Consider the following 288358-nt stretch of genomic DNA (forward strand, 5'->3'; position numbering starts at 1 on the left):
CTTTTACATTTTTCATAATGGAAAGAATATTGGACTTAGGGTCGAAAGCCTGAAATCAGACTTCAGCTATACCTTACTAGTTCTTTTATGTCCTGTAGAACTGTGAAGAGATGACACGGCAGTTTTCTGAGAGAAAGGCCTTTGGGAGGTCTGGGGCCCCCCTGTTGACACTTCTCTGGGGTGACTGGACCCTGAGAGACTGACTCTCACAACACAAGGAGTACCTGGCACGTGGCAGACCTGGCACGTCAGTTTATCAAGTTACGCTATGTGGGAAGTCAGGTTCTTATCACAAGGAGGGCTGGGCAGTAGAGCCACAGCTGGGAGCGTGGGCGACTTCAGAGCAAGTCCCTCAGCTGAGACAGCTTGAGGGGCCTCTCCACTGTCCAGGGACCCCATCCTCGGAGTCTGTGCACCACCACACCATCTCCTGTGGATAGCAGAGGATGCTCGTGGCCTCTCCGTGCCTCTTGGCTCCCAATTCCCTGTGCTTCATGGCTGCCCAACTTCCTTTCCAAAGGACACACTCTATTTACAGCTAATTCATTCAAACAGGTTACACTTTGCTGGCCTCCCTCGGGTGGCCTTTTGTACATCTGCGTTGCAATTGTTTACACATTCATCTTAGGATTTCTCTCCCATTAACAGATAATGATAATAATAACCTAGTTATTTTAGTTTTAGTCTCTATCAAAGGCAACTCATATTTCCAACTGATCTATATTGCCTACAAATAATACTAACAGTAGCTAACATTTATGAGTGCCCATCCGTGCTGGGCACTGTGCTGTGCACTTTGTGTAAATGATCTCCCTTAGTCCTCACAACAACCCTGGGTGGGGTTGGGGGGAGCATCTGCTATTCTCACTTTATAGATGAAGAACCTGAGGGTCACATGAGTTGAGAGACAACCTAAGTGATCAAGTTGGAATATGAACTCAGGAGGTTCCATTCCAAGATCCGAACAACTCGACAACTCTTTCTACCATTTAGTGCCTGAGTCCTGAAATCCAGCTTTACAATACCTCTGTGTGCGTGACTTGTGGGTGATCTGGGCATTGCTGACTTCTGAGGGGTTGAGTTTTCATCCTTAGAATGTCAAATGCTAATGGAGTCATAACAGTGCAGATTTCATAACTGCTTTTTCAATGAATTGCTGTTGCTTGGTTTTTATATTTTATATCATACTTAAAAGTTCTCTCTCTCTCTCTCTTTTATGTTATGAGGAAATACCTGAAAACATCCAGGTCAATAGATCCTAGTGATGAAATGCCTCCAAACACAATGGCTCACTCCAAAAAGGGACACACATCCTATACAGTGCTTTCCACAAATCTAACTTGTATGGATGCAGGGAGAACACGTAAGAGGGCCGAGGCAAGAGTTCTGAATCACCATAATAATAGCAGCCTGGGTTTATTGAGCACTTACTTTGTACCATACATTGTCTTCAAGCTCCATATGTGTACTAACTCACATAATCATCAAGAAACCTCTGAGGTTTAGGCATTATTTTCATCTCCATTTTGCAAATGAGAAAGCTGAGGCCCAGGGGGGTGAAGTAACTTGGTCTCATATCTGGTAGGTGGCGGAGCCAGGATGTGAAGCCAGGCAGCCTGACCCTCATTCTTAACCACTGTGCTCTCCTGGGTGATTATTGTGGTTCTTTTATTTGACACTGTCGTCTACACAGAGCCCTTTCTGTTTGTGCGCTTGATTGCTTTGGGGACTTCTTGAAGCCACTCTTCCCTAGAAGACTTGGTGATTTGCCCTGACGCCGAGCACAGACATGGGGAAGCATAGTACCCATGACTTGTGATCTGTATCTCAGATCGAGAGTGTCGTATAGAAGGCTTTGTGCTTGCTGAAACCCTTTGCATCTTTCCATCTCCTGGTTGTCCATAGAGGCATAAAATAAGGTAAGCCAAATGTGTCAAAGAGAATTAAAAGCCTTTAATGTAAATGGAGCCCAAGGGCGACTTCTTCTACATGATAGTAAAGGTGCATATAATGGGTCTTATTTGAAGGTAAGGAGAGAAGGTGGCCTGAAGCTGTTGACGGTGATGACAGCTGACACTTGTCAGCGCTCACTGTGGGCCAGGCAGCATTCTCAGGGGAGCACAGACATTCACTTATTTACAGTGACCTGGAGCTGTCAGCCTAGCATTTAATGTGTCAAAAACGGGACATTTGAACCCTTAAGGAACTTTCAGAAAGTGATAATCAGCACAGGTTCCCAGGAATGGTTGGAGATGGGGGGAGGGGAGGTGAGACGGCCCACGGAGTCTACCCCTTCCTAGCGGTGTGAACTTGGGCAACTTAACTTCTCTCATGCTGCTTCTTCACACTTTTCTGTGTAAACAATTGTTCCTACCACAAAGGGTTGCTGTGAGAATTAAGTGAGATAATACATAAATACAAATGCATGCACCAGTCCATGACACAGCTGGATAAATGTGAGTTGCTGTCGTTGTCAGCACTATGATGGCCATGGCAGCCCCTGATGATTTTTGACCACGGGAGAGCATCGCTTTCTTTCTCCCGGTAACTGCGGTATGCTGAATGCTTCGATTATTCCTGAGGGCAATTCCCGGCTCATCAGTTACAACACTGGGCCGGGGAGGAACACAGTCCCCTCGGAAGCACCAAGCTCTCCGCTTTCAGCTGGAAGAAGGAGCGCCTGGGGAGAAGTTGAGGGTGGGATGGAGCGAAGCGAAGACCAGAGACAGAGATGAGAGAGGCGCAGCAAGGAGAGAGAGAATTCGCAGCCAAACAGACCCGTGCCTGACGCGGGCCCTCTCGTCGCTCTCCATTTCTTGGACTGGACCGAATCATTTCACTTCCAGCACCGGCTGTGCGACGGGGCCGGCCGGCCTCGGGATCGCTCCCCTCCCTAACCCCGGACCCCGCCCTGCGATTGGCCGGCTCGACCCCGGGCCGTCGCCGATTGGCGCTCGCCGGCGGGGGCTACGGGGTTTAAAGCGGGGGGCGGGGGCGCGCTGCCCAGCCGCGCCGCTGTCCCCGCCGTGCGCCCGTCGTGCCGTCGGAGCTGCGCTCGCAGCCTCTAGTGGCCTGTCTCCGCTTCGAGCATCCTGCGTCGGGCTGTCGCCGGCCAGCGGCTCTCGAGCGCGGGAGAGGGAGGACCGGGGCAGGCTCAGTCCAGCCCGGGGCGCGGGCGCAGCCAGTGAGGGGCGAGGCTCAGGGACGCGGCGGTCGCTATGATGGTGGCTACGTGCCTGCAGATAGTGGGCTTCGTCACGAGCTTCGTGGGTTGGATCGGCATCATCGTCACCACGTCCACCAATGACTGGGTGGTGACCTGCGGCTACACCATCCCCACCTGCCGCAAGCTGGACGAACTGGGCTCCAAGGGGCTGTGGGCCGACTGCGTCATGGCCACGGGGCTGTACCACTGCAAGCCCCTGGTGGACATCCTCATCTTGCCGGGTAAGAACCCCCGCCTCGCAAGTGGCTGCTCTTAAACCCTTATCCTCAGGGCAGACTTGGGGGCGGGGGTGGGGGGGGTGGGGGGAGGAAGGATGGGTGGGGGGGGACATTAGACGGCGTCCACAGAAACATTTTGGGGCTTGAAAACCTTTAGGCACATTTTTGACACCTTCAGTCCCACCTAGAGGAATTAGGCAGCCCTCTTTCAGCCTCAGTTTCTTATCTGGAATTTGGGATCACAGTGGCGGCCACTGGCCGAGTCACCCTGAGAAGTTAATGAACCAACTCATAGACATGTAGTTGGAACTCAGACCATGTTAATTACGTCGCCCCACCTGCCCCATGCTCTGGCCATAGGTTGATCAGAAGTACTTCACTCCCCTGGCCCCAGCCTCCCCCCAGCAAAGGCGAGGAGGACAGAGAGAAACGCAAGTGCTCTGAACAGGTGCAGGCTGTGTCCCCGTCCTCCTGGGACGGGAGGCGTCCTGGCCAAGTTAGGGCCATCCGAGCTCCGCCAGGTCGGTTCCCGCAGGTGCCGGGGCCCATCTTATTTCCCCCACCCCTTGTCGCCGCAGTGGGGGCGTCCGTCCGCGGGCCTGCATGACCCCCCTGCCTCCTCCGCACCGCTCGGTGGAATGGGGAAGAGCGGGCGCCCCTCGGAGGGCCGACTCTCCAGCTGGGCCCCGGAGTGGGGAGCGGAGGGAAAAATCGCTTAGCCTCCACCTCCCCCGACGCCAGGCGAGGGCCCCATCTTCGCTTGCTGCCCCGTTGAAAAGTGCTGGAACACAGTTTCGGTTCAGATTTAAACCTTGAGCCAGGTGGGTGATTGGCGAGGTCGTGGGCGCCCCTTCGGGTTTTCTGTTCGGAATCTCCGTCCTGCCGTGAGGGTTTCTCGCATCCCTGGCCTGAACGCGATTGCCGTCTGTCCCGCTAGCCTTTGAGGATGGTGCGCGTTTAAAGGTCTGTCCTGGTTTCCTTAACAAGCGGCCTGACTCTGCTGAGCGCCAGCCTGTGGCTTGGTGCCTAGTCCCGGATGAGCCTTTCGGATGAGCCTTTCGCTTCCCAGAGACTCTGCTCCCGCTTTAAGCCGCCCCCCCGGAGTGCCTCCTATTTCCCAGGCCTTGTAGTGGGAATCAGTCCCCCTTTTCTCCTGGCTCTCCTGCTGTTTGACTCTTATCCCCATCAGGGCACATTTCGATTTTTTGTTCATTGTTTGTGAGTCAGGTTCTCCCAGCACATTTTAAATTCCTTGGAGATGTAGATGGCGTCCTACTCTCTCTGCATCATCGCCTGGACCTGGCGTTGCCACCGGCACACGGCAGGTGCACGCAAGGTGGGCCAGTCCTGCCGTTCACGCTCCTTTTCTCCACTTCGGACTTTCAGAATGACAGAGGGGGGAACCCAGATCTGGACCCACCTGCCGTCAGTGCTGGCGTTGGTAGACCTGGGTCAGACTCGCATCCAGTACTCCCGATCTGGGTCGTTTGGGACAGGTTATGAACCTCAGTGAACCCCAGCTGTCTTCTTTAAAAATGAAAATCAAACCACCTATCTTTCAGAGTTGTTTTGGGGAGTAAATGAGATGAGAGATATAATCCTCCTTTGATGTAGTAGATGTTCCGTAAACGCTAACTGTAATTTTTTATTAAAAGCTGGGCACGGTATTTAGTAGGAATCTTTGAGGGAAGCATAAAATGACTCTCTGCTTCCTTCCCCTGAAAGTAAATTTACTGAGCATTCAGTGCCAAGTGGTTTATTTTCAGAGAACATAGACCATCCCACAGATGGAGTACATTTTAGGGAGGGCCTGCTGCTTCCTGCTGTCCCCCTCCCTCACACTTCGGCTGGAGACAGGGACATTGTTCAGTCTCCATCATTTCATTTTCAGACATGGCCTTGGCACCCAACACGTGGACAGCCTGTGCCATGAATTTCAGCTAGTTGACTGTCTTCTTTGTGTCCGCCCTGGCTCTCCTACAAGCCACAGGGGCATAGGGCTGTGGCGCGCTGTCCTGCCTCAGACGTCCTGTGGCTCCTCTCTGGGGGTCTTCAGGTCAATAGATACCTGACTGATTGATTACCTTTGACTCTGAAGAAGCTGACATGGGCAGTGGTTGGAAGAGTGCCCTTGTGGAGTGTGAATCCTGGCGGAACGTACCTTGCTAAGAGGCAGCGCTGCAGCTGGGTCCTGGTGCACAGGGCGGGCTGGCCAGTTTTGGTAGGAGGGTCCTGGCGTGTGAGGCAGAAGTTGGGGCTCATTTTTGGCTTTGCCATTAACTCTGCCTCCTCCAGGCCACTAGCTCTACTTCCCTCTGAGCAAAAAGGGGAGAGCAATAAATACAACCGCCCGTTTTTTTTTGGAGGAGGGAGAATGTTTTAATGAGAAACAATACGTTTAAGCCTGACATATTCTCCCTGTGTCTTGTCGGATTTGTTTTACATAAATATGGCAAATATTGTGATCCGTTTCTTAGCAAAGTCGTTCCGTCGCATTTTATTTGACAGTATAAAGTTCAGGTAGTTTGCTCCACTCTTATTCTTCAACTTGCTTATTCCTTCATTCATAATCGTTTGTTTACATCATGTGTTGTGGGCACTGTGTTAGCTCCATGAAGACCGAGGCAGGTGTCTGCCCTCCAAGAATCCCTGGGGCTGGAGAGATGCCTTTAACGCAATAATGGACCACTGTGGAAGCGTGCCCAGGGCGCCCTGGGTGAGGCAGGAGACGGAGCCTGACCATCTATGGGGGGCAGGATTCATGAGCACAGCAGCCTTTGGCGAGTTATCAAGAGAAGAAGCCTGAGTCCCAGTTAGGGCCACACACTATTTATACACAATGTGAATGACAAGCACATGGTTAGGGACAAAATTACCAAGTACACCCAGAGATAAAAGTACTGCATACACAGAGTAACACCACCAGGAACAATAGCTGACCTTTTTGGAGTACTTAGCATGTGCTAGGCAGTGTTCTAAGCACTGCGTGAATTAACTGATTTCATCGTCATTGAATTCGATCAGAGAGATGTAGGTACTATTATTATTTTTACTCTATAGATGAGGAAAGTGTCAAGACACAGCAGTTCAGTAACTTGCCCGAGGTCACACAGGTAGAGCGTATCAACAGCAGGCTGGACCCAACGCAGCCCGTCACAGAAGGCTTCTTGGAAGATCTGAGAATCTGGATCGCTCACAAGGTGGTGTAATACTGTAATGGGCTCTTGGCCCTTTCATCCTGGAGGCTTGCCCAGTGGTCTAAACCAGGACTCCCTCATTCAGCCTCTCCAGCCCTCAACCTCTCTCTTTTGCCACTGAGTTGCTTTAAAGGTTGAATGCGTGAAACGATCTTGAACAACATTGAACACACTCTAAGTCCTGGAATGGGGCACGAGGGAGGAAGGTAGATGGTGCTGAATTCCCGTGGGGCGGGGTTCAGGATCCAAGGGGACCATGGCCTAACCCACCCCGTCTGCTCTCTCGTTGCCAGGCTATGTGCAGGCTTGCCGAGCCCTGATGATTGCAGCCTCGGTCCTCGGTCTGCCGGCCATTCTCCTGCTGCTGACAGTTCTCCCCTGCATCCGAATGGGCCACGAGCCTGGTGTGGCCAAGTACCGGCGGGCCCAGCTGGCTGGCGTGATGCTCATTCTGCTGGGTAAGACAGCTTCCCATACAGCGCCCCAACTCGGAGTGAACATGATGAGTCTCAGATCTTGCCACTCCTTCCTCGAGTTCAAGAGGCATGTGACAGGAAGCCGAGTGAATCTGTGGCGGAATAGACCCCCATGTGTATCCCTCATGTTTCATGGGCAGTTTATATAGAGGGATAGGTAATATCTGCAGGGGTCACTGAATATAAAAATAAGTTAAAAAACAAAAAGAAAGAATGGATTTTGAGGACACCTAAGAGAGAAACCAGGACAGAAGAGAGTTACACAGTGGCTCTCCACGCAGGCTTCCCGATGGGATTCGTTCTTGAAAACTCCTGTGCCCGGGTCCCACCGCAGGTCAACTGAGTCAGAATTTCTGGGTATCAGGCTGGGCAAAGATTTTTTTTGAAAGATTCCCAAGTGACTCTTACGTGCAGGCAGGATTGAGAACTTCATTTAATGTATAAATTAAGACTAGAGAAAGAGGAGGGCAAGAGAAAAGTAAGATGTTGAGAGCGCGAGATCACTCAGTGATGACGCAAGCTTTTATTCAGTAAGCATTCACTGAGCACCTGCTGAGTGCCAGGCACTGGGAGGCGTTGGGGATACTGGGGAAGAACAGGTGGCCTCTGCTTTGAGTGTACTGGGACATCTCGATAGAGTGTGCTGTGTGCTCATCCAGAAAAGGTACACGGGCTGTGCGCACACATAGGAAGGCACCTAAGCCAGACTGGAGGAGTTTTCCAGAGCAGAGGACCCCAGCGATGAGTTTTGAGAATCGAAGAGAAGGTGGTCAGGTCATGGATGGGAGAGAGGGACAGTCCAGGCCAAGCAAATGGCATGTGTGCGTTCAGGTTTCCTGATTTCATACACACAGAGGGCCTGACTTAATAACCTAGGGAGGCTCCTTCTAGCTCTGTACTCTTCAGTGACTTCATTTCTTTTTTTTCTTGAATGCTAATTCCGTCAGCACCTTCTAAATTCTAAGAGAAGATGTGAGTTTTGGGAACAGCAGCTCTTGTTGCAAAGTGTACTAATACATTAGTGCGGAGATGGTGGTCTGCATGTGGCTTAGAAAGAAAGTCAAGCTCTCCTGGGCCAAGGAATTCCCATCCCCAGACACGTTTCAGACATGTGCTTAAGGGGTAAGGGTGACAGGTCAGGGTTCTGTCTGGCTCAGGGCCACTGAGTCATGGTCACCCACAATGACACTCGTGAGGTGAGGGGACATGAGAAGTAGGGGCACCATTTCATGAAATTGCAAAGGGTTGGAGGTTTTCAGGGGCTTGCGAAGCCACCCAGAAGTCAGAGGATGGGTTTGTGTGTGTGTGTGTGTGTGTGTGTGTGTGTGAGAGAGTGTGTGTGTGCATCTGTGTGTGTGTGGTAACAGGAGTGAAAAGACCAGAAGACCACTGTAATTTCCAGAAAAGAATCTGGGCGTGACCATTTTGGTTCCAGCCACAAAGAATGTGTGTGGGAGTGCCACATGGAGCACACAGGCGGCATCGTGCCCTGCATCTAATTCACACAGTCCCCTCTGGTGGTGCTTTTTGGCATTCAGATCCCTGTATCTGAATTCTCTTTCCAGCGGGTCACCAAAGCTGCACGAGGAGACTGGTTTGCGGAATCCAGGTGAAACCCTTCCCATCTGAGATATTTGCCCTTGCTTGTTACTGTCCTCACATTCTTACAGAAGCCCTAGAAGGCTCTCTTTGGCTTTGAGGATGCCAAAGCCATAGGATGGGTCTGTTTTAGATCATCATCTTTAGAAATTCTGGCCTTCCGTATGAGAGTCACAGAATATCCACAAGTAAGAGGATACGTTAGAAACAAGCAAAACCAAACCCAAATGCTGTGGAAAATAGATATAAAAGCAACGTACATACAGGCAAATAAGTCTGAAAAAACCTCCTAAAAACAAATAAATCGTTGTTGAATAACAGGGTTATTTAAAAACGTGTCAACCACTTGTTTGAAACTTCCTGGCTGAATTCAATAAAGTTTTTCTTTGTCTCTTTCAAGTGGGCTGGTGGAGGTAGACAGATCAGAGAGGAGAGTGTGTGGTGTGAGTTCCTCAGCCCCTGTCTGCTGCCTGCAGTGAAAGGATGGAGGGGGCATTGAGGACCCCCCAGGAAGGCTGTGCTTTTCTGGCTGCTCAGCCTGGGATGGGACGAGGGCAGTGCTCCTCGACCTCTGGTAGCCGGGCATTTCCAGTGTTACCTGCTCCTCTTTGATTCCTCCTGTCCGGATTGATTTCTCGGTGGGCCACCACTGGCCTTTGGGTTGGATGTTGTTTTGACTGGAACGAGCTGGCTCTGGAAATGTAAAGCTCATTGTCTCAAGTGTGGCACCTGTTGGTCTCCTCTGTCTTCTCCCCACCGAGCCCCTGTGCCTTGTTTCCCCTCTTGGCCGGGGTGGGAGGAGCAAGAGAGAGTGAAGGCTCCCTTTGTGTCCCTCTGGGTTGGCTTCTGTCGCTGTCCTGGGAGAAGCCAGTGCTGGGCTTGTGCTGGGTCCTAGGGGTCACCGATGGTGCTCCAGCTGAGATGTGGTCGCTGACCAAGGGGGACCAGGCCACACTGGGGTCTCGGGGCCTGGGAACTGGAAACACTGTCGAAGCTAATCTTGGTATGGAGACTGTAAGCGCTATTAATTAAAATCAGCTCTTCCTAACCCTGAAAAGCTTTAATTATTTTTCTGAAAGCTTAATAAAATTATGTCTGTTGTACAGCTTTATCTTCTCAGTGGCGTAAGTTTAATGGCGTGAGGATTTGGTTCCTGCTGTGGAGGAAGAAAGGAGAGCCTGATGCTGCTGGCTTCTTAAGCCAGATGAGTAGCTCAAGGAGCAGCAGGCTCCTCAGATCTGGGATGATCTGAAGTGAATCTAATCTGTTTGTGGCTTTTCAAGAGCCCCTGCCAAGGCAGGAGGTGCCTGTGCCCTGAGTTGCTTTATCTTATCATTTGGAGTCAGACCAACTGTACTGAATCTCAGATCTACCACTTTCTACCCATGTGAACTGGGGCAGTTAATGTCTCTGAGCCTTTATGTAAAATGGGGGCAATAATGCCTACTTCCGAAGCTGATAAGAATAGTGAAATGATGTATGCAGGTTATTCAGCGTGATGTCTGGCTCAACAACTAAGTGCTCAATAAATGATTGCTATTATTATTGCTGTTGGTCAGAGGAGCTACGGAGCTAACCCAGAGGGCAGCTCGGCATTCTTCTGATCCTAATTTCTGCAGGGTAGTCTTCACACACACAGCTGGTAAGGAGAGACAATGAGGTGTTCCTGGAAACACTAGGTTGCATCTTGGTATAACAGAAATATTTCTTTTGTTCACTTTGTAGAAACCAGAGTGCAGGAATCAATAGTGGGAGTTTTTTTGCCTATTCCCTTATAAAAAGCCATATTAAACTACCCAACTGAAAATGGTCAAGTTAGTTCTGATTCAGTTTAATTCTCACCTCTCTAGAAGTTAGAAAGTATTTGATTTGGGTGTTTCTTGGGGAGATAGGGTAAGGAATGGAAGGAAAGGAAATGTGTTTTCCTTCCTAAGTGAAATTTTTTCATCTTCTCTCTCTTTCTAAAAATATGGCCCCAGGAATCCTATTTGTATTGGAAAAAAGTTGTTTTAGCTTGGAACTTACAGGTTAATAATGAAATTACAGTAAAATGAAGGATGTGTGCAAATGTGGGACAGATTGAGCTCATCCTGTACACAAAGTCAGGCATCCTATGGGGAGGGGAATCCTTGTGTGTGGAATCAACAGAGATGCCCTTAATCCCGGGGCCTTAAGAGAATAGTTAGAAAAAGTCTTCTTCCAAAGTCATTAGCTTTATACGCACAAGTCCCTAATCTAAATTAAATTTCATATGGGCAGTGGAAAGGCTGTGGCATCTTAGTATTGTTGTGGCTTAAATGACCTTCTCAATAAAACTGGAGGGATTAACTGCTTTATGAAGTCTCTGCTGTCTGTAAATTCTGTGATTTAAAAAAAAAATGAACAAATGGCCATAAGGCTAGCTTTCAAAAAAGGTTATAGGAAAAAAAAAGATAATGATGTGTGGAATAGAAACAAGGGAAAAAATGTTGAAAGCAAGCCAGGAAAATAATACACTCAGATATTCCATTGACTTGATGATTGTTTAAATATTAGATCTTCATAAAAGTCATGGTGTAACAGAAGTATGTCCTTGGCAGCAATGTTTTCTTAAGTGAAAACTTAGAGAATGGCAAATGAAAAAAGAAAAACAAAAATTTTTCTAGTTTTCCATTATAAGGAAACCACAAATAAATATGACTCCACGCAGCTGCCTGTTAGAAATCTCGTTGCTTGTTGCCTTGAGTTAACTGGCTCCTTTGTGAAAAGCTCAAAGTGAATTGCTGATTAGATCATGTGTCATAATAGCATTGATTTCAGAAGACGGTGGTCAGTGCACTGGAAAATGTTAAATGGAGGGGGATTTAAAAAAACTTTTTATTGCGAAAAATTTTAAAAATACGCTAAAGTAGAAAGTATGATGAACCCCCATCAACCCAAGCTCATTGTCAGTAATGACCAACTCATGGCCGATGTGCTTCATCTACACACTTCTCCTTTTCTTCCAGTACCCAGATCTTTTCTGATGCAAATCTTGGTTATTATACCAAGGCAGATTTTTTCCAGTATTACTAATTTACATCGGAGTAATTTAAGTGATTTTAATGAAAATATTTCTGTGTGCTAGAAATGATGCTTTTAGAAGTTCTTTCCATGCTTAGTACTGAAACTGACAAAGCCCGAAAACAGAGGTGTTCATTGGAGGAAGGAAGGACTGTCAGAGTCTGGTACTCTTCTGTCTTTTTGGGCCTCTTTATCTCTCGGTCTGTCTTTCTCTCTATCTCTGAGTTGTTACCTCCACAGGCAAACGCACTTGTACCAATTTTATTGAACTTCGTCACATTTATTTCACTCCATATATTACCATATGTCATCTAATCCCTAAAGAAATTAAAAGCTACACCTACGTCTCATTGCTCTAAAATTGTCTTTCCAAATATTTTCTGTGTTTGGTTACATCAAGATTGTTCTTAACTTTTAAGTAGGGTGCATTCTATCAACTAAACAACACGTCGTATTAGATCATTTGAAAGTTATCAAAAGAGGCAAACAGTTTTATTCTGTGAAGCAAGGAATTCTCTTGTGTGTCTCTTTATGAGCCCAGATGGATCTGTGTCTGCACAGCGAAGCTTTCTTCTCTTCTCTCCTCCTTCTTCTTTTGTTTTCTTCAGCTAAGAATGTCCCCAATTTCCACTTTCTGCTCCCCCCAAATGGCAGATTCCCTTCTCCCTACTATTCATCTTCTGAAGGTGGAAGAGGAGACACAGATTGAAAAATCTGAGCGTTAAAATTCCTGTCTTCTTCTGAGAGCCTTAATTTAAAAATAAATTCTGATGACACAAAAAGAAAAGCAATGAAAATTCCCTTTATTTTTCTTCAATTTTCTTTACCTTACCGGTAACTGTGACTTTCTTCGAAAAGTGTTTTCTATATTTTCCCCAAATAATGGAGAGAACCATTACAAACTCTTTTTTGAATGTGTTTTGTGTGTGTGTAGTGTATCTGCAAATAGAAAAAAATCCAGCAGGCCTTCTGTGTCTTTAAAAAAGCCCCAAATTATTGCCAATTCTATTAATATTTCACATTTTTAAGTTAAATAATGATTTGACTTGCACTTTTACGTTTATTGGTTACAGCATATCCCTTTTTCCCCTCAAACCATTGCTGAAATTGAATAAATTCTCCTTTTTTAGTTTCTAAACATTCTTCTCTGTGGGTTCAATTGACGGTCACTGTTCCCGGTGAAGCCCTCATTTCCTTTCATGTTGTGTGGCGCTCTGTCCGCTTTTGGTAGTTTTGACGTGGTTCGCCTCTGAGAGCCACAGGAATTCCACCCAGAGTTCATTTATCTACTAGGAAGTAAGAGCTTGCTGGTGCTCATTTGCCTTGTTTTGAATGGATTATAAAAACAAGGAAATCTTTAATGAGGTAAATCGTGAGTTTGTAACTTTAAGTGTATCGAACTCACATGAAGGGTTCACGATTTTGGAAGTCAGTTTTGGTGTGTGTGAAGTGGAGAGCAGAATTGAAATGAGACCATCTCTCATCCATTCATCCATCTGTCCATCCGTCCACCCATTCACTTGTCCAGTCCTGTAGGTTCATTATTTCAAGATTTAGACATTTTTCTGATTTTTCTTTTTTCTGGTGAATTATATTGGAATAAAATCTAAGAAAATCTCTAAAACTCTCAAAATCGAGACTGATGGTTACTTTTGGAATATTGAGCCTGATTCTTTCCTTATGTGATGATAACCTCCTTTATTGCTTTGCTTAGGAAGAGGGGAAGAATTAAATGAAATTAGGGGCAATTTCTTATCTTAGTCACTAAAATCTAAACCCGATCTGAAAGTAAAGTTAGGTTTACATGAAATGTGAGGAATGCTTTTGTGTGTGTGCATGTATGTGTTGTCTGTATAAATACAACGTAATTGAAAATATAAAACTTAATTTGAACCATGAGATGTTCTGAGACCGGTTAATTGTTTATAGGAAAGATTGGTTGGATTGAACCAAATCAGTTGTTTGGGGAGCAAATCTTTTTTTTTTTTCCTGAGGAAGATTAACCCTGAGCTAACATTCTGCCACCAATCCTCCTCTTTTTGCTGAGGAGGATTGGCCCATCTTCCTCTTCTTTATATGTGGGATGCCTGCCACAGCACGGCTTGATGACTGGTGTATAGGTCTGAGCCCGGGATCCGAACCGGCAAACCCTGGGCTGCTGAAGTGGAGTGCGTGAACTTAACCACTGTGTCACCAGGCTGGCCCCAAGGGAAGCAAATCCTTTTTTCCTATGGAATTCTCCTTTTCACTCCCACTCTTTTCCTCTAAACAAGCCTGTGTGTTCGGAAGCCCTTGCTGGGTTGCTGTTTTTGCCCATAGCAGAGCAAATGCCCACTTTTGGGGCTAGGGGTGCGTAGCTGGACTGTGTATTGATATGGAAAATTTACAGTAGTTGTCTCTGGCTGAAACACTCTAGAAGAGATTTCTGTCCCTCATCCTGATAAAGAAAAAGTTTTTCTCTGTGCACCGCAGAGAGTATGACTGTGACAATACCCCGTGGTTCTCCGAGAGAGCCTGGTTTGAAATCCGCGGCCAGGGGAAGAGAAAGAAAAAGACTTGTCCCTGCATCTAAGGTTTTCCTGGGCTGGAAAGGGAAGTTCTGGTTAACACTGATCTTCTTGAACATTCTATTCACAGAAGGAAGATATATCTCCTCATCGTATCTCATATAAAAATATTATAGAAGCTGGCATGATTGTGCTGACTCTTTAAGAAAAAGGAAGCCCTTAACATTTGGATTTTAGCTTCTTAGATAATGTATATAAACTCCTTAATTGTGTGACTAGTTCACAATTAATGGGGTGAATTTAGGCTATTAGAAAGCCTATTTGGGCAATTCAGAGCTCCCAAATGCACTTTCTTCCCTCTGACTTCCACTTGGAACCTGTACTTTTTTAGGATAAGAATCATTTCTATTTATGTGTGTTTCTCCCCAGCTTGTGGGGGTGGGCTTAGTCTGTTGTTAACAAAAGCCTGTGTTACAAGTTATGCAAATACAATGAGATCGTTTAAAAGGTCTTTCAAAATGGGTAAGTCTTAAATCTTTTCCTCAGTTTAGAAGTTAGTAAAGAAAACTTATATTTCCTCTCTGTGGGCACAGAGGGAAGTTAGAAAATCATTCAGTATGCGTAGAAATCAGAAAAAGCTTGCTGAGTTGAAAGGGCCAGGGGTACCCCAGGAAACAGACAGCAGACTCCTTGCAATGCCCTGTCTTGAATTTATTGAGGCCGTTATGGCTGATGATTAGAAAACTCATTTTTTTTTTAACGTCTGTCCTCCTTCAAGTGCCATGCCAACTGAAAACTTTAACTAAAATTTCTGTCCCGCTTGCAGCTGTGAGAAATCAGAAGACACCAAAGGAAGATACGGAGTTACTTTGTTTAGAGCAGAGTTGTTCAGTATGGGAGCCGCTAGCCACATGTAGCCATTTCAATTTAAATTAATTAAAATTCAGATTCGGTTTTTCAGTCTCACTAGCCTCGTGAGAAACATTCAATAGTCCGTGTCGCTGTGGCTACCCTATTTCACAGAGCTGGTCTGGAGGTTCCAAAGCCGTTTTAATTCCATGTAGGCTTCTGCCTGCCCTTGCTTTGTTGCTTTGCTTAGGAGGAGGGGAAGAAGTAACTGATGCAGAGGCTGTTTCTTATCTCGTCTTTAAAATCTCAATCAAATCTGAAAGTTAGACTGGTCAGTACCAGACCATAAAGTTCTGCCATTGTGACCCATCACAGCAAATATCATCACTATAAGATCCTTGAGTGTGTAAATTCTTTTACTCCAAGAACTGTTGATTTGTGTGTTGAGATTTTGTGATTGTGAACAGCATAACACAAACTCAAACTCTTAGCTGATGCTCCCCTTATGTCTAGCAATAGTCGCGGCAGCAAGAGAATTTTCATAGCTTCATCAGGTCTTTGTAATGTGAATTGACCAAATTGAAAAAATAGAGAGGAAGATTGAAGTGGGCACCATCTGGCTTCTCATTTCTGAATAGCTCATGTCATTCAGTCATTCAACTACTATACATTGAGCAAATGTCATGTGCTTGGTACCGAGCCAATCACTGACTTTGCAAACATAAGGTAGATGTGGCACTTGTCTTCAAGGAACTCAGAACTTGGGAAACAGGCATAGAAAGAGATCGTTATAATACAAGTAGGTAAGTGTAATAATAGAATTATAACAATAGTATGTAAAGTCAAGATATATAAGTAAATACAAATAAATATTTTTGGACTTAAATTATTTATTTCTAGGTTCTTACATCGGAGTTCTTCTGTCCCTGCCACCTGTCGAAAAAATAAGGACGCAGCAGTTTGACATAAACTTTTGGTCAGCTTATTCTATAGATGCAACCCTTCGGGTTCAGATTGCTGAGGGGGCAGAGCTGTGTGTATCAGAGTTTTTTGGAGTTGGTTGGAAGCCAGAGGTGTGTGTATGTGGAGCGAAGGGGAGCCTGCCTGCTGCACGTGGTGTGTGATGGGTATGCCCACTCACAGCCCTCTCCGTGTCTCCCCAGCTCTCTGCGCCATGGTCGCCACCATCTGGTTCCCTGTGTGTGCCCACCGTGAGACCACCATCGTGAGCTTTGGCTACTCCCTGTACGCGGGCTGGATTGGTTCTGTGCTGTGCCTCGTGGGGGGCTGTGTCATCGTCTGCTGTGCCGGAGATGCTCAGGCGTTTGGTGAAAACCGTTTCTACTACTCTTCGGGCTCCAGCTCCCCGACTCACGCCAAGAGTGCCCATGTATGAGAGAGCTGTCAGCCTGCCCACAGAGGTGCTGTCGATGCTGGGCCCGTGCCCCGAGGTTTGCTCGCCCCAGGGAGGGGGATGTCCACTCCTCTGCCAGGCTCCGAAGCCAAAGGTCTCAAAAAGCATCGGTCTGGCATTTTGTAGTCTTAACACCACCTTTTTTGTTGCCTTAAAAGAAATCTTCCGCTCAGATAATGCCCACACATTTTTCTCATGGTTCTGCCCCGTTACCTCTTTTCTTGGACGTTCTTTTTTTTTCCCCACTAAAGTATATATTATTTGTTTTCTTGTTTTTCTCTCTTTAAATTTTAAATGTCTTGCAAATATTGCTGAGTTAGGTGTGGGGGAGAGAAATAAAAGACACTTTTCAGACTGTTACAGATGACAATGGGAGCCTCATAAAGATGCCTCTCTATTCCCTTCTCTCCTCTTCAGCTCCAAGGTCATTTAGTTATGAGCGATAGAAACAGATAGAACTGGGCACATAGGGTGGGGGAGGGAGGGGAATTGGGGAACTTTGTCTCCATGGGAAAGTTTCCCTTTTGTAGGTTGAGGGCAAAGGGTGGGGATATTTTTTAGTTTCTGATTTTAAATTTATCTGTACATACTTTTTCAAGATTGGTCATTTTTATAACCATGGTTTTCCTGAAATTCTCAATTCATCAGTATGAAGGAAATGAACCAAATAAACTTTAATTATATGGTAAATAACAATATAAGTGAGTATAACTCTGACATTCCACAAAACATTTTTGATTTGCAGGTTTGTGTGATGTAGTTTTTAATCCTACACTTGCATGTGCTTCAACTTAACACATTTTTAAGGCTTTTCCCCCTTTCTCTCTCTTTCCATTCTGTTAGCCATCTTGAAGTGATATTGTTCAACATAAATTGTACTGTTGAATTTGGCTTTACGGGTGTAAACACTGATGGTCTATCAGTATCTGAGACCCCAAACCCTCCAAACATTGATGGTGCCTTTTGTTCTTTAAGTGAAATCTGTGCAATAAAATAACCTGCTGTCTGCAAAACTGGCCTTTCATATTCTGTTGTATCCAGAGGTATTTTCTATTGATTTAAAAAATTTTCATTAATCTCTACTAGTAATTTCTAGGGATCCTGATCAGTGATTCAAGAACAGGTCATTCTGCACTGTGCTGAATAATTAAGAAGTGATATTTTATTCACTACAGAATATCATGATGATAATGTGTAGTCATAAAAGTGTAACCTAGATGCTCTCTAGGTTTCTTCAGCAGAGTAACAGTATGGCATCTTTGAGTCATACATAAATGGGCAGCAATGCTTGACGCTTGGTTTCAGATTGCTGCCCATTTATATATGACCAGATATATAAAAACTCCCTGATCTCCTCTGAACACTCAGTAAAGGAAGTGGCTAGGTATAAAGGGAAGGATAAAACAAACCCGTTGTATTGGATCTTTAGGTCATAATATCTAAATACATTTCTTTCAAACATCTGCATGTAGGTGTTTGAAAATTTTGAACAAGGACAGACACATTGAGTTGATTTTTGTTTGTTTTCTATTCCAGAAACTCTGTCAAGTTATGAACCTACTCTAAAAAAACAGATTACAATCTATTTTGGCAGTATTTTTCCAAAAATACTGATTTTACTAGCTGATAGTATAATCACCGGCAAACATTTCCTCTTTGGAAACATCCATTTGGGCCGGTCGTTTTTGTAGATATTTATGTATGCTAGGAGATTATAACCTGGTGGAAACTATTTCTAAATGACTTAGGCAGAAAGGACAATCTTCACGTTGATCAAAATATTTGCTTAGTTATGATACAGCTGTGTAAGGACACAAGTCATGTGATGATGTTGGAGGACCCTTCCTTCCTCATAAAAACTTGTCACGGCATGACAGGTGTGAACATGAATGGAGCAAAAGGCATTCAGAGGGAGGGTGGACAAGTAAAACTGAGTCCGCATGTCTCCTCTCTTGACAACCGCCAGCTGGAATCAGAAGTGTCAAGTCGTTCTCCTCTCCTCTTGTGTATGTAAGTGCCCGCTCGCCTGCCTCCTTCCCTGAGGCTGCTGCTTGCTTTCTCATGTAAGAGGGTGTACTACTTGATCCCCTCTGTCCCCTGCATCAAGAGAAGAGACACCCCAAGTCTCTCCTAGCTGACTGCTGCCTGCCTAATTGGGGACTTCCATTTTGCTGGTCATAACTTTGGTGTTAGGTTTCTCCGTAGTGTGAGGGAAGGAGGGCGGCGTGGCTGTCCCTCTAGAACAGCTCTGTCCAGTAGAAATACAGTAGGGGCCACGTATGTAATTTAAAACTTTCTAGAAACCACGTTAAGAAAGCTAAAAATAAACAAAATTAATTTTAATATATTCTATTTAATCCAGTACATCCAAAATATTATCATTTCAATATGTAATCAATTATTAATGGGGTATTTTACATCCTTCTTTTTGTATTGAGTCTTTGGATTCCAGTGTGTATTTGACACTTGCAGCACACCTCAGTTCATACTAGCCACACTTTAAGTGCCCGAGGGCAGCATAGGGCTAGTGGCTATTGGATTAGAAAGACAGCTATAGGACAGCAGGTCAGCCTCAGTAACCATTCAGAGGGCTTCCGTCTTGGTTTTCGCTGCTCTCATTAGAGCTCTATTAGAGCCTGGCAGATACAGTGACCATACTTGTCACCCGGAAGACAATGGCAGACCCCAAGAGCTCTACCTGAATAACAGGGAGAAGGGAATTCATGCTCTTGAGATCTGCTTGTGCCAGGAACTTTCATCCTCCTTACAGTCCCTGTCTATAGACGAGGACGACGAGGTGTGGAGAGTTGAGGTTATTTGTTGGCATCAGATAGGTACTATATAGAACTAAAATTGGATTTAAAGCTCTCCAGCTCTGAAGCCCTTGCCCTCTAATTTAAGAATCACTGCTAGGGAGTCATGTAAAGTGCAGATTCTCTCTCTTCACCCGCAGAGACCGGCTCTGGGTTGGTACCCAAGAATCTGCCTTTTTATTGTGCACCCCCCAGTGATTCTGATGAGGTGATCCCCACCTACACTTTGAGAAACAGTGAGAGGAAGGGCCTCTTTCTCACGCCTTTCTGTAGAGCAGCTAATTCCCTCCCTCATCGCTCTTTGACGGTCCTCAGAGATGAGATGACTTTGAGAGGCACCTCTCGCTTCCCCCACTCTTCGGCCTAGTGTGAAGATCCCACATGCAGGGACCTTTGGTTTGAAATGAGCCAGTTCAGCTCATGCTTTCCAAGAATTTGATAGAAACCAAATTACACAAAGAATGTTTCAAGGAAATCTCCAAATCTAAGGATGCTAGTTTTACCGAGAGTAACAAAAAAGAGAAGATTGTGTCCTTAAAGAACACAAGTTACTTATTTGCGCTGCATTGGTGTTTTGGGATAACAATAGAACAAGGTCTGGTTGTATCTTGCCCTGTGTGTGTGTGTTTTTAAAATTTCCAATCCGCGTGTCAGTGTTTTTCTATACAATGTACACAATGTCAACTGCAGCATCTTAAATGTTTGGCAGGACATTCATGCTCATGACATCACATGCCGAGAGGACAGGGAGGCCACTGTAGGGCTGGCCCCAGGGAGAGGCAGCATCAGTGCTGCCATTGAGATGTCCCCACAAAAGACTGTGTGACAGCCAGATGTGCAGCTTAATGGAGACTGAAGCAGAATTGTGGGTGGAGCATTGGCACATGCTGCTTATGGCTTGAATAGCAGCTCTTGAGGAATCTATATTTCTCTACCTCACGCAGAATCTCAGAGCTTGGGCTTTGTGGCCCTGTGGCCGGGGGAGGGAGTGGAGACAGAGGGACTTGTCACTGCTCCGTGCCCCATTGTTGAAATGAAAAACGTGGAAATGTTAAGGCATTTCTAGAGGACTGTGGAAGGTAAGAATTGCTTACACTTTACATCAAAATTACGTTCCAAATAGCAAAGAGCACCCAATTGTCACCGTCTGAGACTGTCTTTATTTCAAATGGTTTTTTTTTTATGTTGAGTTATACACAGCTTGCTTTTCAAACTGTAATGTGTGTTCAGACCACCTGGGGATCTTGTTAAAATGCAGATTCTGAGTCCGCTGGTCTGGGCGGGGCCTGGGATTCCGTGTTTCTAACCAGCCCTCAGGGAATGCTGATGCCGTTGGTCTAGGCTCGCACCTGGAGTAATATATACTCATTAGAGGAAACTTGAACACTGCAGAAAATGCGAATAAGAAAATAAAAAAAAATCCATCATTTCATCATTAGGCTAATTTCTTTTGTATCTATTTTTCATCATTTTATTGTAAAACAAAACCTCTAACATACTTTACATATAGTTTTGTAACCTGCTCTTTAGAAAAGCTTAATATGTAGAGAACATTTTCTTATATCACTAAGTGTTTTTCTATAACAAGATTTTTAATATCTGCAGAATATTCCATCATTTGGAAGTCCCATAATTTATTCAATGAGTTCCCAAGAACATCTTGGCTCCTTTCTAATTTCTTCTAAGTAATTTTACCATGACCATCCTCACAGGAAAATCTTTGCCCATACACATGATGACCGCTTTAGGATAAATTCCTAGAAAGGAATTGCTGGATCACATAGTCCAGAGATGGTTTTAAGAACAGTTTATTTTTTTGGGAGGGGGGTGCCTACCTTCCTCGAGCTTTTGCAATAGAATGCAGTATATCTATTTAATGTGTTATTCTTTGAAGATTATTTGGAATATTTAAAATTTCAGTTATGTTGATATAGAATTATATAAGAAAATACTCGTAATAAACTGTCAATGAAAAAATTCCAAAAGTATTTAGGATAGGAGAAAAGATGTGAGTAGGGGAGGCTGGGGTCTGAAGTTCAGCCTGCCCTACATTGCATTTCTGCTTCAGTTGACCCTGATCCACAGGAAACAGGAGCGTTTCTCTTCAGGAGACCTCGTGCTGGGGGCGCTCTCATTCCAGAGCCCTGGTTAGGAATGGGAAGCTCTGGGGTGTTGTTAGCCACATCATTTTTCTTTATTTTATTTGCTCCCATCATAATCTACTAAGTGTCGTCTATTGAGACAAAAAGAAAGCAGGGTAAAAAAAATCACTTGCCCTTTTGCAAAGCATTCTAGACATTGTTAATCCTATAGTTATGCAAGGAAGGAAATTTGCCTGGGTTCTCTTGCTGCCTGGTCTTGTTTATTTAGATTTCAACAAAGGGTCAGGAAAAATGCGTGTAAAATAGAGCTTCTAGAGGCATGAGAAGGCCCAGGACTGTTGGAGATGAGAGCATTTATACTACAGGGAAGCCAGGGGCCTTCTCTTGGTTATTCTTGGTCTCCATGAACACAGCAGAAACTTCCTAGCATACAATTAGTAGATGTCACTTGTATACTCCAGCCCACAGGCTGACCTGGGGGTGCTGCCCTTCCCTTCAGTTCTGGGTTATGCCAAACCCTTCCTCCCTCTCCTCGGCCTTTCCCAAACCATAGCACGGCTCAGATTTGCCTCAGTCACAAACTGTCTAAGCAAGAATCTCAAGCCATTCCACTCATTACTTCTAAAGTATGCTATGGGGATCACCAGGACAAGACTCATTCAGTGAAATGGAGATTTGTGGGTCCTACCCCAGACCCATGGAGACAGTGTCTGGGGGCAGAGCCTGGGAATCTGCATTTTAAATTGCTCCCCAGGTGATTCTCATGCACGCTAAAGTTTGAGAATCATTGAAAAAAGTTCAATGAATGTGGGTACTGGAAGAGACCATTACAGAAAGATTATCTGATCAGACGCAGAAACTAGCAGCCAGAAAGGTCAGGAGATTTGCCCAAGACCATATTTCTAGAGAGTTATTTCCTATTCCCCAGAACTCTATAAAATGCTGGGGCTGTGGCGGGGGAACTGCTGCTTCTTTGAACTAGCCCTCCAGCGGAAAGAGAGCCTTCCTTGTAGTCCATGACCCGTCCTCCCTGTCTTGGGGTGAGTTCCAACTCGGGCTGGGCCAATCGTGGTAGCTCACTGCCCTGAGAGGACAGGGACTGGCCCAGGTGGCTGGCAGTACATCCAAACTGGACCAGGCAGAGCCCACCCTTTATTGGAGCAGCAAGTCAGAGCACATTCCTCTCTGATAACAAAACTGGGAAGATGTGAGCCTGGAAGCTCTTGGCAGCTGTAGTTCCAGCCTCGTGGAAAAAGTGAGTCTGGGAAAAAGAGGCCAAATGCAGTGGGACGTAGAGACAAAAGAACAGAGAAAGGGCTTTCTGGTATATGGGGGCCTGGTTCCATCGTTTCAGAGGCCAGCTTCACAAATGGTTACACAAACCGATATCCTCACTCACCCCTTTACTTTTCCTTATAGAGTTCTGTCAATTACAGTCAAAAGAATTCTACTAGGAGGAGACTCTAGTTATAGACGTGGCTCCCACAGTGTCCTCATCAGTTTTCTCCTCTTCCTCAGGGGCATCGCACTTTCTCTTTCACTAGCTGCTGGGTCTGAATGGGACCCTGATCCTCTTCTCTTGCCACAATGAAAAGTCCAGAAGATGAATGTATGATCCAAATCAGGCCAATAAAGTTCTCTCCTGGCATTTTCCAAACTGAAACTGAGAGGAGACCTTTCTTCTTCAGTTAGGAGAGCTTCCAGTATCCGTGGTGTCCGTCAACCTTGTGAAGAAGCTTATCTGTAGGAAGGGAAAGGAACAGCAGAAATAAGATACGGAGAGCAAGAAGCCCAACAACATTCAGGTCTCGGGTTCTAGGTGACCTGGGAGCCAGCGCCATTGTTTTTGGTCAAAAGTAGTCTGAGCTGGGCCACTGTCACTTTTAATCAAAAAAGTCCTCTCTAATAGAGGTCCCCTTTGACCATTTGGTTTAGACCTCTAGCCTGAGGCAGTTTCATACTTGGGTTGCTGCTTATGGTAAATTTATGCAGAGCAGAAGGCTGAGGTTTTATCATCCTAACTGAATGTTTATCCTAACTGAAACCCATAGACACGCTCCTCACCTCCACCACTGGTGTCCCCCGACCTCCCACCATATACTAGCTGCTAAGACAGGATTCAGGAAAACTGAAACCACCTTGGGACTGCAAGCAGAGAGAATTTAATACAGGGAATTGATTGCAGTTACTGGAAGAGCTGAAAAGCCAAACAGGATGATGAAGTAACCCAGAGTTTGGCAATAGCAAGAAGCCAATATCAGGCAATAGAGAGGCAATGGAAGAAAGCAATGTGTCTAGAACCCAGAAACTGGGGTAATTTGGTGGGAACTGGGACTATGGTGGGGCTGCCTGGTGAGGGCTGAGACCAAAGAGGGAGGGGCTGTCCTGTGGGATCTGGAATCATGGAGGATACTCAGCCCCTGCTGAGGAAGCCACCCAAAGCAGAGCAAAAGAGGGAGAAATACCCTGGTTTCTCCCCTCCTCCTACCTTCCAGTGTTCTGTCAGTGCCTCGCTTTGGCTGAACTAGCCAGAAGGCAGCCAGAGGTCAAGGGAGCCTGGGAAATGTGGATAGAAGAGTAACAGAAGGGCAGGAAATGATTCTCAGAGCAGTTAAGTCTGAATATGGCAGAGCAGATCCAAATAGGAAGTCTCAAAATCTGGTAGCTGCCCAGGCCTCAAGAAGGAGGGAGGTGGGGCAGAGGATGAGCACTCTCTGACAGCCTGCTGGTGAGTACCTCACAAATAAGTACTTCTGGACTTGTTTAGGACATTGATTCAAAGCTGATTCCCAGTCCAATATGGCGGCACCCATTTCACAGTGGTTGTGAACTGTGAGTTCGCCAAGTTCCAGGAATTACTCAAGGTGATGAGGATGATTGAGGAGAGAATAGTATGCGTATTAAACACTACAGTTCCAACAAATTCACTTGCAGGGAAATTCACGCCAGTGAAACCTGTAAACAACTTTATGAGTCTTTGATGGCAGCTCGTGCAAGTAGGAGTAGAGTCATAAAAAACCATATAGCTCAGACCTCATCAGTAGTAAAAATCCTCCGAGAAAAGAATTTGGACTATTTAACATTATTAAAGCAACTTTGAAAAGAACAGACAAAGTTGGAACTGATGCAGTCAGAACTGAATGTTGAAGAAGTGGTAAATGATAAGAGCTGGAAGGTGTGTAATGAATGCTGCCAAATTCACGTCAAACCTCCAAAGAATTAATAAAGAGATACTTTTGTTTTTTTTTAAAGGACCCGGTCACCTCCTAAGAGCTAAGCATGGCAGACATCAAGGAGGCAGGCATCCTAGGATGGTTTTTGAGCCAACAGTCCAAGACCTTTTGTTGGTTTCAGCCCCACTTAGCCAAGACCCCAAATATGAATAATTCTGATAATTATGGAGAAATCGAGTGCTATTTTATACTGATTCTGTAAAAAAAGTTTTCTAACTATTAAAATAATTTTCTGAAAAGCAGACAAACAAAGCAGAAACCAAAAAAAATCAAAAGTGATCCCCAAATGTACCTTCCTCACTGGCATGGGTTATGCTTTCGGGCGCACTCAGGATGTCTGACGCTTCTACTGCTCGGATTCAGAGATGACCCTGCTTCTCTTCCTGGGCTCCCCACAGCCAAAACCAGAACCTGGGTTCTGGACCACTTCCTTTCCCATTGATGCTACCTTGGCTGTTGCCCCTGGTGCCTTTCTCTTCTCCATTCTCACTGTCTCCTTATTGCCTCAAGACCGCATCATCTCCTTCCTGGATGAATTCTCCTTCTCCTCCTTCCAGTCCACCTTCTGCTTCATCAGTACACAAATCTCAACATGTGTTTCCTTGGCTTGACATCCTTTGATGTGTCCCCTTTGCTCTCAGGATAAAGTGCAAATGACTTAGCTTGGCATGCAAGGCTTGCCATGCCAGCCATGTGTTAGCCACCAGCTATAAAAAGGAAGCACAAAGACAGTCCCAGCTCTCAAATACCTCACAGATAGTGAGGTAGGCAGGCAGTTCACAAATAATGATGCTGTTGGCTTCTTATCATGGCCATCTTTAATCTGCTTTGGAAAGTTACCCGCAACTGAGTGGGGAAAATAAAATACCAGCAGAAGCACATTATCACACAGATTAAAGATAAGAGTTTACAGGGGCCAGCCCAGTGGCCAAGTGGTTAAGTTCATGTGCTCTGCTTGGGCAGCCCAGGGTTTTGCCAGTTTGAATCCTGGGCGCGGACGTGGCACCGCTCGTCAGGCCATGTTGAGGCGGCATCCCACATGTCACAACTAGAAGGACCCACAACTGAAAATACCCAACTATGTATTGGGGGGTTTTTAGAGAAAAAGGAAAAAAAAATCTAAAAAAAAAGGTAAGAGTTTACAGAATACTTGATGTACAAAGGCAGACTGACTAGGTCTTTTCTCAGCTTTGCACCTTTTTTATGGGTATTGAAAGTCAGCCAATCCCTAAACTCCTTGAGGTCTATTGATTTAATTATGAGCAAAACAGGGAGGAATTGGCAGAAAAGTCCCTTCTCCGGGCTTCTGCCGGACATCCTGCTGAGACCTCCCACAGGGGAGCACTGGGTTTCTTCTTAGGGCTGGAATTTAGTTGAAGGTGTACATCTTTTGCTTGTCTGAATGATTCAAAAACTTCCTCCCCAGGTGTCAGAGCTCAACTTTTCCTGTGCTAGTGAAACAAAACAGAACAGAATCAGCTGGCACTCACACAGACATAAAAGGCGTGACGAGGTACAGTTGGCAGAGCGCGGTGGAGACTTAAAGTGGTGGCCCTCACGCTGGGGACTGTAGATGGTCTGAGAGTGCTGAACTGCTCAGAAAAAAACATGAAGAATAATGTTTCTTTTCATAGTTGATTAAAGAACAAACAAACAATAAAAACAAAAATCTAGGCGTTTATCGAGTGGCTAATTTTGGTGACACACCATCACACATTTCATGAAATCTGTTTCTTGAACTGTAAAAGTTTGGCAGACTACAGTCTTGGCCAGTATGGTGGCTCCGCCTCACAAAGCCCTCAGGGACCCCAGCTCCTTCCAACTCGCTGCTTCCCCAGCCCTAGAAGGTGGCTCTTGACCTCATGGTCCAAGATGGCAGCATCTACATTGTAGGTGGAGAAAGGATCAAAGAAAAGGGGCAGAGGCCCACGTCCACCAGGTCCTGGGATAGATCCCGGAAGCTGCCACAGGAATCTGCTTGCAGGAAGTCACACCGCCATTCCTCGCTGCAAGAGAGGCTGGGAAATACAGTCTTTATTAGGGCTGGCCGCATAATTTGTGGTGCCAGTGTAAAACAAAAATGCGGAGCTTTTACAAAAAGCAGGAAAAAGGTGTTATGAAAGATACTAAAACATAAAGCTTTTTCCTTTTTCCATGGTCTCTCTTTTGACTTGTCATAGTGGTGGGTTTTTTTTTTTTTGCTATTAATGTTGTTCTAAGTAAAGACAAAGTTTTAAATTACTGGAGTAAATTTTACCATTCTTCTTTATATTGTGCAATGTCTGTTTTAAATGCAAGTATAAGAGTGTTTCACTTTTTTGCAGAAATACCAAACTTCCACAGTTTGTATTTGGTAGCTCATACAGGTATTAGTATTTAATTCTTATTAGAATAGTGGAAACATTGTGTAAAATTAATTCTTTCTTTTTTTTGGTGAGGAAGATTGGTCCTGAGCTGACATCTGTGCCAGTCTTCCTCCATTTTGTATGTGGAATGCCACCACAGCATGGCTTGATGAACAGTGTGTAGGTCTGCACTGGGGATCTGAACCCGTGAGCCCCAGGCTGCCAAAGTGGAATGTACAAACTTAACCACCATGCCACCAGGCCGGCCCCTAATTCAATTGTTTTTTATTTTATTTCTTGATATGCATTACAATGATGATGTAGAAGGAAAGGGAAAGATAAGATAGTGCTTTTTCATTTCAGACCTTCCTTACTCATCAGTAAGCTAAAGGTAGAGGGTGTTGGGAGATTGAAGCAAGTTGTGGTTTGAATAGTAAATGTGGCCTCTGGGGACTCTCAGTGCACCTGCTTACTTAGTGTCTTAGTCTGTTTGGTCTGTTATGACAAAATAACACAGACTGGGCACCTTATAAACAACAGAAATTTATTTCTTATAGTTATGGATGCTGGAAGTCTAAGATCAAGGTGCAGCGTAGTCGAATTCAGGTGAGGGCCTTCTTCCTGGTTCGTAGCTGGCACGCTCTTGCTGTGTCCTCTCACGGTGGAAGCGCTGAGGGAGCTCTGTGGTCCTCCTTTACAAAAGCATGAATCTCATTCCTGGAGCTCCACCCTCGTGACCTAAGTACCTCCCAAAGGGCCCACCTCCTAATACCATCACTTGTGGGGATTAGGATTTCAACATATGGATTTTGGGGGGATACAAACGTTCAGCCCATGGCACTCAGTCATAGACGTAACCCACACTTACCCTTGGGCTTGCTTTGAATCTTGATGAGCTCCCACATCATGGGTCTACCAGAATTCCGTGCTCATGGGGCATAGTGAACGCTTTACGCAAGTAGGGTGGCAAGAAATGGTGGACATGTTTCTTATTAGAATGGTATTGCATGTATTTTCTCTGTTCACACGTGTGCTCCCTTGTCCCATTAGACTTCCCTTACAAAACACAAGTTCAATGATAAAATTATTAAGAATTTCAAAATGGCAGAGAATTAAACCAAGTTCATGGTCCTTCTGCTGTGGGGGCTGTGAGACTACACAGGTCACATGTCCGTGTTGCCAGCCCTGGGCTTTATTCTAGCTGGCTATGTGCCTGTATGAAAAAGAGAATGAATTTTGAGGGAAACTTGTAGCCTATGTCTTATCTTCTAACAATCCTGTGAGGAGGGTATCTGTCTTAGTCAGTTTGAACTGCTGTAAGTAAATACCCTAGACTGAGTGGCTTAAATAATAACCATTTATTTCTCACAGTTCTGGAGGCTGAGAGGTCTAAGATGAAGGTGCCGGCAGCTCCAGTGTCTGGTGAGAGCTCCCTTCCTGGTTTGCAGATGGTGCCTTCTTGCTTTATCCTCAAATGGTGGAAAGAGAGAGCAAGCGAGAGCTCTAGTCCTTTTTCTTTTTCTTATAAAGACACAAATTCCATCATGGGGGCTCCACCCTCATGAACTCATCTAAACCCAAATACCTCCAAAAACCCTGCCTCCAAATGCTGTCCTGTTGGAGGACTATGGTTTCAGCATATGAATGTTGGGCAGAGAAACATTCAGTCCATTCAGCTATGAGCATCATCCCTTTTTTCCATGTGCAGAACCCAGGGCTCAGAGATATGAAGTCCTGAGGCAAGGCCACAGAATTAGTATCAGTGTCAAGATTTGAGCTCATGTCTTCCAATGCTAAGGCCAGTTCACATCCTGCTGCAGCATACTTGGAGTTTACGAAATCAAACTAAATCAAGTGTAACAAAATATGACAGAATGAAAATGTCAAAAATAAGTATCTTTCTCATAGGCTATTAAAGATAAACATATCTTTTTTTATTTTTTAATAATTTTATTTTATTTAAAATAGTAACATAGAGTGCACCATACACGTATTTGTCCATTTAATTCTTACAACAATTCCATGAGTTAGAGGCTATCATATACCCATTTTACAGATGAGGAGACAGATGCATGGGAGGTTAAGTAAATTGCCTAAGGTTCCACAGCCAAGATTATAACCTTTGCAGGTCTGACTGTAAAGGATTAACCACCCAAAGTATTAACCACCACTCTACCTTCAAGTGGGGTTTATTCCATAAGAAAATGAGATGAGTTACTATGGAAAGCCTTTTAATGAAAGGACAGTTTCAAAATTAGCATAATTCTTTCACATAAATAATCTCCCAATTAAGAATGTTAGTTTAGGACTAGGGTTAAATTCTGGGCCTGTTAGTCTTCAAGACAAATATTCTTAGGAAGGGATCCTTTATCTGTAGTCAGTTGGAAAATAAAGGGAACTCAAGCTTCTCTGTGGTATAAGGGCTATTGAATATTTGTATCTCTGGAAAGAGGAAGGGTAGACTCATATTCTCCACCACTCCACAAATAGATTTTCAGGAAACAAATGGAATTAGCTACTGAAGGCAGTAACCTCTCACGTAGCCTTTGACGTCCAGATGAACGACAGAGATCACAATCTGTATGTAAAAAGTAGTCGTGTGAGAGTGCCTTTCACTGGGTCTACTCCACTGGGGTCCACTTCTTAGCAATTCCCAGTGTTGTTAAGGTGGGGGGATGGACAGTGTTCAGACTGTGGGCTGAGTTTGCAAACAAATGCCAAAAAGAGTGAGCACACTTTGTTTTTAGCAAAGACATCATTGGGTGGGAAAATCTTCAGAGTATCAGTCATTCAATAAAGCCTCCTTAGGAAAACAATGTTGTGATTTTTCAGAGAGCCCTTTTGAAGTTAACCAGTCTGGGCCTAAAGCTGGAAAATAGTAGAAGAGGTACTCTAGGTCTTCCTGGGCTACTTGCAATTTGATTGATTTTGTTAAAAAAATATATTTGGCTTCAGGATGGAAAAGAGGGAGCCAGAGTTCTGATTTCTCAGTCATGTACTTTCCCTCGGGGCCGGAGGAGTGGGGGCAGTGCCAAGACCTAGGGGGGTGTCAAAGACTCTCTCCGTGTATCAGGATTTGGGATTTCCGATGTCATGGTAAGAATAAAGGAACCTTGCTCTGTGTGGGGCTGGGCTAGCGGCAGCGCTTCCTCATGGAGAGGAGTGGGATGGTGTTCTCCTTGTGGTCCAGCTCCAAAGCCTGGAGTCTCCATTTAATAACCCTCTAGAGAGTTGTTCTCCACAAACTCATCTGAACCCTCCTTGAGCCCATTTATGCTTCTGCTAGCACTGTCAGTTGGAGTTAACCAGTTCCATATGTTTACCGCCCATGGTGAAAGTCCTTTTCCCTTTTATCTGTCCTCAGATTGTCTCCTGTGAGCTGGTTGCCCTGTTCCATCAATAATTCATTTCGTTGCCACCACGTTTTCTCACCTCATCTCATAGGTCAATAAACCGATCTCAGCACCTGAGAAGGAGCAGCTTTTGAGATGCAAATTTTGCTGAAGAAGATTGGGGAAATGTTGTGCAGCGACTGAAGATCCAGGTGCAGCAACAGGTGAATTAACTTCAAATGCATCCAGCTTCTAATCCGTTAAATGGAAACAAAAGCTCCGCAGAATTGGTGAGAAGAATACGAAACGTTTCAATCTCATTTTCAAAGCCTACATTGCTATATCGTGATAAGTGATAAAAATGCCTCTGATTTTCCTCTGTTCTTTTCACTGACTGGCTGGGCATTTTCAGGACACATAGTGGAATGTCATCATATTCATGAATTCAAATTAGTGATTTTTAGGAAAGATACTAGAATGTTCCTTTGTTGGGTCAAGTGAATTCATTTTTATTTAATGATTAGATCTTGAGAGTTTGCCAGAAAGTGCCACTAAACTTCAATGTATATTTCTTTTCTAATACATTTTCTTAGCTGGGTATACAATTCCATATTATTATCTTTTACTCAGTGGTCTAGTTTAAATTCTAGGGCACCAAAACTTTTAGAGAGGATTTCTTTCCCTTTGATTAATACAAAATAAACAGACCATGACCTACCTAAGAATTGTTATTTTCCCTTTTTGTGTCTTGCTTCACCTGCTATGCACAGGACTCAGGGGTGCTATTTTTATTTCTGCTATTAAGTCTTATAAGAAGATTTTCATTCTGCAAACTTTTATGAACTATCTCGCCTGTCTCTACATGTACATTTACTTGCTGATCTCTATAGATGAGCAACTCTATTAATGTATATGTGCAGTACAAAATGTATGCAAAAATAATAAAGAATGGGGAAAGTGAAATAATATTTTAATTCCATATTATTTATGAATGATGCAAACTCTTTTTCTTCTTTTTATATTACTAATAATATTTTAATGAAAGCAATGGGTTTGAACCTACTTCCTTATTTGATCCTAAGATACAAACATTCGAAAGTTTGATTCTTAGTTCCCGTCAGTTTTACTACTGGTTTTAACAGCTGTTTGGGCTGAAAAAAGACGCCTCATATGAACACGGAGAACCATGGAGGAGAAGAACATCATTGACTGTCCTCCTCAGTCGTTATACTCTTATTTCAACCTCCACCACCAATTTTGCAAAGATTTGTATTAAATTTGGAGGTTCTTCACCTTCCTTGGTGTCTTTCAGTTGTTTTTTTTTCAAACTAATCAGATAGGTTACATTTTTATATTTCTAAAAAATTGTTTGAAAATCCATAGAAACTTTTCATTTGTAAGATTTCTTAATCAGATTTAAAAATTTTAAATTTTCTATACGTACAGTAAGACCATTTTTATAGTTGATACATATTATTTTCAGTAATAAAATCACATACATGTCCAAGTAGCTCTTTTCAAAATGATCTCTCCATTGTGCTATCTTTCTTTCAAAAGCAATTTCATTTCAATTGCTTTTTCATGAATTGTTACAGATTAACAACGTGTATTTTGTTTTTAAATTCTTGGTAGGTGGCAAACTTTTGTACTTTCGGCTTCACTGTTTTTGCTGCATTGGCTATTTTACAGTTTCTTTGCATAATTTTTTTATTGAAATATAATTGACATACAACATTATATTAGTTTCAGGTGTACAACATAAGGATTTGATGTTTGCATATATTGTGAAATGATCGCCACAATCAGTTTAGTTAACATCCATCACCATAATTACAAAGCTTTTTTTCTGGTGATGAGAGCTTTAAAGATCTACTCTCTTAGTAACTTTCAAATATGCAATACAGTACCATTAGCTGTAGTCACCATGCTGGGCGTTATGTCTCCATGACTTATTTATTTTGTAACTGGAAGGTTGTGCCTTTTGACTCCCTTCACCTGTTTCATCTGCTCCCCAGCCCCTGCTCTGGCAACTCCTGATCTGGCCTCTGTATCTTGCAGGAATCTCTAAAAATGACTCGCTCTTTCTGTGGCATTAGGTTAGTAAAGAAAGATAATGCAATCCATAAATCCACTTAACTGTGAATTTTTAATCTACAAAATATCATAACTTGAATGAAACAGTGAGGGTGGCAAGGGGTTGCTGTCCACCCCTCCTCACAGAAGAGGACCCCTGCCCTCAGGAGCTCTTGAAGCCCCGGATGCCCACCCCTCCCTCAAAGGGAGGGTCTGATGAGTATGTGGCTCAGTATAATCCGTAATAAGCTCCACAATACAACGCAAATCAAATTAAGCCTTACATTCAACATATTGAATACGTTACAATTAATGCATAGAATTAATAATAATATATAATATGATTAAACACATAATATAATGAGTATATTACAATAATATACTAATATTAATTATATTCAATGTATTATATTATATAGTAATATTAGTATACAATATACTGCTAATAATATTAGTATATTGAGTATAAGGCTTAATTTTGTTCTTAATTTTTAGATTAAAATATATTAAAATATTTTACAAAAATAAAAGTTCTAATGTGTTCTGTTTTTTATCTTTTTGGGGAGCTTCTGATCTATAGCAGGAGACAGATATATAAACAAATAACTGTTCACCATGTAAAATGCTATATACATTGAAAAGGAATGCTATGGGAACATATGGTTGGTGGAGGACAGGGTAGGGGGGAGGGTAAATTCCAGAAATTCAGAGAGGAGATACATTTGAGAGGAAATTGGACGAGGGGGAGTTTGCTGAGTGGGCAAGGGGGTGAAGGATATTCAAGAAGACACAAGAGGATAAGAGAGTGAGCCTAGAAACTTTGAAAGCTTTCTGGGGTCAGAACATAGGACACTGGGGGAGGGTTGGACACGAGACTGGAGAGACGGACGGGATGCAGGCTATGAAGGGCTTCGTCCTGTTGGCAGCAGGAACCACTGGAGATTTGAAGCAGAGGAATGACCTTCGTGAAGGATGTATTTCAGTTATAAATCATGAACAATATGTACGTTTTGAAAATCACATTTTTGTCAGGTGTGGATGAAATGCTATACGATCTAATTTAACAGATAATTATTGACCATATTCTGTGTGACAGGCAACATCCCCAAGGCAGCACGAAGGTATTTTGGCGCATATTTTACTTGGTAGAAGGATTAAGCAAAATAATTATGGCTAAATACACAAATATGTGTATTTACCCTTTAAAATAGTGATGTCTTTTCAATATCCTTGACGTCTGGAATGAATTGACACTAGTATTTAATACTTAACAATACGTATGTGAGCCAAGTGTCCAAGCTAATACACTCTACCTGAGAATGGACTCCTTCTGCTGAAGGAGTATAAGGATCCTAAACTTATCTGTGCCCATGTAGAGAGACAAATCTGTCTGTGGTGTGGCTTTGAGAGGAAGCTTCTATTACTTGTGTCGTTACTTGGGGAGAGGTGTCAGGATGCCTTCTCGGTTGGCCATTTAGGCCACAGCAAATATCTGAAAAAGCCCTTATGTCGTAGGAAGTAAAAATTAATTACACTTTAGGTTATAGAAGTAAAATATATTTTGAAGCACATTTGGAAAAAAAAGTATAAAAAAGAAAATACAAAACCACCCCAAATCAGACTTCTCAGAGGCAGCAATGGTTAACACATTATATAATGTCCTTTTAAATCTTTTTCTATACATATATAGAATACATTTATTTTCAAGACTAAAGACATACTATTAATAATCTTTGCATCCTACTTTTAAAATTCAACATAATTAATGAAGATTACCCTGTCAGGAAACATTCTTTGGAAAGATACTTTTCGACGCTGTATCGTTCTGAGTTCCACAGTTACACTATCACGTATGTAAACAAACTCCAGTTTGGGACACTGATTTCAGTTTTTCTGCTATTTTTTTCCTGTAGTTGTAGATATATCCTTTGGCGTAAACCTCTGATCATATCTCTGATTATTTATTTTTCTAGGATCAATTCTAAAAGTGATTCAAGGGATCCGAAATCTGTCAGAGGTGAACTGTCGAATATTTACGTAGAGTGATTGAAATGGTTCTCCACTTTGGCAAAAGCAGGGGGAGGGCCTCTGAATGAAGAGGAGAACTTAACTTCTATTCATTCATTCCTTCAGCAAATATTCATTAAATGCCTCCTGCATCCCGGGCTCTACACTAGGCACTGAGGTGCAGCTGGAAGCAAGAGAGATGTGTTCACCACCCCCACGGCAGTGATCCGGAAAGTTAGGAATCGTGGATCCACTTCTTGTTTGCAAGTGAGGGAACAGGGGAAGAGGCTTGCCTGCATTGACAAACCCAGTTATGGAGAGCCCCAGTGGGAAGATGGGTTTCTCTCTTACGGTTCAAGCCTCTTTGCAGGCCGCCATCCATCTCTCCCCTCAGAGTGGTCCTGGAGGCATCACTTCAGGTCAGGTGTATGGTGTCTTGCGCCCTCTTTGTATTTACCTCCAACTCTGTGTGAGGTTGTAAAGGGAATGGGGCCAAGTGTGTCTTTGTGTCCCTTTCCCCTCCTGGAGTCCCCCAACCCCCTCTCAGGCATCCTGGGACCTCCTAATCCTTTCTTGTGACTTGCAAAAACCTGCTTTCTGAGAAGGAACTGCTATCAGTCGTTCATATCTCCATGTGGATGAGTGAAAACAATGTGTTCCTTCTTCCAGGAGGAGTTAACTGTGAAGGCATTTAAGGATCTCTTTGTTATTGGGAATGGCAGACTTTGTTTCCAGTGGAGGCATTTTGGGCATCAGGGGGCAGATAGGGCAGAGGTGCCCTTCCTCCACTGGTCCTCAAGGCTCACAGCACGTCTTCTCATGCCCGGTTGGCTGTGGTTGGTTTATCCAGTGTCCACTTTCTTGCACAAGATTGGTAAGGCTGGGGAGAAAGTCGAGGACATTGTATCCACACCCTGAACTTGTTGCCAGTACCTTAAAGGGGCTGCTTTGGACAGAGAGCTTCTAAGATCAGGGAAATCCCATTGCTAGGAAACCCCCTTCCCCTCCTCACCTCACTCTGTGAGGAGTGTCTCCACTGGGAAGGAAATTCAATCATAGTCTTCCAGCCACCAGAATTGAATTTGGATGGACTATTTCCTCTTTGGATTCTGTTCCAAATTGTATTCCTGTTGCTGTGTTTGAAGTTAATTAGAGTCACACATCATTTGTATTTCCCTTCCCTGAAGGAAAGTCGGCCACAGTACTTACTCATCCAGTTAATTGACTTATAGCGAGCTCATCCCTTCCTGAAAACACTCTAAAAGGCTCTGATGGGTAAGCATGAGGCTTACACATACATGTAATAAAAGCTTAGAGAATTCAGACTTCTAGGTCATAGAAATGGGGGTGTGTGGTTTTCTCTCTGAGCTCATAGCTTGGAGTTGTTTTGAATTGATTGAGGCCAACGGGAGATCAGAAAGAACCCATCCTCGGGTGGGGGAAGAGACGCATGTGGGCGAAGGAGAGGAAGGGAACGTGACACGGGAAGGACTCTCATTGCCAGTCAAAAAAAAAATGAAGAAGGGCTGTCAATTTAATGTTAGAATATGGGGATCTCTTAAATTTCTAATAGAGTATTTAATTTTTAAAGTGATTTTGAGTTATGACCTAAGGAGAAGATGCTGGTAAAGCAGCTTTGATGCTCTGAATAACTTTAAAACTTTTTTTCAGTTTTTAAAATTGTGGTAAAATATACACAATATAAAATTTGCCATCTCAACTGTTTTTAAGTGTATGGTTCAGTAGCACTAAGCACACTTATATTGTTGTGCAACCATTAGCACCATCCTCTCCTGAACTCTTTCATTTTACAAAACTGAAACTCTACATGTGTGAAACAATAACCCCCATTGTCCCTTTCCCAAGCCTCTGGCAACCACGTTCTTCTTACTATCTCTACGATTTTGGCTACTCTAGGTATCTCATATAAGTGAAGTCATAAAGTATGTGTCTTTTTTGATGGGCTTATTTCACTTAGCGAAATGTCCTAAAAATTCATCCATATTGTAGCATGTATCAGAATTTCCTTCCATTTTTTTTTTAACTGAGGAAGATTAGCCCTGAGCTAACATCCATGCCAATCTTCCTCTACTTTATATGTGAGTTGCTGCCACAGCATGGCTGATGAGTGGCGTAGGTCTGTGTTGGGATCCTAACCCGTGAACCTGGGCTGCTGAAGTAGAGCGCACTGAACTTTAACCACTACGCCATGGGGCGAGCCCCTCCTTCCTTTTTAAGACTGAACAATATTCCATTGTATGTATATACCACATTTTCTTTATGCATTTATCCATTGATGGACACTTGGGTGCTTCCATGTTTTAGCCATTGTGAATAATGCTGCCATGAACAAATATCTTTGAGACCCTCCTTCTAATTCTTTTGGATATGTACCCAGAAATGGAATTGTTGGAGCATATGGTAATTCTATTTTTAAGTTTTTGGGCAGTTGCCATACTGTTTTCCACAGTGGTGGCACCATTTTGCATTACCACTAACAGTGCACAAGTTTTCCAATTTCTCTGTGTCTTTGGCAACACTTGTTATTAAACAACCTCTGAATTTTAAGGTCCATGTAATGAGGTTGTATTTTGGAATATTGACTCAATTATTTTTGGTGCTAGTAATCTCTAGTTCCAAGTAACCCTGTGACTCTTCTATTTGTAAATACGCAAATGGGTAATCCTTCCATCAGTGAGACTGATTTATGAGGCTTATTGTCCCCAGGAAGGCGGCTAACGTGTAGGGGGAATCTCTGTCAGAGTGAATGAAAAGTGGAAAGCCAGCCCCAGCTTGTCCTGCGGCATGGTGGGGAGAGGAAGAGAAACAGAGGTAGGACAGAGAGGGAAAAAATACCTGTCCAGGCTTTTCCCCCTCCAAGGGTGGGGCTGTGGTAGGAGTGAGAAAGCCTGAAGCATTGGATGAGTAGTGGCATACCGAGCTGGAAAGGATATAAGCAGTGGTGTGCTGGTAAATGTTTACTAGACAGCTCTGTGGAAAACACCAACCAACCCTGAGTTTGTAGCATTTGCCAGTTTGCATGGTGTAAATACTCCCACCACGGCTGATTGCAAGCTACCGCTGTGAACCCACTGAGCTTAGAGTTGGGGAGAGACGTGCAGTAGCACATCATCGTATAGTATTTCCCTCACACAGACAGAATAGCTGTAAATAACCGCAAGAGCATACCTAACAGTTAAATATAGTAAAATAGTTTCAAGTACTTATTACCTTTGTTTTCAATATAATTAGTTGTAAGGTTATAGAAGTCAAGTTTTAATAGTGGATGTGTTTAGCAACTGACTCCTAGAACTCATGGAAAGTTAACAATCGTTCTCACGAGCAGGCTGTAGAACGTCACTGACTACGCGCCACAGCAAGCAGAGCCCGGAAATGATAGTGTATCGTTAGTGAAGGAGGTGGATGGATGCTTGAGCCCGGGGTGATGTTCTTGGTTCCCCAGGTCTCGAGGGGCAGGGATGCAGTGGGTTCTAATGTTGAAGTGCTGAAGGCTCAGTGGACCAGCAAAGGCCTGGAGTGCAAACGAAGATGCGTCAACGTGCAGAAACTTCACAACTGGAGTTAAATGCTAGACCTGTGGGTTTTGCAAGTGAATGTGATCATGAAGCCATATGGCTAGACAGGCCAGTCCTTCTTTGTGGTCACTCGTCCGGGGAGCCGTCCAGGGAACCATTCTGCAGCAGCATCCGTTAAGGGTCCAGAGCACTTGGTTCTCACCTGCATCCCAATGTCCCCTCTCCTTATGAGATCATACAGGCTCTGTTACCAGATGCCATTTGGGAGAGAAGCAAGGGAGAGGGGAGGAAGTCCAACAGACTGAGCCTTTATCCCAAGGAGACTCAATCATCTCAAAAGAGACTAAAAGGGAGACAACTGGGATTCCGTAAATTAGTACATTCACAGTTTTTGTTTCTTTCCTGCTACCCAGGCAGGTGGGCCTCTGCCAGGGAGGGCCATGAGTTACAGGAAATAAAGACATGGCGGTTTCTTTGCATCTTGTGTAGTGTGGGAAATATGTGACCCTGCTACACGACTCTACCTTTTCTCCAGGTATCACTTCCTGTACCATTGAAAAGTAAAATAAATTAAACCACCACTAATGCTATTGTAATTGGGTTAGGAACCATAGGCATGTAATGGTCCTCCAGTTTGTCCTTAAAATGAATGGGGGCAGTGAGTCAAATGCTTGGTAGTGCTGAGGTTGGAGCAGGCTGTGGCTGTCACTGAGCACTGGTACTGGGAATGCAGTAGTTAAGGAGGCAGCGTAGTGAGCAGGGGCCCAGATAGAAGAAAATGGCGAGAGGGAGACTGAATCGCTTCACATTCTCCCACGAGTCCACTAAAATGGAACTTTTAGTTCTCCTATTGGAAGTAAAGTGAGTTTTAAAAGGTGGATGGCACTGACTTTCTTCAAATTTAAATTTTAATAGTCGGTTAGCTGCAATTTTTAAAATATTTTTATTCTGAAAACAAATTTTCCACAATAATGCAATTAGTTTCAAAATAACGAGCTCATTTATCTGGCTTTTCTACAAAGGACAATTGAAACATTTAAGGCAAGATTCACTTGTTCCTCTCCATTTTAGAATGGAAAGAAAGTATGAGACTTCAGGTACTGGTTAAGGTTAACAAAATACGGGCAAGCTTCTTTTTCTTTTTTTTTCCTGTGGTAGTCTCCTGTGTAAAAGCTTTCCATTACTATGGATATTTTATTGTAAGACACTTTTGTTTCTGACTTTCTTTATACACCCCATTTTAAATTTAAAGGCACACAATAAAGCTTTATACATTTATTAAAATATACACATTTTGGTAAATTTAGAATTTTCCCTTAGTATCTTGATAAATCAATATATTCTCAACACCACAGTCATTTTAAAATAAAACACACTCCATAACATATCTGCACATTATTTCTTCTTCATAATATACTACAACATCCCATTGTACAGTGCACCAATGGGAATTAAAAACCACAAAACGGACAAACTTCAGCAAATACAGCAATTTCATACCAAAAAAAAAAAAAAAAAAAAAAAGCAGAGAACGACACCAGAAATTACCATCCGCAAAAGCAAGTTGTACTTCTCAAGGACCAAACGAGAACGAAACAAGTTAGTCAAATTTACAAGCCATGGTTATAACTTTGGATAGGAATTAAACAGTAGCGTTTCTTTACCACAGTGAGAAAAGCTAGAATGTGGAGTCCCGTCATTAGATGGTGTAACTACATGGCATGAGGACAATAGCCGCTCTCTTAAAAACCCGCAGCCCCTTCTATCAGCCCAGACAGTTGAGGTATTTATGCGCCATGGTAGCATCAACAGTGTCTTTGCTTTGGAGAGCGAGGGTTTATGATTCCCAGTGTAGAGTCTTGCCTTTGGGAGCATGAGTGAGTGAGACAAGTGTATTGGTAACTGCCAAGAGACGTGTAAGGACCAGTCTCGTCTCCTCATCCCCACATCAGAATGAATGCAATCCTTCAAAGTCTGCGCTTCCTGGGAAATTCACATGACCCACAATCCCCTTTAGCCAGTGTCACCAACGTGAATGTCAAGAAAGTGTACTAGAAAAAAAAAAAGCACAGAGACAAAGCACTAGTGAAAACATCCAGGCTGCTCCTGTTTCCTAGTCTTAATAAAAGCCATTTTCTTTCCTTATTGTGCCCAAATGCACTAAATGTTCTCCCAGAGCAGGAAGTTAGTGCTGCCTGCTTTCAGAAGACGTCAAGCCCGCAGCTGCCCTTGTGATAGTCCTGTATGAATTCTGTAGATCATGCATGTGGAATACTGTTCACTGAGTCTCAACACTCTTTTAGTTGATACTGCAGAATACAGAATATCTGTTCACTTTTGATGGGCTTCGAAACTTCCACCAATCCCTTTTGGGCTTTAAGTACTAAAAAAAGAAAAAAAGGAACATTTTCTTAAAGAAGTAGTTTTGGCAAAAAGCAACTGCTTAGGTATTTCAGAATGAGACGTGTGTTATTCAAGCCGAGCAAGAAGAGAAAGGCATTTTAGAAAGGAAGTTGCTCCTGAGGAGGGGAAAAATTACAACAGCCTGTCCTCTAAAGTCTTAGAGAAAATGAAAGTAGACCCAGGACTAACAATTCTGTACACAAAAGGGACTTTTTGCTGCCCATCACCGTTCCGATTCAGAATTACAATGAGAACTCCTTGGTGAAGCAGTGGCCTGGCTCCCGCTTGTGGTGGAGCTCGGGGTTGGGGATGCTTTTTTCTGCACTTGTGCATTGTTTACCAGTATTGGTTCTTTCACAGCCAGGCCACCACTGGTTACCAGCTAGCGCCTCTCTCTCCTAGGGACTCCAAAGGGGCCCTGTAGACAAATGGCTCCTCAGCCTCAGAGAGGGACATGCACACAGGAGAAACCGAGGCTTTGTGAAAATTTTGGATAGAAACACTCTCCTTCACTAGTCTTGTTCCAAATAGCACGGAAATGGGGGCTTGCCATGCAGCCCTAGAGTGCTAACTGTGGAGTGTGCGTTTCCTTTGCTCCCCACTTCCCCACCAGTGTGACAAATTAAGGCCATCCCTAGACTGCTCACTAGCCCCAAGGCTGAAATCCCAGTGGACTGTTAACGGCCGCCTGGACTCAGTGAGCTGACCTCAATTCTGGCTTCAGACACATTTCCTGATTTCTGACTTCTCCACCCAAAAAGACATTCTAATCTGAGATACTAAATTAGGTAAACCTGTGGCTGACCCTCAGCAGACTTCCACTGACGTCTCAGGTCTCCGGTAAAACCGGTGGGAGAGGGGACAGCAATTTCCTCCAGTCTTTTAGGCTGATTCTCAAACTCCTGTAGCTTCTATTTAGAATGCAGAGAGGAGGCAGCCCCTTGGTAGGTAGACTTCCAACAAATGTAATGTAAAGGAGGTCAAGTTTATCAACCCTTTTCAGGAGAACAGGGGAAAGACATTTCTTTAAAGGAGTTTTTTTTTTTCCCCTCAATAGTTGCTAGATTTATATCCTGATGGACCCATGGGTTCTAGAGAAAAATGGATCATTAAATTCAACATTTTTTCCTGTTTACTTAACCAGGCTCATCATGACCATTCCGTAGACATTTGATTAGCTATTAGTTTGTTACTAAGGAGTAGAAATGGATTCTTAACCTAATTCTGTCATTTAATTCCTTGCACTAGTTCAATGTGTCCTTTAACTCAAGCCGAGTAAAATTTTGAGCTGAGGTTTCCGTGTTTAGATTAGTTAGATATAAAAAGTTGTTAGGTTTGGTTGTTTAAACTCGTTGAAAATTTCAGTGTGGCTGCAAATATCTTTGTTTGTGTTGTCTGTCCGCGTGTTAAATGACTATACTTCCCCTGGGTTAATAATGAAATCAGACATGGGACTCAAAGGCAGAATCATACATTGCATTAAGTAGGGATATTTTTTCCTTTTAATATGTTAAATCAACTTGGAGTGCGTGTGTGACTGGTTAGCTCCTTGTGTAGGCAGATGAAGCCACTGCCCAGCCTCTTGAAGTCCACCCTTTCCTGAATCACACTTTCATCATTTTCCTGTGTCCTCCCCACCCCAGGAGAGCCAGCCGGCTCAGCTCGACATTCAAGCCGATCTCTGAGTGAGCCCTAACCTGCCTTCTCAGCATTCTTTCTCACTTTCTATATATAAATCATAAGCCCCTGTCAAACTAGCTTCTTGCTTTCCCTTAAAGGAGGCACAGTACAAATTATTAGTCAGGAGACAGCGTCAGCCACAGCCTCTACCTTACTCATGCTGATCCTTCACCTGACAAGCCTTTCCCCCATTTCTACCTGGCAGAATTCCATCCTTTCCACAAGCACAAAGGCTCCATTCTCTATCATCTTTCAATGGAAGGAGGCCTTTTCCATATTTGAACCTCTGCCGCATGTAACTCCCTGATCTCACCTGCTACCTTCGCTATTGTTCTTGTTATATATCCTATTTCCCCTATTTCTTATGCCATAGCACACTTTAGACCCTCCACAAAAAATTGTTGAATAAATGATATTTCATTTTCCATTCACTCATTCATCCAATCATCAGATATTTATTGAACATCTACTATATGCCAGGCACTGGTAGTTGGTAAAATCTAGGTCTGAAGCTCATCTGTGGGTTCCAATGATCTATGCTATCACAATTCTCTGCCCTCATGGGGCAAGATATGTTCTTATCATTCAGGAGTACTTCTTCCTGTCACTACCAACAATTCCATTATTTTTCAAGTTGTCCCCTCATTGGCAAATTTAGCAATGCATGTCAAGATTCTGCATTTGAGCACCAGACACACTTTTAGCTTTGTCTTATCCTTTATTTCTATTTGCCCCAAGCTCCTCACTTGATTTTTTCTGGTATTATGTGTATTTTAATAGCCACCTCAAATCTTTTTGAAATGAAGCAGAGTACCAATAAACAGAATGCAATTTTAAAAAATCAAGTAATTGGCTCCAAACCATAAATCCACATGATGAAAGCTCACTGGAAGAGCTCTTGCTCTAGAGAAGAAGTCAACAAAATGTAGCTCTTCCTTGGGTCCTTTCAAGGGGGCTAAACTTCTCCTGTAATTATTTATAAGGTGATCTTACATTAAACATGGTCCCACAAATGTGGCCTTAAGAAAATTTTAGGAAACATTAATATAATCATTCTAGTGACTGATGGTATTTGAAAACTACATTGTGAAATCTATGACTGTTTCACAGAGGCTGGGAATTACGAGGGAAAACATGTCTATTTACCTTAAAAAAACTTTTTCATTATGTTGACTTATTATTTTTTTTAAACCAAGGTTGCTGGGGAAATGACTAACTTTAAAGAAATAAAGAGAGCAAAGCTTAGAAAATATAGAGATATTACTTGGGAGAAATGGCTCCTGCAATGAGTGGTTCATAGGATCTTCATGAAATCAATACCAATGGTCTTTACCAGAGCACGTGTTGCCCCTTCTCAGGCTATAGAAATTGCACATCTCCCGCCAAACCATTGTCAACTTCAGTACCCAAACCTCACTGATAAAAGAAAGCTCTTTGATTCACATTAAGGTTTTGTTATTTTGCATTCATATTTCTCTTTGAACATTTTTAATGAAGGCAGCTCCGCCTCATCTATCTGGATGTATCTCAAGCTTAACAGATTATATCACACTAGGCAGATTTGTTGAGTCGTAAAACCGGTTCAAAACTTTGTGTTCACAAGAGTTACGGGTAATTCGTGTACAATTAATCCCCAAAGATGTATTTCACAGACCAGGCACAGCATCTTTACGGCTAAGTTTAGGGGAGAGAAAGCACACATTGCCAGGCATTATGTTAAAATGACAAAAGGACCTCAGGAAACCAGAGTTCTAAATAATTAATATAGAGGAATGAAAAAGGAGATCTAGAAAATAGTAGTTATTTGAATTTAATGGCATATATTGGCTATAGGTATGAGATGCAACTTATGTGAAAGCTTATTTTTTTTTTTAAAACTAGTTTCGATGGATCTTTCTTTATACTGTGTTACAGCCTGTGCATCAACTGTGAGGACCCGTTGGGGTCGCTTGTTTTACTGACATCTCTCAGGCTGCTCATTCCTGGGACTGTGACTTCCCAAGGGCAGATGTTATACTTCTTTGCATTTCCATCACTTAGCACCTGGTACATTCTCGATCAGCGTTAGTTGAGTGAAAAAAAATGGACTTTTGGCTCCTCTCCAGAATCCTAAAGCATGCCAAGATGGCACAAGCCTCAACCTTTAAGATAGAGTAGACCTAAATGTTAGTCAATATATTCTGGAAAACTTTTGGCATAAAGCTAGATCCAGGAGAGAGAGAGAGCGTGGAATCTGCTATTTTCCCTCCCTTTCAGGAAATTCTCACCAAGATTTTAGCTTGATCCCAATTGTGCCTTCACATACACGCGTACACATCTTAGGGCAGCCATGGGAATCCTGTACCTCAAGAGCAGAATTTAAGGACCATGTGTTTTTCCCTGTTGTAAATTATCTCATTTAGGTTGTTTCTGAGAAAATGCCTTTAAGAGTCCCTCTTAAGGCTCAGCTTCAGAACTTACTCTTCAGATCTTTCTCTGGTCTTCAGAGAAACCGCTTTGGGAAATAACAGGAAAAATACGTGTCTAAAATTGAGCTGCTCCAGAAGAATAAGGTTCAGAAGTGAAACATGATCTCATGGAATGCAATTACCTAGGTCGCTGTGCGTCACCGTTTTTGTCTTCCGAGCAGCACCCACCAATCAGGCGGTTGCGTATCTCAAAAGACTACAGAATTCATAATTTCAGAAATCTGAAATAGAATTTGCAATGTGATCTCAGTGGCTGGGTCACTTCTCCTTATAAAGATTTTTATCTGATTGTAAAACAAACAGCCTGCTTCTTTGAGACATATTAGTGCTGTGAAGTCATGCTCCAGCTTTGCCCTCTTTCATCGTATCAGCAGGAGCTTAGAGTCCGGTATAAGAGAAGCAATGACAGAGAGCTCATTGCTGCCAGTGCCCTCTGGCCTTCACCATATGAGATGGTTATTTATTTTTTTCTAGCCCTTTAAGTAGAGCTTTGATGGTGCTTCTTAACTTATGATTGGATCTGCATGACTGCTTTATGGTGAATCTGAAGCCTTTAGGGAGATGGTCTCACTCAGCGTCCCTGACCTTTGCTGGATCCTAAAGTTATAGTTTGGAGACTCTGAGAACCTTTTTAATAAAAACAAGCATGGACCTTCTCCATGAATTTGTGTTGTGGGATTCAGGACAAGACGTTGCTTGCCAAGGAAATACCAAGGCCCACCTGCCCGCTCCGGGCTCTGGGAGCTGCTCTCAGCCGGGCATGCTGAGAACAGAGCTTGCCCTTGTGGTCTCGGGTGGCTGAAATGCGGGCCTTGTGCCCATGCCCACCTGCAGCCTTGGGGTGGTCCAAAAAGTTTGCTCCTTGCTTCTTGGGTGTGAGTAAGAAGCAAAAAGATTCAATCAGCGAAGCAAAGACCTAGGGAACATTTGCTGCCATCAGCTCTGACGGTTGCACCTAAGATAGAATTTCTTATAGCCTCTTGTTTCTTTTTTTTTTTTTTTTACAAGGGGACCAGTTAGGGGACCCAGGTTAAACCCTTCGACAGAACTATCTCAAGGAGCAAAAGTAGCAAATGACAGGTATGACTGGGGACTGACTTTAGGGGTGGCTGGATTTTTGAAATGAGAGCCAAAAATGTTTTCACCTTCTAGCCCCCAGGTTACTGAAAATAAATCCCCACCATTCCACACATTTCTTGGGTGTTCCCTCCTACTCTGGAGAGTAATCTAACTCATCGTTTGCGATCAGGGCCTCTGAGTTCTGTTTGTGTTTGCTTTTGCTCTTCGCTTTGCTACTTGTCCGGGTGTTCGCCTTCCCATCTGACATCTGTTGGTAATAGAAGCCTTTGTCCTCGGCCGGCCCGCCCCAGTTCTCCTGGCTCTCGCCCTCTGTGGCGTAGGAGAAGCCCTCCTCCACCGAGAAGGGGTCGTCCATGTCGTAGCGCTGGTACGTGCTCTGGTGCAGGGCCTCTTCTCGGGCGCTGATTTCCAGGGTGCTGTTCCAGATGCCGTACCCGAAATAAATGAGCATACCTGCGGGGGGAAAGGCACAGGAGAATAAGCAGTTGCTTTGGGATTCATGGGGCTAGCAGAGAGACCACTCTCAACAATGAAAGCAGAACTGGCCGCGGGTGTGTTTTCTTTGGTCGATTAGATGCCATTTACAAATTAGGAGATCTTGCATTAAGCAACCCATATTTACAGCTCCCCCTAAAAAAGTCAGAAGGGCTGACAACACTGCATCCACATTCCTATATGGTAACTTTTGGCTGGAGGTGAGAACTAGTTGCCTCGGTAGACAGGATTTGGGCTCCTGGGTCACCTCAGTCCCTACCTCGCCTGTTGACAGCCAGCTCACTATCCTTATGTAGGTGCCAGCCAGGAATTTGCATTTTCTACCCTGGGTTAAATATTTGTGATGAGCAACAGTGTATCCCCAACCTTCTCATAACATTTTACTATTTCAGGCCTCCACTTAGAGACTCCATCTTTAATTTTGCCACTTAGCAACATGCACTTATTATCCTATGATTTACCCGGCCAATTTTCACTCACCAAAAGCATAATATGTCACTGCCACTCACAGTTGTCCACTTTCTCCTGTGGGCTCCTAGAGTGTCTAGTATATGTCACTCTTATGGCCCTTGGAACACCTATTGTGTGATTATCTGCACAGGGTGGTTCTGTTTTACACTCTGCAGAAAACTGCCACTTAATGTTGGTTGAACGAATGAATGAGAAGTCCTGATTGAGCATGAAATGCCCAGTGTAACCTCCTTGTTTTGAAGTCATTGCAAGCAAAGGAAAGAAACTTGCTTCCCTAGTCAATATGTAGCATTAATATGGGCTAATGTTGCATTTCTATTAGAATATTTTTGAAATAATACATAAAAATAGTTTGAGTCCGTTTTCTACCTTGAAGAGCCCTTGAAGGCTCAGGGCCTGGAAAGCTGAGAACCATGGTCTTGGGAGGCCATAGGCCATGATGATTAAAGCGTGAGATCTGGGTTCAAATCTGCCTCCATCCCTGTTAGCTGTGTAACCCTGGACCAGGCACTTAGCCTCTTTGTGCCTCAGTTTTCTGTTCTGTAAAATTGTGAAAGTTATTATTATACTTATAAGATGGGGTTGCTGGGAGGATGAAATGAGACGAACAGTGGTTCTCAACCCTGCCTGCACCTGAGGATCACCTGGGGAGTTTTGGAACCATCCCAATACCCAAGCCCCACTCGTGCAGATTCTGATTTAACTGGTCTGCAGTGTGACCTAGGCAACTTCACAGGTGAGTCCAATGGTCAGCCAAGGCTGGGAACCCCTGAGATCAGGAACGTAGAGAGCCTGACACATGTACCCCAGTGCCAACTCCGGCCATGCTAGGGCCTGGCCACTGGGGGCCACTCAGTTATACCACCTCCATCCAGGCCGCTGACACCCTCTTCTGAGGGGCACACTCCCTTTGGCTTCCTGCCAGGTAGGCATCTGCTGGGCTGTTTGTTTAGAACTGCAAGGTCCAGCCTGCGTTCCACTCTGGGGCTTGAGAAATCCTGCTCCCTTTTGAAGTTGAAGTGTGCCTTTTTAAGTTTGGATTTCTCATCCTTGTCTCAAATGACTTTCTCCCTGCCCCCTCCCCCCATCCCCAGTGAAATCAACTTTCCAGGAGCCAAAGTAAGCAGAGATTTATGTCCTAATTGGTAATAAATCCTAGAGTTAATCGTTTGCAGATGTAGCTATTACTTTTCAAATGGCGACTTCATTTTTCTGAGCACGGATCTTTACTCTTTCTTGTCTGGGGGCGGGGGTGGCCGTGGGGGATAGTTGTTATGCTCGTGTGGAACAAGGTATTCAATTAAGGCCACTTCTAAAAGGGCCAGTATGCTGTTTCTTGGAGACCACCTCTGTTTAAAGCATGTTTGAGACCTGAGAATGTTTCAGAAGACCAAGCAGGATCAGCAGGCACAACCTCCTTTTGCCCAATTTTGCTTTTGTGCTGTCTTTTCTCCTAGCCATCCAGGCAGGTGCCAGATCTTGCCGCCTGCTCCTGCTTGGTATCTGTTATATCAGTTCTTTCCTTTCCCCTCCCCTTCTCAGACCCTAGTTATAAGCAAGTTATTTCCCTACTGAACTTAGTACCATGTTTTTCCTTTCCCCTTGCCCGTAACGTCTCTCCTCTGCCGCTACACAGGTTATTGTTCAAGCCCTGGTTTGACATCTATTCTGCCAGAACTCCCCCTGCCCCCACCAGGCATTGGGGTGTGAGGTAGATTGATATTTACGGAAATTCTCCAGGAGTCTTCGTGTGATGGCTCGCAGAATCATAGATATTTAGAGCTGGAAAGAGGTCTTTAGATCATCCATGTATTTGAATACTTTCACTTTACAGAAGAAGAAACAGAGGCTGGAAAAGAGCAAGTCACTTGCCTGGGTCTGAGATGGGCAGAACCAGCATTCCATACAGATCTGGAAAAGGCTGTTGCATATCCAGTCCTTCACATCCCCCCTTCCCCTGCTGCTTTATAGACTGTGCTTATTGCAGTAAACATTCAGTAAGAGGTTAGGTCTACATTTGTTCTTTGGGAGTGGCTGGGCCCAGCAGAAACGTGTGTGTGTGCGCGTGCCAACGTGTCGACTGTGATTACTTTGGGAAAGCAATCCATGGAAATCTGCCACATAAATATTTATGGGTCTTTTAATGTTTGCTCTGAGCCCCCTACAGTTTCAAAGGTGTGTCACTCTGTCTTCAAAAATACATTTCAGATATGAGAGCTGTGAACGAAGAAGCGACTGTGTGCATGCAGCCCGACGGGATAACTAGAATAAACAGTTGGCTTGGGCGAAGGCATTCTTGGCGTCTGTCTGCCTTTATCCTCCTCACTGGCCCTGGAGTCAATTCAGAAAAAGTGGTATGAGGCAGAGAAGGATTGGAGAAAAGGAAAAATGGAGGAGGACAAAGAAACAGAGGGGAACGAGTGAAGTGAGGGAGGGAGGAAGGGAGAGAGAAAGGAGAGAAACATGTACCACCATCTGTCCCACACAAACAAGGGCTTTGTGTCAGAGGAGTAAACAGAGCTGCTAAAAGCCTGCTGTGTCGACGCGGGTGTTTTGTTTCTGCTCCTTTTTCAGTTGGCTTAGAGAACTGAGTATGAGGTAGTTTCTGAAAAATCTGTGGGGATTCTGGGAATCCTGAATCATCTCAACTGAGCTTCACACAACACCTCTGGGTCCTGAGGTCCTATAAAGATGCATCGTTCATGTGGCACATCTCTTCTGAGGAGCTCAAAACGTGATACAAATGTTGTCGGTTTAGGCTCCTCCTAGCCTGTTGGAAATGTGTGTGGAGGTTATGATTTTGTGCGTTTCACAGACAGGAAACTGGGACACAGGACAAAATGAAGGATTGTCCTCAGCAACAAGGTTAGTGGTCGGACTCTGAATCCTCCTGGGTCTCTCCATGTTCTCATCCAGGTTGAGTCCATTTGTTATTTCTCCCATCTACCAGGGATAGTTACAAGTATAGACTGATTGAAAACGATTTTGCCCAACTTTTTATTTTGAAGAATTTCAAACATTCCCCCAAATGGAGAGAATTGTATAAAGAAGCCCATGCACTCATCACCAGCTCCCTCTGACACCTAGCCCCCTGCCCTCTTCTCTGTAGATTATTTTGAAACAAATCCCTTCCATTCCTATGTTTCACCTGTAAGTATTTTAGCATGCATCTCTAAAATAGACTCTTTTAAAAAACGTAGTATCATTATCACATCTAAAAACTCGTAATAATTCCTTAATATCATCTGATATCCAGCAGTATTAAAGTTTTCGTGAATTATGATACATGTGGGGAAAAACTCTTCACCTTATGAGCCAGAAGTCATTTGGAACCGAGCCTCAAGAAAAAGGCGGTTAACTGATAAATAATATTATTTATTCTATTTGGATATTTAGCTCTTCTGTTCCTTACACATCTTATATCTGTAATAAATGAAAGGCAGGTGTGGTGTGAAAAATCAGAAGGGAATCAGATTTGTGCTGCAGCAGGGTCCACACGCACTCCTGCTGGGCTGGAAGTATCTTTTAGCTGATGGATCGTGGCAGGAGGGGGCGCTGAGGGCAGCGACTAGTTAGCAGCAGGCACTAAGTGTTTCAGCATTTTAACAACAGACATGGCTGTGCTGGGGTACAGAGGCTGAATGCCAGCCCTGGTCAAAGGTAATGGCAATGAGTCCTATGAAAGGCTGTTTGCAGCAGAGGGACATATTCAGAGGGGAGCTTTGACTTCTTTTCCAGACAGAAGTTCCCTGGTGGAGAACGTGCCTATGAGAGGTTTGGACAAGACAAGATGACGAATCATGCCGTCAGCAGTTGAATGGGCTTTCTTTATGTAATAGAACGTTTTGTGACCATAAACCCCTTTATAAAAATGCACTTTCTCATCCATCAACCCAGGGAAGTCAAGAACTGTGCAATAATCAGTGACTGAAATGGCACTGGAACTCACATCTGTTGAGTCTAAACCAATGGCTATTCCCATCCCTCCTAGGTCCCCCCAGGTAAGGTTTATGCCAAGCCTGCCTTCAGATGCTGGGGCACCTCAGCACCAGCTGGTGAGACACCTACTCACTCTACTTGTGTTGATCCATCCTGTGCAAATTAAGCAAATGACCTAAACCTACAAATGAAAGGAGTGTGTGTGGGGGCCATCTCTGCATCAAATGGGAGAAAACCTAGAACAAAAACTCAACTCTGAAAAGAGACTGGCTGATGTGTGGGTAGACAATAACAGCAGATTTCTGACCCTGTGGGCACATGCTTGGGCTGAGGAGCAGGCCCCTGGTCTCTAGAGTCCCCAGGAACTTCCTGTCCTCTGCAGGCAGCTCCATGCTCCAGACCAGGGGAGGTGGGCCACCTGACCTGAGGTTGGGTGGAGCTGCCTCTCCCTGGGGCTCACTTTCCAGCAGGAAGCCCTGCCCGGTGCAGATAACTGGGGCACTTTGTTATGCCCAGAGTCTTTTTTATTTTTACTACTCTGGGATCAACTTTCCAAAACAGATGTTTGCCAATGCAGAAACACAGACTGGATGGTAATGAGAAGGTGTGCTCCCACCCACCGCAATCCCTACCAACTCCCACTCTTGCTGATTGTTTTTTAAATACCACCACAAGCCTTGTTGACTGTAATAACAATAAGGTTTGTTTAATACGTGGGGCCGGGAAGAGCAGGTTTAGGATGGAATGGAGGGGGGAGATTCTCTCGCTGGCCCTGCAACTGATCTAACATAAAGTCACATTACTTTATGCCTCAGTTTCCCATCTGCAAAATGGAGCTGGGGACCCTTATTTTATTTGAAGTGTATAATAGCCATGAGACAGAATGCAATCTTGTTAAAGAATCTTAAAAAATCCAGTAATCCAAGCCGGCTACTTCACTTCTAACTCACGAGAAACCCAAGGGAAATGTGTCCATGTGTCCATCACACAAGAATGTCCACCAGGTACAAGAATGTTCACAGCAGGTCTATGCATAACAGCCCCAACCTGGAAACAAGCTAAGTGGCCATGGACACTAGACTGGACAAACACATTGCAGTACCTTACCACAGTGGAAGGCTGGACAGCAGGGAGAGTGAACTTACTAAAACTACAAGCAATGCGTGGATGAATCTCGCAAATGTAATGTTGAGGGAAAGAAGCCCAACGCCCACTCTTATGGCTCTCAGTCTGTCCCAGGTGCCTGCACGCGCCTGCTCCAGGGCCTTCCACCTCTGCCACGGTTCTCTCTCCCTTCAATTCTTTCGTCTCAAAGGACAGCCAACATTTCAGCTGGCACTGGGTGCAGAACCGTGGGATCACCCTGCCCCTTGCTCCCCATGCGTCCCCCTGTCCAGCACAGCACCCCTGCCAGCGGGCAGCCTTGACGCTTGCAGAATTCACCTCCATGCTCCCTCCTCCTTGGAATCGCACTGGCCCTGTTACCATCCTCATCCCGGCCTTTATGATTTTTCTTGCACTTTTGAGCATGATTTTGCTGTTGAAGGTGCCTATTGTTTTCTCCTCTGCCTATAAGGAGAATTTCAAACTTATTTGGCGGACGTGCCACCAGGAATTTGTTTACCTTGGTGCCCTCTCAGGTCCCGATTCATGGCCTCCTTCTTTCCCTCCTCCTCCCTTCAGCACGATGGCTGCTTTGGATCAATTTCCAATAGGATTTCCCGGATGATAGCTCAGGCACAGACGGTAAGGTGTGTCCTCTCTTTGGAATATTTATGTTTACTTAGTACAGGATTTATGAGGTCCATGGCCCAGATCACTGTCTTTTCTCTAAATCTATAGACAAGAATTTGTTTTCTCAGAGGGACTGAAAAAATTCCAAATAAAAACTTGGCAGCCTCCCGGGTGAGGGGGCCCACAGGCTGATCTCCAGATGCTTAACTTATGATAAAGGCCCACAGGGAACAGCAGACCTGAAAGATGCCCTGGAAAATACCATCGGACAGTGTTCTCACTCGTCTCTGCTAACCTCGTATTCTCTGAGACTCAGCCCAGCCCCTTGAGGTGTGCTGTTACAAGACTGCACCAGCTAAGAGAAAAGGAAAATGCAGCCTAATTTGTGCTCATTTTGTTGGGATTATTAAACATTTGCTAATCGTGTTGTTTCTCTTGTCTGATAGAAAAGAAACAAGTTCTGGGCAATCTTGTTGGGACTTGTGCCTCATTTTACTCCAGGAGTCATGTCTTCTGAAGGCCAAAAGCTTAGCAAAACATTGATATAAAAATGCTGTAATTAAGATTCATTTAGGGAAGGATGGATAAAAAAATGTGGTTAAGAAGATTATCAAGTTATGACTCAGCCTAACCGTGTAAATCTTCTTTTTAAAAGAGTAGCTGATGTTTCATAAGAAGATCCATTAAAAAATATAGCAACTCTTCTCCCCAGGAAAATTTACACTATGAATAGAGAGATTAAGAAGGCACATCTGACATGGAAGCTCAGAAGTTTAGAGGTGGAATATTTATCCTATAAGATCATTAGAGATTTTATAAGGCAATTTGGGGTTGTGGGATGGATAAATTTTACATACGCAAAAATTTGTTTTAGAAAAACACCAAGTTATTGTAATTAAGTTATCTGCCCTGCTTGCTAATATCCTCTCATTCTCTCTAGATCAGTAGCTTTCAAATTTGAGCATGCGTCAGAATCACGTGGAAGGATTGTTAAAACCTCAACTGCCCTTGGAGATTCTGATTCAGTAGGTTTGGGTTGAGGTCCCAAATGGCATTTCTAACTAGTTCCCGTATGGTATTGCTGCTGCTGGCCTGGGACAACACTTTGAGAACCACAGTTCCAAATCTTTGTAAACCTGCTGCTCATCAAAATTACCTAGGGGAGCAGAGGATCTGAACAGACATTGTTCCAAAGAAGATACACAGATGGCCAGCAAGCACATGAAAAGATGTCAACATCGCTAATTATTAGGGAAACATAAATCAAAACTACAATGACATATTGCCTTAAGTGCGTCAGAATGGCTATGGTTAAAAAGACAAGAAATAAGTTTTGGAGACGATACGGAGAAAAGGGAACCCTTGTACGCTACTGGTGGGAATGCAAACTGGTGCAGCCACTATGGAAAACAGTATGAAGATTCCTCAAAAACTTAATAATAGAACTACCATATGATCCAGCTATACCATCTCTAGGTATTTACCCAAAGACAATGAAAACACTAATTCAAAAAGATATTTGTGCCCCTATGTTCATTGCAGCATTATTCACAATAGCCAAGACTTGGAAACAACCTCAGGCCCATCAATGGATGAATGGAGGAAGAAGATGTGGTGTATATATGCAATGGAATACTACTCAGCTGTAAAAAAGATGAACTCTTGCCTTTTTAACAACATGGATGGACCTTGAAGGCATTATGCTAAGTGAAATAAGTCAGACAGAGAAAGCCAAATACCATATGATCTCACTTACATGTGGAAGTTAAGACAACAACAACAAACAAACACATAGGCACAGAGAATAGATTGGTGGTTACCAGAGGGGAAGAAGAGAGAGAAGAGAGTGAAAAGGGTAAAGGGACACATGTGTGTGGTGAAGGACGGCAACTAGACTGGGTGGTGAACATGATGTAGTCTTCATAGAATTGAAATAGGAGGATGTACACCTGAAATTTATGTAATGTTATAAACCAATGTTCCCTCAATAAAAAATAAATAAAATTACCTGGGGAAGCTTTGGAAAATGTCCCGTGCTTGACCATACCAGACCAATTGAATCAGAAAATCTCTGCCAGGGGATCCTGGGCATAGAATGTTTCAGAAACAATCAGGTGACTCTGATGTGTAGTCAGCGCTGAGAATTTTTGTTCTAGGTGACCCTTACTCATGTCCCAGCCTTCAAAGATCGTGATAAGAAAACAGTTAGCAGCCAGCCGCTGGGCGCTTGTTGAAGTGCGGGCTCCTGTGCCCTCTGTCTGGCCTGCTGCAGGGTGGCCTCCTCCCATATCCAGGAGGGGCAGTTTCTGGAGGAGTCTGGGCTATCAGCAAGATTACAGAAGCCTCCCTGGGAGTTTTCTTCTGCCTGAGAACTGGGAGGGCAGCCTGAGTCAGAACAGGTTCACATTGTGCTTTGGGCATGTGATAGCTGGTCTGGGGGACAATGAATCATTTTATCTTTTTAACAAAAAGGCAGGAAAGAAACGGTTCTCACTGCTTTCGCCAATATTTTCTTATTTAAGCTCCAAACAGTAACCAGATCAAGGCTGGGAGAATTATCTACATTTTTACAGATGAGTAAACTGAGGCCCAGAGGACTTAAGTGAACTTCCCGCAGTCACAAGACAAGGAGGTGGCAGAGCTGTGATTTGAATCTGGGGCTGTTTGACTCCAAAGGCAAGGCAGCTGCCACCTCACCACTTTTGCAAAATGCCTCTGGTGCTCCAGAAACCATAGATGTTATACAGGACTGGCTGCGTAATGTGTGGGCCCCAGTGCAAAATGAAACGCTGGAGCCTCTTGTTAAAAAATTAAGAATTCAAGAGGCCGGCCCCATGGCCGGCTGGTTAAGTTTGCATGCTCTGCTTCGGCAGCCTGGGTTTCCAAGTTCAGATCCTGGGCGTGGACCTACACCACTCATCAGCCATACTGTGGCAGCATCCCACATACAAAATAGAGGAGGATTGGCACAGATCTTAGCTCAGAGTGAATTTTCCTCAGCAAAGAAAAAAAAAATTAAGAATTTAAGAAGGCAGCATCAGAGCATTAAACCAAGTGCAGAGCCCTGTGTGACCGCACAGGTTGCATGCCCGTGAAGCCAGTCCTGACGTTATGTATTAACAGTGCAAACTACACATGAAACATCTGATCAAATAAGAAGGTGTGCTCAGAGGCACCTTGCTGGGGAGGTAGGAGCCCCAGATCTGAGGATGGAGATACTAGATTGTAGTAACATCTCTGTGGATAATTTCCTATTATTCCTATTGACCTTGAGCATGATATTTAGCCTCTTGGAGGTTCAGTTTATTCATGTGTAAAATTGAGAGAGGGAGAAGTGGAGAGGTGGTGGACCAGCTCAGTGTTTCTCAAACTCTAGTTATTTATATAGCACATTTTCATATAGTGGCTAGGATCATGGACTCTGGACCCATACTACCTGAATTCTAATTTTGGCTCTGCTGTATTCTAGCTATGTGACATCAGTCAAGTGCCTCATCTGTCAAATGGAGACCATTGTGAGGATTAAATAAATCCATGTAAGTAAAGCGCTCAGAACAATGGCTGATAGGTGATAAGTGCTATATGAGTGTTCATTATTACTATGAATCATATGGCACCTGTACTGGTTCTACTGTTTTTTTCTTTGATTTGACTCACTTTTTACATTTAAAAATAGCCGCCAGATTCATGGATGTACATTTTTTCTAGTATATATGAAAATGTATAATAACTATATAATATTTTGAAAAGTTCATTCATAAACTCTCTAAAAATCAGCCCAAATATTACCATCGGCCAGGTCACCACACTATGGGTGACATTGTACTAGATACTGAAGACCCCTTCCAGCTTTAATAGTGTGGGAATGAATGAATACATCCATGTGGCTTTGTGTCAATACCTTCATTCATTTAAAAACACGTGACTGAAATATTTCTACTCCCTTCAGTCATTTTCACCCATAGTAGAATCTTTCCATTGGTTAACTACATATTCCAGTGGAAAAATGTTTAAACAGAGAAGAGAGATTGTGAATAAATCACATAAATGGTTAAAACCTGGATGAGTCAGTGGGGTCCTCTCAAGAAATCCCCCTAAAGTCTAACAAGGGATGAGGCTTCGAGCAGTGGAAAATGGGGACAAATGCTTACGGAAAGGCATAGGATGGCCTTCAGAGGTGAGGAGTCTGCCAGAAGACGTATGCCCTTTCCTTTGAGTACTGTTTTACTCCACTTCCCTCTACGCAAGTCTTATAGGCCCAGTTCAGATTCTACTTCCTCAAAGTCCTTTCTGGCTATTCTGACTGGAAGTTTCTTTTTTCTCGTCTGAAGAGTGATTTATAATCATTGAGAAGTGTTTCTTAAGCATGTGCTGTGTTCTCGGCACAGAGGACACCCTGTTGAACACCCATGTCCTTGACCTCAAGGAGTAGATGGGCTACTGATTGATGAGTCTCTACTGCCATGCCCAGGCTGGTTGTTTCTTGTGTGTTTGTCTTGCCTCTTCTTAAGGCAGGGGTTACTCATTCCATTACTTTTCTACTCCTTAAAGCACCTAAGGATCCTTAGCTCAGTATTTTTAATTAGAGACCCCAGGGTTACCAAGTAGCTTAGGGAACATAAGAATAGTGACTCAGAAACTTTAAAATTAGTCTTCACTTAAACAACCCTCTCAGTTATCACAAGCACCAATCCCCAGCCACCTTGTAAACATCAGTGCTTGTCAGATATGATAAGCATGTAATCTGAATGCAATATAAACTGATCACAAAGTAAGGCTAGAAATCCTAGGAAAGGGACAGAACTTCTTGAAGGCATTAGAGTGAGTTTAGAGACAAACTTTAATTTACACCCAAAGCTGTGGGCAATTGAGGACCTGAGAGAGTCATACCAGTTATTCACAGAAGAAGAGACAATCAACAAGGATGGTGGAGTGATGGGTACTGCCCAGGAGAATGACTGGTATATCAAAGGATGATAAAGAGACCTTGGGAAAAAGTGAAAAACTCTTGAATATTTTACAGAAGTCAATTTAAAGAGAGAGATGTTAAATGGTGCCATGATGCAATTTTGTCAGAAAAATTATGCCAAAAAATCCATACTTAATTCATACTTTGCTAATTTAAAAAATTAGAGCATGATCACTATTTTAATTTAATTTTGTCAAATGTAAGATAAATAACTTTTTCATAATTTTTAGTTTCTCAGAATTTTAATCAACCTTTCCCCCTCTCCCTTTTACTACGCTATTTTTGTCCCTTTTTTATGTGGATTCATTTTAAATGAGCTTTTTTGGTACTAATTATCCATAAGAAAAACTTCCAATCATCATATTCAATGAAGTGATGGATTGATCAGCATCATTTTTCAGAACCAACGACCAAGACCATGACAGGCAGAAAGGAGACAACTTGCTTTATTGACTACTGCAGAAAGCAAGGGTCCATAGAACCAGCCAGATTTTTCTCAGAATGGAGATGCCTGGTCTACCTAGAAGGTAATTTTGGGCTAAGGCTTAAAAGGGAAGTCTCAAGGCTCCAAAGGAAGTTGCTTACCCACAAAGCACCAGACTGCAAACCGGATCCATGTGATGGTAGAGAGCTTTAGCATGAGATAGATGTTCACCAGCATGGCAAAGGCAGGCACAAAGGGGAGGCAGGGGGCCATGTAGGGCAGCTTCTTGGGGTTCTCTGGCTGCTGCAGGATCACAAACACCAGGGCGCTGATCAGTAGCACCATCAGAACGACCAGAAGGATGGCCCACCAGCTCTGTTCTGAGATGTAGTCGGAACCAAAGATGATGAAGGAGCAGAAGATGAACATGAGGATGAAGAGCAGGAGCACACAGATGGTCACCGTGTGCCCTGTGGCTGTTGTGGGCCTGTCCATTTTGCCTGGAAGGCCCAGCCGGATCCTCATGGTATAGTAACGGGGCCCAATCAGCTTCTTCAACTTGATGAGATAAATGTTTTCAGATTCATCGGCTTCTATGCCTGTGGTCATGTCCACAGTGCCATAGTTGGGGTGGTTGACGTTGTAGGTTGACTTGTCGGACTTCCCTATGAGCATCTCATTGTCTCCCAAGGATGGTAAGTTCTTAGCCCCGCATGTGTTGGTGGCTGGGCCTGAAAACTCTTCCCCTTCGCTCACAGGAGAGCAAACTTCCTTCTCACAGTCAGCCAGAATGCCCTCCTTCTTCTTTGTGTGCTCCTCAGACAAGAACTTGACGAAGCCGTCAATGTCACTCTCTGGTTGATAGCGAAGAAGCAAGACGCAGACAGAGACCAAGGTGTAGGCAAGCAGTGTGCCAATGGACATCATCTCTATCAGGTCTCTCAGGCTGACTAACAGAGAGAGGAGAGCCGCCAGGAACCCCGACACGATGCAGGCCACCACTGGCGTCTCTGTGTAGGAGCTCACATGAGCCAGGAACCTGCCGGGAGGGGCAAGAAGAGGGTTAACAGAGGGCTAAGATGGTGACTGACTCTAACATGGCTTAATGCCTCCGGGCCCTGCTCCTCCAATTTACTTCTGGATTCACTGTTTTAAATATACCTGCTATTCCTACCTCAGGATTTGGTTCCTGGAATATAATTTAAAAAGAATTTAATATAATTCCTTGGTTTTGAGGCAAACTTCTTTATTAAAGTTCTTTCTTTGTTATGTGGTATGAAGGGCTGATATAATCTAGGAGGTATGCCAGAGAGCCTAAATTGAAGCACAGGCTTTGCTCTGAAGAAGTGATAGTTGGAGAAGTCATACACCTTCATGGAGGCCCTCTAAACCTCTGCCACCCAAAGTGTGTTCTATGGATCAGCAGCATCAGCATCACCACGGAGCTTGTTAGAAATACACTCTTTCAGGTTTCACCTGAGACCTGCTATATCAGAATCTCTGGGGGTGAGGCCCAGCAAATGATGCTTTAAAAAACCTCCGGCGGATTCTGATTTATGCCAAAGCTTGAGAAGCACTGTGCTACAATAAAAGTACAGGGAGTTAGTTGGCAAACAGCACAATAATTAAGAACACGTGCTCATAGATGCAGGCTAAATCCAGCCAGTTACCAAGTGGAGGACGATTCCTGTTGGCCTCAGGTAGGTGCCTGCTTGCTTCCTCTCTCTCCTCCTGATCCTGTCTCCTCCCTCCTCTTCTATTCCGCCTTGATTTTCATGATTCACACAAGACTATAAACTGCTCTTGGAGCCCCAGCATCTTTCCTGTTAGTTTTCTTTGACAGCAGAAAAACCTTCTGGATGTGTGAAGTTGTCACACCTCCACCATGGTCAGCCTCTTCTTGATCTGTCCAGCTCTCTAGACACAGAAATTCTGACCTGGTGATGACTTCAGGGGGTATACACAGGAAATGGAGCAGAAGGTGACAGCTGATGGCAGAGATTAAGTCCCTGAGCTGGATCCCTCTGCACCTGAGAGCTCATTGGCCTCCATGGTTTACTCTTTGCTTTGCGCCCTTGAAGAGTGCCTTCCCCACAAGTCTCTCACATGGTGGGCACTGGGAACCAAGAGATGGGGCCACATCCCCTTGTACTATGGGCAGATAGGCCACTTTGTGGCCAACGTAGGGGACTGGAACTGCCAATACATTGGTGTGGTTAAGTCTGGTCTTTGGAGCCATTCAGTCATGGGTTCAAATCCTGGCCCCCCCCGTTCAGCACCTGGGGGATTTAGGGCAAGTTTTTTTCACCTCTCTGAGTGTACTCATCTAGCATAGTCATCTGAAACAGAGTTCTTGTGACGACTAAATGGGATACTGTATACAAAGCACCTGGGATGCACAAACGTTCAGTAAACGGTAGCTATTGTTGCTACAATTGTTAGGTTCCATTAGGAGGGTCTTATTCTCTCTTTGATTGTAGCTTTGAACTTTTTCAACTTCAGAGGGGCTGTGGGGAGAGGAGCAGTCCCTAGGTCTCAAAGTGACAGCAGGCCTAAGATGTCCCCGGGATGGGTTCTTCCTTCTGAAGGCCACTCAGTGCAGCAATTTGGCACCCACCATGTTCACAAAGGAACACACAGTGTCAGGCAGGAGGGGAGGGGCCAGTTAGGGCAACATATCAGCTTGCACTGGATTGAGGGACCAGAGTCGAACTGAGGGGCTGCCTTAGGGCCTAAGCTGTTTTCACTGAAGCTCTTTGTCAGCATAAATGAGAAGTGCCACTGACTATGTTAAAGGCACTCACATCAAAATTAGTCAGGCTGAGAGTGGGTGACATTCTCCCTGGACATTCATGGCAGAACAGCACAAGTTCCACAGAGCATAGCACTTACCTGAAAAGGAGCCCATCACCAGCCATGGCATAAATGACCCTAGGCATTGGGAAGAGGGAGCCCAGCAAGCTGACTGTCAGGCCTGCAACAGACCCAATGGCCACGATGAATTTTGCAGCGTAGAACCCATGAGCCACAAACATCTCCATGAGCGGGGATTCCGTGTCAATGGCATAATACGGCACCATCAGAGTTAAGATCATGCTCACCTGTCAAAGCAAGAGAAAACATGGCTGGAGGTAGAGGGGACTGAAACATGGATGGATGTCCCATAGGAGAGGAAAGAAGTCTGCAGTTGGTGGCAGAGGCCTGCATGCAGTTTGGATCTGCCACTTCCCAGCATGTGCCTTCACTTTAGACCAGTCATTTGGCCTCTGGAGCTCTTGGTCTCAGTATTTTCTCTCCACATGAGAATTTAGAGGACTGGACCAGATAACCTCTAGTATCTCTCTATGGCCCTTTCATATTCGAGGAATAAGTTTGCAGGTATTTCAGCCCCATGGAAGCAGAGCCGTGCTGACTGTTCAACGAAGGGCAGATATTACCAGGTGGAAGGAGTTGCAGCCAAAGGTGCTGGAGCCAGGGCCTGGCAGTGACCATGCACACCCTGCCCACATGGACAAGCCCCTCATTTCTTTTATACTTTCAGGGTCCTACAGGGTCTTATCTGTACTGCCTCTCACCCTGAAGACCAGAGATCAAAACTCCAAAGAGACGTGCATAGGAGGTCCACAGCCAACTAACCAATGAGGACTCATATTTCTATTTTCTCTCTGTAGCTCAGTTCCAGGAGCCGAGCAGGCCATCAAACAAATTATGGCATCAAGATGGAATCCAGTGCTACTCTGGAGCTGTAAGGCCACTATGGCTTAACCAGGAATCACTTGGGACTCCCAGGACCTATTTCTCTTCCTATGTCATAGATCTGCCATAGCATCCCTCCCTTCTTATGGCCAGGCTCCCACCCACCCTGGCCTGCGAAAGCTAATCCTGGCATCAAGAAGGGAGTTCAGAGCCTGAAAGGGAGAGGGCAGTGCATTTCTAGACCACTTCTTTGCCTACTCCTCAGGAGCCAAGACCCTCCGGTGAAGTCCTGGGTCACTAGGGAGGACAGCCCAGCAATCTGGCTCTTCTCCTGGTGGTGAAACGGCAGGCTGGTGACCAGCACAAGACCAAACAGCCCCTGAGGGCTGGTTAAGGCCCTTGCATTCTGAAAGGGAATGTTTCTGAGCAACATCGCCACTTGCAACGTCTCCTCTGGGGGTCGGGTGGGATGGGCTAGAGGAGAGGGGATTGATTTTTACAGCAATTTGCGTTGAGTTTCCTGCCCATGTTAGATCAGGATGGGCAAAAAGTTGCTAGATGCACAGAAGTCCTCTGTAGTCTATAACGTGTTATTCTAAGGAAGGAACTGTGATTATTAACTTTACTTTGTGTGCTGCAAGAGTAGACCACTGGAGATGGGGGAGGTGTGAGGGAGGAACAGGAGGGGAAATGCAGAGCAGAGGGTCTCTGCTGCTCCCCCCACACCCATGCTCTGTCTGCTGGGATGATCAGGGCATGGATAAGATGAAGCCACTTGCACGCATGTGCACAGGGGGTGGTGCTAACTGACCTATCTGTAAACCTTTGGGTGGGCAGCTGAATTTCTATAAACTGCATCCAAGGTTGCCCTTGTGTTTTCCTTTGGCTTCCAGGACAATCCTGTTTTGCAGCTTAATGATCCACTGGCCTGGTTTCTTTAGGTAGTTGCTAAAGATGGTTTTTGTTTTTCTTTTTGAGGTGGGGGGTGGAAGGAGGTGCTTTTCACATGCAGTGGCAGCAGGAATGGCAGGGTACACTCCAGATGCTGGTTCTTTCCCAATTTGGTGACTGAAGTGAGTGGGACCCTCAAGGCCTGGGAGCATTTGTGTAACTACAAACCTGTTGGCTTGTCAGCTGGTTCCCTCCACTGCCAGGGGCTGAGGAGGATGTTGGATGTGGCTAAACTGTTTCCGTGATAGAAATGCTGGGATGGGACCCCCCAGCTGAGAGATGACACATCAAAAGTGTGAAATGTATCTCAGGGGTATGATCCTGGGAGACAAGCCTGCAGGCTTCCTTCTGAGGACTCTCCTTGGCAGGGAAACCTGAAGGGGAGAGCTTGAGCTGGTGTAAAAAGAGCGAGCAAGAGCAGACAGAAATTGCATTTCCCCTGGGAGATTTAAGAAGAGCGTCTCTAGAGGATAATGTATTCTCTTTCCCCACTCTGGGGGAGCCTCGCCTCTGCTGCCGGGAAGCTCCCAGAAGACAGAAGAGCATTGAGGAGGGTGCACAGAGGCCACAATGCCTCTGCTCGCACACCCACCCGTTACTGCCAGCCTATGATCTGAGCTCCTTGGATGGCGGCCCACTCCCTGCACGCTATCCCCTGGGTTGCAGTGGACACCCAGGGCCTGTGTGTAGAGTGGGACAGGGATGGAAACTCAGAGGCCATGGCTGAAGTGAGGGCCTGGGGCTTCTCCCATCTCCAGTTTGGAGTGCTGATTTTCTTCTTGTCATTAGTGGATGGGGATCCAGGGGGCATGAGGCATGTGCATAGAAACACTAAAAAGGCACAAGGAAAGGGCTGGTTCCCGACAGCAGGGACCTCTGTCCCAGAGCCACATTTTAAAATCAAATATGAAAAGGCCGTGAGGAGAGTTCCATAAGCATTTGGTACTTACGGATACATATGCTGTCAGGCAGATGACCAGGGACGCAGTGATAGCATAAGGGATGGACGTGTTGGGATTTTTGGCTTCCTCTCCGGTGGTGGCGATGATGTCAAAGCCAATGAAAGCATAGAAACATGTGGCCGCACCTTGCAGCACCTGTATGAATAATGGCATTTGTTAGACTCAGTGAGAGGGCAGCACCAAGGCCTTAGACGTGGTCCCTGCAAGTGCCCAATGCCCGGCAGACATTATTGAGTGCAGAGGGGGTAATATGGTGGAACTTCTGTTAAGCACTCGAATTTTGATCTCCTCCCCTTTCTAGCTGTGTGACCCTGGGCAATTCCCTCATGTCTAAAATGGAGATGAGAAGAATTATGTCCGAATAAAAACTAGGTCATTCAACTCATTCAAATCATTTTTGGCATTATGTGGAATTATAAATAAATCAATAAGCTGGCTAACCCTATGTCTTGGGGGAACTCATTAACCTCTCTGTACTTTGTTTTCATTCAATTGTTCTCAACCACAACCAGAGGTTGTATGACCACCCCTAGAGGACATTTAGAAATGTGAGGAGGTATTGTAACTGTCACAGAGACATGGAGTGGGTGCTTCTGGCATTTAGTGTAGGGGACTCAGATGTTTCTGCACAAAGAGTTGTCCTGCTCAAACTACCATTAGTGCTCTTGATAAATCAGCTGTATGGTAACTTCCAGATGTGAAATGATATTAAGAATTTTCAGATCTTCAGATATTCTATTGTCTGCCATAGGAAGACAGGCAGAGACAGTTTGATTTTTCTGCTCCTTTTGGGGGCTTAAGTGACCTCACTGGGCTATAAGGCAGGAGAAGACACGAGGTGTGAGGCAGGGAAAGCTGGGGAGGTGGTATCCAGTGACATCTGCTGGATGTCTGTCTGACAAGAGCCTATGTGGCTCCCAGGGTGGTTGGGAATTGATAAGTCAAGATGACAGTGAAAATCTTTCCTTGAGGAGTGTGTTACTTTCTTCCAAAGAATCTATTGAAATTTAAATGAAGTTTCCCCACTTTAGAATTCTCATTATCAGCTGAAAGTAAAAAATGTGCCCTCTGAGAACAGGAACAAGACAAGGATGCCCACCATCACCACTCTTATTCAACACAGTACTGGAGGTTTTGGCCAGAGCAATTAGGCAAGAGAAAGGAATAAAAGGAATCCAAATAGGGAGAGAAGAAGTGAAACTCTCACTGTTTGCAGAAGACATGATCTTATATACAGAAAACGCTAAAGAATCCATCAGAAAACTGTTAGAAATAATTGACAACTACAGTAAAGTTGCGGGATACAAAATCAACTTACAAAACTCAGTTGCATTTCTGTACTCTGATAACGAATTTATGGAAAGAAAACTCAAGAATAAATTCCATTTACAATCACAAAAAAAGAATAAAGTACCCAGGAATAAATCTTTTTTTTTTTTTTTTAAGATTTTTTTTATTTTTTCCTTTTTCTCCCCAAAGCCCCCCGGTACATAGTTGTATATTCTTTGTTGTGGGTCCTTCTAGTTGTGGTATGTGGGACGCCGCCTCAGCGTGGTCTGATGAGCAGTGCCATGTCCGCGCCCAGGATTCGAACCAACGAAACACTGGGCCGCCTGCAGCGGAGCACGCGAACTTAACCACTCGGCCACGGGGCCAGCCCCCTACCCAGGAATAAATTTAACTGAGGAGGCGAAGGATTTATACAATGAAAACTATAAGACATTATTGAAAGAAATAGATAATTACATAAAGAGATTCCATGCACATGGACTGGAAGAATAAACATAGTTAAAATGTCCATGCTACCTAAAGCAATCTACAGATTCAATGCAATCCCAATCAGAATCCCAATGACATTCTTCACGGAAATAGAACAAAGAATCCTAAAATTCATATGGGGCAACCAAAGACTCCAAATTGCTAAAGCAATCCTGAGAAAAAAGGACAAAGCTGGAGGCATCACAATCCCTGACTTCAAAATGTACTACAAAGCCATAGTGATCAAAACAGCATGGTACTGGTACAAAAACAGACACACAGATCAATGGAACAGAACTGAAAGCCTAGAAATAAAACTTTACACCTATGGACAGCTAATCTTCGACAAAGGGGCCCAAGAACACACAATGGAGAAAAGACAGTCTCTTCAATAAATGGTGTTGGGAAAAGTGGACAGCCACATGCAAAAGCATGAAAGTAGACCATTATCTCATGCCTTACACAAAAATAAACTCAAAACGGATCAAAGACTTGAAGATAAGTGCTGAAACCATAAAACTCCTGAAAGATAAAGTACACGCTTTGACAATGAACTTAAAAGGATCATTTTGAATACCATGTCTTCTCAGACAAGGGAAACAAAAGGAAAAATAAACAAGTGGGGGGTTCATCAGACTAAAGAGCTTCTGCAAGCCAAAGAAACTAAGATCAAACCCAGAAGGCATCCCACCAATTGGAAGAAAATTTTTGCAAATCGTATATCTGACAAGGGGTTAATCTCCATAACATATAAGGAGCTCACACAACTGAACAACAAAAAAACAAACAGCCTGATCAAAAAATGGCAGAGGAGATGAGCAGACATTTTTCCAAAGAAGACATACAGCTGGCCAATAAACACATGAAAAGATGTTCAACATCACTAATCATCAGGGAAATGCAAATCAAAACTACACTAAGATACTACCTTACGCCTGTTAAAATGGCTATAATCACTAAGACTAAAAATAACAAATGTTGGAGAGGGTGTGGAGAGAAGGGAACCCTCATACACTGCTGGTGGGAATGCAAACTGGTGCAGCCACTATGGAAAACAGTATGGAGATTCCTCAAAAAACTAAAAATAGAACTACCCTATGACCCAGCTATCCCACTACTGGGTGTCTACCCACACAATTTGAAATCAACAATCCAAAGTAACATATGCACCCCTATGTTCATTGCAGCACTATTCACAATAGCCAAGACATGGAAACAATCCAAGTGCTCATCGACTGATGATTGGATAAAGAAGATGTGGTATGTATATGCAATGGAATACTACTCAGCTATAAAAAAGACAAATTCATCCCACTTACAACAACATGGAAAGACCTGGAGGGTATTATGTTAAGCGAAATAAGCTGGACTGAGAAAGAGAAACACCAGGTGATTTCATTCATGTGTGGAATATGCACAAACACACAGACCAAGACACCAGTTCAGTGGCTACCAGGGCAAAGCAGGTGGGGGTGGGAACAAGGTGTGAAGGGGAGCACCCATGTGGTGATAGTCAAGAAATAATGTACAACTGGAATTTTACAATGATGTAAACTATTATGAACTCAAAAAAAAATAAAAAACAATGTGCGTCTTTGAATGCTTGGGGATGTCCTTTAAGGGGAAGATGAGAGAGATTTTTCTGGACTTGTGTGTATGTGGAGGGCCTTGGCAACATGTAAGCTCCAGCCAGGGGTCCAGGAGCGATGCTCATTGTAGACTGGACCCTTTGTTCTTTTTCTCCACATTGGGTTTATAAATGATGACATTCAAAACAAGTGCCAAACAGACACCTGCCCCCAATTTTGACTCTTACCGTTCCCATCAACTTCTCAGTAAGTAAAAGACAAAATACTAAGTACTGGAACCTACAAGGTACCTCACAAAATTGAAGGTCTTCTGAAATCCTCAAAAGCACCTTTGCTCATCTGTAAGATGAGCTGGTCTCCTCTGCAGACTCTCCCGTTAGGATTCTGTTTCAATTCTCTAACTGGGGGCTCTTGTCCCGGGGTCCATGCAATTTAAGGGGTCTCTGAATTTTGCTGATAAAAATTTGAATCTTTATTTTCACTAACCTCAGACTGAATGTTAGCATTTCTTTTAATAATGGATGTAGGTGGCAAGCTAACAGTTCCTGTGACTTTGTCACCAGTAGCAATCAGATATTTTCCTGTCACATCAGACTTGTTGCAGAGATCTTGAAATATTGCTTGTGCTCATTGCTACTTCCAAATTATGATAGTTATTAGACATAGATATTAATATTTAAAGCACTAATAAAGAAGCACATTGTTATTATATTACAATTTAAAAATATTTTTATAACTATATTCAATATAATTTCTTTCTTTTTTTGAGGAAGTTCAGCCTTGAGCTAACCAACATCTGCTGCCAATCCTCCTCTTTTTGCTGAGGAAGACTGGCCCTGAGCTAACATCTGTGCCCATCTTCCTCTACTTTATTTGTGGGACGCCTGCCACAGCATGGTGTGCCAAGCGGTGCTGTGTCTGCAGCCGGGATCGGAACCGGCGAACCCCGGGCTGCCGAAGTGGAACATGCACACTTAACCGCTGCGCCACCGGGCCAGCCCCTAATTGATTTCTTTTGAATTCCTATGTAATTAGGTTATTCATTTATAAACACAACTTTCAGAAAGGGTCCACAGTTTTCACCAGACTGCCAAGGAGTCCATGGCACAAAAAAGAAAATCTAAGAACTCCTGGTCTATTCTAGTAACCCATGTAGAAAGAACTTTTCAAACCAGCAATTGTCACCCGGGGGCTATTTGCTAGGAGAGGAGATAACTCCAATTTCACTCCAGTGAAGTCCTTTGTTTTTCTTGGCCTCCAGGCAAGGAGGGAAAACAGAGCTCACCTCATTGTACATTGTAGAGGTGCACAGGTTTGGAAATGTGCTTGTTTTCATTGATCTAGAAAATGTTTCTGGTCTTCAAGGATAGACGGATACTGGGATTGCAGGTTCGCTAAGCTGCTTCCATCAAGGAAATCCTCACTTTAAGACAGCTTCCAGAAAACAAGTTCTCCCTTCTTCCCTTACACACACAAACACACGCACACACACACACACGCACCCCTCCTGTAGATCATACAGTGACCTGTTACGACAATCAGTCTGATGATGCGTCACTCCCAACTAGGCTGTCCCAGGGGTACAGTGCCATGCCTATTTGGTGTGGTCAGCTCTGGATGGAAAGGTCATAGATACCGGGAGAGCTCACTGCTGAAGAAAGGAGGGTGGGAGGGTCCTAAATAAGAACTCTGGGGGCAAATCTACCCTAGAAAAAAATGAGAGGTCTGTAATCCACGCTATGTGAGGAGTAAGTGGGGACCCAGGGGCATCTCACTTGAAGAAAAGAGGACTCAGTGGAAGACATGGAGGACACCCTCCAAGTCTGAAGGGCAGACCATGCAGTGGTTGGAAGAGAGGTAAGCTGTAGGCTCCAGAGGGAATCCCAGAGCCGCGCATGTGAACGGGGTCAGGTCTGGTCAGGAGTTCAAACTCTAGACCGTCAAACCTCAGCTGGTTCTGCCACATACTAGCTCGGTGACCTAGAACAAACTCCGAACCTCTTGGAGCTTCATTTTCTTTATCACTTAAATGAGATAAAAATAGTATTTAGCTCATAGTGTTGTTACAAGGATTAAGAGAGATAATATAGTAAATCACCATCATATAATACAGTAGGTACTCAATAAATATCAGCTCTTATCAGCAGTGTTTTTATTACTTTTGTAAATTTTTCTAGAAGTAGATGAAACCCAAGGGCACAGACAAATTCCTCCTCTTTGTTCTTCTTTTGGAATGGACACATTTTATTAACCGCTCCCCTGTGCCAGGCACTGTGCTAGCTGATGTGGATCCAGTCATAAGCAAAAAGTACCCTGAGCTTGGCCCCTGGGGCTTGGAGTCGAGAGGATACTGCAAGACCCAAAAGGCAACCTTGACTGTGGTAACAAATTGAACAAAATTAATAAGTACCTATATTATTTGTAAAACATAAATGCTGCTTTTTTCCAGATGAATGAAAGAATGGACGGCAATTACTGATAATGTTTAGATACTAGAAAATTAACTGAGATTCAATTGGGAGGAGAAAGAATAAGTTTGCAAAGAGAAGGTCTGTTAGCCTGAATTTGCATAGGTAGCACTCAAAAGCAATTATGGTTGAAGACTGAACAGATCAGAGGTAGGACGTTTGGAGTTTCTACTACGTCAGGCAGGAAACAGAATTTAACTTGGAGGGTTCAGATGAATGATTTCAGTGAAGGGCTATAGGAGCCAAGGCTGGGAAGGAGTGAGGAAGAAACACCCTCAGCTTCTGATAATATTTCCCATTGGCTAAACCCAACAGGAAGCGGCCAACAAGAGGTGTACTGGAGCATAGAACAGAGCATGTCGGGTGGAGAATGCATCTGCGGAGTGGAGGCAAATGGTGAAAAACCAGCACACCTGCCAAGGTCAAACAGACCCTGCCCTAAAAACATGTAGATTGAATAAACAGATTATTGAAGAGAAGGTAATAAAATTGGCAAATAAGGTCACCTTTTTACTTCACTTAGTTTAGATGAGTTTTTCTTCCTTGCAAGCAAATGATCCCTGATTGGTAAATACAAAAGGGCCGTGAAAAGAAGCTGTGTATGGGTGTGTCTCTACCCAAATAACCACTAAAATTGCTTTCCACTTCACTCTATCCAGATCTCAGATCCGGTCACTCGTATTTAGGACTAGGATACCCTTCCATGCGTGAAAGCATGCGTGTGGTACCTAGGGGTGATCGTCCGTGAATAAAATTGGTGGGTGAAGCGTGTGTGTGTGTGTATGTGTATTTCTGGATTCATTGGTGCCTTATCTTAATTCACCTTTAACGTTTTACGTGAGTGAAAAGTAGTATTGACTTTTTAATTTGATGACATAAGCAGAGATTGTTTCCAAAGTAAACCTGATGTAGCTGCTCAGCCAGGCGATCCAGATAGGTCTGTCCCTCTGTAGAGTTTTGTGGGGAAGCAGCACGTGCTTCAGTTGCTGGAGTGCTGCTGCTTAATGAGTTGTCACAAGCAGTGTCATTAGTGGCCTGCTACTCAGTGTGTGGGGTCCCTAAAAGCTGGCCTCCTGTGCCTTGCTGATATTTGAGAGGCATTGAGATGAGGCAGCTCTCCATATTCTGCCTTGGCCAGTCTGCCAGATGCCTGGGAGATAATTAGACATCTTTATATAATTCACTTCCAAGGTAACAAGACAAAACTCCAACTCTAATAGCATTTTCCATCATCCTCATGCTCCAGATCTATTAGCAGCCTGTCCACAGTGGCAGTGGAATGTACTAATATGTTCCAACAAATGGATTCAAATGTGAAGAACATGAAAAACAACTTTTCCTTTGTTTGGAGGCTATCAGCATTACCCACAAGTACTTGCTATGGATGGTTTTCTTGGGAGCTATTTGTGCTGATAGCATGTCTTTTTTGGCTAAAGAAAAAGCATAAGATAGCATCAAGAACAAATAACATACAGAGAATACATGTCCAACAATGTTCAGGGGCTGAGGAATTGCAGATGGAAGCAGGAGTTCAGCTGAGGGCCAGCAGTTACTTGATACAGGGACAAATGTTTGTTGTTCTTAAGCTCTTCAAGACCAAAGAAGCATTTGACCCAGAACCTGTAAGTGAGTAAACCATTCCTTTAGCTATTTTCTTTGGAAGGAAGTGGTTGCATCAGGGGAAAGAATAGGCTTATGAGGGGTCCATGGCCAGAGGAAAGATTGTTTGTTAACCCTCTCAAAGCACTTGAGAATTGTGTTTCAAGTCATGTAATGGTATTCTTATAAACCGTTCCCTACACAATGGTTTTCTCCATCCCATCCTACCTAAAGTGACTGAAAAATAAAGTGGATTGGAACTCTGAACTAGTCCTCCTGTCAATGGTAGGAGCCAGGTTTTCCATAAAGAGTGAAGAAGTTCATGCAGCTGCTAAGTAGGCAATTTGCTTTTGTTGATGATTGTTAGATAACAGAACAGGGAGGGTATTTATTAACTTGGTGGATGGCATGCTCATGAGAGGCTGTCAGATCTTAAAAAATAGGATCTATATTCAAAACACCCTTGCTGGACTGGAAAAGTGACCCGAAACCAAAATTGAGAAAGAACAAGTCCAGGCCAGTTTGCTGGGGGAGGAAATGTACTCTGCAGAAATCCAAGGCCAGGCAGATAGCAAAGAGGATGAGTCAGCAACATGTTCACACTGGGCTGTCCTTTGTGCTCAGATGATGCTTTCAGTCACAGCCACTAGGGCACTTATTTGAATTTCCTGCAGGGGTATTGGATTTGCAGTGAAAAATCCAAACTCTCAGCCATGCCTTTTTGGTGGCCAGTGACAAGCCTACTCGGTAGTAGGTTTGGGTTGGAGTGAGGTCAGTAAGGCCCAAGGTGCGAAGAAAGACAATTGGTCCCATGTGTCCAAACCGGTGGGATGTGGAGCAAATGTGGGCTTTGGCTCATCTAGAACTGGGATTGAATTTTAACTCTATTACCGTCTAGACTGTGATCTTAACTTTTCCAAACTTAAGTTATTTCGATGTAAAAGTCAAGATTATTGCATTTATTTTATAGGGCTGTTGTGAAGATTAAGTGAAAAGTGTCTATGAAAGAGTGTGTCATAAAGAAAATGTTGTGTTAGAAATAACATCCTCCCTTTCATTTTTTTTTTTTTTTAAAGGCAAGGTGTTTAAAGATTTTATTTTATTTTTTCCTTTTTCTCCCCAAAGCCCCTCGGTACATAGTTGTATATTCTTCGTTGTGGGTCCTTCTAGTTGTGGCATGTGGGACGCTGCCTCAGCGTGGTTTGATGAGCAGTGCCATGTCCGCGCCCAGGATTCGAACCAACGAAACACTGGGCCGCCTGCAGCGGAGCACGCGAACTTAACCATTCGGCCACGGGGCCAGCCCCTCCTCCCTTTCATTTTTATGCATGATTTCTGATGTTCTCTTCTGACTACAAAAGCTAGTGAGAACCTGGAATGCATAAATGGGAGCCCCTAAGGCTGGCTCGATCAGCTCCTTCCATGATGAGGTGGGCTCCTGACTGAGGAAGGATGTGGAGCCCCTGAGAAGGGGAGAGGAGACCCCCAAAGAGAATAAAGACCCCAGAACAAATTACAAGGGGAAGGGCTGAAAGACTCGTTGATCTTCTTCAGCCTGGGCAAAGGGTATCTACACAGAGGACGTTAACTCTTTCCAGGCTTTACAAGGGGCCTAGACCACAGCGTGAGCCACTGAGGTGAGCTATCAGGAGGATTTTGAAAATTAAGCATGAACCAAGTAATTAAGACAAGTCTTCAAATTATTTTGATCTGATATCTTGGTAAACAATGCACATTTGGCCTGGGCTGGTTTAACTGCACTCCCATCTGAAAATAAGGACAGAGACTAGCCCATCTCTTATTGTTCCTCCCAGCTCAAAGGAAATGAAAATGTAACATGTCAGGTTAATTACTTTACTAATTTTTTTTTACAGAAGACTCAGAAGGGAGGGGTCATTGTGCAACAAGGTACTTGACATGGTAGAAAGGGCTTTGGAGTCACACAGACCTGGGTGGGAATTTAATTCCTGGACTGACTAGCTAAGTGACTTCAGGTAAGTTAACTAACCTCTCTGAGCCTTGGATTCTCCATCGTAAGTTGGGGATAGTAGCATCTGTTTTTAAGTTTTGTTATAAGAGTGAGATAATATTCACAGAGCACAAGGACGACACCTAATAGGTAATCAATAAATTCTAGCTCCTTCCTCCTGTAATTATCACTATGGCTAACCACACAACATGCACCTAAAAACATCCAAGATTTAATTCTTCTTTGCAAGCATTTGGTGCAACTACTTTTCCCACTTGATGCATGGGAAAACCTGAAAGCACAGAAGTTAGTCATTGGCCAAAGTCTTACAGTAAGTCAATAACCCAATAATTTCTTATATTGTTAAGAAAATAGTGAGAACATTTTTGTGTGTTATGATGAAAACGCAATTGAGTTTCGGAAAAACATTCTTTCTTTGTCACTCTTATAATTTGTTGTTTCTCTTATTTGATAGGAAAGGAACGATTTGTATTGTAAGAAAATATAGACTTGGGGATCCAGAATGGGGTCAACAGTGTTTCTTTGTCTCTTTTTCTGGTTTTAACCAGTTTCAGGGTTTATTCATTTCAAGGAGGAGGGATGAATTTTGTGGTTCTGTGGAATTCTCACAGATAAGCAGAAGACTAGAAATCTTGGCTTAAATTGCTTCCTTGCTTATTTCTTTGCACTGAACAGCATGCCACGGTTCAGAATAAACAGAAATTATCTTGAGTGTTCTCCAAGAGAGAGTTCTGGTCCCTGGACATCTTGGAAGAAAACCAATCTAAGCAAAAGCTACAAAAGCAAAACCGTGGGATCCTGGACTGGCTCTCTGCCACCAGTCCTGGGCAGGTGTGTCTCTCTTAGTCTCAGTTTCTCCACCTGTTAAATGAGGTGATAGCACCAGGTGACCTCTAAGGTCCTTTCCAGCTCAAAAGTCTCTGGCTTATGTTCTATTATTTTTTTTTTTTAAAGAATCGGCTGGTGAATTTTTACCAATAAATCCATAAGGTAAGCACTTTTAGTCACATTAGAGAAAGAATCCGAGTGCGACTTGGAACTACTTGTTAGGATAAAGAATTTGCTGCTCTGACCCTCTCATTTTTCTTTGGCATAAACCAGACCACCCGATCACAGGGATGAGGTGTGAAAATGTCTTTTAGGTCCTGCCCACTCTCTTGCCAGCCCCCAGACTACATCAGACTTTTCTGCCGTGGGTCCTGACTTTGCCACTTACACAACATGCTTAATAGCAAGTCATTTGACCTCTCTGAGTGTGAGTTTTTTCATCCATAAGACCTGAATGTAAATATCTTCTTTGCAAGGTTATTAGGAAGATTAAAAGAGATATTATATACAAAGCACTTATCATAGCATTAGGCATATTGCAAGTGGCCAAAATATCCAATCTGCTAGTGTTATTTGTATAAACTAAGATCTCAATAAACGTGAAACAAACAAATAAAAAATTATATGAAAACCACTTCTTCAGAACATTCCAATTAAATTCAGATAAAAGGTGATGAAGAGGGAACCGTGAAGACTATAGGACAGAGTAGCATTTTCTTGAAAGTATGTCTCAGGTCGGTCACAGGGTGAGAGGTAGAACGTGCGACAGCTTTCCCAAGCTTTAGGAATGAACTCACCCCTGACCAGCCGTGGGGCAAGAACTGGCCCTCAGCCCAGTATTTCCCATTGATGAAGACGAGGCCTGCAATCATGATGAACACCCACACTGCCAGGTTCAGCACGTTGAGGACGTTGTTGAAGCCCACGGAATTCTTCACCCCCAGTGCGACGATGATGGTGACGATGATGGCAATCACTAGAGCCAGAAGGTCAGGGTATGATTCTTCACCTTTCCCTACAGGGGAAAGACATGAGTTAGTATTGCCCAGAGGGAAAAAAGGGCCATGCGAACTCCCAGCCCCACCCCAGGGCATCTGCACTGAGCTCTGAGAACGCGGTCAGCTTGTCATGGAGGGAGGAGAAGGAACCGTGTGCGTGTGTGTGCATGCACGTGCATGCCTACACTGAGGTCCACATGTGTCATTTGAAAATGAGAAGGTTTTGGTATATAGGTGAAATGACCTGGTATCCTGGACCAAAAATTCGGCTACATGATATGATGATGACAACAGTGCCTCTGGAACCACAGCACAGAACATTTGAAGTCAGGACTCTCCTGGGACACTTGGGATGCATATACGGGTCTAATATTTGAAATTATTTGAAAAATACTTTATCTTCATTGGTATTCACTTTATAATCTATAAGTTTTCTATTTCATTCTAGCAATCTTTTCATTATTAGCAAATTTTAAATATATGTCTTTGAAAACTATTGGAAAAGGGTGTTCTTTCCATTTATGTGTATGTGGTTGCAGAGAAAATGACCAGTGAACATGCCCCGCCTGTTTGGTCTAGTCCGTTGGCCGGTGGACTCCTGCCCTCTACAGAGTGGACAGGGCACTGCCTCAGCAGTCAGGGTCCTGACTTTTGCCCATTACCAGCTTTGTGACCTTGGGCAAGTGCCTCATTCTCTGGACCTCATCTGAAAGTGAAGGGGTCGGACTACCTGATTTTGGAGGGCCCTTTTAGACCTAAAATTCTGTGACATCGGTACACTGAGGAGATGTAGCCTTCCTACCTTTTATCTTCTCACGGTGTCTGGGTCTTTGGCATTTTTGTCAGTTCTTCTGAGATAGGGACACTGAAGTCAAATGACTTGCATGCAGCCACAGAATCAGTCCTTGGACGTTCTGGGGCAAGACCCTAAAGCTTCCTCAACTATTGGTTAGCTTCCCAGGAATGTGAAAGGATAAAGTCAGATATCAGGATGAAAAGTGAGTGGCAAGTGATGGATGGAGCCTAAAGTCTCATGGTATTTGTTATGTGAGCTTCCGATTGGTTAGGATTCAGTCAGTTACATTACCCCTCTTTGACCTCTGATAGATTAGAATCCATTTTGTTCCTTTTAAAAATACATTTTCTTGGGGTCAGCCCCGTGGCATAGTGGTTAAGTTCAGTGCACTCCACTTTGGTGGCCCAGGTTCGTGAGTTTGGATCCTGGGTGTGGACCTACATTACTTGTCAGCCATGCTGTGGCGATCACCCACTTATAAAGTGGAGGAAGAACAGCACAGATGTTAGCTTAGGGCTAATCTTCCTCAGGAAAAAAATATATATAATAAAATAATATAATAATAATTTTATATATATATTCTCAAGCCAGCCCTCACGGCCTAGCAGTTAAAGGTTGGCACACTCTGCTTCAGCGGCCTGGGTTCAGTTCCCAGTGCCAAACCACGCCACTCGCCTGTCAGTAGCCGTGCTGTGGCAGCAGCTCACATAGAAGAACTAGAAGAATTCACAACCATACACAGCTATGTACTAAGGCTTTGGGGGGTGAAAAAGGAAGAAAAGGGAGGAAGATTGGCAATAGACGTTAGCTTAGGGCAAATCTTTCCCTGCAAAAAAAATATATATTTACAGGTATATATATTTTCTTATTTAAAAATTAATACATGTTATTTATGAAAATTTAAAAAATCTGATAAAACCACTGGAGAAGTTCTTTACAGTTCTTTTTCCTGCATTGGTTTTATTTTTATATAGTTATTCACAAGATGCATGTATAATTTGTATCGTTTGTCACACAACATTACATCAAAAAGATATTCCATGTTATTGGAACAGTCTTCCTAATCATCTTTTTAATTGCTAGCTACATAATATGCTTCCACAATTAACGTAATCATTTGCTCCACTGTAGTATATTTGGGCTGTTTCTCACTTTTTGTTATTATAAATAAGGCTATGATGAACATCTTTTCCTATAAAGTTCTTATGGAAATTAGAATGATTTCCTTAGGATAGATTCACAGGGGAAGAATTACTTTACAAAAAAAGTAAAGACATATTTAAGGCTTTTGATATATTTTGCTACATAGCATCCTGAAAGGAATTCATTTATTTGGACCAGTAAGTTTGCACGTTGGGGTGGGAGGATGTGGCAGTCTCACCCAGGCCGTTGAGTGTTCCCACGCTGTCCACCATCCAGCGGCTGATGGTGTGGTTTGCCAGTGAGTCAAACATGCTGCTCAGAGCACTGGCGCCGGCCGCGGTGCCAATCAGGTACTCCAGGATCAGGTTCCAGCCAATGAAAAATGCCACAAATTCGCCGACCGTGACATAGCTGTAGGTGTAGGCTGACCCTGTGGTCTTGGGGACACGGACTCCAAACTCTGCATAGCAGACACCTGCATGGGACAAATACACAGATGGTGGACTTCAAGATATGAGCTGACCTCTTGATGGTTAACCGTCTTGGGTAGAAATATTGGGAATCTTTGAGATCTTAGAACAAATACACAAAGTTTTATGTACGTGAATAACTTTAAAGCCAGTTCTAATGTCATTCAACCTCAGTTCTAGAACTAATTCTAATGAAATATGGGAAACTGATCTTCTTTACTTAGAAAAATTCCCATTTGTTGTATGTGTCTCTGTCGCTGTTCCTTTCCTGTCACATATCCAGGGTGAACGTGAGCCTAATTCATATTCATTACGAGCCCCACACTTGATGGCATCAGGGTTATATTATGCATAACATTCTTCTCCTTCATTTTTACATATTACAGAAGGTGCTCCTCATTTGAGAGCGATCCTTTGAGCAATCTGTGAAAATCTTGTACTATTTCTAGTGGAAGAGTTGATAAAAAATGCAAATATAAATAAATGTCTAGTTATCAACAAGGAAATTTAGCACATGCAAAAGATCACTGAATGAACACTTCTAGAGTGCCTACTAGTGCTTGGCAGGGTGCTAAGTGCTGGGAATTAACAAAAGCAAGTGAGACATGGCCCTGCTCTCAAGGGAAGATATACCAGAAAATCAGTGCCCATCATCGGCTGCGTCAGCTCAATAGTGCAGAGATGAAACGAACAAGGAGAGTGGAGAGGAGACGTGCATCAGCTGGTGTTGAGGTCTATGGAGGAACTAAATGGACAAAGAAGCTGGGACATGAGTCAAAGACAAGGCAGAGAGTGACAGTAGGAAGCATTTGGGTGGAAGGGAGGGTGCATGAGGGGACTGGGAGAAGATGAGGCTGGAGAGGCAGGCATAAGCCATGTGTTTTCCATAAAAGATCCACTTTCACTGGAATCATCTATTGAATCATAATTTTAGGAGATGGGGAACAGAAATCTGTCTTTTAATGTTTCCCACTTATATTTGAAAAATACTGGTATATTGCCTGCTTTGTTTGATAGAATTATAAATCAAGCTAGAAAGAGATGGGAATACACTAAACCTCTGGAAGTTGGGAGGGTTTCCTACATTGTGCTAGGAACTCTGGGTGTGGGGCCAGTGGGTGCTAAGTTGGAGGACAGACATAGGACAGCTAGGAGGAAACACACCAGGAAAGGAGTGTAGGGGGAACTGAAAGTAAACTTTACCTTCAGTCCCAATTTTGGACAGGGCCCACCCTAAGGTTCTCTCATCACAAATCGGGGAACAACAGTTCACTCTTTTGTGACTAAAGAGAGTAAGTTTCTTCTCCTTTAGAAGGAGTGAAATCGATACAATGAAGCAAGAACAGAGATGTCAAAAGCAATGACACAATGAATAATTAAATGTTATGCAAAATCTCTTTTCCTTTCCCTCAGTGGCATCGGCTGTCAGAACATCCATATGGAAGGAACACTGGAGCAGTTGGGCTGTGCTCTTGTCTTCACTCCACAGTGAGCCTGTCCATCTCTATATTCAGTTTACTTCTTTGTAAAGTAAAGGAATTAGATTGGATGCTCTATTAAGGGTCTTCCTACTCTAACACTCTGGGATTCTATCGTTACAGTAGTCTCCTCTTTTCTACATGGGATATGTTCCAAGACCCCCAGAGGATACCTGAAAACATGGGAAGTACTGAACTCTATATTTACTATAGCTTTTCCTAACGGCTTCATGGGCGGATGGTATATACAGCGTGGATACATTGGACAAAGGCATGATTCACATCCCGGGTAGGACGGAGCGGGAGGGTGTGAGATTTCATCAAGCTACTCAGAACAGCACGCAATTTAAAACTTATGAATTGTTTATTTCTGGAATTTTCCATATAACATTTTCAAACCAAGGTTGACCACGGTAGCTGAAATCGTGGAAAGCGAAATCGCAGGTAAGGAGGGACTACTGTATAATGAATTTTGCTGCAAAATATATCGGGCACAATTTACTTTTCTTTTATATCAATTACTGTATTGTTCTCTTTTATAGAGATGCTCTCAGCGCTAGCAAAGCTGTTTGTCCCTACATCTAATGGCCTAGGCTGCCATTTATTTTGAGTTCTATGTCAGCCCCGCTGCCTGCCCTTTGTCAAATACTTTTCCATCTCCTTCCTGGAGATCAGACTGTCTGTTGTTTCTTCTTGTTGCTGTCACAGGGCTTACCCTGAGCAGTCAGGCCACTTCCTTTTCTAAATTGCTGCTTCCAACACCTGATGTTTAAATTGTTAGAGTGAGTCTAAAATTAAGAGGAAGTGGTCTCTGAAGGAAGGCCTGAAGACCTCTTCCGTAGGGAAAGTATAGTGTATAAGCGCTCAGTATGAGGCCCTGATGAGACTTTCTTGGACCTGGAGGACTCTTGTGTTCTCTCCTAGGAAAGCTGAGTTCGCACGTCCAGGGTAGGTTGCTCTTTTAGTGCAATATGAGGAAGGAACCAGGAGCAACTAACTTCTCCTCTTCGGTGTAGGATCCCCAGCTTTATCCAATAATTCTTATATCCTATGAGCTTCTTCTCTCCACCCTCTTTTACCCTCTCATAATATACAAGACTTATACATAGAATTTTTCCAAGCAATGCTTTGAAACAGGCAGCAATTTGCAAATTTAATTTGGAGAGCCAGTGTTGTGGAGTTTGTGCAATCAAGGGTTCTCTCCTTAATATTTGATCTGCCAAATTAAATTTTAAAATGCCCAATTCACCATCATAACCCACTTGCCAAGGGTAATTAGCATATAGCCAAGTCTTCCTCAGGTCCCGGGAAGGGCCCAGCCCCTTGCTGTGCCAAGTCAGAAGAACAGGCCCTGTGCTGTGCATGGTGCAGGAGCACATGGAGTCTTAGTCATTCATTTCCCAGGGTCCCATGTGGATCCTGATGACTGGAGTTTGGGGAGAACAGTGGGAAAATCAATTAGCTACTGACTGTGTAAGGCAATTTTTGCTCCCTCAAATCATTCTTTTAGATACATTCTCATTTTGAACACATTGTAAAGGATTTTATAATATTTTGAATCCTTCCGATTTATTTGCATTCAGGAGTCCAGGCTTTTAGTGGGCTCTAGAGAATATCCAGCCTGGCAGTGAAACTCAGCGGTGAGGAGTGAGTGATTTAGACTCTAGATATCCCGGAAAAACTGGAAAATGTTGTGAATCATTCAACTGTGTTGAAGTATCTGGTGTGTACGAAAGACAAATTCAAGGGTATCTTTCTAATTTCAGCAAGAAATAAAAGCCACGGAAAGGGAAACCTTGGTTTTTATTCCAGATTATGTACTATCTGAGTGCCAAGGACACGTTCCTTACCTCACATGGGTAAAGTGAGGTGACCAACTAGATAAGCTTTAGGATTCCTTTCAGTGCTATCATTCTTTAGTTTCACATCTAGAGTCGACTCTTAATCATCTTTGAGTCAATGGGAGAAGCCCTGTAGAAAATACTGCAAATCAGTGCTTCTCAGCAAAAGCCTTCTGGGGGAATTTTACAAATCTGTGAGTGGGGGTGTCTGTGGTTCTCATGATGATTGTGGGCACTCATGGCATTAAATGGGGAGGAACCTGGGCTGTTAGACATTCTGAAATATGTAGGACCATCCCACAGAATGAGGCATTGTCCTGTGTCTTACATGACTTCTGAAAGTCCCAATGGACATTCGTGTAAGTAAAAACCTGTTTATAATTTCTGAGCCTGGCTCCATCTCCTTTTTACATATTAACACAAAACATTTTTTAATGCGTAGGTTTATATACTTTGAGTTTTCCAGGACTACAACGACTGGATAAATTGACGGACAGTTGTAATTTGTTTTGTTTGGAATTTACCAAGAGTTAGTCATCATTTTGGAAAACCACATCCACAGTAACATCCCTCATGGTTTTTGAGCACCAAAGAGCACACTTATGTGAGTGTGCATTTGCAGCAGTTGTGCTCACAGTGGTTTCACAAATGACAGATAACATCTGACAACTTCATTACGTCTCCTACTGTACTTATGCCCCAGCGTTCACACATTGAAATAAATATTGCTTTTTTTTCTAGAAATTACTTTTCCTTCATTGTTTTCATACTAAGGGAATATTGATTTTTTAAAAAATTCTTTGTGTAGGAAGGTAACGTTATCTCTAGTTTGCATTTCAGAATAGCAAAGGAAGGACTGTGACGTATTTATTACCCACAGTTGATTTGGTGTACTAGTGTGGAGAATCACTATTCTAAATGAGAGAGAAATTTAGTCTTTACTCATTTTAGTAATGCATTAAAAAAAATTCTTGCCCCAGAGTTACCTTCCTAATCATATTTGCCTTATGCTATTATCAAAGTGATTTTGCATTCCTTGGCTCCCCGTCAAGTGATTGCAGAGGAGAGGCATATTGATTCCAAAAGTATAACCATGTAGCTGGAGAAAATCAATATCGAGTACAATGTCGAGGTCCAGATAGCCATCGATGAGTGACTGCGTGCTGCAAACCACAGGATGGAAGTTTTCCTATTAGAATTGCTCAGACACGGCCAGTCTAGGTCCCTGAGAAATACGGAGGAGTCATTTCAGCAGGACGAGAGGGAATAGGAATGATTTCTCACAGTCTGCAACTTTGATATCCTTTTCAATGATCCACCCTTTAAGTCTACTGTAAACATACCCTGTTTTTATTTTGTCATATCCCTAGTGTTTGTTTTATTTCTATAAGCAGAACTATTTTTGGTTAAATTGACAAGCTGCCAGCCTAAAAAGCAGTCAAACTTAGAACTTATGCATTGAAAAGAGTGTTGGGAGAAGATACCAGATTACATATTTGAAATATTCTCTATCAATCCTTGCTTGTCCCCAAACAATGTATGATTTGGGGTTTGGAAAAATTTGGTCCCTTTCAATGTGAATTTCTTTTCAACTCAGAGGGTCTGTGGTTCTATCATATATAGGCATAAGAGGCCAGCAGAGAGCCTGCATACAATGTTGACCTTTCCAAACCGTGCCTAAGAGAGCACTGTCCAATAGTAGAGATACTGACTACGTGTCCCTCCTCCTCCAATTTCATCCATCGCTCACAGCCTGTCCTGGCTCTCTATTACCCTCTCAGAACCAGGAGGCAAACATTCTCCCTCCTAAGAGGGTGTAAAGGAGAAAGACCCAGCTGGGAATAGGGGAAAGGTAGAGAAGGGTTTCTCCACTCAAGTAGTATATTTCCCTCCACATTCCACCAAAGAAAGCCATTAGATAAATAAGTACTTTTTGAAAGTGTACTTTCACCTGGAAGGATTAAATGTAGGGGTTACTTGCACTTGAATGCCAATTGCTCTACTCAGATAAAGAGGAGTTTTCCCATTAACTTATAGTTTAACTTATTGACTAATTCCCTAACCTACTTATCAACTAACTTACCAATTTCCTAAATAACTTCTGACTTCCTAATTTCCTTCCTTTATGTGACACACGTTGTTAAGTGCCTACTAAATCAGGCACTGGAGTAAATACCGGAGACGTAAAGGGTAATAAGGCAGATCTCCTGAGCTTGAAGCAACTATATTCCAATCAGGAAAGAGTTTAATAAACCGACGATGCCACACGGCCAGCATTTAATAAGATAGAGTGTTTATGAGTGCTCTGGGAGCCTGCTGGGATGAGCGTGGTTCTTAAGGAGCATGATTCTTTGGTTGCTGGGTAAGTGGGGATGAACGGGGGAGGCTTTTGAGCTGCATCTTGAAGGGTGAACTGGGCTTTGCCAGGCAGAAAAAAATAGGAAAGGGTGGTCTTAGGTAGATGAAAGGGCAGAGCTGGAACGACACATTGGGGCTACATTGGGGACTGAGGAGGAGGAGTCTGCAGAGGTGAACTGGGCTCAAGTGATTGTGGGAGTGGGAATTTTGTAATAGATTGGGGGATCTAGCTGAAGGGGATTGTACAGTTCACCCACTTCTATGGTTTCAAAACTTTGTCTTGGTTGTAAAAGCTTCTTTGTATGCAAAGTCTTATTTGAGAGCTGAACACATAAATAAGTAAAAGCACAGTGGCTCTGTTTGAGTCAGGGTTGGGCGAGCCGAAGCTGGTCTTCCCAGGATCTCCTCCATCCCACATCTCCCCAAGGCCGCTGACCCTCCTCTGTGGACTCACAGGGCTGTACTGAGATGGTGTGGGATGGGTGTCAACTGCTCATCGGGCTTGTTCTCTTACTTGATAGGTGATGCAACTGAGCCCCAGACCTGATGTTGCATATTCAATTAATGACAGACATCCAGTTCTAGGAGCTTTCTAATTCATTCATTCTTATCTAACACATTTATAAGGTACCATTTCTATGCCTCTATGTTAAATTTTATGGATCTAAAGGTAAATAGAAGAAAACAGTTCCTTTTTTTGTGGGTCTTATTGTCTAGTAGAGAAGATAGATCAGAAAATCAACAATTATAATAAAAGTTAAAATTAGTTGCAGGGGGTGGGGGAAAGTGCATGAACTGCTTTAAAGAACTGCAAAATTGAGATCTGAAGGAAGGAGAAGATAAGAGGAGTGGAGAGAAGTGTCTAAGAAAACAGCTTGCCAACTCTGTAGTTTCATCCAGGCCTCTGGATCAGTAACATCTCGAGTGTTGCTCAGAGGGTCACTCTCAGAGGGTCTTGCTTGGGCGATGGGCCCCAAGTTACAGGCATGAGTCCTGATTAGTTGTTTGGAACATCTTGTCTCTATAACACTTCACAGGGGAGGTAGGAAGGTTGGGGTGGGCTGATCTGGCAAATGGATGAGGTCATCGATTCCTCCTCCATGAAGTCAGTTCCTCCCCAGTGCCAATTATCTGCCATCTCCCAGACGCAGATGAAATCCGTTGGACTACACCAGTGCGGCTCACCACTTAGGCCCAAACATGTCTTTAAGAAAGTCCTCACCAAATATAGCATTTTGCTGAGATGGTTGTTACCCATTTCTTTCTCATTTTCTTAAAACATCTTTGTTCCATTTATAAATTCACAGCAAGGCTAAGACATGTTGTATATATTGCCGTGGTTGCTAGTACTGCTTACATGTAGATTGAGAGTCTGGTATAAAGAGAAATCGCAGGACCTCAGAGAGAAGCAGAGTGTGAACTCTCTCGGAAATGTTTGCTTTCTGTGACAGTGAATTCCAGATAGGGGGTAATGAAGTATTCCCATCACTGCTGTCCCCCTTGTGAAGCAGGTTGCTGGATTCTGAGAAACATCTATTCGGCCCCCTGTTGCATACAGTGGGACCCTGTGATCCTGCACTGATGTCCTCCTCCCAATGCTTTTGATTAGCCAAGAAAATTGTGGGTTCCTTTTTCAGGGAGTAATCCGTCAGGCTCTCTCTCCCTGCCACCTCACTGCTACTGTCTCTTCTACCTGAGCGACCTTGGTCACTCCATCACCCGTCAGTGAAGCCCAGGCAAGTTTTACAAATGCGTCTGGAAGAAAAGCAATTTGTCTGGGAACGCCTATGTTTCTTTGTGTCTAAGAAGACACTTGTAATTTTTCTGTCAAAGCAGGCCCCAGGTGGACAGTAGGAGCTTGTGTTTAGAGGATGGACAGCATCTTCAATCAGGGGGCATGTGACACCATTAGTTACTGAACCTGACATGGCTCCAATTAAAGTTGGGTAGGGAAGAGAGAACTCGAAAGTTCCCCAACTGCAGCACAATATATCAACATGTAAACAGGAAGGAAAGAAGCTGTCTTCGTAGTCAGAGAAGTGACCCCTGAAACAGGTCAAGGAAGTTTAATAATTTGCTGATTAAATGTGACCAGCCTATCTGTTTACTCTCTTCTCTGGTCTCCCTGTATGAAAATATTTTAGAGGTTATTGGAGGCCTGATGTCTCTTTCCATAACACGATCAATTCATGTGTAATATTGTCTGGTCATTCTATTGTTAATTATCATCATTAGTATACATTACTTTACTTTATTGCTTTATCAAATGATGATGACGATGGTAATAATAATAACAGTGCTCATGTAATTGCTTCCAACCAAAGAATCCACAGGGTTAGCTGTGCCCTGAGCCCATCTTCTGGCCCAGATTGGTCCCTCCTCCTTGCTGAGGTAGCAGGTAGTCTGGAACTTTCCTTTTCTCTGCTCATAACATTTTTATGTAGGTGACCTCAGGTTAACATCAAAGGCAGCCTTGGTGGGGGGTGAGGAGACAAAAGGGGAGGCAAAGGCATGTTTTTTTGGCATCTATCTGTGCTAGGCCCGTTGTATACGGTTCCTTGTCTGATGCTCAGGTAGGCTGTGAGGGGATGCTGAGACCTCTGTCAACAGCCCCTCTTTGCTTTAGGAGAGGCAGTGAGGTGTCATAGGAGCCACACAGCCTCTGGAGAGAGACCCAGAGAGTGGTTATGACAACTAAATGAGTTCATGCACACAGATCATGTTGCCCAGTGCCTGGCAGAGAGTAAGTGCTTAATAAATGGAAATAATGGAAATAAATGGAAATGGAAATGGTAAAATTATTACCAACTATGGCTTTGAGCAGGTCATCCAATTCACTGAGGCTCAGTTTCCCCATCTGGAAAAATGGTCATGGTGACACCTGCTGTGCAGGTTGTTATGGGTCTTCAAAGGAATACATGTCCAGTTTCTGGAATATAGTAAGTGCTTCTCCAGTGGGAGCCATGGCTATTATTACAGATGAGGGAAAGAAAGCTCAGAGAACTTTCCTTGGCAGTAGCCTCCAGAGTATTTATACAAGAGCTTTTGCCTTGGAGGTGAGATAAAAGAGGTTGGAAGCTAGTATGGTTTGCTGATGGTTTTAGAGACTCAGCATTGGCAGGGTCATCAGAAATCACCTAGAGCCAGCCCTGATGGCCTAGTGGTTAAAATTCAGTGCTCACCACTTCGGCAGCCCAGGTTCACTTCCGGGTCATGGAACCACACCACCTGTCTGTCAGTTGCCATGCTGTGGTGGTGGCTCACACAGAACTAGAAGGACTTACAATTAGGATATACAATCATGCACTGGGACATTGGGGAGGGAAAATAAAAAGAGAAATCATCTGCAGTCTAAACCAAGCCCTCAATGCACTTCTAAAACAGAAGCTAGAAAAGTTTCTTCCTAGGTTTTTAATCTTTAATCTAGAAACATCTGTTCTATTCTACAAGTTCAGTTAGAAATTGTGAGGTGAAGAGAAATTTCCTGTTTTCTTGCTCAATCTTTCTTTATGAAGCCTACAGCCTCTCGTCCAGATGACTCTGATAACTGGGCTGAAAAGGCTTTGTGCAGAAAGGAAGGGAGAGCAGGCGGTAAAATGACAACCAGGAGTTCCCTCTCACTCTCCAGGAGCTCCTCTCTCCATTGCAGCTCATCACTCTCCAGGAGCAGGCAGTGCCCCCATTTCTAAAGCAGATGAAAGTGGCACCAACAAAGATAACAGACCTGAGAAGCTTCTGTGAGGGGACCAGGGCACCATACTCTTGTCATGAGAATTTAGTGGACAGGGTTAAAGGTCAGTGCTAAGAAAACACACTCAGGCCCTTGCCTGGTCGCCTCAGCCCATGTGATGAGCAGGTGGGACCAGGTTCCACAGGGACGGGCTGCATTCTCAGCAGATGCCCAGGAGGGTGAGACATGGTGAATCTCTCATGGGCCTGGATCAGCTTTCTGAGGAGGACCTTCCCAGAGACATGAGAAACTTCCCATAGAAGGGGTGCCATCTTGACGTTTTTCCAAACTGGGCCAACGTGTAGGGAGGGCAGAGCAGGGCGAGAGTCTTGGCATTTAGGAGACTGTTCAAGGGAATCTTTTGGGCATGGGGATTGGTTACAGTGCCTACTTCTAGTTCTTTGTCCTGTGAGACATATGCCTACCACTTTCACCTCCCGCCTTCTCCTTCCCCCTTTCTACCTCTGGCTCTCAAATTCTAGAATAATTTGGCCTTCTATAGGGCAGAAGTATGAAATTTGCATTTTAAGGAGTGAGTGTTGCCACCTACTTGTCTATGAGGATGGAACAGTGATGTACGCTTGGTAAACAGTACTATGCACAGTACCTTCTGTGCATAGCCGACAAGGATCTGGGGGTTACTATTCTTCCTAAGATTCTCACCTAGATGGTCTTCATGGGTTGTTTCCATCTGGGCAGCCCCTACTGAATGCAATAACAATGGTAAGATTTTAGCCGACTTTTCTACAAGACAACTCCTGCGAATGGAACAGTGAATCCCTTGGATCTGTTGGTGGCTTCTTGAAAGAGGCATTCCCAGCAAGGAAAACATGGAGTGCTCTTGGCTGTAGTATCAAGTGCTCTCATAATTAAAATATTTTAGAAATATTTGCAAAGGAGCAAACATTTGCATTTATGTTTCACATATAGGAGAAATTTGTTACACTGGTTATTTTCTTTAAAAAGTCTAAGAAATTATAAGCTGGAGTATTTATAAATAAAATCTCAAGATAAATAAATATAGCCAAGGGCTATTACTGAATTTATTCCAAAATAGGAAATTCTTGAAGAGTTGATAGGATATAAAAGTATGTTTATTTATGTATATGTATACGTAAATGTATGTATGTTTTCAACTACTTTGCAAGGGACTTTCTGGGGCCAGATTCATGAAAATGGCCAGTGGTGATGTATAGTATGAAATGTTTGTAATGTTTGTTAGCAAATCATTGCTGTGTACACACATACAGCCACCCACGGGCACTCCATAAACAACAGCACAGATTGTGTCCGGGATGAGTGCAATGCACTTCTTAGGTCATTAAATCAAAGATTCATCCTATTGCTTGCTGTCCCTCTTCTCCGTGTCAACTCCACCCTTTGTATTGTGATGTTTGCCTATACCACACCCCAGAAATTGCCATCTCTAGTCCATAGGCTGTCAGCTGTAATGGCCTTTTTTCTCTGCAGCTTGTGGCATCAGTGCTTACACCTTTGTTTCCTTGTGTAAGAGTCTGTATTTCCTTCAGGTTTACTACTCCTCTGCTCATTTTTCTCTTTCTCTGTTGTTGCTTCTTATTTCTCTGTCTCCATCTGTCTGCAGTCATTTAACAAATTTCTGCCCTTAGCTCTTGTCTCTCCTTACACCCTTTGCTTTGGTGATCTCACCCTCTCACCAGGGCCAGTGGAGTTCGCCAGGGGCTCTCTGATTCCCTCAGATGGCCACAGCCCGTTTGCACCAGCCTCTGTGACGTAGCAATGTGAGGAGGGGCACTGAATGTTCAGAGCAGATGGCTGGGCTTGTGCAAAGCTCCTGAGCTGCTGTAGTCAACGAGTTCGACTCTATGCACAAAGTCTGCCTTGTGCCAGGCCTCTGAGGGCGAGGGCTGGTGCTCTTCACGAGTTTCCAACAGCACTCAAGTCTCAGGTAGTTGTCCCATGGCCATCATGCCCAACTCACCTCTAGCACCTACTTCAGTGCACAGAGTTGAGGCTGCTTAACTATCACTTGTTCAGAGAGAGTACTTCGTCAGGTACCCTGTTTAATTTCCTTATAGTGCTTATCACAATTTCTAACTATTATATGTATTGATTTACTTGTTTTCTAGGCACAGCCTATTTGTATATTTTGAAGCACAATGTTTTTGAAGGGGGCTGTCCCGGTGGAGATGAGAATTCCTTCTGGGCGAATACTTTCAGATCCAAAAATATGATCTTTGCACAAGGTTCATCTGGAGGAAAGATGAGTAAAAGAAAGGCCTACTGGGTCTTTTGCTAGGTATGCCCTGAGGGGCTTCAGAATCTGAAACATGGACTGCTTATTTTCATTAAGAACAAAACTTGCCTTGTTAGGTTGGAGACCTAGGGGTGATAATTATAAGAGCAAACCTTACTGAGCGCTTCACATCCACCATCTTAATCTTCACAAGATGGTTATGATGCAACGACTGTTATTATTTCCGTTTATAGATGATGAGTCTAAGATCAAGACAGGTTATCAAGACTTCCCAATCTTTTCCACTTGTAGAACCCACCTGGAAAATGACACTATTGTATGGATATGAGAAGGAGGTCGTCTGTAAAGGGGTGAGGCTGCTCGCAGGTGGAGGTGACTAGTCTGGGGCCTCTGCCACCTCCCCACTGCCCTGAGCATGGAGGGATCGATACCTTGGCACACCTGTAATTTTTGGCAATCTGGTTGGGACGCTCGGGGTTAAGTATCTTTCCCAAGTCACACAAGTAGTAAATGGCAGAACAGGGCTTGGAGTGAGGTAGATAAGTTCCAGGGATTAACTGCATCTGGGCCCAGAGGCTACATGGGGTTGGGATGTGAGTGTGGGGAGTTGAGATATTGGACCTCTCTTTATAAATCTTACCCTGCCTGGGTTCTTTCTTATCCTAACTCATATGGGCAACCTAACCCAAACTCTTCATTTTGCAGAGGAGGAAACTGAGTCGAGATGTGTGAATGACTTGCCTCAGGGTCCTGAGCTGCTGAGGGACAGAGCTGTCACTAGACCTCAAGTGTCCCCACTTCTGACCCAGGCCCTCTTGTCTCCTGCGGGGCTCCCAATCATTTCCCACGGGTCTGTGCTGTTTCTTTGCATTGATGTCAAGCCCTTTGTCTCAGAGTTCTTTCCTATGTTCTGCCGCATCTCTGCCATGCTGAGTCCAGAGCAGGTGGCCAGTCCCTCCCGCAGTCACACTGGCTGCTCTCACTATGCACTGTCCACTCTACCAGGTGCTGTCAAAGGTGTAAAAGAAGTCCAGGTTCCCCTGGGTTCGCTGGAGGAAACTCATTTTCACAATCAGCAATTTGAGGAACTTGCAAATCTCTGTTAAAGTGCGCTCACCTTCTCTGAACTGGTAACTGACATCCTTCCTACAGGGCTGTCAGTCAGCCCTATACAGGAGAGCTCATGCACTTCACAACACCCTTGTCACTGCTGACAGGTGACAGAAAGGCGCTGAGCTTAGAAGTCATTTTCGTGACCTGGGTTACAGAAGTTTTGATCTCGAAAAGTGCTCTCTTAATCAATAGAATAGAGTGAGATACACGCTTTTCTGAAACCCCAATAGGAGTGAGGGTTTCCTTGATTCACTTGATTATTTTTAAAATTTTGAGGGATGTATCTGCATAAAGCAGATTGGGGTAACAGTATCCTAAGCCAGGCAGAATTGAATTTAGACTTGGCCTTTGTCACTGGCCACCTTATGGTCCTGGACAAGTAACCTATTCTCTGAGCCTCAGTGTTGTCATCTGCAAAATGATTATAATAATGGCAATTATTTTGTGGGATTTGTGGAGAAATTTATGTAAATGGTGTTCAGCCAGTGCCAGGCTCATCGTTAAGTCCTCAATAGTTTAACTGTTATGATTAGCCATAAAATGAGAACACTAATACTGCAGAGAGATAGAGAAGATGAAATGGGTTAACGTATGCACAATGCCTGGGGCACAGTATTTGCCTAATAATAATAAAAACAGTAATATAATAATGGCTTACATTTATGGAGTGCTTACTAAGTTGTGTCTTAGAGACTTTACAAACATCAGGAGCAGCTGCTGTCATCGTTAGGATTTTCACATATAGCTGCGCACTTTGACAATATTTTGGAGAGCTGATCTTCCAGAGGCTTGAAGACTGGCCTGCATTTGTCCATCTTTGCATTCCCTCCCTGCCCTCTCACTGTTTCTGCCTCTCCCACCCAAAGCGTGGTGAAAAGCAGTTCTCAGATATGTTTAGGAGGACAGAAGAATGCAAGTTTGTGAAATGAACGAGTGATCCTAGATCACGGAGAACGAACAGTGATGCAAAAGGACCCACCCTCCTGGTGTTCGCCTCTCAAGTCTGGCTTCAATTTGAGGAGAGGAAAATGGTTTGAAAAACAAAACAAGGGAACTCACCAGACTATCTAAATAGACTCTGAATCTTTAGAAATCTTCCTCAGTGTTGAAAATCCAACCCAAGATGAATGCTGGAATGGGGAGACTCTGAGCTTTTTGCAGGTCCTTACAACCAACCAAGGGAGGTGGTTGAGAGCCTTGCCTGTGGGAAAGGAATCTGTGCGACAGAGCTCTGCCCCCTTCACCACCTCCCCAGGCATTCAGTTACCGTGGGCTTACCTGATGATGGATCAGAAGATACTACAGAGCAAATGAGGATGGTAGGACATGTAAATGATGAGCCCTAGTGCTAAACCATAAACTAAGTGCCAAGAAAAGTGCTACTCTGTGTGATATCTCTTTACTGCTTTTTAGACCCTCTCTTCGATCGCAATTTATGGATCCACATCTAATGAGACAGATTGTTTGGCTTCAAAGATCTCAGAGGCAGCTTGCTGAAATGGAAGAGCGTGAGTTTTGGAGTCCTGTAGTCTTAGATTTGAGTCTGGCTCTGCCACTAAATATCTACCTGCCTCTCAGGAAGTTGATTTATGTCTGACCCTCTGGCTCCTCATCTGAGGGCAGAACTAAAGTCATCTCTCCCTCCACTGAGTTGGTGAGGACAGAAAGGAGGGGCTACATGAAACCACCACATGCAGTGTTATGCACACAAAGATTAGATGAATGCCCCTCGTGGTGTTCTGTGGGGGTCCTCTTTACTCGAGTTCCCTGTTTCTACTTTCACTTTCTGTCACCAGAAGTGTGTTGTAAATTCATCATTCTAATGACATTCTTTAGAAAACATATTCATTTATTATGTGAATTTTCTCAGCTAGCAAGAGCATTGATCCTTCTTATCCTCTCTCATCCACCCGTGCCCAAATCCTCTCCATCTTAAGCTTCCTCCCGGCCTCCACTGTCAGAGCCCCGGGCCTCATAGTCTCTTGCCTGTTCCGTACAATATGTGTGCAACCAGTTTCTCCACATCTATTCTCTCCCTACTGTGTTACTAAAATACAAATCTGGTCGTGTTGCTGAACTTCTCAATTCCTACAGAGGGATATCTAACCTTCCTGGCTTGGCCCCCAAACCCCTCCTCCAAGAACCCACTTTGTTTAGTGAATTATCTTGATGGACCTTATTGGTTGGGGGAATGACAGTCTTTGCAGAATGGCCAGGATGAACTTGTAGGGAGATAGAGAGATGAGTAGACTGCTTTGGATAAGATACGGACAAGAGCTTTACAGCTTGGCAGTGAGCAGGCTAGGGAGTAGAAGGTGAGGTGAAGGAGAAAGGCTGCCCATCAATGGGGCTGGAGGCTGGAGCCAAGAGGCAGAGAGGGTTGGTGGACGTTCTCTAAAGGCAGAGAGAACTGGAGTGTCCTCTATTCAATTGCAAGCTTGTTATCTGTTGGGATGGACTGCATTATATGTCCCAACTCTGGCCCAAACTTTCCATAAAGTCCACTAAACATACAACCTTGCCTTGTTGATAATTGGGGGAGAGAGAGATTGGGGTGGCATCTAGTTGGATGCTGTGGTAAAGAAAAGGGGCAACAGGAAGTGAAGTGCAGAGTAGAGATAGAGACTTCATGGAAGCAGAGACTCAGAGTTGTAAGAACTAGGAGAAAAGCAATCACTAGGTTTATTGAGGGGGAAGCTAGATTTTCCAACTGTACGTTACTGAGAATCAGGACCAATTTTACTTAAACATTTCAGAACAACTTGACCTCAGCAAACTGGAGGGCTTAGGGGTTAGGCGTCAATTACAGATGTGTCAGGGACAGCCAGTTTTTCTCTTCTTTCCCATCGACAGAACCTCTGTAATGCTGGGGTTGACAGTATACCCACAGAAGCCTCAGTTGCTGTGGCTAAGTGTCTAGCTTTTAGCCAATGTAAGTGGAAATTATAGGAAGGGCTTATGAGAAAGCTTCTTAAAAAGGGGACAGAAATGTGGGAAATGACCTGCCTCAACCTTTTGTTTTCCCTGCCTGCTGGAACTCAGATGTACTGACTGGAGCTCCAGCAGCCACCCTGGATCTTGAAGTCACCTTGAGGTTGGAAGCCAAGCATCTGGATGGTACAGCAGAAAGATCCAGGGGCCTGTGTCCTCATGACTGTGGAGCCACAATAGCAGCCTCCTTCCAGATTTCTTTTAAACAAGAGAAAAGTGAATTATCGCTCATTTTTAGTTTCATGTTGTACGCAATTGAACCTAATCCTAATCTGCTAGTAGAGTAGCAGAACAGCAAAGTGATTAAGAGGTGGGCTCTGGAGTCAGACTGCTTTCACTCTATTCCTTGCTCTGTCACCTCTTAAGCAGGAGCCTTTAAGCAAGTTACCAAACTTTCTGGAAGCCTCTGTTTTCTCATCTGTAACATGAGGATAATAACACCACTTATAACATAGGGTTGTTGTGGAGATTAAGTAAAACAATGTGCTAAGCACTTAGAACTCTTTTGGTACACAGTAAGTGTTCAATAAACGGCAGCTGCTGCTACTACTATTACTATTGTTACTACTATTATTGTCATAGTTACTTATCAGTTTTGGTGTTCATCTCCATCAATAAGCAATGGGTTCTTTAGGGTAGAGACAATTTCGTATTTGTTTTGGGTGCTGTGCCAGGACTGGTATATGGTAGGTACCCAATACATCTTTACTGAACCATATCTTTTTAGATTTTTGCCAACTATTTCTTATGAGTAGGTGATAAAAATTACTGGTATTGTGCACCAGACAGGGGACCGTGCATGTATGCTGTTTAATCCTTACCAAAACCACTTGAGATATGGGCTTGAAGAGTTATTATAGTTATTCAGACCTATATGCTGTTTGAGGTTCAATTTTCATAATATTAAAAGAGGATTGGAGGGGCCGGATCTGTGGCCGAGTGGTTAAGTTCTCGTGCTCCGCTGCAGCGGCCCAGGGCTCGGATCCTGGGCGCGGACATGGCACTGCTCGTCAGGCCACGTTGAGGGGGCGTCCCACATCCCACAACTAAAAGGACCTGCAACTAAGATATACAACTATGTACCAGGGGGGACTGGGGGAGATAAAGCAGGAAAAAAAAAAAAAGATTGGCAACAGTTGTTAGCCCAGGTGCCAGTCTTTAAATAAAAGAGAATTGGAAATAAACAAGAAAAGAAAGTCAAATCGGCCATCCTTTCCCTACTCAAGTTCATAGGAGTCTCTTGGGGCTTTGAATGACCAGATGTCACTGGCATGGTGGCTTTGATCTGTGTTTCATCCTAGGCCAGCTGAAGTACAGCACTTCTGCACGCCATCCTGCTTCCATCCCTTGGTCTCTTAACACAGCTGTAGGTGGGAACTAGGAAAAAAAATCAATTTCCCCATCTGGTTTATTTAATCTGGCATATACAAAAGAGTTTTTAGGTTTGGCATGGGCTTGGGGTCTGGTTGTGGCCTGCTGAGCTATGAAGAGTAGATGAGACCTTTTGGACAAAAGCTAAAGGTTACACACAAGCTGTTTCCTCTGATAAGTTTCCCTCCACCTGTGATAGCGCTGCAGGCAGCTACGGTGTTGGGGCAGGACTGGTAGGAGGAAGGAGGGAGGGAAGTTGATGTAACTTTGGCTCTTGTCAAATCATGGAGAAAGTAGCGCTCTCTCTGAGTTAGATTTGTCTCCTGTTATAAGCTGGTTTGTGTGGCATGGGGGATGATGCCACAAGGCCAAGAAAATCTCTTAAGAATCTGCTGGACGAAAAATGTCTATTTTAATGAATGTTTCCTCTTCCTGTAAGTTATGGCTGCAGCAAAGGTAGGTTCTGGTCCTATAACAGAGTATTTCTTAACCCTGGCTGCACATTCAAACCCCATGGAGAACTTTAAAAAAACACCAGTTGCTGGGCTCTGCCCCAGTCCAGTTGAATTAGAATGTCTGGGAGTGGAGCCTGGATATCAGTATTTTAAAAAGGAAATAAACAGAAATTAAAAGATGAGCCAAAAACTGGGAGAAAATATTTGCAAAAACACATATCTAATAAAAGACTTGTATCCAGAATACATAAAGAACCCTTAAAAGTTAATAGTAAGAAAAAGAGAAATCCAGTTAATAAGTGGGCAAGACATTTGAACAGACCCTTCACAAAAGAAGATTTAAGGATGGCAAATAAACATAAAAAAAGATGTTCAAGGTATTAGTAATTTGTGAGTTCTAATTAAAATCACATTGAAATATAACTATACACCTTTTAAAATGACAAACAAATAAACAGAACAATCACAACCACAAGAAACAACATCTGACAATTCTGACATCGGCAAGGAACAGAGCAACTGGAACTTTCACGTGTAGCTGGTGAGAATGAAAAATAGTACAGCCACTTTGAAAAACCTGTGGCAGTTTATTATAAAATTAAACATACCTTTACTATACAGACCAGCAATTCCACTCCTAGGTATTTACTCAAGAGAAATAACAACTTGTGAGCACATGAAAACCTATGCACAAATATTTACAATGGCTTTATTCATAATGGTCCCAGACTGGAAACAATTCAATTGTCCTTCAACTAGTAAATGGATAAACACAGTGTGGTATACCCATACAATGGGACACTCCTGAGCTATAAAACCGAACGACCCACTGACACACATGACATGAATGGATCTTAAATGCATCATACTAAGTGAAAGAAACCAAACTCAAAATGTTACTGAGTGATTCTGTTTATATGACATGCTGTAAAAGGCAAAAGCATAGGGATGGAAAAAATAGGTCAGTAGTTGCCAGGGCTTGTGGGTGGCAGGAGAGGAAAGTTACAAAGAGGTAACATGAAGGAATTATAAGGGTCGATGGAACCCTCCTCTATCTTGATTGTGGGGGAGGTCACACAATTGTGTGTGCCAGTCAAAACTCATAGAATCGTATATTTAAAAGAGTAAATTTTACCATATGTAATTATAACTCAATAAAGCTGATCCCCCACAATACATTATTCAGAATAAAAATTTCTTCAAATGATTTAAATTCATAGTCAGGGTTGGAAGATAATTTTGGCATAAGAAATTTGAATCTAGGTTCTGTTATTTAAACTTCAGTTTCCCAATACGTGAAATTGGAGATAATAAAACCTACCTTGAAGAGATACTATGAGTTTTAAATGTGATAATGTGTGGCAAGCACCTAATATAGGATTTGACACAAAATAATAGTAACCACCTATTTAATGCTATGTGCCAGGCATTGTACCAGGCACTTTATAGCCATCTCATTTAGTCTTCACAACTCTATGAAGTAGATATTATTATAACCATTTTCAAAGTGGAGAAACTGAGGCTCAGCGACATTGTGGAATTTGCTTGAGGTCTCACAGCTAGTCAGTGGTTGAGCCAGGTTTCAAGAATAAACTGAACATTACTGATTACTGTACCACTTCTGGAATGTTAGTTTCAAATATCCCACTCTTTGACTTCACTGGTATCCTCCTAGCTCACTTTCTTAATATTTTCGTTTCAATGATTTCCTGAACTCATTGAGATCACCAATCTCCATCTGTCCTGCCACCTCTCATGAAGCATCACTACCTTCATTTCTCACTTCCCTCCTCATCCAACCTAGATTGTGTGGTCCAGCTCTGTTTCCTCTTCCTTGGAAAATACCCCTAACCTCATTGCTTTTTTCTCTCTCTGTTTGGAAAAAGCTAAACCTAGTTCATCCCAAATTTTCCTTTGCTCCACTCTTGCAACCAAGCTGTGATGATTGCTGGAGATTAGTGCAGACTGTGGAGACTGGATTGACCTTCAAATTTATGACTGCAAATCTTAAATAAGCAGTCAATGTTGCCCAGTTTTATATGGCATCTATCAGCAAAGGTGTTAGCTGTGTTTATCCTATTCTAGCAATATAAAGGTGGACACATGACCTAAGAAAAGCCAACCAGAGTCTTTCCATGATATTTGATATGTGAATATCAGGTGAGGGTTTCTTGCTGTAAAGATGAAGAAATAACTTTCCTAAAGAAGAAGCCAATATACGAGGGAAGGAGGACAAAGAGTTGGAGAGAGAAAGTGTGAACAACATCGAGCTCTGGATCCAGCCATTGAGCCAATACATTCCTGATTGGTGGTGTTGGGTTATTGTGGCTTTAAATAGAAAGATTCCTGACTAATAGGGACTTCAGGGCAGGGGGAGTGAAGATAAAGACAGGGGATTGATTTGAGAACTATTTAGGAGGCAAAACTGATAAGACTTGTAATTGAATGTGAGAGGTGAGGCAGAAAAGATAACACTGAGTTTCTGCCTAGAATGGATGAAAGAGAGAGCAAGAATATAGAAAGAGGAACCAGGTTTGGAGGAAGACGATTAATTTGGAGTATGTTGAATTGAGGTATGTCTGGAACAGATGGAGATGTTTGGTAGGCAATGTGAAGCTTGGAGGAGATGTATGTGGCTGAGACATGATTATGGATATTGATATAAGCATAGTGATGTTGATGGCAGTTGAAACCGTGAAAGGATAGAATCAGCTTGGAGAGAGTGTAAAGTGGGAAACACCAACATTTATGGACCAAGTGGAGGAAAGGAAGCCCTGAAGACAGAGAAGCAAGGATCAGAGAGGTATGAAGAGAACAAGGACAATGTTGTCACATAGCAGTCAAGAGAATATAGAATGTCTCAAGAGAGATAGCATGACTTTGTCAAATGCAGCAGAGAGTTCCAGTAAGATAAGTACTGAAAAATATCTATAAGACTTGGCAAAAAGGGTGCCGTTGGTGACCTCATTAAGGTCAGTTTCATCACATAGTGGGGGAGATGCTAGAAAGCAGTGAGTTGAGAAATGACTTGGAGGTTAAGCGCCATCAATGAGCATTCTTGAGGAGTTTGAATAGGAAGAAGAAGAAAGAGATTGGAAGTTGCTAGAAGAGGATGAGGGCCTAGGAAGAATTACATCTTAGGATGGGAGAGACTTGACTAGAGGAAGAAGCTAATTGAGGAGAGGCTGAAGACACAGTTGGAGAGGAGGATTATTGAGAGTGGAAGGGGATAGGGTTAAGGGGTCAAGGGATCCCACTGACTTGAAAGCAAGGACACCTTACTCTCTGAAACTGGAGGAAAGGAAGCAAGTGTGGGTGAGGGTAGAGATACATGTTTGGTGGTAGAATATTTAAAGAGCTTGTGGCAGATATCTTCAAGGAATCAAGGTTCTGCTCTAAGTGGAGAGATGTGCATTGAGTGGGGCTTGAAGAGAGCAGTGAAAGTGTAGAAAAATCATTGAGAAGATTTGACAAAGGGTGAGTGAAAGGCTCGTGGGCCCAGCTGAGGGAGGCTGGAGCCCATAACTCTGTGGTGTGCTCCTCTGTGGGACTGTATGACCTTTCCCAAGAGCTCTTGTTCACTCAGGTGAAGGCTTGGGAAGGAAGAGATTCTGGGATGGATTTTTCTGGGTAGTTTCAGAGCCTGGATGGTGCACAAGGGAGTCAAGAGTGTTGGGGGAATTCTTGATAAGGTTTGGCAGCAAGTATAGTGGGAGTGAGGGAATGAGCCATGGTTCGAATGTAGGGTTTAAGTTTAAGGTTCTTGAGGCAAAGCAGTTCCAGGTAATGACAACACTAGAGTGTGGCCATGAGAATGGTGGCTGTTGTGGCACTGGTGGAGGTGAGGGCCATGGGCATAACAATGTCCAGTCATGGCCGGGCTAGGGTGGAGGATGGTTTTATCCACCTGGATGGGATTATGCCTGGGATGGTGGCAGAAGCTGGGCTGCAGAGGAAGACTGCGAGGGAGTGACTGGGAGACGAGGAGATCGTAGTGGGTAAGCATCGCGGGCTAGGGGGCATGAGCCTCAGGAAGGTGAATTTTAATGGATGCTTGCCACTGACAGGCGCTGTGCCAAGAGTTTGCACTTATTTTCACATTTCTTCTTCTAACAACACCTCAGTTAAGCACCATTATTATCCCCATTTTGCTGATGAGGGAAACAAAACTTTGAGAACTTTGAGAGGCTCAGGGACTTTCTGAAGCTCAGACAGTTGGGTGGAGATGGAGCTTTGACGTGACGGTGGAAGAACAGGAGTCTGAAGGGGCAGTGGGGAGGCCGACTCTCCTGACCTTGTAAGTGGGTGAGGAGTGTAGGGGTGGCAGCCTCCCCATATTGAGTATCAGGGCAATGGTGTCCTCAGTGTTGAGTTAGGTTTTAGTTAAGTCCAGAAGGAGAAAAGGAGCACGTATTTAAAAGTCTGAGGATAGAGGGGAGTTTGATTATTGTGATATGGAGAGGAAATACGGGGATAGTATGGGAGCAGAAAGAAGACAGTGGAGAGAGACTTTCCTTAGTTTGGTGACAAAGGATCACAGAGTGAGAGGCCAGGGTGAAGAAACCTGCTATAAATATCCTAACTTTGGGACAAGTTATTTGGTCCTGGCTCTGGCTAGGAGCTCCGGGAGATTCTGGCTGGCCTCGGTGGGGAGATGAGTCAGTCACAAACTGCAGAGAAGTGTTATGGATGCAGCCATATGGGGATAGTAGGGTCCCTGATTAGGGGAGAGGCAGGGTTGTCTTTTAGTGCCTAGTGCAGTGTGAAGGCACCAGTTACTGGGCAGAACCAGGGCCTTCAGTGGAGCTAAGAACAGACTCTCTGAAAACAAACTCTGGTTTGTAGCATTTGCCAATGTCTGTGGTGCAAATACTCCCACCATAGCCGGTTTCAAGTTTACAGCATGACCTCACTTGAATGCAAAGTTGGCAAGAGGTGTGTAGAATCTGGGCTCTCGGCAGCTGGTGCAGGAGGGCTCCAGCACAATGCTGGCTGGGCCAGTCTTAGGCCCTCCATCTGAGCAGCAGAAAAGTCTAGGTTGTGTAGCACCGAAAACACTGCGGCAGGGGGCAGGCTTTCAGAATGCGGCTGGGCCTTGTTCTGGTTCCTAAATGTAACAAAGCACTGAGAAGGATGAGAAGTGGGTGATCCATTTGGGGGAATCCTCATGGATTGGGGCCCTAGGCTATGATAGGGCGGGATCTAGAGGAGACTGTGCAGTCTGCAGTAACTGGGCAGGACTCTAAGCCCTGCCCTCTGCCCTCTCTGGGACTCCCTGGATGTATGTCTGCCTTTTGTCCCACCATGCTATTCTATTCTATGTAAACACTTTCAGATCTATGCATTTATGGTGAGCAAGAGTCTGGCAGCTTCTCCCAAATAATTTCTTTGCCAAATAAGCTGGGAAATGATTGCAGTCAGGTTAATAAAATTTCAAGCATCCATGGAATTCATCCATGTGAATTATTAGTTTTCATCTATAAGGAAAAAAATCCTCTATTCTGCATGAACCTTAATTATTAGGATATTCATGCATATTAGAGAATGATTTCAGGAAAAGGAGATGGTGAAACTAATAGGGAAGTAAGCCATGACAGGGGATAAATAAAATAAGTCTGAAATATTTTCCTCACCAAATTAAAAAGATGTCAAATATAAGCCAGTGCACTTTCTGGGTGCATGTTCCTAGTCTGTGCATCCTAGCTGGGTGAAGACGACAGTCTGGATGTACGATATTAATGTAGAACTTTTCTCGTGATGGTATGCGTTAGTACACAGAACTCCTGATATATCACAGAGCTCTCGATACGTGAGTGTTCCTACCTCTCCTGACAAATTTGAAGAGACCACAGCATTCACTGCCAGTTCACGAGTTGATCCACATCATGTGCCACCCCCAAACCCAGCAACTCCTCACACTTTTGTAGTATAACCACCAAGAAGCAGGAGGTTTCTTTATCCTTCTTTTTCAAGTTGTCCATTGACCTAGTCCTGGCATTCTGGGAAGATATCATGGATCACGACTCAAGAGAAGAGGGAAGAGGAAAAGGAAATAGGAGAGTGATTTCACAAATTATCAACATGTAATACCTCGTTAAAAAAAAAAACCAAGGAGTTTCATGGTTTCTTTCTCAAAGGGAGAGAAGGGGCGAGTTGAGCTACCTCCGTAGAATACCCGTCTGTCGAAGTGCTTATGGTGATGGTGTTTCGTGATTCTCACAGTGGCTTTATATTTCCTAGCTTGGATTCCCCCTGTTTGGGGGCCACTTTGAGGCTCATCAAATCCCAATCATATCAGATTTAGTAACCTGTCATTTTGCTATTCTGCCAACCTTTATTTATTTATAAATAATATCCTAGTTACATCCACCCTCCCAAAGGGATTGACTTATTGCCAATGAAAGAGGGAGTTATAACAAAAATAGAGCCATTAGGACATGACAGGGAATGAGAAATTGGCAGATGGCTGGGCATCAGAATAATTATTTATGTTGAAAAACCAAAGAAAAGGGAAGCTACCACAATTGAGCCAAAACCTATCCTTGAACTCCCTGGCAGTCAAGACAAAAAAGGAGCATGGTGTCCACCTCTCTACTACACTCACCACTAAAATCTCACCACTAAATACTCTAGCAGAGTAGGGTGAACGGTAGCAGGCTGGCAAACACACTTTCCGTGGGCCTTCCTCTGCACCAAGACACTTACCTGATAATATGGATGCAACGGCTGCAATGATGAAGGACACAATGACGCCAGGTCCTGCCATTTCCTTGGCCACCAGGCCAGAGACCACATACATCCCGGTGCCCACGCAACTGCCAACGCCAAGTGAGATGAGGTCGACGGTGGTGAGCACCTGGGCTAACTTGGTGCCATGTGGTGTGGTGGCCCCAGTTCCCTCCAGCATGGATTCCACTGGTTTGGTACGCAGGATCCTGGAGTGCATGGCGTACCAGGCAGCCCCCCACTGCACCCGCCGGGGGTCCAGGGAGGCGAGGAAGCCACTCATCCTGAGTGATAGGGGTGGTGGTGAAGGTCAACTGATAGAAGACGGCTATGGAAGCCTTAGTGGATGCTTCTGGAACTCATCTGGTGAACAGAGATCTCCCTTTTAGCAAAGGTCCAAAGGGACCCAAAGCAGCCTTCTCCTGGGCATGAACGTCTGTAGGAAAAACACAAGCAAGGAGAAGATGAAACCAAGTGGAAAGCAAACCATCATTTGGAGGCATGGTTGGAGGTCCTTGAACTAGTTTATCCTGTGTACTCATATGGGGGAGAGTTGCATTTCCCCCTTTGTGTCCCCTCTAGTCTTAAATGACAACCTGCAGTTTGCACTATGTTGCATAGTCATTCCGAAGAGGATGGTCTGAGTCAGGGCTCTGCCACACTGCTCTGGGAACTTGAGTAAGTTACCTCACTTCTCTGTGCTTCAGTTTCAACTGTATAACAGGAATAATAAAGCCTCCTGCCTAGTGTTGATGAGAAGATTCAATTAATGTATGTCTAAAAAGAGCTTAAGACAACGTCTGGCACACAGAAAATGCTCATCTGTCCAAACTCTAAGTACTTCTCAGCTGGATCTGCCAAGACTTGGTCTGTGATTCTTGGGCATATTCTTTGGGGACACAGTAACCTCATTTTTTACATAAGGATATAAAATTAGATCTATGACTCTCAAGAGGGACAGTGCCACCCCATGGGGTTCTTTTAGAACTTTGCTCTCAATGAAATGTAAAATGTTTTGAGCATTTTTCGCTCTCCAAGATTGGAGAAGGAAGAGTGCTCCTGGTATTTGGTGGGTGGGCCCCAGAGATGCTAAATCTATGGGATGGTGCCATGCAATTTTCAAATGTCTCATCAGACATTCTTGTAGATGAAAATTCTGGTTATGATGATCTGAACCTAAAACCTAACTCTACTTGACATAAAAACTCATGGGGTATTTTTAGATGGTTTTAATATATGAGTACATTGAATTTTCGAGGAATGCAATTATAGAATAAATTGAAGGGGAAGATTGTAACTTCTTTAGTTTGGAACTTAAGAGGAGTTCTTCACCATTTCAGAAAACCAAGGTCCCCATGGCAATGCCACCCACGGTACTGCATCTCCAACCAGCGCACCTGCAACAGCCTGCCATTTGGAACAGGCCCATTTGCAGTGATTCTGCATATAGCACAAGCATCTGACAACTTCATCTGGACGTGCCTGAATGTTTACATACTGAAATATGTTATATACAGGTAGGTTATCCATGAATTTCGCTTCAGAATATTAAAGGGGGGGGTGTGACAAAACACATTACAAAAAAGAGGTGTTGGATCAGATAGAGTTGAGAACTATTGTATTAGATGATTTCTAAAGTTTTGTTAAGTTAGAAAATGCAAAGATTATATGAAACTGCTTTCTTTGGAAGCCAGAAGCTTTACAAAATTCTATAAAGAATGTTTAAAGTACAGCTGAACATTGATTTCATGTACTGTGCTGATAAGCCTAGGACATTTACATTTATATAAGTACCAGCCTGTGTAATTTACCAGTATTATTAATTAATACAACTTAACACTTAATGTAACATTTGTATGCTTCTAAAGCCTTTGCAAACACTATCTAATTAGAAGAATCAGGTGAAATGTGGCAGTTTGGTTCACAGGGGTTGGTGACAGCCCTACTGGTTTAATTTCCTTCTAGATTTGACAGTGTTTATTCATACTGTGTTTTAATTCTTGACAACACCTTAAATATCACTGCTGTGTACACCAGAATCATTTAAAAGCCTAGACTGTCAGCATTCTTTTTTCTTTAAAGATTTCTAGATTTGTGAGAAAATGCGTCACATGTATACCAGGAAGGCTGTAAGAACATTGCTTTGCTTGAACTTTTGAGCTCTTGTGGGGAAACTGATGTATATCCCTATTTAATTTCAACTCAGTCACCAGGTATTGAGCATCTGTTGTGTGCCAGGCACAGTGTTAGGTCTGGGGGTGCAAAGACGTGGTCCCTGCCCTCATGGAGCTTCCAGTCTAGAATGAGAGATGATGGACACCAACATCACAATGCAAGAGAGAAGGATTTTTTTCTGAAAAGCTTGTCTTTCATTCTTTTTCTTTTTTTTTTTTCCTGCTTTTTTCTTCCCAAATCCCCCCAGTATATAGTTGTATATTTTAGCTGTGGGTCCTTCTAGTTGTGGCATGTGGGATGCCGCCTCACCGTAGTCTGATGAGTGGTGCCATGTCTGTGCCTAGGACCAGAACCTGGTGAAACCCTGGGCTGCCGAAGTGGAGCGTGCAAACTTAACCTCTCGGCCATGGGGCAGACCCCATATTATTTTTCTTATTAAAAAACCATAGCATGTCTATTGCATAAAAATCAGACAATGTAACAATGACACTCAGTGAGAAAAGACAAGACAACACAATACACAGATGGATAAATAAAACTAGCTTGTTCCAGAGAGGTATAAGGGCTGTGTTATGGGTTGAGTCATGTCCCCCCCAAATCTGTATGTTGAAGTCCTAACCCCTAGTACGCCAGAACGTGACCTTACTTGGACACAGAGTCATTACAGACGTGATTAGTTAAGAGGTGGTCATACTGAAGTAGGATGGACACCTAACCCAATATGACTGGTGTCCTTATAGAAAGAGGAAATTTGGACACAGAGCCACACACAGGGAGAATAAAATGTAAAGACGAAGGCAGAGATCAGGTGATGCATCTACAAGCCAAGGAACACCAAGGATTGCCAGCAAACCACCAGAAGCCAAGAGAGAGGCAGGAACAGATCCTCCCTTGCAGCACTCAGAAGGAACCAACCCTGCCAACACCTTGATCTAGGACTTCCAGCCTCCAGAACTGTGAGACAGTCGGTGTCTGCTGTTTCAGCCACTCAGTTTGCCGTGCTCTGTTACAGCAGCTCTAGCAAATGAATACAGGCCATAAAGGAAATCAGACAGAGTGATGAAGGGGCGAGAGGGTCTCCGTGGTCATGGCTTTGGCTCCTGAGGGACAAGAAGGGGTCAGTGAAGAGCATTACTGCAGAGCGGGTCCAGAGGGGAGAAGAGGGGAGGCCTGTTCCGGGAACCGAGTGAGACTGGGACAGAGAGAGGAGGAGTCGTGTTCGAGCTTTCTGCCTATTGACTAATTTAATCCTTGTAACAAATCTACCTTTACAGATGAGGCAGTGGGGGCCAGGAGAAGTCCAGTAACTTCTCCGAAGAGAGGGAGCCCATAGGGGCAGAGCCAGCACTTGGCCCTGGTGTGGCTGTTTGCAGAGCTCATGTCCTTGCTCTCTGCTCTCCTGCCTGAGGTGCCCAGGGTCAGAGTGCTGGGGGTCTTGCAACCCAAGACGAGGGGCTCGAGTTCACTCTGAGTGCAGTGGAAAGTGATTGGGGGGTTTTATTCAGGTGAGTAACATGATATGGTTTTCGTTTTTAGTAGCTCATTGTAGCGTCTGTGTGCTTTACTGAATCATGCCCAATGATAAATTAGTCCCAGGATGGATGTGAAAAGCGAGTGAAGTGTGGACCTGCTGCTGAGGGAGGCAGTGGCTCTCCGTCTTGGCTGCACAGTGGAATCACCCAGGAATCTTTCAGAAACACCGGTGACTAGCCCGCATCTCAGAAATCCCAACTTAATTGGTCTGAGGGGTGGCCTCGATACAGGGATTCTTGAAAGCTCCCCAGGCGATTCCAGCAAGGCAGAGTTGGGGTCTGCTGCTCTTTGCCCCCAGCAATGACTAAGTGCCGGTGTGGAAACATGATATTGCCTGTGATGGTTAATTTTGTGTGTCACTCTGACTGGGCGAAGGGACGCCAGATTGCTGGTAAAATATTATTTCTGGGTGTTTCTGTGAGGGTGTCTCTGAAAGAGATTAGCATTTGAATTGGTAGCTTGAGTAAAGGAGATAGATCTCCTCAGTATGGGTGGGCATCATCTGATCTGTTGGGGGCCTGAATAGAACAGAAAGACAGAGGAAGGGTGAATTCACTCATGCCGCTTGAGCTGAGACATCCATCTTCTCCTGTCCTTGGACAATGGTGTTCCTGGTTCTTGAGCTTTCGAACTTAGACGGGGACTTACACTATCGGCTCCTCAGGATTCTCAGGTCCTCCAACCCAGATGGAATGACACACCAGCTTTCCTTCTCCAGCTTGCAGACAGCTGATTGTGGGACTGCTTGGCCTCCATACCATGGGAGCCAATTCCTGTAATAAATCCCCTTGTCTATATCTGTATACATCCTGTTGGTTCTGTTTCTCTTGAGAACCCTCACTAACACATTGCCACTCTCCACACAGGACCAAGGTCTGACGGATACTTCCTGTTTCTCTCCCAGTCGGGCTTCTCGGCAGCTCTATAGTGCAGGCGGTATTATGGATGCTGTGGTGTCTGGAGCCAGCCTCTGGGATACTCATCCTGATCAGCCTCCATCAGAAACTATCACAAGGACACTGAGAAATTAACCAGGCTGGTTAGGGAGGTGACAGCTTCTACCTGATAGATAATTAGAAACATGGTGAGAACATAGAGAATCAACTAGAAAAAAGGTTGAGGGTGCGAGAGTTCCTTCCTGGCTCTCTTCCCTCCACGTCATTCCTCTGAGTGCTTGCTTTATTGATGCAAACAGGGGCTTGGGGGCCTCTCCTTTCTGGGTTGGAAATTTACTGGAGAGAACAAAATGTACAAAAGAAAACATGCTTCTAGTGACTATTGACAATATCCATATTCATTACCCCAGATTATGTTAATCAAAGATAGTTTTGGAAGCTCATTGCTGTTGTCTTTCCAAGATGAGCAATAAATGTGTGTTGTGCTTTCTTTCTCACTTTAATTCAAGCTTCTCAAAATACTTCACAGCTATAACTAAGGAAGGCTTACCGGCCGCTGAGAGAAGAGAGTCATCATTGCGGTGTTTGCCGGCGTGCCTGAGGGTTCACTGGGCTCCAAGTATAATGACAGTAAAAGCAGGTTTGTGTAAGGATGAAAATAATTATGGCTTAGAAGTTCACTGAATAGGTAGGATTATCGAATTAGGATGGAGTCTACTTTTGGAGGTGAGGAGAGGAAGGAAACGGAGGCTGACAAAACAGCAAACAGCCAAAAACCATTCCTGCCTGATTTTGTAAATATACAAAGGGATTACAAGAATCCCTGCATGACATTCCCCATGAGTCGTTGTCCAGCCTTTGCTGGAACATCTGGTGCAGCAGGGAGCATTGGCTGATAACCAGAAGCAGCCCCTTCCCCTGGTTGGACATTTATGATTGCTATAAAATTCTTCTAATCAGGTTCCCCTGGAAAATGAGGCTACAGTTAGAGTAAAAGGTGCCTGGATTGATGAGCGCCTCCTGGTGGCTGCAGAATCTGAAGGAGCCTTCTGAGGCCCCGCCCCAACTCCTGTATTCTGGGGTCTTACGCTAACTCTCTTCCCCACCAGGCTCGCTGCTTTTCCTCCTCTGAGCTGAGCTCCTGGCTCCTGGTTAAGGACATAACTCAGGAGTCAGGTTCCCTGGGTTCAAATTCTGGCCCTGCCCTTACTGGCTAAGTGACCTTGGGCAAAGCCTCTCTGTGCTTTGGTTTTGCATCTATAAAATGGGATAACAGTGGTACCTAGCTCACAGGGTTGTGATGAGAAGTGAGGAAGTTAATCCGTGTGAAGCTTTGGCACTGTGCCTGGCATAGTGTGAGTGCTGTGGGAGCAACAGGTGGTGTCACCTGCTTGGGCCACTGCCCGGGTCTTTTTGTCCCCTACTGCTGCCACAATTTCCAACCACCTCCGCCTCCCCAGGCAGCTCTCAGAGGGCCCCTGGCCTCTGCCCAGTCCGAATTCAGGGCTCTTCTCTGCTGAAGCTCCACTGGGTTTCTTCCCACTGCAGCGTGTACGCCCTGGTACTTTTACTCAAAGGGGTTCGTGCTGACCTTTCTCATGCTTGTAGAGCATGGCTTTTTCCTCCCATGTTTCGTTGTCTAAAGGGGCTCCTCAGCAGACTTGCTTGGCCCTTTGGGTATTATACTGCCTCTCATTCTCTTACACCCTTGACTTTTCTCCCCAAGATGTACACACACTGTTGGGTGGCTAGGTCACAGTGGGTTCACCTAGAGTCACCACCCTATCCCTTAAAACACGACCCCCTTATGACCTTGTGCCCATGGCTTACTGTGGCTCACTCTGTCAGTCTCCAGTGGTGGATTCTCTGCCAAGCTCCTTGCTTCTCTTGCTCTTCTATTCCTTCCAAGCTTGCCAGATATGGCTATGTGTTTGTATGCCGATCGTGGATGTGGTGCATATCAGTCACTGTGACTTTACACTGGGTGGCCAGACATGGTTCACGTGAGTATGAATCTGAGGGCTGCCCAATCCTCACAGAACACTCTGGTACATTGAATGGAGAGTTGCGTCCTGGTAACTTTCTCCTGCTGTCCCCAGTTTTGCTCTTTAATTTAGGGCTAATCTGTTTACGGGAAAAGGCTTCAAGTTTTTGAAGGCAACTAATATATCTCTTGGAGTCTTATCTTCTCCAGACTAAACATCTTCAGTTTCTTCAGTGATCAGCAGTGTCTCTCATGTTACAGCTTCTAGATCAATCACATTCTGATTTGTACTTCTTGGGCAGGCTGCAGTTTATCATGGTTGACATTTTTGGACCATGACATAGTGGTGAGGGAGATGTTTTTGATCACTGGCCCTGTGTGTGTGTGTGTGTGTGTGTGTGTGTGTCTGTGCCTCCTAAGTCATACAATGCTGGGGCCTGACAAAGTCACTCAGTTGTACAACTGGCTTTACAAACAGGGTTCCTGAGTTTCAGATAACTGATCTTCTATTATGTCTTTGCTAAGTGTTTGATTGATCAAACCCTCTTCAAGTATTTTTCATCACCTACCATATTACTTAACAATGTGCTGGCCCATTTATATTGTATGTGGAATCTCAGACGTGCTGGCTTTGTTTTTCTTGGAATGTCTTCAAAGAGGAATTGGAATCTATGACAACTGAGTAGCTATGCAAAAGAGGTTGTACCAATTCAGCTTCCTTTTCAAAGCTTGCCGTTTCTAAAAAGTTGTTGAGTGCATTAATCAGTGTTTGTTGCAGTAATAGCCAATCCCGAATTTCAATATGTTACGACAATGACATTTATCTCTTGCTGTGACTCTACTCCGGACCGCAGGTTGGCTTCAGGTTTTTTTCCTTTATCTGGACTGTGAGTCTCCACGTGTCTTCTCATTCTGGGATTGAGGCTAAAGGAGCAGTCCTTGCCTGACACATGCTGTTCGCTCGTGGCACAGGCCAGGAACAAGGGACTGGTGGAAACGCGCAATGCCTCTTCTGCTTCTGGTTGGAACTGGCATTCCACGGACTTTCCATTGGCTAAGGTAAGTCGAACGACCAAGCCCAAGGTTAATGGGTGGGGGGGCAGGGCGGCGGTGCCAGGGGGCTGGGGGATGAATACTCCTTCCACAAAAGACAGGTGAGTCACATGCAAAGGGTGAGGTTGTATACTTTGCCTATAAAGGTGGATGGGAATAGTTGTGATGATATTATAACATCTCACTGAATCCCTACTGTGTACTAGGCAAAGCAATTATATTTTTTTTTAGGCTGTTTTTTCTGGAATGGGCAGAAGTCTGCGCATCTGAGGTATAAACTTAATGAGACCCTGTTGTGTTCATTCCTGTACTTCCACAGTTAATTCTGTAAAGGCGTAATTATTGATTCCTTTAATGACCAGTATAAACCCAAAATTCATCTGCTTCCGACACCAAGCAGAACAAAACAATGAGAAGTCATTTTTAACTTTACTTGTTTGAAATAAACAGGAAAGTTTTCTCAAAACCTTGTGAGGATAATTAATCTTTACCTGATCTGGGACAATATTTCTGCTTTAAAAAAAGTTTCCCATTCTGTTCCCCTGTCTGTCAACACTTCAGTGGTTGAGAATATTTTCTGTGTGTGTGTTTGGCTGAAACTGTCGTGAAAACACTCTCAAGAGAGTGTCTGGCATCTACTTAGTGGGAGACACAAGGAGAAGCTTGTTCAAGATCTGGTTATTTAGCGCTGAGGTCCACCTTTCTGCTCCAACACCCCAGGCAGAGAGGATGTAACAGCCTGACGTCACCTTCCCCTCTTCTCTCCTACTGATCCTGGTCCAAGATCTCGGGTGTCTGCCTGGTGTCATGTGTTATTCATTGTACATATAGTAATATCAGCAGAACCAGAGCCCAGGGAAATGAAAAACTCCCTGCTAATCAGATTTCACTGGAAAGCCCTCTTTTAGAAGGGATAATTTACACAGGAAAATCAGTTGATCCTTCCGTGCCACTATACAAGATTTAAGAAATTGTATTAAATTAATCATTGCAAGAAGTATTTAATGAGTTCCTACTATGTGCTTAGCTCAATGGTAGATGTTATGGCCATAAAAGAAATTACTATAGGACACAGAATATCAGGAAGTTAGACACAAGGCATCTTCGGGGGAGCAGGTGGCCTCTGTCCTTCCAGATGCTCTCTCACTCACCTACCAGCTATGTCCTGGGTTGCTGACCCGCATGGAGCACAACAGAGACCCCCTGGTTGGGTGGGTGAACCAGAGGCACCAGCAGGCCATTGGGAAGGTGGAGGAGAGGGATGCTAAGTGTTTATCTCCAGCGACCCCTGCTGGGTTGCTGTCTGTTGGTTGTGTCCGTCCACTAAGGACCATGGCTCCTGCTGGGTGGCCCTCTCCATGGAACCCTTTCATTCTGAGTCCTGATAACTTTTCTCGCCTTTTGTCCTTTCAGGCAGAGGATGGTGCTCCTGGAATTGCACTTTGCCTTATGATTTCTCTACCCACTGCCCACACCTTTGTATATAGTTACTGTCTGTAAACCTTCCCCAAAATATCAGATTTGAGTGTGCCATCTGCTTTCTGCTTGGACCCGACTGATACACGGGGATATCCTGGGGCTGAGAGAGAGTCAGGACAATCCACCACTGCCCATGTCGACAGAGACATTGGGTTTGGAGTCAGAACACTGAAGTCTGGACTCTGACTCTGCTGTGTGACCTTGGGTGAGTCTCAAAATCTCTGAGCTGTGGTTTTCTCATCTGAAAGATGGGAGTAATAATAGTTACCTTGTACAGTTGTTATGAGGGTTTAACAAGATGATGCTTGTGGATGCAATTTGAAAACTACAAAGCAGCCTATCAGTGTAGACATTGAAATGGTGACCAATTCCCCAAATGGTGGCTGAGACTCAGTGACAGACTTAGTAATTAACAAAAGAGGACCAAAACCTGTTTGCTATGCTCCTCCTACCAAGGTAGGATAGTGAACCGTTAAAGTTTGGAAAACCTCTGAATGGGGAGACTGACATAATATTTTTTCTGACTCGCATTTGGCTAGCCAGAAAAGTTAATGAGCTAGAACATATTTCCCAAGCATTCCAACTATTTGGAATTCAACTGCATATAAAAGTTACTGGGCAATGTGGTGAGCCCCGAGGCCATTTCTAAAACACATGCAGACTTTTAAAGTTAACACTGAAAGGTGAGCAAGCACCCTCATACGATGAGCACGCGACTGTGAATCAAGAAGTCTGAGGTCTTGTCCTTAGCCCTGTCCCAAGCTATCGGTGAGAACTTGAGTAAGCCACAGCTCGCTGAGGATTCTATTTTCTCATTTAGAAATAGATAATAATGATCTACTTTTTAATGCAACACTACACATGGCAAAGCGTATTCATAGGTGATGCCCAAGGTGGCCTTTTGCACAAAAATTCTTCTCTCTCTAAACCAAATGGTGATTTGAGAGGCCATTCTGAATAATGAGGTCATGGGATGCTTGTGTCTGAGGTCGTCCAGTGCAGCACCTTCATGCCACGTCTAATTAATCTGCATGTTGCTGAGCCTCCAGAAGCCAATCTGCACCCAATCTGGATGCCCATCTCAGGCATGCCCTCACACCCCAGACAGAAACCCCAGCTGGCCTTCTAAGTTGCTGAAGGGTAAGCAGACTTTCCTGAAGCCTTCCTGACAAAATAGAGACATGATCTCCTGCACCACACAGAAATTCTTCCTCTGTTAGTTCCCTGTGGCTGCTGTAACAAATTACCACAAACCTAGTGGCTTAAGGCAACACAAATTGATGATAATCTTACTATTCTGAGTCTGCAGGGCTGTGTTCCTTCTGGAGGCTCTAACGGACAATCACTTTGCTTGCCTTTTCCAGCTTCTGGAAAGTAAAGGCTGCCTATATTCCTTGGCTTGTGGTTCCTCCATCTGTCTTCAAAGCCAGCAGCTCAGCACCTTCTCTCCTCTCTGACCGCCTGCCTCCCTCTTATACGGATCCCTGTGATTACCTCAGGCCCACTCATTTAATCCAGGATACCCTCCCCATCTCAAGGTCCTTAATTTAATCACCTTTGCAAAATCCTTTTATCATGTAAGGTTCCAGAGATTACGACGTGGACATCTTGGGGGCTCGTGATTCAGCCTACACACCTTCTAAGAACAACTCTTTAGACATCCCTCTTCATATGTCCACACCCTGTGGCAAACAGCCACCTCTCTCTTCTCTTCTCTCTTTCTTTTCCTGAAAAAACTTGGCTCAGCCTTTCTCCATACCCTCTCTCCAAAATTCTGTCCCTAATTAAAACAAAAGTGTAACCAAACTACATCCACTCGTGTTCCTCAGGAATACCCCTGGTAGAGTAATTCACTCAGCTCCTTTCAGATGAGTTGCTCTGGAGCCTGAGCACTCAAGTGACTTCTCCAAGGCCATACACCAGGTAATGGCGGGTCTCCTGCCCTCCATGCCAGTGGTCTCCCTACGGCTCCATGTTTAAGAAGGTAAACGGAGCTGCCTACACTTTCTTTGTATGATATTGCTCTCAAGCCAGGCTTGGGATGATCCCCAAAGGAAAATTAGGTGTTTTCTCAGTTGTCTATGTGGTAATATTCCTTTAAAATATATTTCCCCCCCCGGGAGCAGAGGCAAGCGACAAGGGTGATTTAATGTTCCTCAGAGCTCTCCCTAGTGACTTGGCCTCAATGGGAATTTCCTCATCCTGATTTGGAGAAGCGCAACTCTTGTAGGAGTCTTCTAAATGCTTTTATTCACATAATTAACCAGCTGGCTCCTCAGCGTTGCTCAGGCAAATCTTCAGTAGGTACATCGCTACACGCTAGATAGTCACCCACGTGAGAACTCCCTCACAAGTCAACAACTGCAATTTGGATAACTGACTTCGTGCTTTTGGGTTTGGATGCACATTTGAAAACTTTTGGCTTCTTTACATGCTGTGTCTTAGCCCATGCCCAGGCCTCTTTTGATCTTTGGATTTGGTTATTCTGGAGGCTGGCCACCTGTCTCTTTGAGATTCCTTCCACTATCCCCAAAGGGAATTTCCAGTCTTCCAAAGAGTCTGAATTTTAAGTCAGATAATTTCAAGTAGACCCTTCAAGTTTTGATATGGCTATTTTTATGTGATATAGCAATATCACATATAGATATTGGTTTTATCGATGTAGGCTGTTATACGTGCTCCATGAACTTTCAGTTCTCAAGAAAGCCTGACTCCACATACCCAGCCCCACTCTACTCTGGGTTTGTACCTTTCTCAGAACACACCATCTGCTCTCGTGGGTTCAGAGCACCAAGTAAATGTCTGGTACCACGTGTGCAAGATGCAGAGATAGAAAGAGGAAGAAGATGGCCCCTGCCCTCCAGAAACTCCAGGGCTGGCTGGGAAGACAGGCATAACACTGCAGTGACCACCCAGGGTGACACAGCCGGCCTCCTCCCGACTACAATGATTTTACTTCTTAGCCTTTCTCTTTGCTATTTTTCTCACCTTTTCCCCCGGAAGCCATCAATATTTTCATGTTCTTTTGGGACTCAACTCATATCCCATATGTCATTAAATATGTTTTTAACCACTTGGGCCTCCTCTTCTCTGATTTCCTACGGGACCTCCAACTCAGCACATATGAAATTGCCTTGCACGGATTGTTACACGCTTGAGAGCTGGGATCTTCTTAAAACCCTCCAAATGGTTTTGTATCGCAAAGAGAGTGAAATCTAAATTCCTTGCAATGGCCCCCAGGGCCCTATGCAGTCTGGTGTCTTCTTCAGTTCTGAGTCTATCTCCTGCTACCCTCCCTCTTGGTTCAGCCACACTGACCTCCTCCCTGTTTTTGAAACACATTAAACTCTGTTATTTCAGGGCCTTTGCCCTTGTTGCTCTGGACTTTCTTGCCTCAAGTCTTTGCACAGCTCTCTCCCTCTCATGATTCCGGTCTCAGTGGAAATGTCATCTCTGCAGAGGGAGGGAGGCCCTCCCAGACCAGCTGAGCTAAAAGTAGCCCTTGTCTTTCCTACTCTCTCCCTCATGTTCTCTCTATTATCCATCTATCTATCTATCTATCTATCTATCTATCTATCTATCTATCTATCATCTATCCATCCATCTACCTATTTTTATGTATTATTGAATAATTTATCCTATTTTGTGTCTATCTATGTTTTCATTATCTGCATCCTCCCTCTAGACTGTAAACTCCTTGAAGATAGGGATTTTGTCTGTCTCATTCTTGGCTGAATCCCCAGTGACCACAGCAGGGACTGGCACACAGTAGGTAATCAACAAATATTTGTAGAATGAGTCTTCCACAGTGTTAAACAGAGCATTGGGCATAAAGTATGTCTTTATAAAAGATACCACTTACAATAACAGCTTGTAATAATCCCTGCTATCTTGAGACATCTATTGCAATGTAAGATGACTTTCTTTGTTAATTATTCTTTGTGCATAAAATTACAGAACACAAAACCTTAGAAATCATCTGGTCCAAGTCTCACATGTGACAAATGAGAAAACTCTGTTTTCATTGACTGCCTTCACAAATCCCTTTGGGAAACCAGATTATCTATAAATAAGTCTATTTAATTATAAACAAATTATCGCTATATGTTTTTGATCCTTTGATATTAAGTAAGTCAACGAAAGACTGACTTAAAAATTCACGGTATTATCATATTAAAATCTTTGATATTAAAACGTCAAAATCTAGTTAAGGTTAGAGTTGTACTTTTTGATGTATACGTTCCATGCAGCTCCCTGGAGATCTCAAATAGCCCTTTACCCAATCAGAGCAGTAAAAACCTCCTAAATCATACAGCATACATCACAGAAGAGAAGGTATATTTTTTAGTTTGTTTTATTGCTTTTTTTTTTTTTTTCATCCGGGAGGGAAATAGTGGAGACCTTTGACAGCCTGGTAATTTAACACATTTTTGAAAAATGGAGGTCTGCTGTGCCCTGTGGGGGCACTGTTCATTTCCAGCTTCACATTCTCCTTTGAGGATGGCGCCTATGCAGGGTTTACGAGTCTGCAGGCCCTGGGGATACGCTTTGGATCCACAGCCCAGAGAATTCCTCTCCAGAGGTAAGTTCCTTTCCTAACTATCATCATCTCTTTTCATTAAGAAATCTGACAGCATCCTTCAATGCCAACAGCCCTAACTCACAAAGGAATGCCGGATTTCATTTGGGGACTTTTAAATGAATTTCCAGTCTACAAGCTATTTGACTGAAAAGTGTTTGCTGCCAAAGTGTTGAGATAAAATTTTTCTAGGCTGCAAGTTCTTAGTTCAAATGCATTGCTCGTAGACTACAGTAAGGAGCAAATGTTAATGCAAATATAAATATTCAACAGTGTGGAACGATAGGTCCACTATCACAAGTATTCAAAGAAACGCCAAATAAAAGGCGAATTTTTCACTTATTACCTTTCATGGCAAAGGTTAAAAAAAATAAAAATACTCATTGTTGATAAGGGGTCAAAGAAATGATACTTTCATACCCTGATGGTGGGAATGTAAACTGACATGAATGTTTTTGGAAAGTAAATCTATTGTGTGGAAATAATCAGGTGCAGAAAAAGATTTTTTCAAGGGCATCCATTGCAATATTATTTATAGTGGTAAAAACTGGAGACAACCTAAATGTCCAAAAATAGGCACAGAGTTAAATGAATTATGAGGCCTTCAAAGAATAAAATATTAAGCAGCCGTTAAAATAGTGTTCTAAAATAATATTTACTGACATAAAAATTATTCTAGATGTATTAAATTAAAACAACTGTAACAATAAAGGATCTAGTACGTTGTATAGAGTATGATCCAGTTTTATTCTCTCTTGAAGGCAGTGTGCTGAAATATTAAAAGTAGGGACCTATGGGTGGTTGGATTACAAATCATTTCTATTTTCATCTTTTCTGTGGTCAGCATGTATTCCTTTGAAATCAGAAAAAAATAATTAAAAAACAAAACATAGTAGCAGAATAATGCATATGTTCTTATTCCTGGCCATGAGGAGGTATCTTTGGTTTTCGTAGTTATGCCTCTATGCATCTTCCTTTATGGGAAACTGTTTTAGGATCTGTTCCCCCAACAGCATTAGATTAGCCAACGTTATCATTATCACGCTTTTTATGTTGGGCATAGAATTTTCAGGCCCAGGGAAAGCTCTGACTTGGTTCCAGAATCAGCCTTACACAGTAGATTTGAATCACCAGGAGCCTGGAGGTGAGATTCTCCCAGTCGCTACAGAAAGCTCAGGCCAACATCGCTGCCGAGAAGACAGAATCCGGGCAGAAGCAAACGCCTCAGTCCTACGACACTGGTTTCTCATAGCTTGGCTTTTATCCTTCCATGTTGACCATCCCGCACAGGCAACTAATTCTGATAATTTCAGGAACTGTTCTCAGAATTCTAATAATTCTCACCCAGGTTCATCTTACAAAACAAGTACAAACACTCCCCTACCCAAGACCACGCCCCTCTTTAGGCATTGCCACACTTAGCTATTGTCCTCCAGGCTGTGTCCACTTCAGATACTGGCCCTCTCCGTTTTGCCTTCCACATCTTCCTTGCCACCAAAACTTCTTTTGCCCGGTTCTTCCATGGCTTCCATGTTGCTAAATGCGATGAATGTACTTTAGCCCTCATCTCCTGCACTCGACCTGTCAGAGGCATTCAGCACAGTCGTTCAAGGCCTCCTTCTCAAAGCACTCTCATTTCATCTTACAGCAGTGAGAGCCATGGGATGAGTGTGTGTATGTCACATGCAAACTTGATGGTGCCCTCCTATCATCCTTTTAGGAATAAGCTATTGGGATTTTTTTCTCTTCTTCAGTATAGTGAGCTTTTAATAGGAAGAACACATCCTCCAGAAGATCCTTACTGCTGGTACATTTTTAGTCCTTAATGTGATGTCTACTATTAAATGGAATCACAGAATGAGATACAGATGTGACCATGTATCGATCAGTGTGAGGCAACATCAAGAAACTCTTTTGCCATGATGCCTGGAATGTCTTTGCTGAAAGAGTGGTCTAGAAGGGGGAGAGAGACCATCTAAATGTCCTTTAGTTCAAATGAAAAAGAAATGGGAGAATCTGCTTAGTAAATATAACCAAGAATAAAAATATTCCTTGAGGTAAAAGGTCAGATGGTTTACTAACTTTCAGGTCCATGTGGACTATCTGTCGTCTTTGACCTTGACCTGTGCTTGGAGCTGACCTGTCTGAGACTCTCGCCCTCTCTAGGATCTGAAGCTCAGGTTGAAAGTGTAAAGTCCCTTTGCTAAGCGAGGCTGGTAGACCTGCTGCCCTGGTGCCTTTGACCTCCTCCCTTCCCCGGGAAGACAGCAGCCCAGGTCCGACCTGTTCCTCTACGCCTCCTTCAGAAGAGAAGGCCACGATGCTTAGTGTTTGGAATCAGCCCAAGAAGAGCCCATTTTAGTATGTTCTGTATCAGTGAGACCCATGAGCTCACGGACGTCTATCCATAAGAAGCACAGTCTCTCTGGGGCAAAGGGAAGTGGGAAAGCAGATGGGCCAAATTGCGTTTCATCTTTGACAACTGAAGAGTATCCTAACAAATGAGCCTCTGCAGTCAGAGCCTGGTATGGAGAATGCTTAATTGCTTCCATCTGTCACAGGCAAGCACGGAGAGTGTCAGTCCTTCCTGCCTGTGGTTGGGGTCTGACCGGAACCCCCATTCCGTGCAGTTAGTGAGAATCTCCCAGTAAAAAGGGGCGAACTCCCTTTGGGACACATCACAGGGTTGAAACGGCTTCCTTATTATTTCGTACTGTGGGTCTCATTCTGTTGCAAGTAGATAAAGGGTAAAAATAGACAAAAGAGAGTCTCTTATTGTGAGACTAAAAGCAGAGAGGTTAAATGGTTATATATCTAAAATGCAAATCATAGTGCTTAAAGAAGAGAGTCTCCCCTCTCTGCCCTCTATGTTTGTACACCTGAGGTAGAAATATTTGCCCCGCCCCTCCTATGAGTCAGATGCTGCCCACATCTTATCTTGGATAACGTTTACATAAATAACAGCATCACTCATATGATGCTTACTATGTGCCAGGCATGGCTTTAATTGATTTATATATATTATTCTTACAACAACCCTAGGAGGGAGATATTATTTGTAACCTCCAAATTAAAGAGGAGGAAACCGAGGTAGAGCAGTTAAAGCTGCCATGTTCAAAGTGATGCAGCTACTAAGTGGCAGAGCCAGGATCTGACTCCAGGCCGTGTAGCTCCAGAGTAGTGGGTCATCTGGAGCAGCACTGCCCGGTGGAGCTTCCTGTGATGATGACGTGTCTTTGTTCCACCCAATACGGTAGCCATAACCACATGTGGCTATTGAGAACTTGAAATGTGGCTAGTGCAACTGAAGAACTGAATTTTAAATTTAATTTTAATTAATTTAAATTTGGATAGCCACATGTGGCTAGTGGCTATTATACTGGACAACACAGCTGTAGTGTCTGTGCTTAACTTCATAAATAACATCAGAAAGGTGGTGGTATCCTTTATAGGACAAGGATGCTGCATGTCAGAGAAATTGGGCGATTTATCCAAGGCTCTGAAACTAGAATGTGGAAGAGCCAGGATGCCAGCCACTAAAGCCACGTGCTCTGGTCACCAGAGACGCACCCTCCTTCACCCCCCTACCAATCCACTCTTCCAGCTCTTCATCTCTTTCCAAACAGGATCGGAAAGCATCTCTTTCTTCCTACACCCTTATCAAAGAGTCTCTTTTTCCCTTCCTCTATTATTAACACAGTAACAGGAGAACAGCACTTCGTGACAGAACATCATGCTACATGCGTGGGGGATGTGGCAGGTCCTGTGGGGTTTAATTGGCCCAGGTGGAACTGCTTAACTTGGTAATAAGTGGCGTACTTGTTCTTAACATTCTTAAGGGCTTATCCCAAACTTCTCCTTTGTCTCTTTCTTCTTGGTTATTTTTCGCTCCAACCTACCCCAATTCTTCCATCATTGGTAACAAAATATATGCTGCATAACCAAAACAGCCTTTGGTTAAAAGTACTAAAGTTATATCTACCTCAAGCTTTGCTATTTAACTTGAAATCCCTTCCCCTCACCCCAAAAAACTTCTTTCAGTTAGGTTCACATTAGCTAATATTATTATTAAAGAAAAATATATACAATCATTTATGATTTGGGAGACTGTCACTTTTTCTTAAGCAGGGTTTTGAATAAACCAACCTTGTGTTAATCCGTGAAGAGCCAAGTACAGTGTCTTGTGTCCAGTAACCTCTCAAAAATTATTAACATTTCATTGACTTGCCTTCCTTTAGTGACTTAGGACGTATCCGAATGGGAAACCTCACTTAACCATTGGGCACAACAGAGAAAACAGGACTCTGTTCTACAAAGAAAAACCGAATTCAAACACAGGTGCACCCAGGCTTAAAGCACGCAGGTAATCCTTTTTGACAGTAGAAGAGAAGAAATGCTGTTACTTTGTCAGATAGCAGCCTGCCCATCTGATCACAAAATACAACTGCTGTCTTATCTGGAGACAAAGGCTCACCCAGCTCCCAGACAGAAGAAGGCAGAGGCTAATGTTTCCTGGTGGAGAGGAGCACACCAGTATTTCCAATGACCTGGAAAGTGGGAGTCCGTTGGAAAGAAGCTCGAGAAGAGACAAGAGACGATGTCCTTTAGGACGCTGAGAAAATGGGGAGAAAGGGCTTCTGCATTTGCATCTCCTTGATGTTTTCAGTTCCCCTGTGACACATCCTGGACTTGGTGGTTCTCAAATAATGATGAGCTATGCCAGTACAGCCAACCTAGGGTACTTAAAAATCCAGAACACTGACATAAACTAGTGTTCTCATTTCCACTGGCTCATTTAGAGGGAACAAGTTTACATGGTGGTATGAACAGAGAAGGAGAAAGGGATAAGAAGGCAATTTGTAATTTCTCAAGATATGAAGTCTAGCATTGTACTTTAAACAGGAGCTCTCAATCAGACTGCCAAGCTAACTCCTGGAGCAATCTTGCTGTCAAAACCGTGCCGTTCCCTGTGCATCCACCTATAAAGGAATCAGAGGAGAGGCCCCTCACGCTGATGGACAGCTGGCCCTAGAAGGTGGTTTGGATCAGCCTGTAACACCTCCAGTCATTTTTTGGTCTCTACTGGCTGCGCTTGAACTGGTGTTATCGGTGGAATCTTTAGCACCATGAATAATATCACAGGCTGGTGGACAATGCACAGACCTCCTGGGTCTCTCAAGCTAGACTCCCATGGGTTCCTAGCCCTTGAGAATTATTTAGAACCATTAGAGTCACCTAGGGAGTTTCTAAAATAACAATGTCCAGTCCCACTCCTAAGAGATTTATGTGTTACTGGTCTGAGGGGAGAACCTGGCATCAATGCTGTTGGAAAGCTCGCCGGGTGATTCCCGTGTGCAGCCAGGGCTGAGACCACCTGGCGGGAGCAATGAGCAACCTCAGGTAGTCAGGGCCCTGTCCCCCAGTTCCCCCTGTCCGCCTCCTCCTCACCATCTCCTGCCAGACTCAATGAGCAAAACAGAGTAGGTTTCACTTTCTGAACTAGAGGGTTTTGTTTTCTTTTATGAACACGAAGATATTCTCCATCTGTTATAAACAAGACAATACCTATCTATTGTAAATATGTCTATTTCTTTTTAACCCATTCACACATACATTTTTTGCACAATTGAGACACTATTTTATGGTTTTTCTTTTTTCATTTAATGTATCAGAGATATCATTCCAAGACAGTAAATGTCACTTTAAAGTGACGCTTTAAAAATACATCACTTTAGGGGCCTGCCTGGTGGTGCAGTGGTTAGGTTTGTGCGCTCCCCTTTGGCAGCCTGGGGTCCACCGGTTTGGGTCCCCGGCACAGACCTAGCACCGCTCATCAAGCCATGCTGAGGCAGGTGTCCCACATATAAAGTAGAAGAAGATGGGCACAGATGTTAGCTCAGGGCCAATCCTCCTCAGCAAAAAGAAGAGGATTGGTGGCGGATGTTAATCCAGGGCTAGTCTTCTTTGGGAAAATAAAATACATCACTTTAGGGAGTTGCCGATTTTATGAACATTCAACAACTAGTTTAATCTTTTAATGGAAATTGCAGCTCTTCTCATTATTTTGCTCTTATAAACAGCGCTACAGTGGACATATATTTTACAAACATGTCCATATAATTCCTTAGCCTGTGATCCTAGAAGTGGAGTCACCAAGTGAATCATATGCTTCTTTTATATTCTAGTGCCTTTGCCAGATTCCGTTTCCAAAGATGGCGCCAGTTTACATGCTTCTCAGTATAATATGCCTGTGCCCATTTCCCAAAGTCTGAGCAGTCTCTGAAATTGGCAGTTCCCATAAAATAAAAATTGCATCTGTGTAACTTGATTCAAGCTGCGTTTACAGAGTGCCTAATACATGCTTGGTGTTAAGATTACCAAGCTGCACAAGCCAGAGTTCTTGCCTTCAAGGAGCTTTTAATTCCCTTACCCAGTTCTTCTGGGTACTTTAATGTACATAAATATCACCTGGGCATCTTGTTAAAATGCAGTTTCTGCCTCTGTAGGTCTGTAATGGGTCTGAGATTCTGCACTTCTAAGAAGCTTCCAGAAGAGGCCTGTGCCCGTGCACTTGGTCTGCATCCGGCAACAGGGTCTGTCCCACCTCTGGGTCTTCACAACAGCTGTTCCGTTTGCCTATTTTTCTGCTCCCCCCTCTTTGCCTAGTTCAGTTGTTTCTACACTTGGCTGCATGTGAGAATTACCTGGGAAACTTTAGACAACAGCCACAACAAAAGAATAAACACATCTCTCAGGCTTTTCCATGGAGCTACTGAATCCACATCTGGGAGTGGGGTCCAAGAGTCAGTATTTTAAACAAAATCATAGGCCATACATTTGGAACTGCTGGTTAGGTTGCTCCTACTGACCCTCAGGCCTCACCCTGAGCATCACTTCTGATCTAGGAATGAGTTTGGACCCTGTCCCCCACTGTAAACTTTCATAGCACCCACGCCTCTCCTTTGGAGCACTCCATGTAATAAACAAATTAATTGTGTCCTTACTCATTAGAATTTGTGTCCCTTTAGTGTCTGAGTCCCATGAAGGCAGAGCCATGTCTGTCTTGGGCACTGTAGTGTCCCCAGCACCAAGCCAGGGCCCACTGGAAAGTAGGTGGCATTCAGGACACAGGAATGAATAAACGAGTAGATATACATTATAAAACATGTTGTAAATATTTTAACTTTCAATTGTCATACGTCTGTGAGGTAGGAAGTACAAGCATTAATATCTCCATCTTATAACAAAAAACCAAAGGTTTGGAGAAACAAAGTGATTTGTTAATGATGACACAGCATGAGTCCAGAGTCGGACACTGGTCTTGGGAACCCCAGACCAGTCCCCTCTCTGCCTCTCCAGGCTCTCCTCCACAGATTTTATTCTCAGCCCAAGGTGAGGAAATTTGTTTAATTGTCCCCAGTGTGACACTTATGATTTCAGAAACTAAAAATGCTGACAGTTCTCCCCCCTGCCATCCTAGGAAGAGGACCTTAGCTGGAACAGTGACTTCAAGATTGCATTCTTTGAGAATAAACAATGGTTCCCCTGGTCACTTCCACGTCATACTTTGTGGGGTTTTTTTGGAGCAGGAGATTGGCCCTGAGCTAACATCTGTGCCAATCTTCCTCTATTTTGTATGTGGGATGCCTCCACAGCATGGCTGATGAGTGGAGTAGGGCCGCGCCCAGAATCGGAACCCGCATAGAGGGCCGCCGAAGCAGAGCAGGCAGAACTTAAACCACTCGGCCATGGGCTGGCCGCCCACGTCATACTTTTTAAACATGAGCAGAGGAGAAAACATACATATATCAATCAGCAAAAAATCACCTTCCTCCAAACCCATGAGGTGCGCAGAATCTGAAGGAGAGTCAAGCCAGGAAAGCAATTTAAGCTCTTTCCAGGGAAATCTCGTAATTGCGAGGGCTAAGGCCAGATGGGTGAAGGCCTCAGTCTAGGGAAAAGCCGAAAGCTGGGGTTGCTGTGGTTTTACCTCTCTGTGATTTTATGTGCAGAGGGGAAAAGAGGAAGATGTTGGGCTGTAATTAAATGATGATTGTAACTGGGCGTGTGTGTAATGAGGGGCTGATCTGAAAATAGGTCAGCGGTCTTCAATTCTATTAGCCTCAATGCCATTGTTTTTATAGCACATATTACTGTAAGCATGTGATGAGGCGTTATACCTGCTCCCATCCTGATATAAAATTTATAGATAATGTAATCAACCCAAAACATTGCTTAAGAAAAATCAATATAGTGCACTAGTAATATGAAGAACTAGAAGGCAATTAATTTATAATAAAAAATGCTCTTCAAATTGTAAATGTTCAAGCACAATGTAATGAAGTACTCACACTTATATCTGTGCACAGAATCACTGTGATCTCAACCGCCACAAACGATAAAGCTGTGGGGTGTTGGCAATTCAAATACTACTGATGAGGGCTCGTGGGTGAAGTGATTTTCTGAAAACTTCCAAATTAAACCTAATACCGTCTTTCCTTGATTTGTACGTTAGTCACCTTTCTGAAAAATTCGGCACATATACGTTTTTTAAATCGAGGTGCAATTCACATACTATAAAATTTATCTTTTGAAAGTGTATAATTCAGTGATTTTTAGTATATTCACAGAGAGTTGTACAACCACCACAATTTAATTTCAGAACGTTTTTATCACCCCCAAGAGAAACCTATACCCAGGAACAGCTACTCTCCATTGTCCCTTCCCCCAACTCATGGAAACCACTGATCTGCTCTTTGTCTCCATTGATTTGCCTATTTTAGACATTTCATATAAATGCAATAATAAATTTGTGGCCATTTGTGTCTGGCTTCTTTCATGTATCATAATGTTTGCAAAGTTCATCCATGCTGTGTCATGCATAGGAACTTCATTTCTTTTCATGACTGAATAATATTCCACGGCATGGGTACCCCACATTTTGTTTATCTCTTCATTAGTTGACACCATTTAGGTTGTTTCCACTTTTTGGCTATCATGAATAATGTTGCTACGAACATCTGTGCACAAGTTTTTGTACAGACATGTTTTCAAGTCTGTTGGGTATATGCTAGGAGTGGAATTGCTGGGTCATATGGCAACTCCGTGTTTCACATTTTGACTGTTCAGACTGTTCCAAGGCAGCAACATCATTTTACATTCCCACCAGCAATGTATGAAGGTTCCAATTTCTCCACATCTTCACCAACATTTTTTATTGTCCGTCTTTTTTACTATGACCATCCTAGTGAGTGTGAAGTGGTATTTCATTGTGGTTTCTATTTCTCTAATAACTAATAAGCATCCTTTTGTGTGCTTATTGGCCATTTGTACCATTCCTATACCTCTTTTAGAGAAACATCTATTCACATCCCTTGCCCATTTTTAAATTGGGTTATTTGTCTTTTTATTGTTGAGTCATAAGAGTTCTTTATATATTCTAGATACTAGACCCTTATCAGAAATATGATTTGCAAATATCTTCTCCCATTCTGTGAGCTATCTTTTTAATTTCTTGGTGGTATCATTTGCAATGCAAAAGTTTTTGGTTTTGATTTAGCGTGATTTATCTATTTTTTTCCTTTATTGCTTATGCTTTTGGTGTCATATCTAAGAAACCTTGCCTAGTCCAAAGTCATGAAGATTTATGCTTCTGTTTTCTTCTGGGTGTTTTACTCTTATATTTAGATTTACATTTGATCCATACTGAGTTAATTTTTGTAGATAGTCTGAGATAAAAGTCCAACTTCATTCTTTTGTATGTGGATTCCAGTTGCCCCAGCACCATTTGTTGAAAAGACTATTCTCTCCCCACCGAACTGTCTTGGCACGCTTGTCAAAATCAGTTGCTCATCAATGTAAGGGTTTATTTCTGGGCTCTTGATTCTATTCCATTGATCTATATGTCTATCTTTATAGCATACATAAAATTTATGCACAATATTTACATGTAAAATGGAATTATGTTCTGGGTGCAGACAATTATCAACAGGTTTTTCACCCATATGATTGTCTAGTGGTACATTTGAAAGTCTTGTGGGAGGCAGGGCAATTCTTCCCTGTGTGAGACTATGCTGCCCATTGCAGTACCTCTAGCATTATTAGCCCCTGCCAACTAAATGCCAGTGTGCCCCCCGATCACTTTGGCAATAAATGTCTCATAAGTTTCTAGAACACCCCTCAGGTGTCAATACTCCCGCTGAGAGCTACTCCTCTAAAGTTACCTTCTGCATCCTTCAGCCTATTTCCTTCTCTGCCTTCTCCAGCCCATCACCTACATGGCTCAAATACGAGTCTTTCCCAGTTATTTCTTGCTTAACAGATTCGTATGTCTCCTTATGTCCTGTGAAATGAAGTTCAAATTTTTAAACATGGCCCATCAGCTCAATTCTCTCGAAATCCTCATCCTGCATGCCACCTGACCTATGGAACTGGCCTTGCCACTATGTGCTGCCCCTCCATCAGGCACATGGACAGCTCTTTGGAAATCCCGTTCATCCTTCAGGACCGGCCCCATCAGCACCTCTGGAGGCCTCGTGGGTCCTCTTTCCAGCTGGTGGTGTCCTGCCTTGAGCTCCCGAAATGCCTTTGGAAGACTTCCGTTCTGACGTTTATCATTCTGAAATGCAAGAGCTGAATTCTCTTTCTGCCACTGGCTGTAAGCGCCCTGCCTTGTTCATTTTGGCATCCTTGGCTCTATCTTAGTGCCAAGCACACTGCCTGGCACACTGCTGGGGTCAGTGAATTTTGGTTGAAAGAATGAATCCTCAGTACTTCCATAAGTTCTTACTCCTTGGGAAACTAACTGCTCCGGTTCTCCTGAGACGTTGATTACCTTTGCAGCTCACAAAAATTTATTACCATTTATTTATATTATACACATGCCTTTATTTGAGAAGATAGACAGGGCTCTGTATGCATAATTCCAGGGAGAAAGGGAAGGAAGCTCCCAGTTCAAAACATCAACATCATCATCATCATCACCAACAAAAAAAGCAACACAAAGTCTCCCAAATACTAGAAATTCTCTCACAGGGCAAAGTCTTTTTGTTCCATAAAGAAAGAGGCAGTTTAAAACTCAAATGCCCCACGTGAGAAATTTAAGGACAGTGGAAATGTTTGAGAGAAGAAAAGCAGAGGCTGCGGAGAGATGAGGAAGCCCTGGGAACCCAAAAGGAGCCATAGTACAGGGCCCCTAAGAAGAGAACAAGCAGAAGTTTGTCTGAAGTGGCAGCTGCCGTGTTTAAATGACTTGTTTTCAAACATTGTCACTGGAGTCAACCTTGGACACTAATCCCCCTGCTACAGTTCTGATGCCCAAGCCACTGTTAAAATTGTTTTCTTTTACATGGTTTGACATTTAAAAATTACTCTTTTTTTCTTCCCAAAATTAATGCACATTAATTGGAAAAATCTTAAGAAATATGGCTAAATAAAAACAAGCAACATCCATCACCACGAATTCCACTGCCTATAGATGGCACTGTGAATATTCTGGTGTACGTGCTTCCAGCATCTTTGTTTCTCGCCAGTATTTTTAACCTCTCCTTGGTGTGACTCTGATAGCCAGTTGTTGGGGAAAACTGTAAATTTCAGAGCTAAAAAAGAAGGAAAAAAAAAGGCAAGAGCAAGAAGAGGGTAAACAAGGAACGTTGAGGAGTTTGCCAGCTCTTCTCCTCTGCTGGGGACTGTGCTGGGCATGGCGAGGAGTGATTAGAGCATTGGTGCTGTTACATCGTTCTCTGCACAGCCGTGATGTCGGTAATGCAATTCAGAATGACCGGAACGAAATTAACCGTGAGTCAGAGGGCAGCTCCTGGCTCTTAAAGCTAAGGAAAAATGGATTTTGTGGGGTTTATTAATTCAACATTTTCTCCTCTATGTCTATGTTTCATTTATGCAGTATGAAGTCCAAGAGGCCTTAACTGATGCACCTTAACTGATGCTCCTTAACTGATGCTTAGCATTTCCTTCTCCCAGCTGGGGGGCTTTTCCTTCTGCTCCACACACGGCCAGCACTAAGCCTGTGCCTGTCTCTGGCACGGCTCCTGTCGTTCTTCCCTCACCAACTTCAGCCATCATGAGCCATGGCTGCTCTGACCTCCTCTGACACCCTGATGGGCCTCTGCTTTCAGCTCCTTCCTGCCCATCCTTTGCCCCATGGCAGACACTGCTTCCGAAGCCCAGCCCTGGTTATTACCTCTTTGCTCAAAAACCTTCAACAATTCCCTGATGCAAAAGGAAGTTCATGCTGTTAGCAGGCTATGTGCCTTAGTCTACCTTTCCAGCCTTATATTCTCTTACTCTCAGAAGGCTCCAGTGAAAAGTCATCTCTGAAGAGGCTGCCATGCACTTTGAAAAAAATGTTGTTTGTTTAGCTAATTATGAAAGTTAAATGTGCTCATTGTAGACAATTTGGAAAATATAGGCAGTGTAAAGAAGAAAATGATAATCACCCATATCCCATTGCCTAGAATTAGCCGTTGTTAACACTTCAGTGCAAAATGGTACAAAATTATGCTCAAAGTGTACATACAATATGGTATTTGGCTATTTTCACTTATTATATTATGGACATTTGCTCAGATCATTAAAATATTCTTATAAAATATGATTTGAGTGGTTGTTCAATGTTCCATTGTATAGTTGTGCCATAATTTATGTAATCATCCATCTATTGTTGCTATTGCTCGGCATTCAGGTTTCTATCAAATTTTCAAGAACTATAAATAAGGCTACGATGAACTTGCTTGCATACAAATGTTTGATCACATTTTTCATGTTTACTTAGAAGAGATTCCTAGAAGATGGCACCTTGCAACTCTTTGGCTTATTATTTTAATCATTGGCATGTTTATCTCCCCTACTAAATGTGTGTCTACCCTGTGCAAACCAGCACAGTGTTCTGCCCATAATGGGTGCACTATGAATGTTGGTTGAATTAAAAGGCAGTTCACCTCCTTGGGTCTTTGTCATTTGTAAACAGAAGGTGTTAAATTATATTACCTTTAAACAGTGACATACTATGGTTTTTGTACCTTCAGATTTTTGGTAATAGTACATATCTAAGACATGGTATTCACAAATAGTTGTGATCACAGCCCATTTCTTGTGTGGGTAACTGATTTTCTATAGGGCTCAGGATGGCCTGTAACCTGAATAAGGATGGAGGCTAGCTGTTGGGAGGCCACATGGCCAGTTGGGAAGTTAACCGGGTTTGCATTCCCCCAGCCCTGGCTTCAGTTTCCCCTCTGTGTGACCTTGGGCAAAGTACCTTAGTCTCTCTGGAATTCAATTCTTCTGTAATCACTGTTAATGATGTCTACTTGGCGGGGTTCATGGGAGGACTAAATGGGATAGTGTATGTAGGGCTCCTTGTAATACCGGGTTTTAATTGTCATAGCTATTATTGTAACACACATTTCAACAAATCACTTAGGCACCGTGTGCCCTGGGTGATGACATAAAGTTTGATCCACCAGGGTTTTTCTTTGAGGAAGGCATTAATCCTCTTTTTCATCATGAGCAGAGGGAACGGTGAGTCACCGTATAAGCCTATTTTCTGTGGGTGTATTTTTAATAGCAGAATCTAGACACAGGGCTCAGAAAATCTAGAGGAACTGGGTACTGATTTTGCCCCACCGTAGACAGACATTGGCACACCAAAGGAAACCAAATCATGGCTTTTTCGGGTAAATTATTTCAAGATCTAGATTATCCTCACTGAAATATAGCCTACCAGGCTCTCCCTGACTCCCATCAGAACATTTGTAACAAAATATCAAAACCACTACGGTACTAAGGAGAAAAACAAGAGGAGGACCCTAGAAGAGCCCGGAGGAATAAATGAATATTTGAGACCTTCGTTTAAGAAATCATGTTCATGGGGCCTTTCTGCTCTCAAGGAGTTCCTCTCTTTCACAGTCTCTCAGTCCCAATCAGTCAGAGAACTGGATCAGGCTTCCTGGGGTCCTCACCTCCTGCTCTTTCCAGTGGTTTTCGGGTGGATTACGGAGCATAATTCTCCTATTAAGTGTATTTCTCGGCTAACTCTCTGCCTTTTTTAGATGTATTGCTTGGGGGGCCAGCCCCGTGGCCCAGTGGTTAAGTTTGTGTGCTCTGCTTCTGCAGACTAGGGTTCACTGCTTCACATTGCTCATCAAGCCATGCTGTGGTGGCATCCCACACAGAAGAACTAGAATGACCTGCAACTATGTACTGGGGCTTTGGGGAGAAAAAAAAAAGAGGAAGATTGGCAACAGATGTTTGCTCAGGGCCAATCCTCCTCACCAAAAGAAAGAAAGAAAGAAAGAAAGAAAAAAGCATACTTAGATGGATTGCTTGGTCCCCTTATAGGTGTAGGTTCTCCAGGACTTTGTAATGGATGTGTTATGGGAGCTCCCTGGTAGGCTAATCCTTTGGAATGTGGAACCTACTTTCTCAGAAGCCACGCAATGACAGGGGGTTCCGCTGCCCAGCTGAACCCGAGTCCATGGGGGGCAGGGTGGGGAGATGCAGGCATCCCATCCACAGAGGCAGACAGGCTGAGCTGGGCCACAGGAAGGAGGAAAGTGTGGCTGAAATGTTCTAAGCAAGCTCCATGCAGCCAGGGCATTGCCCAGAGCCTTCCTGTTTGCATCTCGGAGGAGAGGCAGAGCTGTGCTCTCCAGGGGGAACTTGGTCTGGCCTCCCTCCTGAGTTGGCTCTGCCCTTGTGCCTCCTCCTTCCAGCTGCTGGGCCCCAAGGATCATTCTGAGCAGCTGGAGCGAGGGTGGGGGGGTCTTTGACATGAATCTTTACATGAACAAACTGATAAGGAAATTTTTGGAAAAAAGGCAAAATGGCTGGCTTAACACAGATGTTATATTTACAGCAGTAAGGGGCACACTTGGGAAAGAGACAGTCCCGTGTAAAAGCCTGTCTCTCCCACTTCCCAGCTGCGTGGTCTTGGGTGGGTTACTCCAGCTGCTCTAGCTTTAGCTTTCTCGTGTGTAACGTGGTGGTAAAAACAGCACCTATCTTACAGGGTTGTTGTGAGCAATCATATGAAATAACGTGCCTGAATCACCTAGCACAGTCCAGGTGCACTGAAAGCGCTAAAGAAACAAACCCACAAACCAACCTTTTTATTACTTAAAATATCATGGCTTCAGGCTAGGAAGTTTTCAGTTAACCTTCATTGTAAGCATCCCTGAGTTACACAATTCCATATTGATTTTAAGAATAGAGCAAATGGGTCGCCTAATTTTGTTACCTAAAGAAGTTCGATCCCATTTATCAAACAGTTAAGGAGTGCTGATTGCATCAGGTGCTGTGCTGGGTGCTGGGGCAGGAGAGGAAGGGGACCACGTCCCTGTCCTCAGGGTTCTCACAGTCAGGTGCCTGTGTGGTGGAAATGTCATTGCACTGGGAGACACGGGTCCGAGTAAGGTAGCACAGCCTAGTGAATAACAGTGGAGATCTGGCGTCCAACTCTCTCCGTTCAAATTCCAGGTCTCTCACTGGCTAGCTATGTGACCTTGTAACTTGAGCTCTCTACATCTCAAGTTGATTTTTTCCTTCTGTAAAATGGGGGTAATAGTAGCATCCTCCCTAAAAGTATTATTGTAAGGATCAAATGAGATGCTCCATGGAACTTGCTTAGAAGATGCAGGGCTGATAGTAAGCATCAGTAAATGATGTTTATCACGACTGTTGACAGGCCAGAGCCCTGAATTTTAGTCCTCTCTTTCCCACTGAGCAGTTCTGTAGTCTTGGGCAAGGCTCACGCCTCTGAAACAAAAGGGACTGAAGGAGCTGACTATCAAGGGGAAAGGGAGCTGTACTCCACCCTGGGGGCAGGAAGGATGTGTCTAGAACACAGGGGCTCCCCCGGGGCACCTCAGTACTCCCCTGGCCTGTGTTAAAGTCAGTGGGAAACTGTAACAACCCAATTCAGGCAGGTCCGTGTGGAGCCTTGGCATTCTCCATTTAGAAACCAAAACGGCGGGGTGGGATGGATTAACTGCTTAAATTCCCTTTCAGATTTCAGTTGGCAAATTCTAAATTGCCATTCTACTTCTAACTTGCTGTGTTTTGTACACCGAGGTATCTGGGCAAATAGCCAGTTTTATTTTCAGATCACCATGGTAGATGTGAGTAGCTCAGTAATAAGACTGTGTGGCTGAAATTCAAATAGGAAACACACCCACTTCGTATGAAAAATGTCAAATGACAGAGTTAAACATGATGTTTTTCTTACAATGTCATTCTGAATGGAGGAGAATTACAAAGTTGGATTTCAATGACTGGGCTTTTTCTCTGGCTATAAATACACGGTTATAGTATAAGAATGGCTTGTTTAAGCTTCTCCTTGCACCTTAAACAGAAGGGGTGGCAATTCCTTCCTCTGATAATAGTGCTTAGGCCTGGTATGAATTGTGCTGCGTGCGTGTGGCCTGCTCAGCTGAAGGACGCGAGCCCTGGATTTTCATGCTTGTAGCCGCCCAGCGGAGAGACCCTCTTGGGAGGTTATGTAGGAGTCCACCTGCATGAAAGTCAGCTTCACAAAACCTGCAAATGACAGACTGTGCTTTCTAAACTTGTGCCTCACAAAATTACTAATTAATATGTTCTTACCAATTGCTAGCATTAATACAGATCAATGACCTATTTAAACAGTACATTAATTGTTTCAAAGGGTTGTTTCAAATTTTGCATTTGTTCAAGGGGAGAATATAGACTGCAATTCTTTTCTCTTTTGGAGAGGTGGATGGTTATTAAATTAAACCGCTTTCTTAAGGAATTGTAAAGATCGTCTTCTGGGTACCAGAAAAGATATATTTGTCTTAATCAGTAGAGCTAATTGGTTTCAGAAATGCAGTGCTACCCCTTTTCCTTAAAAATTTTGTTACTGTAAAAGTAATAATTAGCTATCATTGTAGAAAATTTGGAAGGTAGGAAAAAGACCTATAGTCTATCACCTTAACATGCCTACTACTGTTACATCAGTTTTTAAGTTATTTTCATGTAAGACAGGTAATATTCACAGAGTAATTTTTTATTCCTTTCTTTCTCTCCAGCAAATCTTTTTTTTTTAATCCATGAACACTCATTAGTTTGCATTATTCAGGAAAGGCATATTGATTAATCCATGCTCTAATTAAATGCCATAGATTTTTAAAAAAATGACTAATTCTAATACCGGGGTTAAAAACCAAGCAGACGGAGTAAACTGACAACGTACAGAGTTTCTCTCTCTCCATTTCCCTCTCTCTCCATCTTTTGCTTTCTCTTTTGAATTTGGGAGGCCACACCGTGGCTGGTTTTATTAAGTGGGACTCCGGTCTCTCACAATGTGTAATTAACAACCAAATCGAATCGAACCCTTTCAGTCCACTGGCGTTTCAGAGGTGAGAAGGACCGGCTCAGTCTTGGCAGCCTCTCAGGCCTGGCTGAGTCATCCTCTGGGATCAGTAGTAAGCTAGAGGAAGAACTTCCTTCCATTAGAGAGCATCTGTGGCTGATGCTGCCGGGATCTCTGAAGAAACAAGCACGAATAGGACTGGGCTGATCAAGGTGTGCATGAGCCCTGCCTGGGGAGCCTGGTGGTATTATTATTCCCCATCTCCCTCCATGGGACTGTGACCTCCAAAACTCCACTTTCTCTCGTGAATTGTTAGGAAGACTTGTCTAATTCCCTCAACCTCACCGAGGCCATCTTGCTGCTCTGATACAGGGCTAGCACAGTGTTTCTTCTTTAAAAATAAAACATTAAAAAATTTAAATTCTGGATTAAAAATAGAAATGCCACATGACTCAGCTATCCCACTACTGGATATCTATCCAAAGAACTTGAAATCAGCAATTCAAAGAGACCCATGCACCCCTATGTTCATTGCAGCATTATTCACAACAGCCGTGGAAGCAACTTAAGTGCCCATCAACTGATGATTGGATGAAGAAGATATGGTATATATACACAATGGAATACTACTCAGCCATAAAAAGGATGAAATTGTCCCATTCACAACAACATGGATGGACTTTGAGGGTATTATGTTAAGTGAAATAAACCAGGTAGAGAAAGACAATCTCTGTATGACTCCACTCATATGTGGAAGATAAACAAACACAAGGACAAAGAGAACAGATTAGTGGTTACCAGGGGAGGGGGGGAGTAGGGGGTGGGCACAAAGGGTGAAGTGGTGCACCTATAATGTGACTTACAAATAATAATATGCAACTGAAATTTCACAAAATTGTAAACTATCATAACCTCAATAAAAAATAAAATAGGAAAAAAATGTAAATTCTGAAATATTTTAGACATAAGCAAAAGTACAGAAAGCAATATCAGCCATACCTATTTAACAGATTTCAACATTTTTGCTTCAGATCTCTCTTTCTGAAAAGAAATACAAGGTACCAGTTAACAGCTACGGCTCCCCTGGGTCTTCTCTTCCTTCCTTATCTCTAGAGGTAACTGATCTCCTGGAGATGGTATGTGTCACGCCCATGGATGTTTTAAACTTTTTTTTCCACCACATAAGTTGTATCCATATAGATTATTGTTTTGTCTGTGTTCAAAATGTTTGAAACTAGTATCAACTAGCTTTTTCACTCAAATTTTTATTTTTGAGATTTGTCTGTCTCTAGGTCTAGATAACCCATTTTAACTCAGGCATAATATCTGACTGTATGAATATACTAATTTATTTACTCATTCTTCTAATGCTGGCAGTTTGGTGGTTTCTCTTTTCACCACAAATACGAACAATGCTGCCGTGAATACCCTGGCAGTGTGTGCCTCCTTTCACACGTGTGGTTGGAGTTGCTGGGGTGTAAGGTGGGGGGATGTTAACTTTACTAGATATTGCCAATTTGTTCTCTAAAGTGGTTGCGGAAGTTTATGCTTCCACCGGCAACGTGTCAGACTTCTTGGTTCTGCACGTCCTCGCCAACACCTAGTGTTAGCAGACTTTAAAATTGTTGCTTGTATGATGGGTTTGAAATAGCTTCAAGAGGTTTAATTGGTATTTCTCTGATTGTCCATTTAGTTAACTAGGTCCTGTCACATGTGTTTTGACCATATGGTTTCCTTTTCTGTGAATTGCTTGTTCCTAATCATTGCCCATTTTCTACTGTGTTTTGTCCTTTTCTTATACATCTGTAGGAATTCGAAAATACATCTGATTGATACTAATCTCTTGTTAGTTATATGCATTGAAGATATCTCTTGGTCTGTGGCTTTTCTTTTTTTTTTTCCTTTTTTTAAAGTTCATTTTCTTATGTGTCAAGGAGACTTGACTATTACACTTACTTTGCCGACAGAATCCTAAAATTAAAAAGGGATTTTTTCTTTCCGATGAAACTTGGTTTTCAGAACCTAAAATGGAAGATGCTACCGTCCCATGGCAAATGCAGACCTCCGGTGCTGTTTCTGGCCCGCTCTGAGAGCTCACGTGACGTTTGCTTCAAGAGGGAATTTAGTTGGGACAAGGCTCTAAGTCATCCATTTCTTATGAAAACGCTGAGGAGAGAAATTTCACCAAAAAAGGGGGAAGTATGGGGATTGGATTTTCTTTATCCAATACAGCCTGGATGCTTCAAAAATTTTTGGTTAAAATAACTCCTATGTCCTAAAACCAAAAGAAATCACCTAACTGGGAGAGGAGCCTCCTCCCCTGGAGACAGAACAAGAGCCTCGAGCCCCTCGCCGTCTGTACGCTGGCGACCAAAGTCTTGGTTCACGGAAAACAATAGCCAGAGCAGGAAGGGGCCCAGCATTTGCAGCTCCTCTCAACAACAGAAGACAATCCTGAGGAGAGCCGGACAGTGTTGTTAATTTCCAATGAACAACTGTATTCAATTAATCTGTTTGACTCACTTCACCTTAGACCATACACTGAAACTGCGTCCGCGACATGTCTAACCACCTTCCCCGTGTCTGTAATAACGCATAGCAGACACACCACACACACACGCTAAACTGTGCTGTGCTGACCTGTGAAAACAGGACCAGCCAGTTCCCTACATTTGTTTTTATTCTTAGGTATGTAAGGAAGAAATGAGCTTTGGGGGCTCGTCTTGTTTCCTATTTTAACATTTACTCCGCATTCTAATATTTTATATGTAGCTCATAATGCAGTGCTATAATGTCTGTGGCTTATCTTTTTTCTTTTTAAAACTGTCTTTTATTGTATGGAAGTCTTTAATTTTAATGTAATCAAATTTGTCAATGTTTTTCCTTATGATTTACTGTTTTTTTTTTTGTGTGTGTGTATGATTTGTTTAAGAAATCCTTCCTTATGCTGATGTCATAAAGATTTTATCTTACATATTTATCTAGAAGTTCTAAAATTTAGCTTTTCACATTTGGGAATTTTATCCATTTGGCAATTTTTGCTTTATATATTTTGAGGCTATGTTGTTAGGCATATACAGGTTCAGAATTAAATATTCCTGGTTTTTCCTTTTATCATTACGTTATTACCATTTTTATTTATAATAATCATGTTTTTATATAAAATTATTTTGTCTGATATTAATGGAGCTATAACAGCCTTTTTTGATTAGTATTTGAAAAATGTTGATTATATTTTTTCTATCCCTTTACATTAAACCTTTCTGTGTCTTTATGTTTTTCAAGTATATCCCTGAAATGAAAATATTAAACATCCACGTTTAGAATCCTAAAATGACTCATTGAATCTGTTTATATTTATTGGATTACTGGAATATTTAGATTATTTCCATTATATTATTCTGTGCTGTGTGGTTACCGTGCCTTTGCTTTGCCTCTCTCACCCCCCACTTCCTTTTAATTTTCTATAGGACAAGTAAGTTTTCTCTTCTCATTTGATTGTTATACAGTCTATTATTTTTGTCAGTTATTCTTTAATTTTCACTTAAAATCTGAAGCTAGTCAATATCATTGCCTGCCTTCTGCATGAAACAAGTGCCTTGGACTCATGTCACTCTTATTAATTTCCCCTGTTCTTCAGTGTCATCGTTCCCTATTATTTCATTCCCGTCTTGTTTTTAAGTCCTCACTGCTTTGGCAGTTATCCTTTATTTTGATTTATTTCTTATTTTTAACAGGTAGATGCTTCTTTAGGTTTACCCACAAGTTTCCCAGTTTCTTTCTTTGCTCATTATTCTCTGGTTTAATCTCCTTCCATAAGAATATTCTTTAGATTTTCTTTTATTAAGGGTCTCCGAGTGATTAACTCTCCTAGTGTTTGTTGGGAAATGTCATTATTTCAGCCTTACTCCTAGTGTGTTTAGAATACTAATTGACAGTTATTTCCCTCCAGCATTTTGAACCTGCTATTCCATTGTCTTCTGGCCTCTGTTGTTGCTCTTGGCAAGTGTGAGTTGCAACGGCCATTCCTTTCTAGGTAATCTTTCTATCCTCACTGCACACATTTAGGATTTTTTTCCTCTAGTCTTTGAGATTCTAAAGTTTGTTGCATATATCTAGGTGTGGATTTATTTTTTTATTTATTTTGCTCAGAGCGAATGGTTGTCTTTACACCTGAGAATTCATATCTCTATGAAATTCTGGAAAATTCTCAGACACTATGTTTTCAAACATTTTGCCTACACATTTTCTCTGATCTCTCTTTCTGAAAGGGATATTTGATAAACACTTGGCCTTCTCGTTTCATTCTTCTTGTCTCTTAATGATGCTTTCATATATTCAGCTCTTTTATCTTTCTCTACTGCATCTTGTGCAATTGCCCTAAGTCTGTCTTTCAGTTCACTGATTCTCTGTCTAGCTATGTGTAATCTGCTGCCTAAGTTTAAATTTCAACAACCATATTTTTATTTCTAAAAATTCAATTGACTATTTTGCAAACTGCTTATTTTTTTCTCATGACATCTTGTGTTTTCTTTGTGGTCCCCTCCCCCCTTTCTTTTAGCTCTTTAATATTTTATGTTCATTTATTTCATACTCTCCTTCAGATTTCCTCTTTTCTCAGGTTCTTGGAATGCCTAACTCCAGTTCATTTTGACTCCTGGGGGAGTATTTCTTCATCTGTTTTATAATTTTTGTCTGTTAGCTAACTTTAATGGAGTTTATTTTCTCTGAAGTGCCCTCTCTAGCCTGGATTGAGAAAAATATCCCTCCAGAGTTGGCTTGCATTTTCCTTCTGCCAGGTACTTCATGGGTATCCATGCCCAATTTTTATGTTAACTTCTCAGCCTTGGGATTCTCACACCACGTGAGTAGTGTGAATCTGGACTCCAAATCCTTGCATGGAAAGGCTTGAGGTTTTGATTTCTCATGCAAAGCTTTTTTTGTCCTCTACTCAGAGCACTGGTCAGGGAAAAGCTTCCTTGATGATCACTGCTGCAGTGGGTGGGATTTCTCTAGTCCCTCCTTTCACCAAGAGTGAGGTGTTTTGAGGGTCCTAGCTCCATGTAGGAGGTTTGGTTCCAACTCTCTTCCTCCAATGGGCCTCCATCCACTGTCTCTTCTGCATGGGCCTTCCAGGCCAAGCCCTTAAGCATTAGTGCCCTTTCCTGGGTCTCAGAGACCTTCTTCCTCTTACCCTCCCCTGCAGGAGCGTGTCCCCATTTCTTTCGTCTGACTCTTTCACCTCGTCATTCTCTGAAACTTAAGTGGAGCTAACTCTGCTTCTGATGATACGTCTTGTGGCCTGAAGTCCCTTTACAGTCTAGGCCCCACAGCTCTCAGCTTGCTGAAGGCACGACCCACGTTTTAGTCTTTTTCAGGGTTAATATGGAACCTAGCAAGCTTCTTGCAACAAATGTTTGCTAATTAATCCACAAGTTCACCAGTCTGGGCAATTGTTGTGTGTGTATCTTCATACAAAATATATAAGTTGTTTTCCAATTAAACTGATATGGTTGGAGATCCCCCAAGCCAGAGATCCTGTTGGGGTGTTACGGAGAGAGTATTGGACTAGGAGTCAGAAGTCCAGGGTTTTATACTAGTCTGTGGTAGAAAAATTGTGTGTCTTTAGACAAATCATTCTACCTTTCTGAACCTGAGTTTCTTTGTCTATGAAATGAGAATGCAATATCTGCTCTGCTCTGCTTACCCCACGGGGCTGTGACAAGGATTAAATGAGAAATGCCATGTGGGAAAGTGTTATAAAGTTTAAAAGGCTACCCATGGTATGTTGTTGATAATGTGCTGTTGTCTGTGGGTCAGGACTTGGCAAACCACAGAGGCAATAACAAGATTTCCTGATTCCTCTTGGGAAATATTGTTTATTCTAGCATTGTCTGGCTGCTGGCCTTGCTACAGAAATACTTTTTCACTTGTCAAACTCCCTTTAATGGTCAATATGTTGACCAAAGGAGCCCCATTGATATTCTGGAAGGCTTAGAGGAAGCTTCATTTTTGGTTGTTTAACTCAAAGAATTGCATCAAATGTCATCCTCTCTTTCAGCAACATCCTTCCAGTTTTTTCCCTTAAGTCAATGCAATATTTACCACCATGGTGCCTTTTGAAGTAGAAATGGGGCTCTCACATCTTGTCTCCACCTCCCTCTCTCCCTCCCTCACCAGTGTGCACCCAGTCCCTCTGTATAGATTTACACCGTTGGGCCTCACGCCACACAGAAGATACATTCCCATCAGTTCAACAAACACTGGTTCCTAAAAGTTGTGTGTAAAGCAGACTTTTGCAAACAGAATATCATATTTTTACATTAAATAACACATGTTCCCCTCTGGTTTTGATCTGCATTTAGTCAACATTGAATTTAGTATCTATCTCTCCATCAAGTTCAGTCTCTGATAGCCTGTAAACACATACTATTTAGGAATCCTGGTGATTCCTTTTATTAAATGAAGAATCCTTGCCGGAAAATAATTCCAGCCCAATCTACCATTAAGGTGTTCTGGTAATGGATTTTCACATAAGAGGTTTGTGTGGGTGTGTAATGTTTATCTTTTCTTCCTGTTTCACTTTTGAGTCACTACTCTTTAAACACATGGATGACAAATATTGAGTGCAGGTCCTCTCTTCAATGTTGTCAGAGAGCGCCATGGAGTGGAGTGCTGTGAAATAAACAGCAGGGAATGTTACCTGAGCCAGCCCTGACCAGTGGGAAATCACAGTCATACAAATTATAGGTTTTCTCTGGAGAACAGAATTATTTTCTGAGTCATTTCCAGAGCCTCTGAAGTGGCACTTCCTGTTGTTAGAGTTCTGTTGTGCTGAGGTGAGATTTTTAGCTACTGACCCCCATGGAGGAGACATGGAGGCATCAGAGAGCGTGCTCCCAGGGCTGGAGCTGGAAGAAGTGATCAGATCTGACCCCAAAAGACGTGCCCAGGGTCACAGTGCTAGTTACAGGCAGTAAGGACTCAGGAGGTCTGTCTCTAGTACAGTGGTTTGGGTTTTCTTTTAAGAAATTTAAGCTTTAGCAGTTTATTCTTTTGCAGAAGTAATAGGCTATATTCTCTGAAGTCAGATAGATCTGCGTTAGAATCCCTGTCCCATCTATTGCAGCTTTAAAGTCTTTTTGAGCCTCAGTTTCCTCATCTGAAAGATGAGGATAATAATGCCTACCTTGTAGGATTATTATCTTAATTCATGTTAATGTATAGGAAGTGCCCGGTACATACTAGACGAAAATACAGACGTTATTATTATTATTCCAAAAGATGGTGGTGGACCAGCTGCGACCTATAATTTTAACAATAACGTGCATTTTCTACAGCACTTCTTTGGCAACTAAGTCTTTCCTCATCTCTCCAGCTTTGGGCTCGATGTAGATTCAGGTTCCACAAAGGCCTTTCTTGGGAATCAAGGGTTTTATTTTTAAAGGATTTCTAGCCACACAAGGTCTGGTTCTCACTGCAGAATCCTGGATTGTTGGGAGGAAATCTGTAGCCCCTCAGGCTCTGAGGACCAGGAGAAATAAATCTGTGTTCTTCACTGAATGTTTCTAGGGCAACTTCCCTTGTCTCAAAAGAAAGAGAGCCAGGCTGGTACGGGAAGTGAGACACCCAAGCAGTGCTTCAGAAGCCTTGGGCTGAGGAGGTGGGTGGCGATGGGGGTAACAAGGTAGGGGAGACCCTACCTGAGCTCAGCTTCAGCTGAGATGAGCGAGGCAATGAGCTGATGGTGCTCCAATGCAATAGTATCTCAAGGGACTAGAAGACGAGTGACTAATTCAGGATCCAGTCTTGTCCTTGGGAGCGAGGCTGGCGTGGCTCTGCTGACCTGCTGGGTTTGAGCTGGCCAAGGTTAAATAGAGGCAATTGCAGTTGGGAGACTGAGGCGGTGTGTGTACACGTGCATGTGTATAGTGGTTATTGTCAAGTGAAACTACAGCAAGACTTGTGCAAATCGCCTCCCTCTTTATTACTTTCCTAGGAAAAGGGAGTGACAACCATCCCCTTGCTTGACCTGCAGGCAGTGAAAGAGAGAGTTCCCTGGAACATCTGGGAGCCTGCAGCTTGGCGGAGAAAACAGTGATAAAAAGGTAAGTCAGAAGGGAGGCTGAGTTCAACTTCCTCTTCTTGCTGGTGCAGGGCTGAGGGTGACCAGCAGAATGGTGTGGAAAATAGCTGGCTGGAGAGGCCCTGGCTCCTCCCTGTCCTGTCGATAAACAGATGACCTCAGCGTCTTGTCCTATGGACACAGCCCCTTCCCTGCTGTCACTAGAGAATGAAGAAAAAAATGGAAGAGAGGAAAAATACTGCATCAGAAAAGGGATGGAAAAAAACCCCCAGGAAATGAAGGGCGGAAGAAGAAATTGAAGAAATCAAGCCCTTAGGAGCTTGAGCATTTTGTACAGTGGTCCACCCTGGAACCGAATGGAATCGAATGTGATCCATGAAATGCATCTTTAAATTAATAATATGCTGCTGATGTTATAAATTTTCAAGCTGGAGAGCACTGTGACAATCATCTGTGCTAGGCTTTCTGTCTTATAGATGAGGCGTCTCAGGCCCCGAAAAGCAAAGGCTCTGGTGTGAGGTGAGGTGCGCACAGCTGGAGAGGCTGTGAAACCACCAGCCCGGTTCCACTTCTCCATGGGGCTTCCTTATCTTTGTTTTGGTTTTAGGCATGCAAAGGTCATCTGGTTTACCCTCTCTCTGCACTTCTGCCCGTCCCCACCAGTCCTTTCACCACAAGTGGAGAGTGGCTCCTGTCAGCTGAGAGAAAGGGGGGCCACTCAAGTCAGGTGTGAAGCCAACAAGGAGAGGGCGCTCTTTCTCCCCAGTCCTCAGAGTTGTGCTGTCTCCAACATGGTTCAAAACCAGGCAAGGAATAGCAACAATGGGCCCTGATTCTACAGCTATGAGATGTTCTTTTTCTCTCACATTTTTCACAGTTTAATCTCCTGAATTACTTTCCTATTCTGTCCTCTCTCCGTGTCTACCTGATCTATCTTACTCACTTACCAGAACCTTCTGTCACTCTTCTGGTCACAATTCCTCTGCACTGAAACCTTTGGCAGCTCCCACTGCTTGTGGCTTGAAGCCTAATCTTCTTAGCTTGGCATTCAAGGTCCGGGAGAGATGCCTTTTACTCATCTTGTTGCCACTGAGCTTGTAATGAAATGCTTCTCTGAAAAATTCCAAGCTGCTGAGCCCCAAACGAGTTTTGGCAAGGATCAACTTGTAGTTTGTCAAAAAAATAAAAAAGCCAACCCCAAGACCTTTGCTTTAGTATTTAAAGCAAAGTTAAAATGGACCACCCTGGGTGCTGCTATGCAGTCATGCCCTGAGTTACACCATAAACATTCCGCTGGACTAGACATTGGCCCTTCGTGGAAGCTGAGCTGTGAGATTAGGCTGGCAAATTTATTTCATTTTCTAATCACAGTGGTTTCTTCTTGATTTTTTTGTCTGTTTGTTTTGGTTTTACGCTAGGAAAGGCTTGATGTCTCTGGTCTTAAGACCTTAAAATCACCTTAAAAGTCCAAATAGTTTCTGATATATAGATTAGGCCTCTAGGCTTGGTGAAGTTGGGATCATTAGTTAATAGCTTCTTAATAATGCTTCTTGAAAGTGACTTTTGAAAATTGGGGAACAATTGAATGATTCAGAACTCAGAAAAGGCCAATTGTTCATTTGTGTGCGAGACATACCTCCTTCTCTCAAGCCTAGGACACTGACAAAGGCTTTGATAAGGGGAAGGAGACGCATCTCACTTCTCAAGGCCCAGCAAAGGCCCTGACACCTCCCACCCCAACTCTCTCTTTTAAGGGAAAGTGCTTTAGAAAGAATATAATTTTTTCCCCTCCTTTTTTTGTTGACTTAATTTTCTTTTTTGCTATCCCATTTGACATTTCTGTAATGTGCTCTGGTCTATCAGCAAGATTAAACTTTAGAATTCTCTTAAACTGAGCAAAATGCCCTTTCAAATTACTTGGCTTCTTTTCAAATGCCCCATTCTGTTTTGCTCAGTAAATATCCCTTCCGCCATTAGTTGTCCCGTTACAGCTCATGAGTCTCCCCGTGCTGTGTTCTTGCTTTGGGGTAATCACCCAATCTCAGCCTTCACTGAAAGAAATGAGTTCCCGTAGGCAAATGAAAATGTACTTTCGAGTTCTAGAATATTAATTTAAGTCTGGAGATGCAGTGTGCATCTCTGAAAGTTTAGGGCAAATTTGTCTTCCAGAAACCATTCGCAGGAAGCTTGAGGAACTAGACCGTTGCCTCTGTAAGTAGTAACTTGCATTATGTTGGTCAATTGGGCCTGTCATTTTGTTTATTTGACAGGTCCCCGGGAAGAATTCATATCACTTCACAGATTAAGAAAACCAAACCAAAACAACCAGTCTTGATGCAATTCTCCACGTATGCTAGGCAATTGGAACTTGGTATTAGACAGTGGTTCTGATTTTTATTAACAGCTCCTAGTCCGTGTTTTTTCCTATTGTAGCTACAGCTTTTAGCACATTTGTTGAATGAATAACTAAATGAATAAACAGCCGCTATTTTTCACTTTCTTAGATGGAGTGACTGAGGTCTGGAGAAGATCTGACTTGCCCGAAGTTCCACACCAAGTCCTTGGATGCCTGGGTCTGATCCTCTGATAAGGCCACAAAGGGAGACTTGCAGAGTCGTTCTTACCCCTGCAGTCATGTAAGATACAAGAGGACTGGTCCATTTCAGAGGGCATTTTCAAACTGTGGATGGGCAGTATGGATGGGGCGGTCAGAATGCACAGCGTTTGAATCTTGACCATAACCCTCTCTGGCTATGAGAGCCTGGGCAAGTCATTTAAATTTGATAATTCTCAGGGGCTGGCCCCGTGGCCGAGTGGTTAAGTTCGCGCGCTCCGCTGCAGGCGGCCCAGTGTTTCGTTGGTTCGAATCCTGGGCACGGACATGGCACTGCTCATCGAACCACGCTGAGGCAGCGTCCCACATGCCACCACTAGAAGGACCCACAATGAAGAATATACAACTATGTACCGGGGGGCTTTGGGGAGAAAAAGGAAAAAATAAAATCTTAAAAAAAAAATTTGATAATTCTCCTATGTAGAATTGGGATAATAATACCTACTTCACAGGACTAAATGAGTAAATGTGAGCTGTTGTTGTAATTATCAGAAGTATTATAACGTAGCTATCTAATTATCCTTGACTTTAAGAACACTCAATAACTTGCCATATTGGAATCACATGTGTAAATAGGTATCATAATGCTCAGTTGACAAGTTCTTGCCAGATTCTCAATGTACTGTGAAGGCACCATAGTATTTGCTTATAACTGTAGTTTGGAATAGACTTGGGGGCAGAAAGGAAGAACACAAGCTAGTCACTAAGATAGTATCGAAACAGAGAAGTCTTGTTTCTATTTTGACAGCTAAGTTCTATAGTGGCATATTTTAGTTGTCTATATTAGGAATTTATTTCTGGTGTGACAGTCTATACTCATTCAGATATTTTCTCCCTCTGTGTTTGGATGCTGGAACAGAAAGTGTGTCAAAAGTCTGTGTAACTAGAAAAGAACTTAAAATGAATCTCAAACAGTCTGTGTAGTTTGTACCTGCTTGGAACCAGGATAACCAGTCAGCCCCAGGGGAGAATAAAAATGATCAAAATGGTTGTTTGGCCTCTTTCAGAGGTAAGCATGTTGTCTGAGTTTTAAAAACCTTTTGAGAGTTGATTCTTTTGGCATTTTGTGGATGAGTCATAGTCACCCCATGAATGTTTTCTGTGTTGAGAGTGACTAACAGATAGAGTTTCAAATGTCAGGATCCACACACGGAGATTACTGACAAGGATAAGCCAGACCTCTGTGCTCTCAGAGTGAGGTCAGATCATGCTCCCCTCTGAAGCAGGATATACAGAATCAGTGCACAGTATGAGAGATTTGCCCCTTACAGAAACAACTCAACCACCAAGGTGGTTTATTCATGACTGTATGTAAACGGGGGCATCTACCCGAGGAGACTAGCATGTAACAATATGAGATAGGCGGTGAGTTACAAAGTTATAACATGTCTGAAAGAATATCTTAACAGAAGACACGGGCTGCACAGAGACTAGACAAAACCTCTATCTTCTACCGAAAGAATTTGCTAAAGTTTCTCTGACTCTATGAAAAGAGGAAACAAGACCCTCTATTTGCAGGGCACAGCTATTCCTGTAACCTGAAAGGTGTTCTTGGGTGGAATTTGGAAGGATTCCCTAGTCTCTGTTGCAGCTGGATGGCGCATTTCATGAGACTGTCTGTCCAATCCATTAACCCTGATGTTGTGCTCACAGGTCATCTTTGACCACTCATTTGCTTTTCTCACTATCCTACTACCAGGAAGGGAATGACCAGGGCAACACTCACAAGCATGTCCCACTGCATGTGACTATATTGGCATCTAGTTAACAAATCAGCCTCTTGGGATCTGGGGAGCATGGCTTGATTCTGCAGAACCAGATGACTTTTGATAGAACTGATAAAATTGAGTTTCTGGACCTAATGAGCCTGGTCAGACTGTGTGACAGTCACGACCCTACGAAGCCCTGCCTGTGAAGCTAGTTCTTGGATTTCTCTCCCCTCTTTCCTGGTTCTCTTTTCAATATAATTTTTACTGAAGTTTTTGTCTTAAATGATTCCTCAGAAGGATTTTACACAGAAAATTTGAGTTCCATTGATTTTCTAAAATGAGCAAAAAAGAAAAAATTCATCATTGTAAACTTTGTGTACGCTAAATTCAATGAAGCTTGCTGATCAATTCAGGCAAAACACCTTGCCCTTGCAGCCGAAATGGTCTGGCAGTGGTCTTTTTTCACTTTCTTGGCTGCTACCAATCTTACTTAAATCCATCTGATTACCCAATTGTCTGTTCTCTGGGATTATGAATCAAATAATCTACCACTTACTGTAAATTTGGGATGAACTCTGCTCCATTATCAAATGATAGGAGCCATGGGCCCTGCCCTCTTTCTTTGTGGGCACCTGTTTTCTGTGGTGATCTCTACCTGAGTGATGGCGTGGATGGTATTTATCGTCTAGACCAGAAAGTGTGTTCAACTCCTTTGTAACCAACTTCTTCACATGATAGGTGGACCAGTACAGCATGGGGGATAGCAAGTTGTGCGTATTCTAAACAAGGTTCTTTAATGAACCTCTGAGCACAGTGCAATCAGTCTTTTCCATCTATCCTTATGAGGTTATGCAGTGAATGGGGGGCAGGGGTGGTGGAGAGTGGGAAAATGTTGTGTTATCTACCCTTGGGAAGCAGCAAATTGATGTGGAGGGCAAAGCATGGGACTGAGTGTCAGAGAATCTTGTCACAGTGCTGCTGTTAGCTGTGCAACCTTGAGCAAGTGGCCTCACCTCTCTGGCTCTCAGGTTCCACTCTTGTAAAATGAGTGGATTAGTTTAGATGATTTTACTGGATGTACATTGTATAAAAAGTAGAGTAAAGGTGACCAGAGGCAGGGAAGTGGGAAATAACCAATCTTAGAACCTACACATGCACAGACTAACCTGAGTAAGACATGAAATTTAAGACCATAAGCTTGGATAAATTACTAGGAATGTGCAGATAGGTGAAAAATTCAACCCTGTTACAAAGAGGTCTGGTGCTCTGGAGTCTGAAATCCTATCTCTGGTGTGCTCTGTGCGCAGGCAACTTTGTCTTTGTGAAGGCTCCCTCATCTAGAAAACAGGGAGGCTGTGATCATTTATACGCAAGCATGAACAACATATTATTTACAGAACCACCAGAGATTATGATGCCTTCTGTTCAGGCTGTGCCTCTATAATCTCTGGCAGTCTGAAACGAAGAGGCAGGGGAGGGTGTGTGAGGCGGGGGAAGAATGTCATGCTCGTGTGCCGGGTATGCTGTGTGCATTTCTGAAGAGAAGGCTCTCATGTAGAAGCAACCCAGGATCTGATCTTTCACCAGATTGTAATGAAGGAACCATATCTTCACAGTGAGCAATGGAAAACTTGGAGCTGCAGAAATACTGAATAATCACATTGTGTGTTACATTAGATTATGCTAAATGAGGAATAAAATGCCTGAAGGCAGCACAAAGCAGGGTAAAACACTATGAACTGAGACTATGGATAGGCTCTAGTCTTTGTTCTGCCACTAATTTGCTGGCTGACCTTGGGCAAGTCACTTAACATCTCTGGGTTTTAATTACTTCAACTGTAAAACAGAGGGAAAGGAGAAGGCTGGGATGATTTCTGAGATGCCTTCTAGCTGTGAGATTAGACTTCATGATTCTGATGTCTGCCATGAACCAGCCTGAATTTAATGATATTCCCAAAGTATTCATAAAAACCCTGTTCAAAGGGTAAACTCAGCTGAATAAATATATCTGCTCAGCTACCTTCAAGTTTCTTTAGAGTCTTTCCAATATGACCTTCCACCATTCCCAGCCAGGTCTTTATCTAACCACATTGGTCTGCACCTACGTCATTTACATTCCCAACTGCAGCATTTGCTGGTGCTGTTCCCATTGCTGCAATGACTTTTCCTTTCATTTATCCACATGAAAAAATATCACATGTCATTCAAAGTACAGTTCAACTGTAATTTTTCTACGGAAGTGAATTGTTCTCTGGTCTCTCCTCAGAGGCTCCCTCATAACAGGTTGCAGCATATGTCATGTTGCACACATAATTAGAGGAGTTTACACCAGTCTGCCTGTCAGATTGTTGATGACTTGAGGGCAAGGATTGTGTTCAGGGCTTAGCTAGACCCATGCTTATCACAAAATAGGGGCATAGCTCAATGTTGCAAAGACGAACTACAAAGATGGTGGTTTTCAGAATCATGATTCACTGGTTTTGGGTCCCCACATGCTAACCTTTATCTGAGCCTTGTGGTATGACCATGTTAACCTACTGTGACTCCTTGCCCCTGCTGAAGTTGGAGAGGGCTTCTTGTAGAAATTTCCAAAGGCCAATTTGAAAACCAATGATCTCTGACCTCATATTTCCTTTCTCAATAAAATTGTTGGAAGCCCAGTAATGCTTCTGAGCTGCTGTAGGCCTCATGTGAGTATGGCTGGGTTTTACCTGGGGGAGGTTACCAAAAGTAAATTCTCTCAGTCGGCATCAACTCTGGAGTTAGGGATCATGAACAGCATATTACTTTGAGCATTATTTCTCAGTGGAGGAGTACTAGTGGCATTTTGGGTGGGATACTTTTTTTGTTGTGCAAGATTGTCCTGCTTAGTGCAGGATACTTAGTATTCCTGATTCCAGTCCACCAAAAGCCAGTAGCAATACCTATCCCCGCAGTGTCTGTGACAATAAAAAATACCCCTTAATGAGATGGCACTGCCCCAGGTTAAGAACCATTGATTTTAGAAGAAACCAGGATGCCTCCCATTTTGTAAATGCCATTTTCTAGACATGCAAGTTTAGATCCAAGGTCTTCCTAACCCTGAAGGCTTTGATTTAGCTGTCAACGCTGGTTCAGGACTGGGTATCAGCAGCTTGAAAGTTACTTTTGACTGAGAAGGACTGAAAGGATGGAAGTCCCATTCCTTTTCTTTTGTACAGACTTTATGATTTACAAGGAGTTTTAACAAATGCTATCTCACTGGCCTCTCTTGTGATATGAGGGGCAGATTCTGTCACCCCTATTTTAAAGGTAATGGAACTGAGTCTTAAAGAAGTTGAATGGTGCTGGCTTAAGTCTCACAGCCGTTTCAAAACTGAGACTGGAAACCAGGTCTCCACTGACTTCTAGGTCATCTCACTCCCCACAAGTCATCTAGAAAATCACAGAGACAGAAGTAGAGTTATGAATTCTATAATCGGCTTTGGTATTGGTGGGTTATGTGGCTGGTTTACCAAGCCAGAAGGTAAAGCTAAAGAATAAAAAGATACATTTATTTGGCTGCTATCAGAGCAGTCTCAGCTTGTTAGATGTGCCATATTAAATGCTATATGCCCATGAGCAGATTTAGCTCACGTTAAAATCCACAGTGAAATAGATGGGCACTGTCGTGTATTGTATTTATGGTTAATTTGATAAGGTAGGTTTTAGGAAAAGAAAATAAATTTCACATTACTATTTTATTACTACTATTTTGAGAGTTTTAGTGTTACTTTTGACCAAAGCCCACACTAGGAAACGACACTCTGGAAGCTCTCTCTCTCTGTCTTAAAATTGTCTAGATTATCACTGTGTGTCTGAAACCTGGAGGCGGAAAGCAGAAAACTCCACTGAACAGTGAAGATGTGGTAGGCTAACTTTTGTAGACTTAGAAGGTGCTGGATCCTGCACGTGTATACATCCACTTCTGGCAATGCAGGCTGTCCACACATTCTGGGAAAAGCAACAGAGGGGTCCTCATTGCATGCAGCAGCCTGCAAAGTACCAACACTCAATACTGAACCATTGAAACAGTTGATCAGTGGCATCAATTGCAAAAAGACAAGAGCCATCTTGCAGAAAGACAATCCAGATCCCTATATAGCTTCATCACAATTGGAGCTTGAAGTCCTATTCACCGTCTTGATTGCTCCTCCAGCCATAAAATGTAGGTAAAATGGAAATTCACCAGAGAAGGGATTTGTGTGTTAAGTGGCCTATAAATGATGCATATCAATTATCTGAGAGACTAGTGGTTATCAAAGAGGCAGTGTAGCACAGTGGTACAAAATTATTAGCTGTATGAATTTGGGCAGATTATTTAACTACTTTGGGATCCAAATTTCTCATCTGGAAAATGGGGATGAAAACATTACCAAGATGATGGGGTCATAGTAAATGTAAGTAAGTATTAGCTATCATCATCATCATCATTATTATTGTTGTTATTATCATTATTGTTACTGGGTGAAGAACTATCATGAGTTGTCAGAGCTTCCAAAAAATAAGGATGTAAAAATAATAATCTTGATTTATTTTTGATTGTTTGGGCTGAATGAGGCAGAGTATGGATTATTCAAGTCCTTGGCCCCATTTCATAGAACCATAGAATGCCATAGTTTGCAGGACCTGAAACATTATTTAATCCAAATTTCTTGTTTTAGAGATGAGGATGATGAAGGTAAGAGGAGTTAAATTCCTGCCCAAATTCTGGCAACAAGGATTCTTGGATTTCTTCTGGCTCATAGTGCCACCCATGACATTTCTCCCTGTTGACTATCCTTGACCAGAAATTCTTTCACCTGGAGGTGCAAAGGGAAATAATATGAAATCCAAATACACCCACTTTCCTACTTCTAGCAGCCCTGGTATTAGTTTGTTGGCTAAACTCGTTAACTAAATAAGTTTTCATGACTAATGACAAGACACATGCTGGGAGCTGGCGCCGCGGCCGAGTAGTTAAGTTCACGCGCTCCGCTGCAGGCAGCCCAGTGGTTCGTTGGTTCGAATCCTGGGCATGGACATGGCACTGCTCATCAAACCAAGCTGAAGCAGTGTCCCACATGCCACAACTAGAAGGACCCACCACGAAGAATATACAACTATGTACTGGGGGGCTTTGGGGAGGAAAAGGAAAAAAATCTTAAAAAAAAAAAAGAAAAGACGCATGCTGTTAAAGGATGAAAAGAAGAGGGGATTCAGAGGAGACTCAAATCTTCTGCCTCTGCAATGAACTTGAGTGGTTGTTCTCAGCCTCAATTTCTGTTTGTAAAATGAGAGAGTTGGGTTATATGATTATTACAAAATATTGTATTAGTTTAAAATATGACTGTATTGCAATAGTATATTGTATAAATTTTACTTATATTATATTATGTATTTTACATATATTATACAATTAATTATGTTGTACAAATATAATCTCTAATGAACAATTAAGTCTTTACAATTATGAAGACGATTTTGTCATCAGAATGTTCAAACACCTGGATACAATTGTTTTTTAATTTGCTAATTATTTAAAAAACAAACAGGGAAAAAAACAATTTAAAAAGTGAACAGGCCATGGAAACCGGCTTGCTTGTTTGTAGGACAGTTTATTGGGTTGGAATATTTTGCCTTTGGCAAATGAGAATCAGTTAATTCCAGGCATTTGCTTATTGACTTGCTAGAATAGAATGATCTATTTTTATTTCATTTTTGTCAGTAATCACCAGTTAAGACTCTTAAAGGGAGGCCCAATTATTCCTGGAAAAGGGTAATATTCTGTGACCTGCCAGACTGTGATGTCACCAGCTCTTCTCTAATTAATGTATGTGCTTTCATTCTAAGCTGAGCTCCTTCTGAGTTTAAGAACAATAGTAATTGCCTGCAACAATCATGAAGGCCAATCAAATACTTTCTCGAAATAACACATATCTCTTTAAGGTAAAAGTGGAAAATAACATATGACTCCATTTAAGCATTGAGTTTATGAATTTGCCTCATCACAGTGACATGCAAGATCCTTGGGCTGCTGTGTTCCTTGTTCCCTGGAGAAGGGCAGGAAGACACAATCCTCAGGAGCAACCTGTCTTGGCCACCACTACCTATGCCCCCAGAGGGGTTAGAAGTGTGGTTGTCAGGGTCAGATTTGATGTTCTGTATTTGTCTCCAGTTTTATTTGCTAAAGGAAAATGCCACAGAGAATACTCATTTCTTGGCTAGATGAGTATATGGCATGAAATGACCTAGAACAATGGCCTGAATTTAACAAATATTTATTGAGCACTCATGTGCCAGGCTATGGGAGTTCCAAACACCTGTAACCACAGCATTTCTGGGACACTATAGGACAATTCTCAATTACTTTATTGATTAAGTGAATGACTGCATGTTACCAGCATGAGTTTCAAAGCTACATTGTCAGTTCTCTTTATTTCCTGGGATACAAAATCAGTGAAATCCCTCAAGCTAAAGATGGTGAAAATTAAACTCTTTTCAACTCCGAGGTAATATATTTTCCCTCTTTCAAAATCCAGGTCCTTCCAAGAGATAAACAATTTCCATGAAATGAATAAACCATGATTCCTCCCAAAAGAGTGTTTATTATTAAAGCCAGCATGATCTACTAGAGGCCAGAGTTGACAATATCCCTAATTTTCTGTTTAGTAATATAATTCCATATGCAACAATGGCCTGAGAAAGTCATGCTTGATCAGCATCAGGGGCTAAGAGTATGTGTCAGCTATTTTTCTGGCAGAGCATCTTACAAGTTATCATCGATGCCTTTGTTAAGACTTAACTAGGTGCCTAAGAAAGGAAATAACCTGCCAGAGATCCTGGAACCAGAGATAGACTCTAGAGCCTTTGGCCATACTCAGCTTGATTTCTCAGGTGCTTTGACAAAATAAATAAATAAATAAAAATAAAATAAAATAAAATACTTCTCTGAGTTTTCAAGATGAACAACAACCATAATAAAGACAATTAAGAATCATCTGATGGAACAGCTTCCTTTGAAAGCTTCTTTTCTATACTGCCTGAGCATTGTGTGAACCTTGGTGTTGTAAGAGAAAAATATTTAAGTATCAAAATGGTGACCTATTAAAGAAGGTATGGCTGCATTTGTGTCATCTCCTGACCCAGTCAGGGATATAAAAAAGCACTCCTACTTGATGCATAAGCACCATAGATCAAGGCTCAAGGGTGAGCAATAGGTGCCAGATTTGAGAGTAAATGTTAGCTAAGTGCTTAAGGTTCTACTCATGACCTGAGCTTATTTTATCATAGAGAATGGGTGGCTTAAAGACTTCTTAACATCAGGATCCCTAACGCATCCTCGAGAATTCAGTCAAATTAATGGTCTTTACGTTTGTTTTGAGATCAATGCATGAAATAGAATTATTTTTGTTCTCATTGTCTCATGAGATGGGTATAAGCTCATTTCAACTAGTAATAGTGAAAATATTCCTTTTAAATTATCCCCCTCACTTACCCATACTGAGGAATATCCATAATACTTTTTATGGTATCTCTGAATCCTTATTATTATGACAGGATAGCTATTGACAACTGACTTAAAACTATCAGTTAGAAGGTAAAAGCTGAGAACCACTGAGACTTCCTGGTTAATTTTTTCCTGAAAGAAATATTCAGGACCAAATAAACTAAACCAAAAACAATACACAGTAATTAATAGAACTTAATTAATAGGACCTAATCAATTAGAAATCTCAAGAACCAGAAAGTGTTTTTTCTTCAGTGGAAAAATGATAATAAAGCAAAATACATTTATACCAGGGATTAAAAACATTCAGAAATGCATCAGTTAAAACAATCCTATTTGTTTATATACTAGACTATTCTATACTACTTCTGTATGAAGTTATCAACCTTTACAGATTTAATCATGCTCCTTAAAGTACTTTCATATACCTACACTTTGATTTTGGAAAAATTATTTTATTGGGAATAGATCACAGAAGAGAAAATATAGACAACATAAAGGCAAGTGGAGGAATGCCACTCCACTATCCCCATTTGCAAATTGCTGCCATAGGGGGAACTGTTTCTGAGGAAGGTATGTTGGATGTCTCAGGCATGTTAGGTCAGACAACACTGGAATAGTGAGACAAGAGAGGAAGGAATGGCAAGACAAAGTAAGTAAGAGGATTGCTTGTATTTTAGGTGCTTGCGTTATGGTATATTACTGAATATAGCTCACTGATGCTAATGTTCTTGTCAAAGATAATCAAAGAAGGCAGCATGGAAGAGTATTTGAGGCAACATAGGCATAGTGGAAAGGGCACTGGCTCTGGAGTGAAGGCAATTGGGTTCCAATCCTAACTTTTCAATCACATGACTCAGACTAATGACCATCTTTTGGTCCCAAATTCTTCTTCTTGTAAAATAAGGGTGCTGAATGATTTTTAAGGTTATTCCTTAAAGTCCTAAAATTCAACAGTATAACTCTGAATACAAAAGCACATGTGGGCTCTAGTCCTCCAGATTCCCTGAAGCCCTGCTCTCTCTCAGGAAAGCCTGCTGTTTTAGTCCTCTAACTTGTTTCTGTACTCCTGAAGCTCAAGTTGTGTGAACAGTGGTATCTCAAGCAGCATGCACAAAAGCAGTTGGTATGGTGGGAGTGAGTGACAGTGGGTGGGTGGGCAAATTAAAGAGAAAAGGGTTGGAAGAGAGAATAGTGTGTGTGAAAAAGAAAGCAGGCCTTCCTCCTTTAACATTCTCTTGCTATATTCCCCAATAACAGCTATCCAAAGCCAAACACCAAAATGAGGGCGTGAAAACAGCTTGGACTTTGGAGTTAAGCAGACCTGAATTTGAATCCAAGCTCTGGATTCGAGATACCTAACTTCAGTTTTCTTATCTTTGTTGTAATTACAGTTAGCAGCTATTGTGAAGTTTAAATGAGATAATATTACCCAGAAGATAGTAGATAATCAGTAAATATTCTCATAATTTGACTTCCCAAAATTGGCTTAGTTCTTTCCCCATCTTACCCATAATATAAAAGGCTAGTCAAAGAAACAAACGCCCAGGGCTGCTTAGAGATCTATATCTAGAGGATGTAAACAACACGTAGTGGGGAGAGAAGGGTGCTGGAGAGAGGAAAAGCCATAGTCAGGAATGTCAGGAATGGAAAGCCCAGTATCTCGGGAATGAAACCTCTTCCTTTGTGTAGCCTCACAACTCTCTGGTTCCTAAAAGCCACAGAAGTGTTTACCAGAACTTAACTGCTTTTCCAACACTTTACCAAAAGGAAGATTCACCGCGCAGGCAGAGGAAATAGAACGAGGCACCACAGGTCTCCTCGCCCCCACCCAAAGTTAGCAAAGCTGGAATCTGGAGTGACATCCGCTCCTTGCTGCTCTACCCGGGAGTGCAGAAAACCTCCTTCCAGACGGAGTCTGGGGAAATTCAGAGAACCCAGGAAGGCAGTGCATTTCCCTGTCTCTCTAGGTCGCTTGCTCCACCTGACTCACTTTATGTGGTTCAAATGCAGTTTCTGTTTTTGGGAAATGTTGGCAAGGGTTGAGACGCCAGTTCCCCGGCAGTATCAGCAACCCGCCTCGGATAACTTTCAGCACCGCGGACAGCGCCCCTCCCTGCAGTCCGCTCTGCGCCCCAGGGTCCTGCCTGGTGCTGTCCTGCCGGCGGTGTTCTCCGGACCCCTTACCTTGGCGAGGGAGCGGGTTATGATTCTGTGGTCCTTGGCCATCTCTAGCCAATGACTGCCCCGTCATTTTGGTGAGAATCCCTCCCCAGGGCCGTTCCTCTGCGCCTCTCAGTTCAAGACCTCAACGAACTGAGCTTCGCACAGGTAGTGGGGTGAAGAGCGACAGGAGCAGGCGAGAACCCTGCTGTTCCAGCCTTCTCCGCATCTTTCCTCCGCCTTCCTTTTGCTTCTAGTCATTTGAAGACTTCTATCTTACTTTTCAATTACAATGTAAAATATACGTTGCGGAGGGGTTACTCAGGAGGGAGCAGGAGGTTCGGGGCCTCGTCCTGCGGGGCCTCACTGCCCTACTCCGGCCCTCTGGATTCGTAGGAAACTGTTGTGCTTTGGGATGGGGGAAGAAAGGAGCCTCTGACGGGGTGAATAAGTGCGGGAGTGAATTCTTTCCCGGGGGCTGCCACCCAGGCCAGGGACACTGCTCCCATCACGTCCTCCTCTACGTCCTCGACATGTCACCACTCTCTGGGGATAGATGCCCCTTGGAGCACACAGGCCTGGTCAAGGCACTGGGCTCAGCTGGAGTCCCTTTGAAGAGTTTGTTCTCAGGTAAAAGGGCAGACGTTGTCCCCGCCCTCCCCTCGGGCTTTGGCCGGAAAAGCGTCTCTTCCTTTCCGTGGACTCATTCCGAGGCCGAGAACTGAGCTGCGGGAGCCGAGTGTGTACCAAGGCGGGGAGAAAAGGACGCGCTCGGCCTCTTTGGAGACCTGGGCGGCCGGGATGCCTCTCGCAGCTCCCCCCTCCGCCCCTCGCTCCGGCCGCGCCGGGGCTGCGTTTGCCCCAGCCCTGCCTGGCAGCTCCCGCGAGTCGGAGCCCGGCGTGCCCTGACCCTGGACACTGTCCAGGCCCCATTACCGGCCAGAGCCAGAGACACCCCGACCCAGCTCCTTCCTTCTTCCAGGGGACCCCTTCCCGGAGGGCGCCCTCAGCCTCCGCGCCATGTTCCTGCTTCCCCCCTCCTAGTGGCTCCGGCTCCCTGATTCATTCAACGAGAGGTGATCATCCCATTCGTAGGGTCCAGCTGGGATGCAGGGGGCGCAGAGGGAGACAGACTGCGGCGAAGGGGGACGTTCACTCACCAAAGGGTTGGAGGCGATGAACTGGCTGCCCGGGCTGTTGGTAGCGGTCCGCACTTAAGCGCTGGCTCTGTGTCTCCCACTGTGAAGCGGGGTGGCGGTGGCAAAGGAAGGCAGGAGACAGCCTCTGCTGCTGAACAGCTCCTCAATTATTCAGATCGCTCCCCCTACCCCGCACCCCTCCCAGCGGCCTGTCAGTCCTCCCTCCAGCTAGCCTGTCCCCGCCTTCCTGGAGTCACATGGGCGGCCCAACCCCTTACATTATGGAGCCAAAGCCTCTCACCAGACACCCCTCCCTTCTTCCCCCAACACAGACACAGACACAGACACACACACAGACACACACACACACACACACACACTCTGCTATCTGCCACTCTCAAATTGTCCCTGGTCTACTGAGCCTCCAGGGGCCGCTTCCAGTATCTCAGGCTGTCCAGAGGCTGAGGGGTCCAGAGATAGGGTCAGTTCTCTGCTCCAGGAAAGCAGGACCAGGCAGGACTCTGCAGTGTACCTGTGTTGAGAAGGCATCTGCCAGCAGCTCCACCTCTGCTGGCCTAGGCACTGAACCAAGGTGGCTACCCAGATCTGCTCCCTGCCCTCTGAAAGCTTCTCCCCCTCCTCTGCTGGGCCCTTGCTGCTCCTAAATTTCTCCCATCTCCCTCAGCATTACTGGAAAGAACGAATGGGAGAGATGGATTTCCCCTCTCCTCCTAAGAAAGACAGGACCCTCTTCCTTCTCCAAAGCTCAAGTGGGCCAAGTTTATCTTTGAGTTCTCAACATCTTAGAGTGGAAAGATTGTGGATTGGAGATTTGAGGAGGGGCCAGGAATTCCAGTCTGTGTGACCTTGGGGTATTTGACTTCTCCTAGCCTTTCTTCTCTCATCTGTGAAATGACCCCCTCACAGGACTGTCATGAGAATTAGAAATGAGAATGTTCTTGAAATTGCCTAGCCCAGTGCTGGACGTATACTTGGAACACAGTAAATAAGAGTCCTTCCCCTGCCTCAGTTAAAATAAATTTCAGAAAACAAGAAGATTGTGATTTGTGCCAGCAGAATGGAGCTATCTTTTGTAAACTTGGAAGGGGGCATTTGTAAGGTCAAGCTAGACAGATAACTAGTTTGAGTGGAGACAAGAGAGACACAGGCTTATATTTTTCACTGTTTCCATTCAGATGAGTATTCCAGAGTTATGTCTCAAAGGATGAGGACCAGATGGTACCAACTCAGCCGTGTTTGGCCTCATCAGAGAGTGAATTATTTAACATGCTTTGAGTAGACTGATATAGATGGAAAGTACCTTCACGAATTCTTGCCTCTTTGGTTCAAGCCCTCAAAATATATAGGAGCTAATGAAATGTAACTCCCTGCCCTTGGAAACAAGTTCACTGGCTTGTGTTTGAGGAGAATACTGGCTAACTGATACCCCCTCCCTGGGATGGAACAGTTAAAATCTACTTTAGGTTGTTGGTTCTAGCTCAGAGGCCCTGGGTTCTCCCCAGAAAAATGACTGATCAGTGCCAGGACAGTCTTGGTAAGTCCACCTAGCTCGAGTTTATTATTGCCTTGGACTATCATTGAGGCCTGAAGTCTTGGGACATCCCCATAATTTAAGCTTATGAGAGTCCTTCAGGGTATATCAAACTTTCTGGGATACCCAAGAAGCAGTGAAACATGGCAGAAAAGGCATAGACTTAGAGAATCCGAAGTTTGGAGTCTTAGTGAATGCTCTGCCAATTACTTATTGTGTGATCTTTGGCAAATCATTCAAATTATGAGTCTCATCTTTAAAATGGGAGTAGAATGTCTGTATGCCTTCTCCATGAGATGATTGTAGCGTTCAAATGGGATAATGTAGGAGAAGCCACACCTGAAAAGTAAAGAGTAAACAAATACAAGCTATTAATATTATGGACTGAAGAAAACCCTGAATTTATTCCCATCCAGCTGCATTATGGGCATGAAAGGATGGGGAGATGGCACTTGTCTTGAAACAGGCAGCTACTGAAATGTCGGTGTGTTTCTGTGAGTCTGTGTGTGTGCATGCAATTTAAGGGGTGCAGTGTTTTGAGTGCTGTGTTTTCCATTTTCCCTCTCTTCTGTGATGAATTTATGGATTAAATCTCATTTTTTTCCTGGCTTTTCATTTTTAGAATGACACCAGCCACAATCACAGTAGTTATGTGTATTTGATATCTGAGCTAAGTTTGTGCCTGTATTTCTGGACAGCAGGCTTTTCTGCTTTTGCTAAGTAAAATTGGGGTTGGATATTCAAAATGGGTTTGATTTCCTAGAAAAAATATTCAGCACCCAGGAGCAATTTCTGGTTACTCATCAGCACCTTGAATGGTGATACGAGTCTGCAATTCACTGCCAATAAACCCAATGAAACGCTCACATGAGCAGGGGCTCCTGAGGAGCTTCCCCCACAGTTCAGCAGGTTCCTGTTCAGTTTCCTGGCTTGTTTCCTTTTAATATTCTTCACAAAGTGTCAATCTAGACCTCTTAATATTTAGGGAGACCAAAAGACCAGACGGTGCCTACCCGTGCTCATATATATATCATTTAAAAAATTGTCCAGGCCAGGTAAAATTTTGCCTCTGACTCCTATCCACTCCTGTGTTGTCATGCGCAAACATGAGAAATGGAAGAATAAGCATGAACTAATTTAATTTTGCCTCAAAAATGGTGCCTTATAAGTAGTTACTTGGATGAGTATAAATTTCAGAAAATGTCGGGTAGTTTTACTAGAAATTGCTCCAGGACTGTGAATAATTTTTTCAAACCAGTTTTGAATGCCCAGAAAAGGGCAGAAAAGGGAGCTTGGGTGACAGATCTTGCATAGATTGCAATAGAAATTTATACCTTAACAATGATTTCTTGATAAGGTTTCCCTTGAGTCCTACTCCTTTACTTATGAGCTCTTATCTTTTGACTGTTTCCATTATAAGTCACTGCAGACACTTTGCAGCTGTTGGCAGAGCATTAATGAACCGATGAACAGAAATGCAGTAGATAAAAATGTAGTCAAGCACTTCGACCCACACGCAGCAGGAACCATTGATGCACAGCTCAGTTCCAGGGTTAAGCAATGAACCTACAGAGTGACTGCTTATTAGATCTTGAAAGTACACATCCTAGTTTTCTTGTTCCAACAATTGGAATATGGGAGTGTTGATTCACTTATTTGACATGTTCTAGACACTGGAGATACAGCCACAAACAACACAGAAATGGCTCCTGCTCTCCCTGAGCTTGTAGTCTAGTGGAGGAAGTCAGACCCTACACAAGTGAACAAAGAAGTGGACATAAATACCATGATGAAAACACAACAGAGCCATATAATAAGGAGTGAAGGGGCGCCATTTTAGTTGAGTGGCGGAAAACTGATAAAGGCAAATGCAGGGCTCAGACACAAAATTTCTTACTCTCCAAGGAATGGGCTGTGCCCTCACACCTAAGGTCTTTTGCCAAAAGTCTCTGTCATTAGCAGGGTAACCACTAAAATTCTTTAATGATTGACCTGCTTGGATGTATTATGGTTAGGCCATGAGGTTATTGACCATATGCCTTGAACACGATTACCTGTTTCTGTCTCATGATTTACAATGATGAGTACCTGATGCTTTCTTCTAGAAGGACCCCAGGCTCATTGATGTCCCTGACTTTTGCCCCTGGAAAGATTCAGAAGATAAGAAACCAAGACACTGCAACAGCCTGGCCAGAGTCTGGTCCAGAGCCCTGCAAAGGGAGAAGGGCTTCTGGGCAGCAGAAAGAGAAGAGAAGACACAGAACCAGAACCCAGCATATCATAGGCACACAATAAAGACATGTTGAATAAATAGCCTGCTGCTGGATCCTACCAATTAGACTGGGAATTTATAAGCCAATTATCTATGAGTAATTATCTTCTGGGCATCTAAATTCCAAGAGGAAGAAGGGAGATGCTGACCTGAGCATGTTCATTTCATTCCTCCCAAATTTACAATGAGATGTAGTACTCCCCACTGGCCCCATGCAGAGTGAACAAAGTTGCTTAATGATGAAGCTGTGGAGAGAAGTCAGGACTGTCAAACCAATGCCCTGCAATGGAAGGAAACATTTAAAGCAAACACTTCTTCCCACTTATTGCGTGTTTTCTTTAAATACATTCACTTTTCTACTTAGATGAATTTATTTTAAAGAGGTTTCCATCACCACTTTAAATAGAAAACTGGTTTTAATAAATACAAGATAACCATTTAAATAAACACTGTAAAAATAGAAGAATGCTATTATAGTCAAGTTAAAGACTATTGCCTGCCCAGGGACCTGAGGCTTATTCTCTCCTTATTAAAAAAGACAATTGGCAACTGTTAGAGAGGTAAAGATATATTGGCATCAAACTGAGACTTTCTCCATGAAGTTATCAGAAAGATTGAAAGACAAGTGGAAAAGGAATAACTTTCTTACTGTGTGGTTATAGGCCATTTAGCGCTGAGTCTTAGTACTGTCTAATCAATATTTCTCCTATTTAGTGTGCATAAGAATCACTTGCAGATTTTGTTAAAAATGTAGAATCAGATTCAGTGGGTCTGGGATGGGACCCAGGGACTTGCATTTCTAACACAATCTCAGTGATGCTGGTGCAGCTGGTTCTTGGACCACTCTTGAGTAGCAAGGATCTAAAGTACCAGTGACGGTATGTGTCCTACACTTGGGATATGCTCACTCTTATTTTATAGATGAGAAAAGTGAGGACTTGGAGGTTGTGGATAACGTGAGGTCCTGTAGTTAGTTGGTAGATGAGCCAGGCTAAAACTCACTTCATAGGCTTCCTATCTTTCAATCCAGTGCTCTTTACCAAAAGATCTCTAAGGTCACTGACTTACTACCAGGGCCAAAAAAGTCTTTTTCATGGGGCTACGACAGGAAAGCCAAAGTTTGGACTGCTGTATCCTATAGGTTATGCTGTGGCAACAAACATGCCCAAACTCTCAGTAGCTAAAAAATAACAAAGTTTATTTATCATTCATGTTATGTCTCCACTGTGGGTCACTATGGGCTCTGCACCATGGAGTCACTTTATACCATTTTATGATGCCCCATCTCAACATGAGGGTTTAGAGTTCACCCTGACAGGCAGGACCAAGGCTGGAGGACCTTGTTCCAGCAACTAAATGCTCTTGCTTGGAAGTAATACACATCACTATTGCCCACAACCCATTGGCCAGAACATGGCCCCACTCAACTGCAATTACAAGGAGGAGTGGAGAAGAATAGTACTTCCATCTGCCTAGAATGAGAGTGGAATCAGATACAATGAACATTAAAGGTCTCTACCAAATATATAGCTTTTCTATCTCTAACAATCTTTGATTGTGTCATCTCATTTTTTTTCCCCTCTTCTCATGATTTCCTCTATCCAAGTTTCACAGGCCAATGGGGCCACCATGAGTCCATTTTCTCCCTGGGTCCTTCTGTATCATATGGAAGAAAAAGGTAGTATAATGGCAGAGAGAATGCAGGATGCCAGGAAAATTTGATGACAGCAAAGGCCATCAAAAAGAAAAGTGGCCACAGTGACTGGGACAGTGAGAGGAGCAGAGAAAAAGGGAAGTAAGGGAAAGAAAGGAAACAACGGTTTCTTGAGGGCCTACTAAATGTTAGGCCCTGTGGTAGGACATTTATGTGATTTCATCCTCCTAACATTCCCATCAGGTTGTTATTAGCCTGTTTCACACCCAAGGAAACAGAGGCTTACAGGGCTTATACAACTTGTCAAGGTCAACAAAGAGAGTAAATCAGGATCAACGCCCAACTGTAAATCTAGAGTCTCTCTCAGGAAGTCTGAGAAAGTCTTCTTACAGAGCAGGGCGGGATTGGTCCTGAAGGATAGACTACATGTGCACACGGACATCAGAATTCCCGAGACGTGGCTTTGCTGTAGCAGGCACAGGCAGACTAACAGCTGGAACATCCTCTGGCTGCTATGTGAGATTATACAGTCTTCCTGGGAGACCGAGCTTCTTCTGAAGCCACTGAGGGGAGGATATCACACGTTAAGGCCAGTGTGGGTGTTGGGGAGTCTTCCTCTGGAGCCCGAGAGTGATGGAGGCTAGAATTGTCCCTTGTGCTGCTGAGGTCATGGTGGGAAGGAGCAGGGACTCTGGAGTCAGACATACCTGGGTTTGTATCCAAACTCATGTACTTATTAATGATGTGGTATCTGTCAAATCATTTAAGTTCTCTGAGACCTAGTCTTTCAGCCTGTGAAAGGGGATAATAATGACCAGCTGTAGAATTGTGGTGAAGATTGGAAATAATATATGTAAAGTGCCTGGCACATATGGTTGCTCAGTATCAATGGCTGTTCTTAGTGTTATTAGTATTAAGAAGATGGCTGTGAAAGACACCAAAGAGGCGCAGTCTCCACCTTCCTGAATGAATTTAGCCTGGGAGTTTCCTGTTCTGAGCCTCCATTTGCTCTTCAGAAAAATGAGGGAGCAGAGCAGATTTCTTCTAAGAGCTCTTTCATAGACTCAAGTCAGCGAGCCAGGAGTCGTGGTGTTCTCCCGGGGAGAGCGGGGGACTAGTCGTGGTGAGGGGCCACACCCGGTGCAGCGAGGAGAACGGGAAGAGCTCATGCTGAGTGAAGGAGTCCCCGGGCCCACTGGCAGAGTTCCTGAGACCCAGGCAGTAGCAGACTTCATTTTGTTGCCATTGCCACCAATCCATGACCCATTACAACAATAGGCGCTATAGGGGTGACTATGGGTCAAGAGGTGGTCTTTGTAGCCACCTTTGCATGTGGGAAAGATTACGTTGCTAAATGCCGAGGCAGCAGCCACTGCAGCAGCTTTGAATACAAAACAAAAATGTCAATAAGCATTGAAAGAATCGCAGGGAGAGGAACGAAGCTCACTCCAATGGGATCGTCAGCTTGCTCCAGTCTCGGCAGCCCAAGCTATTGCCACCAAGTGGAGAATGGATTATACTGGTAGTGGGTCAATTATGTCCACAGCAGATTCCCTTCACGAGACGGGCAGGCAAATCACCACCATCTGAGTAAGCATCTATCGTGTAAAACAGTGATTATTTCATTGTCAGCCTTTTAAAGCTATGTATTCACCTACTGTGTATAAGCTTTCTCCTGTTTAATTCAATGACTTTTAGAAAATGAGAATATTTCATTCCATTTACTTATTTCTTAAAGCTCTTAAGAAGACCAAAGACTCTGTAAAGCATTCCAGCACATTAGACGAAAGTGATGAGACAATTTAGAAAAGAGAATGAAGTTCCAGTCTTTATTTCCTCCAGGTCCCAGCTGAGGAAGGCCTAAATCATCAACTGCAGACTTCTGTTTTCAGAATCCCCAAGGAGGAGGAGCTCACAGCCTGGCTGCCCCACTCCCCTTCCTTCCACAAAATGTTTCAGTGTTTAGTTATCCTTGCATCAAGGTTTCCTATGTCTCATTGTGTCAGGTACCAGGAGCACCTTTAAGATGACTCAAGGCGAGAATCAGTACGTTCTGCTTGGAGGACTCAGTCATCCTGCTGGAGCAGCCACTCCCTGCAGCCCTCTGCCTCGAGACTGGCCCATCGCTCTGGGCGCTGGCCCCTGGCTCTGCGTTCAGCTGAGTTTGGAACACCTTCTTCGTGTGGCTCGGGGCAACTACCAGGGAGCTTCCACATCTTGAAATATGACTCGGCCTCTTGGATCAAGTCCTGAACCAGACACCAGCTCACTGCTTTCTAGGTTCTGACCCTGCAGGCCCCACCTTTACTTAGCTAGCCAAGTCCTGTATCATTGCACAGGAGCTACGCTGAATTTTTTCCCGTTTTGATCTATGTTCGTATATCTACGTTCAGCAGAGGTTTGAGCCTCTGCTAAAAGGATGATCAAACAGGAGGCACTTATCTAGTGTAATACCACTGTTATGAGGAGTAAAGATGGCTCCCCTTGTCCTTACCCTGCCCTGATAAGTCATTGCAAAGGTTTGCTTTGCCCACGAGGTCTGCTTCCAGTCATGAGCGTCTCTGCCTCTTCTCTGGAATCTCTCCCTTCTGATGGGAAGATATTCTGCTATGAAGGTGATGATGACAGTGCAGGAACGGTGTCTAGGCCTTCCCTCCCCCTCCCCCACCGCAAGCCCCTTACCCTGGCTGAATCAGCTGCTGCTCTTTTCACTGTGTTTAGTCTTGGAAACGTTTGTACCAATTAATGTATCATCAGAAGAAGTACTTTAAGCTATAATGGGAAATGAGGCAAACTTAATCCCATCGCACAATTACAGCTTAAAGCCTGTAATTGTTTTGTCCAGAACAGATGCTGACAATGGCTAGTTTAACAAGCAAGCGCCCATCTCCTTTGAATTCCTTAAGTAGCACTAACATCCCTGATTCTTTACTAAAGAAACTCTGCATAAAACTGGGGCCATCTCACACATACCAATGCCTTCCGCGGGTTAGGAACCCTCACAAAACAAGAGAAAAAGGGTCAACATGAAGGAGAGCAACAATAGAATGTTCGTCCTGCTTAGGAAGGCGGCGTGGCCTTCGGCTTTGAGAGGTAAGTCAAAGGAATAGCACTAAATACTTTGAGAATTAGGCCTTTTTACCACGTCTGGTAAGTGAATTATAAGATGAAGAAATCCCAAATTGTACACATTGTGAGGGGTAAAATAACCTTCAGTGACGGGAGATGTGGAGATGATAGCTCTGGCCCGAGGCCGTCCCTGATGAGGCTTGCAGTGGTTCAGGACAGCTGTTGGAGGAGATATTTATTTGAACAAAATGGAAAAGATGCAAGTGAAAAAGCATCTCTTTTCTGAGTGATTTCATCCTGGTCAAGAAGGCTAGAAGACTTTTAAAATAAAAAATTATAATGGTTAACATTTCTTGTGTGCTGACTAGATGGAGTTCAGGAAAGTCATAGATCTCAGTCACTTGTTGACTAAGTCAAAATAAACTCTGAATGACCAAATTAGAGGTGGAATCTGAGATGTGAGTTTTCAAAGAGAACTTCAGAACAGCTGCCCTGTGGAAAATTCATTCAACAAACATCAAATAGCTAATTCCCAAGAGCCACCACATGCACGGTGACCAAGCTGGGCCTTTGTGATAAAAGAAAGGAGGAAAAGAGCTACCTAAAAATCTGACTTGCTTAGAAGAGCTGAGACATTTTTTTGGATGTAGACCCTAGGATGGTGTGTGTGAATGAAGAGTAGGCAGAGGTGAGGGGCAGCCCGTGCCCAGCAGTTTGGTTGGCCTTGCTGTGATCTGAAATTGAGTGGACAATAAGGAGAATGTGGCTGTGGCCTGGCCTCTTTTGTCTTCCCTGTGAATGACCTTCTAAAGGCAAGGCTCACGTAACTGAAAAGTCAGGAATTTCAGGCATAGCTGGGTCCAGGTGCTGAAAGAACGTCCCTACGTGTCTGTCGTTATCTCTTAATTCTGTTTGTTTCTGAATTAACTTCATCCTCAGCCAAGCTCTCTTCAAGGGTGGCAAATGGCCACCAGTGGCTCCAGGCTCACTGTTTACCAGGTTAATGTCCCCGGTGAAAGGTGAGTATCTCTTTTCAATAGCTCCGCTAGTCCTGGGGCTGACGCTCATTGGACTGAGGCCGTTTGCCCATTCCTTAATTAATCACTAAGTTCAGGGAAGTGGATTGGGACAATTGGCCGGTGTATGCTCTGTGCCCATCACAGTTCTGGGAGGTGGGGTTGGCACCACATAAACCATACGGACTGGGAGCGGGTTTAGGAAACTATTATCAGAAGAAAATAGATTCTGGGCAGGTGAAAACAATGGCGTATTTCCCAAACTTAACACCCACAGAATCCTTTTTCTTGAGATTACTCTTCAGTAGAACACACTTGGGGAAATGCAGTCCTAAGTGCCTTCTGGTCCCTAAATAACGTTGCATAATAATCACAGTCTTGTGCCTACAGATTCTTATTTGACTCCATTAAAGTTATTTGTAAATAAAGATGAAAAACGCATTGCCTGATATTTTTACACCCCAGGGGACAGCCATATCGACAATGATAACAGTGGTTACATTTCTTCTTCAAAGTACCGCCCTGCATTTGTTCAGCGCTGTACGCTTTATCAAGTCTTTCCCCCACACACCATCTCACTAGCTCTTAGATGCCATCAGCTCTAGTCACTCAAGGACCTCAGCTACCAAACACCAGTCTTCTTGTCATTAGTTGTCAAAATGTCATAGCCGATTCCAAGTTCCCTGTAGCTCCACCTGTCACCTTGCTGGACTCCAAAACCCTTAATGAAGATGTGAAATGTGCCAATTAGCTTGGCCTTGGTGAAAATATCTTTTATTTTAGTGCCATAAGAAAATAGCAGAGGAAAGGGCTGCTTGAAGGAAGAAGACTGGTAAATTGCTCCTCGCTGTCAATCTGAAAAGTGACAGAAGACACTGGTCCAGGCGCTAAGTTATTATGTTCTAGAGCAGTGGCATTGAGATGCCTTAGTGGGAGCTGCTACAGAGCACTGGGTGATACATTTTTATGCAAGAATGTATAAATGTTTGTATGAATGTATCAGTGAGGATGCATTTGGTTGCAAGTGACGGAAAGCCTGATTCAAACTGACTTGAAAATAAAGGGAATTTATTGGCTCTTATAACTATGTCTGCTTAGATCTTTTTTAGGACAAGGATGGGTAGATAGATAGATAGTTAGATAGATCATATGTAGGGGAGAGTTCAGGATCTTTTTGACTCAGTGGCTTAACACAGTCATCAAAAAAAGCTTCTTTTTATGGCATCAAAATGGCTGCAATGGTTCCAGCCTTCACATCTGCATCATTTACCACCAAGAAGGAGAGAGCATGCCTTTCACTCTCACGAGCCCCCAGTGAACATCCCCTTCAGACTCATTGGCCTGAATTAGGTCATAGGCCCTTTCTTGATCAAAAGCTCTAACCAGATGTTTGGATTATGCTGATTAGTATTCTACCCCTGAGGCTGGAATTGGGATTCATTTCCCCTTGATCACGTGGGGGCTGAGTGAACTGGGTGGTTACCAAAGAACAAGAGTTGGATGTGGGGGAAGCAACTTCAAACAAAGTCCAGGAGAGTAGGATTATATTATTGTATTCTCTCTTTGTCTCTCCTTTGGGATATTACCTATTTAGTCTCCTTTTACAAAGGATTTCAGGCAGGCGTGGGCCGTGTATAGGAAGGGGCTGGGGATGACAGAAAGAACAATGGATTTTGGAACTCAGTGATGCTGTGTCCCAGCTCCATGACCTTGGACAAGTTCCATATCTCATATCGGAAATTCAGTCTCTCTCATTGGAGAAATGATAATAATATTTACCCTATCCACCTCACAAGGTTGTTGTGATCAAAGAAAAGATCACAAATTTAGTAGCATTTTCTAGTTTACAATGCAAATGTAAGTTATTACTGTTTTTTTCATGACTGGCATCGTTTAATGAGGAATAGAGATTTCAGAGCAATCACTCAGAGCCGCAGATTTGCTTTGGAAAATGTTTTATCCCAAACCTCCAGTTGCAGAAAAAAGCAGCAGCAATGGCTTTTAGATATATGGTGCTGAGCACAGGAAACAATGCCTTTGGAATAGCTGGAGAAAGACCAGATGGATGCTTCTATGATCAAAGGAGTTATTTTTAGAAACACGTTCAGTATCCTAGGACAGTGTCATGTGGGGAGAAATTATGCTCTGCAGCATAAAGTACGGTGCCAGTTATTCCCCTTGGAATACCCAGAGGTAGAAAACATGGGTTTGGGAACAGACAGACATCAAATTGTCATATAGCCTTGAGTCAATCATTAACCTCTTTGATTGCCAAGTTTCTCATGGGACAAAGGGGATAATAACACTGACCTCATCATATTTGGGGAATGGTTACATAAGTTGGTGATGACACAGTGCCAAATGGTGCCTGGCATGAAGTAGCTGCTTACTAAATGGTAACTCCTTTGGCCGCCTGCAGGAACCAGTAACAAGTGGATAACAACAGGAGGACCTTATCTCTGAAGCTTTCTTCTCGAAGCCTCAGAAGTCCATCAACATTTTTAATAGAATTCTTTATATTCTTAATCCTAGGAAAAATGGCTTGATGATGACACTGAGATATTTAAAGCCAGATAGCGATTTCTGAACTTCTTAAAGCATCTTAGCATGCTTGGCTCTAGGTTTCCACATTGATTTCTATTACCAGAGTGACTTGGATATAAAAATAAATGGGTGGCCATCCGTTTAGTTATCAATATGTCATTTTATAGATTTAGTTCTTACCTTCTGAAACGTTTGTAGGGCTTATTTTTAGAAATATAGCTGTCCATTTAAAAAACTTAATGGTTCTTAAAATTTGGAAAATCAATTTTGGTCTTTATATACTGAAAATTTCTGCTGGCCAGTATGTCTATGAATTAATGGTTCAGTGTTGGTTAATATTTGCAATGATGAGTCTCAAAACATAGCTAGTACCTCTGAATCATCAGACATAGGCTGAATAACATTCGAAACAGGTTTAGCGTTAAATGCATTTTGTTCTATTCGAATTCTTTAAAATCTGAATACACAAATTCTGTCTGATCACTAGACGTTTTTATAGGAAGAACTTGAGAACTTTGTTTCTAGACCTGGAACTAATGCAGAAATCTCAGTCCAATTGGGATTTTCAAGTAGACTTTGTACCCTGATAAAGGTTGTAGTTATTACACAAATGAATAGACATTTATGTTTAAGGATGACTGTAAACGTTTATAAACAATGACAATTACCCAATACTGTGGCTTAGTAGAAAGATCACAGACCAAGAATTAGAAGGCATAGGTTCTAAATCCTAAGTATCTTCACAACTTTGGGCAAATCACTTAGCCTCCCCGGCTTCAAGTTTTTTCTCTGTAAAATAGGGAGTTGCACTATGTGACTGCTAAGATGTCTTTAGATTTTAGCATTCTATGCTTGTGTCCTCATATGTAATATGTAGCGTGCTTTTAATAAGGAACCAAATTAGGCTACAATTGGAAAACAGAGAATAGCTTGTAGCAAATGTATTAACAGTTTCTGCCCAAATGTTGCTATTTTTAATCTTAAGACATTGCACCTTTACAAAAACAACCACAGTTCAAAACCATGGAATAGGGACAGACCTCAGGGATCAAACTCCAAATGCATAATTCATTATTATTTCTGAGATAAAAGTATATGACTTCATATAGGCAGATATGACTATAGCGAACTACATTGATAACGGAAATGTAAACAGGTTTGTTTTGGGCAAATTTGCTAATATTCCTCTCTTACTAAAAAATATTACATCAAATGCTTTCCTCAATTTTGATATAAATGAGTAACTTCAATTATAGACACTGTTGTCTATATATGTAGCTGCTGTTACAGCAAATGTCCATCAACTGGCTAAATTCCTTAATAATCCTCTAATCAGTATTTGTGCTTTTGTTGACAGAGCTGCTTACATCCTCTAATGACCTGTTCCTTATTTAACTATTAATCATCAAAATACTTACCATGACAAAAAAAATCTTTAAACTTTCCAATTACGATAAGCACTTGGATCAACCCACATTGTTGGATGTGTAAACAGCCATCAGTAAAGATGGTTTGTGTACAGTTCTGGAAAGCCAGACATTGACAGAAGTTCACCTGTCAGTGGACTTCGGTCATGGCACGTTCACCCAAGCTGCAATGGCATTTGTGATGGAAACTCCTCCAGGAGCAAATGTAGCAGCATCAATTTCAGCTGATTAGATTGCTGCCTCGAATATGTGTCAGCAAGTAACAATTTAAGGAGACAGCTGACATGCTGCAGGAGCTGGAGATCAGATACAATGAGGAATGAATTCAGACTTAAGCAACAGGAAGTCAAGAGATTCCCAATGTGTGTCAAGCAGCAAAGCTGACATGATTGTTGAGATAGGGAAGACAAGCTGTGACCCTTCCTATGATACCAGGCTTTGGTGGAGAAAGAAAGCATGGCTTTCTGTGAAAGCAGAAAAAAAGGAAACTTTAATTACAGTTACTGTGGTAAATAGCAAAATATGGAAATATCCTTAGGATTAGCCTAAATTCAAGAAATGACTTATTACTACTCAGATGGTCTTTTGCATGTTATTTCCAAAGTGCCGTTAGGCCTAGAATGTTAATAGTATGGCTCCCACGGTAGAATGTATAGGAGTCTTTCAGGATGGCACAGGTAAACAAGTCGGGACCAGCGCCAAATTAGGTGTGTCTGACAAACTGACAATAACAACAAGAACCAGCAGACTCAAATCATTATAAAGAACAAGGAAATTTATCTAGAATCCAGAGGTAGGCAGACCACTATGCTAACTTAATCCATTACTCCATCTTTGTTTTCCATGGTAGCTTCATGCTGGTATGGAGAGGTGGTTGCTCTAGAATTAGCCTCATATCTACCAATGAGAGAATACAAAGGAAAATAAAGTATTGCTTCTGGGTACTTCCCTCCAGAAGATTAAGAAATAACTTTTGCAGAAGCCATGAGCAAACTTCTTTTTGCATCTAATTGACACAATTGACATCATGTGACTAGTCCAGAGCCAATTATAGCAAGGGAGATGGGATGGCCTTGCCTTTAAAGAAATAAAGTCCACCTCTGGAGCAGACATGTGGACAGATTCTGTCAATACAAGGGCACTGTGTGTGGGAGGAGTGGATACCTGAAGAAAATCAGGGTTCTGTTAGGAGAGCAGAAGAAAGAGAAGAGTGGATGCCTAGACACTAGTCTAGGATCTGTCGTTACTAGCTGTGTGAGAGTGTGCAAGCCAGCTAGTCACTTGGAGCTTTGTTTTCCTTATCCAAATAATGGGAGCTACTCACGTACTTGCTACCCATTTTCTCTTTCCTTAGTAACAGTAACTCCTTTTTGTTCTGGTTGGAAAATTGCCAGCTAAAGTCTATACTTAGTCTACTCTGCCTCTAAGGCTTTTGGGAAATCTCCTTAAAAAGTGAAATGACAGTTGACATGTGACTTTCTTTACTTTCTCTGTTTTATCATGCTCCCTACCTTGAATCAGGATGTAATCATTAGATCCCAAGGCAGTCATTTTGGACCAGGAGGTGATCTTGAGAATGGAGATCATGAGCTGTGGATGGTGGAGCAGAAAGACAGAAAGACCTCAGGTTCCTTATGACTGCAGAATTGCCAGTTCAGCCCTGGACTTCCTACCTAGAGCCTTCTTTTATGTGAGAGAAAAATTAACTTATAAATCTTTTAAGCCACTCTTATTTGAAATATTTGTTACTAGTAGCAGAACACATTACTCAAATGATCAACTCCAATCATCAGTGTATAAAAATTTGCTAGTAAAGTTGACATCGCTATGGCAAGTCATGGTCACTCAAATGGATGACCTGTCAAAGCTTCCATATGCCCATGCAAAAAAATTGTTCTCTTCCAGTGGAGACTTTTAATGAAATAAAATTCTAATCAAATTAAATTATTATGCTTTTTATTCATTTCACAGATCAATAGTTGAAAAACCAGAGCGTGCATGAGAGATTGCGAATTTACAGAAAAAAATGAGTAGGATTTCTTCTCCATATTGCTTCACTCTGTAACAATCTGTATCAGAGTTCATGATTCATTTAATACTTCAGCAACAATTTTTCATGGAAAAGTGCATCATTTTGGAAGGGAGCACTTCTGTGCCCTTGTAAAACTAAGTGAACAGTTCTTAAAATATCTGAAGTCATATTAAATTTGAACTGCTGTAAAAGTATGTCTGGAGCTCGTCAGCGATGGCAGACATGACTAAGCGCTTTGATTAGAAATTGTCTGTGTTTATGCCAGGGTTGTTTGTGAAAATTTTTCCTAGAAAAACTACATTAAGAGACATTCACATTCAGTTTCTCTTAAACTATCTAGATGGATGGCATCCACAAATGGAGAATGACTTGTACTCTCCTTCATGCCTCCATGTATAAAGATAGTGACATCCACTTAATGCTTGCTCTTGCTTCCATCTTACTAACTTCGAATCTGTACTCTGTCCTCTGCCTTCAATACCTACCTCTGGCTTCTTTGGCTTTGGATGATCTGGCATTTTTCACTGAGCACTCTTATATGTAAAAGCACTTCTTTTTCTTTCTATGATTTCTCTTTTGATTTTGGGAGTTGACATTGCCTTGAGTGACATCATCCCCTTTAGCTCCTGGACCATGAGCTTTCCTTTCACCATCTTCCCATCTTCTCACCATACTCATTTCCTAGACCATATTTTTGAGTGGATAAAAAAAATGTTTTATGATTTTTCTTTCAGTTTAAGATGGTGGCCTGAGTGAACGGAATGGGGAAGGCCTGGGTTTGGGGAGGAAACCAAGAGAAGTCTGAGGAAGGGATAGTAGAATTTAGCCCTTGATTTTAGCTTTAAAGCCTTGTACATCCTCTAGGTTTTTATTTAGACTCATCAGAAGGCTCTAAGTCTCACTTATTTAAGCAAGCATTTATAAAGCCTCCATGTAGCCAATGCCATGCTAGTTACTAGGAATAGACAGTAGAAGATATAATCTCTGCCTTCCGGGAGCTTACTATCTAATGGAGAAGGCAAAGAAGCACACTGAAAATTACAGTCCACTGTGGTGGGTGCTATTGGAAAGCTCTAAGAGAATCAGGGATTATCTAAAACAATCATTAGCGTTTACGGCTTTCATCTCATGAGCTGTCCTGGAAATAAAGTAGAGGTTGGTCACTTAGGCAGGAATGATCAGACAATATTCCAGACAGTATTTATAAGTCCCTTTCACCTGCTGAAGACATTTTCCTTAAACTTGGTGTGGTTCTTAGAATGGTAGGGTGCCCCACCCATGCACCTAAGAAACCAAGTGTTGCTGTCTTGGGTGAAATATATTTCTGTGTAGGTAAAGCAGATAGTATAAACAGTGCTGGTTTCTAAAATTGAGGGGAAAATGAAGATATTTATCTAGAGGGCAGACTGGGCAGAGGGCGGGCAGGCTCCATTTTGACTAATAGAGAAGGAAGTGTTTAAGAGCAGTCATCACAGAGAGAGCGCACACAGGTTCTTCACAGTCTCATTCCTTTTATAATTCAGCAGCAGCAAGGAAGGCTCACACAGTAGTGTGGGGGCAGCGCAGAGAGTGGAGGTGTTCTCTGCACCCCCGTTCTGATGCAGCAAATGCCATGGATATGTGTAGGCAGCTGGAGGTGGGTGTCTGGAGACACACAGTGCAGCAGCTGTTCCTGGTCCCACTTTCCCAGAATCTATTGTCAGGGTTGTGGCCAAGACCATCTTTATAAATGCACTAATTCTGGGGACATACTTTTAAAACAAATGTTTAAACCTAGGGCTGCTTTCCATCTCTTAGTCATATGATGTGTGGACTTTTCTGTCCCAAAGGGCTTGTATCTGTTTCTTTTCTTGAGACCGGTGTGGAGGCAGCACAGTAGCACAAAGCCAGATAGACCTGGAAGCTTAGTTTTATTTGCCAGCTCTATGACTTTGGGGAAATTAATTCTCTCAGCATTGGTTTGCTAATCTATGAAGTGGGGTAAGAAACTTAACTTGCAGAATTGTAGTGAGGATTTATAGGCATAACACATGTAAAGTGCCAGCATGGTTCCTGACAAACAGTAGGTGCCCTATAAATGGTGGTTACTAAACTTAAATATTACTATTTCCAGTAAGATTTCTTTTCTCTTGGGGTGGTGTATAGACAGAGAAGCAGAAGACACTATCTTTGGATAGGAGCCAACAGTCTCATCGCAGGTAGGCCCAGAGCAACTTTATTTCTTTTTTACTCTTGCTGGGAAAGGAGCTGACTGGCAGGTATGTGGCGGAGGCTGGGGCAATCGGGAAGGAGCCCTCAATGGCTTTGGAGCTAAATTTCCTCTCCAGGGTAGTCTAGAAATGGGTTATCCATTGTTCCTGGATTTCTTTGTCTTCTTTTGCACTCTGCAGTACAGAATTGAGTTCATCGGGCCTGTTCCCAAGTTCATGCTCACTTTCTCCCGAATTCCTGCCTTACAATAGCCATTAGTTTATAGAAAACCCTTCTTTTGTTTATATTTTATTTCAATATTTTCTCCCCCTTTCTTCTAACCCCAACCCCAATCTCCTCCTTCACTCAAAGGTAGCCATTCTCACTTATTTTATGAACGTCTTTCTATTTCACTATTCACGTCTATTTACACACATGTATATAAATGAAAATACGCAATATTGCTGTGTGTGTGTTTTACATGTACAGAAATGGCTTTTTGTCAGAAATCTCATTATATTTCCTATTTTAAAGCTCAAAATTATGTTTTGAGCTTTATTTTCATTGTAATATGCAGATCTAGTTCATTCTATCAGATACCCGAATTTATGCAGCTACTGCATTTTACTTATGAAATCCCCTGGTGGTTGAGTCTTACTCTTTACTGTTTCAAACCACACTCCAGTTAATAACCATTTACTCTGTGCGCTCGTATGAGACTTTCTGTGGGTATACACCCCGGAGTGGTACAGAGCTGTCACATACAGCATGCGTCCTGGGCTCGATTGCTTTACAAAATGGCGGCTCCAGTTGCATTTCCCCCAGCAGTGCGAGAGGAGTCTCGTTTTCATCAGTCCTCATCAACACCTGATATTGTTTGCTTTTCTATGTCTTGCCAATCTGATGTGTATTAAGTGGTATCTTTCCATTGTTTTATTTGCATTTCTCTGATCACTGGTGAGGTCGAACGTTCCTTTGCATAGTTATTAAGTAATTGTGCTTCCTTTACTATGAATTGCTATTATCATTTGACCACTTTCCTATTTGCTTACCTTTCTTTGTGTTGCAGAATTCTTTGTTTATTTGAGGTATTAATCTACTGTCAGTCATGGATATTATAAACACCCTCTCCCAGACAGTCACCTCTTGATTTTTGTCTATTTAATGAACAAAAATTTTTTGAATGGCGTAATTGCATTTAGCAAAATTTTCAGATTGGGTTATAATTAGAATATAACATAGATACAAAATTTTGCACAGATCATAAATGCACAGCTTAATGATTTATCACCAAGTGAACACTCCTTTGTTCTCTTTCAAGACAAGAAACAGAACATTACAAATATGTCTGCCTTTTGCTCTCTTTTCTTTACTAACCCCCTTTCTTCCCTGAAGTTAACAACTGTTTTAGTTATCTATTTCTGCATACGAATTATCCCAAACTTAGTGACTTAAACCAATAGACATTTATTTATTATCTCACACAGTTTCTGAGTGTCAGGAATCCAGGAGCAGTTTAGACGGGTGGTTTGAGCTCAGGCTCTCGTGAGACTGCAGTCAAGACGTGATCAAGCACTGTGGTCATCTGAAGGCTTTCCTAAGACTGGAGGATCTCCTTCCAAGACAGCTCACTCATATGGCTGCTGACTGGAGTCCTCAGTTCCTCGCTGGCTGTTACGGTAAGAGGCCTCAGTCCCTCACCACACAGGCCTCTCCCTAGGCTACTCGGAACCTGATAGCTAAGTTTCCCAGAGTGAGGGGTGGGGGTGGTGGAAGGAAGAAGGGAGAGAGGAAGGAGCTGTAGTGCTTTTTTCTGACCTAGTCTCTGAAGTCACACATGGTCATTTTCACTTTATTCTGTTTGTTAGAAGCTAGTCTCTAAGTTCAGCCCACACTCAAGGGGAGGAGAATTAGACTCCACTTCTTAAAGGAAGGAATATCAAAGAATTGTGGACATATTTTTAAAACCATGACTACACTTATCTTTACTTCTAACATCTTTTAGTTTTTCTTCTCTGTGAACTTTATAGAAATAGAATAATGAAATATATATTCTTTTGTGTCTGGCTTATTTCACTCAGAATTACATTGCGGTTCCCACAAATAATACTGCAAGAATGTTCTTGGACATAACTTTTGGTGCACACGTGCATTTCTGATAGGTATGTACCTGAGGTGAATTGCTGGGTCATAGAGTATGCATATATTTAACTTTAGTAAATGAGGCCAGATAGTTTTCCAAAGTGGCTTATCAGTTTACATCCCCATCAGCAGTGTATGAGAGTTCTAGTTACTCCACATTTTGTTAGCCCTAGGTGTTATCAGTCTTTTTAATTTTAGCCATTCTAGTAGATATATAGCAGCATCTTATTTCAGCTTTAATTTGTATTTTCCTGATTGCTAATTGGACTGAGCTCCTTTTCATTTCATTGAGCATTTGGGTAACTTCTCTTATAAATTGTGTATTTGGGTGTCTTGCCCGTTTTTCTATTGCGTTGTTTACCTTTTTCTTATTGCTTCATGGCAATTCTTTATAAATTTTCATTACAAGAATTGCAAATATCTTTTCCCACCCCTGGCTTGCTTTGTTCATTCTCTTAATGGCATCTTTTGATGAACAGAAGTTTTTGACTTTACTATAGTCCAATTTATCAACTTTTCTTTCATTATTAGTGCTTTTTTGTATCTGTTTAATCTTTATCTCTAATATGAAGATATTAGTTTATATTATCTTCATTGAGTTTTGTTGTTTTGCCTTTTACGGCTAGATTCTCAGTCCATTTCGGTTGATTTTTGTGTAAGGTCAAGTAGGGGTCATTTCGTTTTTTAAAATATTCAAATAACCCATTGACTCAGCATTAAAAAGGTTGTCTTCCCCGCTACTCTGCAGTGCAACAGTGTTCTACTTCAAGAGTCCGTATGCATGTGGGACTGTTTCTGGACCCTCTGTTCTATTTCATTGATCTATTTGTCTATCCCGACATCAACACTTCTCTCTATTAAAAACCATATCTTCATATGTCTTGAATTTACTCAAGTACATCCATTTTTACTTATTATAAGATTTTTGCCTATTCTTGGCCCTTTGCACTTCTTTATTAATTTTGGAATCATCTTGCTCATTTCCAAAAAAAATACCTACTTAGGATTTCAACTTGAACTGCATTGAATATTTAGATCAGCTTTGGGGAGGATGGATTTACTTACAATATCGAGTATTCTAATCTGCAACATGCTGGATCCTTCCATTTACTTAAGTATTCTTTTATTTATGGCAATAATTTTTTAGAGTTTTCGGGTAGAGGTCTTATGCATCTTTTGTTAAACATTTTTAGGTAATTGATATTTTTAATGCTATTATGAAAATATTATTTTCTAATTTTTTGCTTACATATAGAAATACTAATGATTTTTAAATATTGACTTGGTATCTAGTAAGTTTGCTAAATTAAATGATTAATTCTAAATGTTTATCTTTAGAATCTGTGGATTGTCTACACAATCATGTCATGTGTAAACAGCAACACTTTCATTTTTCTTTTCTAAGCTTATGCCTTCATTTATTTTTGTTACTTTGTACTGGTTATGACTTCCAAGACAATATTCAAGAGAAGGGTAGCAGACATCCTTGTTCTAATTCCAGTCTCAGGATTTGAAGTCCATCCCCACTTCTTTATATTTACCTTTGCATTTAGGTATTTAACACACATGAAGGGTTTTTTTTTTTTTAAATATGGTGAAAGGTGAGGCTTCCGCTCAATTTTATCCATATATCAGTATTTTTTCCCCAATACCATTTTCTAAATAACACATTCTTTTGCTATTGATTTGGTTTATTACTTTGATTATATATCAGATAAGAAATGATGGTCAATTACATCAGTGTGAGAGTGATAGATTTGGTGAGAAATGACCAGAATCTAGATACTTTTGAAAGACTGTTTTTTAATTTAAATGTTAATACAATCCACAGATACAAAAAGGAGTGCACGTACTCTGGGTGTGGCATGAGAGTGATAAAGGTTTCTAATTGCTTTTCCTGGCCCAAGAGTACGTCATTTTTATCATGGATAGTCTTTATAAGGAAGGACAGCAGTTCACTATAAGTCTTCTTGACACCAAGCATCAAGGCAGTGATGGATAAGCTCTTGACGCCATCACATGAAGTTGCTTATGTGGCATCTGGCCTGTTGGCAAAGAAGAGAAGAGGAAACGTATATCTCTGCGTGCAGCCTGCTCCAAAAGGAAGTCAAATAAGTTCTCTCTTTTCCTAAAACCTTTTTAAAAAAATCATAAGTAGGTATTGGACTTCGATAAATACTTTTGAAAACTGTGTACTGAGATATTTGTGCAGGTTTTCACACGTAGGGCTATAATGTGGTACAAATCACATTGATAGATTTTCTAATGTTCTCTGAATTCCTACATTAAACCCTCCTTGACCGTGATAGTATTATACTTAATATGCCGTTGAATTCAGTTAGTGAAAATAGTAGATGCTATTTATGACCTGCTCGTGTCCACTTGGTATGGACCATTTCTGTGCCAGCTGAGCGGACCGCCAGTATCTGTAATTTTTGGCCTGAGACTTTCTCTGGTCACTGGAGCCTCCTCTGCCCTGTGTGCAGATCAGGCTGCAAGTCCCAGAGAATTAATGCTTCTCCCATCCCAAGAGCAGCCCTCAACCAATGACTGATGGAATTGAGAGGATAGAGGACCCAGTTTCCATGCCCCTTGGGAGAGAGAAAACTAAGGTCCATGGTCTACACTTGCTTCCAGTCTGACCCAATGGATTAAACACAAGTTGCTCATAATAGTATCTTGTTTGAAAATGAACTTGCTTCCTTCTTTTATTCTTTTTCTTCAACTCACTCACTGGTGTTTCCTAGAATCACCTTCCAAATAAATCACTGTGCATGAATCCTTATCTTAGGGTTTGCTTCTGGGGTATCCCAAAATGAGATAGCTAACATTTTCTTTTGCATTTTGTATCTATGTTCAAAAGTTAAATCAACCTGTAACTTTTTTTTCCTGAGGAAGATTCTTCCTGGGCTAACATCTGTGGCAATCTTCCTCTATTTTGTATGTGGGACACCACCACAGTATGGCCGCCAATGAGTGATGTAGGTCCATGCCTGGGAACCGAACCTGGGCTGATGAAGCTGAACATAACCACTAGGCCACAGGGCCAGCCCCTCAACCTGTAATTTTTAGTCTTATACTGTCCATTTCCAATTTTATTATCAAGATTATACAATCCTAGCAAAGTTAGTTTGATGGCTTTTCTTTTTCTCTTCTTAAACAACTTGTATTAGAGAGTGATTATCTATTTTTCAAAGTTTGATAGAACTCATACAAAAAATCATGCAGGTGTGATGCTTTTTGGGAGGAAAGAAGGGATTTTTATTGCAATTGTAACTTCTTTAAAGGCAATTGGTTTTTTACAAGTTTTCTGTTTCTTCTTGTGTCAATTCTGCCTATTCATTTTAACTGGGATTTCAAACATATTGGTTTCTAGTTGTTTATAATAGTCATATAAATGGTATGGTGGTGCTAGCTCATATTGTATCATGAGAGCTGATGATTATTAAATTTTTAGGGACTTCGTGAGTAGTTGATGTCACATTAATAACTGGTCACGATTGGTAATTGGCCATGGTGAGGGTATTTATGCCACGGAAATTGGCAAACACTATGTATTAGGATTTTTTTTCTGGTGAATTGGTTGTTATAAATTTACCAGCACATCACTGGTTATTCTCATGCTTCACTAGTCCCTGCTTCTCCATCTCCTTTATTGATTTCTCCTCTTTTCTTGACTCTCAACATTTCCATATCCCATTGCACAGTCCTTGGTCCCCTTCTCTTCTCTGTCTACACTGAATGCCCTTAGTAATCTCATCTAATCTCAGGATTTTTAAAAACACCCATATTCCCATGAATCCAAAATTTACATCTCTAGTCCTGACCTTTCTTCTAAATACTAGACTAGTGTATCCAGTTGTCAACTCAGCGTCTCTTCCTTGATGTCTAATAGACATCTCAAATTTAACATGATCAGAGCTGACCTCCTGATCCACTCCCTCAAGCCTGCTCCACTGGCCATCTTCTTCATTTTGATTGATGGAAACTCTATATCCCAGTTGCTCAATTAAATCTCATAGTCACTCATGACTTTTGTCTTTCTCTCGTACCCTACATCCAATCCATTAGAAAATCATGTTAGCTATACATTAAAAAACACACAAATCTGGCAATTTTTCACTATTCTAGCCTGAGTCCTTGTTATCTCTTAACTGAATTATTGCCATGGCCTCCTAATGGGTTTCCTCACATCCACCCTTGCCCTCCCTAGAAGCTATCATCAAGTCATTCAAGTAGCCAGAATGATCCTTTTTAAAGGATCAAATCATGTTACTTCTCTGCTCAAAAGCCTCTGATGGCTCCCAGTTTCACTCAGGGTACAAGCCAGAGTCCCTGTGATGGGCCTCACCTTTGCCTCTCTGACTGCATCTCCTACTAAATTCTCCTCCCCTCAAAGTCTACTCCAGTCACACTGATCTTTTCATTGTTCTTTAAAACAAAAACAAAAACACAGAAAAACAACAGGCAAGCTCCTGCCTCAGAGCCTCTGTCTGGAAGGCTCTTCCCCCAGAGAAAACTGCACAGCCTATTTCCTCACTTGATTCGAAAAACATACGGTATATGATCACTGTTTGTTATCTCTCTTCCCTCACTACAGTGCGAGCACTATAAGGGTAGGGAGTTTTCCGTTTCTTCACTGAGGTATCCCAACAGAGAAGCAGAAGAATGCCTGCCGCACTATGCTCAGCACATATCTGCTGAACGAATGTGTCTGCTTAATTATTGAGGAAATAGCCTCACCACTCTTGTTAAGACTCAGGGCTATTCCCAGTCTCTCCAGGACAGTCTCAGGTAAGGGGACACACCAGCCCATGTGTCCACAACGCATCCTCTGAGATGTACTCCCACGCTGTCCTTTCCCCTGACTGGAGGAAGCAGACCTAGTTTTCTTAGGAAATCACAGGCAGTTGGAACCACTCCATCCCTTCTTTACCATCTATAAGTGTGAAATTCTGCTTGGAATGAGAAGAAACTTTTCTCTGGCTGGGAGCTCCTCCCCCTTTTAGGATCCCTGTGGGACCAGGGAGATTGGAAGGCAGAATTAATTCTTGCTTAGGTTTCACCTGTGCATACCAGCCTGTGTTCCCTGAATTAATGCCCTCTACTTAAATGAAAAAGAACCTGCTTTTAACTCCACCCCTGAAATTAGAAAGTTAGTCCTTAATCAGGCAAATACAAGCAGGTAATGATTCAGAAATAGGTTTAACAATTTATTGAGGAGATTCAACTCAGTGGAGTAAGACAGTTTTATTTTTTCCAATTACCACTTTAAACTATGCTCGGATAAGTCCTCCATTTACTGTTTTTAACAGCATCTTTAGCTGATTCCATAACTTTCTTGTCACGTTTGCTAATTAAGAGTCCAGTTCAATTCCAAAGTCTGTTAAAGCTCACGGTCCCCTTCCTGCAGCACAAGGCTGAGCAGGGGCCTCTGGAGCTGGAGGCAGAGGAGGGGAGACGGACGCATGCTGCCCCCTCCTCGTCTAGGGTTCCATCCTCCAGGGTCCTGGGGGGCTGGAAGGAGAGATAGTGCAGGCAGCGGTCATCTTACATAACTAGCCGTGTGTGTGTGTGTGTGTGTGTGTGTGTGTGTGCGCGTGTGTGTGTGTGTGCGTGGCAGGGAGATGCCTGCCCCTGGCCAAGCTGTGTTTTGATCTGATTCTGTTTGATGCTGGTGGCCTCTGCTGATGGGGTGGTTTTGCATAGATACTATTCAAGGTTTCTTTGAGGGTGGTGTCAAATTTTGTCTGATTCTTGCTCCGCCCCACCCTTGGTACTGAGAATCCCTCAGAGAGAGACAGCTGGGTCTCTTTTTGGCCTGGCGAGTGGTCCATGTCTCCACCCTCCTCTCCTGATGGAGTATCACTTCACTTGGCCTGGTGGCTGCCCTGGAAACCCTATAGCTCCTCCCTCCTACTGAAGCTCCTATGCTGCTTTCCTTGATGCCATCAAAGCCATTGAGGTGTATTCCACATCCTCTGAGAGTCCTGCGGGACTGGGCTGAGGCTGTCCCAACTATCATTTTCTTACATGGCATGATACATTATAGTTACTGCTCATTTCCATAACCCCCCTTTAGAAATATCCAGACAAGAAGCAAGCACCTGTCTTAGATCTCCTCTCCCCATCAGGGGACATGTGTCAAGATCTCCTAAGAATTCTGTCACCACACTCTGTCCCTCTCTGGAAGGCAAGATCAGGGCAGGATGGAGATTCTGCTGCTCAGCAAGCATCCATCTAGGGGGTGAGAGGATAGGCGCCGCTTCTTGTGACCACCTCCAATCTCTACAAATGATTCCCTTGGAGCCTTCTCTCCATCGTGTGGCACTAGGTGATGTAACAGTTGTGGGTTGATGTCCCCTAAGATTTGTGTTCCCTTCTACAGTAGAGAGATGTCTCTTGGAAAAACTTCCCAACCAGAGACTACAATTCCCAGCCCGCTTTTTGTCTGGGTCTGCCATGGGACTGGTTCTCACCAGTGGAAAGTGAGTAGAAGTGATACGGGACAATTCCAGGCTGAAGCATTTAAGAAGCAGACATACCTCTTCCAGGCGCTCTTTCCAGTTCCAAAGGCTGGTTGGAGGTGATAATAAGGACCCAGGATATGATGGCAAAGCCACAAGATGGAATCCGTGAATCACCTACAAATGAAAGGTCTCTGCTGAACAGGAACATCTGCTTTGAACTGTGATGTGAGAAATAAATTACTGTGTTTGAGCTATTATAGAGTTTGGGTCACTGGTTACGGCAGCTAATGCTACACTATTACACGTGAGGAGGAAGCACCCATCCTCTCCCCTGGTACAGTGAGAAAGAAGCCCTCACAATGAACACCAAAGGCCTTACATGGAACACATCACACTCTCTTTCTCAACTTCCAGTCTTACATAAACTGGGGATTGGGCTGGGGTGAAGGTGGGGCATGGGAGGGAACATTTTGTTGGCTCTTACTTTGTTCTGGGGGCAATGTGTGGCCCAACCATTGATGGCTCCATTAGAACGTAAAGATATCTAGTCACCAACTGCAGGGCAATAGAAAAGCTTCTGCTCAGTGTCTTGTGACAGGGAATTTTGAAATTATGAAAATGTGTTCATGGACCCCTAATTATCATTGTCACAAAGGCTTGAGGGAGCCAGAAATGCCAGATTGGTAACCAAAGACATGAACTCCTTGATTTTGTTTATTGTTGCCCCTGTTCCTGTCACTGGCATGCTATGTTGAGACTACATGGAGGCCGTGACCCAGTGGCTGGAGGAAATGTCATATGGTTTGATGTTTGGAAGAATAATATCAGCCAGGCCTGGCTTTGGTGGCAGTGACTACGCAACTCCACAAAACACCTCCCTCCTACCTGCTGCTGAGTGGTAGTGTGATTGGTGCCAGGACCATCAGAATATGGTTAACTGGGGCCAACACATCAATGAGGGCACAGGAGGTACAATCAGCCAGCAGTTGGTAGCAATCCAGACAGGTGGACAGTGGGTATCACAGAGGTCCTGTGGGAGGCAAAAGGCGAATGCCCTGGCAGGTGAGAGAACTGTGGTTTTAGGAAAATCTGGTGCAGCGTAGGGAACCAGGATGGGGACCTATAGGAACCACATGGAACCTGTAGGAATCACAGGAAAAGGGTGCATGGAACAAGTTTCAAGGTTGCCTTGGTACTAAGTGACCGAGTGTCTGTTCTGGGATTACATAATCCTCTATGGTGAGAAAGAGGAATGGTCTCAGCGCCTGGCCCAGGGCTGAATCCACAGGTAAAGATCAAGTGGTCCAAACTGGAAAGCTTAGAGGGCCGTAGGTGCAGGGAGGCAAGTGGTCAAGCAGATCAACACCTTCTGGTGCCTGAAATTCCCACCGTAAGAGTTAAGGCTTTAGATTAAAATAGCAGGCAAGGCCATTATTAAAATGCAAGTATTTCCCAAGAGAAGTAATTAACATTGGCACGTCTGCATATTAGAGTGTCAGAAGAGCTAATTCTGCAGGGACGAGAATTTCTTTTCTGTCTTGTGTTTGAAGTGTGAGAGGAAACTAACTTATCTAATTCCTACTATGTTATACTCATTTTTAAAATCTATATTTTATTTAATCTTCCTATTAGCAACTCAGGGTTCATATCATTATTCTCACCTCACAGTAATTTGCCAAAGGATAGAGTTGGTAAGTGGCTGTGTTAAGTTGTATTATTGTTCAGTATATTTGCTGTCCCTCTTTGGGGATGGGTTAGACATCCCTGCTCTGTTGGTGTCAGTGTTAGACAGATAACTTGTTTGGACAGTAAGATATGAGTGGAAGTGATGTAAGTAGAAACTTTAAAGACCAGCATATGGTTCCACTGTCTGTTTTCCTTCTTCCATAAGATCAATTATCCAGATAGAGGCTTCTCCTTTAGCTAGGTCTTGAGAAAAAGACAACATGGAACAGAGCTGCAGCTCTGACTGACCTACAATCAATACATAGCTTGAGTGAGAAATACACCTCTGTTATTGCAAGCCACCAAGATTCTGGGTTTGTTTGTTGCTGCAGCAAAACTTAGCCTAAGCTGATTAGCACAGTGACTGAAACAGGATTTGAACCCAGGCCTGTCTGACTTGACAGAGCATGCCCTTTCCCTCAGAGCATGCTACCTCTCAGCAGGAAGGACACAGAGGCTTAACCACCACGTCTGTGCAGCATGCGGCCTCTCCTCGTCCCTCCTTCCACCTCCTTCTGCAGATGCCCAGTGGAAGCCCAAGAAAGTGTGAGGAGAGCACAGCCATCCCCAGCAGAGCCCTGCCTAGCATGAGTGTAATGTAACCGCACAGCAGATCTGATCCCCCAGTTTTGTATCAGCCTCCCTCTTCTTGGAAGCACTAAAGCAGGAGAGGGAAGAGCAAGTTGATGACAGTGAAGAGTTCCGTGCTGCCTGAGTGCTTTCCGGATGCTCCCTCTGGCTCAGCTTAGGGGCAATGGGTGCCATCTAGTAGACAAGCACCCAGACTGGAGTGATAGGCCAGCATCCCATCCCGGCTTCCTCCCTGCCTGTGGAGTAGCTGGAAAGTCCCTCAGCTCACACTGGAGTGGCCACTTCTCTGTCGGAAGGGGAGTGGCCCAAGGACCTCCCATTCAAACAAATTGAGGTTCTCAGGGAAACCAGGCTGGGCGTTCAGGCAAAATGGAAGTTTGCTACTTAGATTACTGGTTAAGTCAGGTCAGTGGGAAAAACAAACAAAGAAGTAGACTCGTGCAAGGAGCTGAGTTAATCCAAAAAGTGGTCTTACGTTGCTGCTTCCCCCCCCCCCCCCCCCCGCCCCACCCACCCCCCGAATACCCTCTGGGAATTTCAACTGAGAAAATGGAGTTGACAACTCCTTTCTTTGTTTGAATTTCCCCCTAAGATTCCGTGTTGGAAGGAAAACCCAGCCTGGGTCAATGGCCTGGAAAATTGTCCTGAAGAGTCATCTCCCCTGGCGTGTGTCACAGGGACCAAGGCGGTCGGGGGAGCAGCTGCCGGTGCCTGGGGCAGAGTGGTGCAGACTGAGGCTGCTGTTACGCTGGAAGTGGCTTCCATTTTCAGGGAAAGGCAATCTGTGCAGTCAACCTGCAGGCCACTAGCTCCATCACTTGTTTTGCTTTTAAACTCTCTTTCAGCCACTATCTAATCTACCCCAAATGATTGATCATATTGAGGAGCTGATGGGCCCTGGAGTTTCTTGGGTCTCTTTTTGTTTTCCTGGAATTCAGAGCACCAAAACTACCACTTTGTTCTGTTTTACAATATGTCCTTTTGAGATAACGCCCAAAAATCAGGCGTTTTGTAGAAAACCTAAGGGTCAACACTGCTTTATAAATGGTTTACAAAAAGCAAGAGGATATTGAAATTCCCTTTGTTCCACAATACGTATATTTGCTCCTGATACATTTGCCAATGAGCCTTTCCCTCATTATGTGGCTCCACATTTCACCCTTCGCGGGAACAAAAGCATCTTAGTCCTATTACTCTCAAGATACATGATGGCTGGAGTAGACTTGGCCAGTTGACCAGCTCCAGTGGATCCGGTTTTTGTTTCAGTTCTCCATTTTGTTTAGTTCCCCACTGAAGTAACGGCAACATTTGAAGAGGGCTTCACCACTCCTACAATGCTTGTACATGCATTGCCTCATCAAACCCTCATGATTTCTGCAGAGTAGGTTGAACAGAATATCATTGGGAGCCCCTGTGTATAATGGGTCATATAATGGCTTCACTGTCTTATTGTGTGGATCAGGGAGGTTACAGATGAAGTTGCTGCAGTGTGGTTCCAGATCACGTGCTCTTTTACAGATAAAAAAAGGCACACAGAATGAGACAAAAATGAGGAAAGAAAGAAGAGGAGGGGAAGCTGGCTAAGAGGAAGCATGGAAGGAAGACAAGTCAGGGTGTAAAAATAAAGGCAAGGGCCTCTGATCCCCTGGAAGCTCCAGTTGGCTGGATCGAGTGCTCCATTGGGTAGACGTGCCAGTTCCCTGCTCTGCTCCATCACGAGCCCTGAAATGGTCTGAGCACCTCACTTAAACTGATTAACAGAGGTAATTTATAACATCTTCTGTTGGATGGAGGAATTCTTGTATTTTTATGTATATGAGTCCCATTCACTTGTTCTTGTTATAAAATAATTGATAACAAATAAAACACTCCAATAATCTAATTTTCTCTCCCTAGACCATTTCAAACAGCATTAGAGGTACTGTTTTTCCACTGAATTGATTGAACTAGTGAGTTGCTTTAGTAGCGTGCCCACCGTATATTTAAGTTAGTGAACTGTTTTCCCAAAGTCTTTGCAGACAGACCCTTGACCTGTGCACAGTGACTATGCTGAGGACTGACTGCTATTTTCCTCCTCACGTGTTCCTGATTTTCACTTTTTTTTAAAATAGGAGACTGTGCCTGGGAATCTCCAGAAAGTCTCACCTTATTAGCCTCTATATAGCATATATCAAAATTATTCATTTTGATACTTAATTGTTCGCTGGCTTTAACATAGTTTCTTTCCTTTTTTCCAAGTATATACAGCTCGCTGACTAAATTGAAAACTCCTCAAGGATAGTGTCGTGGACTGAATTGTGTCCCGCAAAATTCATACGTTGAAGTCTTCAAAGTGTGACTGTATTTGGAGAGAGGGCCTTTAAAAGAGGTAAAAAAAAAAGGTAAAATGAGGCTGTTAGGGTGGGTCCTAATCCAATATGACTGTGTCCTTATAAGAGAGGTGATTAGGACACACAAAGAGACACCAGGATGAACACACACGGAGCAAAGTCCGTGTGAGGACACAGCAGAAAGGCAGCTGTCTGCAAGCCAAGGAGAGAGGCCTCAGAAGACAGCAGCCCTGCCCACACCTTCGTCTTCCAGTCCCCAGAACGGTGAGAGAATAAGTTCTGTCATTTATGCCACCCAGGCGGTGGTGTTTTGTTATGGCAGCCCTCGCAAACCAATACAGATAGAGACATCTTATACACCTCTGCCCCATTGTGCCTCACCAAATGCTCAGCACACAACTTAGCACTTAATAATACCAGTTGCATTTATTTTATTTTTTAGGTATTTAAAAAAATCCATTCATGAAACATGTTTAATGTAATTCACTTCATATGCAGATACTTTGGTTTGTTGACGAACAAAGACTTGATCATTTGTTTGAATAGATGATATATGCCCGTGGTAAACATTTGAAATAAGATGAAGAATTATATGGTGAAAGGTAAACCTCACTAGCACCTCAGACCCTCAGGTCTCTTCCCTAGAGGCAGCCGTTATTCCCACGAGAAGTCTACCTTTCTAGAGACATCTTTACTTAAAAACACGTGTGTGGTGTATGTATATGTGTAGAATATACACATTTATATTATAGATATATAACATTTATGTAAATGCATCCTTTATGAAAATAACTATATACAACTAAACAAATAAATAATATATGCATATACACTCTGATTTTTTTTCTGTTTTATTTTGTTTTTAACACGGTAGCACGATGCGCACATTTCTACTTTTTAAAGACAGTCAATTTAACAAAATATTTTGGGAATTGTTCCATCTAGGACATACAAACCCCTCTCATTTTTTGTAACTTATTTTGTTGTGTTTACTTTAAATGCATCATCCTCCCTGTTTCCTCCACTCTAATCCACACACTTTCACAAGGATGTTCACGCAGAACACAAACAGGCAATGACTGTTAAAGGCGCTCATTCTTGCAGCTGTTTCCTGGCTGGAATACCCGAGTGAAGGAGTTAATCAGGCTCTCAAGTCATAGGCATTGAACAGAAGGGCACAATTTCCAGGCAGTCCAAACCAGCAGGAACAGGAACAAGGAGACGGTCTCGGACCAACCCCAGGTGTTTCTGATGACTACAATAACTGTGGGAGCACGCCAGCAATCACGTAGCCCACGTTCCCGCAGGGGTTACTGTGCAATTAATATTGTACCAAGAAATAGTAATACTTTAAAAAAGAAGCATGCATTAATCCATCACTCTAGAAAACCAAGATGTTTTCTTCCTGTTTCGTATTAGCACTTGTTCATTCGTACACATAACATTGATAGTTTTAATTACAAATCAGAGCAATTACGTATTCTGCTTTTGTCTCAAAGAGAATCATAAACATTATTATTTATTATTATGTTTACATAATAACAATTTTATGGTTGAATAATAGTCTAGTTAGTTGGTATATTGTTTCCTTTAATTTAAAAAAGGGACAACAGTATTATCTGAGTTATAATTAAAACTTACAAGAAAACCAATCTGACACATATTAATGATATACATAAATGTTATTGAGCTACAAGGTAATTGACTATAAAATGGGGGACAGCTCACGTAAATTATAATTAATGTTGTCTATACCCTACGAAATCAGAACTTTCTAGGGGAGAGGCTGTAGAGAAGGCAGTAGTTCAGATGCTCTCCTGAGCAAGGCGTACACCCTCCCATTCCTTTAGGAGTTTGTTTCAAGAAATGAGGCTGCAAATGTTTTTCCCCTTTTCTGCAGCTGGACCTCTACTTGTAGAGGCAGAGGGAGAAAAACAGTCTGCCTCCATCAGATAAGGTTAATCAGATTGATGTCCTAACAACTAGCTGCCATAAGGCATGAATAACTAATGGCCTTCTTTAACTAATTAACTTGATCAACAAGTATGTATTGCTGGATGTGAAATGCTCAGGGCGAAGACAACTTCTGCTCCTGTAGAATTTATAATCTAGACAAGGTATAGAACAGTAATCAAATAAATAATAAAATAATTACAAGTTTTGATTACAAGTAAGTGCTAAAAAAGAAAGAAACAGGGCACTACCACAGATAGGAAGGAAGGTGGGGCATCCTTTAGATAGGGGATCAGAGAAGGCCTCTCTGAGTAAGTCACATTGACACCGAAACTTGAAGGAGAAGAAAGAGTTGGCCACACAGAATAGGAGAAAGAGGGAAGAGGGGGCCACAGCTCCAAGTGTGATCAGACTTGGCATCCTGTCTACAGCCAGTGGGACTGCAGTTCGCTGGGCAGAAGAGAGTGTGGCCCTTGGTGAAGCAGAGAGGAGAGCAGGGGACCCAGCATGCAAGGCCCAGGGCACCACAGGAGGAACCTCCATTTCATTATAGGAACAAAGAGAAGCCAGGTAAAAGCTTTAAGCAGGTGAATGGCATAGATCAAATCATGTTTAAAAAAGAACTTTTGGCTGCTATGTGGAAATAGATTGGAGAGGGAGCAAGAATGAAAGAAGAGTGACTAGGAGGTTGTTGGTGTTGCCCCCATGTGGTGGCAGTGGAGATGGAGAATAAGCGACAAGATGGATCTCGATCAGGCACAGAGCTGACAGCTGAAATGACTGTGAAGGATAAGGGAAAAGGAAGGAAGATGTCCATGATGACTCCAGGGTTTCTGGGCGGGGGGCACCAAATTTAGAAGTAGAAGGCAGGAAATCAAGAGTTCTCTTTGGATATTTAAGTTGGAGATGTCTTATGAGGCATCCACATGGAGTTGTCAACTAGGCAGTCAGATACACGAGTCTGAGATCAATTTGGGACTTGTCAGCAGCCTGATATTTAAAGCCTAAAGACTAGATGAGACTCTGAAGGAGAGTGTATCATGGGGAAGAGAAGGGGGCCCAGGACTGCACCTCTAACATTCCCAGGGCTAGCCCACCGCAACCAGCAGTAAATCCCCACCTGGTGGAAGCTCAAGCTCTCTGAGGATCCCGAATGTGTTCATTATTAGCTGACCGCTCAACAGTCAGGGGGAATCATCCAGGGACGTTTTTTTCTTTCAGCTCTTTTTCTTTCTTTCCTGCCTGCTTTCTTTACTCTGGTATCCCCCGAACCCTAGGAACCCTCCTATGGGGAAAAGAGAGGGCAAGTGTGGGTGAGGTTTTTCATGCTCAGTGACCGTGTGGGCAGTCGCCTTATTCAGTTGGAAGTTGGAAGCTGTGCACAGCTGCCAGAGTAGTGCCATTCATTTCTCTGTTTTCATAGATGTAGGTAACTCTTGTGGGTCTTCCCCCAGAGCCCCACAAGCTCTTACCTCTGCGTCTTCCAGTAGCTCAGCACTTAACAGCTGTGGATGCTCTGTAGTGAGACTGTAAAGTAAGGGGCCAGCAGGGAGCACTGAGAGCATAAAGCCCAAGCCTCCCCATTTCCCAGGTGGGGATGGACTCACCCACGGCCACCCATGAAATGGAAGGGATTTCAGGCTTCGTTTCACCAACCACTGATCGACTGCTTTGATCAAGGGAAGCCGGTCAGCCTTCATTCAATCCAAGAGATGACTTATTTACTCTGGCCCCTAAGAAAAGACCAACCTCATGTTTAAAACCTCTCTAACTGGAAAAAGAAACTGAGAGTATTTCCAGGCCCCTAAGCATACACATGCTAAGAAATACCCTACTAAGGCTGCACTTTGCCCCAGCCTGAAGAAATGGGGTAGATTTTCTTACCCAGATCATCTTCAGTTTGAGACAGTGCATCTGTAGAGGCTCAGAGCATGCTGTATTGTGAATGACCATAAAAAGGGCAGGAGAACCTATAAATTAGAGAGAGAGATTTTGTATTTGCATAAGGAAACCCAAATCCTGCATAAACGGCACGTCTCCACACGGCCAAATAACAATAGACGGAGGTGTTGAATAATTGATAAAGCTTGTTCTTCCGTAAAGACTGGCTTTAGGAACGAGGACCAGAGGATGGAAGGAATTCAGTGGGAAAAGACGCCGTTTAATCTTTTCCGAGAAGTGTCTGGTGAGACAAACACACATTATTTTCTGATTCTGTCTCTCCTCTGCCCGACATTTTGCTCCTGATTTGTGTGAAGATGTGTCTCAGTGCCTGTTTGTGATTTCAGTGAATGGAGGCACGTGCTCTGCCTTCTAGAATGCCAAGATTCGTAGATTTTTGGGCCAGAGGAGCGTTAGAGATAATTCAGTGCATGTCTCTCACTTTCTGACAATGAAATTTTGGCTTGGCCAAAATTACACAGGGACTAGAGAGAGGCCCGCCATCCAGGACTTGTGATGGATGACACTGCTTTTCCCACGGTTTGATTCAAGCTGGTGGAGAACTGCCACTGTATGACATGGGTGGGATTTTATTTTCTTTGATAACTAGGCATTTGATGCAAGTTTCACTTTTTATTTTATTAAAAAATTTTGAAACATAGGAAAAAGAAAAAAACGCCATACATTCGATCATTGTTAGCATTTTAATGTATTTCCTCCCAGGGATTTATTTTTCTGTGCATATCTTTAAATAATTGTTATTTAGTGTATACATAATTTTTTTCAGTTAATATATGGTAAACATTTTAATGGGTGCAGAATATTCAGGCAAATGGATATACTATAACTCACTGAATGTGGTTGTTGAGCATTTAGAAAGATTCCACTTTTTGCTCTCTCTAAACACTAGTTATTACATGACATATAAACATCTTATGGCATATGGCTTTTCTGATAGATTACACCAGTAATATGGATCTCCAGAAAGAGAGTTAGAGAACCATGGTTATTACTGCATAGTCATAAGGTCATCCCGATTCACTATTGCTTTACAACATTAAGTGTTATCATAAAAATATTTGCTAGGGCCAGCCCCATGGCACAGCGGTTAAGTTCACGGGCTCTGCTTTGGTGACATGGGGTTAACTGGTTCAGATCCCAGGTGTGGACCTACACACCACGTATTGAGCCATGCTGTGGCGGGAGTCCCACATGTAAAATAGAGGAAGATGGGCACACATGTTAGCTCAGGGCCACTCTTCCTCAGCAAAAAGAGGAGGATTGGCGGGGAATATTAGCTCAGGGCTAATTGTCCTCCAAAAAAAAAAGCTAATTTCTTCATTGAATTCTCTTTTCTTCTATGGCTGCTGAATCCTCCTTTGGACATCTTCACCTTTGAAAGATTTTAGCTTTCTTTTTTTTTTAAAGATTGGCACCTGAGCTAACAACTGTTGCCAATCTTCTTCCTTTTTTTAAATTCTTCTCCCCAAAGCTCCCCAGTACATAGTTGTAGATTCTAGTTGTGAGTGCCTCTAGTTGTAGATTCTAGTTGTGAGTGCCTCTGGTTGTGCTATGTGGGATGCCCCCTCATCGTGGCCTGATGACCGTGTCCATGCCCAGGATCCGAACTGGCAAAACCCTGGGGCACCAAAGTGGAGCGCACGAGCTTAACCACTGGGCCACTGGCCGGCCCTGATTTTAGCTTTCTTAATTGCTTGTAGTTCCCTGAGCACAGCAGCCTATTCCATGGATCTTGTTTGCAGGTCTGTCTTGCTAAAATAGGAACCCCTTGAGGATGAAGTCTGTGTTTTATTCACCAATAGGTTCCCAGGGTCTTGTGTAGTACCTGGCACACAGTGGGTGCTCAATAAATGTTTATTTAACGAATGAGTGAGTAAATGGGGTTGAAAGTTCCCCCAGTCTGTTCAGTAGCTGTGGTTTCTGAATGCATTGTCTGGTTATCTTCCTTGCCCATTTACTTGCCAGTGTCGGATTTTTATTGACTTTTACTGGCATTTGAATATGAGCAGATATTAACTCTTTGCCTGTCCCATTTGGGCTGATAATTCGTTCCAGTCTATGGTTTGCTTCATATTTTAAAATTGAGAGTAGAAGTTGGGCTAATAAATGTGTCATCTCCTACTGCATTTTTCTCTACTTAAAAGGTGTTAGAAGGTGGGATGGGAGAAATGGGCGGGGGGAGTGAGGGAGGAGATAATTCTAAGGCAATGAGTTCTGAATTCTGAGAAAAATCAGACAATTTGGTTGCTCTATTTAAACAGATTGCATGGGTCGTTCATGTGAAGAGAGGAAATGTGTCGCCCACATCTCAGGCCCTCCGAAGCTGTAAAGGTCAAGCAGCCCCGGTGCTCAGTGAAAAACAAATTCTGCTCTTCCATACGGACGGGTAGGTTTCAATTAAAAGCCACACAGAGTGGCTGAGCAATTTCTTAATATATTCCATTTGTAAACCAGAAGCGAAAACACTCATTAGTAATCCTTAAATCGTTGGTGAATCAGCCCTGTCCATGGAAAACAAACATATAGCATCCTGCTTACGTTGAAAGAGGAAAATAACCTCGCCTTGCTTTTTTCCCCCTCTGTTGTCAGATATGCTTTTTATGTTTTTAAAAACATATCAAAAATTGTCTCATCTCCTTGTCCCTCTGGGTCTGTGGCTGCATTTGCAAACTTTAATATTTTTCTGATTCATATTTCATAAAGCAGATAAACTCATAAAATGGAAGCTGTCGAGATAACGTCAGCCCCCTCTAGTCACCTAAAGTGGAAGCTTAAGCCACATGGCTGGAAGAAAGAGAAAAGAATTTCAATTTCCCAAGATTGTTAAATCCATTCTTTGAAAAAGATTTCTGGTTCACAGGCAACAAATAAACAAAAAGAACAAACCCATCTTCCCTACTGGAAAAAGCTGCTTGAGGTTAGGGATCCGTAATGGATGTGTCCCCAGAACCTGGCGCAGTGTCCAGGAGATGATCTGATATGTTTGAAAGACGAGTAAACAATTGGGGTGTCCCTGCTTGGCTGGCAAATACCTCCCATGTGTGCCCCCAGATCCACCTCCATCCTCTACCTGCTTCTCTGCCCAGGAGGCTGACCTGCAGGGCCGCATCAATGGGCTCCTTCACCTCTGGCTTTCCAGGTGAGTTCAGCCAATAAGGAGTCAGAAGGAGGTTGGAGGGATGGAGTAGGGTGAGGATGGGGTATTTATTCCTTCAACTTCCTCCTTGTGAGATTGCTTCCGGCTGGCTGCTCTTCAGAGGTCAGAGCACCTGTCAGACGACCCTCTCCACCCCGTCCTCTCTTTCCAGGTTCCAGCGATGCTCTGACCCTCAACCCTTCAGCCTAAGAGTTCTGTGCTATCCCTTGTGATTCCTTCTTGCACCCTGCCCATACACTAGTCAATGTCCCTTTATTAAGTTCTCCTTGAATTATCCTAATTTGAATGTGCCATCTATTTCCTGCTGGAATATGACTGTTATAGATGGTCATGGAGTGTGTGCATGTTGGTTTAGTGGCTGCACCCTGAAATTCAGCCTGCAATCTGCTCACCAAGCTGTTGCCTGCAGAAAAAGCTGCCTTTTCTTTCTTATTTTTTTGAGGAAGATTAGCCCTGAGCTAACATCCGCTGCCAATCCTCCTCTTTTTTTTTTTTTTTTTTTTGCTGAGGAAGACCAGCCCTGAGCTAAGATCTGTGCCCATCTTCCTCTATTTTATATGTGGACACCTGCCACAGCATGGCTTGACAGGCGGTGTGTAGGTCCACACCTGAGATCAGAACTGGTGAATCCTGGGGAGATACGACTTAACTGCTCGGACACCGGGCCGGCCCAAAGCTGCTTTTTCTTAATGCTCATACCAGGGAGTACGGGCTGGTGCCACCTTGGGCCAAATGTACGTATTTGAGCTTCAATTCATTAAGAAAAGAAAATCTGCCAATAGATCCATTTTCTTTCTGCTGTCCCTCCCTCCCCCCCCATCCTGTGGGTTGAGCTTTGCCTGCAGCCTGAGTCATCTCTACTCACAGCTGCAGCCAGAAAAGCAGTAACAGGGCGGGGCTCCCGTTGCTCTCCAAGTGTTGACCACTTTGGCTGTTCCAACAGACGTAGAAAACCACAGACCAACGACAACAGTCCCTCTGGTTGTTTGGGGTTTTGTGGGCAAAGCAGCCATGGCCGGCTGTTTTCACCTCTTCCTCCAGTTGGGTCACCGTGCAGACTCACCCTCCCCCAGCTCATGGGACGCCCGGGCGATGCAGGATCAGCAGTACAGTCGGCAGAACCTGTTCCTGGTATTCCCATATTCAGTGTAGGCAACAAAAACAGACCTAAAGGGCAAAGGACACCTCAGAGCAATGAAATGTCCCTCCTTTGTGGGACATGAGGTCCAGCCCTGGGGCGGTGGGGAGGGGGGTGGTGCCTAGACTCAGACTCTCAGCTCCTTTCCTTGACAGTCATTGCTGATGATTTTAATTGACTTCACAACTTCTGCCTCAGCGCCTGGAGTGCTCCCAAGTAAGGGTGCTGTGAATTGCACGTTAGAAATGGGATGTGTCAACTCCCTTCGATTTTTACGTCTTCAACGACTAAGGGTGTGCTGTGTCTGATGAGTGAAGGAGACAGTCATCTCTCCTCATCCACACAAAGGAAGTGACAGTCACCTGGGTTACTAGACCAGGCTAAGGCCTCTAAATCAGACGTGATTGTTCGGTTCAGATATTGCTTCCTACTTTTCTCTTGCCTGTGCGTTTTGAAGCTCATCTGAGACTCATTGAGCTCCTTGTACAGCATGAGCTCTCCCCTATAACACCAGACTCAAGCCGATTTTAGGTCAGAAACCAACAGATCCTTTCAGCAACACTCAAAGAGATAAAATCTCTAGTTGCAGACTGTCCTTGCTGCTGAAAGAGACTGGCTAGATTTGAGCAGCAATAATTAATTTCAAAGAAATTTTCCATCTCCAGGCCTTCGCATCTCACTAATTATTTTCAAAGTAAATTGAATTTGCTTTGCAGTATCTTCCAGCCCCACCTTGCAATAAGCAATTTAACGTGAAATTGCTGACCTGTACTTGCTCAGTCCAGCCATGGATTCCTAATCCTTCTGCAATTTAGAATTATATCGGCTTTGAGCTGCAACTGAGTTTTCCACAAGCATAATTATCGCTTTCTTTATTTTTACCTGTAATAAGCAGCAGTGTTACTGAAGTGCACAGGAAAGCTTCAGCTAGCGGCTGAAAATTACAGAATATCAATCTCCGGCTTCTATGCTGTGGGTGGGTGGCAGTATATTAGAAAATGGAACTGTAGGTCATTTGGGGAAAATATTTCAGTGAAATCCACCAACCTGGGTGATGTGGTGAATCTTAAAACCAGAAAGAAAGAGAGCCAAACCAAACAAAAAATAGCTTGTTTTTCCCTTTGAATGAACAGATAGCAACGTCTTTAAATGCTAAATGGTGCAGTCCTGAGCCCTTTCGAGTGGCCCTCAGGGACTATTGTCTGAACTGCCAATCAAGTTACCTGGTTTTCTGCCCTCTGTGCTTCTTTCCTCTCCCAGCTTTCATTCAAATGTTCTGTGGTGATTAATAGAGACTTGTCAGCCTCTTATTTCAAAAGGCTTCCCTATAATATCAGAGCTATAGGAGAGTTATTTACAAATCTGTCTAGCATAATGGCTTGATATCATCATACCTGTATAGCAGCCACTGAAATCCAGAATCTCTAGACATTTTACCTGTTTCTGTTTGGCCCTAAGTTAGGTCATTTCTCCTTCAATGGTAGCCAAGTGCTTTAGAAATGGATTCCCCAGGATGCCCCTTGCTCCTGTGTGTGAAGAAATGGGCACAGTGTAGAGGAACCAGTGTGCACAGGGGACCCAGGAAGATGGTGAATGAAGAGCCACAACCCAGCAGGAGAGAAGATGCTCAAGTTAAAGGGGCGCTCTTGACCCCAACATAGAACTCGGGGCCTTTAAGAAGGTAAGATTATGCACCCCACTTCCAACGTGTGTAGGTTTTTCCCCATACCACCAAGAAATTCTCGGACATCAGCTGGGTACCCTAAACTTCACTCAGTTCTGACACTCACTACCTGGAGGTAGCACCAAATCACACAGGTTAAGGGCTCAGTCCTACAAGACTGTCCCCACCTCTACTTCAGACGCCAATCGCCAAGTCCAAGTTGTCCCCTGCACTCGGACCAACTGGCTATAGATCCAAAGTTCCAACGACGCCCTTCTTGGGTTTGATTAATTTCCTAGAGCGGCTCACAGAACTCAAAGAAACATTTTACTTACTAGATCACCTGATTATTATTTAAAATTAATTAACAGAAACCTCATTAAATTGGCGTTAGGAGACCAAAAGAGGGCGCTCTCAAGCCCTACATTGATATCAGAGCCCAAGAGGAAGAAAGACTTCCTCCTCTCGACCAGTAAGAAGCTCAGCCAATGAGAGACTGTCCCAACTCAGCAGATGCAAAGCTACTACACCTCAAACTCTGTTTGCAACAGTCCTTCAAACTTCTTCCTTCCTATAAGAGTTTCTCTTCCCTTTGCTGCTGGGGGATTGCACATGGCTCACCATGTTGGCAGACTCCTAATTGCAGGTGTTTGCTGATCCAAAATAAACCCACTTTTGCTGGAGAAATTACTGGCTATTTGTTGAAGGTCAACAGTCGCCAAAAGATATAACTCAGGGACAGCCAGATGGAAGAGACACATAGATAGAGCAAAGTATTGGGGAAGAGAGTAGAGCTTACATGCCCTCTCCAAGGGCCTCACTCTCCCCAAATCTCCCTGTGTTTACCAACCCAGAAGCTCTCTGAACCCTTCCTTGTGGGTTTTATGGAGGCTTCATTACATAGCATGATTGATTAAACAATTGGCCATTGGTGCTTGGTTCAATCTCCAGTCCCTCCCGCCTCCCCAGAGCTGGGGGGTTGGGGGTGGGTAGAACTAAAATTTCCCACCCTCTAATCATATGGTTTGTTCTCCTGGCAACCACCCCATTCTTAGGTGCTTCCAAAAGTCACCTCACTGACATAACAAAAGATGCCTTTATCGTTCTCATCACTTAGGAAATTCCAAGGGTTTTAGGAGCCCTGTGCCAGGAAGGGGTCGGAAGACCAGATATATATTTTTTATTATAAATCACAATATCTCAGAAGGGTTGTAGCAAAGTGGGGCTGAAGTTCTGAGGAAGAAGAGGGTAAACTCTCAGTAGTTGCCAACCAGGGCAATTTTTGTCCCCCAGGGGACATTTGCCAATATCTGGAGATATTTTTGGTTGGCACAACTGGAGGGGTGGATGCTAAGCCCCAAATGAGGGTGTGACTGACAGTCTGACTTACAGGGGTCACACACCAGGAAGAGGTGGAACCAGGGCTCGCATTGCCTCCCTCAGCAGCTCCTGCCTGTCTCCCTATGTGCAAACGGCGCGGCCATTCTGGGTCCAGCTCTACTGCCTGCTCTCTGCACTCCCAACCCCCCAACCCATCTCTAGCCCAGCGTTTCTCAACCAGGCACTGTGGACGTCATGGCTTCATTGTGGAGGGGTGTCCTGTGCGTTGTAGGATGTTAGCAGCTTCCCTGACCTCTGAAAATCACTCCATCCCTTTGAGCCTCAGTTTCCTCATCTGTTAAATCAGTTCATTCTTCAGACAACAAATATCTGTTGAGACTCTCCTATGTTCTGGAAGCTGTCCTGGGCACTGGGAATACCACGGTGAATAAGAAAATGTCCCTGCCCATAGTTGGCTTACATTCTGCTGGGAGATAAAACACTAAAAACATAATTGAATAGAAATTTAATATATTGTCAGGCAGACAGAAGTGCTACGCATAATGATAAAGCAAGGTAAGGGATGGAGAGTCAGAGGAGATGCTGTTTCAGCCAGCAGCATCAGGGAGGGCCACTCTGAGAAGGTGACAGTTCAGCAGTCCTGAATGAAGTTAGGAGGCAAACCGTGGGATTGTGGTGGAAGGGCATTGCAGGCAGAGGGAACGGCAAGGGCAAAGGCCCTGAGGCAGGGGTGTGCTTAGTGCCCTCAGAACAGCTGGGGAGAGGCGGGCATGGGCTGACCTCCGAGGCCAGGGGTGGGGATCAGGGCACAGCAACACTGCAGAACTTGGCCTGGGGCAGGGCTCCCCCCAGGAAGCCCAGCATCCACAGCAGGACACCTGAAGAGGGTGATGTCTGGGGATGGTTGCCTTCAGTCTCAAAGTTCCCTCCGTTCCCTCAATTGCTCAGCTTGCACTGACCTCCTCCTTTGTCCCTGGCTTTTCCTGACTTCAGCCTCTGATAGGGGGCCTGCTTTGATTCTCTGCTTCTTCTTGACCTCCTGGCCCTTTGAACTCACCAGCCTGGAAGTGGGCATTCCCAGCCTGTCCTGAGATCGTCTGCTTCCAGCTTCTAGGCCCGAGTCCTCAGGGCCTGTTTGCAGTTAGGGGTCAGCGAATATCCTCCTTCGGGCCCCCTGGTGGTAGACCGTTTGTGACGGGGAGGGCTCTGTACAGTTTGTGATTATATGTGTGTATACACACACAGACACTTTTTTTCTTGGCCTTGCCATATGAATGGCAAATACTAGGAACAGATGCCATCAATCAAGTCCCTTTCTCATACCCAAGTCAGATCAGATTTCCATAACTGATGATTATGACTGTCCTAGGAGCCAATGGTAATTGCCAGGCAGGCAAGATGAAACCCTGGCTTAAAGGCGCCACACCTTGCCTTAAAGAGCAGCCTGAAGTGGACACAGGCTGGCAGAGCCGTCTATCAGGAATGGAGAAACCTCCAGTCACAGCGAGAGGGACAGACTTCAGCTTCATGAACGTAAGAAAGTGGGCGATTTCTCTCTTACCACATGGAGTTTCAAGTAAGTTCATTACTGAGGGGTTTAGACATCATTTGGTAATTCAAACAGGAAGCCGTAACAGGTTTTTGGCAGGTAAGTGATGTCATTAGAGCTGTTCTTTAGGAAGGCTGATCTTGCAACTCTGTGTAGGATGAATCCGGGTGCGGAGAGAAAGCATTAGATAAGGTAGAAGGTGCAGAGACTTGAAGAGGCTCCAGCGTATATGATCCCAGATTGCCTTTCTCCATTCTTGGGCAAGATAAGCTGTGGGACTGAGTGAAAGGGTTGATGTTCTCAAGGCTCTGAAACCTGCCTTCTTTATGCAAGTCCAACACCCACAAACGACGGAAGGAGCCAGAGCTTCCCCGGAGAGCAAACTGGTTACCACACAGCATATGCAGCTGGAGCAACAGTTTAAATGGAAATGTTCTTGCTACCAGGAATTAATTATCATCTAATTTGCACGGCCTGTTGATTAACTGTGCACATGGCCAAAAGTCTAGGGTAAAGCTCCTTCACTGAAAGTTGGCGATGCTTTCCCACTTGATCTGGGAGAGAAACAGTCCATGTTCAGAAGTGTTTTTCCAAAATCGGAACCACCCAAGTCAACAGCAAAAAGGGAAGAGGCCAGGGCATTTCTCACCCCCCATCCTCCAGGACCAGGCTCCCACTCTGAGAAGATGTCCAGAACTTGGCCAGTCCTCTGGGTGCAAATTCTATTTAGTTATGAGGCTGAATATACACTTCAACTAAACACCAATTTATCAAGTATCTTGGTAAGAAAAGGAAATATTTTTACTGCAGATATATAAAGATTCTGAAACCCAGTAGCACTCCGTGGAGTGTGCTAATTATAATCAAACCCATTCGTAATGAAGAGAAACAAAATGAATAAACACAAGCCTGTCCAACGTTGGAGCCTCAGGAGTGACTTCATCACTATTACTGATGGACACCACTGTGATGTTGAGGCCAAAAGTAGCAGATGTCTGCAGAGAGAAATAAGGGACTTGGAGATGCAGTGTTGGCGAGTTGGCACTTCATCTCCCTGCTTAATTAGATTTGGGCCTTCTCTTCCTAAAGAGCTTAGGTCTTGGCTTGGCTTCAGAAAAGATGACTACCAACAAGCTGGCCACTGGTACATAGAGGGGTCTGTCCGTCACCTGATCTTAGTTTAGAGAATCTAGTTTCTTTATGTTTTCACAAGAAAGGCTTTAATTTTAAACAAGTAAAATGTGGAAATGCCTGGCTACCACCTGGACACAAAGCCCTGTGGAAAATAAATGCCACTTGGAGCACTATGATGGCCCAAGCCAGATCCATTGTGGGCCACATTCAAGCAGTGGGTCTGAACTGGAGAGAATTTCAAAGATTTTCCTGGGGGAAGTGGCTGAGCCTAGATCACATGGGTGGGTGGTGGAGGTGAGAAGCCCACCCTGACAGAGTTTTCCTAGAACTAATCTAGCCTCCAGGGTTGGGCCACAGCATGAAGAACCCAGCAATGTCAGTCCACTCTCCCAGGACCTGATATTGGTGAGGTATTGTCAATTTAGGACTCAATAGAGGCCTGAGAAATGACTCCGTCTGCCCACAATATCCTCACATTCTAAGTTTTTCCCCCTCCCACAACAAAGCCCATTCCTGCTCTTTCCACATTTATTAAAAAATAAAATTTTCATCACAGGAGCTTCCAGTGATCGTCTTTATCATTTTATTAGAAAAAGTATTATTATCAAAAGAAGATATAGTAGTCATAGGGATGAGACCTGGATATGCATTCTCCGCCATGGCCCTGCGATGGGGCCCCATCCCTCCTTCCCGGGCTGCTGTGACAAGGGAATGCACCTTTCCGAGACCTATGAGACAATGTTGGGGATGGCTGTGTGAGCTCGCCCCCTCAGACATAGCTGCCCCACTTTCTCGAGGCCCACCCTGCCTGCCCTCAGCAGCTGCAGCACCAACCTGGAACAGAAGGGTCTGGGAGACCACCTCTGTGCCCGGCTAAATTCAGCAGAAGGTGCTTTGCTTGCGAGGACTTGTTCACTGAAGTTTCACTGTGTCGTGCACGTAGGGATTTCCTATATAAATAAGTGTCTATTGTATTGTTTTTCTGCCTTTTCTGTGTTTGAAATTTTTCAAGATAAAAAATGGAGAAAAAATGACTAGTTCTGTCCAGATTGGCTGAGCCATCTGTCTTTTTACAAAGCTCCTGAGAGGTGCTCCTGCACAGGGCTGGTGAGGACTACAGCACTCATCATTTCCACATTATTTGAGAGTCTCTTTGTTGTCGACTCTGACCCCCCTGGGAGATAGCCAGATCCTTGAGGCAAGGGGCCTTTGTCTTTCAGACCTTTGCATTCCCCTGTCTCCACAGCCCTACCATGGGCCTGGCGTGTAGTGGGTATTTAATATGTGTTTGTTGAGTGTAACCAAAGAAGTTATATCCAAGGCAGATTGGTGATTATAATATGTATTATTCATGCACTCAATCAATCTTTCATCATTTATTGAGTACCTATTGTTTCATGCGTGTCAGAGGCACAATGGCTCATATAATGATTTTGGCACTACTGACATTTTGACCAGATAATCCTTTGTTGTGGGGGGCTATCCTGTGCTTTGTAGGATGTTTAGCAGCATTCTTGACCTTTACCCCCTAGTTGCCAGTAGAGCCCCCCAAGTCGTGGCAATCAAAAATGTCTCCAGACGTTGCCAAATGTCCCCTGGAAGGCAAGTTACCTCCAGCTGAGAAACATTGACCTTCAAGACAGTCTGCCTTTAAGAAACTTGAAGCGTAATGAAGGGAATGGACACATACACGCAATGAAAGATAAGTCGTGTGAAGGACTGTAACGTGTTACACAATGCTATGGAGCGCAGCTACGGGAAACATTATTCCATGTGGGGCATTTGACAAGACACTGTATGAACGAACTGGGTCTGGATTTTAATGGCCTTATAAGTGGGAAGCTTTTTCAATGTAATTTCCTTTCTTAAGCTTCTGCCGCCTTACACTTGTACAGTCTGTGGTCACCCATGTCATCTTCTGGTCCTCATTACAATCCTGTAAAGTAGACAAAACAGATATTATTGACTCTGTTTTATAGGTAAAGAAACTGAATGCAAGCTAGTCTGAATAACTTGAGAGGCAATGAAGTGGCTCACAGCACAGACTCCGGAGCCAGATGGCTTGAGTTTGAATCCTAGCTCCACCACCTTCCAACCCTGAGCTCTGGGCTTGTTTCTTAACCTCTTCACACCTCAGTGTCCTCACGTGGAAAAGGGAGCTATTATTAACTATTATTAAATTCCCATTGACAGGCTTGTTGTAAGACACTGACATGTGTCAAATGCTTAAAATGGGGCCTAAACTATAAAAAACACTATAGAAGTGTTTGCTACTATTATTCCTGTTACCAAGGCCATGCGGCAACTTTATGACAAATGTGAAATGATCATTTGGATCAGCAGTCTCGTGGTCCAGTGTTTTCTCCCTCCCAACATCTTCTTGCTATTTGAGAAAGAAAAAATCAATTATGGACACTACTTAAAAGTTAGCTGAGGGGCTGGCCCAGCAGTGCAGTGGTTAAGTTCGCATGTTCCACTTCAGCAGCCCAGGGTTCACCGGTTCGGATCCTGGGTGTGGGCATGGCACCGCTTGGCAAGCCATGCTGTGGTAAGCGTCCCACCATATAAAGTAGAGGAAGATGGGCACAGATGTTAGCTCAGGGCCACTCATCCTCAGCAAAAAGAGGAGGATTGGCAGCAGATGTTAGCTCAGGGCTAATCTTCCTCAAAAAATAAAAAAGTTAGCTGAGAGTATGACGTCAGCATCATGGCAGAGTGAGTTATTCCCTTTGTCTCTCTCCTTGAAGTTACAACTAAATGGACATCCATTAACCCATGGAGGATTCCCTACACAGCACAACAGGACACCTGAGAGATCCAAGCAGCTATATATCTGAAGGTGGTGGACTGGACCCCGGAAAAACAGTGGAACTAAGGGAGTGGACTCCTCCCCCTCCTCAGCGGCAGTGATCCAGATCATGGATCCTCACACAGTCATTGGTGCAACTGTGAGTGGAGGCAAGGATAGCCTGGCCCACATGCGAAAACTTTCAGAATGGTAAGCCTGGCCTGCCATGGTAACCTGCATGCATGAACATTCCCCACTGAGTGGTGGTGGCTCAGCCTGTGCAAAGTCACCCTGACTGCCAAGCACAGCAGCCCAGATGGACCTGTCCACCAAATGCAGCATCCTGGCCCATGCAAGGGCACCCTGTCCATGCTAGCATGACCCATCGAACAGCTGCAGCCAGCCTGCACAAACACAGAGCACCTCAATGTGCACAACTATTAGCAGTTGGGGTGGGAACAGAAAACACAGCCCCTGGCCCTCCCTACAGTGGTAGCAGCTGGAATCTGTGACCAGAAGAAACAGGAACCACAGCAGAAATTATGACCCAGCCCCCAGTGACAGCAACCGCAACACCAGATCCACCAGCAGCAGGGGCTGTCTACAAGTCTCTGGGTCCCCCGGCCTCTGCCAGTGACAGTGACACCTGTGAACCCAGCACTCCTGACAGCAGTGCAGCCAGCACCCCAAGACAACCCAGGCACAGCAGTGCAGGTGGTATATGGGACAGGAGCATCCAGGCCTGTGGAGACCCAGTGGACGAGCACAAGGCCCAGGTGACCAGATCCAAAGTGACCAAAGCTGTATCCAAGTAAGAAAACGTGGTTACTGCCACAGATGCTTTGGCAGAGGATCAATTCATCAAATACCATGCAGAGCTACAGGAGCATTGCAGAGCAGAAAGAAAATGACAGCTCTCCAGAAACCAAACCTGAAGTCACAGATTAAAATCTATATGACAGAGAATTCAAAATAGCTGTCATAAAGAAACTCAGTGAGTTCCAGGAAAACCCAGAAAGACAGTTCAGTGAGCTCAGGAATAAAATGAATGAACAGAAGGACTACTTCACCAAAGATAATGAAGCCCTAAAAAAACCATACAGAAATTCTAGATATGAAGAACACAATTAATGAGATAAAAAATAGTGTAGAAAACACAAAAAATAGAGCATACCTTATGGAGGAGAGAGTCAGTGACCTGGAATATAGAAATCTAGAAATGCTTCAGGTGGAGGAGGAGAAAGAACCAACATTGTAAAAAAACAAAGAAATTCTTCCAGAAATATCTAACTCGATTAGGAAAGGGACATAAGGGTTATAGGTATCCCAGAGGGAGAAGAGCGGGGGAAGGAGCAGAGAGCTTGTTCAGAGAAATCAATTATTGTTCAACTGGCACTGCTGGGAAAAGCAGACCCCAAGACCACCATTCTCTATCTAAAAGTCACCGTCCAGTGGAAATATCATGAAACCACACATTACAGTAGATTTTCCAGTAGTCATGTAAAAAAAATAAAAAGAGGTGGAATCAGTTTTGACAGTGTACTTATTTTATTTTATTTAGCTCAATAGATCAAAAATATTAGTGCTTCGATATGTAATCAACAAAAAGTTATTAATGAGCTATTTAATGTTTTTTTCATACTAAGTCTTAGACATCCAGAGTGTACACATACAGCACATCTAACTCGGATTAGCCACATTTCAAGTACTCAATAGCCACATGTGGCTTGTGGCTGTCATATTGGACAGTACACATATTCTAAACACAACAAAGAGCAAGTTTTTTGGTGTCTGGACACATATTATTTCAGACTGTGCCCTGGCCATGGCAAAGCAGAGCAAATAGTGACAGTCTTCCTGAGTTTTATTTGTAGGACACTGAATCCTCTCCTTGCTTGCTCTTATCCCAACTTCACCAAAATGAAACAATTAGATATTTTAAAAAACTATAAGAGTTCAGTAATTAACCTTTCAATCTCAATTTAATTTGAGTACAACTTTCAATAAATTGACACAACAACTCTAGATGCCACCCTTCAGGCAGCTCACAAGTGCACACACAACTTCTGAAAGCCCCAAGTTCCTACCCAGATGAAGCTTCAAGGGCCCCCTCTGTGATCAGTCTGCCTTTCTATCTCTTTCCATGGCAAACACAGAGCCGCCTGCTCTGACTCCACTGGAGGTGACCTCATATCGCCTCCCAATGCCTTCTGAGCAATCTGGCATCATCCCTCCTCTGCCATCCCCAGCCTGGGGAATGGAATGGAGGCTGAGAACAATTAGTGAGCTGTCTGAGGCCAGGCGACAATTTGTCACCGCTGATGGAACACAAGCTGTCAGGCCCTGGGTGTCTTTAAAATGCTCTGGAGTGCAAGCATTGCACATTCCCAGCATTTTTATAAGAGCCGTGTCCAGGGTGATAATAGCTAAATTCTCACCACGCATAGTGTATTACCTAACTGGTTTAATCTTCACAGCAGCCCTCTGAGGCTGTTACTCTTACCATTCCCATTTTACAGATGAGCAGACTGAGGCATAGAGGGCTACATCGCTTGCCTGAGGTCATACAGGCGTAAGGGGCAGAGAGGAGTCAAACCCAGACAGAGTGTGAGCTCCTCACCACACCACAGGGCACCTTCCAGACTTGGGTTGGATCACTGGCATTTTCTTCTCATTTGGGAATGTAGGCTCCCACTCTGTCCTCAGCACCTGGAAGGGTGCCTGACACTTACTGGGCGCTCACTAGTGATCTCTTAACTGACTAACTGCCACCTGTTTGCTGCTGCTGATGTCCAACCTTAGCCCAGATCATAATTCAGGCTGATGGGTGCTCCACTTGGCACCTTTTGTCCTGCACTTGAACTGACTTTGCCTCCTGGGTTGCGCTTGACTTTTGTCTGTGGCCTCTCTGTAAGTGATCTGAGCCCTGCTCCAGAGCCAGGGATGTATTCACTTGCAGCTCAACTCAGGCTCAAGACAGGTCTGATCTTGCCATGAGCACCATTGAGTCCCACTTTCCCACCTGCTGAAAGATGAGACTGGGCCAGATGACCTCAAAGGAGTACCAAGTCTCACCCCGCCACTGGGAAGGTGGAGGAGTTGGGACGTGGAGATAGAGTAGAGGCTGATGCGCAAGGGTTTCTGTGTGCAAGAAAATGTGCTCTGTGCCAGCCTTCATGGCTGGGTCCAGGCAGGGGAGCCTGGCCCTGGCTACCCATTCACAGGCCTTTCGAATCTGGTGTGGATGGAGCAGGTTCCCATTTTCCCTCCTCCTCCCACCCCAGGCTCTAAGCCAGGTCTGTCTGACTCCAGGCTCGATTTTGTTGTCACACTGACTGACGGCGGAGGCCTGTCCTGAGGAGAAGTCATCCTCTAATCCCTTTCCACTCACCTGGCAAAACCTCATTTTCTGCATCTGAATACCAGAGACCAGTAAGAGCTCCCTTGAATGGTGGAGGGTGTCAAAGGGTGCAGCCTTGGGAGGGCCCTGGGGAAGCAGGAGGTCCCTTGTGGTCAGGGAACCCCCTCTCCCCCGTGCAGGCTCAGGTCCAGTCCTGGGAAGTGTGCAGGCCCTCCCATACCAGGCCTGGGCCTTCTTGCTCATGCATCCTGCTTGGTAGGAAGAGAGGCCTCTGGGAGGGGAGACCTTGAACTTTGTGGGGAGCAGCTGGACAGCTGGGCTGTGGGTGAGTGTGGGACACAGGGCCAGCTATACCCAGGTCCACATGCAGGTTTCTTTCCTCTGATTCTCAAACGAGGATGTTTCCATGATACCAGATGGCAATGTTTGACCAATTTTCTTTCTGTTTCTGTCTCTGTCTCTCTCTCACAACACATACATTACACCAAGCTCCAGATCTGAGGTGCTCAAAAAGAGCATGAGGAATATTATTCAGCCATGAAAAAGAAGGAAATCCTGCCATTTGTGACAACGTGGATGGACCTTGAGGACATTATGCTAAGTGAGATAAGCCAGACAGAGAAAGACAAGTACTGCACAGTATCACTTATACGTGAAATCTAAAAAAAAGCCAAACTCATAAAAACAGAGAATGGAAAAGTGATTGCCAGGGGCTGGGGCAAGGGGAAACGGGGAAAGGTTGGTAAAAGGGTACAAATTTTCAGCTATAAGATGAAGTTCTGAGGATGTATAACATGGGGACTGCAGTTGATAACACTGTATTGTATAATTGAAATTTGCTAAAAGCGTAGAACTTAAGTGTTCTTACCAAAAAACAAAAAAATAGATAAATATGTGAGGTGATGGATGTGTTAATTAACTAGATGGTGGCAATCCTTTCACAGTGTGTACATATTTCAAATCACCACAATGCACACTTTAAATATCTTATAACTTGGGGCTGGCCCCGTGGCCGAGTGGTTAAGTTCGCGCGCTCCGCTGCAGGCGGCCCAGTGTTTCGTTGGTTCGAATCCTGGGCGCAGACATGGCACTGCTCATCAGACCACGCTGAGGCAGCGTCCCACATGCCACAACTAGAAGAACCCACAACGAAGAATACACAACTATGTACCGGGGGGCTTTGGGGAGAAAAAGGAAAAAATAAAATCTTTAAAAAAAAAAAAAAAAAAAAAAATCTTATAACTTTGTCAGTTATACCTTAGTAAAGCTGGAAAAAAAAAAGAGCATGAGGGCAAACCTCTAAGAGGATTTAATGTCGTTCTCCCAAACTTGATTAAACAAAGCCATCTGGGAACTCTCTTTCTCCCCGGGGCTGTTATTCTTTAACTCCCTCAAAAGCAGGGGTCAGTGGTGCTAAACGCAGAATGACCAGAATGACGTTCAGCCACCCGAGTAACGCCAGCCCTGAGAGTCAAAGGCCTTCGTGGAAAAGTCAACTTTTACCCCAAGCATTAGCAGACCGGATGGGTTTGCGGAAGCTTCTGGAGCTTTAAATTGTCAAGTGCTAGTTATCCCTTCCAGGGACATCCGGTCAGTCAGGATACAGACTTCAGACAGGGCCCTCTCTCATCACAGCCTAACAGTTCAATCTTTCAAAGGGCTTCAGTGCTTTCATTCTCTGCCCACAGGGACAATTGAAATCAGGAGATGCAGACATGTCCTGGACAAGAGAGACACGACACAAGTCACCCTAACAGGTTGTGGAAGTGGTGGCTGCAGATGAAGGCCGGCCCAGGGAACCGAGGTGAGGACCATCTCCCACAGCTGGGGGGAGGCACGGCTGGGTTCCTGGAGAAGGTAACCCGGAGCCGAGCCTGGAAGAGTGAGTAGGAGCCAGGAAGGGCATCTCCAGCAGAGCAGACAGCGGAGTGTGTGGACGTGGTCAGTGCTGCTGGAGGGTCAGGCAGGACACACCTGGCGGGAGACGAGCTTGCAGCCCCAGGAAGAAGCAGGCATGAAAAGCCTCGTGTGCTGTGATAGGGAGCTTGCACTGCATCCTGCAGGCAATGAAGCACCGCAGAGAGTTTTAACTAAGGCAGTAACACAGACAAATAATAGTGGTAATTAACATTCATTGAATGAATACTTTTTATACGTCAGACATTGTTCTTAGTGCTCTGCATGTGTGTATTAACTCATTTAATCCTCACAACAGCCTGATAGGGCACACACTTCACAGCTGAGGAAACTGAGGCATGGAGTGCCCCTACAGCCACGTAGCTCCTCAGTTGTGGGGCTGGGAATTAGCCAAGGAAGTGTGGTTCCTGAGCCCACTCTGTCAGCCTCTCTGCTATTATTTGTAATTTTATAGCCATTGCTTTTCAAATGGGATTTTAGGTGAATAACAATAAAACTATATATATATACAGAATAAGCTAATTAAAAATAAAATTCAAAATGAAAGTGAGAACAGAAACAGAAAAGTAAGGAGACGTTTATAGTAAGAATCCAGGAAACGTCATCAGGGAACTGGAATCCTAGCCTCCATCTGAGCTTTCTGACCAAAAAAGTGCAAAACGTGCAGGACACAACCCTCTTTGTCCTTGCTGAGTAAGGGGCGCGTGCACATTTATCTGGAGAGATGCAATGCTTCCTTGTGCTGAATTCTAGAAGGACATCTGTTCTCTAACCCCAATATTAAGTGTGATATAAGACACCAAGTGTATTAGTTTCCTAGGACTGCTGTAACAAATTTCTGCAAATTTGTGGCTTAAAACAACGGAAACTTTGCTCACAATTCTGAAGGCTGGAAGTCTAAAATCAAGGTGTTAACATGGTTGGTTCCTCCTGGAGGGTCTGAGGGAGAATCCACGCCTCTCTCCTGGCTTCTGGTGGCTGCAGGCGATCCTTGGAGTTCCGGGGCTTGGAGATGCACCACTCCGTCTCTGTCTCTGTCTTCACATGGCTTCTCCCTGTGTGTCTCTGTATCCCTGTGTCTTCACATGGCCTTCCCCTCTGTGATTCAGAACTCCTCTCCTTTCTCTTGTAAGAAAAACAGTCTTTGGATTTAGGGCTCATCTGAAATCCAGGATGATCTCATCTCGAGATCCTTAAATTAATCACATCTCCAAAGACCCTATTTCCAAGTAAAGTCACCTTCACAGGTACCAGGGTTAGGATTTGAACACATCGTTTTTGGGGAGCTGCTATTCAATTCACTACACAAGGCATTCCATAACAATTCTGCAAAATAATTAGAACTATATTTTAATGGCTGCTTCTCACGGTGATAAAAGCCAAGGATAGAGTTTTGATTGCAATTCAACCCACTTGAGGTAGGCAGCTCCATTTAATTGGGCCACCAAGGGGCTTGTCTGTCCTCCTGAGATGGTTCCTGAATAGAGTGTCTTGTGAGCTATGTGTCTTTGGTGGAGAGAACGTCACTGTAGGTGAACTCAGGTGTAAACAAGACGCTCAGTATGAAGCGGAGTTCTCGGCCAGAGCCTGTCGGTGGGAGGCTGCCTGACCTTGTAAAGAAGTTCCTAACTAGGGGCATATGTGGGAATCACCAGGGGAGATTGTGCAAAATACACATGCCCCAGTTGCATCCAAAGCAAATGAAGCAGAATCTCTGACATTTATTGTCCTTTCCCTTGCTGACTTTTTAGTAGGAATGTCCACTTGTGATGGAGTGGTTGGGACAACCTGTTCCAGGCTGCTGCTCGTTTCCTTTCAGTCTAATGACAAGGCGGGGGGGGGGGACTGAAGGTGACACATGTGCTAGGTGCTTTACATACTTAATTTTGTTATTGTGTTAAACACACACAACATAATGGTCACCATTTTGTAGTGTACAATTCAGTGGTATTTAGAACATTCACGGTCATGTGCAACCATCACCATCATCTAGTTCCAGATCATTTTCATCATCCCAATAGGAAAGCCAGTACTCATTAATAAGTCACTCCTCTTTCCTCCCTGCTCTCAGGCCCAGGAAACCACTGATCTGCTTTCTACATCGGGATTTACCTATCCTGGTCACTTTAGATGAATGGAATCATACAATATGTGGCCTTTTGTGTCTGGCTTCCTTAACATGTTTTCCTGTTTCATCCATGTTGTAGCATATACCAGTACTCTCTTCCTTTTTATGGCTGGATAACATTGCATGCTATGGATGTACTACATTTCATTTATCCATCCATCAATTGATGGACATTCAGGTTATTTCCACCTATTGGCTATTGTACACAGTGTTGTGATGAAGATTTGTGCACAAATTTTTGTTTGAACATCTTTTTTCAATTCTTCTTATATACTTTTTAAAGTAGATCTATTAATATCTTATATTACAGATGAAGAAATTAGGCCTTGGAGATCTTACTTGTTTGAGTCTTACAGCTAGTAAGTCACAGAGTTGGAACATAAGCGCCAGTTTCTGTCTCCAGATTCTAGGCTCTCTCCACCGCACTATGAGCTGCTTCTGAGAAGTCAGACCTGACTTGTCTGCTGTGGTAACCTTGGAATTATGCTTTCTTACTTTCTGTTCTCAACTTTGGAGAACACCTTTTTGGGCATCCAAGACCTGTTATGTCTGATATGGGCTTGTTCTCTCTTTGACGTTTCTGTCCCAGAAGAGCAGCCATGCCTTGAATTTATCAAGGAGATTTGTGTGAAGAACTCCTTGAACACTTTATTGTAAAAGATTACCCAAAATACAGTTATTATTTTAAAATGTGTAAATATACATCCTGAATTACCATTGTGGTGAATAGTTTCCTCCTTCACCATGATGTGTACCTTATCTTCCTAGAATCAACTCTTTATATGCTTATCAGTGTGGATAGCTGTTCACTTTCATAATCAGTCAAATGTTAATGACAAACGAAGACATTGGAGGTACTGTCATCCTGAGACTTGAGCAAAGTGATGATGAATGATGGGAAAAAGAAGGAAATGTGAAACCTTTCAAGAAAGAGCCAATGAGAAAGGATTCTTGAGGTGGCTAATAGTTACTGGAAGTAAAGAGACAAAACAAGGTTCCTGATGAAGAGTGAAGGTTTCCCTGTAAACTAAAGAGGGCTAGCAAGGTTGAGGGCCAAGGCTAGAGTAATACATGGTGCTTTGGTCGTGAACCACGGGAGTGGGAGCTTGGGGTTTTGGTGTATCGCCAGGAGTAAAATTCCCAGGTGGTTTGGGGGAGGTTATGTTTGGATTCCTGCCAGAAAAGCCCCAACATTCTCAAGGCCCAAGTAGCCATGGGGGCTTGAGAAAGGTGGGCTTGAATAAGCCAGACTTGCTTGTTATGCTTTTCCAAGCAGTGTGTCCAGTTTATCTATTGCTGCAGAAAAAATCCTCCCCAAACACTGGCTTAAAACAACAGCATTTATTATTGCTCATAGTCTCTGTGGGTCAGGGGACAACTCAGCTGGGTGGTTATGGCTCAGGGTCTCTCATGCACTTATGGTCAGTCAGCTCCAGCTGCAGCAGGAATGGGGGAGGGGTGCTGGGGCAGCTGGGGGCTGGCCAGCATCTCTTTCTCTTCAGGTGGTCTCAGGGGTTTTCTATGGTATCTCTCCACATAAACTAGTTTGGGCTTCCCCACAGCATGGCAGCCTTGCACTTCTTACCTGGTAGCTCAGTGTCCCAAGTTGAGTATTTTAAGAAAGTGAGAGCCTGGCAGAAGTTGTATCACTTTTTCTGACCTAGTCTTGGAAGGTCACACAGAATCACATTCACCATACCCTTCACCCATATTCACATAGTCGAGGCAGTCAAAAGGCTTGCTTATGTTCAAGCGGAGGGAACCTAGACTCCAACTATTGGTGGGGAAGCGGCAAGTTTCTGGAAGAGCATGTGGAACTGAAAATATTGTTGCAGCCATTTTTGGAAAATGCAATCTGTCACAGTAACTAAGTACTTCTTTTTTTTATATATAATTTACATATTTTGTTCTTCTCTCTTACTTCTTCAAGATTCTCTGCACGATAATAAGAATGATGGTGGGATGCCTCAGTGAGGACAGTGGGGGCAGGAGAAGACCTAATTGCAAACCTTGATCTTGAGGCTGTAAAGTCAGAACGTTTATTCTCTCATTCATTTTTTTAAAAAAATAAATAGACTTTATTTTTTAGAGCAGTTTGAGATTCACAACAAAATTGAGCAGAAAGCACAGAGAGTTCTCATATACTCCTTGCCCCAACACATGCATAGCCTCCCCCCATCAACATCCCCCACCAGAGTGGTACATGTGTTATGATTGATGAATCTACATTGACACATCTTTATCACCCAAAGTCCCTAGTTTGCATTAAGGTTCACTCTTGATGTTATATATTCAAAGGCTTTGAACAAATGTATAACGGCATGTATTCATCATTATGATATCACACAGAACAGTTCCACTGCCCTGAAAGATCTTCTGTGCTCCCCCTGTTCATCCTCCCCACCCCACCAACTCTGGCAACCAATGACCTTTTCACTGTCTCTATGGTTTAGCCTTTTTCAGAATGTCATATAGTTGGAATCATACAGTATGCAGTCTTTTCAGATTGGCTTCTTTCACTTAATAATATGCATTTAAGGTTACTCCATGTCTTTTCATGGCTTGACAGTTCATTTCTTCCTAGTGCTGAATAATATCCCATGGTCTGGATGCACCACAGTTTATCTATCCATTCACCCGCTGAAGGACATCTTGGGTGCTTCCAACTTTTGCAAATTATGAATAAAGCTGCTATAAACATCTGTGGGCAGGTTTTTGTGTAGACACAAGCTTTCAACTCCTTTGAGTAAATACCAAAGAGTGTGATTCCTGAATGATGTGGTAAGAGTATTTTTAGTTTTGTAAGAAACTGCCAGACTGTCCTCCAAAGTGGCTGTACCAGTTCACAGTCCCATCAGCAATGAATGAGAGTTCCTGTTTCTCTACATACTCACCAGCCTTTAGTGCTGTCAGTGTTCTGAATTTTGGTCATTCTAATAGGTGTGTAGTGGTTCATTCATTCTTTCAACACGTTTACTATGTGCCAGATAATGTTATCAGCACTTAGACCACGTGAATGACAAAACAGACACAGATTCTTGCTCCCATGTGGCTTCCATTCTAGAAGAACACTTATTGAGCATATTCTATGTGCCAAGCTCTGTTCCAAGCACTTCACAAATGTGGTTTCACTTAATCCTCACAGCAACTCTATGAAATAGGTACCATTTTTATCCCATTTTACTCTAGCATGTAAAGGATGAGTAACATGCCCGAGATCACACAGCTAGCAGGAGGTGGAGCCACTAAGAGTCTCCAGGTGTTCTGGCTCCAGAGTCCCTGCTCCGTGCTGCGCTGCCTCTAGATCTGGAAGGGATCTTGGATGTCAGTTAGTTCACCTTCTTATTCCACAAATGTGGATTCACAGGTACCGGCTGGTGGGGTGGCCTGCCCAGGATCAAACAGCTGGTTAATATCAGGACTGGGACTGCAATCCTATCTTCCAGAATGTGACTCTTTTCACAGTACCCTTAGATTATTTGTGCAAAGAATTCTGTGAAGGATGGGGCTTAGTCATATCCTTATTCCCACCCCGCCCCCCTTGAATGACAGTTCTCTGAAAGATTACTTTCACTGCTTTGTGTTACTTACAATGCTCTGCATTGTGTACTGGTTAACAGTCCTTGTTCTGTTCTCCACGGGTGGGTAGAGGATGCCTTGCTCAAGCTCACAATGGTGTTTCCAGCGCAGCGCAGCTCCTCCTGGTTTGAAGGTGCGTCCCCCTCCCTCCTGATCGTCCGCGGGACAAGTGCTTCATGTGGGTCTCTGGGACCACCATCACCCTTGTCAGTTTTTGTCTTTCCTTTCCTCGGCCATTAGTGAGCCCAGGCTACCTCATGGCAGCACCACCGTGGCGTACCTACCAAGGGCTAGTTAAAAGAGACATTGCAGGGCTTAATTGTTCCTTCTCAAGCAGCCCTGTCTGTGCACAAAAGCCCATGGAGGGAGAGCACAGCAAGGATGGTGCTCTGTACATCTCTCATTTCCCAGTCAGAACCATCTCAACCACCAGTGGCCTCCAAACCACAAAGAAACTGCTGGGCATAGGGAGCAGAGTGGGGCACGAAAGTCCCCACCATGGGGGACTGGAGAGCAGAGCTGCAGAATTTCAGTCTGGAAGTCAGAGTTTGGCAGCGATCCTTCTCAGATTTTCCAGAACAGTTCCAATTTCATGCAATATAATTATTTTTAATAAAGATGGCTCATTAGGTAAATAACTAAATGTGATTTAATTTCTACGCCTTTATGGGACTTTTAAGTAATTCCACTAATCAGAAAAGCAAAAGCCTTTCTCAGTGCCAAGGGTATACATTTAGGCTTTGGAAATATATTCCCCTTATTTATGGATCATCTTGACTGGAAAGGAATCAAAGAGAAAGTTGGCTGGGCTCAGACTGGAGAGTTAGGGAGTTGGAACCACCCTTCCTGACTAAATGAGGGTCATCACATACGATTGTACAGACTGTGCACTGTACAAGGCTGCCACATATAAGGATCTCTATTCACACTGTAGACATCATAGAGTTGTATGATTATTACAACGATTTCACGACAGATGGACAGATTTTATTCTAGTATAATCAATATACAACATTAAGAAAATTTCAAACAGGCGAAGCAACATGTTTTGAGGGTGCAGTACCTGTTCTAATTTGCACAATGATGTCCTATAGACCACAGGTGGTCTAGACTGAATGTGCAGTCCCACACAAGTCACGGGCCCGGGATAAAGAAAGCATGATGCAGAGCAATAAGGGAAAGTGGAACAGTTGATTGCAGGACTTTGTTTAACTTGATAGGTGTGTAAATTAACACGTCATTTCAGTGGTTCTCAAGCTTGGCCGTATGTTGGAATTTCTTGGGGAAACTTAAAAAATACTGATGCCCACGTCCTATCCTAGAGATTCTGATTTAGCTCGTCTGGGATTCAGCCTAGGCATTGGGATAGTTAAAGTTCCTCATGTAATTCTAATGAGCTGCCAAGGTTGAGAACCACCGCATTATTTGCTGGATGGGTGACAGATGGATAAATAAATAGATGGATGGGTGGACTACTGGATGGATGGGATGCAAAGATGGATGAATAAATGAATGAACCGAGGAACTGGTCGTAGAAGTTCATGGCTTAATATGGTTGTCATGACATGGCATCTGCTTAAGTCTCCAGACACATGCTCTTTCATCATGTCCCAATTCCTTGCGCTCCATGCTCCAGCCATACTGAATTTCAGTCAGTGCTAATGTGGTGACTCTTTTGCAACTCTGAGCCCCTACCTTCCCTGTTTTCCTTGATTAGAATGTATTTCCTCTTCCGTTTGCCTGCATTTCCCTTTTCTGTTTGCCTGGCTGACTCCCACCCACAGTTCAGGCCTCTACTTAAAGAGCATTTTATCCTAGAAGATCTGGACTCCCCTTGACCCTGGGTTAGATACCTGCTCTCATGTCCTTCTGCATCAGAGCATCCATCACTTGGAATTGCCAGCTGGGCTTAGAGGGGGAGAAAAGGAAAACCCCAGTGGTTCATCTCTCCTGGCCCCATGCTGCATGGCCTTACTCTGATTCAAGCATTTGAGGACAGTGCTCCCTTTGACAAAATCTGTGCATCGTCCTCAGATGGCTTAATAAAGAATATGGGGCCTTTGGAGTATACCCCTTCCCCTTCCCCGGTCCTTCAGCTGTCATTTAAATCTGCCATGTGTCAAGCCACAGAGTTCTTGTTGAGAGTGGCTTTCTCTATGTCCATTCAGATCAGGATGAGTGAGTCTTGACAAGGGCCAGAAAGGACATCAGGAATGTTCTCATCAGAGTCTACACTAAACAGGTGAGCAAATGGATATTTAACTGACAGTGACTTGCCCAGGGTCAAACGGTGAATTTGAGGCAGAACCAGGACTCAAACGCAAGTCTCCTGGCTCCATGCCCAGGCTGTCTCCACATTTAAATAGACTTTGGAAAACTTCCCAGAACTCTAGAGCTTGGTCCCTTCTCCCATACCCTTCCAACGCTGAGGCAAGCCTGTGTGAGCAAAGACCTGCACTGAAGTCAGCAGGAAGGATGTGGCGGGAGCAATCGGCAGGAGACCGCCCTGTTATCACGGGCACAGTGACTCCTGGGCAGCTCTTAGACAGAAGATATGTCTGCGGGGTGAGCTATGGAAAACTCTCTGGGAAAATTTGCCCTGAAGATTAAGAATTGAAAATGTGTCCTTAAGGACATTCTAATGAAGTGATGATGAGGTAAGGGGGAAATCATTAGTAAGTGTGTAGCTGCCTACTGCACTGGAAGTTTCCTCTACCCTAGTCGGAGAAAGTTACGGGCCTTTGTGTTTGTCCATGGGTAAACTGTGGGAAGCACATGAAAACATAAGGACAGGGGTTTCAAATTGGTGATCTGTGGGTAGAATTCGCCCATAGACACATTTTCTTTGAGAAGCTTGGTGGCTTTTAAAAAATATAAGCCACTACATACAAGTTAAGAGATTTCACATAAAATAGGAAGATCTGGCAACACTGGGCCCTCTTTCCCATGAGGCAGTGATAGCAGGAGGAGAGCAGTGATGCCCCTCGAGATGGGGCCTGAGCTTCCCCCCAATCCCATGCCCACAGGCCCCACTGCTCATTTGTGGTACCGCTTGGATCCTGTGGACCTGTGATTTATGACCAGGGCTCTGAGGACAATGTGACAAGTGCATCCTATCTTTTGTTCCACACTTTCTGTATCTGGCTTATGGTTGGCATCACATTCTGCTTCATGTCATAGATTCCTGCGTGCCTGTCTCATCTCCCAACAGGCCTGCATCAAAGCCCTCTGAGGGCTGGAGGCATCTCATTCATTGTTGCAACCTGAGAGCCCAGACAGGCTCTGGTACATACGAGGCCCTCAGTTAATGTCTTTGAAGTAAATGAATGAGTATTTCTAGGTTGTAACTTAAAGTCACAGTATAGGTTTGTAATATATTTTCTCACATAAATTATTCAGGAGCTTGGTTTGCCACAGAATATTAAAAAGAAGCTTTGCTGGATAAAATTATCTGTAAGATATTGAAACAAGCAAGATAAGGTACCTCCTTCTTGGATTTCTTTTGGCACTTAAATATAGGCAGGCCTCTTTCAGGGGAGGTTAAAGGCCATCCTGCTGAAGATGGGAAGTGGGCCTGTTCCGATGGTGAGAGTTCTGTGTCAGCCCCAAAGTCTCACCATCTGAAGTGACGGAGGGAGAACAGACAGCAGAGCAGCAGCAGGAAAGCCAGTGAAAGAATGAGACAAACCCGGGTCAGACCTGGCTTCATCACTTCCAACCTTGTGTGACCTTGAGCTTATCGCTTTACTTCCTTGAGCCTTAACTGAGGGCTATAGACCCCTTAAAATCATTAAAAACAATTGTTTTCATAAGTAATCCATGCTCATGGTACAAAATTCAACAGGTGCAAAGTGAAAAGTAAGTCTTTCCTATCATCACTGAAGCCACACAGCTCCCCTCACAGAAGCAGCCCATTCCCAGAGTATCTTTCCAGAGATATCCTATAAATATAGAATATATATGAATACAAATGAATACATGTATACTTTATATACAACATTCACACTACTCTGTATCTTCTTTTTTCGCTTAATATACCTTGGAGATCCTTCAACATCAGAAAGAGAGGCTTCACTTTAATGGCTGTACAATATTCTATTGATGGATGTGCCATAAATTGATTTAACCAATCTACTATCAGTAAACATTTAGTTTGCTTCCAAGCTTTTGCCATTTTAGCACGCTGGAATGAAAATGATGCACACGCACGTTTTGCAGGTGTGCATGTATCTGTAGGACAAATCCCAGGACGTGGGGTTGTTGTGTCGTGGCTCTACTGAAAACCTAACCCATCTGTTTTCCTATAACAGGGATGTGCTATGTGTTTATAGTCCTTTGTTTTTTTCTCTGCCTTTATTCAAAGGCCTGCCATACCAATCCGCGAAATGGAAATAATTACGAATTCTAGAGTGGTTTTGAGGATGTATCTAGAGTGTTTGACACTGCTTCATCCCTTCTCACCTTCAGAAGGTTTCTGAGAGAATCTTCTCTGGTCATCTGTGACCGGCCACGCCAGGTTCTGGCTGCAGCAGCCAGGTGCCCACGCCGTGGAATGGCTCCCATGGTGAGCCTACACGTTCTTAAAACACATCGTTCCGAGCTAAATGAGAGATGTGCTTCTAAAACCTCTGTTTGAATGTTTTACATTGTTAAACACTAATCAATTAAGAATTTTGTTTAGGCAAAAGAAGGATGAAAGTGTTCATTCTTTGGAGTAAAAATATTGACTTATCACCAGTGAAGTGGAAAACGACTTATCTCTCAGCCTCAAGTTAATCAAAGAGCAAATGCCATTGGAAACTGACACGCAGCTCTTTGGATGCTGTTATCTTATGACTACAACAACTCCTAGTCTCTTCCTTGTCATCTACCTTGCCATGCCTTTTTTTATCCTTCAGATAAACTTTCTTTGCTCCCCGTAGAGGCAGAGACCATTATCAGTGACATTCCGATTCATTTTCTTTTTCAAATTCTCTTCTGGGTTACTTCTCAATGTCTTTCAAAAAATAGAAAAAGTATGGTCCAGGGAGGGGAGGGGACTTGGGACCAGCAGCCAGTCTGTGATGCCAGGCTGTCAGCATCAGGGCTGAGGTTCAGGAGGGGTTGGGGGCGGGGGGAGCTCCCGTGGGACTTCCCCTGCCTTTGGCCTGAGGGCAGATGATCAGTGGTGAGGATCCCAGAGAGCTCAGTCCACACAGCAGGGTTCCTTGCATCCTTTCTGGGAAAAGAAGAGCTCACATGCAAAAGACCTCTGTACAAATGAAAAGACTAATAATTATTAAGAATAAATATAATATTTTTATAATAACCTTTCTTAAGTATTTTTTATTCTTGATATAAAATATTGCCTGGGGTTGTGTTTTGGCTTTTTTTTTGGTGAGGAAGATTGGCCCTGAACTAACATCTGTTGCCAATCCTCCTCTCTTTTTGCTTGAGGAAGATTAACCCTGAGGTAACATCTGTGCCAGTCTTCCTCTATTTTGTATGTGGGATACTGTCACAGCATGGCTGACAAGTGATGTGTAGGTCTGTGCCTGGGATCTGAACCAGGGAACTCTAGCCTGCTGAAGCCCAGAACATGAATTGAACCACTGTGCCACCAGGCTGGCCCCTGGGGGTTGTATTTTTTAAGTAGTGAAATGGTTGAGATATTTAAGTTTCACCCCTCACAGTAAGCTATATTTATATTGATTTTTATCAGTGCCCAAAATGATATTAACAGCAAGCAAGGGAAGAGAGAGACATTATGGGCCATGGACACTGCACTGAGTCTAAGTTCACCATTATTGTGTCTACAGCAGCAGCACAGACTTGCCCAGTGCTGCTGAAACGACGCCCGAGGGTGTGCTCTCCTGAATGAAGTCTCCGTGGCCAGGCAGTTTGAGAAAGTTTGGCCTGAGACTGAACACCTCTTCGCAGGTGTGGGGTGGGAGGGGGAGTTGCTGTTAGAGCAGGGATTCTTGACCTTGGCTGCACCTTGGATCACGTGGAAAGCTTGCACACTGCTCGCGCCTAGACTCCACCCTAGCCTAGACCAACTGAGTTAAAATCCCAGGTGGGGAATTGTGAGGGAGGGGAGGCAGACCTGGGTGAGAACTATGTACTGTCTTAGAGAGAAAAGACACCATTCCTCAATGTCTCCATTTGCCCCTTGCTCTGGGCTTAATGCGCAGAAGGAGAATGGGGAAAGAAAAAGAGGATAAACTGGGGCTTTAAACCACCTGGGAGAACAAACACCCCACCGCTGGAAGCGCAGGCGCAGGCTCCCCCTAGTGGCCGTGTGCGCGCGGGAGCTGGGAGCTGGGAGCTGGAAATGCAATTCCCCCTGGGGTGCACACGTGTTAGGTGGGCCAGGAATCTTCTCTTGGCTTCCTTTCTATAAAATATATATGAATGGAGGAGGCTATCTGTATGTATGTCTATATTTATGTTTATTTCAAAAGTGTATTATATTTATAATTTATAATAATAATATAAATTATATAAATATATAAAAAGGTGTCAGCCGTGAAGAGCTCTAGCATATTCTGGGTTTCGAATAGGTGGGTGAAGATGAGCCAAACAGGGACCCAGATTCTTCTCCGTGGGCCTCAGGGTGGGTCCCACGCGGAGGTGGGGCCTGATGCCTTATTCTGAACATGTGAGGCTGAGTGGCCTGGCTCTTTGCAGGAGGGGCGGGGGGGCGGGTTGTCTGACCTCTGACAGATTGGTGGACACACCCATTCCTCATCCTTCAACACACATGTACACACACTCCTCCAGTTCCAGCAGATCAAAGACACGCCTGTTCCTTCCTCACCTTTCAGCATTGGTCTTGATCATCTTCCCCATACAGACTTCAACATTTACCTTTTTGCCTCTTTCTCCTCACGTTTAAAGCCAACTGCATGAGTTCTGACTATGGATTTTCTGTACAGAAAATCATAAAATCCTTTATCCCCACTTAGGTAACCTTTCCTGCCCCAGGACATGGCGTGGGAGTAGAGGGATGATGATTTCTATCCTGAGGCTGCTGTGCTCAGTCCATCTTCTGCTTATTAAACCGGGCCCTGCACCCTTTACGAAGATATGCACCCTGCAGAGCAGGGTAGAGAGGGCCACAAGCCATTAGCATTTCGTCTACTGGATGCAGGGTGAGCGTCAGAGCAGCAGGTCGGTGTGGTTTCCCACTTGGTGTATGCAGGGCCCGGCGCAGATAGCAAAGGAGGCCCTAAGCCGTATGTCTAAATACTTAGAAGTTTTACATCAAGATAAGAGACTGATGAATTAATATATTCTATTCTCCTACTCTCACAAATATATCTTTATAAAGACCTGGGAGGCCAGGCTCCACTTTAGAATTCTTGGACTGCTCAGAGTTCCTCCCCAGAGCACAATGGCATGGGACAGCCAGCCCCTGGCTCCCAGTCCCGGCTGACAGCCCACCTGCCTTCCTTTCCCATCCCCTGGCTCCATCCCACCCCACAGGGGGCCTCCTGCATGCAGGCACGCTAGCTTACCAGCCCAAGCTCTGTCCACACTATCTTGCCTCCCGTTGGCCACCACCAGGGTGTAGGTGGGCTCAAATGGTTAGACAGCCCACCCTTTGGAAGATGGAGCCACAGAAGGGGCCTGCACAGATCTGGGGACATGTGGGCGAGGAATTACAGAGGCTTGAGCATCTGGTATATGGTAAAGAAGGGAAGGCATGGGCTCTATGGGAGCCCGTTCCCTTGGCCCTGTGAGAAGGGACATGGCCAGAAGGGGGCCAGAGCTGGGTCACGTTTGCTGGGCCTGGGGCGGGGGCCCCTCTTCCCCTTGTCTCCCAGCACTACTGATGTTACGAAAGGAATGGGATACTTTCACTGCTCTTGCCACATCTCCTTGCCGTCATTTCTTAAACTCACAGTCATCACATAACTCTTCCAGTTATAAGGTTCCTTTCCTAAAACTCCTTTAACCTCTGCCAAATTGAGGAATTCTTAAATCCTTTTGCGGTAATGCCTTTACATACTGAGTTATAGTGTCACACAGGGAACATTGAGGACAAACCTAGGAGGTCTCAGAGCCCTGGAGGTCTGGGGTGTGTTTCTTGAGCTAAAGGATGATGGTCCTTCCTGGTGGAGTTGGAACGACTTATGCTGGGATGGTGTACCGGCATTCAGAGCAAAGTCAGTCAGGCCTCTGAAGGCAGTAGCAGGCAAGGGGAAACCTAAGGAAATGAACTTGAAGAAACCAGCGGGACCCAATTTCCTGAGAGTTCCAGCAGCCCTGGTGTGAGGTAGGTGCCTTCTCTCGGTAAGGTGATAGGAATGAGCTGTCTATTGGCCAAACAAGCAGGAATGTCAGGCAGTTGATGTTAGAGTCAGGATCTTGTCTCTGGAGACATAAATCTGGGCATTCTGAGCATGTGGATGATATCTGGTGCTATGGGCATGGATGGGATCACAAATTGATACACGGCCAAAATAGAAGTCTTGATTCCCACCCATCTCTCCTTAAAACTTTCTCTTCCTCAAGACTCCCATCTCAGTTAATGGCACCGTCAACTCAGTTATGTAGGTTAAAAACCTAGAACTTTCATTCCTGTCTTTCCTCTTACATCCCCATATCCGATCCATCAGCAAGTTCTGATAGCTCTGCCTCCAAAATGTGTCCTCAATCTGTTCAGGCATCACCATCAACTTTGCTTCCAACCCAGCCCAGGTCACCACCATCATTCCTGAACTCCAGCAACAATCTCCAAACGGTTCCTCCTCTTCCGCCCTTCCCACCATGGCCCATTCCCTAGTTAAAAACCAGGGTGATATTTTAAAAGAATAAATGAAACCATATCATTCATGTGTTTCAAAATCTCCACAGCTTCTCCTTGTCCTTAGAATGGAATCCAAGCTCCTTACCCTGACCTACAGGGCCCTACGTGATATGACCCTAATACCTTTCCGGCTCGATCTCTGTATTGTTCTCCTCCCTATTCACTCTGACAAAAAACAAATACCGAAATTGTTTGTGTTCCTCAGATACGCCAAGTTCATTACTGCTTCAGGTCCTTGCCTTTTCTGTTCCCCTGCCTGGAACACACTTCCTTGAGATCAACACATGGCTAGCTCCTTCTCATCCTTCTGGTCTAACCTCCAGTGCCACCTCCTTAGACAAGACTTAACTGACCACCATCAGATTTTGTTGTCTCCATAGACCAGGTGACCATATTTCCTGGTTTCCCCAGGGCATTCCTGGTTTATACCTGTTGTCTTAGCCAATCCTCTTTCACTCTTAAAAATGTCTTAGTTTAGGTGATAAGTTATATAGTCATAATTTTCATGGAACCTTCCTTGTCTAAGATTATTTTTCTAATTTATTCATTACTTTTTATTTCTTCTTACTCCCCATGTCCTCCCCACCACTAAAATAAACTGCTGTATCTGTAGCATCTAGAACAGAATCTCACACATGATATGTATTCAATAAATGTTCATTGAATGAATGAGTATAATTTGGGGTGATCATTCAACAGCTACTCTGCACTCAACAGAGGAACTAGAGACTGTGGGGAATTGTCTATCAAATGGAGCAAGAATGTCTGCAGTAAACCCTGGGACGGCTGCAAGTGGCTTCAGGGGCCTCTGAGAAGAGGGGAGGTGGTTATGAGCTGAAGTCAGCCAGGCTTCCTGTGATTTTGCAAAAACAATGGGAAGATACTGTCATGTCCTTGGGGCTCTTTGTGTTATTCCCTCTACCTGGAACCCCAGCTTGTCCCCAAATACCCAACTCAAACACCACCTCTTCTTTGAAGCCCTCTCTGAGCCATTTTCTCCCTGGCTGCCTTCTCCACCCTGCCTATTAAAGACCCTTTTCTGTTCCCACCTTCATGAGGTTCTTTCCACGTTGTATTGTTGGGTTAGTGAAGTACACAAGGCTTCTGTAACAAGCACCCAAACATTGAATGGCTCAACACAATAGAAGGTTATTTCTTAGCTGTTTAAGAATCAAGATGGGGATTCTAGGTCAGAGAATGCTATTCCTTATGTCATCATTCATGGACCCAGGCTGAAGACATCTCTGCTGTCTTCAACAAGTGGCTTCCAAGGTTGATGTGGTTGTCTTAGTCCTTATCAACCAAAATGGGGATAGTGTATGAAAAACGATATGTAGAAAGTGTTTACGAGCTACGCCTGAAGGTGGCTGCATGACTTCCACTTATATTTCATTGGTCAGGCTCAGTAACATGACCACACTTACCTGCAAAGGAGGCTGGCAAATGTGATCGAGCTGTGTGCTGAGGAAGGAGAGGAAATGGGATGGGATTTTGGTGACTAGCCAGCAGTTCCCACCACTGTTATGGTTAGTTATATCTCCCTTGTTGGACTAAGAACTCCTTGAAGGTATGAATGGTGTCTTCTTCATCACTATATGAAGTAGAATTTTTAAATAAGATTTTTATTTTTGGATAATTTTAGATTTATAGAAAAGTTGAAAAATAAGAAATAGTTGAAAATAAAAGCAACAGAGAGTTCCTAAATACCCCTTGCCCAGTTTCTCTCATTGTTAACATCTTACATTATCATGGTACATTTGTCACGACTAAGAAACCATCTTTAGTACGTTATTTAGATTTCACCAGTTTTTCCATCTACCACTTCTTTCTGTTCCAGTATCTAATCCAGGGTACTACATTTCATTCAGTTGTTGTGTCTCCCCATTTTTTTCTGGTCTCTGATATTTTCTCAGTCTTTCCTTGTTTTTCATGACCTTGACAGTTTGAGGAGTACTGGCCAGGTGCCCTCTAGAATGTCTGCCAATCTGGGTTTTTCTGATGTTTTTCTCATGATTAGACTGGGGTTATGGGTTTCTGAAAAGAATACCACGGAGGAGAAGTACCTTTCTCATCACTTTAGAGGGTACTTGAGAGCTACACGGCATCACAGCTGATGCTAACTAACTTTCATCGCTTGTTTAAGATCGTGTTTACCAGACTTCTCCACTGTCAAGTTACCGTTTTCCCCTTTCCATGCTTTACTCTTTGAAAGCACGTTATTAAATCCATCCCACTCCTAGGAGAGTATGATGTTATATACCCCTAAGTGGGGAGTATCTATATATATTTAATAGACTTCTTCTGAAAGGATGGTTTGTCTCATCTTTCCCATTTATTTATTCAATTACTTATTTATGTCAGTATGGACTCATGTATATTTATTTTATACTTTGGTTGTAATCCAATACTATGTTATTTATTTTGTTGCTCAAATGCTTCCAGCTTTGGCCATTGGGAGCTCTCTCGATTGCCTCCAAAGTATGTTTGACTTACTCCCATTCTTTGTTTTTGAGCACTCAATCACTTTCTGGTACTACAAATGCTTCAGGCTCATTTTGTATTTTAGCAGCCCCAGACCTAGAATCATCCATTTCTTGAAGGAGTCCTGGTTTCTTTTATTGAAAAATGGTATTAGAGACCAAGATCTGGGCAGTAGGTGCGCTCATTGCCACTGGAGCTTAATTGTGAATTAGAATGTTTTGAAACTACTGCTTTGATTCTGATAATATTTAGAGCCTATCTCCCCATTCCCATTCTCCCATTTAACCATGAAAGAAGGGACAAAGTCACCCTGCGTGTGCTAGCAAGAGCAGATGTTACTGGCTGTTCCCAGATGTGTGACTACCCCCTCTTTTCCTACTCCACGTCATGTGCAAGAAGTTCTTGGTATATAACTGTTGGGCTCACCTCCATTCTGGGGTTGGGCATCAACTTGGCCCAGAGGATGGCAAAGAGCCAGGCCACGCTGATGGTGGGTGTTGAGGAGTGGGGAGAGATAATGAAGTGAAATTGTTGACATTCATGTCTTCTTTTCCCCGTGTCACATGAGCACCTGAACCCTGGTCCTATGTCCTCTTTCCTTCTTAGGCACAATGCCTCTCTACAGAGGTCCAAACTCAAATGCCTTCAGGGGCCAGGTGGGTATTTGTAATGTAATTGAAGTGAAGGAGAGGAGAATAATAGGATATAACAACAGCAAGGAACAGAAGGTACTGGCAAACCTGAGAGTGCTTGCTTAATCTGAAGGCGGGAACAATTTTTCTTTTTCTGTGCAATATCCTGCTGGCCAAATCAGACATTCTCTAGCTGAATTTGGCTCTCAGGGACTCTGCAGGGGAAACTTGGTGCCATACTTTTATGCAGAGCCATATAGGGTCAAATGGGCAAGCCTGAGGCTTGTCTTTTTGGGCAATATTAACCCTTTGCTGATGTTAGCCACTCTTGACCTCACGGTCGCTCGTCAGCAAGTATTTCCTTGCAAGATCTGAAGGAGGAGAGCCTTCACTTGGAAGCCAAGAGCTCTGGATCCCAGAAGTTTACTCAGTTGCCATCCTAACATAGCTGACCTCACCTTGCCAACCTTTCACAGTTATAGTGAGGTTCCCCTCTTGGCCTTCTTGAAAGGAGTTAGTGCAGGTTTTTACACATGCCTTGACATATCAATCAGAACAAGCTAGGCTATGCTGCAGTAAAAACAACCCCCAAGTCAGTGGCTTAACACAAGTTTTAATCTTGGTAACACGACCACCATACATTTTTGAATTGTGCCTATTGTCCTTTTCACTCTCAAAACAGACCAGTTTGGAATCCTAGTTCTCAGTAATGCTCCATGGCCAAAGCAGATCAGAAGAAGGGCTGAGCCCACTGTAAACCCTCAGAGACTCAGCCTGGTAGAGGCATCATGCTGCACGTGCTTTTGCCATCATTTCAGCAGTGGGACTGGAACATGGCAAACTGTATGTCAATTTGTGAGGCTTCCACTCCCAAATCACTGGCTGAAGATAATCACATGACCACGTCCAACTTCAAAGGGGAAGTGAAGGGCAAGGCCTAGAAAATGAAAGCTAGAAATAATTTGTGAATAGCACTCATGGCCACCCCACTTAGGATCAAACGTTTTATTTCTCATTTGGAAACCATGGAGAAGGTGATGTTTATAAATGCCTCATCTGATTTTGTTGCAAATACTTAATTAAGTAGATCTTGTCCAGCCAAATCTAATCAACTATGCTTCCTATTCCCAAAACACTCACAGGACACTGTGAAGACGGGGTGCTCTGGGATCCTTCTATTTGTGGCCCCTACTCTTTTCTGCCCATAGTTCACTCATGATCCCACTTTGCATTCAAATTCCTCCACTATCAATCTTGGTACTTCTTACCTCATTTTTGCCTTCCCCTAATCCTTAAGAGTAGTAAGCTCTCTCACCCAATCCCTCTCTCTGGCCATGGCTCCTTAGGCAGAAATATTTCTTCAAATTTATCTCAGTCCCCAAAACTCTTGTGCTTCAAATTTCAGATTTCCCAGAGCCGGATGATTTACATAAACCATTCCATAAAATGTATTTTAATAAACAAGAAGTAGGTCACTAATGAAGCAATTGTTATCAAAGTCTGTGCGGAAAAGAAATGTAGTTTTCAGACTCCAGAGGTATGAGTCCTCTTGCTGCCCTTGGCTCTGGTTGGGCCCCACATTTAAAATGTGACCCTTGGGGCCAGCCCCGTGGGGCAGCGGTTAAGTTTGCACGCTCTGCTTCAGTGGCCCGGGGTTTGCTGGTTCGGACCCCGGGTGCAGACCTATGCATCACTTGTCAAGCCATGCTGTGGCAGGCATCCAACATATAAAAGAGAGGAAGACAGGCACAGATGTTAGCTCTGGGCCAGTCTTCCTCAGCAAAAACAGGAGGATTGGTGGCAGATGTTAGCTCAGGGCTAATCTTCCTCAAAAAAAAAAAAAGAGAGCAAACAAAAAGGGACCTTTGAGTGGATCTGAAGGGGAATGTCTAAGATAAGAAGGAGTCTAGGAAACGTGGTTTAAACAGGAATGGGAAGACGTAGGAGACTGGTAGGATATGTGAAGGCTGGTACAGTGCAAACACCATAGAACTTGCTGTGATCCCTGTCGCTAAATATTTGAAGTGCCCAACTGAGTGTGGTACTGGAATTGATACTCTGAGTGTGGTACTGGGATTGATACTCTGAGTGCAGTACTGGTACTGATACTCCAGGGTGGTGCCAACACTGCTACGATTGCTACTTCTACTTACTGTAATTGTTGTTGTTTCTTTGGAGGGATCTCCTGATTTCATTCAGTTGGCTCATTATTCAAAGTATGAAGAGAAAGGAATCTTTAAAGGACACTGGAAATTTTCCTTTATTGCTAATTTTGGAAGCTGATGATGAATGGCTCTTGCAGAAAATTGTTCTGAGCCGTTTATTAAAAACCCATCATGGGACATATACCTTGCCTGGCAGAGAACCATAATCTGACCCACAGGATTTGATTTTCAAAACCTTAGGGAAGATTTTGCATCATTAATGAGAGAAGAGCTCCTTATCTAAATCATTTATGACCTCCAACAACCATGTTAATTTATGGTTATATCTTTTCACAGTTGCCAGGCATGACCATCTTAGACCCACACTCAGAAGCTTGGAAATTGGCCAAAGCAATGAATAGGCAATGAATGCTATTACTAACACAGACATATATTTTTCTCAGTAGAGTTGTTCATTTCCTGCTATGGTTTAAATGCCAAGTGTGTAAATACAAGGACAACAGGATGACATAAAAGGGATATCCAATAGTGACAGATCTCCCTAGTGAATAATAAGCAAACTTATATACCTTGGTCTCCCAAATTTGGAAGTCTGTCACTCTGTTACTTAGAATCCTAAGCAACTAAGGAATTATGTACAATTTTAATGCAGTATTGGAGGGATGATAAAAATCCATAAGTAAAAAAATAAAAATTTTTACTCTACACCTTGGTCATTCAATCCTTTTGATCAAGCCTAGCGCTTGGAAGCAAAATGAAATTGATCCATCTGCTTTCTCAGTCGCAAAGGGGTAATGCTATCTGGAAGTGAAATAGAGGACTAGAAACAGAAAAATAGGGAGAAATCATGGACCTGAAAAGTTTACCACTTGTCGACCATTGGATAGTTGCCTGCAGTATAACACATTTTGGTCATCTACGTGAATCAAATTCCTATCCTTCTCTTCATCTTCTTCCTCGTACCTGAAGGCTTCTTATCCTCTGCCTATCTCTTATATCTAGGATACTCCAGGTTGGTCCTCTTCTCTTCTCACACACCATTTTCTTCTTTAGTAATTGTGCACACTTCCACAACTTCAACTGTCATCACTAGGCAGATGATTCCCCTGAATCAATGCCTTCAATTCTAATGCTTCTTTGGGCTCCAGACATTCTAACAGCCTTATGGATGGCTCCATGTGGTCATTTGATTGATATCTTAATCTCACTATCTAGGCAAAGGTACCCAGCATCGGGGAGCCCAGGGCGGATACACATCATGAGCCTATGGCCAAATGTTCGTGAAGCTGAGGTGGGAGATCCATGAGGCAATGTCTTGTAGCTGGTTCAAACCACATAGATCATTCAGATCACTCATCATTTTGAAATATCAGGGCAAAGAAGGAGAATCTGGATACAAGACTCTATGAGAAAAACAGAAGAAAACAGATAAGCAAGAGAAACCAAGTTAGTGTGAGAGGCGAAGCTTGGAGGTGTTTACCAAGGTGAAAAGGGTAGCTGTGAAGTTTTCATGGGAGCTTCTGGGCTCTTGTATCGATCTGCTTTCCCACTTCAATGGATTGGTCAGAGGTGGGAACACGAATCAAGATGGATCAATGAGACCTTCCCAACACCTTCAGACTTGGAATCAAGAAAGAACACAAATAAATAGCCCCTCCCCAATAGCTGAATGCTATTGGATACTTTTCAAGAGAGGCAGAGAATAGTCAACAGAGAAAGAGCAAAGAAAGATGGAGTTGCTTGAGATGCAAAAATAGTTCTTCACAGTATTCAAGACCTTGGTTTCAGTTGACTCTGAGTCTCCACTATATCATTGCCCTTTACAATACTTGGTTTTTCCATAGTACAGTGCCAGTAAACGTGCTCACTTTAAGGCTAGTTAGTTCAAGTTCATCCTTGAAACCAAAAGAATTTTAATGAAGACAGTCACCAAATCCAATTGAAACTCTTCAGTGATTGGGTCATGTGTCCCCACTTTTCCATTTCCTCTGCTGGATGATGTGCCCATAGAGGCACAATGGTTTCTTGCTTATCCTTATGCTCCTTCCAGCCTAGCACAATGCCTGGCACAGAGAAGCTACCGAGAAGTCATGCATTGAGATGATTTCCTGCAGCACACCTCAGTGGCCCATCTATATTTCCTTAGCAGTCTGATGCAGATATCACCTATGTGTGTCTTGTCACCAGTGATTTGCAGTGGAATCTTGACCAGGACGTAGGAGCAACTATGTGACTTAAGGGGCCTGAGCTTGATTTTGGCTCTACCATCGAACAGCTTTCCATTGTCACATTTGGTCCACATTTCTCACTGTTCCTTGTCCACGCTCAAATGATGAGGCTATTTCTTCTCAATCAGCTCTGTGTTTCTCTCCAATAGATTGTTTCCTTAGATAAAACAGGGAAAACTTTAAACACAGAATGACAGTCTAACATGTCGTCTCAACACGCACCTTGTGAAGAAGACAGGAAATATGAGGAAAACAGGAGGAGCAGAATGATACAGGCAGCGTGGGCTCTTGGAAAAACTGTCAGAAAGATACACATCTTATTCTAAGGTCTTCTGTTACCCCCTGCCTTCTTGACCAGTGGGTTGAACTCAGCCTGTGCTCTTCTCTGACACTCCCTCCTCCTCTGTTCATTCCAGGGCATTCAAGCCCAGTGATTTGTTTTGGAAATGCTATCATTTGTTAACTTAGCTTTTATCTCAGTTGGATGCCTTTCCTGTTTCACTGCTTTCTTTTCAAGAAGGCAGAGCCAATACTTGACTCTGGGAGTTTTATTCAACACACCCCTGTTGTTAGATGAAGCTAAAGAAACTTTGATTAACAAGCCTACCCAGGTTCAATGATGGCCTAGAGTGTGTTTCTGCCACCCTCCGAAGCCTGAAAGAGAGATGAAGTGAATGGGGCTTCTGTGTGGAATACTGGCCTGGTAAACAAACCTCAGCAGGGTGGAGCCAGAGGATGAGCTGCTTGTGTCTGTGTGGAGCAGCTGTCATTATTAAAGTTGTTCCAAACGGTGACACTAGAGTCATGACTAGAGTTCCTAGATTCCTGTGCTATCTAGGCATGTTTCTGACAAATAAAAATGGCAAGCAATAGGATATATTGGAGTATATGAGGAAGCCATTTGGTATAAACCTAATTCAGCCTGACTTTGTTTTTTCCAAAAGGGCCTGACTGTGGCTATTGAGCATGCATTGTATATCTGCTTTAAAACATTTACTATGGCAAGAACAAATGGCCTTAAGATAAAGGTGCAACTCCCCCTCCCAACGTTGGCATCTCCTTAAAGATTAAGCATCTTTCCTTAGGCTGGGAACTGATTGCAGCGCTCATCTGTGACCGCCCAGCTCGAGGCAACAGACCTGCCACCCTGAGGGGTTCACTGAGACAGCAGACTTATCTGCCGTTTCCATCAATTGCTGTGCTGACAGAGCAGCCTCGTGACTATTGTAAAAGGGACATTTCAATCATATGTGAAACATACTCTTTGAGGGTATATAACCACCCTGTATACCCCCACTTCTTTGGAGTGTTCTGTTCCTTTGTGGAAAGACTCTCCCGGGTTATAATCCTCACATTTTAGCTCTGAATAAACTCACCCAAATTTTCATTTATAGATTGGTTATGGATTATTTTCATCAACATTTTTGATAATGAAAAGTTGGTCTTCCCAGGCAATGCAGAATTCCTCACCAGAATTCTGGGGGCTTGAGAGATGAGGAGGGAACAAAAGGGAAGTCAGGAATACAGAGACTACAGGGATGATGGGAAAGAACTACCTACAGATAATTGGAAAAGAGTAGGACTGTTGGAAATAGCGATAATCACTGTCATCATCCTAAAACTTTATATTTGAGTGGTGTTCTTTATATTTTTTTAATATAAAATATTTTTAAAAATTTTTTATATTTTGTATTTTTATATTTCGTATTTTTACAAATTGCTTTTGTAATCATTAACCCATTTGTTTTTACAAAACATTGAGGGCTAGTACTATTCAGGGAGGGGGATACCATGATAAATGGCACTAATCATCCATATATGCCCTAGAAGGTTGAGACCATCAGGCCAGGCTTATTGGTACTGGCTCAACACAAGGTTGAGATAAGGGAAACCATATTGTGGAAAAGAAACCATGCTATAACTTGAAATGACCTCTGATTAACTAACCCAGCTGGATATGCACCCTTCGGGAGATACACAAGCTCCTAGATTTTACGACTTCGCAGCTGTGATATGCTGATAACTTTGTTCTTTTGAGTTCTTTAGGAATGTGATGACCCTCGGGCAGAGAGTTTATGGTGATAGCCATCATCAATGACAACTGAAAGATCAGGCTATAGGGCATTGCTCCAGTATCTGATGCATATCTTGTAAAACAAAAGATTGTCAGGAACTAAGGCCAGATGTCTGCCCACCCAGAGACCAGATGCCTCCCCGACCTGGAGACCAGCCACCTATGTAACTGACCTGTAGTCTTTGTTCTATAAAATGGTTCTTTCAGACATTAGTCCACAATCTTCCCCCTTGCTAGCAAGCTGCAGTAAAACCCTTTCTTTCCTACCACCTTGCCTCTCAACTATTGGCATGTCTTGCGGCAGGCAGACGACCCTCCCCACCCATCCCTTGGGCAGTAAGATTATAGGTAGAAGGGAGAGAATCTAAGAGCTAAAACTTAATAACTAAAACATCATAAGAATTGGAGGAAAATATGGGAAACTAATTTTAGCATCTTGATGGGAAAGGAGGGCAGGTTTGGCTTACCAATTCACAAAATCTAGACGCCCCATGAGAGAAGATGAACAGATTTGATGACGCAAGATTTTTTTTTTAAGTTGTTTTGTTCTCTTATCTTTCATTATGAAACTTTCATCAGATGTCTGGAGATCCTTGTCTGTCTGCTCATGATTAAGAATAATGGAAAGCGCTGATTAGAAACTGAGTACATGTGTAAGGCTTGTTGACTCTGAACTTCCCTGTTGGGTGAACTGAGTAGGCCATTTCTTGAGGAATTCCCAATGTCCGCATATTAGTTTCTTGTTGCTGCCGTAAAAAATTAGCACAAATTTAGTAGCTTAAAGCAACACAAGTTTATTCTCTTACAGCTCTGTGAGGCCGGAAGTCCTAGAGAAGTCTCACTAGGCTATAATGAAGATGTTAGCGGGGAGGTGTTTCTTCCTGAAGACTCTAGGGGAGAATTTGTTTTCCTATCATTTCCAGTTTCCAGAGGCTGTCTGCATTCCTTGCTCCTAGCCCCTTCCATCTTGAAAGGCAGAGATAGAAGGTCAAGTCTTCCTCACCTCTCATTGCTCCCACCTCCTCTGCTTCCCTCTTCCACACTTAAGGACCTTTGTGATTACATTGGGTCCACCCAGATAAACGACAAAGTCAGTTGATTAGCAACCTTAATTTCCCTTTGTTAGGTGACCTAACATCTTCACAGATTCCAGGGGTTAGGATTTAGACATCTTTGGGAGGACTTTATTCTGCTTATCACAAATGTGTGTATGCTCATATATGTGTAAATACACAGAAAAAGCCTGGAAGGGGACCAGCCCAGTGGTGTAGTGGTTAAGTTCACACATTCTTCTTCAGTGGCACGGGGTTCACTGGTTCAGATGCTGGGTGCAGACCTATGCACTGCCTGTTAAGCCATGCTGTGGCAGGTGTCCCACATAAAATAGAGGAAGATGGGCATGGATGGTACTTCAGGGCCAGTCTTTCTTAGCAAAAAGAGGAGGATTGGTGGTGGATGTCAGCTCAGGGCTAATCTTCTTCAAAAAAATAAAAAAGACTGGAAGAGCATCTAACTACATAGTGAATTAAATTACAGTGGTAGCAAAAGGGGGAATGGAAATTGAGAGAGAAATAAGGGAGAGCTGTGATGTTTTATCTGAGGAGTGTCACATTTACTTTAGAGTACTAAACCTGAACTTAAAGATTTTTAAACACATTAATAAATTATTATTGAATTTTAGTTATTTATTTATATGTGTCATTTGAACATAATGTATGTGATATTGTGATATAATAAGAAATATATATTCTGGTGTTCGTCCCTGGCTCCTAGCCAGAGCTCCAGAATCCCTTGTAATTTCCTAAGTGATAAAAGCAGTAGGAGCATCTTTTGTTATAATATTTGGTTTTTGTCCCCAGTTCTGAAACAGCTCCAGATACATAAAGGTGAAAGGAACGTCTTTTGTTATTCATAACAAGCCCCTTTCACCCACACCTGAGTTTACGTGAATGAGGCGACTGTTGGAAAGGCCTGAAGGATGGGGGGCTTGGTTGCCGGTGGAACCAACCATGTGGTTAGAGGGTTGGAGCTTTCAGTCCCACCCTGCAAACTCTGGAGAGGGGAGGGGGGTTCGAGGTTGAGTTTATCACTAACGGCCAATGATTTAATCAATCATGTCTATGTGATGAAACCTCCATAAAAACCCTAAATAATGGGGTTTGGGGAGCTTCAGGGTTAGGGAACAAGAATGCATCCACTTGCTGGGAGGATAGTGTGCCTCACACTCCATGGGGACAGAAGCTCCTGTCCTCTGTGCAAGAAGAAGAAGACCTTGCTCTGTATATCTCTTCATCTGGCTGTCCATTTGCAGCCTTTAAAATATTCTTTGTAATAAATCAGTAATAGTAAGTAAATTGTTTTCCTGGATTCTGTGAGCCATTCTAGCAAATTATTGAACCCAAGGGGTGAGAACCTCTGATTTACAGCTGGTCAGTGAGAAATACAATAACAACCTGGGGCGTGCCATGGTGCCAGAAGTTGGGGAGCACTCTCATGGGACTGAGCCCTTAACCCATGGGGTCTGCACTAACTCCAGGTAGTTAGTGTCACAATTGAGTTAAACTGTAGAACACCCACTCTGCTGAGAATTGGAGAATTCCTTAGTGTGCAAACCCACACATTTGATGTCAGAATTGTCATGAGCGTAGAGGACACAGCTTTGTCATAATGTACACTCTCAGTTGTAATGTAAAACTCAGTTTGTAAAAAGCAATGCTACACTTAATTAGTTCTATGGTAGAATTATTGAGAGATCAATGTATAACTGTGAATAAAAACAGAGGTATATGCAGACTCTGTTAAAATCTGCCCCTTTGATTTCTTACTAGTCACTATGGAAGTGTGCAGTGTATAAAGAACTGTCTCGTTGCCTCTGGGAAGTACTGTCTGATGGAATGAAAGGACTGTGTGCTATGAGATCAATGTTGACATTTATTACAGGAAGCTGACATTTCCCATCACATTCTTTTACCTGGATTATAGCTTGTTAGTTATCTCATTGGGTGTTTCTATTTCATTAGTCTTATATCATTTCACTCCTTTTCATTTCTGATACAACTCCTTCAGTCTTCTTTGTCTTCATAGTCTTTCATTTTTTTCTCTTAGTCCATTTGGCTCTCATTTAAGCACTTCTTTGTTTTTTCAACTATTTTTACACTCCTTGAATCATTTAGACTTTCAATTAAAAAATAAATACTCTACATGAAAGTATTTGCATAAATAGAAGTTTGCAGATGCATATGATTATCAAAAATGCTTTTATGCACTACTTTTAAAATAAGTGACACTAGCTTAAGGTTATATCCAAAGAAATTCTAAGCTTACTATAAAAAACTTAATACTTGAACACATACAATTTTTCTAAGGACTACCTACTTCCCATCTATCAAGGGAAACACTTGTGAATTAGCAGGTGTGGTTTTCACACAATCACAGGATGCTTGAACTTTCATTGGCTAGTGGGAGCAGTGAAAAACCACATCAGGCTATGCCCTAACTCTTTTAAAACGCGAATATATATACAGGTATATATGATTTTTTTTTGAGAGAGAGGTTACTGATGAGGATTATTTTAGGCTGGTTACTTTTAAAAACTGTAGATGAGAAGGAGGCTCTTAGGAGTGGAATTTGCTTGCTCTTTGATGAGAGAGAGACATTTGCATTTGTGAAGGAAGTTGCCATCTGTGGGGGTGTCTCCCTCTCTGCACCAGGAGGAAGGGGGGATGACCTTATCTCCAGAAACTCTTAATGGGGACGGAAAGGACTTAAGTCTCGTTTATTGTGCTTGTCTGGTAACCTCATGTAGCAGACTCCCCCCACCACCAGCATCCGCCGGGAAGCATAGGACATCCTGACTTAATCCAGTCTAGTTCTTATCTAAAGTTATAGGACCACCCAATAACCAGACCCCACCTGCACTGATATCATTTTAAGGACTTTTTAATGTGTTTTTTTCCTTTGTCTTGTAAAGAGATAACTCACATACCTATGCCTTAAATTTAGCCCTACTCTCAACCCATGCCTGCAGCAGCAGCTCTGAGTGCCCATGGGTCCTGTCCCCATGCTTTTCCATACTATTCTCTAAATAAAATAGCACTACTGCCAGACCTTGAGAGTCCAAGAAGTCTCTCTTTCGACTCCTTGGCTCACCAACCCCACATCAGTTAACAAGTAGAGAAGAATTAGAGTTTGGAATGGGTCAGCATGTGTAGAAGTCTAGAAGAATGGCTGTCCAACACTAGAAGATCAAGAAATGAGGGAGCAGAGGTGCTGGTTAACTTGGTTTGTGGAGAAAGGCTTCTCTGTGCAGCCCTTTCTGGCCATCCAACAGAGGCCCCAAGGAAGACCTGCAGCAGGGAACAGAAAAGCTGTGGTTCAGAACTGAGGGGTTAGAAAGAGCATCCTTCAGGCAGCAGTTTTCATTTCTGCCAAAGCAGAGAGAACAGGAGAGGGAGATTATCCTGTTTCCAGAGAGTCCAACAGTAGAAACAGCAGCCTCCGAGGCCCTGTCTGCAAGGGCAGGGAGGGTCATGTGAGCGATCCTAATGAGTGGTAACAGCTATGATCACAGCAAAACCTCAAAGTCTCTTGACTTCATGGCCCAAACCACCTACTGGTGTACTGAACCCTTGGCCCATTCATTCTGTAAATATTTCACCCAGTCTACTGATTGGCAATCACGGCGTGCTCTTTGACAGGCTTTGTGCCTTCTCCACATTGTTCTCCATATTTAGGCTGTCATCTCCTTCAGGGATAAACCTGTGTTTTTATAACTTCTTATGAACATGCCACACAGACCATACACAAGAGCTCTTTAATGATGAAGACTAGAACTAGAGAAAGGGGAGACGTCAGACTCGCTTGCCTTTGGACAAATCTCAGAGAACCGAAATATTTGAAAAAAGAGAGTGGAAAGGTTTTTGTTGTTGATGTCGTTGTTGTCATTGCTGTTTTCCAATAAAGCACAAGCCTTTTTGTATCCAGCACTTTTGAGTAATTTATTTTAACTAACTAAATAAAAGGAAATGAAATCAACATATCCAGAGAAGATATAAAAAGTCTAGGTAATATCTCAGTTAAAGACACTAAGGTGAACATAGGCATTTAATTCCATTTCCTCCCCAAATCCCACTAAAACATCAATAAGAGAATTTTTTTAAAAGCATCAACTCACAAGGAAAAGTAACGCAAGAGAAGACTGCAGCAACAAAATTATGGAAGCTGGGATACTAAAGGGATGAGTGATGGCTCACATCGCAGACCAGAGAAAGGCCGAAGGAAAGGTGAGGGAAAAAAATCTAGCAGATCTATCAAAGGGCTCACGATTTGATGGCACCACGACCTCTAGAAGTGGAACTATGTGTGTGATTAAAGGCAACAAGATTGACCAAAAAAAAAGTACATTAAAGAAGCAGTTGGATCCTGGGATCCTCTCCCCAAATCCAAATGACTGGCATTTGCCTCTCCTCTATCCTGGATGAAGATGGAGATTTATTCTCTGGGTACTGTAACAGAGTCCCCGGCCTGGAGAACTTACAGATCTTAACTACCACAGTTACTATTGCTGCATAATTACCCATCCCCCCTAAAATATCCTTAGTGGGATAGAATAACCATTTTATTATGCTGTAGATTCTGTGAGTCAATTAATTTGGAAAGTGCATGGCAAGAACAGCTAGTTTCTGCCCCACGTGTTTGGAACTTCTCAGATGGGAAGACACAATGGTGAGGCGCTGGAATCCTCTCAACATGTCTGGCATGTTGATCCTGGTGGTTAGGGCCTCAGCTGGGCTCTGGTGGCCAGAACACCTGTAGGTGGCTCCCAACGTGGTCTCTCTGCCTGAGAGTCTTTGGACCTCTCACAGCGTGGTGGCTGGATTCCTAAAGCAAGTGTCCATGAGAGCAAGAGAGGAGTAGATGGTTTTCTGCTCCTAATAAACACATACATAAATAAATACATAAAGTATTTTTTGTTATCTAACCTCTTTCAAGATATGGTATCCAGTGAATGAACTGCTATGGTTTTGAATTATCTGCCCATATCTCAGAACAAAAAAAATCGCATCATTCTCCGTGTCTGGGATTGCGTTTTTCTGAGAGGTTACTTTGGCTTTGTTTCCAACTGCGACAGTTAAAATCCCCGTAGAAGCCCCCCTCTGACTTCCAAAATCATTTTTGCAGAGCCCTTAGTTTGTGTTGACCGCCTTCAGAGCTCGGTGGGAATGGTTTCCCCGCAGTGCTTCCAGTTCAGTCTTTGAGATGTCTTGATGACTACGAGAGTGACATTTTCCAGATAGACATTTATTAAATACCTTTTGTCACTTTATATTTAGGTTGCCAATTCATCACTTAAGAGTCTGCTAATGCCAACTTCCTTACAGAGCGTTCCTGCAATTTGGACATCCTGACTTCGGGTCACTTGAGTTATCTTAGTGTCGCTCAGAGAGTCTGCACGACAGGCAAGTGAGTTGAGAAAGAAACTCTGCTTTTCTATCCAGTCATCATCTTAGAAAATACAGTATTATTAAAAAATATTTGAGAACGTTCAAGAACACTATATTTACTTATTTATTTATTGGCGAGGAAGATTGGCCCTGAGCTAACATCTGTTGCCAATCTTCCTTTTATTTTATTTTTGCTCCCCAAACCACCAGTACATGGTTGTATATCCTAGTTGTTAAGTCCTTTGAGTTCTTCTATGTGGGATACTGCCTCAGCATGGCTTGATAAGTGGTATGTAGGTCCGTGTTCACGATCCGAACCGGTGAACCCCAGGCCACGTAAGTGGAGTGTGCGAACTTAACCACTACGCCATCAGGCTGGCCCCAAGAACACTATATTTAAACATGCCATTAGTATAAAGCAAAATTTAAAGAAATAAACACCTACATATATTTTTAGTTTCTTATTAACTAAGCCTCAGGGATTATGGTTCCTAAAACTTCCTGCATCTTTCTGTAGACAAAACCCTGGCTTTTTTCTCTCCCCTTTTTGATTTTCCAATGAAGTCTCTCAGCTTATGTGAAGCTTACCTCTGTACTGGAGCAACGTGTTGTTCTTACAGCAACCCAGGGCTGCTCTCTGTGATTTTAGTCCTGTTGCCGTTCATTAAACTGAGGAAGATCTGCAAGTAGAGGGAGAAAACCCAGCATCACTTCCCCTCTCCTCCTTGGAGGGGTGCCTCTCTTTTCCTTCTTCAGAGCAAAACCAGAAAAAGTACCACTGTGGTCACACTATAGTCACACAGCGGTGTAGAAACCTTTTTCAATCAGAAAAAAAAGTTTTCTGAGAAGGTCTCATTCCTCTTCTCAATTCATAAACAACACCTCCTTAGAACCTGAGGTGATGTTTCCAGCAACTCCACAATTTGTAAATGAGTTTTCATCCTCACCAAAAAAATGTACAAACAACTGTCAGTTTCAAAGCATCAAGTATTTCAGGCTTGATTTCTATTCATTTTAAATGTTATTTTAAGAACTTTGTAAGTTTTTTAAAAAGCGCTCTGAGTCTCACCACCTATGTCGTTCCTATGCACACTGAGTTCTGCCTGGTGGATGAGACTTCCTTCGCGATTCCACCTCCGCCCACCAGGCCCACTGCCAGCTGGTCTCCCCACTTCCCGTTCTGCCACAGGTTACAGGGCCTCTCCTGCATCTTTTCCTCCAACCCTGTTTCCATCTCCAGCACTGCAAAGGTCAGCTTCCCACTTTAGACAAGGCAGTGGTGGGACCCAAAAGAGAGGACACGCCCCGTCTCCTGGTTCTCTGAGTTGGAATCAGTGGAGAGAGTCTCCTCAGCCCCTCAGCTCACATTTCCATTATGAGAATAAACAGGCTCAGGGGACACACCTTTGAAAGAGAGAACTGGAGGGAAACGAAGACTTTCTGCTTGATCTAATCCAGCCTGGGGATGGTGATAAACAAGGAGGTGGTGAGGAGCACCAACCATTGGGGGATACCAGTGGACCAAGACTGGAAATACCAGGGGGTAATCTTCCCTTCAGTGTGGACAAAAACAATTCTACACCAGGCTCTATTGGCAGGAGCTTGACAATGCCAGTGACAGTCCCTCTGTTGCCATTTCTTGACATGTCCTCAGGGACATAGAATAGAGAGTCCAGGAGGCTGTTGGATTGAGATCAGTTTCTCAACAGGCCTTAGAGCCCAACATTGGGAGCATGCAAACATTAAGATACGCCACTCCCACCTCGCTGGGGAGCCAAATTGAAATCAGGAAAAATAACTTCTTGGTCTCTGTGCCAGGCTCACTGCTCTTACAGTAATGGAGATTAACTTGGCCAGGGGCACACAGTGAGAGAGCAAATTTTACCAAATTGGTTGAGGCAATCCTCAGTTGAAGTTCCCTGTGCGTGACTCTGTCATTGCCCTTGTTGCACTCTCCTCTAATTGTCTGTTGACTTGCCTTTCTTCTCCACTTGGCCGTGAACTCTTTCGAGGGCAGGCACCACGTTTACCTCATCTTAACCCAGTGCCTATACGGTGACTGGCCCAAAGCTGACAGCCTATCTATATTTATTAAATGAAAAGTTCGAGGGGTAAAAATGAAAGAGGGTGAGAGAATTTGTTTCCTAAAATCTAAATTTTGAGTAGGCAGCTATCTTCGCTACATATAAAGCCATTGCTTTTTTTTTTTTTTTTTTTCTAATTTAGAATCATTGCTTTTAAAAAGTTTCTCTTTCTTTAGTTCAGGAGCAGATTCTCCTTCATTTAGAAAGCCTGTTCAAGGAATCTTCAAGCCTAACCATGGAGCTGTTTGTCTTCTGGAGCTTAGAGTTTGAAGGACTTGTGTGAGGCAGGTGTAATTGGGAAGGGCTGACCCTATTCACTGGACCAGGTGGCCTGAGGAACAAGAAAGCCGATAGGGAGCTGGCCATGCGAGAAGGTCATTGTATAATGTAGCAGGAAACTGTGGAATCAAATCTAGACAGGTGAGTGTCAGACTGACAGTCTGCCAAGCTTGCGTGCCTTTCAACCTGTCTAGACTGTCAGCCTCTTAGGGCAGTGATGGAGTCTTCTCTGCATTCCCAGCACCTGGTGCAGTTTAAGCAGAAACGTCTGAAGATATTTCATGTTTTGAGGCAGACTAGGAGTGGGCATGCCAATATACAAGAACGATGGGAAAGTGGGCTTCTTTCCAGATGGCTTCTTTCCAGATGGGGGGAGAAGGGAGGAAAATAACTTTTGTTGAACACTGTGTATAATGTTTTTACTCATATTACAGAAAGCAGTTGTTTCCAAAATTCCCGAGACTTGATTTGCCTCAGACTAACAATATTTCTGAAGTGGGGATATCTTAACTCCAAAGAGCAAAATAATAGAAAAATAGTTTTCCAGGCCATAAGATGTGGTAAAAAATAAACCAATTTTGAAAGAATTGTGTTTTTAAAACCCTTTTATATAAATACATCTTGAAAATCAGTCGAGGAATGCAGTACATATCCATCCTTACTTTGCAGAGATTAAAAACATCTGGATGTATCTGACAGAGGGAAAAAATAGCATCTTATACAAAATCTTAAAATCTTAAATCTTTAGAAACATAAGCATGTATACAAAAATAATATTCTATTTAGCATTTCTCATAATAAAAATCAGAATTTGCAATGCTTACTCATCACCTTAAAACTGGTGTGATACACACACAGAGATATATATATGTAAAATTTTTATTTTTTGGAAGTGCTTGTTGATTTGTGGCAAACTCCCTCATCCTTGGGGGTTGATATAATTGCATCTGCAGAAGGAAAGGAGAGGATGACGCAATAGCTCCTCTGAGAAGATTGCTCCGTGCCATCTGTTCCTCTAGCAGAGCCTTTCCTTTCCGAATTCCCGTCAGCTTGTGCATCTGGAATGTCTCCATGAAGTCTGTGAGGTCTTCACACTGTCACCCAGCCTGGGCGGAGCTGCTGTGGCCCATCGTCAGGGTTCCTTCCCCTCCGTCCCTGAGCCATGGTGACGTCATCCCGCAGCACGTGAAGCCAGGGATCATGGCAGCACGCCGCTCCCCTCTAGAAGCCTCCTCTTCTCAGACTCCCCAGGAAACGATCTTCTATTTTGTCTTATTAATCCTCACCCTAACCACCATTTTACAGGGGAGGCAACAAATGCTCAAAAGCGTTTAAATATTGTTAATTTGCCCATAATCACGTTGAGTAAGGACTGGAATCAGTAGAGTTAGGACTCGAATCAAAGTCTGTGTGACTCCAAAAACTATATTCTCTTTACTTCACCCCTCTGGGAGATTTGTTGATGAAAACAACATATTAGGGGGATCACTGGGCAGTGGGTACCGCTTTCGATCCACAAACTTGAATATAGAATAAATGTCGTGCTTCATTTGTCTGAAACTCAATAGGATTTGTAGGAGAAGACCTCACTCTGGCGGAGACAGGACTCTTAGTCAGTCCAGGTTGCCTCTCAACTGACTTCTCTGGTTCTATCCAAGCTCCGAGAGGACTCTGGGGTGGGAGGGGAGGCATCTGGTTCTTAGTTGTTGTTTGCTAGGACTAGGGCCCACTAAGCCATCCATCCTGTCCTCGGGTCATGGCCAGCATTCCTCAGTCTCATAACAAACACCCCTCATGCCTTACAACTTTCTCTGCTGCTTTTGTGCCCTTCTTGGGTACACAATATTCGTCCTGCAACACCTCTGGGGATTGCCAGGGTCCATTCTCCACTTCTGGACCACGCTAGGGCTGGGGGACTCTGTGAGGTTTCTGAGGCCCTGTCTGCCTAGACATACCAAGCAGGTATTTCTTCCCTGGGGTATTGCTGCCTCCCAGGTCATCTACCTGTATAGCAGGTCATGGGTCTCCTTGGCTCTCTGATCCCACCTTCTGGTCTGAGGATTCTGTCTCTTCCACCAGATGGTAAAGTAAGCTCCTTACAGGCAAGGGTTATGCTGAACTCACCTTTGTATTCTAGTGCTTATCATCAAGTCTGGCAGACTAAAAGACCCTCGATAATTGCCTGTTAAATTAATGAGTGTCACCTTCTTAGATGTGAAGCCATACTTACTTTCTCTTGTGTTGTGGTCTGTTTTCACAGCTTGCCCAATATTCGCTTGGCATATAATAGGGTGGGGAGCATGGATTTTAGATCATGAATGTCCTCCTTTATGGACACACTTGTCACAATTTAAAGCAATGACCGCATTCCAGGAATTCAGCTGTGTGTTCCCTAGTGGTAGATTCTAGCAGATGCTGTTGGCCTCTCACCCATATGCCTTCACCCCTACAACTTCAGCGCATGCCAGCAGACTTCCAACTATCAATACTTGCATTCCTTTGCTTGATGGCTTTCCCTGGCCAAGGAAGCCACGTTACTCACCTGTGTCACAGGAAGTGCCAGGGTATTAACACCGTCCAGCAGAGGCTCTCAATCAGTGACTAACAGGATTTGGTGAATAATTCCCCCAGGTCCCCTGTCCCTAGGGTGAGATGTCTCTGAGGCGTATGTTTACACTGGCTCCAAGCAGTTCTCTCAGGATATAAGTTCCAGTTGCCCATAATGGTAATTGGCTTCATCCTTTGATGGCTTCCTTCTCTTCCTTATCTTGCCTTCCCACTCCCTTGCTTCCAGATAAACCACTTGCACTTGAATCTTTGTTTCATAGTGCTTCTTGGGGGAATCCACCTAAGAAACAGGTTTACTAAGATCCTGAGGTATCTTTTTGTTCTGGATCTACTGGATTATTTTAGGAAGTTATATATAAAAATAATGGAAGCAGTATTGAGGGAGGAGGGAATGAGTCTAGAAGATCGTTGTGGGTTGACTAGGAAGAAAACTGCCCAGCTTTCCTTGGGTGGGGCTTGGAATGGCTTCAGAAGTGTTTCTTATAGGCACACATTTTCTGCTTGCTATGTATAAAAATATCGTAACATTTTATAGAATATATATTCCCTTCTATATTATATATATTCTATATTGAAATATACTCTGACTGTAGGCAAGAATTTTTGCACATAGATGTTCAATAAAGTATTTTTGTATAATAGTGAAATATTGAAAACAACCTAATTGAGGATCTAGTTAAATAAATTATGACAAACTATGGTGTGTCTACTAAATGGGATATTATGCATCCACTTAGAATGTATATTTTAAGGATGAAAAAATGGTAATCATATAAGCATGTTAAGGACACTTTTTTCTTTATCCACTGCTAGGAGCAAGGGCCCTGCCTCCACATGCTTCTGCTTGCGGTTCCCACAGGCCCTGAAGAGTGAGGACTTCTGAGAGGGAGGCCCAGGAGAAGGCGGAACTGGAAGGAGGGCAGGCATGCAGTCTGCAAAGTGGGCAAAACTAATGGAACCGTCACATATGGAGGAAATGGGAAGGGAATCAAAAGGAACCACATTTGCTGAGCTCTGCTCGCCACCCCACCTCCTTGGGCTGTGTTGGCACCCCTGCCACCAACAAAGGAGTCATTAAATGTCTACCATTTATTGTATGCCTACCTATTGTATGCCACACACCATCCTAGCTGGTTTAGAAACATCATTTATAATATTTCCAATGAGCTTCTGGGAAAATATCACAATCTCCCTTTTCTTTCAAATATGGAAATTCAGGTCAGGATGGTGTAAGCAACCAGCCTATGATCACTCAACTATTATGCAGAATTCAAACTCTAGTATTCCTGTTGCTTAGAAAATCAGGACTCGGGACAGAAGAATGACTTTTCTGATGTGATGGGACATGATTACCAAACTCCAAAATAAGACCAGGGAAATGTGCAACTTCAGGAACTTGGGAAGAAAGTCCTTCTAATCCATGCTGGGCTGGTTCCTGGCGCGGCCACCTGCAAGGTGACCTTGTTCTCATCTTGTTTCTTTTAATTATGTATTGAATCGACAATAGGCTTGCCAATGAATACAGCACAAAAGCTTGGCCCTTCCCTACAGTTGAGCTATTCTCAGTTAAGGCAGCAAGCGAACACCACACAGGAAATCCAGCCAAGGGGTGCACATCTAGCCACGGCCAGAGGCATCTGTCTCTCCAGAAGTATGTTTCTCTGGTGCTAGGGAGGTGCAGCAAATTGGAAGAGTTGGCTCCTTACTGGCTGGAGAGATCAGATTTTGGACATCTCTTCCCAACACTGTTCAATGACGTCCCGAGGGTAGCTTGAAATCAGCCATGGTGTGGTATTTGCACCATGGAAACTGGCAAACACTGCAGTTGAGCACTTTTATCCTGGAGATCCACTTGGTTACTGGGACCCTCCTGAAGGACGAGAGGGCACCCGTTAGACACTGCCATCAGTCCTGCTGTGGCAAAGACAAGGTGGTAACACCATGGGTAATATCAGCTGTGTCTACAAACCTATTGGGGTTTTAGAGAGCCCATAAGTATACCCCTTTCCCCGGCCCAGTTTTGAGCCAATCGAGATACAGAGAATGGTCAGGTAAATGGAGTCCAATGTGTCTGCTCTTTTGCTGGTAAAGGCTGGGTTGTGAAGGTGGTTTAGGTGCAGTAAGAATGAGCTTCCTCAGACTGCACCCCAGAATCGGGCAGACTTTCCCACCTTGTCACAACCTCATCTGGACAGCCACTAGCCTCCCTATATGGAAAACACAGCACGGAGAGTCAGAACAGAACACAGCTGACTCCCTAGAGGAAGGAGAGTGGAAAGGGCTGAGCTCCCTTTGCCTGCTTCCTCTCCCAAAGTCACCAGCAACAGCAGTCGCTCCACCCTGGGGAGGAACCAGTGAGGGAGAAGATAGACAGTAGAAGCATTACTCGCATCCAGTGCCCGGCACGTGGAAGGAAATGTCAGAGGAGGGAATAACCATTGTCCTATGAAAACCAGAAAACAACCAAGTGGGAAAATGATGAGAAATGTAAGGTGGATTCTGTTTTTCCCCAGGTTCATAATTTATTGTACAAATTGAGTATCACATGATGAGTTGACATCAGCTTCTCCAGGCGAGGGAACTTAACAGATGAGGGGCAGACAGTGTAGAATCCATATGTTCCTTTCACAGCTAGAGAGTTTTTAGACTTTCACTTGAACTCTAAGACCATCAAAGCAATGCTTCCATATGTGGCCAGGACGCAATTCATTCTACCTAGAAGAGTAAGAATTGAAATGTTTTTTAATACCAGTGAAAAAGAATTGAGTATCAGTTTCTGGACCTGCCATGATTTCAGTCTTTGCACAAATTCTGCAGCCTTCATACTTCAACGTACACAGCTACCCCTGGCCCGGCCAGATGAAACCCTGGAAACTGGATTCAGTGGGTCTCAATCTGGGCACACTTCCGCCTTCCCAGGATCGATGTTGTAAAAGGTATCAGTTTGTCCTGTATCTTGAGTAATATATGGTGGTGTTCTTATGCAACAAACACACACAGGCACACACACCTTCTGAGCATGACATTGCAGATGGAGTCTACAAAAGCAGTAGTAGACTGTAAAAGAAATTGTGGGACCTCAGAGGCCCCTCCAAGCCTGAGGCATCCTGTGTAATCCACCCACAGATGGGAAATTCTTGTGGGACTTGTCTGAGAGTAACCTTTGCCTTTCACTCTGCTCTGTGGGGCCTTTACCCAGAAGCCTGTGGGATACCCTGCCGCTACCCTAATACCACTGACTTCCATGGTCTCCACTGGCTGTGAGCTGATGCAGCTTTCCACTGGCTGGTCAGCAAGCTACTTAAGCGTGGCATTCTGCAGGGTGTCTTTACAAAGGTTTTCCTTTATTCTGTATTCCCCCAGTTCTCATTTAGAAAATGCAGAAATATTCTGCCCTGACCCATCTGCCGGTATCCTGCCTGCTACAGCAGTCTAGGCCGCAGAAGCTTTGAAACGCGTGGATGGGCTGGTTTCCAGACTTAACTCATAGCTCTGCTTCCATTACAGTGAAACTGCCCAAGAACTGGATAAGCCTTTGGAACAGTGAAGGGGATATAACTATTCCTATAGACCCTTTGTTTAGTGTGAAAGACAATACCTAGTTAGTTATTCTTGATGTGCTTTTATATACCCATGTCTCTTAGCACATTATTATTCAGAAACTTTCTAGGTGGCAAGAGAAATCAATGATAATTTGCTGTTTGGGACATGCATGTGAATCCTGCGGAATTTCTCTGGTGCAGGTTGGGTCACGATCTCAGCCTCCTTTCACTGGCCTCATGAATCTCCTCGTGTCACAAAATGATCTGGAATCTCTTCGGGGTCTAATTATATTTGGACTATAATTTCTAAAGCTTTAGAGTTCAATTAAAATCAAAATGGGAATGTACTTGAGATTTTAGAGCCTTCCTGACTGATTGTATTAAATTGTTAAGACCTCCAGAAGATTTTCTTATTTTTTTGAACATAAGCCAGGACTTTATACTGAAACTCAGTATTTTCCTGTTTACCTATTCAACAACAGTTGAGTGAATGCCTCTCATGACCAGGCTCTGCACCGGGCGCCAAGGATTAATGTAGACTCGGGGAGTGGAATGAAGAGAAACACGTGCTGATGGATCATCACAATTTAGTGAGCATTGAAATGGTGGATTACTAGAATCAGTGGAAGGAAGGAAGAGATATGTAAGGCTGCTTGAGTGAGTCAGAAAGCACTTGAGCTAAACTTGAAGAATGAGGAGGGGGTTTTCAAAAGGACAAATAGGGGAAGAGCCTCCCAGGCAGAGTGGAAGGCTTTGAGAACAAGCATTTTCAAGAATGAAGAGAAAGTCAGTATTGTTGGAGGTCAAAGGGCAAAGGAAGCAGGAGGCACACATCTCGCAGTGTGCCAGATGCTGTTCTGATTGCTTTGCATTGATTATCTTGCTTAATTGTGACAGCAATATGAGGCTGATGTTATTAGCCCCATTTAATAGGTGAGGAAACTGAGGCTCAGAGGGATTCTATAACTTCCTCAAGATTACCGACCTAGTAGATGTCAGAGGGGAGATTTGACCCCCCTGTAGAAGTGACATTATGAATCACTATACAAAGCTGCCTCCACCGTGTTTATCTTCATACTCCAGCTCACAGATGAACTTTTTGGTTTTCAGTTTCATCAAGTAACTGCCAAAGTCCCTGTTTTGAATCAAGGTATTTTTATCTACAAGGTCAGCAAAGATAGCCGGTGTGTGGAATGCGGCCATTTTACAGCATCGCCACTCCTGGGCTACAAGGAGCGCCACTGAAATCCCGTTCCTCCACACACAACAATCACTGGATGGCAAAGGCATTTCAAGCTCAAATCCGAGGCTCGATAATTATCAGCTAATCAAATTGTAACTCCATCCAAACTTGGGCATGCCGTCCAAGTAGCTTTAGCAGGGTTTGAGCCGTTGAGGGAGTTTTGGAGAAAACTCTGTTTGAAATCAGAGGGACGAGTATGTTTATTAAAAACCATGAGAAAAGCAAGGGCCTTTAGCACCTTCACCACTCTGCTTCTCACGAGTCTCTTGCTTCTCCTAATTCCTGGCCTGTGCCTGGAGAACCAGCCTGGCAAGATGGAAATCCCAGTGAACTTACTGTCTAAGATCTTAAGTTCAGTCACTTAAGACACTATGGGAGCTTAGGCAAGAAACTTTCTCTTTTTTATTTCCTTGCTTACTTACGTAGAAGAGTGGTTAAAAGTGCAGGTTCGGGGGCCACACTTCCAGAACTTAAATCCTAGCTTTGCCCATCTCCAACTGTGAGCCCTTGGGCAAGATACCCAACTGCTGGTGCATCCCTTTTCCTATCTGTCAATCACGGATAGTGATGGTACCTACCTCACGGTGGTGGTGGGGCTGCTGTTGGGAAGAGTAACTGAGATCATTCGAAGGAGGATCTTAGAATAGTGTGTGACAGAGAAAGAATATAATAAATGTTAGCTTTCATTACTGTTGTTTTCTTCTGGTTGTAGGTTTCCGTGCTGCATTCAAGGCTAAGTGCTCCTTCCTGGAGAAAAGCATTCTTTCTCTTTAATTTTTTCCTACTTAAGGAAGGCCACTTTAAACTTCTGTATACCATAGTACTCTTGCTGGCACTGCATCGACCTCCAGCCTTGGAGTGGCACGTCTGGCACTCAGTGTCCTTTCTTTGCTACAGCTCCTCAAGACCAACAGGAATCCATTTTGTTCTAGACAAACCATGGTGACCTTATTTCCCATTTGCTCTGTGGTGAGAATTATTGTCTCTTTGCCATAAGCAAACATTATGATCTTTGTAGAATGGAAAAAAAAAATCAGTGAACTTTTTATTTGTTTTTTTAATGAGGGGAAACTTACAATTTTTGTTGACAACTTCTACTGGAAATAAATCATATTGCTATGGAAACCATGCCCTATCACCACTGAAGTGTGCTTGCTATATATGTTCTTTAAATGTACGTTCTTGAAGCATTGTATTTTAGCACATATTTGATTTTCGAGTCTGTTTCCATAGCGTTAGACTGGAGCCCGTCTGCTGACTGCTGCTCCCTTCAGTCTTTTAGGATTCCTCGCTGTCTTTGGGATGTTGAATCATGTGGTGGAAACCACAAAAATCTTCTGATTAGTTCTGGCTATGCTACTTCTCTCCATGTGTCCTGGGGCAGGTTTTCCAATCTTTCTGATCCAATAAAATTCTCTAGACTATAAAAATGAACATAATATCTCATAAGGTTTGAGAGAAGATCAAATAAGGCAATATGTGCATAGGTACTTAATGCATTCTAAAATGCTATACAAAGGTAAAATGGTTTTGCTTCCAGAAAAGCTACCCACTGCATAAATTACATACCCAAGCAATCTTTAGAGTTCCTATTTCTTCCTTGGAGTTTGGTTATAAGAAGTATGAAGATGTAGGGAATGAATGCAGACCTACTGGGGTAAGAAGCCCAACAACGCTACTCATTATCTATGGTATCTTGGGACGGTTACGTAGCCTCTCTGAGTTTCAGTTTCTTCATCTTTAAAATGAAAATAATGAAGTTTGTATCCAGGGATGTTGAATAAATTAGAAAAAAGTTATCAGTCAAACATAGTGCAGGTGGTAAGCACTTAAAAATGGTACTCACTGCTGGAAATAATGATACTGTGCCCAAGCTGACACCATTAAACAAATTCCAAACTACTCAGCAATTTGAAATGGTCTCCATCAAAAGGAATATCATTTGTCAACACCTGAAAATTCTTACCCATTCTTAAAGAGCATTTGTTTAGAGATAACAACCACTCATGGATTCTGCAGCAAATATTTATTGAGTATCTACTAAGTGCGTGGAAACATGAAGAGGACAGGCTTTTGCCCTCTGTAGTGTCATAACCTATGGGAGTAAAACAAGCATGCACAGGAGTAACAACAATGTCAGTGATGACTCATTGACAAGACTCATATAACGAGTAACAAGTCCTGGTGAACATTATAATAGAGTGATCAAGAATGCAAAGCTTAGAACAAGAGAAACAGACGCCAAGACTCAGAGACTAAGACACAGCAGTGATACACCTGTCATGGAAAAGCTTTGGAGTCTCTGCCTGACCCTAAGGTCAAAGACCAAACAGAAAGAGAGAGAGAGTTAGTTATTATACTGGATGCGTTTGGACCTTATTCAGACTGGTAATTCCCTTTTGTACTAGTATAGTCACCAAGATATTCAGTTTGGATAGAAGCTGAAGATATATGGTCTCCCTAGACCAGGACTGACCCTTGTTGGAGAGAAAAATAGATCTAAACTGAAACAGACCTTCAGTAACTCAATCAAGGAATGTTAAGCGAGAGCCAAGGAAGAGGGGCATCTCATTTTCAGTTTTGGGGCCTATTCAGCTTGGCTTATTTAGTAAATTCAATGTAAAGCACATAAACAGCACCCTGGTCATGGATCAAATGTGATCCATTTTAACAAGACTTCCAAAGCAGTAGTAAAAACGGCACATGTGCTCTTGTGCAAAAATATGCACACACACATACACCATAACTGGACCCTTCCTGGATTAGGATGCTTTTAATGACCCAATGAATTATTCTCCTCAGACCAGCAGGGGGAAATGGCAATATCCTTCCTTTCCCTTCCCTCCCCTGCCCTTCCCATCCCTTCCTTTTCCTTCCTCTTTTTTTCCCCTCTACTCCTTTCCCTCCCTTCTTTTTTTATTTCTCCTCTCCCCCTGATTTTAACAACAATGGGATGTCAGTGGAAGGTCATTTAGAACTAGCAAATTTCTCAGACTGCTATGCCAGGAGGCTCATTTGAAACACACAGCACTGAGGTAACAACTTGAGCCTCTGGGTGGATGATGGGTCTGAATCTTGCCTCCAACTTCCTCTGTGGGAGGCAACTGAGCATTTACTGGGCCTCCCTGAGGAGAAATGTCTTGAGGAGGGAGATGATGCAGTAAGGAGTCAATAATGCACTCCAGGGAGGATATGTGGAGTAATATTTCAAATAATTCTCTTCCTTATAGGGAAATTTTATGAGAGTGAACTTTTTCCCTGAGGAAAGTAAATGCAGAGTCCTAGGAACTCAGATACAGTAGAGTATCTGTTGAGTGAATAAACTGACCAACGAAGAAAAAGGAAGAAGGGTTTTGAAAGTAAAAGATGGAGAATGAGACAGAAAGATTACTCATAGTTCCAAAATACCCATATCCGCTTACAATTTCCTCCTTGAACCACAGCTTCTAGCTGTCCTCCCAACACAATCTTCCTGTACCACACCTGCTCAGTCAGAATTCCACATTCTTTCTCACGCACAGACACACACTCACTCCAATGATTCCTGTTCTTCTGTGCCTAGAAGCCCCACCACTGAACCTTGAACCAGGACTGAGTCAACTTGAATCTCTATAGGCATCTCTCATGCCAGCTCTCCAAAATTAGAGACCCAACGATCGACCACAGAATTCCAACAGAACTTGACTACCCAACTTTGGTTTGCCGTGCAGTTCTTTTTGTATCCTGGTTGTTCCCAGTCAACTGCTTTTATCTAAAGATCAAGGCTTTGTGGGGAAATCTAGGAGACTCCTCTCCTCAACTCCCACCCATTTCCCAGAGACTCTGTGTCTGGAGCTGTTTTACCAACTTGGTAGGCTGAAATCAAGGGAAGAGGTGTTCAGATAGCAGCTACGTGTTTGAAAAGTGCCAAAGGAGTAGGTTTTCAAACTAGAGTGAGTCAGGACAGAGCTAGGATGGAGGCAAGGGGGTCAAAAAGGTCAGAGTCAGGGCACCAGACAGCCTGGAGCTGGATGGGATGTAGGAGCTGGTGGTCAAAGAGAGAGCAGAAGCAAAAGGAAGGGGCTGGCACCCAGCTCAAACAGTGTGAGACTCAGGCTAACAGCCTTGAAGGCAGGACAAATGCATAACTCTTGCTTTTACTTTCATTTGTTTGTTTTAAAAACTATGATTCTATGAACCGAAGCAGAGCTTACCTCAACCTCCAGGCATTTTATTTTTTTTCTGGAGCAGAAATCTTTGCTTGGTCACCGTAGGTATGGCCAGTCCAGGCCCAGGGTATCCACGTGGTGAGGCAGTGCAGCCCGCAGACAGGACAGTCTGGGCAGTCACCTCCTTTTGAGCGCTGACTCAGCTGTTTGCTGGCTGTGTGAGCTTTGGCATCTTGCTTAACCCACTCCAATCTCAGTATCCTCACTTTAAAATGGGAATAATAATAGGTCTCCATAGGATGGTTGTGAGGCTTGAACGAGATGAAATGTGTGAAATAGCCAAAATATGGTATGTTCTTAATACTCGGTAGCCATTTAATGTTGTTGTTGAAATCTACCCCATCTCACAGAGCTCGCCAGAGACCTCTCCATCAATTGCTTCTCCTGGGTGTGGAAGGGAGTCCAGACCAGGGTGAGCAACCTTGAGTTCACTTCTGTCCAAGGGCATTTCGTGGAGCTGGGAGTTAGACTGTTGGCCATGGCTTCGTAGGAATGGCAGATGGCCCTGCTTCCTACAGCTACACCCCAGGAACGTCTGGGCAACGGGAGCTGAAAAGCAAACCTCATCAAACACTCGCACCTCATGGAGAGCTCTAGCCCTGTTTGGTCTGACTTCTTGTCCTTTGTATTTCCATTTTAGACGCACAGCCACCTGACTGCCTGCCAAGAGTTTGAGGAGCTCAGAGCAACAATATAATCTGAAATAATAATCCAGCACTTTCCCTCTGCCCACAGTGGAAATTTTAATCTCAGGAACAACATTCTGAAACAGCTGTACTCCCATTTCAAGTTCTTTTTATACTAGATAAGTTCCTGGTTCATTATAATCTGTTGAATGAAATGAAAGCAAAAATCATTTAAATCTTGTCTCTGGGATCTCCTTATAAAATGGAATCCTTTTAGTACCTAAGGACCGAATAAACAAACCCACCACCACCACCAATGACAACAAAAGAGCAGAAAAAAGCAAGTAAGGGTCATGGTCAGACCAGCAGCAGGCTGGATGAAATGGTAAGAAATGAATGCAGAATGTAACTGTCGTAGTGTGACTCCCATGTGATAGGTGACAGGCCCTTGAGAGCTGATGAGACACCACTCAAAACCTAGGGTGTAAGAGGGAGCAAACCAGGAGCTGGTTTCTTCTGCCAAGCAGGCAGCATTAACTGCCAGACCTCAGACACGAGGGAGCTGCCCCCACTCATGCACGAACATCCTTGATACACAGTTTGCTGGTCTGTTAAAGAACACTTTCTCCAAATCTTAGTTGTCTTTCTTGCCCCATCTTCTAATCCCACTCCAACCTTTATGGACAGGTCTAGCTCGGAACAAGAAAGGCCTGGCTTTACATTCTGGCTCTGCCATTTGCTGATCTGTGATCATGGGCCCATTATTTAACCTTCTGGCCTTAGTTTTCCCATCTGTAGAAGCAACACATACGTGAAAGAGTTTCTCTGAGCATTAAATGACATAACACAAATGAAGTGTCTAGAATGCCCAAAGAAGTAGACGCTCAGTAACTGTTCATTTTCTTCGCAGCTCTTCCACGGGGAACCAGGTGAAATGGCCCTGAGCCTCATCTATAAATTGGTAATAATACCTATATTGTTGATTCTAAAATACACTTTTGGCATTTTAACATCTTACAATTGGCAGCGTCTTACAATCTTGGTTAGCCAGAGGGCAGCTGCGACATGGGTGTTACTGCTTGCGATGTGTGAACTTATTCTTTTTCCTGATGGCATGACTGGACAATGATAGCACTCCTGACCATTTGAGAACAATTAGAGGAAGGGTTGTGAGTCCTGGTTGTGGGTGGAAAATTTTCCACAACTTCCAATAAGAAAAAAACAATGTCCTAGGATCAAAATCTGCAAAATGGGGTTGGGTATCAGCAGCATGAAAGAAAATATCAGAGAGAACAGTGGAGCACTTTTTAAAGAGCAGCAGAATCCCCAATGCACTTGATGGTCTAAAGGACGATAGCAAGGGCAAAAGCACGGGCATCTTTGGACAACGCAATAGAAAAGTAATCCAGAAGAGTCGGACCGGAAAAGTGAAGAGGTTTTCAGAATACTTTCACTAGTTTATGTTGCTATATTTTCCTTTCAATATATATACCAAAATGAAGTGTAATCAAAAGCTATGACTGTATAAGTCTAAGAAAGCTCTTTTGATATGCATACCATAAAAAGCTAAGTGATAAGAGAACATTGTGTCGAAATTTAATTGGCATTATTCTTTCAATCTTCGTGGTACATAAAATAATGGTTCAGTTTACAACTAGTGGCATCTTAGATTCAATGAACTAAGGTAAAATCATTCCGTAGTTTGTTACAAGATATAAATGAGACCATCTATGTGCGAATATCTGGCAGATGACACTCATCCAACGTGTGCTAATTGAATCTCATTCTGATTTGGCAGTCATAGACACTTAGAGTTAGAAGTGACTTCAAAGGTCATTCTCCTGGGATGGTTGTATGCTTCTGCCAGTTACACTGGTGCCGGGTGTGTCCACAGACCACTTTGAGGAGCTTCTCAAATGTAGGTATCATATGACATCAATCCCCTGGTCACATTTGCTTAGAGCAGGGCCTGGAGCAGCTCTTAAAGCAGAAGAGCCGTCTCTATGCTGGTGCTGACCTGGTACTAGAGCTTGCTTCAAAAAAACATGCTCTGTGGGTTGTGACCGACCCTCTAGAAGATGCCCTGACGTAGGACATTTGAGTTGCACAGACTCAGCCAACAGTAGAGTGGAGAGGAAGCCAGGGGACTCAGAAACAGACAGAAAACAGAAGCCACCAGGCTGTAGAAACCATGAGCAAGAAGAACTGCAAAGCAGCAGAGTTCAAGAAACAAAGCAGCAGAGGAATAGGAAAAGCAGGAGGAGAAAGAAGCAGAGATGGAGGCAATCCGAAAAAGCCCAGGTCGTTCCAGTCCGCCCTAGAGTTGGGATTCAGTGTGATGCAGTCCTCAATCCCCCATTACTTATGAGACTTTTATAAGGAACTAAAGACAGTTTTTTAGTTGGTTCTTTATAAATCTTTTTTCTTGTCCACTGATTCAGTTGTCATTCTTCTTAAAGCCTATAGATTTATACCAATTGTAATGCCCAGGGCAATTAAATAAAATAACCAAAACATTTCCACATCTGCAATTCACAATAGCCACAAAGACATTGTACAGATCACATTTAATTTTCAGCAGATTGTCTTAGGCAGTGATTCTCTTGCTTATGAATTTTGGGAAATGGTAATTTCCCTTAATGTATGATATGTTCACTATAATAAAAAGCATGTATATTTTGTTCTCAGTTTAAGTTCCAAAAGCACAATCTGTATTATGTTGATGCTACATTTAATGTATGCAACACATTTATAATTAAACCTATGTATACTTTGTATATGTAATTTCACATTTTTAATATAATTATATATATACATATATATATATATAATATATATGCATGTGAATATAAGGGGAAAGGGAGCTATTCCGTAGAATAATAAGATGTTGCAGGCACTGAGCTAGGTATTTTACATTTATTATTTTAGTCTTCACAAAAGTCATGAGGGGTAGATTTACCTTTTACAACAACTTTGGATGTTTCCTTGATTTCTGGAAAATTGTTTCCCAGGTCTTTTAGAAGCCATTTCTGAGGGACAGAAATGTTGTTGTCAGAGTCTTAATGTTGGTAGCATCCTTTGTAGTTATCCCTCACTGGCTAGGAAGTAAGTAAACTGAGGCCAATGGAGACATCTTTGAGTTACTGAATAATCTGCTTAATTCTGAGCAAGGCTAAATTGGAACTAATTACCTGGGGGAGGAAAGTGCAATATATCATTTCAACTCCCAGCAGCATCCAATTACCGATTTCCATTATTTCCGGATACTTTCAAGTGTGTGTTTGTTAAGGCTTTAAATAGGTCTGCTTTGTCACCAGTTTAGGTGTTCTTTACACGGGACACATAACAATAGAAGATGTGCTAAGGTCTGTTGGGATAGGAGGTGGTAAGGGGGATATTCAAGCCTACATAGGAGTATAGTACATATTTTTTACCTTCAGGAAACTTTAGTGAGGTTGGGTGTACATAATCACATAGGAACATAGCCATTACTTCAAGGCAGCCTTTGATGTGGTACATGAAGGCTGAAAGCAATAAATAAGGCCTGCAAGTATACAGAAGAATGGAAAGATATGAGTCAGGGTCCTGGCGGGATGCAGACGGCAGAGTCAAATTGGGAATTTGAGCAGACTTTAATTTTTCAAAAAGGCTGTTTACAAAGGAGAGTGTTGGGTGGGAAGAAAACCACAGAGTTCAGTATTGGGGAATAAGGGAGGCAGTCCACAGCACGACTTCCTGGGCACAGAGCCCGGTGGAGAGGGTGGAAAGTGGATCTGGAGGGGCAAAGAGAAGACACTAGCCCTGAAAGAATAGCCAAGCACTGAAATATTTTGGCAAAAGCTACGAGGAGGTAAAATGGAGCTCAGCTTTGAAAGACTAGAAGTAGAATAAATAGATGTAAGAGGAGAGATGAGGGCACAGCATTCAGAGTGAACACAAGACAAAAAGCTTTAGATTTGGGAATACACAAACTCTGAGGTGACAAGGGGTGGAGGAATAGGACATAATATTACAAAATTATTTGGGGCCAAATTATGAAGGTCTTGAATATCAAGGCAACAAGTTTGTACCTGATCCTGAGAATAATAGCCAGTGAACATTTTAAAATCAGTCATGAAGCTAGCATGTTAGGAACACTAACCTACATCAATGTGAAAACTGGTTTAGAAGAAAGAGGTACAAATGGCAGAATGTTCAGCTTAGATACAACAGCCTGGCGTGAGGCAATGGAGGGCAGTGGGACTGAGAAGAGGAAGAAACAGATATGAAACATAATGAAGGAAAGCACAACCCTCTTAAAATCAAGGCTGAAAATCTGTGTCTGGGTTGTTCTTTCCTCCCAAATGGTATTTTTTTCAGTAAGCTAAGACAAATGCCCCAAGTGAGCTGACAAGGTGTCCCCCAAGCTGGACTCTTGTGAACACTGGGCTGGTTGGGGTGTGAAAAGTTCCGCCCTGGATACAGAAGATGTAATTTGAATCACTGCTCTGCCACTTATGAGCTGGATGTCCTTGAGCACATGACCTGGACGCTCTGAGCCTGTAGCTCACTTCCTCAAAGGGAGACACTAGTATCTATCGCATAGGGTGGTTGTGGGAATTTATTCAGTGAGATGTGTGGATTGCAGAGAACCACATGGGGGAGGACCACACGGGGGTGAGGATGGTGTTACTGATATGCCCAACCCCTCTGAAGACCTTGTCTCTCGGGGCAGAGCAAGTGGAAGGGAAGCAAGCTCCTGCCAAAACATTAACTTAAGCCCCCATTCTCTTTTTTGCCAAAGCTGCTGTGTGGTCAGATCTGGTTGGTTACTATAAGCCTCAGCCTCCCAATTATCCCTCCACTGCTGGGTAAAGCAGTACATTTTATTTGACAAGGTGTTGTTTTTTGTTGTTGTTGTTGTTTTAATCTCTGTTTATTTTCATTCCCCCAGCCCATGACCCCAAAAGGTTTTTTCTGTTCTGAGCTTGTCACTAATGCTAGTTTGGGCTGAAGATAATGTCCCCCAGTGCTTGGTACTTTTTGGCCTGAGTATTCAGCAACAGGCTGAAATACAGATTGAATGCATTTAAATAACATGGATGCGAAGTTTTGTTGTTCTTCCATTTTTGAGGTTTGTATGCAGACGCCTCTGTGGATTCCCCAATGAAAGTGATGCTTTCAGTTTTAGGCAATTTTTACAGAGAATTCATTTTCTTCCCTTCAGAGACTGTCTACAGATCTGATATAGCTGCGAAATAGCAGGCCACACAAAGGTGTAGACATTAAGTAGCTGGCTAGTCTCACTCACCATCTATGGCTCAAAACCGGTGAGTCCAAACTCATGCTCTCACAAATTACAAATGACCTCCTGCCATGGAATTCTGTGGTCGGCTTTGGATAATTGAAACCATTACTTTAAACCCTCTAAGGCCAGGGATCCTCTCTAGTTGATCCCAATGGCTTGGCAATCATTGTGGAGGGGGGAGTGCAGACAGTGGCAGTTTATAGTAGAAAATCTGTCTCATTGCCCCAATTTTTCTGTGTTCTTCAACAATGGTTAAACGTTTCATTCATCATGTATTCATAAACGTTAATGAAGGCCCTGCTAAACTCATAGTGCTGTGCTAGACGCTTGGGGAGAAAGGCAAAGACTTACAGGATATGGCTCCTCTCCTCTAAGTGCTCGCTGGGGACATTAGACCAAGGTAAAATTCGTGAATGACCTCCGCCTCACCTCAGCCACTTACTCCGTAGTCATACCCTAGACCTTGCCATTTCCTGCATCCCGCTCTCAGACCTACTGACCCTATCCTTCTGGGCCATTCCTCTAATACTCCAACTCCAACAATTCTTCAACTTCCTCTGGACCTACAGTCTATCCCTTTCACTGTCCCTCGCCCCCTAAGGTCTTTACTTCCCCCCTATTCAGCTTACACTCCCATGGCCCATCATTGACAATTGCTCACTTGCATTCACTCTCCTCATTCACATTCCCTGAAGTCACTTTTCTTTCATGTGTCTCCCGGGTAAAACCCTGCTTAAATCCAGCTCCTGTCCTACACTACACCTGCACCCGAGCTCCTGACTGTGGCTGCAGAGAACCTCCGCAACCATGCTGACAAGGCTCATTTTAAACTCATAACTCTCAACCTCAGTGGGCTCTTGGAGCTGCTGATAATCCTTCTACGTTGTCGAGATCCGTTCCATCCTCTACTTCCTTAGTAACTATTTTATGTGCTCTCTTCGCTCTTCAAACCTCCAGCACCTCCTCCAGCCTTTTACCTCTTTCTATTTCACTGGAGGGAAAAATAGAAACTCTCAGAAGAGAACTTCCCTATAATCCCAACTCGCACTGCTCCCAGCACACTGCATGTGTATCTGAATGCCCTGCTTTCCCTCCTGTTGCTCTGGATGATGTTGGTGCATTCCTGTATAAGCCAAACCCTTCCACTGCACGCTTGATCCCACCCCTTCTTGCATATTTACAAACATATTTCCAGCAGTCGTCTCTTCTTTCTTCTATTGGGTCATTCCCAACAGCATGCAAGCATGCTGAATTACCATCCATCTTACAAAAATAAAACAAAACCTCCCTTGAGCCCGCCCTCCCCAGTAGCTACTGCTCTCCTTTACAGCAAATCTCTCTGAAGGAGCCTTCTATACCCAGAACTTCCATCTTCCTCTTTCTCTAAGTCTTTCTTAAATACAGTCCAGTCAGGCTTTCGTTTTCAAAATTACTCCCCCAAAATTGCTTTTACCTAGATATTCAGTGACCTCCACATCACCAAACCCAATAGCCAATTCTCAGTCTCCATCTTATTCAACTTATTGGCAGCACAGTTGATAACTTCCTCCTTCAAATTCTTTCTTCACTTGGCATCCAGGACATCGCTCTCCATTCTCCTCACTGGTTGCTCATTCTCAGTTTCCTTTCCTTGTCCCTTCTCATCTTCCTAAGCCCTGAACACTCCTTCAGTGACCTCCAGTCTCATAGCTGTAAATTTTATTTGCTTTTGATTCTAAAATTCATATTTCAAGCCTAGATTTCTCCCTTTAACTCCAGATTTTCATATCCAACTGTCTACTGGCTGTCCACTTGATATCTAATAGATATCACAAACTCAACAGATGCCAAAATGAATGCAACTCTCCCTCTACTCAAATCTACTCCCCTCCATCTTCCACGTCCCCACAGTTCAGACCAAAGACCATGGAGTCATCCTTGACTCCCTTCTTTCTCTCACATCACATTCTCGATCTACCAGAAAATCTTTTTTATTTCTTCTTCAAAATATATCCAGACTCCAACCAGTTTTCACTACCTCCATTACTACCATCCTGTCTCTCACCTCTTACTGCAAAAGCCCCTTAACTTTCTTTCTCCTTCTGTCCTTATTCCTCTGAAATCTATTTTCAACACAGCATATGGAGTGAGCCTTTAAAAAATCTAAGTAAAATAATGTAACTTCTCTGCTCAAAACCCTCCCATGGATTCCCAACTCACTCAGACTAAAAATCAAAGCTCTTCCATCCTTTCCCATCCCCCACCCAGAAAGCCCAGACTTGATCTTTCTGACCTCATCTCCCACCACCCTCTCCCTGACTCACTCTGCTCAGCCACACTATTGCCCTTCCTAGAACATGTCAGGCTTTGTCCTGCCTCAGGGCCTTTGCACTGGCTAGATAGACCCTTTACCCTGAAATTTCATCCCACAGGTTCCTCATGGCTCTCTCCCTCTGCTCCAGTATCACCTCAGTGAGGCCTTTCTTGGTCACCTGATATAAAACAGCATCCCTCCCACTCTGGCACTCCCTTTTCTTCTTGCCCTATTTTATTTTTCTTCATAGCACTTAATCATTATTTGACTTGCTACATATTTATTTATTTATTAATAACCCCCCTCCTCCTACTTTGATATGAGCTTGGCGAGAGCAGAGACTTTGTTCACAGCTGTATTTCCAGCACCTAGAAAAGTACATGGTTGAGAGTACTCCAGAAATATTTGTTAAATAAACAAACGGATGAATTAATAAATTCAAACAATGAACATCTATGGCTGTTTCAGAGAAGGTAGAGTATCACACCCTGAAGTCAGAGGAGGCCTTGATGAAATGGTAAATCCAGACACTGTGGAATGGGTGGGATTCTGATAGGCTTGGGAAAAACATTCAGATGAGATGCAGGTTAAAAACTAAAAGATGAAGAACGAAAACTCCAACAATGTTTACTGAGCACCTACTACATGCAAGTACTTTACGTTCTTTATCTCGTATTATCCTTAGGATCAGAAGAGCAGAGAGGCATTATTACATCCATTTCATACATAAGGAAACTTTGTTCCAAGGATTTTAAAAAGTTGCTCTCTCCAGACCTATAACTAGTAAATTGCAAGCCATTCTTGCAATTGAGGTTTAACTGAATCCAGAGCCCATTCTCTCTTTTTATTTCTTTACCATCATCACTATTACTGTCTTATTTAAGCTCATATGCTCTCCACTTGTCATGCTCCCTCTCACACTGGATGATGAACGATGACCCTTGTTAGTATTCAATTAAGTGATACATAAGAAATAGAGGTACTAACAAATGTATTCTCAAATTCTGCTCATTAACCTAATGAAGGTTAAACCTCTCTGAGCTTGGTTACATTGGCGGCAGCACAAACTTTCAGCATTGTGGCCAGCATTACCAAGTCATGTCCCTGGTGGTCATCTCAGCATGAAACATCTGTCTGTTTATTTCTTTGCTGAGCCTGAATAGAATATTCCATCGTTGGAAAATAAAGCTTCAAGTTTAAATTTGAAATCTTTTTTCCTATCTGGCAAATTGGCAATATACTTAACAATTTGGAGGGAAGTGATGTTTCTGCTGCCATCAGCTACGACGTGTTGGAAGCGCACAGTGCTATCAGATTTACATGGATTCCAGGTGAATCTAATCCAGTGGCTACAAACAGTGAGCCCTAAGCTAATTGTTATTCTATTCCCTCCAGAATTGTCTCTGGTATGAAAAAAGCAATTGAATCTGAATAGATTCAGAAATTAAAATATGGTTTTGTTCACCACTGAAATACATGGGACTGCCAGAGAATGAAGAAAGGAAAATTTTGTTGTCTTTTCCAAAATCCATTGCCTTTAGAATAAAGTAAAAAAAAAAAAATACTGGTCAGTTTTGCCGTGGCAACAAACCAACCCCAAAGTTTAGGTTACTTACAACAACAAAGATTTATTTCTTACTCATGTTATATGATACTTGTGGGTCATTATATGCAACTCTGGGTCTGCTCTGTGGGTCATCTCCATTCCAGAACTCAGCTGAAGAAACAGTTCCTCTATGGGATAAGCCATTCTAGTGGCAGACGGAAAAAAGCAAGAGAGCTATTGGAAACAAAGAATTGCTCTTAAGGCTTCTACTCAAACATAGCACGTGTGGTCCACATGTCATGGCCAAAGCAAGTCACATGACCAAGCCCAATGTCATTGGGCCAGAAATGTATAGTCCTCCTACAGAAGGCAGTGAAAACCCCACGACAATAACTGGAGATGTGTACTCTTGCAGGAAGGAATAGAGCCTAGCACATTGTGGGAGCCCAATATCATCATGGTATGTTTTATGCTTAAAAATACCATACTGTAAGACTCTCTCATTCCGTAATAGATCATTGGCACACTTGGTGTCATTACGCAAATAGTTTTGATCTGTTGCCAGTAAGAGATGGACCCTTGGTTTCCAACCAGCTTCCTCAGCCTCATCCCATCTGTTCACCCTTGGACTTTAATAAATCCATGAGTCAAATGAGTGTTTTCAAACTTGGTGACTCTCATCCTGTCTCATGTGGATGTGGTAGTGAAAAGTCGAGGATAATAACCTAACTTTCTGGTTCCTAGGGAGAAAACTAGACTTTACCAGGAAGCTGGGAAGGGACTTATAGGCTCTTGACCCTCCAGGTCAGTTATGTGACAGCTGCTACTCCACTTGATGGTCACTAGAATGGCTTATCCCATAGAGGAACTGTGTCTTCAGCTGAGTTCTGGAATGGAGATGACCCACGGAACAGACTCGCACTTGCAAACATATTCTCTTCTTCCTACTCAACAAATGTGCTGGATTTTATGAAGGAAGTCTGGAAGGTCGTTTGAATAGGTAGATATTGTATGCAAAACTTCGCTCTTCTGCCCTGAGTATGAGCAGAAGATCATAGGTTTTATCAGATTTCAGAGGAGTCTAGACATATCCATTTTCAACAACTTTCTCCCTTTTTCCTCGTATGTGTGTATGTATGTAAGGTACACATCCTGTTGGTTCTTTCTATATATGTTTCTCTGTCAAAGCCTAAAGCAATATATATATGCGCTTACATACATATATACATATATATATGTGCATATATATACACACACACACACACACACGCACATCCTGTTGGTTCTCTCTATATGTTATACTATAGAGGGAAGGAGAGAGAGATTTATTTCAAGGAATTGGCTCACACAGTTCTGCAGGCTTGGCAAGTCCAAAATCTAATGGGGTGGCCTGGCAGGCTGGAGCCTCAGGGAAGAGCTGCAGTTTAAGTCCAAAGGCAGTCTCCTGGCAGAATTCCTTCTTGCTTGGGGGGAGGTTAGTCTTTATTCTACTAAGGTCTTCAACTGATTGGATGAGGCCCACTCACATTATGGAGAAGAATCTGCTTTACTCCAAGTCCACCAATTTAAATGTTAATCTCATCCAAAAAATGTCTTCATAGAAACACCCAGAATAACATTTGACCAAATATCTGGGCACCATGGCCCAGCCAAATTGACATATAAAATTAACCGTCACAGTAATGTAAAACAGAAAGCCCACTGACATGAGAAGTAGAATCGTAGGAGTTAAGGACTAAAAGGAACCTTTGAGAACATCTAGTCTGCCCTCTCCCATTTTGCGATAAGAAAACTGAGGTTTAGAGATTACACACGCCTTTAGCCAGAAAGCTGGAACTAGATCTCAGGTCTCTGACTACCAAAGTCAGTACTGGTTGTTTAATTCAGCATGAAATGCAATTTAATGCCCTCCCATGAAAATCAGACAGGGTGAAATTTAGATTTGGGTTATTCGTGTGGCAACGGCAAAGCAAATTGCAATTAGACCCAGGTATCTTTCTTAACACAATGTAAAAAGTAATTTGTGACAATAACAACATAAAGGGGATGGAGCTCATTAAGAGTAGAGTTTTGTATACTATTGAAGTTAAATTAGTATTAATTTAACCTAGATTGCTATAAATTTAAGATGTTAATTGTAATCAACCTTCTGAGGTCACCCAAGCCATCTATGGAAGATGCCAGTGAGTGAGTTCCTGGGCCAGAAGCACTTGGTCTAAATATTGTAGGGGAGGAAGACAGTTCCTCTACCTGCTCTGGGTCCTTCTGGCCGGACAATGAATTAAATTCACATGAGACAGAATAACAGGAGAAAATTAAACAAAGCTTTATAACATGTATACATGGGAGAGGCTCAGGGAAACTGAGCAACTCCACCAACTGGCCAAGGCTGCCTGTTTAAGTATCTTCAGCAACAGACAAGGAGGACATTTCGGGTAGTGATTTGGGAATTCAAAGGGGAGGAAGGCAACCCACATGGAAATGGAAAAGCCAATATTTGGTAAATAGAACTTTGATAAGAGTGGGCTTAGCAAGGATCCTCCCAGTCTACCGGAACCCAAAGTTATCTATGATGATGGCCTGTCCTGGGGACAGGCCTTTATTTTAAATTTCTTTTAGGTAGTTACGGGGGGAAAGGTCAAATGTTCTTGCTGAGCCTGAGCCTTTATTGTTTTCAGCTCCAAAATAGTCCACATACCAGAGTGGTGCATCTTGGGGCGGCCTGCCCTGAACCCCATCAATATATAAGAAAAAAATTTATGCTTCAGTCGAAAGCTCCGTATAAAGCCCGCTCTTCTGGGGTGTCTGATTCTGATTCCTTGGACCTATTTTACTCCGAAAATTGTAGACAACTGAATTCTTGTCTATAAACATGCAAATGAATTCTGTCCAGGGGAGGGACAACCCTTCCCCCCCTCCAAAAGGGGGCAGTTTTGCCTTCATTTGCATATTCATTTCAGCATTCCTTTACTCTGTATAAATCTGGAGTATAAATTTGTGCTCCCTTGACTTCTCTTTTAATCCACTTATAATATCTGCCTGGTTCTCTTAATTAATTAATGAGTCAAATAAAATCTTTAACACGTGTTCATTTTATAGCTCTATCAGAGTCATGATTTTGCCTTTTTTTGAAAACTATCCTTTAGTAAATATCATGTGTTTTCCAGCACATAAAAAGGATGCTCTGCTGAAATAAAATCAACCCTCGGCACAGCATCCATTCAGCTCCATTCTGCTCTAAATCCTCACATTAAAAAAAAAGTTCAATTAAGTTTTCACAGAGCTGCAATAATATCTGGGAAAGAAATAGAAGTGGAAATAGAGACTGACAGCAAAAGAAAATAGGTTGGGGAAGAGAAGCAAGAGCACATGGATTTCTTAACCACTTAGGAATGGATCTGTGAAATTAGGCTGGGACAGGAGAAGGCGGATAGAGGAAAATAGGACAAATAATGGCTCAAAGCAATTGCCTCTGAGACCCGCCCAAGTCAGCAGTTATCCTTCTAATGAGCTGTTTTACTCCACCCCCTCACTTTACATAAACTCTTAAGATGGGTTATTAGCAAGTGTTTGGGGCTCTGTTCATCTCGGGAATGTTTTAGTCTGCCCAGAAGCCTGGGCTCTACCTTCCTAGGAAACAGCCAGGGAGGGTCTGGGTGAGAAGTTTCTCGAGAGGACAGAGAAGTGGAAGAGGAAAGGACTCAAGCAGGTCCCAGCTCCAGATCTCATCATCCTCCTCTGCTCCCTCTGTATCCTGGATCCCCCAAGCTCATGAGCCTGTTGGAGCAAGGACACTCTCCAAGCTAAACCCAGGACCCCCACCTCTGCCTTACCCAGAAGGTCTAAGCAGCTTCCACATCCTCTCTGCTGGTAAAGTTTTCCTGTTGCATTTGTCCCTGCTAGATCACTCTGCGCTCCCAGCTTCTTGATGGCCTTGCTGGATGTCTACTGCCATGGCTACTACTTTTCCTAAGGACGCCTCCACCATCAGCTCCCTTATTTGTTTGGCTACTTGTTTGTGCGTCCTGCTGTTCATTTCTTCCAGACAGAACTTTCATTTAACTCCAAAGGGTGCCCACTCCTTAACTCCTCACCATCCTCTCTGATGAGGAATGTGGGACAAGCTTCTGGGAGTTGAGTCACAATTTACTTTGCTATTCTATCTCCTATGGCCACATCCTTAGTCCAGACCCTCGTCATCTCTTTCCTGGGGCATCCAACAATCCCCTAAGTGGATTGTATTAGCTTGCGGAAAAAAATAGACCCCAAAGTTTTAATGGCTTGACAATGAAAATTTATTTCTTGTTATAAAGTTGATGGGGCAGCTCTCCCTGGCACAGTCTTCCAGAGACACTGAGTGAGGAAGCATTGCCTGTGCTCAGCGAGTGGCCTCCAAGGGCTCCGTGGGCGTTGACACTTCAGCCAGCCTGAAAGGGGAATGAGAACGGAAAAACATGCAGGGAGTCCTTCATGCGCCAGGCTTGGATATGACACACATGCTGTCTGCTCTTATTCTGTCAGAAGAAACACAGTCACATGGCCATGCCTAAGTTCCAGGGAGTCTGGGAAATACAGACCAAGCATGCGTCCGAAGAAGGGGAGAGTGGGTTTGGGGGACCACTGGTGGTCTCCACCACAAGGTTCTCATGCCTCTAATCTTTCTCTCTCTAGTCCTCTGTACCAGCCCCTGTTCTAGGCAGTGGACACGCAGAGTCTCAGCTAGTGAAGAGGAGAGCCAGCACCAACCCCGAGTTAGTTGGACTTCGACATCCACGTGCTTCCACTGCGCTTCTCAGTGTCCTGTAGCAGCTTCCCCGTCCCATCTTCACCTCTTCATTGCTTTCTCCTCTTTAAACCTCACCACGTGCTCCAGAGGGAGGACGATTTTTGGTAAGGGGAACAATCCATTCTCTCTTTTTTTTAGCCCCATTTAAGCCTGAGTGTTAGCCTTTTCTTTCCCACATCTTCTCAGCTGCTCCACTTTGCCTCCTTCCCCTGGCCTCTTTCCACTGTTTCACCACTGTGTTCTCAGCTTTGTAAATCCCTAAGCTGTTCTGGACTGTGTGAGGCAAACTTAGCTCTACCCCTGGTAAATGATGGGAAGGTCTCCCCATCCCCTGTGCCATCGAGGTCCAGACTTCTCCTTCCTATGGCACTGCTTGTCTCACTTATTTCCCAATCTCTGGTCTGTTGGTCAAAGCAAGTCACAAGGCCAGTCCAGAGTTCACATGGGAGGGCAAGTAGACTCTACCTCTTGGTGGGAGGAGTGGCAAGAATTTGTGGCCATCTTTAACCAACAACAAATACAACAAAAATAAATGATAAACATTTCCATGGTGCTTTGGAGTTATGGTATTTTTGTAAACATTGTCTCATTTTAAAAGGTTAGACTTTGTTTTTACTCCCATTGTTCCAAATGGGAAAAAAGCCATGGCATAGTGGAATTAAGGGACCTACCCAATGTCACTTGTCTAGGAAATGACAGAGCAGAGGCTTATATTAGGCCCCCCGGCTGTTCATCTTGTGCTTTTCCCATACTCTCATTGCCCAGTGCTGGCCCTAAGGGAACGTGCAAAGGATTCTTTTTCTTTTCCACTTGCATTTATTTTGGCAACCCCAAATAAAAACGCTAAACACCTAGAGAGAGAAGTTGAAGAGCTGTGGAAAATAGAATTGAGGAAACAGTGGACTGAAACATATTTATGACCCTAAATTGTGACTTCCAGGCTTTATCGAAACTATGTTGAATAAGATAAGAGGCAAAGCCCAGAGAAAGCTATTAACCACGGTGGAGTATGGATATGGTTTTCATTTATCAAAGACAAGATTACAGACATTTCAAGGGTGGATCTGGGCAAGGATTCCCTTGAGCTGATGACTTGCAAGCTTGGGTACAAGTGCATAAATCTCAGTATGTTATTCTGAAATAGCGTCTTAGCTCCCAGCATGGGGCCATGCCAGCCACTTTAGCTGACAGTGAGAAAAGAAAGAAGAGATAAAGGAGAAGGGACAGGAATGAGGCAGGAAGAGAGGCGGAGCAGCTTAGAGCAGCCCAGGTCTCCTCTTGTTTCCCAAGCGCTCTGTTGTTCCCTCAGCACAGGGAGCCCACGGTTCTGTGGAGTGGAGGGCTGCCCCGGACAGTTGGGCAGGTTGTTCTGCAGAAGAGCACCCAGCAGAGAGGCAGTGGGGCAATCCAGCCTGCACTCCACTTTCACCCACTCACTATGGACAGACTGTGCCTACTCAGGGTGGCGAAGGGAGAAGAGCTTCCCGTTTTACTCAGAGGCACATCTCTTTCCTCATGTCACGTACATGGAGGGGTTGGCTCTTTCTACTTTGTCCCAAAGGCTACCAGGGCCCCTGCCCCAACAGCAGATGAGCAGCTTACTGCAAAGTAGGATTCAATTTCATAAATTTAAAAGCCATGCTCAAGCATTGCCCTCTCAAAGGCCTGTCATCCCTGACCTCGATTCTCACGCGGATCACACAGTCAGTGGACTCAGCATGAAAACCTGCCCAGGTTCAAATGGGGTTTTTCCACTGGCTCTTCCGCAGGCCATTTGGACAGGTCACCTAGCTTCTCTTCCTGTCATTCCTGTCTTTGAAATGAGGGAGCTGGACCAGTGACATTGGTGTCTCTTCCTGGTTCTAACATGCTGTGGATCCTAATTCTGTGAATGACAATAAGTCAGGGAGTGGGTCAAACTTAAAAGTCCAGTCTGGGCTTTTCTCTGGGTAACTTTACTTTGTGTTTTCTTCTTTCTGGGCATTATGTTAGTCTTGACTAACACTTGTCATCAGAGTTTACAGGTATCCAGAGAAAAAGGATTTCAGCTTGAGATAAGATAAAGCCTAGTAAATACAGGCAAACATTAGGTCTCTTCCTCTCCCTCAGTTCACTTTCTTATCCAAACACACACATATACATGTGTGTACACATACACATGTGAACACATATGTACACATACACACGTGCACATGCATACACATGCTGAACGTAGGACAGAGCTCCCCTCATTTCAAAGCATAAGCAATAAGATATAGTTTCCCAGATACAATCATTTAATGCACTCTAATTTATTTCTTTAAAACCCAGAAGCAACTAAAGTGCAGAGACTCCGTGCCTGGGTATTTCTATTTGCATGTTTCCATGAACAATGTTTGAAGGAAGTAGTTCATATTACTAAACGGGCTGCTTTGCTCCCCAGCTCTCTCCTCATAGTAAGTGCTATCGACAACCTCATGAATCCTTCCACATCTCCCAGACTCGTCTTTGTAACACAAAGGGAGCCCTACTCCACTCTGAAGCCTTCTATTCATCTCCCATATACTCCATGCATTTCTGTTATTTATATTTTTCCATAAAGTGAATGATTCCCCAACTATCCGAGGCAGGCAGATAGATGCTTTAGTCCATGTGCTGATACATTACAAGGAGTGAGAGGGAGAAGAGTGGAGGTGGAGAGGCTGATGGAGAAAGGCTGAATTGTTGGATTATGAAATGCATGCCAATAAGGGAGAGGGACATTCAGGGGCAGGGAGAAGGAAGGGATTCCATCAACATTGATTTAACACTTATCCAGCACTGCCCTTGCCTACTAGAATGCCCACCTGGACGTGCCACAGGCACCTGATAATCAGTAAGTCCCAAATTGAACTCATTCCCCCACACTGCACAGACATGTCCTCCTGTCCCCCACACTGTGAATGGCACCACCACCCATCCAGGGGTTTCACAGACAATCTCATTCAATCCTCACATGCACCCATGAAATAGAAATTACCACTCCTGGTTAACAGATGAGGAAACTGAGGCTCAGGGAGGCCAAGTGTGATAGTCTGCTAGGGTTTCCATCACACAATACCATGGACTGTGTGGCTTAAACAACAGAAATTTATTTCTCACAGTTCTGGAGGCTGGAAGTCCAAGATCAAGGTGCCAGCAGGGCTGGTTTCTCCTGAGGCCTTTCTTCTCGGCTTGCAGACGGCTGCCTTCCCTCTGTGTCTTAACACGGCCTTTTCTCTGTGCACCTGAATTCCAAACATCTCTTCCTCTTCTTATGGGGTACTAGTCCTATTGGATTAGGGTCCACCTCTATCACTTCATTTGACCTTAATTACTTCTTTAAAGGCCCCATCTCCAAATACAGTCACATTCTGAGGCACTAGGGGTTAGGACTTCAACATAAGAGTTTTTAGGGGATACAATTCAGTCCATAACACCAAAGACCCACCTAACACAACAAGGATCTATGTTCAGGTCCTGATTTCACTCCAATTCTAAAGCACTTTTATCTGCTTTCATTTGCTAACTTTTCAGGATAGATGGTAGGTGGTAAATTCAGAGGGGGAGAGATTCCAGAGCTTGGGGGATTCAGTGGGAGAAGCACGTCATACTCAGGTCTGAGTATAGTGGCAATGGTCTATTCATCCATTCAGCCGCAAATATTTATTAAGTACGTTTTACAGTCCAGGCACTTTTTCTAGGCATAGCTGATATAAAAGTGAGCAGAAACAAACCAAATCTTTGAACATTTACCACCCTTCCTTACACAAAGTATTATATTTACATATAACTAACAAAGGTACGATAAAGTACAAATAAATTATCACTGTGACGAGTCCTGTGCAGCAGAAGCAGAGGTCAGTGCTGTCACGGGAGTGCAGCAGAGGGGCAACCCCCGTCAGAGGATGTAATGGATGCTGGGGTGCCTCCTGGCTCCCCCTGCAGGACAGATCGTTCATTCCCCACCTACTGGTGTTCGTGCTGTTGGTTGTCTGCTGAGTCCTTCTGCAGGAATTGCCCTCAGTCAAAGAAAGTCTCTTCACCCAAGGTGCCCCCTCCCTTTCAATGACTGATTCCTGTTGGGAGGTAGAGGTTGTTGGGCAGAAAGATCTGGCATCCCCTCCTTACCTCCCTGTGCTCAAAATGGGACAACTCCGAAGGGCCATCCCAGCTCCAGGGTGATCTTGGAATCAGCTGAGTTCTGGATTGCAGATACATCACTGTTCAACTCCTGGCTCTGCCCAGTCTCCTGTCACTCCCCTATCGGTGTTAATCTCAAAGATTCCCCAGTAAACTTGCCTAACCAAATCTTCGTTCCCGATTCTGTTTTCCAGAGAAAAGAGAATTCGTTTGCAAGGGCTGCCATAACAAAGTACCAGGGACTGGCTGGCTTAAGCAACAGAAATTTATTGCCTCACAGTTCTGGAGGCTGCACATCTGAGACCAAGTGTCATCAGGGTTGGTTTCTTCTGAGGGCTGAGGGCCTCTCTCCTTGGCTTGTAGATGGCTATCTTCTCTTTATGTCTCTTCAGAGCGTCTTCCCTCTGCATGTCTCTGTCCAAATTTTCCCCTTTTATAGGGAAACTAGTGATATTGGATTAGGGCCAACCTAAAGAACTCATTTTAATTTGATTACCTTTATAAAAAACTTATCTCTAAGTAAGGTCACATTCTGAAGTATTGGGGGCTAGGACTTCAGCCTATGGATTTGGGGGAGCCATAATTCAACACAAACAAGACCTAAACCAGAAGACTTTTCTGGGAGGCAGCATTGGAAGAATGGCATTGACTAGGTGAAAACAGGAGCAGTGGGCAGGGATGGTGAGAGGAGGTCCAGGGAGAAGCAACATCATATACAAAGATTGGAAGGGGGAAGGAGCAGGACACAGCCAAGTACAGTTTATGGGGAGGAGCTTGAGGCTGCCAGGAAGGGTCCTGACCATTCATGAACAAGCCATTCACAGCCCAGCCCAGCCCAGCGGGGCCTGATCGCCAGGCTAATACACAGCAGAGTGTCCTGAGACTTGCCACACAAAGATGTTGGTCCTTGCAGAAGGTAGATTTGTTTCTGGGTGCATCATGACCAAAGGGAGAGCTGAGATTGGCTGGGCCAGAAGAAATTAGCCTTAGGTTAGAGCCAAAATATACCAAAGGGATCTTTGAGTACTAAGAATAACTAAAGCAAGGCAAGGGGTGAGGCTTAGTCATGAGGAGGCAGTTAGAGAGGAGAGCAGTACTTAGAGGAAAAGCTGGACAAAACGGGACAACTTACAACTAAAGCCGAGAACACTGGATCCCCTGCCCGCCACAGCCCTGACAGAGGGCATGAAGGAGACGGAGAGAGTGGGAGGAGGAATGAAGCTGTATTTCCCCTACCTCACCATCTCGTCTTCTCCTGGTTCCCACAGAAAGATGCACTGGCTACAAAATAGGGGCTTTTAACCATTAGGTAATATGGAATAAACCATCAGAAGAGGCCAGACCAAAACTACCTAAATAAGAACATCACTAAGCCAGGGGCTGGGTCTTAGCTTCATTTCTTCCGAGCCTTTGGCACACAACACAGAGTCTGGCACATGGTAGGAATATGAGGAATACTCGAGTATTTGTCACTTTGGTTACCTAAGAGGTCATCCCCAGGGTATCAAGAGTTTCCAGGTGAATCCTCTGAACCTATATCCCCAGCCTGGGAGACCTGCCCCTGATAAGGCAGAGATCACTGCAGTTCAAACTTTTTCAGTGCTGACTTTGTTTTTGATGTATCATTACTGCTGGAAAGTAATGTATCATTACTTTTTAGCAAGCAGTCTGAGATCATGCATTGCACAGATCTTGGAATTTAATAGCTCTTCTCCAAGAATGAAATCGGATTCTTTCTGAGAAATATCTAAAATATGTGGTTTAATTACACAAGGAGAGCATGCTCCATGGGAAGATGTGGATATTTCTAGAGCGTGTTTTAAATTTTATATTTTTGGTCCTATTTACCCAGGTAAATCACATTTTTAACTTCTATTTTCTGCCTTTAAACCTTAAGCTTCTTGTGTCTTTGAGGAGGTTTGCTGGGAAGAGTAGCCAGAATGCAAATCTTCCCATCATTAAACTGCTACATTATTTGTCAAACCTACTGTTTGCTGGTTTTTCTATTGAGTGGCATCATAATATTAAGACATTGTCAGACAAACTATGTTATTCACTCCCAAAGTTGCAGCTCTGAGTAGATGAATTATAAAAGGAGAGTGATTTTTTTTTTTTCTGCCTCTCTTCTAAAAGGTATCTTTAGACAACTTTGGTAGGAGAGCAGAGAGAGGTGACAGCTGGCGGTCTCCTGGGGGAGAAAAAGTCTGGCGGAATAGGAGTTGCTGAGAGAAAGTGGTAGAGATGTATAAAAGACACATTTAACACCTGCCATCTAAGGTGCACGTGGGCATAGTATGGAACAGATCGATCAGAACTGAGAACACAGATTGAGGAAGAGGCATAATTTGGGGGTAATTTTTGACTGAATGTTAGACATTGACAGTTTCACCTGGTTGAGCGCTGGGTCTTTTTGTACTCTTATAAACATCCATGAGATTTTTTTCTGGTACGCAATTAAGTTACCTAGAAGCAGTTTAATCCTTCTGGGTCTTGAGTTTAAGGTAATTTAGGTGGGGCCAGAGCAGTATTTATTCTAGAGCTACTTCTGTTCCTCTCTTGAGGCAAAGACCTTTTCGGTACTCTATCTGATATGGATTACGAGGCTTTGCACTCTGGCTGATGGGATCAGAAACTCTGCCCTGCTCTGTGTGAGCTCCAGCTATGTTCTCCATAATCCTTTTGGTTGGTTCATTTACTAGCCCTGAGAGTTTCATGTGCCACTCAGCATGAAGCTGAAGACTCAAGGGGGAACCTCTGTGGATGTCTGGAGTTTTGTGTGTGTGCCGTGTTCTCCTCTCTGCTACTCTGCCCTGAGAACTCTAGCTGACTTGACCACTCCAGACTCCTCATTCAACTCCTCCACTCAATGAGGCCACTGGGACCAGCTGCATTCCACTTGCCAGTGCCACAGCTTGCACATTCTCTCCAGGCAGTGTTCTGGGGCAATCATGGCACTCACTGTCATGGCTGATGTCCATTGTCTTTTATTTTTTTTTCAGGTAGGAAGGTAAAACCTGTCCTTATTACTTCATCTTTGGTTGGAGTGGAAGTCAGCTATATGTTTGCTTGCTTTTATGAGCAAGTCCAGAACCATACACAGAGAGAGTTTAGGTCATCTCATGTTGGTAAAATTTCCTTATTCACAGCAGATTTTATTTTCTTGACATGGCCTGATCTTTCTGTTTAGTAAACAATGGACAAAAAGTAGTCCACAAGATCTCTGCTGATTCTCTTTCCTGTTCATTGTGACACCCCTCCTGAAAAGACCAGTGCTAGGCAGCAGTGTTTAAGTAATAAAACAGAGATTAAAGTGTCTTTAGTTAAGCAAACCTGGCTTTCGTTACTGCCTCTACCACTGTCTCTATCACAAAAACAGCAAGGGTGAGAGATGAGATGTGTTAAGAAAGAGACTTTCAATTTACACTATGCATACCCCTGTACTTTGTTACAAGGAGGATGCATTTTCTTGTAATTTGAAAAAATAGTGTAAAATAACAGAATACGCAATAAATGATGGTAATAAGATCTGACCCACAAGACCATCATAAATATTAACTGAAATAATATGCATACTCAATATGGTGGAGTTATAGTTTAGCCCATCTTTCCACTCTTCCAAGTACACAGCAATCGTACTCTAAGTAGCCAGTTGAATTTCACAGATAATAAATGTATGTCATCTATAAAAGGTCCAATTCCCTTTCTTTCTCTTCTGCAAAACCCTGGGAGCATTCCTAAGTTCCCAGTGGAGTTCTGCAAGAGTATTTTGGAACTCCTTAAACTCATATGGACATTGCTGTACAGATTTCCACTGAATGACCTTTGACTGGACGAACCTCCATTCCCCAGGAGCTCTCTCTTCCTTTATGCCCATCGCTGAGGAAGTAAATCCCTCCCTGTGACAGCCAATCCGGCCACCTCTGTTTTATACCCCTAGACCTTATCCATCAATCCTCTTCTCCATCATCGGCATTTTTCAATCTCTCCATATTGTCTTCTTATTGAAGTATCTCACAGCCTTAAAAATAAAATAGAATAAAAATTTAAACTTCCTAGCCAATTAAGCTAGCTCATCTTTTCCCTTCCTTTCATCAGAAAACTTTTTACAAGTCTTTACTATTAACCTCCATTTCCTTAAAACCCATTTCTTTCCTAACTTCTCAAAATGTGGCTGCTGCTCCCACCACTGAAACTTCTCTCTTGAAGGTTAACAGTGAGTAACCTACAAAACTGTGTATCTCTCTACTATAATCTACCTAAATCTCACACTGAAATACCTGTAATTTTTTTATTTTCTTTAAAAAAACACTTTTTTTACTCTAAAATAAAGTATGTATACAAAAAGTGCCTACCACATAAATGTACAGCTTGATGGATTGCTGTCCATACAATCACTTCCCAGGACAAGAAATTAAACAGTGCCAGCATCCAGCATCCCAGGGGTGGGCTGTGACCCTTCCAACCTCCATTCCATCCTCCTAAAGGCAATCAGTAGCCTGACTTTTATGTTAATCCCTCACTTGCTTTTCCTTATTCTTTTACCCCTACTGTGCATCCCTAAATACTTAGTTTTGCCTGTTTTTGACCTTTATATAAATGGAACTACACAGCACATACATTTTTGGATCTAGTTTTTAGTTTCTTTCACTCAACACTATATTTGCGAGATTTATCTGTTTTTGTGTTCAGCTGTAGTTTATTCATTTTTATTGCTCTTATAGAATTCCACACTACATTCCACAGTTTACGTATCCATTCTACTGCTGATGGCCATTTGGATTGTTTGCTACCTCATGGAGGTAGCATGAATAGTGTGCTATAAACATTCCTGTATATGTCTTTTGGTGCGTGGGCACACATTTCTTTGGGCTTTATGCCTAAGAGTGAAATTACTGAGTAATAGACTGCATGCACATACCCTTCAGTAAACGATGCCAAACTGTTCTCCAGAGTGTTTGTCCTCATTTACCCTCCCACCAGCAAGATCTCAGTTTCCACAGCTCTAAATCCTCACCAAAACTTGGCAAGTCAGTCTTATTAATTTTAACCATCAAGGTAGATAACGTGTTTTTTATTTGCTTTCCCATGATTACTAATCGGTAATCTTGCCACATTTTGGACATTTGATAATGTTTTTTAATGAAGTACGTTTTCAAGTCTTTGTCTGTTTTTCCGCTGTGTTGTCTTTCATTTTCTTATTTCTTTGTAGTAGTTTTTCATAAAGTCTCCATCATGTCCAGTAACAGTTATGGGTGTCGCCAGTGTCTTCTCTATTCTGTGCCTTGCCTTTTCACTCTCTCAATGGTTACTTTTGAAGGACAGAGGTTTTTAATCCTAATTAAATTTCTCAATCTTTTCCTTAATGGCTAGTGCTTTTGGTGTCCTAAACTTTATTCTTGAAGTCCTTTCTCCTCAGTGTTTCTGGGGCCCTGCGTTCTCTCAATTCTCTTCTCCTCTGTAAGAATCCATCTCCGTTTCCTTCATGGGCTTCTCTTCCTTGCCCCATCTCCAGTGTGGCTATCCCTAGGGAAGGTGCTGCCCTCTGCCTCTGCTCCACACTCTTCCTCTTCAACTCTCACCTCTCAGCAGATCCACTCCTCCCCCAGCACCAAGCTGGCAGATCCATGTGCTGAGCCCTTCAATTCAACAATTCAGCTCCACAACATCTATTGAGCAATTTCTCAATATCAGGCTTATACTGGGTGATGGAGCTACTAAGGTGAACATCATACAATCTGCTCCTTTGGAAAAACCACCAAATAAAGATACTCTAATCTGGTCACACTGATGTCTCAAATACCCTAAAATCATCAACTCCCCTATTTCCTGACATGCTTTTACAGCTAGGGTGATGGCACTGTCATCTATCTAACTACCCAAAGCACAAGGGTTATCTTGGACTCCTCCTTCCTCTTGTTCATCTAATATCCAATGCTGGGACAAGTCCTGTTTGTTTTGCTTCTACATTTAAACTCCCATCTTCCCTTTTTTCCATTCCCCCTGGGGGCCCTGATATTTAGTTCCTTACTATGCCTTCTACAGAGGGCTGAGTTAGCCTCCTCACTGGTGTCTCTACATCTAGGCTCTTCCCCCTCTCACTCAGCTCGCTCCATTCTTGTTGTGTCATTTTTCTTCAGGCACAAACTTTCAACAACAGTCATCTGAATTATTGTCTTATTCCTCCTATTACCCTGAAATCTCTTTGAAGGCAAGCATTAAACCGTGTCTTCCTCATCTTTGAGAAGGACTTACTCGTTCTATCAGCTAGCATGGACCGTGAGGCTTTCAGTACGTCCTAGGAAACTGACTGGATTGACCTGAGCGGTAACAGCACAACAACGTGGATGACTACGAGCTAAAATGTGTGGCTTCAGCTCTAAGGGCCGTGGAGGGCAGAAGCTCCTGAGAAATTCTCACCCTGGCCTTTGCAGTGGATCCCAGAAAATTCTCTACCCTCCCAATTTTATCACATCCTCCAAAACTTTATAATTCTGGCTTACATTTTGTCAGGATACTTATTCTTTGCTCTGAGAAAATGGGAGGTGCCAGGATAATTCATTCATGTTGTTTATTTAGTCAAAAATCTTCCATTAATAACTCCCCACAGCCTGGCACTCAAGCTCTTTAAGATTTGACCCCAATCTACCTTATCAACTTGTCTCCTATGTAGTATATCACCAAACCAAAATCAGGGCAAGTCCTGTGTGTGCTCTGTGCTTCCTGGCCTTTGATTAGACTGTCATGCCTCTCTGTGAAGCCCTCCTGCACCATCCCATTGAGTCTATAGCTTACATCTCCTTCAAATCCCTGCCCAGATGCCTCCTCTTCCATGAAGTCTCATTGAGGGCTTCAGTCAGAGGCACATGCTTCTCTGAACCTCGGGCATCTAATTTCTGTAATCACCCTCCCCTTATGCTGAGTGTTGTAATTGGCCATCTACGTATCACGTGTCCTGCCAGACCACAAACCTGTGTCTTACTCATCTTTGTGTTCCTCGTAGCCTTGTAGAATGCTTCTGCATGGCAGACATTCAGTAAGTAAGCATTTGTTGCATGACTGGGATGTTTATTGAGGACACATTATAGGCAAAGCTCAGTGGTAGGCACTGTAGAAAATACATAAATATAATCCATTTCAAACACTTACAATCTAATAGGCATTTATATAAATTCTAATATAGTGAATACTAGTATGTTATATATTTCGTAAACAAGGTCCACAAAACTGTAACTTTAGTCCTTTAAACCAGTTTTTCTCAACTTGCAAAATACATAGAACCTTTTAAAGGAGAGAATTATTGCAGGTCAGCAGTATTCACTTGAATTATCTTTATGATACGTTACTTAAATAAGAATAATATAAAGCTTATACTCATAGCTCTTGATACCTATAAAATCAAAACATATTTACGAATTGTAATTAAGCAAAATTATCCTTTATAGTGTTGACTCCTTCAGGCCGCTAACTGCCTTTAGCCAGCTGGGAGGAGCTTGGTGGAGAGTGATCTGGGTACGGGGGACCTTTGACTCTCAGCAATTCCTGCAAAGGCTTCTGCTCACGAAATGCTGGCTGGGAACACTCTTTCCTGGGAACTAGAGCTTCAGGCTCAGGTACATCAGAATCTGCACCTCCACTGTGGGGCACTGGGCAAGCAAGTGTAGCGGCAGAGGCAGCCGAGCAAAGGAGACCCTCAAGAACAGGGATTCTAGGAGCTATGAAGAGGTGACATGGCCAGGATGGACTCCAGGAAGCACATGAAAAGAACACTAAGGGGGAGGCTCACGGGGAACATTTATTTCGAGTCCTTACTCTGTGCCAGGCTCTCTGCTAAACATTTACCATTATTTCCTCACTTAATCCTCACAATAAACTGAGGAGGTAGGCACTATCTTTAGCCCAATTCTACAGATCAGGAAATGAGCATTAAGAAAGCTTCATAACTAGTCCAAAGTCACAAAGCTGGCAAATGAGCCTGAATTTGCACGCAGGTTTTCCTGACCCTGGAGTTCGAGCCTGTAACCAATATGCAGGAACACCTCTTGGCTGGCCTCCTGGCCTGCTGGCCCCAGGTATTTATTTTCTTTTGTTTCAAAGGGCAGCAGAGGAATGTTGGCCAGGAAGGTAAACTCCAGTCACTCAGGATACAGCACCAAGCACCCCTTGTGTCCTCCAGGGCAGTGTGGGGAAGAGGAGAGAGCAGAGCAGTGCTGGAGTATATTTCAGAGCGGGGCAAGGGAGGTAGAATAAGTCAAGCCAGCACTGGTGGTCTTGTGGTTCAGATTCCGAGCTCTAACTGCTGCAACCTGGGTTCGTTTCCTTGTCTGTCAGTTGTCACACTGTGGTGACCGCGTGTTGCTGTGATGCTGAAAGCTATGTCTCTGGTATTTCAAATACTAGGAGGGTCACCCATGGTGGGCAGCTTTCAGTGGAGCTTCCAGACTAGGAAGAAGGACGTGGCTACTCACTTCAGAAAAAATTGACCATGAAAACCCTATGAATGGCAGCAGAACGTTATGTGATATGGCGCCAGAAGGTGAGAGGATAGCACAGAAAGACGGAGCAAAGTTCCACTCTGCTGTCCCCAGGGCCACTGGGAGTCAAAATACAACCGAGGGCACTCACAGCAGCTGGAGTAAGTCAAGGTCACAGGATCTGAATCTCAGAAGGATCCCCTGACTTCTCTCTTGGAACATTGGTTTCAACGCCAAATATCTTCTAAGCTTGTCTTGTGTGCCTAGCCTTGAGCCTACTGGTGGCTTGATTCAGAATTTTTGAACTACCCCAGACGTTGTTATAGCTCTGTTGATATGAGCAGGTATCACAGAGGAGTAGGGCGTGCTGGGTGCATAAAAGAGAGGCCTGGGGTTTAACAGGTTGGTGTTTACAGGAGCCATTTAGGGAGCAAGGAGGAAGCTCTCTCGCGAGCAGCTGGGGCCAGCACCTATTTGTACATTCACGCTGAGAACAAGTTTGATGACGAATCAGTAACATGCAAATGTGTGTCTCTCAAGAGCGTGTATTTAGAGCCTACTGGGTGCACAATACCATCTGCAGATTCCAAATAAATAGAAGGTCTGGTCCCTCCTCCTCTCTGCAGTTGTTGATGACACAGCTGAGGAGACATGAAGAAAATTTAAGCTTATGGAGCAAAACAAACAACATAAACAAAATGGCACCAGCCACTCCCAAAAGTTACTGTGCTCACAGACAAGGCTGGTTATAGAGTATGTAAAAACTCTAGATAGAGGAACGTCTGTGTTCCTTCCACTCCTCTTGTGGATCTTTCCCTTGCATCCACAAAGCCAGGCTGGAAGATAGAAACCTGATTAAAACACTCATTCCCTTTAGATTTTTCAGTTCTAAGGGACCCAGAATGGGTTTGCTGGGGTGTTAAGGGCCTAATGCCGAAGTGTTCCAGGGGCCCCAAGGGATGAAGGGGTCAACAGACCTTCTCCTTGCGGATAGGGACAGTACGTTTGGGTCCTCACCACCTACGGCAGCGTCTGACACATAGCAGTTGCTTAGTAAATATTGGTTAATGAATGAATGCATGGTGATGGACGGACTTTGAAAGCTTGGTGCAAGTAGCATGGTGGTCAAGAGATGGGTGGGAGAATGGGGCAAAGCTTGGTAGCAGTTGTGCTTCTGTGCCCTTCCAGATGCCTGACTAATAGAGATTCAAGTCAGAATGACTGGGCTCCACCAGACACCTCAGGCTGCTCTCTTCTTTTTGGGAACAGGTGCCATCCCGCTCTCTGATTTCATTAAGAAAGCAGAAAGAAAAAATGATATTTTGCCTGAGCTCGTTTTTAGAAGACGAGAGAGAATAGAGTCATTCCTGCCTGTCACTGTCGCTCGTTCAATGTGAACAAGCAAGATTCAGGAGTGAGCAAACCATTAATGAAGAAAAATAAAAATCAGAGGGAATTGCTCTGACGAGGACTCCCATGTGGTGTTTTTGAAAATGTAGTTTGGTTGAGACTCTAAACCGGCTCACATTATCCTTACGAGTTTGGGACATTTTGCCTTCCATTTTAGCTCTCTTATCTTATTTTATACCTCATGGAAGTACTATTAGTCAAAGATTTAGAAAGTAAATATCTCATCTTCGGTGAAAAGGAATTTTGAATATAACCTAAGATATGACAAGGTGGTTTTCCTCCTTTAGATGCACAAGCAAATTTGCTTTGGTATTTATAGATTTCATAACCTGTGATTCATGTTCAAAGAGAAAGCAGCGGCCCACTAGGGATTTGCTCGCATGAAAAGTGCACTTATTATATTAACTCAATTAGATCCACGTTAGAATCTGTTCTCCGTGTGGAAGAAACCGAACAATGGTGTATAAAATCACTGTAATTTGCGATCCCGAGCAGCATTCTGGGTTTCAAAACGACTCACAGGAAAATAATGCACAACTCAAAGCTCGCAAATTAGAACAAAAATAGGATCTCCAGAATTCTTCCAATATGGTGCTGAAACAAGATTTTTAGTAGTGACCTTAGAAATAACGACTAATTTAAGATGTTTGTGACACGGGGAACAAGTTGGGGAAACAGCCCACAGCTGTTGAGTCGATCGGCAAGAGCTTGCAACACATTGCCAAGTAAAAGTGGGGATTTCAAACCATCATCAAATTACTGAATTACTTTTCCTTTGACTCTTTTCCCTTGGAATTTATCGGTAACATTTATATCCTGCACTTACATTATCACTGGCAAATGATAAATCAATTAGGGAACGATGATAATGAGTCACCCTTTGCATATATAAGCAATGTATACACATATGCATATATGTATATATTTGTGTGTATATATACACACATGCATATATACACACACATATATATTACACTTATATACATAAAAACATATGTGTGCACTTTTCTTATTGTACCTTCTTCTGAATATGCTACGAGGACACGTTGCCCTGGAGAGTCTCAGTACTGGGATGAGATATACATAGAGTGCCACAGTCATTTTGTTCAAGTTTTTTTGTCTTTTCTCCCCCTAGGAAACTTCTGCAGGAATTAGACACGCAAACCCGAAATACTAAGACATTGCTGGTCAGAGATAAATGGCCACACTGAAACCACTCTGCTGCTGAACTCTGACTTCCTTTATGGCTCCCATAAATGAAAACAAGGGAGTTGCATTAATGCATTGGCTTTGCAATTTCTTCACAAATTAAAAATGCTCTTTTCTTTTCTCTTCAGCAGATCTGACACTTCTACAAACCTGGTCTCGAACTCAGTTTTCAGACTGAAATGAGTACACACCAGCTCTGAGGCAGCTGTGTGCAGGCTGTGATAAGAAAGAAGTTATTACCTTTTACCCCACATGAAAATACCCATTCTAAAACGTGCTGGTTTGGCAATGATAACAATCGCTATGGGTTGAATTGTATCCCCCCAAGAAGATATGTTGAAGTCCCAACCCCTGGTACCTGTGAATGTGACCTTATTTGGAAATAGGGTTGTTGGAGATGTAATTAGTCAAGATGAGACCAAACTGGAGTTGGGGTGGCCCTTAATCCAATATGACTGTGTCCCTATGAGAAGAGGAGAAGAAACAGGGACACACAGGGAAGACAGCCGTGTGAGGACAGGGGCAGAGGTTGGAGTCACGCTGCCACAAGCCAAGGAACACCTGGAGTTACCAGCAACTGGAAGAGGGCAAGGAAGGCTCCCCTCTGGAGGCTCTGGAGGGAGCATGGCCCTGCCAAAACCTTGGTTTCGGACTTCCGGCCTCCAGAACTGTGAGACAACAAATTTATGTTGTTTTAGGCCACCCAGTCTGTGGTACTTTACTACGCAAGTCCTGGTTATTACTATTTTAACAATAGTAGTGTCCCATGTAGTGAGTGTGTTTGCTCTGTGCCAGTAACAATTCCAAGTGCTTTCTATGTCTTAACTCACTGGTCTTACGGTAGTTACTATTTATTACCCCTCATTTTACAGATGAGGAAACAGGCATAGTAAACAAAGCAATTCTGATTGAAATGTGAAATGGGGAGGTTTGTTTTCAAGTAAATGAAACAAACCATCTAAGCAGCCTTCGGGAGCAGGCATCTTTCCAGCACAGGCCTCCAGGACAGGGTGTGGGGTAGGGTGTCAGGAGATTTTGCTACAGATGACCCTGCAGTACTTCTTGGCTACCCACTCCCTTACCAATGAGGGGGACTGGGTCATTTCAGAGGGCCTCGCAGCCCTAAAGCTCAAAGATTCCACTGGAAACTTGCGATTCAAGTGATCAGATAGTGGGAACTTGCTAGGAGCCAGGATGTGCCCTGAAGTCAAGGTTAGACACGCCACAAGACTGACTGTGCAGATTCGCTTGACACAAGGCTCTGATTTTCCACTCAAGCTCAAGCGCAAGGGCCCAGATATGGCCCTGGTCACCTGGTTCCCGGGCCTGGGGTATCAACAGGACCCATGATGCTGGTGACCCTGCACCAGCCAGAGTAGTGGTCCTTCCTCCTTTACCACACAAGCCCTCCATAGGTAGCTTGTCAGATCTCTGGAGGAGAGCCTGTGGGACTTCAGGGGACAGGGATTTTCCCAGGGAGCCAGCAAGCACAGACGGCCCAGCATGGGTGTGTCTGCAAAGCGTCTCTATTGGGAGAATTCTTTTGAAAGCAATGGCTGTTCAACCTCTTCATTTATTTCTAACCTCTGCCATAACATCACTCTAGGTCCCCTAAGTCTTAACAGATGAAGCTCTGGCCACCTCCTGGTAGTGTCCATTTGATCTCTCAGGCTAAGACAGCACCAGACAAATAATCCTCAAATGTGGAAAATGCGAGAGAAAGCCTCAAACTCATCACCACAGGCTGCACTCCGGTGCTGGTCCTTGGTCTGGGACCTGCTCCTGTGAATGCCTCCTGCCATTATTCACCAGCAGATCAACCTCGCTGATGCTTCAGAAGCTCCAACACCCTCTGCTTTGTAGCCTGACCCAGTACAAAGTCAGAGAAGACAAAACCACTGTTTTAAAGGAGTGAAACCAGTTGGGTAAGAGGCATCTTGCAGTATAAACTAGACATAGATAGGTTGACTACTGGGGCAAAACTTGCATACGGAATCCAGCCTTATCTAGTTTAGAAGGTAATTTTTAGGCCCCACAGGAGTGAATTTTCAGACTCGGATGTCCCAGCCCACGCCATTCTCCTGCGGGGTATGTAAGACATCTGGAATCTACTTCTGCAGTATCCTCCTCTAGCTTGCCAGAGAAGCTGCAGAACATAACCACGTGGGCTCCAGAGTCAGACTGCCTGCCTTAGACTCCCAGCTCTCGCACTTACTAGCTCTGGGACTTGGAACGTTACTTACCTTTTCTGGGCCTCAGTTTCTACATCTGCAAAATGGAGCATAAAGGTGCTATCTTCTTCACAGGTGTTGGTTGGGTTGAATTGTGTCCCTCCAACATTCATATGTGGAAGTCCCAGCCCCCAGTATCTCAGAATGTGACTTTATTTGGAAATAGAGTTATTGAAGATGTAATTAGTTAAGATAAGTTTATAGTGAAGTAGCTGGGCCCCTAATCCAATGTGACTAATGTCCTTATAAAAAGAACACCATGTGAAAAGAAAGACACACGCATACAGGGAAGACGAGGTGAAGAGATGGCCATCTGCCAGACGAGGAGGCCTGGGACAGATCCTCCCTCACAGCCCTCAGAAGGAACCAACCCTGCTGACACCTTGATTTAGGACTTCTAGCCTCCAGAACTGTGAGACAACACATTTTTGTTATCTGAGCCACTTTATTCGTGGTACCGCAGCCTTAGCAAAGTAGTGCAATGGGATCTCAGTGGGGATTCAATGAGCGGTTGCATGTAAAGTACTTAAGATGGTTCCTGGTACTACATCAGCAGGATGCATGGAAAGCTGTTGTTGTTACTATTATTGCTGTTGTTGTTATTGACACCCTAGACTGCTAGTAAGTAGAGTAACAAGGTACTTGTGTTGGATCTTTCGGTGCAAATCCCACATTTAGGCCCAAAGATGCTTCAGGATGCTTCTCGATGCTGCCCAGGTGATACGCCTCCTTGATTATGTAGCTCTTCTCACACCTTTTGTTGTCAATTTAGTTTTTAATTAAAAAATCGATTCGTGTTCACTAAAGAAAGTTTTAATTACCAGAAAGAATAAAAACAATCTCCTTTAATTGCTCACTTCTCAGAGGCAACCAATTTTCTCGTATTTCTTTTCAATCTTTTTGATGCTTTTCTTATACAATTGGCTTCATTCTCCCCATACATACAATATAGTACTTGTTTCTTACTTAGCATTATATCATAAATATTTTCCATGCCATCAAACACTTCATAAGCACAACTTCTAATACCCACGTAACAGTCCATCTCATGTGTATGCAGGATTTAGTTTTAGCTTCCTTCTATTGTTGCTCATTTACTAAGTATCTTTTAACTTCCAAACTGCTTTCTTCTTGGCCTGAAGCTAACGTCTTGAAAACGGATTTTTTTTCCTCATATCTTACTGTCTTCTCCTCCTCTTCGATGTCTTTCTCCCTCTCCTCATCCTGCTTCTTCCAATCTCAGCTTTATAAATTTACATTGATAACATCTTTTCATTAATACCACTTTTACATTCAAAAAGCGTTTTCTCACATTTTTCACCTTGTTTGGTGTCCATGATAACCCTCTGGGATGAGCAGGGAATGTACAAACTGAAATTCAGAGAAGTGATTTGCCCAAAGTCACTTAACCCAGAACACTCTTCACTCAGTGTCTATACAACTCCGTGCTAATGATGGCTCTTTTGGGCACGTGTTTTAAAAAGTTACACAAAATGCGCATAGGCTTAGGGAAACAGCTTTTCATTGCTCCTGTTTATCACATACTCGTGCATCTCTCACTTGATGGTTATAGGTTCTATCAAGAATTTTAAAAGTATGGGAAAAAAAAACTGGCACAGATAAGCTTTAGCAAAGGCCTTATAGGGACGCACAATAGTAAGTGTGGTCTTTCAAACCTTATCAGGGAGAATGGTACCAGCCTAACATATAATTCCCTACCGTGCTTTGAACCGACCTCACTCTTTTTAAAATAAGCAAAATACCAATTTGTTAATGAGACTTGAGGATTGTCTCCTGTAACCTCCAGCTATATTAAGTTCTCTCCCTGAAGGGAAATAACAATTCTCATAATCACCCCTTTAGCCCTGTCTTTCCAGGTTTAAAAAGCAGCTTTGTTCAATTATGAGGTCAGCCTTCCCCTTTGTGGAGGTCTTCCGGGGACCATGGGCTTGCTGAGGACTGTGAAGATGACCAGCTTATGGGACATCTTCCTTCCCCACATGGTCTCCCCCAAGACAATATCATCTCTGAATTTTCTATTTCCCTTTGTCAAAGAAAAAAATGAAAGATCTTAGTCTATGTATAACTGAAGATTAAACCTTTACTGCTTCACTTTGATTTTATCAGTTTTTCAGGACAATGTTTTCAAAGCCACAACTTTCTTCAAGAGCTGGAATGCTGCTAGTATTTTCTGATGATAATAGCAAAGACTTCCATAGTGCTCGCCATGTGCCAGGCACTGTTCCAAGTGGTTTTCATCAATTCACTTAATCCTCACAACAACCCTATGAGGTAGATTCAATATTGCCCCATTTTACAGATTGGCAAACTGAGGCACAGAGTTATTTGGCTTGCCCTAAATTACACAGACAGCAAGAGCCTGAGGGAGAATTTGGAGAAGACAGTCCAGCTCCAGTTTGCTCACTACAATATGCAGACGTCTCAGGCTCTGTGCAATCACTTTATACACATATCTTAATTCATCTTCACATGATATTAAGGTATATCAATTACCTCCACTGTAAAGCAGGGAAAACTAGGTTCAGTGGGCTGAAGCATCTTGTTCAGATCCCACATTGTTAAGCTCAGAGAGAAGAAACCAATTTGCCTTCCTATTTCTCTGGCGTGTGAAGTCACTGGCCCAGTGATGAGACTTCTCAGAACACGATCTGAATACTGATCATAGGGTTTTCCTAGAAATAAAGTGGTGCAGTCAATAAACAAAGTCTAAATCAGGCTGCTCTGACACTCTGCTCTGTGCTGCTGCATTTCTCCTTGGGAAAATAGCCTTTACCACCACCACACAAAGCTGAATGAGTCACCAAGGAGCTGGGAGGCAAAGGGGATTGATGACCCTCTGTAAATAGACACCACAGAGAGAGAAACCCTTTAAAGATGGGCCATTATTTTCAGATTAGGTGGAAAAACAGAGATGGTGAGGCAACACACAGAGAGATTCTTTGACGTTGACCTTAGGCAGGAAGTAAAATTCAGTCTAATCACTTAATAAAAGGCATTCATCAAAGAGACCCAATCTTACACAGTTATTTCAACAGGCTCTCGCCCTTGTGGAAAAACAAGCTCGGTTTCCAAATCACGTTAAGCTTGCATATTAGTGTAATGGGGAGCTTAATTTGGGAGGTAATGAGACCACCAAAGGAAATGAGAACCATTAACTGAGGCACAATGAAAGCATGGAGCTGTTGGTAAAGGAGAATGATATTTGTGGAGCTCTGGGGGTGGGGCAAGAGGCACAGATGAAGAGAACAAGAGAGAGGGTGACTCCTGAGATTTGTAGCAGGACAATAGAAGATTCTTAAGTGTGGGGGACTGGAATTGGCCACCCCAAGATATGTCTCTTTGGCATGAGGATTATTTGGGGCTGGTTACTTTTAAAAACTACAGACAGGAAAGAAACTCTGAAAAGTAGAATTTACTTACTCTTTGTTAAGAGACATTTACATTATAAAGGAAATTTCCATCTGTAAATGTGT

General features: G+C 43.4%; 2 protein-coding genes, 1 long non-coding RNA gene and 2 pseudogenes across 3 annotated transcripts; 3 read left to right on the forward strand and 2 right to left on the reverse strand.

Moving 5' to 3' along the window:
• Positions 1 to 2600: 2600 nt before the first annotated feature.
• Positions 2601 to 17541, forward strand: CLDN11 (claudin 11). The gene is made up of 3 exons (XM_001492273.5): positions 2601 to 3447; positions 6935 to 7099; positions 16278 to 17541. The coding sequence occupies exons 1-3, from the start codon at positions 3219 to 3221 to the stop codon at positions 16508 to 16510; spliced, it is 627 nt and encodes a 208-aa protein (XP_001492323.2). The 5' UTR covers positions 2601 to 3218; the 3' UTR covers positions 16511 to 17541.
• Positions 17542 to 24229: 6688 nt separating this feature from the next.
• On the forward strand, positions 24230 to 24791 carry LOC111769014 (protein MIX23 pseudogene; annotated as a pseudogene).
• Positions 24792 to 38893: 14102 nt separating this feature from the next.
• SLC7A14 (solute carrier family 7 member 14) lies at positions 38894 to 155764 on the reverse strand. The gene is made up of 8 exons (XM_001492326.6): positions 155462 to 155764; positions 101159 to 101615; positions 76649 to 76885; positions 74271 to 74488; positions 63230 to 63376; positions 60525 to 60733; positions 57794 to 58671; positions 38894 to 46053 (listed from the first exon to the last, which is right to left on the reverse strand). Exons 2-8 carry the CDS (start codon positions 101460 to 101462, stop codon positions 45731 to 45733), a joined length of 2316 nt encoding a protein of 771 aa, XP_001492376.1. The 5' UTR covers positions 101463 to 101615; positions 155462 to 155764; the 3' UTR covers positions 38894 to 45730.
• On the forward strand, positions 126428 to 143293 carry LOC138918961 (uncharacterized). Its single transcript, XR_011428753.1, has 3 exons — positions 126428 to 126674; positions 140222 to 140330; positions 142813 to 143293. It is a non-coding gene; the product is annotated as an uncharacterized lncRNA (long non-coding RNA).
• Positions 155765 to 246371: 90607 nt separating the features above from the next.
• Positions 246372 to 246661, reverse strand: LOC100630077 (ATP synthase membrane subunit K, mitochondrial pseudogene; annotated as a pseudogene).
• Between the last annotated feature and the right edge of the window lie 41697 nt (positions 246662 to 288358).

Source organism: Equus caballus, chromosome 19 (assembly GCF_041296265.1).
Source record: "Equus caballus isolate H_3958 breed thoroughbred chromosome 19, TB-T2T, whole genome shotgun sequence".
NCBI lineage: Eukaryota > Metazoa > Chordata > Mammalia > Perissodactyla > Equidae > Equus > Equus caballus.

Bases quoted from the DNA above. Each gene is read 5' to 3' on its own strand.
- CLDN11 (XM_001492273.5), top strand. From the start codon at position 3,219: ATGATGGTGGCTACGTGCCTGCAGATAGTGGGCTTCGTCACGAGCTTC. The intron at 3,448-6,934 runs GTAAGAACCCCC...TCTCGTTGCCAG, and splicing joins GGACATCCTCATCTTGCCGG to GCTATGTGCAGGCTTGCCGA. The intron at 7,100-16,277 runs GTAAGACAGCTT...GTGTCTCCCCAG, and splicing joins CGTGATGCTCATTCTGCTGG to CTCTCTGCGCCATGGTCGCC.
- SLC7A14 (XM_001492326.6), bottom strand. From the start codon at position 101,462: ATGAGTGGCTTCCTCGCCTCCCTGGACCCCCGGCGGGTGCAGTGGGGG. The intron at 58,672-60,524 runs GTAAGTGCTATG...CCCTCCCGGCAG, and splicing joins GGTGATGGGCTCCTTTTCAG to GTTCCTGGCTCATGTGAGCT. The intron at 46,054-57,793 runs GTAAGCAACTTC...TTCCCCCCGCAG, and splicing joins TGCAGTCTGGTGCTTTGTGG to GTATGCTCATTTATTTCGGG.